The sequence below is a fragment of the Rhineura floridana genome, chromosome 8 (genome assembly GCF_030035675.1).
Source record: "Rhineura floridana isolate rRhiFlo1 chromosome 8, rRhiFlo1.hap2, whole genome shotgun sequence".
NCBI lineage: Eukaryota > Metazoa > Chordata > Lepidosauria > Squamata > Rhineuridae > Rhineura > Rhineura floridana.
Window position 1 is genome coordinate 8936508 of NC_084487.1, and position 203222 is coordinate 9139729.

The 203222-nt window shown below is 45.3% G+C and overlaps 1 protein-coding gene and 2 long non-coding RNA genes across 8 annotated transcripts; all 3 read left to right on the forward strand.

Annotated features, from left to right (window-relative positions):
* Positions 1-9884: 9884 nt before the first annotated feature.
* On the forward strand, positions 9885-134232 carry LOC133390142 (uncharacterized). 6 transcript variants are annotated; one of them, XR_009764315.1, is made up of 7 exons: positions 9885-10362; positions 43089-44318; positions 74405-74519; positions 84595-84807; positions 84945-85442; positions 130185-130329; positions 133900-134232. It is a non-coding gene; the product is annotated as an uncharacterized LOC133390142 (long non-coding RNA). The 6 variants fall into 6 exon arrangements; XR_009764313.1 differs by having other exon boundaries at positions 84595-84749; XR_009764312.1 differs by having other exon boundaries at positions 74402-74519; positions 84595-85442.
* A 42627-nt stretch (positions 134233-176859) lies between these two features.
* LOC133390143 (uncharacterized) lies at positions 176860-181306 on the forward strand. The gene is made up of 3 exons (XR_009764317.1): positions 176860-176946; positions 180344-180496; positions 180949-181306. It is a non-coding gene; the product is annotated as an uncharacterized LOC133390143 (long non-coding RNA).
* An 18945-nt stretch (positions 181307-200251) lies between these two features.
* Positions 200252-202226, forward strand: LOC133363268 (endonuclease domain-containing 1 protein-like). The gene is made up of 2 exons (XM_061582660.1): positions 200252-200552; positions 201393-202226. The coding sequence occupies exons 1-2, from the start codon at positions 200271-200273 to the stop codon at positions 201915-201917; spliced, it is 807 nt and encodes a 268-aa protein (XP_061438644.1). The 5' UTR covers positions 200252-200270; the 3' UTR covers positions 201918-202226.
* The last annotated feature ends 996 nt before the right edge of the window (positions 202227-203222 follow it).

Consider the following 203222-nt stretch of genomic DNA (forward strand, 5'->3'; position numbering starts at 1 on the left):
CATATGGCTGGCCTCTATAGGAATCAGGATACAAGACTAGATACATCAGGAATAGCACGTGCGCGCACACACACACACACGGGAGTTGTTGAATTTCAACTCTCCTCAGCCGCAACCAGCTTGGTCAACAGTCATGTATGACGTCTACTCAAATGCCTACTCAGTCAGAAGCAAGTCCATTTCACTCACTTTACACACTAACCTGGGAGTAAGTCCCTTTGAACTTAAGGACTGCAGCCTTAGGCTATGCATACTTACATGGGAGTAAACCCCCTTGAGCCCAATGGGACTTACTGCTTACAGGCATAGGATTGCACTGTTACACTAGTTAACCAATGTTAAACTTGTCTCCACTACCTGGAGACAAGTTGGAACCTGGCGGAACCTCACTGAGAGAGCCCCACTGTGCCATAGAATCATAGAATAGTAGAATTGAATGGGGCCTATAAGACCATCAAGTCCAACCCCCTGCTCAATGCAGGAATCCAAATCAAAGCATTCCCGACAGATGGCTGTCCAGCTGCCTCTTGAATGCCTCCAGTGTCAGAGACCCCACTACCTCTCTAGGGAATTGGTTCCATTGTCATATGGCTCTAACAGTTGGGAAGTTTTTCCTGATGTCCAGTTGAAATCTGGCTTCCTGCAACTTGAGCCCATTATTCCGTGTCCTGCACTCTGGGATGATCGAGGAGAGATCCTGGCCCTCCCCTGTGTGACAACCTTTCATGTACTTGAAGAGTGCTATCATATCTCCCCTCAGTCTTCTCCAGGCTACTCATGCCCAGTTCTTTCAGTCTCTCCTCATAATGCTTTGTTTCCAGTCCCCTTACGATCCTCTTTGCCCTCCTCTGAACCTCTGGGTCCCTCCTCTGCAAGCCAGGCGTGCTGATGGTGCATCCCACTGGGTGTCATGACCCTCGAGTCAGGTTCCTCGTATTTATGAGATAAAGCCAAAGGCTCTGAAGCAGAAGGGGAAGGACATGCTGTGCCAGCCCCAGAAATGCTCTCAGATGAACCTGTGGGGCCAGTGTCCCCTTGGCCTGAGGATGTGGCCTGTCACCCTCTGGCTCAGAGGACTCTGCTCAGTGGTAGCTGGTATCCTTTTGAGACTGGCAGGGCACAAGGCAGGGAGGGCCAGCAGTAGGTGGCGCCAGAGCCAATGGTTCTTGAGAGATTGGGATTGCCACCCAATAGCCTATTTGTCTTAAGCTTCGGTTAGTGTTCAGGGAAGTCTCCTATAACAGGGGACACAGCAGGCAATGGACACAGAAATCAAAAGCAGGAGAAGCAAACTTTATCAGGCCTTCGAGAAACAGGGTCACCAGGGGAATGTCAGGGGCCAGGTTTGCCTCTTCCAGGAAGATTATATCATCCTCAGCATCTTATTTCCAGAAAAAAAATTGTGCCCAAAGCAGTTTACAACAAAAAGAAGAACAGTACATCTCAAAAATCAACAACTGCAAGTACAATTTCATTACAGGAATAATACAACAAAAGAAATCAGTACCATAAATGTAACAACATTACAACTCCTGGCAGGCAACACTGCACTTCCTAGCAATAGCAAAAATAAGTAGGGGCTTGACTGTTTCACTTTGGGCCTAGAAACTCCCCTCCCTTGATGTTACTCGCAGTTCCTGTCCCACAGCAGCTTCATACAAGGGTTCCTAAGGCAGGAGGATGGCAGAAACGCTGGAAACATCCCTCCCATGAGGTTACTCACCGACTGCGCAAAAATATATAGCTCCTGCCCAATCAGAAGGCTGGGTTGCCCTTGAGAGACACTTGAAGAAACTGGGACAAGAGGGATGATTTTGCTGCTATTTATGAGCTGATCTACACAGCCAAGTGGTAGAGTCATTCCTGGACTATTTGATTTCAAACTAGAGCAGGAAGACTGTACTTTTTGGCATTCTCTGAAAGGAAGGTTCTTTGCACATGGACAATCACACATTGGGGGTATCTTCTGTCCAATGAGCATGTGATGCCAACACATATCCAGGAAGGATATTAATAATGTAATTCTCAACTTATCTGAAGAAAAGCAGCCTATGAAGGGCTCAGTCATGTCATTTTGTTGAACAGGTAACCTCTCTGAAAGCTGGTTCTAGCATCTGTCTTGTAGCTTAGATCAACTTTTGACAATGTGGTGCCCTTCACATCAGCTGGGGCTGATGGGTGTTGTAATCAAAACATCTGGAGGGGACCATGTTGGCAAAGGCTGGCCGAGACATTTTCCTTCCCCTCTTCTCCTCCCCAGCTTCACCGTATTGCTTGTTCATGCGGTGCTTTGTGTTTTCTGGGGAATCACTTTAATGCTTCAATCCTATCCCTACTTACACGGGAGCAAGCCCTATTGAACTCAATGGAACTCTGAATAGGCATACACAGGGTTGCATTGCAAGGCTACAGTGCACATGTTAGGAAACATGGAGGGCTGGTTCTGGCATTTCTTCTTCATGGGAGGATTCCTGTGTAAAGAATAAAGTTGGAATGCAGTAGCTAATAGCTAAGGGAGTATTGGATAAAACTATATGTGAGCAGAGAGTAGGGTTTCTGCCTGTCCTTCCTCATATCTATGCAACTTCTGAGTTATCAGGTAACCTCATGCACATGTATTCTAGGCCATAAGCAGTCCTCCTCAGTGTCAGCAAGTAAAGAACCAGAGAGCAAAAGTCAACATGCTAGATCTGTCTTCAGTGCTGTGGACAGCTCCCCACTTGTGCAGTAAATTACATCAGCATTTTCAGAGGGCATTATTAGGGCTGTTACCAAATCAAAAACATTGGATCAGCTGATCATATGCATGATTAGCCAATTAATTAGCCACACACACACACACACACATTAGAAACCTTTGTCGAAAGACCACAGGGTGGTTTACAACATAGAACATAACAAAGAATATATGTTTGATTAAGGCTGCATTCCTATACACACTTACCTGGGAATTAGTCCCCTTGAACTCAGTGAGTCTTATGTCTTAGCAGACATGCACAGAATGGTGCTGCCATTTAGTGTAAATTTACAAATTATTTAAAACAATAATCCTGAGAGGGGTGGGGGATCATACTTTGGGTTGTCCTCAACTACATCCTAGACCAGTCAGAGTAGACCCACTGCAATTAATGAGCCTACATTAGTCATGTCCATTAACTTCACTACTCTGAGCAGGACTAGTGTGGCATACCACCCTTTGTTTTCAGATGATGCATGCATCACAGCAGGCACCATCCTAGAGGAGGCCAACCTGTCTCAGCTCAGTGGGAAGCAGACTGCAAGACAGGCACTTACTGGATGCTTCGAATCCCATCAGGTAAGAGACATGCACACACCCCTATTGTCATTGCAGAGGCTTTCTAAGGGCTGGCTGATCTGGGCTGGCTGATCTGGGCTGGCTGATCTGGGCTGGCTGTTGGCTCACCCTCTCTGAGGAGCTCTTAAATGGCTCTTAAAGACCCATTGCCCGATTCTGTAGCCTCTTGGTCCAATAGTATTATGGGGACTGAGCTGGGAGTGCATCTTCTGAGTATAAGGACTCTGGCAAGGCCACATCTTTTGACCTGACGGGTCCTGAAGTGGGGACTGATGGCTCCCTGTGTGGTACCTACTCTCTGTGTCTTTGCCTGAGAAGGGATGTAGGCCAACACGCGACATCCCCTCTTGTAAACTGTTTACAGCCCAGATTAATCTACACTAGGTCACAACAGGCAACTGTGAGTTACTATACACTGATCTGTTGCTCATTTCCCTGCACCTGGTACTCTCCAGATGTTTTGGACTACAGCTCCCATCATCCCTGACTATTGGCCATGCTGGCTGGGGCTAATGGGAGTTAGGAGTCCAACATCTGGAAGGCATCAGGTTGGGGAGAACTGGTCTTTAGTGACCTTATGAAGGAAGACTGTGGGAATAAGACAAACACTTACAAGCCAATCCTATATATGCATACTGAGAAGTAAGCCTCTTGAATTCATTAAGGTTTGTCTTAGGATCACTCTTTTGCTACAATTTCCATTATATTATATAAGATCAGACACAAATACTGCGTCCCACAAGGCAGTAATGGCCACCAGCTTGGATGGCTTTAAAAGAAGATTAGACAAATTCATGGAGGACAGGGCTATCAATGGCTACTAGCCGTGATGGCTGTGCTCTGCCACCCTAGTCAGGGGCAGTATGTTTCTGAAAACCAGTTGCTGGAAGCCTCAGGAGGGGAGAGTGTTCTTGCACTCAGGTCCTGCTTGCGGGCTTCCCCCAGGCACCTGGTTGGCCAATGTGAGAACAGGATGCTGGACTAGATGGGCCACTGGCCTGATCCAGCAGGCTCTTCTTATGTTCTTAAATTTCCTCTCATTATCCTCTCATATTACTGTAATGCGCTCTACATAGGGCTGCCCTTGAAGACAGTTCGGAAGCTTCAGCTGGTGCAGAACGCGGCTGCCAGACTATTGACGAGGACCAGTCGGTCTTCGCATATAACACCTATTCTGGCGCGTCTGCACTGGCTCCCTATTTGCTTCCAGGCGAGATTCAAGGTGCTGGTTTTGACCTATAAAGCCTTACACAGCGTGGGACCTCAATACCTTGTGGAACGCCTCTCTCGCTATGAACCTACCCGTTCACTTCGTTCAGAATCTAAGGCCCTCCTCCGGGTACCAGCTCATCGGGAAGCCCGGAGGGTGGTTACTAGATCTAGGGCCTTTTCTGTGGTGGCCCCTGAGTTGTGGAACAGCCTCCCCGAAGAGGTACGCCTGGCGCCTACACTTCTATCTTTCCGGCGCCAGGTAAAGACCTTTTTATGCTCCCAGGCATTTTAATCTTTTAATTTTCTTAATCTTTCTACTTTTAACATGTATCCTTTTTAATTTGTGTTGTATTTCATTTTTGTTGTTTGTTTGTACATGTTTTTGTGATTTTTTACTATGATATATTGTATTTTATCTTGTTTGTTCACCGCCCTGAGAGCTATTCTGCTAAGGGCGGTATATAAATTGATATAATAAATAAATAAATAAAATATATTTCCTCTCGTTATCAAAGGTCAGCACTAATCTACATTGAAGGAGAATGAATATTTTTATTAGACTGTCACATGATGTAGCTTTTCTACAACTGTGGCTGCCAAAAATATGAAAAAGTTATGTTATGAAATAGTCTGAGTTCTCCCACTAATAATATATTCGATCTTCTTCAGTTCCGACTGCCAATATATCTGCCAAAATGTATACAGTTTTTAGTGGAAAAAGTAATATTATTTGCCATCACAAGGAATTCTACTTCGTGATATTTATTTATATGTGTGTGTTTATGTCTTGCTATGTTAACTGATGTGATGTGATTAGGGGCAAAATCAACATAAACGTATGTGACCTAACCCTGACCATCCCATTGGGTTTTTGTTTGCTCAGCAGATGTGGGAATCAAGTCATTGAAACAAAATGTGGTTTCAAAGGGTTGAAGCAGAATCTGAATATAAAGGCCTTCCTTGCAAGTTTTGAGGTCTGTGCAATGGCAACCCTCTTGCATATCATGCAACAGCTGAAGATCTGGGGAGAGAGAGAGAGAGAGAGAGAGAGTCTGACTTTAGCAAGCTGTTTTAGGAACAAGGACCACCTCTCCCCCTTCAACGTATTCCTTTAGCAGAGCAGTCAACTTCAGCACTAGAGTAAGAACAGCAACAGTGCCACTGATCTTTCACAGCTATCAGCCGACCCTCTCCCCATTCGCTTTCTTCTGCAACGAGATTTCGGCAAGAAAGATGTCATAGTGCGGTGTGTCCCAAACTTTTGATACTTGGGGCATCACAAAAACTGTATTATGGATTAAAATTTGGTATAGTGGTTAAGGTGTTGGATTACGACCTGGGAGACTAGGGTTCAAATCCCCACATTGCCATGAAGCTCATTGGGTGACCTTGGGCCAGTCACTGTCTCTCAGCCTTATGAAAACCCTATTCATAGGGTCGCCATAAGTCGGAATCGACTTGAAGGCAGTACATTTTTTTATGCTCAGAAAGATTCACATATATTTTCCTCAATCCTCTCTCAGACCAATGGGCAGCAGCATCCTTGTAACTATGGAAAAAGTCAGTTATTATTGTTTCCCATATGCTTAATAATCATTTTTTTGAAGTTTCCAAACACAATTGCTAATGTTTTCCAAAGATGTGGTAGTTACACAGGTCTATATAGGTCTACTTTGCAATATTTCACTGGGCTAACACATTTTACACAGTTTAACAGAAATATTAATCGATCCATATTGAGGCAATTCTATAAAAAAATTTCCAAGGACTTTGGATAATTAAGTTCTGATTATTTGTTTAGATCTTCAGGTTTAGGATAAAGGAGATGGTTATTTAAAAACATTTATAAACTGCTTAATTTTTTTAAAAAAATCTTACCATTTACAATATAAAAACAATATCCATTAAAATAAAAACACAACCTAAAACCAATAAAAGGACAGTATAAAAGCATACAAAAGCAATTTAAAACAGATTGAAGGGATTCATACACATAAAACAGGATCCAAAGGTATAAGTTAGGTAATGCCTGAGCAAAAAGATAAGTCTTTCCAAAGTATTTTAAGCAACTGATGGTTGCTGCTTCACATATGGCAGAGGCAAAGGCATTCCACAGTATAGGGGCATCAGCCAAAAAGGGCTGTTTGGGGCTCACCATCCTAGTGTGTGGTAACATGAGCAGAATTTCTGCACATGGCCTAAATGATCTTAGAAGTATCATCTAATGAATGCCTCGTGCTACTCCTACTCCTCTCAAGCACATTATTACTCCAATTTTACATCACAATAAGGCTGAGGGACAGCGTGCATCTGGAAGAAAGACATCAAGTAAACCCATGGTTATGCTGGGATTAAAAGGCAGTTTTCCCAAGTCTGTATGTCTTGAAACTAAACAAGTTGACTACACAGGGATGGGTTGCATTTGCAGGCAATGGCAGCTGGTGATACCATGTTAGTGGGGCTTTCAGCACCTTGGACAGCACCTTGGAAAATCAGACTGAAATCCAGAGCAGATGCCACTGCCCCGCTGACATGGAGCCACTGATGGCCACTGCTTGTAGGTAAATCACACAGTAAGCATGAATGTGTGAACAGGCATGACTGAAAAGAATTTGTGTTTGAGGGTGTTTGGTCCTGCTTGCAGGTTTTCCATTAGGGTATCTAGTTGGCTACTGGGAGAGCAGGATACTGAACTAGATGGGCCTTTGGTCTGATCCTGCATGGCTCTTTTTATCTTCATATGTGATATGAATGTTCTGTGGCTTGGAGATGTCATACAGTCATCAGTTGATGATGGACTCATGTGTATCAGGTTGAAGACCCTAAACCAGGAATAGTCAACATGGTTCCCTCCAGACATTGTTGGACTACTATTCCCATCATCTCTGGCTACTGGGCATGTTGGCTGGGGCTGATGGGAGTTGGAGTCTGACAATGTCTGGAAGGCAGCTCCTTGGCTGTCTCTGCTCTAAGCAAGACAGATAAACAGAGATCTAGGTTCAGGTTCCTGCTCCATCTTTAATCTCACTGGTTGGCCTTGGGACACTTGCCACTTCTCAGTCTAACCTACCTCACAGGGTGGTTGCAAAAATGAAAAAAATGAAACAGATAAAGATATATTGTACTCTGCATCGAGCTCTTTAAATATTCAGCCTCAGGGGTGATGCTAGGAGTGGACCTAAGAGGCACAGATCCTGAATCATTTTCTGAGTGCCCCAAATATTTCTGGATGGGTAATGAATTCAGAGGAAATTTGATTGGGGATGATTTGGGTTACTGAGTAGAATATTAATCTGGGGGAAATTTAATATGATTTTGGAGATGATCTTGGAAGAATGAAGGGGGATTGTTCACTTGTGGCAGAATCTGTTGGGAAAGTGATTGAGGTAAATGAATTAAAGAGGAACTGATTTAGGATGATCTGCAGCAGAGTGCAAAATAATTGAATAATTTATTCGGGCTGATTTGGATGGAAAATTAGAAGGCTTGCCTTCTGTGTCATTTAAATCCTATATTTGCATCTATATCAATTAGCATATGCATAAATGTATGTAGATTTGAATCTATGGGCCCATGGCCTGACTCTTTTAAGTACCAAGTAACGCTCCTGTTCAGTTGGCTTCCTCTTTGTCTTTCTAAAAAAATATTGACTCAGTTTTTCTCTCCCTCGATGAACTACAGTATATGACTTTGATTTCTTCCCATTCAAAGCGTAATTGTTGCATGATTTAACTCTTTTTCTTTCATTCAGTCTGTTCAAATTTGTGCAAACTTTATCTTTTCCCTCTGACTTACCTCTCCTTTGGTGTTACTTTTTTAAATGTAAACCTGCAGGCAGGGACTTTTGTTTTACAATTTTGTACAGCACCGAGTGCATCCAAGGTCTTTCATAAACAATAAATGATGTTGGAGGCAGGGTAAAATCTTTAAAAATTAATCTGCAAGAATTGATATAATAAACCAAAAATATAGTTGCTCACAGATGATGCCTTGATATTGAGAATGCAGTTATTATGGCTCCAGTCAGAATCAAACTCACATGAAAGTCCCACCAAAGTTCACAAAAGTTATTTCCAAGTAAACATATTTAAAATCACACTGAAAATACACAAATTTCAGCATAAATACAAAATTATGGGCACAATCCAGCCGATGTCAAGTACTTTTGATCCCATTTATTTCTCCTTTGTATTATGGGCTCAAATCTCTCCCATTAAAATAGATGGGGTGTACAAGTCTTTGAATTTGGCTTTGTAGGGCATTTTTAACCAAAACTTTGCCACATGAAACTGTTCAGTGCTGGCCCAAGGCATTTTGTTGCCATTTCAGTGGAAAATCCAAATAGCCTCCCTTCCCAGGAATTAAACAAGAAATAGCAAAATAGCTAATTATTTTTTGTCCCCAGTAATGGTACTCAAAATCTGCCAGCTGTGTCAGCTGCCTCCATCACCTTTGCTTCACTAGCCCTGAAATTAACCTGCTAATGAAGAGAAGGCACAACATTTCTTGACTAAATGTATCTATATGAGAATAAAGCTACTGACTGTGAGATGTGTTATATTAAAGTGACTTCTTTTTTTGGCGAATCTTTCAGATTCCATCTGCCTGGGCTGTAACTTCTCTCCTGCTTTATACAGACATAAACAAGTGTTGTGTGTGTGTGCTACTGTCAGCTCTGCAAAGACCCCATGCTGCTGCAGAAGAGCAAGCGGCATTTTCCTTACGTATGGTGAAAACTGGGTTGAGGCTGGGCTGAGATCCTGCAATCTGAGCCATGGCAACTTAGTGATGCTGCTACCTAGCAAGCAGAAGACTCAGCTTTTGTTTTAAACCCCATCTACTAGTTCTTCCCACACATATTTAAAATCTTGAATGCTTGCATTGCCCAATGGGATCATGATGCCCCCCACCCCTCCCTAAGTCAACTCATTTTTTCTTGTGAACTCTTTAGGAAGCTCCTGCTGCGGTTTTCAGTGCGTAGCACCCCACCCTCCAATGACACACTCCCTCATTTTGCTTATTACTAGAGAACTGGTGACTGATCTCTCCTACCCCCTCTTTTTGGGGGGGGGGTTATAGACAGCTGCGCTAGATTCCTTGCTTTGCCCCGGTGTCTCTCTCCTTTTTTTGATCGCTCCTCCCAACAGCGTTGGGACAAAACTTCCGTGGGGATCTGGGGTCTGCTGTCCAAAGCTCCAAGTTGCGCTCGCCAGGGTAGGCGCGACGACGGTGCTGCTCGTGGTTTGGGGCTTCTGCTTTTTCGGCTTGCTGCCGCCGCCGCCGCCGCTGCTGCAGAGTCACGTGGGAGTCCCCTAAGTTTCCATAGAGAGGCCTCTCGGCGTCACATGATGGCCACGATATAATGAAACAACATTGTGGCGAGGGAAGCAGTGTCGGAGCGCCGGACGGCGGCAGGAGCATCGGCGCTGGAGGAGCGGGGCTGGCGGGCGCGCACGCACGGAGAAAGTTCTCGGATGCGTCTGCAGCCCGAAGGGTCCGGCGTGGATAGTGGAAAGGGAGAGGGCAGCCTGGGGGAGATTGTGGCTCTCCCCCCCCGCTTTTTATTCTCTCTCCGACCCCCCCCCCGCCTTCCTGCTCCAGAGCGAGAGGAATTTTGCGCAAGCCTGCATGGGAATTGCACCTGCTCCTGCCTAGCGCCCGCCTCGCCTTCTGTCGGGGAAAAGTGACCCGGCAATGAGGGTCCGGGAAGACGAAGGCTCTTTCAGGCTTCTGGCTTGATGTTAAGAACGTGGGGCCGTGGTTTTTTGTTTTGCTGTTGTTCCATGTTAATCTTCGCTTTGAGAAGAAGAGGAACGAGCGTTTGGATCACGAACGTAAGTTTATTTATAGGGCTGGCGAGGAGGTCAAGAAGGATTTCTTTGGAGGGGGGGAGGAAGAAGGAAAGAGAGAGAGAGATGCTTATGCGCAAGCAGGAATGACGGGGCTCGTAATTTTTGCATCGTGGTGTGGAAGTGATTCCCCCCCCCAAAAAAGGTGGTTTTATTTCCTCCCTCCTTGCAATGGCTGTTTCACCGGCTCTATGTTTTCTTGGGGGGGGGACTTTGGTGGACAGGAAAGGCCAAGGTGGGCTTTTGCGGGTTTCACGAGGACTTTTCATTCTTTTCTGCTTCTTAAATTTCTTTTTTCGAAAGAGGCGATTGCGCCATGTTGATGTTGGTGAGCGGCGCCCTGCCTGTGCGTGGCTCTGGGCCACATGGCTCCGAGGGCGCGCCCCCCCCCCGGCTTGGGAGTGCGCGTGCCTCCCCCCCTTCGATGTCCGCATTCCAGCTAATGTTGCGCAGATAAAATTCAAACTTGAGGTAAACAGAGGAGGAGGAGGGGCGGGAGGGGAAAAGGGAGGTTGTTTCCACCCTTAGATCCCACCTCCTCGCCGGCTCCAGGACGGAAACACCTCTCGGCTCAAGAAATGATAACAGTCCTCCGCCGTCGCCGCCCCATCCCTCCACCCATCCCTCCATCCCTCCATCCCTTCCTTTCCTTCTAGGTGCGCATGTGTTCCTAGCTGATGAGCCCAGAGCTCTCCATCACACTGGCCTCTCCCCACTCCCCAAGCTTAACAATCCAAGGCATATGACACAGTCAGACACACATTTACCCTTTGGAAAGCATAATGGTCCTTTCTGGCTAATTAGGACTATTAGAACCACATCCACTGACTGTCTAACCTTCCCCTCTCACACACACGCAGTATTTTGGAGGATGGCCAGATGTTTTAATAATACTTAGCAGTGTTTTTATTCAGTGGCTTAGAATGTTCAAATGGAGTAAATTATCTTGCTGGTAGTCCTTACAACAGCCCTGTAAGGTAGGCTAGGAATCATTGCCTCCATGTTGCAGATTGGTGGGGAGGTGCTAAGGCTGAGAGGGTTAGTGTCAACCCAGGGTCTCCCTCACAGCTTCATAGCACAATCCCTTAGTTAGTCCCTATCACCTCTCCCATTTTGCTTATCTAAAAAAACCCTCTGTGTGTGAATGTCGAGCAGTGCACCTCTCTGCTCCATCCTCCACACCCACCAGAAAATCCAAGTTTAAGGTCTACTTCTCATTTTCTTGGAATACTGCAGCCTTACTAGAAGCAAAATGAGCAGTGGGGGATGTGGAGGTCATGCCTGTAAGGAGGGGACTGACTGATGTATGAGCAAGTGGAGGAATGCAGGGTTGTTGTTCAGCCTAACCACTGAGCAAAGGAGAGCAATTCTGTAGAAGAGAGGACTTTCATAGGTGCCACTCTGTAGACCTGGATGAAATTCCCTCTTCTCCTTTGCCTCCAGTCCCCCTGACATTTTTATAGTTCCAGGCATACTGTTCTTGACATGCAAAGCATTGCAATGGCAGGGTGGAGGTTTATGGGGGTTTGGGTAAGTGACCGCTGGGTGTGCATGCGGTTAGACAGTGTTGACAGCTGGCTGCGTATGTGGCTCGGCGGTGTGGATGTTGGGGGAAAGATGACAGTTAAATGGTAGTAGTGATGTGGCAGGCACACATGTTGTGTGTGAGGGGGGGCCATGATAGTTGTGGTGTTTCCTGCTGGGAAAACAGGAAGATGCTTTTTATGCAGTAGAAATCTTGAGGCTCTTGATATGATTTAGGAGAAACTCTGGATTTCAAAAGGGCACTTCTGTGTTGACTAAACCATGAAGGCAAAGGTTAATTGTGGGTGGAGATGTTTTGGGAAGTGTTTGTGTTGAATAACATGGTAGATGTTAAAGGAAAGAAGCACTGGCATGTGTGTGGTGGTTGTGTTATTTTTCCCCAGGCCGCCTTGTCTTCCAGGAAAATACTTAGCAACTTCACTGTGCGTTTTACATTCAAAGGTCTGTCTGTGCAAACATTTCACTAATTAATTGATGCAAGTTTCCCCCTGTGAGTGTTCTCTGGTGGCAGGAAATACTTGCCTCCAGTGAAATACAGAGAGCGAGAGAATGTGTGCTACTGAGGAAGGCAGAAGCTGAAACCTTTTAACTAAACAGTCTTAAAGGTATATACATACATACACATACATATCTCCACATGCAAACTTGTCTCCTGGAAGCTCAGCTCAGGATAAGTAACAGCATCTTATTTAAAACTATGACAAATAAAACAGGAGAAGTTAAACCATGAGGAAGTTAATGAGCCTTTTCCGGCATTTTTCTTACATAAAGGGAAACTAATCTTGATACTCTCTCCCCTGTGCTGAGACACCTTATTTTATTTATTAAAACTATCTCTATTATACCCGCCTCTTCAAAGGTGGGATGAATGTAGGATTTTAACATATTGAATGTTAGAAAAGGAGAGTAAGGATAGGACTGTGCTAACCTGTGAGAGAGAGAGAGAGAGAAAGGGAGCATCTGAGAAGGCAAAAAGGAGGAAGGTGATGAAATATGCAAGTTCTCTTATGTTCACAGGATGGTCTTAGAGTAATCTTAGGATAAGGCAAGTAGGAGTTGCACACTAGTGCGTTTCACCCATGTTGAATCAGCTTACTTCCACCACCATTGATTCTTGAGCTTCACAAATGGGTTAAGAAAAGTGATAGGGTCTTTGTTATGGTAATAGTAGAGTTGTCACTAGTACTGTTTTAAGATTAAAGACTTTATATATAGATAAGGGGTTGATTCTTCTAGATGTTTAATTGGGAGCAAAAGAGCCTGGGGAAGGTTTGGGGGGGATTTGTTTTCTGACTACAGGATTAGGGTGAATTGAAAAGGAGCTACAGAATGATTGTATATGTGTGTGTGACTTTGCTGGAGGTCCAGTTCACATTGTTGGTCACATTCCGTGGCGAGCTGGTCTGCATGAGAATCACCAGGATTGTCCAGTATTACGTTTTTAGCATAGCATTACTGACCCACAGTTAGGATGGTTTGTGGAAAGTACAGAATGTCCAGTCCTGTTTGCATGGGAGAGCCTGCAAATAACCGGCTCACTGGGAAATGAGCCAATGTATACAGATTTCTAGCAGCTGATATGGGGCCCAGTGATTGTGTGAAATGCTGCTAAATGAGGGCAAAGGGCTGGTTTGTTGTGTGTGGCTCATTTTGGGGGAGAAAGGGCTCTTTTATGGAAACCACAAAGGCATTTCCATAGAGGAGGACAGCTATATTGGAGTGACCTGTTATGAGGGTATGAACTCAAGATCTGTTATCTCAACCACTGTCCTTTACACTTTATTGGTTTGGCTGAAAAGTAGCTCAATATATGCCTATGTAAGAAAAAGGGGGATAATAATCAGCATTGTTTTGTATAGAAGCAGGGTGTGGCTGTGTTGGATTAATTGATGTGGAATAAAAGAGCATGATCTTTTATACATAGCATGAGCTATTTCACACGATGGGATCTGTGTGCATTGAATTGTACTGGGAAGTGATTGTGTTTGAGAGTCTAGGGTTTTAATGGCAAAGGGGTTCATTACGGCCATGATGGAGAATCTAGGGTGGGGCTTATTGGAGTATAACTGGTATTGGACTGTAACTGGAATGAAATGTTGGGGACCCCAGACTGAATTTAGCTGAAGAAGATACCCTTCTAGCTGGTTATTAGAAATGTAAAATGGTTACCACAAATGGAAAGGGGGGGGGGAAGGATCAGAGAGGATTTTGATATTTGTGCGCATGTGTGAATACAGTGCAAATGTGCTATATTTTATAGCACATACATCCACATTAATACATGTGAGGGGAGCTATTTTTTTAGTGTGGGATTCTGCAGGCATGACAGAAGTGCGGTTAGCTGTGAATACGAGTGCATGCACGTTGTGCTGCCATGTGAAGATCTGTTTCTTGATACGAGGTACAGAGGTAGCTGACGCCATTTTGGTGAGACTATGTGTGTGTATCTCCAGTCTGCTATATAAAGACTAGCTAGCCAGCCCTCACGTAGTCTATGGACAACATATCCACTGGTTCCGGGACGCAAGGATGTATGGGCCGCCATAAGCAAGCAGGTGGAGAGTGAGGTACTGGTTACTAGATCCCATAGCATGCACAGATAGCCTTCAGAAAGATAAGGGGACTGTTCTTAATACGAAAAGTATTTTGCACACGTTCAGAGGAACAGTACCCTTATGCTTTTTTGTTTTGTTTTCAATGGCTCTCCTTGGGCGGGAAAATTGTGATCAAAAGCAGTCGGCTTTTTGTGCTCCATGTTTTGGAAACTGGTTGGCAGCAATCAAAATACAATTAAAAATCAATATGAATATTCAATGTGATAGATGTGCCTTCATCCATCTTCAACCACTGATCCACAGATCACCTGAATGAAGCTAGCGGACCTCCAGTTTGGGACCCCTTGATATAAATCATGCATCATTTACTGTGTCGGGACTGATAATGCACCCCCCCCTCCAGCTGGCAGCCATGTACTGGACCTGTGAAGATATCAGTTTTATGGAGTTGTGTGTTTTGTGGGACACTAGCAAGGTAGTATTGGACCAGAGAGAAGGGGTGCTGTGAAGAGATTTCATTTTGTGGGGCTGTCTTGATGGAGGAAAGGTCTGTTTTGCATGGCACTGAAGGGCATCTTTGTAGCAACTTGTTGCAGTCCTTGATGTACAGTAGGGCCCCACTCATACGGCGGGTTACGTTCCGGACTCTGCTGTAAAGTGAAAACCGCTGTAAAGCGGAACCCATTGAACAGAATGGTGTGTGGTGCCCGAGAACCGCCATAAAAGCGGAACAAGCACCATATGAGTGGGGCTTTAGTCTGAGACCACTGTATTAGCGAATCGCTGTAAAGCAGGGCCCTACAGTATTCTGAGGTACTGTGTTGAGTGTGAGGCGTTTGTTTTGTGGAATAACAGGATGGTCCTGCTAGGGTGAAGGATGTCTGTTCTGGGTGAGGGAATGTGGGAACCATGGACAGTATTTCCATGGGCTGAAGGGGGTGGAAGTGTTTTGTGGCACCCAAACAATTATGTTGAGGCAGAGGGATCTGTATTAGGAAGCTACAATATAAGCCACAGGCAGTCTCCAAAGGCACCGTAAGGCAAGAAGGGCCCTCCTGCTTTGGGGCTCCACGCACGTGTTTGTGGGTGGCCCTTCACACGCTCTAACAATTTCCGGAGGGGAAACCTTGGTAGTCTGTTGCAGCAAAAACGAGTAATAGATTGGTTCAGTCGTTAGGGTGTCACAGAACTCTTTGTTTTCACACATTATGAGGAGTTCACATATACCTAGTAACCCGTATCACACGTGCAACTTTCCCTCGGATTGGCCACGGGAGCGTTTGCTGCCTGCCACGTAATGCGCGGCACGATGTTTTGTACTTGTGAGGGGAGGCTCTTGTGGCGGAAAAGCGGTGTAATGGCGTGACTTGAAGAGTTTGGCGAGCGTGAAGAGCGGCTTCTGGGTGGCCGAGAGAACCGTGTCTCTTTCTCCGCGCGCCTATTTGTTGGGTGCCTCAGGAGTTTGTTTTGACAGCCGGGCTTTCCCACCCTCCCTTCTCCTTCCTCACAGTGACGCGGACGGTCCCCTTCCAACCAACACGAACACAACTACCGCTGCCAAGCAGCGGCTTCCGCCTCATCCTCCCTAACCCGGCCGGCGCCACCTCACACTCACTGCATCATGGCCAGCGGCGAGCCCGCCCACACAGCCACCTAACCGAACCCAGTCCTCCCGCCCAAGCCACCAGCCAATCGTCGCCTGCTTTCGGCAGCTCTCAGCCACGCCCACGGGCCTTTTGTCGGAGCCCGCCCCCCACCCCCGCGCGTGTGCTTATTGGCCTCTTTTCCTCAGCACTTCTCTTCCCCCCACCCCTTCCAGTGTTTGTTATGGTCCGGCCTCGTGCCGCCGGCTCATCTTGTCACGCGGCAGTGCCTCGCGCCGCCCTGTCCCCGCCTCTTCTCTCGCTTGTTCGTTCTCTTTCCTCAAGCTATCTCGCCCCCTCCCTTCCAGAGGAGATGTGGCTTATGATTGGCTGGAAGGAAGGAGGGAGGGGAACAAAGAGTGTTATTGCGTTGTTACCTGGGGAGTCCTGGTCCTAATATATATAATAAAGGTTTTATTAGTAGTATTACACTGGCACTAAGTTTTGTTTATCATTCATACGAAAGCACCGGAGAGCAGGCATTGCCATTATTATTGGCAGTGACCCTTTATAAAATATTATATATTAATAAAGGGTCGCTGTAATAATGGCAATTCCTGCACTGCCTGCTCTTGGGTGCTTTCGTATGAGTGATAAAGAAAACACTGAGCACCAGTATCATACTAATACAAACCTTTATTACCATCAGTATATCCCTGCGGACAGAGTCGCTTAACATGGGGTTAGTGTCTTCTCCCCACCCCACCCCCCAATTCTTTAATCTAGAGTTGCCTCTTTTTTCCCCAGGCACTGCTCTTCTGTTTTTCATTCTTGTGTGACAGGCAGAAGTTCAATAGGCAATGCCACTCACATCTCTGTGCTAGTAATAAATAATAATAAATAAATTTAATTTATATGTCGCCTATCTGGCCAATGACCACTCTAGGCGACGTACATGAAGGAATTAAGATACAATACAATAAATACAATAATAAAAATAAAACAATACAGCAGCAATAATAATAATGCAGGGTAGAAGGCATTTGATCATAACAGTTAACCCTCCCCGGAAGTCCCAAAGGCCTGTTGAAAGAGCCAGGTCTTTAAGGCTTTACGAAATGTATTTAGGGAAGAGGCGTGCCGTAGATCTTGTGGGAGGGAGTTCCAAAGAGTGGGGGCCGCCACTGAGAATGCCCTCTCTCTAGTTCCCGCCAATCTAGCTGTTTTTGTCGGTGGGATTGAGAGAAGGCCCTGTGTGGCTGATCGTGTTGGGCGGCATAATTGGTGGCGTTGCAGGCGCTCCTTTAGATAAACTGGGCCGAAACCATATAGGGATTTAAAGGTTAATACCAACACCTTGAATTGGGCCCGGAAAACAACAGGCAGCCAGTGTAGATCGAACAACACAGGTGTGATGCGACTATTTGTAAGTAATCGAGCTGCCACGTTTTGTATAAGTGGTAGTTTCCGGACCGTTTTCAAGGGTAACCCCACGTAGAGCACATTACAGTAATCTAGTCGAGAGGTGACCAGGGCATGTACTACTAGTGCATGCTATACCTGTCAAACCTCTGCCTGCAGGTTGGCTGTTTAAAGCAAGTCGGTCAAGAAGATAGAGGTTAACCCACCCCCTCTGCCCCCACACATCTTAAGGAAACAAGCTTTTGCTTATGCAAAAACAATGGGCAGAATGTCATAATGGTAACTATAGGAGTGACAGCACATGATTCCGGAATTCCTGGAACTTTTACCTTTGTGTGTAAAATTTCATATGGCAAGAACAGCTGCCTGCCATCATGATTCATGGGAGGGGGAAAAGGTGGAATTCCTGATACAATTTTACTACAGCTCCCATCTTCCATGCCATTGGCCATGCTACCTGGGGCTGATGGGAGTTGCACACCAGTAACACCCTTCCCAGTCCTAATAATGTTTGCCTCATATAGGAGTGGGGAATCTTTTTCAGCCCAAGGGCCATGTTTCTTTTTGAGCAACTTTCTGGGGCCACATGGCCATGGTGGGTGGGGCCAAAAGCAAATGTGGGTGGAACAATTAATGTCAAATTTACCTTTAGGCTAGTTTCTACACATACCTCCCAAACCCTTCTCTCATCCCCCATCCATGCAAGCAAGAGACATTATCAGAATTCAAGGGCATGTTCCAGCTAGATTAAAAAACTTAAGGATGGTGAGGCTGGGAAGGGGTGAGTGGCTTAGGGAGAATTCTGAGGGCCAGAGAGAGAGGCCTGGACGGCTGTGATTGACCCCCAGGCCTGAGGTTACCCACCCCTGCCCTAAATTAGGGTTGCCAGGTTCCTGACCTGAGACTGATCCTGTATCTTTAGGAGAAGAGAAAGTCAGCCAAGTGCAGGTGTTCTTGCAACCCTGTAATGGGAAAAACCACAAGGTGGAATTCTCCCTTCCCCCTGCACAACTTTAAGATACAGAAGACCTCTTGGTCGCCCTGGCCTCCAAGAGGTCTTCTGTATCTTTAAAAGTTGTGCAGGGGGAAGGGAGAATTCCACCTTGTGGTTTTTCCCATTACAGGGTTGCAAGAACACCTGCACTTGGCTGACTTTCTCTTCTCCTAAAGATACAGGATCAGTCTCAGGCCATGGTCCTGGCAACCCTAGCCCTAATACTTAACTAGGTGCACCAACTTTTTGATCCAGCCATGCTTCTTTGCATTTTGAGCAGCTTGGCCTGTAGACCTTAGGGCATGCTATTTTTTGTCTCTCTCTCTCCATGCTGGGCTAAAACGTCACCAGAAATTTAAAAGATAAATTTCTTTTATCATGCTGTTGCTAAACATGCAAGAGGCGCAGATCTGCCTTTGAGCTCTCAGTCGGCAGCCCCGGTATCAGACTCCTTCTCAAGCCTGCTTTATCATAGTTAGACCCTTGATGCTGTTGCCAGTATTAATCCCACTGGCCTGCAGCCTCGCATTCAGCTGTGTTATTGCTTGCCAGCCAGAATCCTTACAGAAATGTCAGTAGTTGCAGAGATTATAAAAAATGAGTTGGCTGATGTGGTCCTGAAGATTTCCATTATACTTTTTATACCCTTTTGCTTTTTGTAAAGCACCAAAATAGCCAACTGCAGGCTGGTGACTCATGAGACAAAACACCTGTTTGGTCACATTTGAGCAGAGCGAAACAATGTGGAAGGTAGGCAGATGGACTGCTGCAAAAAGAGGACAGTGGGGTTTCTGCACAGAGGAGGAAATTTTGGAGCATAGGAAATTGCCTGTACCTCGTCAGACGATTGGTCTATTTTAGCTCAGTATTGTCAACACTAACTGGCAGCAGCTGTTCAGGGTTGCAGGCAGGGAACATTCCCAGCGTTATCTGGAGCTGCTGGGGATTGAACCTTTGACCCTCTGTGAGCAAAGCAGATATTCTTACCACTGGACTATTGGTCTTGTCAGGCAGGGGTGAAAGAGGTTTCAAATGCCCAAATACCATCTTTTGCATAGCTGTTAAAGTTGCAGGAGACTCTTAAGCATCTGTGCTTTTAAACTAGGGATGGGGGACCTTTTCCAGCCTGAGGGCCACATTCCCTTCTGGACAACCTTCTGAGGGCCACATGGCAATGGCGGGTGGAAATCCAATGTATGGAAATGAAGAAATGAGAACCCCTGCTGATGCTACAGTAGTTTATGGTGGAAGAATTCTTGACTTTATTGTGTAGTCCTAGACATGTTTACTCAGAAGTAAACTCCACTGAGTTTAGTAGGACTTACTCCCAGGTAACTGGGTATAGGACTATATTTTATATTTTTTTCTCAAAATACATTTTTGCCAGAATGAAAACAATGTTCTGTTTTGGTATCAGCCTATCTGCAGCTTTTAATGTTTTTATTGAATTGATGCCTCTTCTAACACAGGAGAACTATTTCTTTTCTTTTTAAACCAAAAACTCTGTTCACCCTTCTAAATAAAGAGACAAGGCTTCCTGTTGTTATGGTGTCCTAAAGCACAGTGTGTACTGTACTATTTTATGGAGCAGTTATGATCATGAATACAGAGGGTATTAAAAAGGCCTGTGATGAATAGTAATTATGCCTGCTCTTCGTGAAAATGTGTAAATAATACCTATTAATCTCCTTATGCAAGAGATGCCTGTGGCTTTGTATTGACAGCTAAATGACTTGCCAAGTGTTTTGAAGTTTCAGAATCAAAAGCCTCACTTCAAAAAAAAAATCAGAAGAATTCAAAAGGCATCTGAAAAGGAAATGGCTAAAGCAATATTAATCCTACGATATAAACTACAACTTTGGTAGAATTGTAATTTTGTTGAGATTTTAACACATACCACACCAAAACATGAAATGAAATGCATGTAACCATTCAAAATGCAATACTGAATTAAACTTTTGACTTGCTAATGATTGCTCATCAAGCTATTAGGAGGCGATTTGAAAAGTTGGCAATCCTGTCCCACACCATCTTTATTCTGACAGTTGAAGGGCAGCCAAAGCAGGGCAGCATTTCTCTGAATCTGCAGAATGCTCAGGTTCAGTTATTGGTGAGCCCTCAGGAGAAGGAACTTTCGCAGATATGGGGCACTGGGGGGAACTGGATCCAGCCAATGGGCCAGATTCCACTTGTCAGTCACCTGACAAGTATAATTGACATCTGTCCAAGTTTAAAGGAAGTGGCTATATTTATTTATTTATTACATTTGTATACCGCCCCATAGCCAAAGCTCTCTGGGCGGTTTACAACAATTAAAAACTATAAACGCCCAGCAGCTGATTCCACCTTCCAAGGTGCACTATCTGTGCTAGTCAGCTGATCTACACTAGGAGTGTGCCTTCAAAGGCGTTTTTTTCTTCTTCTCTGCAGAGGGAAAATGCTCCTTTGGGAGCAAGCAGTTTGAATGCTGCGAACTAGTTGCTCCCGATGGAGCATTTTTTTCCTCTGTAGGCTTTATGTCCCTGTCCTTAACTAGGTTGCCTGGTTTATATTTATAATTATTCCTTCTTTCTTTCTTTCTTTCTTTCTTTCTTTCTTTCTTTCTTTCTTTCTTTCTTTTGCATTCCAAATCAGGTTTACCAACTTTTTTTTCTGGTGTAGTTATTCTACCTTTGACAGCTCTGTGACACACAGAAATTCAGCAGGCAAAGCTTTGCCTGCCATCCAGAGGTGCCAGAATCCTACAGCACAAGAATCTCTCCAGAAGCATATGTTGACAACCCTTATCCAAATCCAATTAATCCAAGGGTTGCTACCTGTTTCAAGCATAGAGGCTCCATGCATTCAAAAGCTTCACAACAGCCAGAAACTTAACAGATTGATTTTTTCATTCCTTCATACTGGTAAAAAGCTTCACCAATGGATTTCTGCCTGTTAAACAGCTGTCAGAAGCCCAGGGCTTCACTCTGCATTTTTTAAAAAGCTGAAATTACTTCACTTACCGCCTTGGTTTTTTTGCAGAATTCACAGAGGGAAGGAAAGGAGGGCAGAGCACAGAGGCCCCGTATGGGATAACTGAGAACACAGCCTGTGACATCATTGAGAGGGGAATTTACCTACCAGGAACGAAAAGTTCTCTGTGTCTTCCTGTGCAGTTTACACAGGGGGGGGGGAGAAGGGGAGGGTGTGTGTACTCCCTTAGTTTATGGAAACCACCGATCTCTGATGAGTATTCCTCGGTGATACTGCATATCAAAACGCAAAATTCCAAGCAGAGCTTGGAAAATTTACTTTTTTGAACTACATCTCCCATCAGCCCCAGCCAGCATGGCCACTGGATTGGGCTGATGGGAGTTGTAGTTCAAAAAAAGTAACTTTTCTAAGCTCTGATTCCAAGAGAAGGAAAGCCCATCAAAGAGTGGAGGCTGGTACATTTGGGCAAATGGAACATTACCTCACCAACCCCTGCCTGTCTTCTTACTTATAACCATTGAAAGGGTGGCTCTGCCTAGTCACTGGCTCTAGATCCAGTAACTGTTGGTTTTGCTGCCTTCTGCCCTAAGAGTCCCAGTGGGCACCAGCCTCTACTGCAGTCAAATTGCAGGGAAAAGAACAAAGAGCCCTACTGGATCAGACCCAGGGCCTATCTTGTCCAGTATGTTCCTTCCTACAGTGGCCAGGCAGATGCTTTGGGATAATTTGTAGACCAGGCCCAAGGGTGGCAGCCCTCCCCTTTTGTTTCCAACCCACCAACTGAAAGTCAGAGGCATATCACTTTGGAAGCTGGAGGCTCCATTTAGCTGATGTTCAGGCTGTGAGGGCCATTCCTTATGTAGCCTAAACAGCACCACGCATGAACGAGAGGGTGCTTATCAGCAGACGTTGAGGATCCCCAAGGTTTGCAAAAGTACAAAAAAAAACTTTAAAAGGGGTAGGCTTGCAAAAGCCTCTTGTAAGTCTCCTCCTGCCACCCTTTTAAATCTCCGATCTTAGAGAATTAAAAAGAAAAGGTGGAAAGACTTGGAAAAGGCTTCAAGACAGGCCCATGTTTCTGTTTGAGCAAACAGGAGCATAGGAGCGGTCTTAAAGCCTTTGCAAAAGCCTCTGAAGTAGCTTGTGCTTGAGTTGCTTCAAAGGGGATTTTTCACAGGGCTTTAATTCCCACTCAGCTGATGAGCTGGAATTAAATCTTGCTGCCTTGGTTGTACAATTTGTTCCCTGCTGAGATCAGGATTGCACAGCCAATGCAGGATTAAACCCTGTTCTGCTGCCCATCAACAGACGTCACTAGTGATGTCAACTATGGGTGGGTGGGTGTGGTTTGGGAAAAATGGTCTCATGGGCTAAATTGGGCTGGAGATTCCCTACTCCTGACTTAGAGGTTGTATTTACAATTAAGCAGTATACAAATTCTGTTAAATAAAAATAAATAAATGTAGCCAAAATGGTAGTACCCATATAAAAGAGGCTTGGGGCAACTCCAAGATTTATATAAGAACAACAAATTCTTAGAGAAAGAAACCCAAGAGGGGGAATAGAATGGAATGGCTAGAATCCTGAACAGCAGTGCTCCACACTGCAACATTTTGTTGCAGGCACCACTTGTCATGGCTAACGGCCATTCAGAGACATGCTGTCCATGAGTTTTTCTCTTTCCCTTTTATAAAACCCAGAAAACTCCATTTATACATGCATGCTGGCAAATCAAGTTAGTTTTTCTTCAGCTGTACCACTTCAAATGGTGGAGAGGGCAGGGGAGTGGATTGGCATTTTGGAATGCTTCCCTATGGAGAGGAAACTCCCTGCACATAGAAGAACTGCATGCCAGGGAAAAGGTGAGGCTGCCCTTTTCCCCATGACAAAGTAATCTTCTGCATGCAAGGGCTTCATGTTCCTTGTGATGGAGCATTTAAACATGCAAACCCTGGCTTGCAGTCTTAAGCAGTATTGTCCAAGAGAGGAGTTCTTGCTGCATTCCGTTGAGCCTGTGCTAATTGGCAAAGAGCAGAAGAGATGATGCACAGAATGTGGAAGTGTTAATTTGTTTTAAAAAATCAGTCAAACTACATATTAAACAAAATTCTATACAAGAAGAAAAGCTCTCCCCCCCCCTCCATCAGTGGGCATTACAGTGAGGCGGTGATAGGGTTGCCAGGTTCAGGGCCTGATCCTATATCTTTAGGAGAAGAGAAAGTCAGCCAACTGCAGGTGTTCTTGCAATCCTGTAATGGGAAAAACCACAAGGTGGAATTCTTCCTTCCCCCTGCACAACTTTTAAAGATACAGAAGACTTCTTGGAGGCCGGGCCTGGGAACCAAGAGGTCTTCTGTATCTTTAAAAGTTGTGCAGGGGGAAGGAAGAATTCCACCTTGTGGTTTTTCCCATTACAGGGTTGCAAGAACACCTGCACTTGGCTGGATTTTCTCTTCTCTTAAAGATACAGAATAATTCTCAGGCCCTGTGACTGGCAACTCTAGGCGGTGGCGAGGTTGGTGCAGTGCAAATGCATTGGTGGAGCCAATCCTTTGCTCCTGCCAGCATGTTTGCACTGCAGTGACCTCACTGCTGTTTCACTCCACCCCCCTCCCTGTCCCAGTACACAGCAGTGACTCAGCTGGAGGGAGGTCAGATATGTGGTGCATCCCCACCACACCGTCTGCTGGTGCCCCCAACATTTTGCAGCTGAAAATACTAACACTCTTGTGAACTTTTGATTCTTGGCTAACTCTTCCTCCTATTACAAACGGCTGAATCATCTCCTCTCTGCCTGTTGTACATAGGGTTGCTAGCTTCTTAGTAGCTGTTGCTGCCGTGCCTTTAACTGTGGTTTGATCACAAAGCCACTTAGCCTGTTCTTTTCACAAAATGGAGATAGTAGTTATCTGTAGATCTGCAGATCTGTAGATCAAGCAGCTGTTAAATGTGCGGGAGCATCAGCTGGTTAGAAAAACAGCAAAGCAAAAGGACACAGCACTGACAACCACAACAAAAATTAAAGTTTCTGTCTTGAGCTGACCAATGTGAATACTTTTCATGCCTGCACCAGTTTACAGAAATGGCACTTGAGGCAGAAAAAAGTTTCCTGCGCTGTGCAGCTTCAGGCTTCAGCCAGAGGAAAGGTTGCATGTTCAACCACTTCCCTGTACAAGTTTTCCCTGCTTGTACAAGACTAGTACATTGGGAAGAGGGCTAGTCTAGCAGCCTTCTGCCCAATATTTAGTTTTGATGAGCTGGGAGGATTTTTTCATTTTTCTATGCAAGAGAATACAGTCATGCAATCCCCTGAACACCTGTGAAACTAAACGTGTGAAGCTGCAGTGTCAAACCTTTGATCCACCTAGCTCAGTGTTGGCTACTCTGCCCGGCACCAGGTCTCCAGGGTTTCAGACAGGGTCTTTTCCACCAGAGATTGAACCTGAGACCTTCTGCATGCAAAGCATGCTTTCTGCTGCTGAGCTACAGACCCTCCCCATGGAAACAGCTGAGGGACATATGGAACAGCTTTAGTTATACCAGGTCATTTAAGGTCACTACATTGACAGACAAGGCAGCTCTCTAGGATTGCAGAAAGAAAGTTTCCCAATCTTATCTGGAGATGCCAGGGGCTGAACCCAGGACCTTTTGCATGCAAAGTGCGTGTTCTGCCTTCGGTTGAAAACCCTGCGGCCCAGGAACAGTTTTGCCATCTCATCTGTTCATTGTTTTGATCTAAGCTGCTCTGACTGGCTTCATCACACACTGTCTCCACTGTTAGAAGCTTGCCTTCACGCATAGAAGACATCATTGTGCTTTTAAAAGGAAAGTAAAACTTGCATTTAAAGAAAGAGAGGAAGAAAAGCTGGAGATAACAAGAAAACTTCTGTCTTACCTGAAGCCCTTTGTTAGGATTCATGGTCTGGCCACTGGGTTTGCCAACTTTTGCACCAGTTGTGCTTTTAACAACAGCTCAGTGTGCAGAAATTGGCCAGTGATAGTACTGATCTCCATGCTGTGGAAACTTCATGTACTGATTTCTGCAAATCAAGCAGAAGAATAGCAGATCAGTATGTGTAGGTCTGTTGGATTATAGTGCTGTAAACACAATGCTGTAAACCAGGGATAAGGAACCTGTGGCTCTCTAGAAGTTGTTGGATTCCAACTCCCATCAGGCCCAGCCAGCGTGGTCAGGTATGGTCCAAGTTGTATTCCAACAGCTTCTGGAGCGCCATAGGTTCCCTACCCCTGGTGTCAACAAATGTTTTGCACAATAGATCTTGTGATGTTAGGAAGTGATATGAGCAAATAAATCACTTTATTGAGATTTTGGTTGGTTGTAGGCGTTGCTTTTTTTTTTTGTAAAAAAAATGAGGTGCCAGTATTCATATCTTGATCAATTTTAAAATGCCTCTCCCACCCCTTACCCCTTCCTGTTCCTTCAATGCTACGTCCTGCTGGTCTTCACATGTTAACTTCACCATACACACTCATAGGGTCTGAACTGGTGGTAACTGATCAGGAACAAGACTTTGCAGTCGTACTGGTTTAGCTAGATGAATATGTTGACCCAGTGTGCTGCAGCTGTAAATTCCATGCTAGGGATCATTAGGAAAGGTATTGAAAACAAAACTGCCAATATCATAATGCCATTATACAAATCTGTGGTGCGACTGCATTTAGAGTATGGTGTACAGTTCTGGGCGCCTCACCTCAAAAAGGATGTTATAGACTTGGAAAAGATTCAAAAAAGGCAACCAGAATGATCAAGAGGATGGAGCGACTTCCCTGTGAGGAATGATTGCAGCATGTGAAGCTTCTTAGTTTAGAGAAAAGGTGAGTTAAAGGCAATATGATGAAAGTTTATAAAATTATGTATGGCATAGAGAAAGTGGATAAAGAGATGTTTTCTCCCTCATAATACTAAAACTTGTGGACAGTAAATTAAGCTGAATGTTGGAAGATTCAGGACAGACAAAAGGAAGTACTTCTTTACTCAGTGCATAGTCAAACTATGGAATTTGCTCCCACAAGAGGCTGTGATGGCCACCAACTTGGAAGGTTTTAAAAGAGGTTTAGACAGATTCATGGAGAATAAGCCTATCAAAGGTTACTGTTTGCAGCAATCATGTATTATTGATTTCTGCACACACACACACACACACACACAGAGAAAATATACAAGGTAGCCACACCACAGTTGCTCTTGCGAGCACACAGAGTACATACATTAGGGATGGGATCCGAGGGCATGTGCTGGTTCAAAAGCATTCCGTTGACTTAACAGGCTGGTATCAATTTGAGTCCGTCATTTGTCCACTAGTCGCTGCTTGTACCAATCTGTTTTTCCGCAGAAAAAATAATAGTAATATCGATATTCATTTTATTTTTATTTATTATCTTTTTTATTCAATTTATATCCCGCCCTTCCTCCCAGTAGGAGGCAAGGCGGCAAACAAAAGCAGAAGTTAATATATATTAAAACAAAACATATTTAAAAACATCTTCTCTTTTAAAAAAGCTTTAAAAACATCTTAAAAATCAAATCCAAAACAGAGACGCAGACTGTGATAAGGTCTCTACTTAAAAGGCTTGTTGAACGAGGAACGTCTTCAGTAGGCGCCGAAAAGATAACAGAGATGGCGCCTGTCTGATATTTAAGGGGAGGGATAGTTTTAAAGGAAATACCAATATTGTAAAGGAAATACTATTTAAGAACATAAGAACATAAGAACACAAGAAGAGCCTGCTGGATCAGGCCAGTGGCCCATCTAGTCCAGCATCCTGTTCTCACAGTGGCCAACCAGGTGCCTGGGGGAAGCCCGCAAGCAGGACCCGAGTGCAAGAACACTCTCCCCTCCTGAGGCTTCCGGCAACTGGTTTTCAGAAGCATGCTGCCTCTGACTAGGGTGGCAGAGCACAGCCATCATGGCTAGTAGCCATGAATTCCTCCATGAATTTTAAGGGAACTATCAGCAAATTAAAGGAAATATTGATAAATGGAAGGATCGATAAAAATATCGACAGCAATATCAATATTTTAGACACTGATTTTAAAAAAAATCAGTTTCCAAAAATTGCTGCGGAAAATACAATCTGCAATGAAAGCGAATAAGCAAATTAATGGAAAGTTTGGAACCAAATTCGAATTGAGTAGAATGCTAGCACATCCCTAGTACACACACAGTACAGATCACAGACACACATGCCTGTTTCTGTCTCTATCACTCTTCAACACACATTTCACAATTATGCCTTCATACACATGTGTCTTCCTCTCTCCCTGCCCCGGTGTGTCTCCCCGCCCCCCACATACATATCTCCTGTGCTCTCATATGCGCACCATCATACACACACCACATCTGTTCCTCTCTCACAAATCACACAAGTATACCTCTCTCAATCACTCACACACACATACATGCACACTACTTGAGCACACACACACTCCAATTCAGAAAAGCTCCTCCCTCGGGCAAAGGAAGCACCTGATCCACCTCAATGGTGGACAACCAAAGCCTGCGCATAAGCGATTGGCTCTGTTTCTGCAGTAATTGGATTCGCCATTAGATTAACTGTTATTTCTGATATTCTGTATCTTTGCAGAGAGAATTTTGAAGTAGCAACTTTCCACGCCTTGCTTCCGATTCATTCTTCTGTTTTTCCAATTCGAATTTTTAAAAAATCCACTGTTAAATAATCGATAGTGTGAGTGATACTTTTATCGATCTGCTTACTACGTGAGCCCTTCAAATGTGTATTCCCTTTCACTGATGTCAGTGAAGCGTTGATCGTAACTGGCAGAAAGAAAGCAATAGGGGGGAATGAGGTGTTAATTGTAAGCAGTGGGGGGGAAAGATGCTGACATGATTATCTGCCTTAATCAGCTCTGCAATGCACTTGAAAAGGAATGTAAACAGGCAATAATTACAGAGTTCAGAATAAATATCAATACCACTGAGCGTGAATAAATAGCTATTATAATAGCAATAATTCTCTGCAAAACAACAAAAAATCAGAACAATGAAAGGTATTGGAGGAAAAAGGAATCGGATCGTTAACAACCACTAGAGGGCCACATTTGAAAATGAAATGCAAAAAAGGAGAGGATTCCATCCCTACAGCATGCGAGGATACCCCCTACTCCTTCCTCCTCTCCCCTACTTTAAACAAACAAACAAAAAAGCAACCCCCAGCATAGGGTGAAGGCCTGAGCATGTGAGGATATTCCTGCACCTTCCTTTCCTCCCCAACCTTTTTTTTTTAAAAAAAAGCAAGCCCCAACATGGGACAAATGAACATGCAGGGATATCCCCCACTTTTGCCCACCTCCCATGGGACGAAGGAGGCACCTGCTGCTGGCAGGCAGTCAAAAGGGCAGCTTGAGAGTGCAGGGGCAACCACACCACTCCTTCCCTCCCAGCTTTTTTTTTTTAAAGTAAGGCCCAGCATGGTGCAAATGAGGTGCTCACTGCTGGCTGGCAGGCAGCTGTAGCCTGCGGAAAGGTGCCTGTACTCTGTTCTGGAGTGCTCCACCAGAAAAAAGGCAGTGCTTGTAAGCAGTGGTTTTTTGAGGGTATGATGGTACTCACTGTGCCAGATTACTGGGACCTCTGTTTTTGCTACCCAGGGCAGCTATTTTGTCCTGGCACCCATAGCACTTATCAAGATATGAGCACTGGAACCTTTTTTTTTTTTTTTTAACCAAAAAACAGCCCTGGTTGTAGGATTGCAAATAATAATTAATAATAATTCTTCATTGGACCCTGCTCTCATGCCTTTGGGAAAGCTTCACTTTGGTAGAAGATATTGCTTCTCCCCTTGCCTGGAAAAGCCTCACCTGCTGATTTTTTAAATGCAAATCAAGCTGCTGTTTGAAAACAGGTTAGACCATTAAAACAAAACCCAGGTCATTTGGTAACTCTGCCTGGTTACAGGTCCGCTTGATGCCCATTGTTGCTGCAGATGCTACTGCAGATGGCCTCTACATCCCCCCCATCCCTATGGTAAATTATTCTCTTCCTGGTCTCTCGTTTTTGCAAGTGCTTTCTGCATGACTTTTCCTGTTAAGCTCTGAGGCTCCCCACCCAGGAGTGTTGCCGGGGGACTTGCAATGTGATGGGGAAAGTCACATGGTGAGCACAATTCCCTCGGCAACTGTAATGTGCATTCCTGCCAAGGACGGCGTGGGAAGGAATGTGTCAGTCATCAGGAATGGATGTCCCCACAGGGTGTTTTGCAGCTACCTTATGTCACCTTGTGGGTGGCACTACGACCAATGATACCCTGTGGGTGGCATCCGTTGCAGTTTTATGTAGCCCCTCTCCTGTGCCTGTAAGTTCCTGCAGCTCATATTTTCTTTTCTTGTTCTCTCAGGTTCACCTGGTCAATCAGGGCAAAACCTCACATTCATTACATGCAGTTTTGCATTTAGGTCTGTGTGTGTCTTTAAATAGCAGCTGTGAAGTGGGGTGGAGTTAACTGCTCCCCCCTCCCCATGCCATGGTTCCGAGGTAAATCCCCCATCAGCCATCACTGGCTCCAGAAAGGAAAACGCTCTTGATGCCAGCAGCAGCTTCGGAGTTGGTGGGCGATTTTCACTGAGTCCCTGACATGGGGGAAAGTGTTAATCCCCCTCTACCTCTGCCACAGCAGCCCCAGTCCAAAACACAACCCCCACAGCTGCTATTTAAAAACAGTGAGAGCAATAAACACAAAAGCTGAATGTTGAAGATTCAGGAGACATAAGAGAAAATACTTCTTCACACTGCGCATAGTTCGCTCCCCCTAGAACTTGGGGACATCCAGCGAAGCTGAATGTTGGAAGATTCAGGACAGACAAAAGAAAGGAGTTCTTCACACAGCACACAGTTAAACTGTGGAATTTGTTCCCAGAAGAGGCAGTGATGACCACCAAGGATGGCTTTAAAAGAGGACAAGACAGATTCAGGGAGGAAAAGGCTAGCAGTGGCTACTAGCCGTGATGGCTATGTTCTACCTGCACTGTCGGAAGCAGCGTGTTTCTGAATACCAGTTGCTGGAAACTGCAGGAGGGGAAAGTGCTGCCTGAAGGTGTCCCAAGGTCATCTAGCTTTAATTTGTTTTTAATATCGTATTTTATATTGTTGTGATCAGTCCTGGGACCTTCTGTTGAAGGGCAGGTAATAAATTTAATCATAATCATCGTCTGGCTGGCTGCTATGAGAACAGAATGCTGGACTAAATGGGCCACTGGACTGATCCAACAGGCTCTTCTTCTTAAAAGTCACACCGTACATGTATGTCTCGTTTGGCCCCCACTGTTATTTTTCTTTAGCTGTTAAAGAGTCTTGATGAACTGTGTATATGAACAAGACCATTGTCTTGGTAAAAAACATTCTTTAAGAATTAGATTAAGTAAACAAAGAGAAACTTTCCAGTAACAACTGTTGTTGAGCAATACAAAAAATTCCCTGCATTGTAGTTTGTGGGACAGGTTAGATGACCCTCTCTTGGATTGAGGGACACTGTGTCCTGTCAAAGGCTTGGCAAATGGGTCTGACTCAGTATTCAGTTGTAAACATCATAGCTATGCGATCCTCAGAGGCCCCCTAGTGTGGTTTCATGGAACCCACCAAGAAATTAACAACATATGAATGCACAAATGAGGCACAATTTATTATAGTAAATCATACATCAGTATTAAAAATAAACTGTGATTAAAATCAGCAGAGTGCCAGCTTCATTGTGCTTGGCTCAAAACCGCAGTCTTTCCAAAACAACTCTGTCTGTACCCTACGGAAGAAGTGTGGATCTCTATTAGAATTTGAAATGGCAGAGAAGGGAGAAAGGAAGCATCCTTTTTGTCTGAGCAAATAACCGTACTTCTGCAAAAACCAACAAGGGTGACCAGTTACAAAGATGAACCGGGCTTCTTAACCTTTAACACTTGCATAGATTAGGAAGAGGGACAAAAGAACCCAAGAAGAGCCTGCTGGATCAGGCCAACAACCCATTTAGTCCAGCACCCTGTTCTCACATGGGCCAACTAGATACCTCTGGGAAGCACACAAGCAGGACCAGAGCACAAAAGCATTATCTGAACATGCAAAAAGTGCGTGCAGATCTGCCCGTTTACCTCCCTCAAACATGCTTATTGAAGCTGCTTGGAGCCCTGTTCTCCTTTGCAATTTGTATCTATCAAATAAAGAGCTTGGGGGTACTCCTGCACCCAGCTGTACTTCTTGAGGAGCAGTCCACGAGTGTCATGAGTGCTACGAGTGCCTTCCCACCCCATCTTTGGCTAATGAAGAGGCCTTCCTTCTCCTTTGATGGGTGAGACCTTGCCTTGCTGATCCATGCTCCTGTAACATTCAGTATGGCTACTGCAGTATGCTCTCTCTCTATGCAGCTGTCCTTGAAGATGACTCCAAAGCTTCTGTGACATCCAGCATGGCCCCTGCAATGTGCTATACAATGGGCTCTACTTGAAGGTGACTGCAAAGTCTCAGCTAGTGCTTCAGGCCTTCTGGCATTGTAAAACAGGGATGGAGAACCTGTGGCTTTCTAGATACCATTGGATTACATTGCCCATCATTCCTGACCGTTGGCTACACGGGCTGGGGCCGTTGGTAGCTGGGAGGCCAAGAACAACATCTGGAGGGCCACAGGTTTTCCATCCGGGTTGTAAAGTGTGGACATGTTCTGTGCCAGTTACCGTGGCAGCAACTTCACTTCCAGTCTCAATGCAAGGTGTTGGTTTTAACCTTCTAAACCAGGGCTGGGGAACATCTGTGGCCCTTCAGATGCTGTTGGACTCCACCTCCATCCTCAGCCAGCAAGGCCAGGGCTGATGGAGTTGTAGTTCAATAACATCTGGAAGGTCCCTGTTTTGAAGCCTTGTGTGTCATGGGACTTTTGTACCTTAAGGCAGCCTTCCCCAGTCTGGTGCCCTGGTTTCCAACTCCCATCAGTCCCAGCCAGGATGGCTAATGGTTAGAGAGTCCAGCAACATCTGGAGGGCCAGCAGTGGGGCAGGGGGATGTCTGCCTTTATTTATTTATTACATTTGTATACCGCCCCACAGCAGAAGCTCTCTGGGTGGTTTACAACAATTAAAACATAAAAAGAAATATACAAATTTAAAAACACACATTTAAAAGCCAATTAAAACACATGCTAAAATGCCTGGGAGAAGAGGAAAGTGTTGACCTGGCACCGAAAAGATAACAGTGTTGGCACCAGGCATGCCTCGTCAAGGAGATCATTCCATAATTTGAGGGCCACCACTGAGAAGGCCCTCTCCCTTGTTGCCATCCTCCGAGCTTCCCTTGGAGTAGGCACCCAGAGGAGGGCCTTGGATGTTCAGCAAAGTGTACGGGTGGCTGTCTCTTCCCCCCTAAGCCTGCTCACCAGTTGAGGTGTAGTCAGGAGGAGGTGTGCCAACTTTGTACCAGGTTTGAACAGCTTCGAGCAAGGCCTTTATGGTGACAGCTCAGAAACTGGAACTTCAAGAGGCGGGCAAGGTTCCTCTTGCTATCTTTTTGGGAGGGTTGTATGACCAGTCGCATCACAGCTCAGTGGTAGAGCATCTGCCTTGCATGCAGAAGGTCTCAAGTTCAAACCCCAGCATCGTCAGGGAGGGCTGGGAGGGATCTTTGCCTGAAACCCTGGAGAGCTGCTGCCATTCAGTGCAGGCAGTTTCTCAATTTGTACTGTGTTGAACATAACATTATTATAATATTGTTCATGTCTGGTCCTGTTTTTAAATGGTCTTTGGAGCCCATTTGAAATTTGGAAAAAGTGGTATTTGATAAAATAAAAATCCTATCTGGCAATTTAGGATGAAAGCGGAATACTCTCTGGTTTTATATAGTTACATCATTCTTCATAAAACATTTTTCTCGATCCTTATGGGTTGATAGCATAGAAAAAGAGAAGATACCAGCTAAATAACATCCACTTGGCAACTGATAATTTGCAGATGACAGTTTTATATTTTTCAAGGCATATCCAAATTAAATGGACCACTTTATGACAGCTAAGTGGAAAGAGGACAGGCAGTCCATTAATCTACAGTAACCATGGGTAGCATGCCATGATGGGATGAGTCATTAAAAAAGGGGGGAAAGCCCACATATTTTACAGCTCATGTGCCAGATGATTGCTGGAACACATCAGTTTACAGCAAAATTCAAGAAGAGATTTAATAACATTTGATGATAAGCTTGTTAAAAGCCAGCTTAGTTAGACTGCCAAGTTTATTAGACTAATGGCAACAGGAAAATAAAGGTCTTTTTGTAATATCCAGGCTGTTATGGTCTGACCAAAGAGCCATTAACCTAGGAACCGAAGTGTCCACTCAACAGTGCCTGGAGGGAAGCATAAGGACAGGATGCTACCTCATACCAAGTCAGGCCATTCATCTATCTAGCTCAGTATTGTCCACACTGACTGGCAACAGCTCTCCAGGGTTTCAGACAGAGGACGTTCCCAGCCCTACCTGGAGATGCTGGAGATCGAGCCTGGGGCCTTGCAAGGCAGATGCTCTACCACTAAGCTATGGCCCTTCCCGAAGAACTGGAAGAGAACACTGAGCAAGGAAAGCACACCAGCCAAAGAGTTTATCCCATTTAATCCAGGAGCATCCCCAGACTATGGACCTGCTCTTTCAGAGGGAGTACAACCCCATCCAAAGCAGGCAACTGAACAATTATCTGGACACAGGAACCACCAACCCACAGGGTCTCCATCTTGCCCTAATGGAGCCCACCACCAAATCCAGGCACTGGTCCAGGGCTTGCATGGCCTCTTCCAATGCAGATGTTATCAAGCAGTAGAGCTCGCTATCGTCGGTATACTGCTGACACCAGGCCTGGTGGCAGGAGGTGGCCAGGTTGGGCACTGGCCAAGGACCCCTGGCGCCGAGAGGGGGCTTTGCTGCTGGGGCTGGGTCCGTATAGCTCTTGCTCTGTGATCTACACTACCATCAGATCACAGAGCAGCAGCCACCCTCTCAGGCACCCCCTGCCATGGGTGTTGGCTGGCCGCACAACTTCCTGCAATTCCATGGTGCTGCATCAGTGCACTGTGTGTGCATGCTTGCCACCACCCAGTATGGTGGCAGGGGCATCAACATGCTCTTGCCATCTTGGATGATGGCATACCTAATCCGTGATGCGGTTGGGCTGCCGCTACTGCCACCGCTATTGCTACTGAGGGGCCCTGCAGGCTGGTGCCCAAAGGCCCACTGCAGGCTGGTGCTAGCCCTGGCTGCCCCCTTGCCCCAAATCTCCTAATGACTGCCCCCAACTGTTCCATATTTATTATTTATTTAAGGCTTTTATGTACCATTTTTCAGTCGGACCTCACAAAATGGTTTACATAAGATTATTATAACGATCAGTAATTTCTTTTTAAAGTTACAATAAAATGGAAAAGACAGCTTATTTAAGAAGAATCTATTACTGCTTCTTCTCCTCTCCCCTCACGTCAAGATGGTTCTATTGCAGATGCCCCTGTGGTGGCAGCTGGGGGAGGGAGGGGGCCACTATGGCGGCTGGATGGTGACAGTCCCTCCTCTCATATGGATGTTAAACAGCACTGGGGACAAGTTGGAATTCTGCTGCAAACTTTTTCTATGCAGCATGGGAAGGTCAGGGGTTCATAGAATCACAGAATTGCAGAGTTGGAAGGGGCCTATAAGGCCATTGAGTCCAACCCCCTGGTCAGTCCAGGGTTGAGATGCATGTGAGAATATTGGGGGCACGACTAACTTCTGTTTTTGCACCTCTGCTTTCATCCTCACTTTTAACTATTCTGTGTTCAGGACAGTAAGCACCTCAAAGCAGCTTAAATTCCAGGTTAGTGTGTATAGGACTACTGCCTTAGGGTGCAATCCTGCACATACTTATCTGAGAGTAAGTCCCGTTGAACTCGACCGGACTGACTTCTGAGTAGACATCCATAGATTTCACTGTAAGACCTCTCAGTTTCAGCCCCCACTCGCAACATGGGGGGATAATATACAGTGATCTACCTTGCAGGGCTGTTGTAGGGAGATGCTGCACTGATTCACAGGTGCGCACTAGGCGCTTTGCAACTGAAACATCAAGTGACAACTTGCATATGTGAATGTGGCATGGCAGATGTAACCCACTAAGCTAGAACGTTCAGTGTACAGTTTTTCAAGGGAATCCCTTTGCACATTCAGCTGTCAGGCATCGAGTGTTGAGAAACTGATTTATGGTTAGGCATGTGTGAATCATGTGGCTTTAAGAACTATCTAGGGCAGGGGTTCTCAAATTGGTCCATGAATCATCAGCAGTCTGTGAACTTCATTCAGGTAGTCCACGGCAGTATTTATATGCTTTTCTTATTTCTTGCATTGCATTATATTGCGTTACAAATTGAATTCTGTGGAACACAAATTATTAAAACAATAAAATGCAATATGTAATAAATAAAAGAAGCAATAAAATAATATTAAAAATCATACAGTATCTAGCACAGCGCATTACAGTTGCCACAACAGGCAGAAAAACTATTAAGTGGTCTGCCAAGACAATCAGCAGTTTTCAAGTTGTCTGTGGGGGAAAATGTGGGGGAACCACTGATCTAGGGGTTTTGGTTCTGATGGCGATAGCTAGCCTTGGATAACATCTAAAGCTCAAAAACCAAAAGGTCAGGGGTAGGGTTGCCAGGCTCAGGGCCTGAGAATGATTCTGTATCTTTAAGAGAAGAGAGCCAGTGTGGTGTAGTGGTTAAGGTGCTGGACTATGACCTGTCACCTGGGAGACCAGGGTTCGAATCCACACACAGCCATGAAGCTCACTGGGTGACCTTGGGCCAGTCACTGCCTCTTAGCCTCAGAGGGAGGCAATGGTAAACCCCCTCTGAATACTGATTACCATGAAAACCCTCTTCATAGGGTCACCATAAGTCGGAATCGACTTGAAGGCAGTTCATGAGAGAAGAGAAAATTCAGCCAAGTGCAGGTTTTCTTGCAACACTGTAATGGGAAAAACCACAAGGTAAAATTCTCCCTTCTCCCTGCACAACTTTTTCTGTATCTTTAAAAGTTGTGCAGGGGGAAGGGAGAATTCTACCTTGTGGTTTTTCCCATTACACTGTTGCAAGAACACCTGCACTTGGCTGAAATTTCTCTTCTCTTAAAGATACAGAATCATTTTCAGTCCCTGAGCCTGGCAACCCTAGTCAGGAGGCAAGCAGGCTGCATAAATGCAATTTCTTCCATGCACAACTGCATGATAAAAGGTCACTGGTTTCCAGTGTGAGCTTGTTTCCTGAGCAACTTTCTCCCTACCTACCTCTTTTAACCGGGGTAAACCTAAAAAACAGTTTCCCAAAAAGAAAACACCCACTCAGTTCTGTTTTGCTTTTCCTGCCTTGTTGCAAAGAGTCCGTCTTAGCGGTCTGTTTTAGTTTAGAAAGGAGTGGAGATATAATAGAGGTTTATGAAATTATGCACTGTCGTGGTGAGAAAGTGGGTAGAGAACAGCCTTTTTTTCAGGGGTCTGCAAATTATGGTAGCCAAGCATTGGATCTAGTAGTCAGCTATGAAGTCCGGTCCCACTGTGATAGTGGAACAATGTTAAATACACATATCATTTGGATTTAGCTGAGTGGGATTTATTTCTGAGTAGTTTTACTTTAAATCTGCAATTCATTCCTCAGCAGTTGACAAGTTATTTTTAGAACTATTCTCCCCCCACTTGATTATTAAACAAGATTTGCATGATTGTTTTAAAATCTTTGTGAATTAGTTAGGCACCATGGGCATTCCGGAAATGCGGTGAAAAAGTGAAATATAAACATTTTATATTTTATCATTTGAAATGTGGTGTTGGAGAAGAGCTTTGCGGATACCATGGACTGCAAAAAAGACCAATAATTGGGTGTTAGAACAAATTAAACCAGAACTATCACTAGAAGCTAAAATGATGAAACTGAGGTTATCATACTTTGGACACATCATGAGAAGACATGATTCATTAGAAAAGATAATGATGCTTGGAAAAACAGAAGGAAGTAGAAAAAGAGGAAGGCCAGACAAGAGATGGATTGATTCCATAAAGGAAGCCGCAGACCTGAACTTACAAGATCTGAACAGGGTGGTGCATGACAGATGCTCTTGGAGGTCGCTGATTTATTGGGTCACCATAAGTCGTAGTCAACTTGGAGGCACATAACAACAACAAACATTTTAAATAAATGAATAAATAAACTGGTGCCTAAATAAATAAAGAAAATCGGGGGGGGGCACGCACATAGCATTCCCACCTTTTCTCCCTTTGTATCTCTGGCAGGGAAAAATTTCAGCTGGTGAAGCATTTCCCATCTCTGTGCTGGAGGAATTAGCTTTGCTTGTTGATTATCAGCCACACAGCTATTCAAACTGCAGGCTCCAAATTGTTCTTGCAAAAAAAAAAACCCCCACCCAGTTTTGTTAGCCAACTTAAATCCTTTCTGTTGAAACAGTCAGTTTTTTGTTTGTTTGTTCTGGGCCGGGTATTGGTAAATCAACAAAATAACCGGCCATGTGACAATTTTGGCATTTTATTTGCTTGTTTCTTCAGTGCCAACGTGCTGCAGTATTAGGCCACTCTGGACTGGCTCACTGGGCAGGGTGAGGTCTCATAAAAACAATTTCTGTTGAGGCGTTGAGTCAGAGTGCGTAGAGATGCTCAGTCATGGACGTGGACATCCCTTTCTAATTTCGGACTCTTGCCTCTGGAAGTGAGGGATCTGGTGTTCAGGATGTGGGTGTGCAGAGGAATACCAGGCAGGCAGATGGCCTTGGATAAAATTACTGTCTGGTGTTTATCTAGAGCAGGGAAGTAGGGCTCCTTTCTATCCCCCAAAAGTGTCAGCCTAGTACAGTGTTCTGAAGGGGCGGAGAAACCTCAGGCTCCTGGGGCCAAATGCAGCCCTTCAGGCCTCTCTCTCTCTGGCCCTTGGAACTCTCCCTAGGCTCCACCCACCAATGACCTTGCTCCATCCCCTGAGTGTTTTTCCCTGGCTGAATGTGTCTTTGAACTTGCTTGTCTGGTTATTAGGGTTGCCAGGTTCTTGGCCTGAGACTGATCCTGTATCTTTAGGAGAAGAGAAAGTCAGCCAAGTGCAGGTGTTCTTGCAACCCTGTAATAGGAAAAACCACAAGGTGGAATTCTCCCTCCCCCCTGCACAATTTTGAAAAATACAAAAGACCTCTTGGTTGCCAGGCCCAGCCTCCCAGAGGTCTTTTGTATATCACAGGCAGCGGCCAACCAGATGCCCCAATGGGAAGCCTGCAAGCAGGACCTGCAATCCATGCGTGCGCATGAATTTTTGTGCGTGCACCTCTGTTCCTATGATTAATGAATTGACCTGAGTCATAGAATCATAGAATAGTAGAGTTGGAAGGGGCCTATAAGGCCATCAAGTCCAACCCCCTGCGCAATGCAGGAATCCAAATCAAAGCATTCCCGACAGATGGCTGTCCAGCTGTCTCTTGAAGGCCTCCAGTGTCGGAGAGCCCACTACCTCTCTAGGAGTCTTAGTCCCATGCCATACCAGGTATAAAACATACACACCTGGACTTTGTCTGATAAATGAGTTCCTCTCCCCTCCCTCCTTTTTTGGGTCTCTCATCTCTGCATTCCAAATGTGGTGTTTGCTTTTGTGAATGCTGCACCCCAAAGGGGCCACCTGGAGATCACTGTGGGGTGAACAGTTCATATCACAGTAGATTCCCATGGTGAGCATGGAGAGTAGACCCAGAGAAAGAGAATGCCAACTTTCTCCCTCCAGCCATGACTGAACTCATGGACATCTGCAGGAATTTTTCCAGGGGTGGGAACAGGCTAGTTTCTCACAAAAAAATTGAGAAGAATCGTATGTGTATGTTTAGCTTCATATCTCAGGTTCAACCAATGCTAGAAACTTACTCCCTTTTTAAAAATAAAAACTGGGGATCTGAAGGTTATGGTTCATCCAGGGTGAGGTGAGGGTGGGAACTCCCCCCCTTCTGTGCATGTCCATGACTTAAGTATTGTTAACATTCCTGAGCAATGTTAATGAGCAGGCATGAACATTTTTAGCTGTCACCCTTACTAGAACTCTCGAGTGCCAGAGTTGTGTGTGTCTTATATAGGCCTCTTGGTGATCTCAGACAGCTGAGATTTGTCCACGCCTGCTTTCCAGCCCCCCACCTCACTCCCAAGCAGGACTGCAGGAAAGAATGGCTCGCTTTTGTGGCGAACGCTACTCTAGCAATGGCAAGAAGAAAGCACATGACACTCAGCTCTATCTCTCGTTTAAATCTTCACCAGAGTCTGCTGTGGAGACCATGTCCAAGTGCCTGGAATCTGTGAGTGGATGGATGGGAAGGAACAGGCTGAAGTTGAATCCTGATAAGACTGAGGTGCTACTCGTGGGAGACAAGGGAAGGCTGGGAGATGTCGACCTGGTGTTCGACGGGGTGAAATTGCCCCTGAAGGACCAGGTCCGCAGCCTTGGGGTTGTTCTTGATTCCAAGCTGTCCATGGAGGCTCAGATTTCGGCAGTGAGCCGGGCAGCTTGGTATCAATTACACCTCATTCGTAGACTGCAGCCCTACCTTCCTGCTCATCAGCTCCCACTGGTGGTACATGCCCTGGTCACCTCTCGGTTGGATTACTGTAATGCGCTCTACGTGGGGTTACCCTTGAAAACGGTCCGGAAATTACAACTTATACAAAATGCTGCGGCTCGACTACTTACAAACTGTCGACGCCGGGAACACATCACCCCAGTGTTGTTCGACCTACACTGGCTTCCAGTTATTTTCCGGGCCCAATTCAAGGTGTTGGTATTAACCTTTAAATCCCTATACGGTCTCGGCCCAGTTTATCTGATGGAGCGCCTCCAGCGCCACCAACCATGCCGCCCAACAAGATCAGCCATACAGGACCTTCTCTCAATCCCGCCAACTAAAACAGCTAGGTTGGCGGGGACAAGAGACAGGGCATTTTCAGTGGTGGCCCCCACTCTCTGGAACTCCCTCCCGTATGACCTTCGACATGCCCCTTCCCTGAATGTATTCCGCCAAGCTTTGAAGACCTGGCTCTTCAGACAGGCCTTTGGGACTTCCGGGGAGGGTTAATTTTTTACGACCAATAGCCTACTACTCTGTACTGGAACTGTTTTATTGTTTTATTGTTATATTGTATTTTGTGATATATTTTATTATGATGTAATGTATTGTTGTTAAATTGTACGTCGCCTAGAGTGGCCATTGGCCAGATAGGCGACCCACAAATCAAATTATTATTATTATTTAGGCTGCAGAGGCTGCACGCAATGCTTGTGCCGCTTCAGCCCATAAAAAGCAACCATATAAATGCCATGGACATGAGCACTAGTCAAACAAAGTGGATACATACAACAGTGTGTGAGAGTTTTGTCAACCTGGTGTCCTCCAGATGTGAGTTGTAGTCCAAAATATCTGAAGGACACTACGTTGGCAGAGCCCGATGCACTGTTGTTTAAGGAGGGTTTGCCATTTATTACAGCAAAGCTGCAGTGTCATGTAGCTATCACTAGGTGGACACAAAGACCACAGCGTAACAATGGTTGAACTGCCTGTCCTTTAAAAAAAAATCCTCTTCTAGGTCGCCAGCTTGCAGAAGGCACAATTTGCTGCTTTTGTAAAGATGAGATGAGGCCGCTGTGATCACCTATAAATAGGAAATTTGGCCGACTTACAGCGTTATTAAAATTCAGCAGCTGAACTCATGTTACAAAGAATTGACTGGTCCTTAAAAAAACGTTCCGATTATTTATTTATTATTATTACATTCATATCCCACCTTTTCTCCAAGAAGCTCAAAGTGGCGTACACGGTTCTCGTACCTCTCCCTTTTACCCTCACAGCAACCCTGTGAGATAGGTTAGGCTGAGAGGCAGAGATTGGCCCAGGGTCACCCAGCGAGCTTCATGGGTGAGTCAGGATTTGAACCCTGGTCTCCCAGGGCCTAGTCCAACACTCTAACCACTACACCACACTTTTCTGTTTACCTCTACCTTCACAGGTAAGGCTGGTGGTGACAGAGGAAAGGGCTTTTCCCATGACCAGAATCCCCAGAATATCCTCTGGCATCTCCTTTACTTTTGGGTGCCAGTGTGAAACTATTTTATTTACCCAGGGTTTTAGTGAGTCCTATGAAGAATGGCTGCTAGATATATTTAGCCTGGAAGAGAGAAGATTAAGGCAGGAGGCATGATAAGCAGTGGAGGATGGTGGCTCCATGTCAGTGGGGCAGTGGAATCCACTCCGGGCTTCAGTCCCTTGAAAATTCGGACTTAAACCCTGAGTGGATTCTACTGCCACACTCTACTGTTTGCTGGCCTCTATCTACTGTTGGGCTCCTTCCCCTTCCGCCCCACCTGTCCCACGTGGTACCAGCCGCCACAGTGCAATGCTAGTAAAATCCTTGGAATTCAGAAATGCCCTCTACCTTCCCCATCCTGGTGCCGTCTGGATGTTTTGGACTGGAGCTTCCATCAGCCCCACCCGGCTTGGCCAAAGGCTTGTCTTAGACTCATGACTCGCATGTTGTTGAAAGTCTCTCTGGCTGCCTTAGGAACTGTAGTTGCAGTCTTGTTGCTGTTGGCTTATTTCAAGCGCAGGGAACTTGTGGCCCTCTTGATGTTGCTGGACTGACACGAGTTGCAGTCAAATGTCTGCAGGTTCCCCAGCCCTTTAAAAAAAATTCTGTAGAGAGCAGCCTTCCCCAACCTGGTGCCGTCCAAATGTTTTGGACTACAACTCCCATCAGCCCCATCCAGCACAGCCAACGGTCAGGGATGGTGGGAGTCACAATGAGACTAAAGTTCCTAAGGCAGTCAGAGAGACTTTCAATAACACACTGTTTTAGGCAATACCTTCTAGTGAGCCGTGATGGTCGTTTTTGAAGGTGGGCTGAAGACTGTAGACTAGGGTTGCCAGGTTCATGGCCTGAGACTGATCCTGTATCTTTAGGAGAAGAGAAAGTCAGTCAAGCGCAGGTGTTCTTGCAACCCTGTAATGGGAAAAACCACAAGGTGGAATTCTCCCTTCCCCCTGCATAACTGTTAAAGATACAGAAGACCTCTTGGAGGCTGGGCCTGGCAACCAAAAGGACTTCTGTATCTTTAAAAGTTGCTCAGGGGAAAGGGAGTATTCCACCTTGTGGTTTTTCCCATTACAGAGTTGCAAGAGCACCTGCACTCGGCTGACTTTCTCTTCTCCTAAAGATACAGGATCAGTCTCAGGCCATGAACCTGGCAACCCTACTATAGACTATGTGGTGCGTGCGTGCATGCGTGTGGAAGTATGGAATTTGCTCCTACAGAAGACAGTGATGACCACCACTTGGACGGCTTTAAAAGAGGATTAGACAAGTTCATGGAGGAAAAGGCTATCAATGGCTGCTAGCCATGATGGTTCTGCTCTGCCTCCACGGTCGGAGGTGGTGTGCTGCTGCCCAGTATCAGTTGCAGGAAACCACAAGGGGAGAGAGGGCTCTTGGTCGGCCACTGTGAGAACAGGATGCTGGACTAGATGGGCAGCTGGCCTGATCCAGCAGGCTCTTCTTATGTGTGCTTCTTCCTGTATAATTGTGTTTGTCTCCCTTTCAGGTTCAAGGGCTGCTTTGTTGAACTTCTGTTGTTCCTCATTCTAAGTTGCTGTCTCATCATGAGGAGGCATTATCAGCTCGCACTGAAGGAAATCATTTCATCCCTGCAAGCAGAGAGCTCCTTGGCTGTTTCCTAGGCAACTACCTGCAGAATCATTAAAAAGGTGGTTGTATGAGGCAACAGGTTATGCTAACCTCCTCTCCCCTCCGCTTGAGAACTCTTCCACCTTTGACTACTAAAACTCAAAGATCTGTCCCGGGGACTCAGAGATCAAGGCCATGTAGCCAATTATTGGCTGTATAATTGTGCAGAATCTTATGGGTCATCATGCCAGTTGGCCTTGCTGGAGCAGGAATCTCTCCTTAACCATCATCATTGGAAAAAAACTGTCCCCTGTGTCATCTCCAGTGGTGGGGGTTATTCTTTGATATTGGTCTGGGAATGGCCTCAATTCCACCATTGTTTCTGCCTCATCATGGATCAAAGCAAATCTGAAACGGTTAGAACCTAAGAAGAACCTGGCTGCTGCATCAGGCGACAGGCCCATCTAGCCTAGCACTCTGTGGCCAACCAGTGTCCTAATGGGAAGCCCACAAGCGAGATCTGAAGGCAACAGCACTCTTCCCACCTACAGTTACCAGCAACTGGTATTCAGTGGCATCCTGCTTCCCACAGTTGAGTCAGAAATACCCATCATGGCTAGCTGTTTCAAGTCAGATGCTTCTCCAACCTGCCCTTACAGGTTTCCAGTGGTGGATTCCACAGCCACACCTAGGCAATATTCTAGCGCTCCACAAGCCTTGCATGTCAAAAGTTCCAATGTCCAAACCAAATATTTTTTTTTGTGGCAATTTGGGCCTGTTATTTCTCATCTGCAGTAGACGTGATGAACAACTGATCTCCACACTCTTTAAGGCAACCCTCTCAGGCTTGATGTTTCCAAATTCAGCAATCCCAGCTCCTTTGAACTTCCCTCATAATGGCCTTTTGCTGTGGCTCCGGAGTGGATGTCACCATATATATGCCTGTTGCCATGGCTGACCATAGTGATGTGGTCAACAACACTGGGGCAGCTGGTGTGGTTTTTTTCTTTCAGCAAGTAACCTCTTGAAGCTTGTCAGAGAGACACCTACTGTTTGGAGTGTGAATACGCACGACTCTAATCCACCACTGTTGAGGAGATACAGTTGAGGCCCATCATTTTCTACCACAGTGTAAACGAACAGAAAGGTAGGACTTTAAAACCCATTATGTGTCAGATTTGTAGGCTAGGAAAATCAGACGGTGGGTTTGAAACTGAAGCCCTTGAATCAGAAACTTCAGAGAAGCCAGTTAGTTTATGAAGAGCAAAATGGGTTATCACTTGAAGTTTAATGTCTGAGATGTAGCCCACTGGGGTTAGGAATGTCCCCTCATCGCCTAAGAGCCTGTGGTGTTTAGCTTGACTTGATCATCGAGTCAATTTTAGCTTGACTTGACTGCTTTGATCAACAGCTTGCTTTTCACAGGGGTCATACTTTGATTTGTGCAAGCCTTGATTGGGCCAACATTGGCTTTTCCCACTCGTGCACTTGCGCGAGGACAGAAACCTGGCAAAGAGCTCTTTTTCAGCCCCTCCCATGAACAGTGGCAGAGGCTCTGGCAGAGCCCGCCCCTTTTTGTGCAGCTCAGCCGGTCACATCAGGATATTGGCAAAGGGCTCTTTTAAGGCCTCCATCGTGAACAGACACACATACCCTTGTGAACGGAAGCTCATTCCTTATACACTTCCCCAGTCAGGTTTGCCTGTGTTGCAGGGGTGGGGAACCTTTTTCAGCCCAGGGTCCGCATTCCCTTCTGGGCAACCTTCTGGGGGCCACATGTCAAGAGTGGTGTTTGTGTGGCCAGAGGGAAAAGTGGCCAGAGCAATGAATCTTTGTACAGTAGGCTAGTTCACACACACATGCATAGAGAGCGAGAGAGACTCACTCACTCACTCACTCCAACTCTCTGTCGCCCATCTAGGGAAGCAAGATGCGTTATCAGAGTTCAAAGGCACCTTCTAGCCAGGCAAAACAATACTCAAGGAGAGTGCAAAGCAGGGTTGGGGAGGGGTATGGCCTGGGGAGAGTTCTGAGGGCCAGACGGAAAGGCTTGGAGGGCCACATTTGGTTTTCCCCAGCTCTGCTCTATCGCTACTCACATTGGCGGCTGGGGAGCGAGATGTTAAACAGTCCTTTGCTTGAGTCTTAACATGCATGGGAGAAAACACCTGTCCATGATATCCGCAACGCTGTCCTCCAACACCACAGTTCAAATGAGTTGATTCTTCTCTTATCCACTTTTTTCACTGTCCAACTTCCACATCCATACATAGAGATCGGGAATACCATGAAGTGCAATTTACTTAACCTGAATCTAATCTGATCAACTGGGGAAAGGCCATAGCTTAGTGGCAGAGCATCTGCCTTGCACACAGAAGGTCCCAGGTTCAATCCCCAGCATCTCCAGGTAGGGCTGGGAGAGACCCTTTGCCTGCAGTCTTGGAAAGCTGCTGCCAGTCAGTGCAGGTCATACTGAACTAGATAGACCAATGGTCTGAGTAAGTGTAAGGCAGCTGCCTGTGCTCCTATTTAATGCCCTTCCTCGACCTGTTTCCTCCTTGCATTTTGAAAATATGAATACTGGAAGCAGAATAAATTGTGGGAAACAAAGAAATAGAGATCTGCATTTATGGAATGCCTTGTCTGGAGGAATTGGTGAGAAGTTGCTTCCACCGACTGGTAAAAAGCTACTGAGCTTTGCCAACCATTTGGCCCCTTGCTATTTCTGCTGTTCCTGGGTTTGGTTTGGTTTTATGCAACATTCTCTGTTTTTGTTTCAGGCAGTTTGCTTGTTTTAATTTTATGCGAGTACTGATTTCTGTAGGAAGACCACCAGTACAACTATATAATAATAATGGGAATAATTCTGAATGCAGATTGCTGAGGCCGGTGACTTGGAATTTGCAGTGTCTTGTAGATTTTGAGTTTTGCATTTCTGCTGGAACATGCACCTCATACTCACAGAGCCGAATAGGGACTCGCTGAGTCCCACAATTTGCTAGGAACCCATCCCCGCACGCCCTGTCCTGCCTTCAAAGGGAGGCGATGTGCCAGTGGTTCTCTACTACTTCCAGGTCTTTGGGTCTCGCCCAGCATTTTTAGGCACTTTTATCCTCTTTCTCAGGGCAAAGGAAGGTAGGAAGAGGCAGGAGGCTATTTTTTTCCTCTTTCTACCGCCTTCCCTTCCTGTTTAGAAGACCAAGGGAAGAATTATGCAGAAGAGCATAAGAAGAGTCCTGCTGAATGAGGCCCCTGGGCCATCTAGTCCACAATCCTGCTCTCAGAGTGGCCAAGCCTTTTAAGTTGAGACCTGTCCCAGTCTGCGTCTGTGTTAGAATTGCTCTTTAATATGTTTTTTAAAAAACCAATATGTTTTTAAACCCTTTTTAAAAGATGTTTTAAAAGCTTTTTAAAAAAAAAGTTTTTAAAATTGTTTTGTTTTGGTGTATGTTAGGGTCTGTTTTATGATGTTTTGATGTGTTTTTCGCGCTTCTGTTTGCTGCCCTGGGCTCCTGCTGGGAGGAAAGGTGGGATATAAATCAAATAAATGAATGAATGAATGAATGAATGAATGAAATAAAAGCCTGATGAAGAATTTACTTCGTAGAGGAGAAATTAGAGAGTTAGACATTCTTTGGGGGAAGCCATGACTGTTTAAAGTGGTATAATAGCACTTTATCGTATTCTCGATCTCTATGTATGGATGTGAACGTTGGACAGTGAAAAAAGTGGATAAGAGAAAAATCAACTCATTTCAAATGTGATGCTGGAGGAGAGCTTTGTGCATACCATGGACTGTGAAAAAGACAAATAATTGGGTGTTAGAACAAATTAAACCAGAACTGTCACTAGAAGCCAAAATGATGAAACTGAGGTTATCATACTTTGGACACATCATGAGAAGACATGATTCACTAGAAAAGACAATAATGCTGGGAAAAACAGCAGGGAGTAGAAAAAGAGGGCCAAACAAGAGATGGATTGATTCCATAAAGGAAGCCACAGACCTGAACTTACAAGGTCTGAACAGGGTGGTTTATAACAGATGCTCTTGGAGGTCACTGATTCATAGGGTCACCATAAGTCGTAATCGACTTGAAGGCACATAACAACAACAATAGCGCTTTAAATGTATGTTGTAGATGGGGCCATACATCTATATAGTTACTCTAGGAGAAGCCTTTAAGATTGCCCAGTAATGCAAGTCAGTTATTATTTTCACCCATATCGCAGCGGGGAGGGACTGAGGCTGAGAGAGAATAAAGGCTGCATCTCAGTGGCGGACCGTCTGCTTTGCTTCCAGAAGGTCCCATGTGCAATCTCCAATGGCATCTCCAGATAGGGCTAGGAGAGACCCCTGTCTGAAATCCCAGAATGCCATTGCCAATCAGTGTAGACAAAACTGAGTGAGATGGACCAAACGGACTGAGTTCCTATTAAGTCTGCTTCCTACGTTCCTAACTCTGATCTTATCATTCTGAACTGTAGCAAGAGCCACCAACATTTCCCAACCCCTCCACTAGAAAATGGGGAATGTCTCTTTAAATGGGGGTGGGGAAGGGATAGCTTAAAAAAAGGGGAGGAACTCATCTTTTCTGGGAAAGAACGAAATAAAGCTTGGGGAAGGGTTTGCTTTGTAGAGGATTAATGGTTGGAGTTAGACTTCTGTTCCTGGGTGGTTATGGCTCTGAGATGCCTGATTTATGCTCCAAAATAAGGTTATTTTCCTGTATTCTTGGGAAGGAGAGGGTCGCTCAAGATTACTGGAGGTGTGGTGGGCTCAGCAACAGCATCAAGGATGCTGTTGAATGAAGACAGCTGTTGTTTTAGGAGAGAAGGGGGCGTCTGGTTGCATGGTCAAGGAAGGTCAGGTTCTGAGGGTCTGTTCACTTGTCAGGTTTCCAGGGAGGACTTTCAAACTGGCGCACGTTTCAGGTGTGCACACACGCCGCCTCCTCTCCCTGGAGAAAAAGGGAGCCACTGAATTGAAAATATGCCATGTTTATTTGCACATGTTGTCTCCCTGACCACCCAGTCGAAACCTCCCATTCTTTCCAGGGACAGTTTGTTCTTACTTAAGAGTGAAGACAGAGTTACCATTGGGAGGTGGCTCAATTAGGCTGTTGCTGCCCTTCAAGCAAACAAACATACACCTTTCTGCTCTGGGATGTGCCCTTAAGAAAACAGTATTTCAGGCTCTCAGCAGCATGGTTCAGTCTGAAATGGAGAAAAACTGTGTTCAGTGCCTGTTGGCTAGCATCTGAGATGTCACCAACACACATACATCTCCCCTCCATCTTTAGAGGGACTGTTTTTAAAGTGGGGATTTTGTGTGTGTAATGGATGAATGTATATGTGTGTAACTGAATATGTGATGCTTAATTAAGAACATGATTAAGAGACCTGCTGGATGAGGCCAAAGGCCCATCTAACCCAGCATTCTGTTCTCACCGTGGCCAACCAGACGTCTGTAGGAAACCTAGAAGCAAAACCTGAGTGCGATAGCACTCTCCCCACTTGTGATTTCTAGTAACTAGTATACAGAAGCATACTGTCTCCCAACAGTGCAGATAGAACAGGGCCATTATGGTATAATAGCCACTGATAGTCTCATCCTCCATGAATTTGTCTAATACTTGTTTAAAGCCAGTGGTGTAGTCGTCTGGGGTCTCGGGGAGGTCTTAGACCCTTTACTTTTTTGGGAGCAGGTTCCCACCAGGGTCCCTATATCTCCAGCATCCTACAAGCCAATCAGCATGAAAGGGGAGAGTGTTAGCCACTGAGAAGAGTCTGCTAACATGCTTCCTTTCCTGCTGACTGGAGCCAATCAGAGTGAAAGGAGGTGAGTCAGCCACTGAGAAGACTTTTCTCAGCAGCCAAGACTTTCCCCTTTCATGCTTATTGGCTCCTAAGGACGTCTGTTGTTGTGGGAGAGGGCATTAACAAGGATCTCATTTTCAACACACAGCAAAAAAAGGGGGGCCGTGGTTGTGACTACCATGAAGGGACCCTGCACTTCTGAATTTGCCACTGCACTACTGTTTAAAGCCATCCAAATTGGTGGCCATTGCTACATTTTTTGGTATTGAATTCCATAGCTTAACTATGCACTGTATGCAAGAAGCCATGGCTACTAGCCTGGATGGCTGCATTCTACCTCCACTGCTGATCTTCCCATTGGGGCATCTGGCTGGCCTCTGTGAGAACAGGACGCTGGACTAGAAGGGCCTCTGGCCTGACCCCGCAGCCAGGCTCTTCTTATGTTCTTACAACAGAGGGAGAATAAAAAAGTTCCTTATCAACATCATGCATACTCTTATATACCTCCTTTACTCACCTTTCAAAAAACGCGCTACGACGTGGGTTTAACTTTAAAAACACACACGATAGCCTGCTTATTGCATTGAGGGCTTATGGGCTGGCGTGCTTTTTTACCATGGGAAACTATTCATCAGTCCAGCAGTCAGTGCCCTGGCATGCATTGGAACATTTGAAACACGATACAGGCCTGGCAAGCAGCTACCCGCGAGGTGTTGCGTGCCCCTGGCGTCTTGATTACCCTGGATTCTGCACTGCTGCTGTGCATGCAGGGTTGGCAGCCTAGTGCAGTTCCCATCTGGAGTACAAATGCATGCTATAACGTGCGCAGGCAGGGCCAACCCAGTTTGAACATAGGGAGCTGCCTTCTACTGAGTCAGACCATTGGTCCATCTAGCTCAGCATTGTCTACACTGACTGGCAGCAGCTGGCCAGGGTTTCAGGCAGGGTTCTCTCCCAGCCCTACCTGGAGATGCCGGGGATTGAACCTGGGACCTTCTGCATGCAAGGCAGATGCTCTACCACTGGGCTACAGCCCTTCCCCAAGATGCCATGTACATGCAAGGCCATGCAGGGAAGACCTTCTTCTCCGGCTGGTGCCATTTGTAAATTGGGCCAGTATCATAGAATCATAGAATAGTAGAGTTGGAAGGGGCCTATAAGGCCATCGAGTCCAACCCCCTGCTCAATGCAGGAATCCAGATCAAAGCATTCCCGACAGATGGCTGTCCAGCTGCCTCTTGAATGCCTCCAGTGTCGGAGAGCCCACTACCTCTCTAGGTAATTAGTTCCATTGTTGTATGGCTCTAACAGTTAGGAAGTTTTTCCTGATGTCCAGTCGAAATCTGGCTTCCTGCAACTTGAGTCCATTATTCCATGTCCTGCACTCTGGGACGATCGAGAACTTCCATCACAAGGTGAAAATCTACAAAAATAGAAAAAGAAAAACCCAGAAGCCACAATACGGTTCATACTCACTGTGAACAACCTGCTGTATGCCCTTAAGATGCAACCTCTGGCTTAACACTAAGTGATTTATTGCTTGATTGCTTGTCAGCATGTTTCTGATGGGAGATGAAAGTCTTTATTTCCTTTTTTAAAAATTTTTTAGATGGGCCCTTTTAAAAGGTAACAGAATGTGTATGTTGCAATGTGTCATGTATGTAATTTATGATCTGTTTCTTATTGCAGTAAAAGGGTGAGTGGGTGGGGAAAACATATTCTCGGGAGGAAGAGAACCTGCTAAATCATTTCGACGGGTTTAGTGATTCAGTCTGTTGGCGAATTGTTGAAAGGCTCCTCTGCACGCTTGTTTCAACTTACGAGAAATCAAAGCCATATGCATGAGTAAACCGTCTCTGCACACAGGAGAATGTTTAAGATACGGCTCTGTGTACTTTCCCTCTTAAACAGAAGCAGCACTTGCTTTCTGGAAAGGGAAACACATGTCTCACCACAGCTGGCTTGATCTTTCCCTCTCTCCCTCCAGCCGCCCACATTATAACCCATTTATGAGCCACTGTGGCCTGCTGAATACTGTTTTTATGCTTTGTCCTAGAGCAGGGATTTCATAGGGTCACCATAAGTCGTAATCGACTTGAAGGCACATAACAACAACAAAAGAGCAGGGATCAGGCCTTCCAGAAGTTGTTGGATTCCAGCTCCCGTTGGGCCACGCCACCACGACTTATGGTCAGCAGTGGGGGGGGGTGTAGCCCCGCTACATCTGGAGGGCCAGAGGTTCCCCATCCGGGGCTGAGAGAATGTTCCATTCAGATTCTCGCTTGTTCTCACAAACGAAAAGAAGGGCCACAGCTCAGTGGCGGAGCATCTGACTTACACGTGGAAGGTCCGAGGTTCAGTCATCAGTATCCTCAGGGAAGCTGCTGCTAGTCAGTGTAGACAATGCTGAGCTGGGCGGACAAATGCTCGGACTCATTTTAAGGCAGGATCATATGTTCCTGAACAGTAGATGAGATCAGTTTCTGGACTGTATCGCTTCAGCATACAGGCAAGGGCTAACATGACTGAACGGTTTGCTTGATTGAATTAGAAGGAGGGGCTCAGTGACAGAGCACTGGCTTTGCATCTAGGCTTCGTCCCCAGCATCTCCAGTTAGGGCTGAGAACGATTATTTATGATGATGACGATGATACTGCTTAGATGGCCGCCTGTAACACTTGCGCAGTGGCCGTGCGGCTCCTAGCTTGCCGCTGCTGTTGATGTGCAGAGAAGTGAAGCAAGCCGTAACATTGCAAGGCAGCGGTGGAGCTAGCAACAGCGCCTCCCTTCCTGGGGTAGTTGCGGTGGGGCTGTGGTGAACACCAGAAAGAGCTCATAGCATTTTCCCGGGAAAGCGGTGGTGGCGGCAGTCCCCGGGCCCGGCAGCCATTTCATCTCATCCAGGACCCATTTGTCTAGGACTAGTGCCCAGGAGGCGGTGATGGCGGGGCAGGATGAGGAGTCAACCTGGGCGACTGCTGTTGGGGGCTGGTGGCTGTCCGTGCAGAAGACGACTGGAAAGGGCGTTGCATTGGGGTGAATGGAGTGTGGCCGTGCACGCCACACCTTGGATGGAGGAAGGAACTGAGACATCTCACCACGGGAGTAGACAGTTTTGGAACCCCGTTTTCCCTGATCACATTAGCACTGTTGATGGGTGCTAAATCCCCATCACCTGCCTGGTTTATCAGAGCTCAGAGTATCCGCTGCAAATGCATTCTTCCTGCAAGCAATTCCAGTGTTTGGATCTTTTGCACTTGGGTCCCTTGTGGCCTACTCTGGCTTTTATACTGTGTTTATGGATATTGTTCATGTATTTTGTTTTGTAAATTAATTTGATATGTTTTTTATTGTACCTTGTGTATTCTACTGTAAACCGGTTTGAGATCTTTCAGATAGTAAGCAGTCTATAAATGGAAATAATAATGATGATGATGATATTTACTAAATTTATACCCTGCCCTTCCTTCAGAAAGGAGCCCAACAAATGATAAAACAATACAAGCATCTTAAAAAGCAATTCCAACACAGAGGCAGACTGGGATAAGGTCTCTGCTTAAAAGGCTTGTTGAAGGAGGAAGGTCTTCAGTAGGCATCAAAAAGATAACAGGGATGATGCCTGTCTAATGTTTAAGGGGAGGGAATTTCAAACAGTAGGTGCCACTACACTAAAGGCCCTCCTCCTATGTTGTGCAGAATGGACATCCTGATAAGATGGTATCTGCAGGAAGCCCTCCCTGCAGAGCACATTAACTGACTGGATATCTAAAGGGTAAGATGACCTTTCAGGTATCCCCCATCCAGTAATATAGTGGCAAATTTAGAAGTGCAGGATCCCTTCATGTTAGTCACAACCATGCCCCCTCCCCCTTTTTTGCTGCTCAGCTGGAAATGAGATCCTTATTACTGCCTTCTCCAACAAAAGACATCCCTAGGAGCCAATAAGTATGAAAGGGGAACGTGTTAGCTACTGAGAAGAATCTTCTCAGTGGCTAACTCACCTCATTTCCTGCCCATTGGAGCCAGTCTGAGTGAAAGGTCAAGAAAACATGTTATAATATTCTTTTCAGTGGCTAAGACATGCTCATAGGATGCTGGAGACATTGGGACTCTGCTCCCAAAGAATTAAAGGGTCTAAGACCCTCAGAGACCTGGATGACTACACCTCTGCCCCCATCTGAAACCCTGGATAGCTGCTGTCAGTTATTGTTTAGGCAAAGCAGGGCTAGACGGGCCGAAGGGTCTGACTTAGTCAAAGGCATCTTTCTATGTTCCTGTTTGGGAAGGGCGGTAGTTTGGTGGCAGAAGGCCTCAGATTCTGCTTTTCATGCAGAAGGCCTCAGATTCAATCCCAGTTAAAGGATCAGGTAGCAGGGGATGAGAAAGACCTTTCTCTGCCTTAGACCTTGGGGGGCCACTGCCAGTCAGGGTAGACAATACTGGGGTAGAGGTAGATGGAGCAATGGTCTGAACTGGCGTAAGACAACTTCTGATGGTTTCCTGAACATACCAGAATTTCAGCGGCGAGGTTGTGCTTAGAAGCTCACGGTTGTCGTTGTCAACTCAGAGTAGACCCATTGAAATTAATGAACCTAACTTAGTCATTCCTGTTAACTTCGGTGGGTCTGCTGTGAGTAGGATTAGCATTTAATGCCACCTCTAGTCTCTGGCATCTCTTGTTCTATGTACAGAGAGTTTGTAGCAGAGGAAAGCATTTCCACAATGTCTTAGCTTCCACCTGCAAGCTAATGTGGCGCAGTCCAGAAGAAGTGGGTTCATAACCTCATCCAATGCTTGTGGGAACTGCCACTTAGACATGAAAGCTAGTTAGAGGGCAAATGGTAACCGTTTCATACCACAGAGACGCCCGCGGCTCATGAACACTGAGATCAACTGAAGATGAAAATAGAAGCAACAGAGTAGAAGGTGGTGGGTGTGGTTTCCCCCCGAACACTGATTCATTGCATGCTGAGGCATTTGCTTCCAGGGTTTGGTAGGACTATTCGAGACACAAGTCAGCCACACAAAATTTATTATATGACAGTCTTTTGCCCTGAGGACGACGTCTTGACTGTCCCATTGATGCACCAAGTTAAAACAGCAGGGGCAAGGAGAAAGGGTGATTTAGATGGCTACCCCACAGTTATGGGACTCCATTCCACTAGGGGAAGCCCAATCTGAAAGAGTGATATTTCTGGGAGAGCTGTAAAATGGTCTTGCAATCAACAGCCTCGGTTAAGCAGATGTGGGGTAACAGTAATTTTTATAGGGTTGTATTCAGCTAAGTCCTATTCAGAGTAGACCCGCTGAAATTAATGAACCTATTAATTTTGTCTGTAAATGACAATGGGTTTACTCAGAGTGGGACTAGCATTAGATACAACCCATTGTGTCTGTGCTTAGTTTATTTATTTTTTATTAAAGAAACGGTTACTTCCCTCACCCTAAGCTCTTCGTATCAGGCAGGATGAACTCAGTACAATGAACTCAGTACAATTATTTATTTTATTTATTATTTATTATTTAATTACATTTTTAAACCGCCCTATAGCAACAAGCTCTCAGGGCGGTGTACAAAAGATAAAAGCAGGTTAAAACACAAATAAACATAAAAACAATACAATATAAAAAGATATAAACAAGATGAGACAAAAACAAATTAAAATAAAGTTTAAAATTTTAAATTTTAAAATGGCTGGGCAAAGAGGTAGGTCTTTACCTGGCGCCGAAAAGATGACAAGGAAGGCGCCAGGCGTATCTCGTCAGGGAGGGCATTCCATAACTCGGGGGCCACCACCGAGAAGGCCCTAGCTCTAGTTATTACTCTCCGGGCCTCCATATGCGTTGGAACCCGGAGAAGAATTCTTGGCCTTGAATTTATATCTGAGTGATTGGGCTAGAAAACTATGTTTTGGGGGTTGGAGAGGTTGGCCTGGTTTCCACATAAAGCTAAGCTGTGGTTTAGTGTTACAAGGACAAGTGCAATGAGCCTCTGGCTCACAGACTCCCCCATCCATCTCTGAAACAGCCACAAGGAGGTGATTAGAAGCTTCAGTTATAGATTGACCACCGTTTAGCACTACGTCCAAACCCTATACGGTGGTTTTTCTTAACTATGATTACTGAAAACAAGCCAGCTTTGTAAATTATGGCTCAAAGTTGGCTTGTGTCTACTAACCATAGTTAAGACTGACCGTGGTTTGTCTGAGTTCAGATTTCATGGCAAGCTGCAGTTAATCTAAAATGAAAGCAAAAGCTTCTTGTGGTGAGGGGAGAAACGTAAGCCCACCTATGGCTCACTGCAGCTCATCTTTGTAATGTTAAACCATTTAATTTTATGTGCGGACACAGATGATATGCCTGACTGCAGCCATAATAAGCTTAGAAGGAGTTTTGGGGTACAAAACGTTTGATTCTATGAATGTGTGAAATAGCCAGTGTGGTGCAGTTGGCAGGTTGTTAAGTTTACAAGTGACACAACCAACCTCTTCTGCATCTAATCTAGAAAGATGCTGCAGTTCTGCAAAATACTTGTGTGCGCATGACATTAAATGTCATAAGCCTGTTCAGCGTGTGTTTGTGTGCGTGGGCTAACGAACAGCACACTGAGTAATGACCCCATCTAACCTTTGTAGGTAGGCTTTGAGGACTGATTCCGAAGCACGGTTCCCAAGGACTGTTCCCAAGGACAGTGTGGTACTTGTCTCTTGAGGGATGAGGACGGCATGTATAGAAAGAAATGTGGATTTTGTAAAGTGTTGCAGATTATTACTCAGCGTGTTAATTGCTTTCTGAGATTCCAATCCCCCCGGAAGTGTCTGTCTCTCTTCTAAAAAGGTTACGGTGGAATTTGGAAGGAGATGTTCCCTGCAATAAAGGATATTCTTGAAGCTATTCCGATTAAATTGAAGATCTGGGGGAGGATGTCACTGGTGTGTGTGTGTAGGGGTGGTGAAGGTTGTTTTTTTACTGCTCCAGTTTCTCCTCAAGTTTACGTATAATAAAACGGTCCCTGGGGATGGGGAGAAATTGGACACTCTGTCCTTGAGGCCTTGCAGGGTCAGGTCGTAGGTGGTAGGAGGGCTTCAGATGACCTGAAGCCCTGTCTTTTGAAGAGGCACCTGTTTACACAGGCATTCCATTGATCGCTTAGCCTGTCTCTCCTCTTTTAATTGCTGTGTTGTTTTTGATGGGGTTGCTTTATTGCATGTTTTAATTATGGATGTTTATATGTTAATGTTTCAACGGGATTGTCTCATTGTGTGTTTTAGTTATGGAGGTTTCTATGTTAATGCTTGTGTAATTTGTTTTTTCATACTTGTAAACCACTTCAAAGCCTATCTTGGCATTTAGTGGTATGTAAATCAAGTGGTTAAAAAAAAAAGTTGGGCAAGGATAGAGCTTTTAGCCCAGATGGGGATCCATTTCATGCCGTGGAGCAGGGTAGCTAATGCAGCACCCTCCAGATGTTGTCAGGACTCCAGCTCCCATCAGCCCCAGCTAGCATGGGCAATGGCCAGCAATGAATGCAGTTGCAGTCCAACAGCATCTGAAGGGCACCACATTGGCTACCCCTGTTGTGGAAGTAAGGCTTCATCTGCACCATACATTTAAACCATGGTGCATTTAATACCACTTTAAACAGGCATGCCTTCCCCCAAAGAATCCTGGGCACTGTAGTTTGTTAAGGGCAGTAAGAGTGGTTAGGAGACCCTATTCCTCTTACAGAGCTACGGTTCTTAGAGAGGTTCAGCAGTCAATCCCTCTTCCCAGGGAACTCTGGGAATTGCAATTCTCTGAGGGATCTCCTCACACCTCTCAGCGCCCTTAACAAACGACACTTCCGAGGAATCTTTCATTTTTGGAGGGAGGGAGCCATGATTGTTTTTTTTAAAAAAACTATGTTTTTAACCCTTTTTAAAAGATGTTTTAAGGGTTTTAAAAAAAATACTTCTAACGTTTTGTTTTAAAGTATTTTAAGGTTTGTTTTTATGGTGTTTTAAAATGTTTTTAGCGATTTTGTTTGCTGCCCTGGGCTCCTGCTGGGAGGAAGGGCGGGATATAAATCCAATAATAAATAAATAAAATAAAGTGGTATAATAATGCTTTAAATGTACATACAGATGGGGGCCTAAGACAGGATGCAGCTGGGTAGCAAGGGGGAAAGGGGGGAATTAAATGAACACCAAGGATGTCCTGATCTGGTCCAACACCAGATCTGGAGGAGGCCGGAAGCTTCAGGACTGCGGACAGCTCTCAGCAAGCAGCTTGTTCTGACAAAGGCTGGGAGCAGACTGAGCCTTTTTCAGCTCCCGCTCCCAGGCTCCCTCTCTAGGGATCCACCCACTTGTGACTAACTCTGGATTCTTAAAGGGCCAGACCACCGCCACCCCGGCCTGAAGGTCATTCCTCTTTGTTCCCTAGCCTCTTCCCAGGTGCGCTCCCTGCACCGCTGGACTGGTGAGGTCCTCAGGGGAAGGTCCCCACGAGGCCCAGCCTCTGGCCTGACACAAGGTTCTTCTGGAGGCACCTCAGCCTCGGTTGCTTCCTGAACTCCAGCAGCAGGCTCCGAGCCTTGCACCTGGTCTGGCCCCTTCGCTGGAAAGTCTGAAGCCTCTGACTCCCGAGACTTGACTCGGAGTCACGTCAAGGGAAGGGAGAAGTTGGCAGAGGGTTGGTCTGGCGATGCTAAGGAAGAGCAACCTAGTTAGTGACGTCTGTCGACAATTTTATTGACATTGCTCTGACCTGAGGGGGTGCAGCAGGCCTTGGCAGATAGCTAAAGAAAAAGGCTAGAGTGACACACACACCCTCAGTTTCTGGTGCCAAACTGAAAGTCACACTGGGATATACTACATCTCCAACTAACCAACTAAATAATAATTGTTACTCTCCTCCCCCACTCCACATCTGTCTTGCTGATGGCCAACGTGTACAGTATCCTCTTTGTGTCCCCCCCCCCCCAATTTCTAAAACTGCCTTGGCAGGCGATTAAAGTAATAATGGATTGTTCCCTTCTCAGAAGAAAGGAACCAGCTATTCATGTTTCACAGGTAGATAATAATCATCATGATAATGCATCCAATTGCTTGTTCTGATGGTTCTCTCTAGTTGAGTGTTTTTTGGAAATTCTTATTGATGACAATCATATGACTCAAGGTTCCTCTTAAAACCAGTTTCTCAAGCTACAAATGGGCCGTCCCTGATGACGGGCAAGCAGCTTGCTAGAAGTGAACTCCTCCTTGACTTCTCTTACCCTTGTAATTGCCTGAACAGTGGCTAGTTGATTAACAGTGTGCTAATATGGCCCTGGCACATCCCTGCAGAGGGGCCATAGCTTGATGGAAGAGCAGAAGGTTCGGGGGTTAAGGCTGCACAAAGTGGACAGAGAAACGTTTTTCTCCCTCTCTCCAAACACTAGAACCCATGGCCATCCAGTGGAGCTGAACATTGGAAGCTTCAGGACAGACAAAAGAAAGTCCTTCTTCACACAGCGCATAGTTAAACGATGGGATTCGCTCCCATGAGAGGCAGTGATGGCCACCCACTTGGATGGCTTTAAATAGGACCAAGGGCTACTAACCCTGTTGCTATGTTCTGCCTCCGCTGTTGGAGGCAAGTTGCTTCTGAATACCGACTGCTGGAAACCTCAGGAAGGGAGAGTGCTGTTGCGCTCAGGTCCAATGAAGCGTCTGGTTGGCCACTGTGAGAACAGGATGCTGGTCTGGATGGGCCAGTGGCATGATCCAGCAGGCTCTTCTTATGTTCTGAAACACACCAGTCTGAAACCTTGGAGGGCTACTCGCAGTCTGCGTAGACCAGCCTTCCTCAACCGGGTACCTACCAACGACTGGAGCTAGAATGTGCTTTCCTTTCCTGTGCAGGCATAAGTCTACTGTTGTGCTCCCTAACCTGTTGTGCCCCTCAACAATCATCTGTGAACCATAGCATATTATTTATTAATTTAATTTCTACCCTGTCCTTCCTCCCAAAGGAGCCCTTTTTAAAACAACAACAGCAACTAAAAACCTTTGAAACATCAAGATCATCTTTAAAAACTTTCCAGGTTGCCAGGAACAGTATCTTTAAGCCATCAAATGCCTGAGTTTTTTTAAGTTCCTCCTGAATGATAATAATGAAGAAGACAAGTTGTACCTCACCAGGGAAGGCATTTCATAAACAGGGAACTGCCACCAAGAAGACCCTGTCACAGGCCGACAGCAACTGCGTAGCGGCCAGTAGGGGCACCCCCAACAGCCCCACTCCCACCGATGGTAAGGCCTGAGATGGTCCTATACTGCTGAGCTGGCAAATGAATGGCTTCCAGAAAGGCAGTCTCAATAGCTGTTCAGTGTTTGTAGGAATGCCCTTTCCCTGCTTTAGGAAGCAGCAAAAGGTTTTTGGGGAAGCCTGTGTGCTGGAACAAATTAGTCAGAGTCTTGCTTTTTTTAAAAAAAAAGAAACTCCACCATTTTTTCTTTTCCTCCTCTTATCTGCCCTTGTGACTTCTGCTCAGATGAAGTACATTGGCTCACATAATCACAGAAAGTTCCCCAATGTTTCTTCCTGCCGTGGGAGTCGAAAGCATTTGGTGTAAGAAATAGAAAGTGCACGACCTTTGAGACCGAGCGGTGGGGGTGGCCCATTTTGTCAGGTCTGACCAAAACCAGATGGTTTCATGGTTTCCCCCAGCCAAAGCAAAGCTGAGGACTGTGGATCGATTCCTGGCCTCTATACTAAAGGCTTTCACACTTGCTACCCTCGTGGAACACTTTCCACGTGGATTTGTCTAATGGAGAACCCCAACAGGCACGCTCAGCGCACAGCAGAGGACCCTGTGATAGCCACCCCGAATATCGTCAGCAATCGAAGGGCAGGATATAAACTGTTTTAACAAGTGGGACCTGCAGCAAAATGTTGCAGTGGGGAGTGCTGCAGTTCAGGGGTCCCAGCCAGCCTTGCCCTCTTTCAGGATACTCCATTCCAATCCCTCCTCCTACTCCCTTCCCCCCCACCCTGCAACAGTCACTTAGCATTCTATGTCCACTGAACATGGACATAGAATGTTTCTCCTGAAAGTTAATATTGAGGAAGACAAGACGTGCCTCACCAGGGAAGGCATTTCGTAAATGGTGAACTGCCACCAAGAAGGCTCTGTCACGGGTTAACAGCACCCGGTTAGGGTTTTTTGCCCCCTAAAGATTTTGCAAACTTTTCTGTTAACATCTTTTGTTCTAAAATATTAGACACACCTTCCCTCCTTTATATGTCAATAGGGCAGGCCCGTGAATATTCCAGCATGGCTGCCCCTGTAGCAACTAATGTGCCCCAAGACTCCTTTTGCAGGCTGCGCATGGTAGGGCAGGGATGGGGTTCAGGATCTGGCTGGCAGCCCAGATCCTTATCTCCACCACTACCTGCAGGCCAAATTTGACAGATGGGTGGAGCTGCCTACCTGTCAGTCAGGGCCAGGGCCAGGCACACCGGGGCCCAGCCTGTCCCGGGCCCCAGCACCTGCATGCACACACACAGCCAGGCATAACTGGGCCCTTGGGCACCAGCCTGCCCCAGGCGTGCGGCTCCTGCCTGTTCCACCTACTTCTCTCCTGTGTCCTGCTGCTGCACGTGCTGCACGCGCAGGGCTGCCATCAACCAAACTGGCAGTGGAGGCTTCTCTAAGGGGCTGATACCCTTGCCGCCATCTTGGTTGATGGCACGCATGCACGGCACGCTACACACACACACACGCACATGCCTACCATCAACCAAGATGGCGGTAGGTGCATCAGCCCCTTAAAGAAGCCTCCACCGCCATCTTGGTTTATGGCAGTCCTGCGTGTGCTGCACATGCAGCAGCAGAAGACAGGAGAGAGAGGTAGGTGGAGCAAGCAAACAGGCAGGTGGCCTGGAAGCTCCCTCCCTGCGATCCACGGCAGGGACCCTGCTGCGGATTGCGGAAAGGGAGCGTTACTCCCTCACCCTAACAAGGGGCCCTTCAGGGGCCCCTGTGGGCCACGGGGCCCTCGGCCAGGGCCCGCCCTGGCCGCCCTGTGGCACCAGCCCTACTGTCAGTCACCCAATGACATAATGAAATTGGATGTTGGGTGCTGTGCATGGAAAAACCGATAGTCAACTGACCACCAGGGCTTCCATGCACAGCGCTATGCAAGCCACAGTGATCAGCTGACTGTCAGCAGTTGCAAAGCACTGTGCAGAGGGCTTTGTCTGTGCTGCCAATCAGCTGATTAACAGTGCCTGCAACCCCCCTTTTGGCTCAGCCACGTCTTTACCTGCTGCACATCTGACATCATATATGGTGTCAGTTGTAGGACAGGTGGGCATGGCTTGGCCTAATTAATCCTGTGAGCCAGTGGTTCTCCGCTGCATCTGCTTTCCATACAGAAGGTCCCAGGTTCAATCCCCGGCAACTCCAGGCAGGGCTTGGAATGTCTTCTGCCTGAAACCCTGAAGAGCCACTGACAGTCTGTGTCGACAGTACTGAGCTAGATGGACCATTGGCCTGACTCTGTATGGCAGCTTCCTATGTCCTACTGCCAATCTTCGTTTTGCGGAACCTCCATATTTCCGCAGAACATAGGGCTGTATTCAGTGCTAGTAATACTCAGAGTAGACCTATTGAAATAAATGGACATGACTAACTCAGGTTCATTCATTTCAATGGGTCTATTCTGAGTATAACTTCATGGAATGCAACCCATAATTTAAAAACAACTTCTTTGTGCTGCTTAATAGGCAACAGCCTTCTGCTGGTGGATAACAACCTGCTGAAACAAGTGCACTTTGTTGTTGATGATGATGATTTGCTCTTTATTGGTTCTCAGTAATGTTGCAACTCTTCCCTCCCCCCCCCCATGACCAAGAGGCCAGTAATCCTCCCACAGGTGACCTTACTTGCAGATGGGTAACCGAACAAATAACTGCATATTAGCGTCTTTAATTGGAAGAGGCATGTAGTGACCTTGAAATTGTGTTGCAAAACAGGAGGTTCAAGTGGAGAAAATACTTTGCTACGATTCTTAGAGTGGTGTTTGCAATATGAAATTCTTCCATATTCTGCCAGCTGTGCTTTTTAAAATAATAATTATTAAAGGCACAATATCTGTTTTCTCATACTCTGTCTATAGAGGAGCACCAGCCTCCCAGAATTTTTCTGGGCCAGGCGAAGTTTAATTCATCCTAGCCTGTTGTCAGAACAGGAAGGTGTAAAGCCAGAGGAAAAAATAAATCACATTCCTTATTTCTGTACATTCTACAAAACTTTAAAGTCAGAAGATAGTATCCTTCATAGCATTCTGGGCACACTCAGTCACTGTCTCCTTACACAGATTTCTTTTTAAAAAACCCTTCCTGTTAGAGAATAAAGGCATTCTGCATATGGTCAGGGGTACTTTGCCATTAGGGTCCCCCCACCACCCACAATTATTAAATTACAATTGTCCCCACTTCTCATACCCAGAGTAAATGATGCATAATTTAGAGCAGGGGTTCCCTAACTGGTGTTCTGCTAGCTTCTTTCAGGTGGTCTGTGGACTTGTGGTTAAAGATGGGAGATGCCACATCCATCCCAGTGAACATTGATACTGATTTTTCAATGTATTTTGATTGCTCGTTCTATTTCTTAACTTGCTTTTTGTTGTATTATGATTTGAATTCTGTGGAATTACAATTGCTATAACAGGCAGAAAAACAATTGAGTGGTCCGCCAAGACCCTCAGCAATTTTCAAGTGGCCCATGGAGAAAAAAAGTTGGGAAGCCCCTGATTTAGAGTCCAGGATTCAGCATTTCTTGGTGCACAAGAACAAGCATCTGTTCATTTGCACACCAAGATCAGAATTATTTTATTTATTTATTTATTATTTGATTTATATCCCACCCTTCCTCCCGGCAGGAGCCCAGGGCGGCAAACAAAAGCACTAAAAGCACTTTAAAACATCATAAAAGCAAACTTTAAAACACATTAAAACAAAACATCTTTCAAAACATTGTCTAAGATTAAAAACATTTTTAAAAAAGAAGGTTTAAAAAATATTAAAAAGCAATTCAAACACAGACGCAGACTGTGCTTTACTCTGCTGGAATAAAGTTTTACTCTGCTGGAGTACATAAAAGAAACATTCACACGGGTCCCGTCAGCCAAATCTTACATTCTTAGGACTTTCTACAACTCCTGCTTTAATAAAGACTGGAGGCAAAGGATGTTTGAGGAACCCCTCCCCCCATGTAACACCTATTCTGTTAAAAGTGTTTGTTTTCTGGAGACGTTTCCATCAAGTATAACTGGAGGTGGTCTTATGGCTTGCATCTGATGACCCACCCTCTCCACCAGTTTACGTAACAAAGGATTGCTTTCTCTGAATCCTACATTCTGCATCAAACGTCCTCATTTGGGTCTTCCCACCAAGATGAGGAGGAGGAGGCCTTTCTTGCTTATATAAGATGCTTTCTTGTACCATCCTTCCATCGAGCTCAGTAAGGCACTGGGGACTGAACCTGGGACCTTCTGCATGCAAGGCAGATGCTCTGCCGCTAAACCAGAGCCCAAAATGTGGCACTGCGGCATGTTCTCAATTCAGGAATATGTACTCCTATTCAGTAGGTTTTACTAGCTTAATGGAGGTTAGCAGAGGAGGAATAGTGACATAGGAAGGTGCCTTTTAGTCCCTTCACTACCTATGTATATTGATGTGACAGTTGGACAGTGAAAAAGGCAGATAGGAGAAAAATCAACTCATTTGAAATATGGTGTTGAAGAAGAGCTTTGTGCATACCATGGACTGTGAGAAAAAACAAATTGGGAGTCAGAACAAATTAAACCAGAACTATCATTAGAACTATCATCAGGACCAGCATCATGAGAGGTGCTCTTGGAGGTCACTGATTCATAGGGTCTCCATAAGTCGTAATCGACTTGAAGGCACATAACAACAAACATATATATATATATATATATATATATATATGTTTTTGTGATCTTTCTTGTGTCCAATTGTATTATGTATGTGTTAGATTTTATTGTAAGCCGCCCTGAGTGCCCTATTGCAGGGTAGAAGGGTGGGATAGAAATATTTTAAACAAATAAATAAATAATACATTTTACAGAGTCGGACCGTAAGCCCATCTAGCTCAACATTGTCTACACTGACTGGCAGCAGCTCTCCAAGGTTTCAGGCAGAGTCTCTCCCAGGCCTACCCGGAGATGCCATTGGGGACTGAACCTGAGATCTTCTATGTGCAAAGCATTGCTCTACCACTGGTTTATGGCTCTTGATTGATTGATTGATTGATTGATTGATATCCCACCCTTCCTCCTTGGAGCACCTTGGCTGCAGATGGAATGCCCTCCCCAACAAGGCTTGTCTGGCACCAAATCAGACATCTCTGTGGATCCAGGCAAACTCTGGTTTTTTAGGTCTGCTGGATTTTATCATTCCGGTGCACCTCTGCCTACATCAGGGAACCTTATATACCGCTTAGTACCAAAACAGCCTTCTAAGTTGTTTACAAGTGCCAAACTCAGTTACCCAAACATTAAAATACAAATCTCCACAATTAGAAGAAACCATAAGAGAGCCAAAGTGGTGTAGTGGTTAAAGTGCGGGACTATGACCTGGGAGACCAGGGTTCATATCCTCACTTAGCCATGAAGCTTGCTGGGTGACCTTGGGCCAGGCACAATCCCTCACCCTAACCTACCTCACAAGGTTGTTGTGATGATAAAATGGAAAGGGAGGAGAGCCATGAACGGCACCTTGAACTTTTGGAGGAAAGGTCGGATATCAGTGTAACAAATGAATAAATCCCGGATATGGGTAGCAGATGTTTCCTTGCGTGGGTTATTTGTGTGGTTGGTAGTTTCCAAAGCTGAGCACATTTCCCAGCAATGTGCTTTGAGTGCGCCATGGACGAGGAGAGAGCGTTGAAGGCCATGCTGTGCTCATCCTTGTGCAGTGCTTGCAGAGGAAACAAATTGTTCGGTCGCTAAGGCTCGGGATCTGTTGACTGCCCAATGCATAGATAAGAATGCAAACATTCAGCCACAGGTATTTATTCGTCCCTTTGCATGACGTTAAAAGAAATACCTGAGGAAAATACAAGTTTGCGTTTATGTTTTCTTCCATGCATCCACTGAAGTGTGACTCAGAGTAGAGCCATAGAAATGAGTGGACTGAAGCTAGCCATGGTTATTCGTCCCAATGGGTGTGCTCTGAGTAGAACTAGCATTAGATACAACCTTGTGTACATTCCTCTCTCTCTCTCCCCCCCCTCTCTCTGTGCTATTTCCCAAAGTTACATCACTACTTAGAGCAGACTTCAGGAACCTCAGGACCAGGGCCTCCTGTAGGGTTGCCAGGTCCATGACCTGAGACTGATCCTGTATCTTTAGGAGAAGAGAAAGTCAGCCAAGTGCAGGTGTTCTTGCAACACTCTAATGGGTAAAACCACAAAGTGGAATTCTTCCTTCCCCCTGCACAACTTTTAAAGATACAGAAGACCTCTTGGTTGCCAGGCCCGGCCTCCAAGAGGTCTTCTGTATCTTTAAAAGTTGTGCGGGGGGAAGGGAGAATTCCACCTTGTGGTTTTTCTCATTACAGTGTTGCAAGAACACCTGCACTTGGCTGACTTTCTCTTCTCCTAAAGATACAGGATCAGTCTCAGGCCATGGATCTGGCAACACTAGCCTCCTGGGACTTTCCTCAGGCCACACCCTTCATCGCTACTTGAACTGTGATAGTACCTCTTGCGTGCTGGATGGAGAGGCGTGGGTATAGAAACCTCTGGGTTTTTTTTGTGCAACCTGAATATAGCCTACTGTATAAATGTAAGAATCAAACCCAATGCCCTGCCCACCTTTGCCTCTGACCTGCCCTCCACTGGCATGCGATCCCCAGAAGGTTCTCCACAAAGGAATGCAGCCCTTGCGCTGGTTCCCCACCCTTGCTGTAGGACAAGGATATGATTTATTTTATTTTATTTATTAATTGCTTCCCATGGGGCACCCTGAAGCGATTTCTAGTATAGTAACACATATAAAACAGTTACATATGTAAAAACAGTTAAAAACAATTGCATATATGAAAACAATTATAATTATAAAAACAGTTTAAAACAGCAACAGCCCATACCTAAAATCAGTTCAAATCCAAGACAGATACCAACTGGGATATAGATTTTAGAAGGTTTGTTGAAAGAGGAAGGTCTTTAGCAGGCACTGGAAAGTCAGTAGAGAAGGCATCTGTCTGATATGCAGTGGGAAGGGGTTCCAAAGGCATAGCCTTATTGTGCATGATTGCTCGACACATGTGTGCCACTTTAATGAGGCTTATTTCTGAGTAGACACATATTAGGATCGTACATTTTTGAATGTTGTCTCAATCAGGGATGAGGAACCTGTGGTTTTCCAGATGTTGATGGACCCTATCATCCCTGACCACTGGCCATGCTGGTTGGAGCTGTTGGGATCTGAAACCCAACAACATCTGGAGGGCTACTGATTTCCCATCCCTGGCCTAGATAGTTTCAAGAGCTTTCTGAATACTTTTTTTAAAAAAATTTTGTTATAATTTTAGAAGATCATACTAAAATGTACATGGATGATGGTGGCTGTGTACACACCAACCTTTGAAGCATATTCAAAGCACCTTCCCCCCGCCCCCGAATTCTGGGAACTAGTTTACCCCTGGCTCCTGCACCCAAAACTACCATTCCCAGCAGCCTTTTAAAAACTACAGTTCCTAGGATTCTTTGGGTGGGAGGAGATGATGGAATTTGACTGTGCTTTAATGGCCTGTGTGTACACAGCCTGTATTGGCCAATGGTTTTGTAGTAGTAATAGTGGTTTCTGTATTTACAGATAAGATTCCACCCTCCCTGGCCCTTGAAAAAGATTACATACATCAGAAAGCACTGGGAATAAAGGCCAATCTATGCAGCTGTTTTCTCCTGGCGTTGCCCTCAAGTGCACCCTTTTTCTCCCATGTTTACTCCTGTGGGAGGATTATTTGGTGCATTCGGGGTTATAGGACCATAGGAAGCTGCCTTTTACTGAGTCAGACCATTGGGTCCATCAAGCTCAGTATTGTCCACACTGACTGGCAGCCGCTCTCCAGGGTTTCAGACAGGGGTCTACCTGAAGATGCTGGGGGTTGAACCTGGGACCTTCTGCGCACATGGCAGATGCACTGCCACTGAGCGACAGCCTTTCCTCAGCGCACAGAGGGGGACAACTTGTTTATCACCGCCGTTAGATGGCTTGTTCCCTCTCTGACAGATTTTCCCTCAGAAGGTGTAAGACACAGCTAAAGATGTGCTAGAATTTTGCCCAGTTCAGATCTGGTACCAAATTTTCCATTAATTTGCTTATTCTCTTATTATTGCAGATTGGATTTTTATGTAGCAATTTTCTGTGGCTATTGTTGAAAATGGATTTTTAAAAATAATAATCCCCCTCTAAAATATCAATATTTCCCTTCATTTATCGGTATTTCCTCTCAAAACATCGATATTAGTATCAATATTTTTAGGGAGGGGAAAACTTAGATCAGTAAAAGCAGCAGATAGCGGACAAAGAATGAACTAGAATCTATACTGGCCTGTTAGGTCGACAGAATGCATTCAAACTGGCACTGGTCAAGGGATCCCATCCCTGTGCACAAGCATAGAAACATATTGTGTTTATTTATTTTAATTTTATTTATTTGTTTCATTTTTAAACCGCCCATAGCGAATAGCTCTCTGGGCGGTGTACAAAAAGATTAAAATACAAAATATCATAATAAAATCAACCAAACATAATAAATACAAACAAGGAAAACAAAAATATAAAAGTTAAACACATTAAAATGCCTGGGAGCATAGCCAGGTCTTAACCTGGCGCCGAAAAGATAGAAGCGTAGGCGCCAGGCGTATTTCTTCGGGGAGGCTATTCCACAATTCGGGGGCCACTACAGAAAAGGCCCTAGATCGAGTAACTGTCGTCCGGGCTTCCTGATGAGTTGGTACCCGGAGGAGGGCCTTAGTTGCTGAGCGAAGTGATCGGGTAGGTTCATAGCGGGAGAGGCATTCCACAAGATATTGCGGTCCCACGCCGTGTAAGGCTTTATAGGTCATAACCAGCACCTTGAATCTGGCTCGGAAACAGATAGGTAGCCAGTGCAAATGAGCCAGAACAGGTGTTATATGTGCTGACCGGCTGGTCCTCGTCAGCAGTCTGGCTGCTGCATTTTGCACTAGCTGAAGTTTCCGAACTGTCTTCAAGGGCAGCCCTACGTAGAGCGCATTACAGTAATCCAGCCTAGAAGTTACCAGAGCATGAACAACTGAGGCGAGGTCATCCCTGTCTAGATAGGGTCGTAGCTGGGCTACCAACCGAAGATGGTAGAACGCATTCCTTGCCACCGAGGCCACTTGCGCCTCAAGAGACAGGGAAGGATCGAGAAGCACCCCCAGACTACGAACCTGTTCCTTCAAGGGGAGTGTAACCCCATCTAGAACAGGGTAAACATCCACCATCTGTACAGGGAAGGCACTCACCAACAGTGTCTCAGTCTTGTCTGGATTGAGTCTCAGTTTATTAGCTCTCATCCAGTCCATTATCGCGGTCAGGCAATGGTTCAGCACATCCACAGACTCACCTGTAGAAGATGAAAAGGAGAAATAGAGCTGCGTGTCATCAGCGTACTGGTGGCAACGCACTCCAAAACTCCTGATGACGGCACCCAGAGGCTGCATGTAGATGTTAAAAAGCATGGGGGACAAAACCGACCCCTGAGGGACTCCACAATGGAGAGTCCAAGGTGTCGAGCAATGTTCCCCAAGTACTACCTTCTGGCGACAATCCGCCAAGTAGGAGCGGAACCACTGCCAAGCAGTGCCTCCAACTCCCAACTCCGCGAGTCTCCCCAGAAGGATACCATGGTCGATGGTATCAAACGCCGCTGAGAGATCAAGGAGAATCAACAGAGTCACATTCCCTCTGTCCCTCTCCCGACAAAGGTCATCGTACAGGGCGACCAAGGCTGTTTCAGTGCCAAAACCAGGCCTAAAACCGGATTGAAACGGATCCAGATAATCGGTCTCATCCAAGAGCGCCTGGAGCTGACCGGCAACCACCCACTCCAGAACCTTGCCCAAAAAGGGGACATTCGCCACCGGTCTATAGTTGTTCAAGTTATCTGGGTCTAAGGAAGGTTTCTTTAAAAGAGGTCTTACTACTGCCTCCTTGAGGCTACTAGGGACTACTCCCTCACTCAAGGGGGCATTTATCACTTCCTTAGCCCAGCCGGTGGTACCAGTCCTACTAGCCTTCACTAGCCAAGATGGACAAGGATCTAGTGCAGACGTTGTCGCCCGCACCATTCCAAGCACCTTGTCCACTTCCTCAAGCTGCACCAACTGAAACTCATCCAATAATAAAGGACAAGACCGTGTTCTGGACACTTCAGTGGATTTGTCTGTCATAACATCAGAGTCTAGGTCCCTACGGATGCATGCGATTTTATTTTGGAAGTGCCCTGCAATGTCATTACAGCAAGCTTCAGATGTTTCAATGGTATCTTGAGGACCTGAACGTAAAAGTCCTCTTACAACCCTAAACAGCTCTGCTGGGCGGCAAAGAGATGTCCTAATAGAAGCAGCGAAGTAAGACTTCTTCGCCGCCCTTACCGCTTTTATATACGACTTAGTGGAGGCACTTACCAAAGCATAATTGCATCTGTCTGGAGTTCGTCTCCATCTGCACTCCAGCCTCCTTCTCTCTTGCTTCATCGCTCTCAGCTCCGGGGTATACCACGGAGCTGTATGAGCTCTGCAATGAAGAGGGCGCGCGGGAGCGATCGTGTCAATAGCCCGGGTCATCTCCATATTCCACAGTTCGACCAAGGCCTCGACAGGAGTGCCAGTACTATCAGCCGGAAAAACTCCCAGAGCCCTCTGAAAACCAATAGGATCCATGAGTCTCCGAGAGCGGACCAACTTAATAGGTCCTCCACCCTTGCAGAGGGAAAGAGTCGTCGTAAGCCTAAAACTCAACAGGCGATGATCTGTCCATGACAATGGGGTAGATGAAAAACACCCCACCTCCAGATCACCATCTCCATGACCAGTGGCGAAAATCAAATCAAGAGTGTGACCCGACACATGCGTTGGGCCAGTAACAAATTGAGACAGCCCCATGGTTATCATGGAGGCCATGAAGTCCTGAGCCGCCCCAGATAAGATAGCCTCGGCATGAACGTTGATATCCCCCAACACCACAAGTGTTCAGTGGTGTAGTCGTCTGGGGTCTCGAGGGTGTGTGTTAGGCCCTTTACTTTTTTGGGAGCAGGGTCCCACTAGGGTCCCTATGTCTCCAGAGTACTACAAGCCAATCAGCATGAAAGGGGAGAGTGTTAGCCACTGAGAAGAGTCTTCTAACATGCTTCCTTTCCTGCTGATTGGAGCCAATCAGAGTGAAAGGAGGTGAGTCAGCCACTGAGAAGACTCTACTCAGCAGCTAACACTCTCCCCTTTCATGCTTGTTGGCTCCTAAGGACATCTGTTGTTGTGGGAGGAGGCATTAACAAGGCTGGCATTCTCAACTCACGGCAAGAAAAGGGGATGGCATGGCTGTGACTATCACGAAGGGACCCTGCACTTCTGAACTTGCCACTACACTACTGATTGTGCCCCATACGGGTCTTAGCAATATACAAGCCCAGAAAAGTCCTGCCAGTCTTAATCACAGCTATTTTGCCACTTACTGTATAACAAGCCGTCCCCACTTGTGAATGAGGCCAGAGGCTGGCCCCCTGCAACGCAGATACTGCTAGACTAGGTTTATGTATCTGACCCCTTCCTCCAAGGAGCACTGAGACACCCACATGCCTTCTTTGTTCTTACAACTGTCCTGAGAGGTAGTTCACACCAAGAGAGGGTAGGGTTGCCAAGTGTCCGGTTTTCATCTGGAGACTCCAGTTTTTGCGGGTTCTCTCTGGGTCTCTGGGTGAGTCACCTTAATCTCCGGACTCTTAGCTTTCATTTTATAAAAAAAATGAAGTTTCTAGGTGGTCTGCTTCAAAAGATATAAACCAAAATGTCAACCGCCCTCCAGCGCAACTTCGGTTAGTTGCTCTAGTTTCTGCTCTAATCCCTGACCATTCTGGTTTTTAGCCAATAAGTGAAGTCAGGGTTGTGACAGACAATAGCAAGAGGTAAACCTCATTTCAGTTTAGGGTTGCCAGGTTCAGAGCCTGATCCTGATCCTGTATCTTTAGGAGAAGAGAAAGTCAGCCGAGTGCAGGTGCTCTTGCAACTCTGTAATGGGAAAAACCACAAGGTGGAATTCTCCCTTTCCCCTGAGCAACTTTTAAACATACAGAAGTCCTTTTGGTTGCCAGGCCCAGCCTCCAAGAGGTCTTCTGTATCTTTAACAGTTATGCAGGGGGAAGGGAGAATTCCACCTTGTGGTTTTTCCCATTACAGGGTTGCAAGAACACCTGCACTTGGCTGACTTTCTCTTCTCCTAAAGATACAGGATCAGTCTCAGGCCCTGAAGCTGGCAACCCCAGAGGGGATCTAGAAGCTAGTGTACTGGACAAAGGTAGAATTCACATTTATTACGTTGCCTGTTTTTGCCCCTGGTGCCTTCCACCATTGGCATGTGGGCCCTGGCAGATTGCCTGGAAGAGAATGTAACCCTCGGGTTGAAAAAAGTTCCTCATCCATGCTTTAAACATCACACCACACTACGCCAGCCTTGTCCATGGAGTAGCAAAGCCCTCTCTCTTAGAGTCTCTGTGTACGCGTACGCGTGTGTGCATGTGTGTTCAATAGGAAAAGTATTTGTGTCCCTATGAATTCCTGTTTCTCAAACATAAGGGTACGGAAGCACCCATATAGTTTAGTAGCGGAGTACTTTGCTTTGCTTGCAGAGAGCAGGTTTCCATGGCAATGGAGCCCTTGATGGAGTTGTAATGTGCTGTACGCATCTTGTTTCCACCTCCTTTATTTGCCATTAATCAGGAACGCCGACTTTGCCAGGAAGGCCTCTCTTTGCATGCGCTGGTGGCAGTTTTCATAGAATTTCATTATCTCTCCCACACACTCACACACTTCTTTTCTCCCCTCCTCATCAGTGGTGCCCAAGTAGGTTTCAGTATTGATGCTTAAGTGTTAATGCAGCATCCAAAACAGTGCAGCCTAATTGAAATTCCCTCCCTCCTTTTGTCTTTTTTTGTGTTAAATGAGATACTTAAGGATTCTGCAAGCGTTTTTCAAGAAAAGGGAAAAATCTCTGCAAACCGTTTGCATACTGAGCACCCAGCTGCTGATGCCAGCAAATGTTTATATCCCATTTCACACGCTGGGAAGGCAAATTGAGGTCCAGTTTCCCAACACGTATATCAAAATAATATTTATTTATACTGCCAGCCATGCCCTCAAAACACTTGCACCCTTGCATAACGGAATGCACGTATAAGGAGAGCCCATTCTGGCATAAGTTTTCCAATTCTTCACAAGGCAGTGGGGTCCCTTTCAAATGGAAGATGCCATGATGGAACCGATCCCTCATTAGGCTGCGATGCTTGCAGTTTGTCAGATTGAGCATAATTCAGGGCCACTTTACATGCCAAAATGATGAGACTCTAGACTATTGCTGTTTTCAGGTGGGATACAAATCACATAGCAGCAAATCCAGGTCACGCAATTGCATTTGAATGGGAGGTCTTGCACAACAAACCCATGGGCAGCCAGATTCTTTCAGCAGCGGGGTGACATGTTGGCGATACCCTGCCCCAGTGAGCAGTCTCGCCGCCGCATTTGCACCAGCTGCAGCTTCCAGACCAACCTCAAGGGCTTTTACTATGCATAGTAAAGCATTTACTATGCTTTTGGGCATGGGAGGGTCCAAAATAGTGCCCCCAACAGCATGGTGCTGACATATGAGCAAACTGCCTAACCATATGTTTACATGGCCAGGTGCCACGGATACTTGCATGCGAACAGCCTGAGCCACACACACACGGCAGAGCATAAAGGGCTACTCTTCCACTATTGGTGGGGAGGAGGAAATGACATCAGACCAATGAGAGAGGAAACTGGCCAGCCACTCTTGCCAGTGCAGATGCTCCACTGGACACAACAGGGAAGGAGTAGAGAGAACAACTCCCATCCATTCTTCCCACTGACCCAGTGCAAAGGAAATAGATCTCATCAGAGAGGGAGCAAAAGACGAGTCAGTGTAGCAGAAGAGGCAGCTGAACCCACTGCTTAGGCAATAAATCAGAGCTTGGAAAAGTTACTTTTTTAAACTACAACTCCCATCAGCCCAATCCAGTGGCCATGCTGGCTGGGGCTGATGGGAGTTGTAGCTCAAAAAAGTAACTTTTCCAAGCTCTGCAATAAATAGGGGTGTCGCAACAAGCAACAACAGAAATGGGAGTGGAAATTGTCCATGTTCACATCTTTGCCTCATGTCCGGAACTAAATCAATCCAGCAAATATGATTGATACTGTATGTAGCTGATTACATTCCCTTCTGCTCCAAGTTTGCATTGTATTTCCATCACGTTGAAATGAATGGAGTAGGATCATAGAATTTATGTGGTTCGTTACATAAATTACACAGTGTTGCCACTGTGGACAGCGAGATACATGATGTCAGTTTGGGCAGAAGATGAACAGCAGAGGAACAGAAACAGTGCTGCATGTGTTGAATATAAGGCAGAATGGAAAATGATGCCTTCTTACATGCCTAGTGATGAATTTTGTCCCCCAGTCCATCTCTGGAGGGGAGGGGCGCCGACTGGCCTCAGCCATCGAGTTGGGACTATGACACTCTGTGACATTTCCAAAACAGTAGGGAAGGCAATTGTCACACTTATTCAAGCCACTTTCATTTGCAACAGTGCATTAAATGAGGATGGAGTCAAATGTTTCACACTCAGAGCAGAGCAATCACATGATTCTTTCACCACATGGAAAAGCTGATCCCAAGTGTGTGCTCCACCTACATACATGTCATGCCAGTTTGGCCCTGTGATTCGAATGTCGTTGCAGGAACCTGACTGTCTATATGCACAGCTGGGCCATAAGAGGAGATGCTTTGCATGCAGAAGGTTCCAGGTTCAGTTCCTAGCTGGGAAAGGCTCCCTGTCTGAAACCCTAAAGAGCTGCTGGTGGTCTGTCATGTCCCCTCCGCTTTGTTGCCTTTCCCCCTTAAACTTAAAAGTCCCTGGGCAGTGTTCAGCCAAATAATTGCACAAGCAGAACCTGTATTGGGGATATCTCTATATGTTTGTTTACCATGATGTATGATGTAACTTCCTTAAAGGGTGGGGTTATTTACCTTCTCTTCCTCCTCCTTTGTCTGGGGATATTGAGATCTCTGCATATTCTCCATTCACCTCTAGCAGAGCCAGCATGGCAGATGCTCTTCCAGGAGCATCATCACCAAAGACTAAAATGGCCTAAGACTCCTACTTTTCATCTAAGCTAGAGCCTATGTTTCCTGACCTGAACATATGAAAGGTCGTGAGTAAACCTTCTTTATATTTTTTACCTAAGAAGATTGTCTCTGTCGTTATTTGTGTCTGAGGGAAAGGTGGGCTGGTTGATTCTCAAAAGCCGCTGTTGTTACTAAATACTTCTGCTAAGGAATAGGACTACATACTGTTCCTATTTCATTTTTTAACCAAACAGGTCCCCCCCCCAACCTGTGCCATCCCCAAATCTGCTCCAGAAGGTTGGGGAAAACCCCAAAACAAATTTAAGAGGTATGCGAAGGGAGGGGGGAAAGTCCCCTTGCACAAGTGGAAGTCATTCTGCTCACACAGGAAGTAAGCGCTACTTTAACACTAAAGTTAGCACTACTTTGAATACAACCCCTTGACGCTTTTGCCTTTCCTTGTTAGGAAGGTGCTGCAATGCACTGATCGTTCTGCCCCCCCTGTACCTTTTCAGAATGCCTCACCGCACCGTCAGTAGCATCCTCCCCCGTGCTTCTGTGTGAATAAATATTCTTAAAAGTGCCTCTTTGATTTGAAAGAAGGCAAGGCCAAAGCTGTGGCTCTCATGAAAATGGAGCAGACAGGCTCCCCTGTGCCTGGAAGCTTTGGGTTCACAGCCGCCTTCCATCAGTTTGTAACCCGGTACTGTGCTGTGTGCACAGTTTGGGAATTAGTGGTAGAGGCTGATGAGTCACTGTTTGCAGGCTGGGCTGATGTGAAACAGCCCTAGTCATCGCTGTTACTTGATGCTCAAGCAGCAAACAATTACCTATTCAACTCATAACTTTTTGTTTGACAGCGCTGTCTCTTTTTTTAGATATATATACTTTTGAAAATTGTTATTTAAAAAAAAGAAAAACCACAAGCTTATTTTAACAAGGCGCACTTAGAGGCACTTTCGTTTCAAAGAGAAGTTGAGATTTGTTTTCTGCAAGATGGACGAGGGGAAAGATCAACTGTCAAAAAGCGCTACATGTGCAATTGTGTGTTGTCTGTTGATGCATTGTGTTATGTATTGGGCATATTTGCTGAGATGTGTGTACCCTGAACTAAAAATATTAATGTTCTGCAGCAATTACACCAACAAACCTACAAAAATGTAATTCTCCATCTTTGGAGATAGCAGCTGTTGCCACCACTCACTATATGCTCAGAGACACTTGTTACCAAATTATTCCAAGTTACATAGGAAGTGGATTGGACTGTGAAAGACCAACCCAAATAGTGTTTGAATTTTTACAAATTTGTAGGACAGTCCAATATCTCAGACAGGAGGTCAGGTCTCCTGCTCCCCCAGTACATTCACTATAGCTGCCCAATTTCCCTGCTTTTTAAAGTTTGATAGAAATATCTGTGGGCTATAGGTATGTTCTTAAACTGTAAGGTTTTTTGCCTATTAGTGAATTTCTCTGCTTTTTAATCTGGGAGGAAAGAAATGGAATCCTGTGCAAGTTTGCTGAGAATGGATTGATCATTTGCATGCTTATTGAGTTCAGTCTGATTTACCCTCCTGCAATCATGCTTAGGATAGGTGAAAGTGACCACAGGGGAGGGGGAGGGGAGCAGGAAGGAGGGGGAGGAGGAGGGCAGGTTTGATAATTTGCATATTTATTGAGTTCAGTGGGATTTACTCCCCCGTGCAATTATGGTTAGGGTAGGTAAAACTGACCATGGGGAGGGAAGCCAGGAGTGGGCAGGGAAGGAGGAGGAAGGAAGAGGGGAGGAGAGGAGGAAGGGAGAGAAGAGGGGAAGGAGAAGAAAGGCAGGTCTGATCATTTGCATGCTTATTGAGTTCAGTGGGATTTACTCCCATGCAGTCATAGCTAGGATAGGTAAAACTGACCATAGGGGAGGAAGAGGGGGAGGGGAAAGTAGAGGGAAGGAGGAAGCGGGGGAGAGGGGAGCAGAAGGAGGGGGAGGGGGAAGGAGGGGAGGGGGAAGGGGTGAAGGAAGGGGGAGGGAAAGGGCAAAAGGGAGGTGATGGGAGGGAGGAGGAGGGGAGGTCAGGTTTGATCATTTGCATGCTTATTGAGTTCAGTGGGATTTACTCCTGTGAAATCATGCTTAGGATATGTAAAACTGACCATAGGGGAGGGGAGGCAGAGGGGAGGGGAAGGAGGGGGAGGGGAAGGAGGAGATGGGGAGGGGAAGGGAGGGATAAAAGAAGAGGGAGGGAAAGCACAAGAGGGAGGGGATTGGAGGGAGGAGGAGGGGAGGGCAGATTTGATCATTTGCATGCTTTTTGAGTGCAGTGGGATTTACTCCTGTGCAATCATGCTTAGGATAGTTGAAACTGATCTGGGGGACGGAGGGGGGGAGAGGAGGGCAGGAAGGGAAGGGGGAGGGAGGGGGGAGGGGAGGAGATTGGGTGGGTGGGCGGGCACTGGGCAGAAGGGAATTCCCTTTCCATTCTAAAAGGAAAACTTTGTGAACAGTATCATTCTTTTTCAGGGTTTCCCCCACCTTTTTATTCTACAGCAGGCACATGTAGCCTCCCACCCAAATTTAAACCAGAGCTGCCCCTGGCCACATCCACACCAGACCTTTATTTCACTTTGGACAGTCATGGCTTCTCCCAAAGAATCCTGGGAAGTGTAGTTAGTGAAGGGTGCTGAGAGTTGCTAGGAGACGCCCTGTTCCCCTCACAGACCTTCGACTGTTGAACCACTCTGGCCTCTGGAGCTCTGTCAGGGGAATAGGAGTCTTCTCTCAGCACCCTTCACAAACTACACTTCCCAGAATTCTTTGGGGGAAGCCATGACTGTCTAAAGTGAAATAAAAGTCTGGCATGGGTGTGGCCCCCTGTTTAGCCAAGCCCAGCAGCTCTGCATCTGGCTTTTAGAACACTGAAAGTTGGAAGAACACTGAAAGCATGCCTGGTGTTATCATTGAGTTCAATGCTAAATTTCTTAAATTAATTAAAAATCAGCCAGGGATTTTTTAAACTTTTAAACTGCAGAGGATGAAGGTCAGAGCATGGGGAAAGGTCAGTAATAGGATTACAGGTACTCTGTGAACATGGCTGATTTTTAATTAATTTCAACAAATTATGTCTGGTCTGGTTTTTCTCTCTTTTTACTCTTTGAACTCTCAATTCTCTCTGACCGTTTTGTGTATCACCATTAAAAATTAGGGGGTTGTTAAGCAAGTGTTTCTGAGTTCAGGACTATACGTTTCATAAGGTCTTGTTTTGAAATGAGCTCATGGGAAGTATCAGAATGGCATGGAGGGTATTTTCAATTTAACACTGCGGAATGTGAAAAATCCATGCTGACTATAGTATACAGCCACTCTTGTGGCTATATAATTCTTATACTGCATGCTTTGGGGCAAAGGTTCTGGGATACGATCCAGAGAAGTTGGTGTTAACACAACATTGTGTGCGCACAGCTCTGCTTCCTTGTTGGTCTGTGTGTGGAGGCACCCCTTTTTGTTATGCAGTCTTTCTTTGCCCATCCATATGTAGCAGACCTCTGACGATTTCTGAGTTTACATGGCGTGATAATTCACATGCAAAAACCTGCTTCCACCAACAGATAATATTTTATAGCCCAAGGTTAGTCAGCCCTCAGTTTTGTAGTCTCTACTTGAGGTTTTTGTTCTGCTAGAACCCTGAGATCCCATCAGCTGGGAAGGACTAGAGCTGAGCGATAGAGCATCTGCTTTGCATGCAGAAGGTCCCAGCTTCAGTCCTGGGGTGGGGGGAAGTAACCCACACGCGCCTGCTCTAGAATAGGGCAAGCGTGGGATATTAAGAGCAGCAGCTTCAGTGTTGTTATGTGTGGTGGGCGCTCACTTTGGATGTGTAGAATGCAGGACTTGTATAGGGTGGGGAGCAGGGATTTCATGGTGGTGGCTCCCTTGCTGTGGAACTCGTTTCACCAAGAAATATGGCAGGCGCATCCTTCTACTCTGTTTGCTGGCAAGTTAGAATCATATAGAACCGTAGAATTGGAAGGGGCCTATAAGGCCACCGAGTCCAACCCCCTGCTTACTGCAGGAATCCACATTAAACCATATCTGGCATAGAAGTTAATGCATTAATTCTGGAAAGTTAAAAAAAGTTCCAGGCTATGGTCTGAAGGCACATGAGGCCACCACCTTGCTGAAGGTAAGCAGGTCTGGGTTTGGTCAATGCCTGGATGGGAGACCACCTGGGAGCCAACCACATGTATGCCGCTTTTTGTTCCACGGTGAAAGAAAGGTAGGGTATAAATGTAACAAATAAATAAATAATAACAATAATAATAAAGAATAGCTGCTTGGCTGCTGATCTTTTTCTTTCTTCATACAGTATCTTGTTGCTACTGCAACCAAACTGCTGTGGGTTTTAAGTGTTGCTTTCTTGCAGAGAGACATTGCTTAAAATTCTTTGTTTCTCCTGTGTATTGTGTACTAAATAGTGTACTTCCATAGGCCACATCTCTCCTTGGCTCTCCTTCACACCCCTGAGCATTTTTGCCTAGCTCGAATGTTCCCCTGACCTCTTGATAACACCTCTTGCTTGTCTGGGTGGAGGGTAGAAAGGGGCATGTAAGTAACGGTAAAATTTATATTTGTTGTTCCACCAACTTTTGCCTCCGGCCCTGCCCACTATGGGCGTGCGGCCCTCAGAAGGTCACCCAGAAGCGAATATAGCCCTCAGGCTGAAAACAGTTCCCCGCTCCTGAGTTAAGAGGATAAACCCACTTAAGGCCAGTCCTCTTGACATCTTGGTTTGCACTTGACGCAAGCCATGCATTGTTTGCAACTAGGCAGTCTGTGAGCTGCGCTTCCCACAGCTCTCTGTGAAAGTACAAAGGCTTCTGGGATATCAGTGTGGTCTGCAGACTCCTGCTTTCTTGAAGGCTTCCAGAGAGCAGAAGCCCAGCCCTGTCTCCTTGGCTTCCTCAACTTAAACCTGAAATGGTGCCCTTTGCTAGGATCATCGTTGTGCATGTTTGAATAGAAGGCTTTGCCCAATGCCTGAATTGTTCCAGGAGCAAGGCAGGAATGCATGTAAATGGATGCCTCACCAAAATAGCAGCAGATTGAGTGGGAACAGGGTTTGAAATGCAAAGCAGGGCCGTAGCTGGGGTGAGGGGGTGGGGAGAGAGAAGGGAGAGTTTGGCTGTGCATCCTGCCTCAGAATTACCTATTAGCATTTCATCCTTATAATCCTCAAATTGCAGCTAAAGAATTTAGGATGGGTCTGCAGGGAGCCATCAACTTTCCAACTGTCGAGGATAACATATTATATTAATTTGATTTAGAACTGGCTTGTACTATTTGCGTATTCAGGTGATCAGAGAAAAGCAATTAAGTACTTAGCCTTTCAATCTGGAAAAGTACAGTGCTGTTCTGTCAGAAACATTTGCCTTGATACACTTGGATTTTCTTAAGCGGGATTGTGTGCACTCTGCACAATGCTTCACCTCCCCAAATCAAAGCTGTGTGCCAAGATATCCCACATTCTTGTCCAAAGTGAAGGATCCTGTCACCTGGTTAAGGATGCCTCCAGACTGTCACTATTGTATGGGAGGCATCCAAGCACATACTATAAATGTAGGGGCCCAACTGCACTATATGTTTAAAGCAGTATTATACCACTTTAAACAGCCACGGCTTCCCCCAAAGGATCCTGGGAACTGTGGTTTGTTAAGCGGGGTGAGAGTTGTTAGGAGACCCTTGCTCCCCTCACAGAGCTACAATTCCCAGAGTGGTTTAACAGTCAATCCCTCTTCCCATGATGACATAATGAGAAGACATGTTTCACTAGAAAAGGCAATAATGCTGGGAAAAACAGAAGAGAGTAGAAGTGATAATAGTGGCATATATGTATGGTGTGAAGGTGGTCCAACTGAGGGGCCCAGCAGTGCTTTTCCTGGCAACGGTGGTGGCTGGATGGCTAGCGGCTTGACTTCTCTTATCCTAGGGCAGATGCTACTTGCCCAAGGCTTTGAAGGCTGCTTTAGAGGGTCTTTTTAAGAAGTCGAAACTGTTTCCTTCATTGAATTCCAAAGAGGAAGAAAAACGGAAGACATCGGAAAAAGCCAATGTGGCTCAACGGAAGACTGGTGGAGGAGGTAAAAATAAAAAAGAGCATGTATAAAGAATGGAAGGAAGGACGCATCACCAAGGAAGAGTACCGATGAGCGGCTCGGGCTTGCAGGAATAGCATAAGGAAAGCTAAAACCCAGAATGAGCTGAGGCTGGCGAGGGAAGCGAGGAACAACAAAAAGGGTTTTTTCAGATATGTTCAAAGCAAGAGAAAGACCAAGCAAACGGTGGGACTGCTGCTCAATGAGGATGGCAAAATGTTGACAGATAACAAGGAAAAGGCAGAACTGTTCAACGCCTATTTTGCCTCCGTTTTCTCCCAAAAAGGGAACAGTGTGCAACCTTGCATCGGTAGCAATCTCAGTAAGGGGTCGGGATTGCAGTTCAAGATTGATAAGGAGATAGTCAGGAAATACCTAGTTAACCTAAATGAGTTCAAATCTCCAGGGCCTGATGAACTGCATCCCAGAGTATTGAAGGAACTTGCGGATGTACTCTCGGAACCTCTTGCCATCTCTTTGAGAAATCCTGGAGAACGGGAGAGGTGCCGGAGGATTGGAGACGGGCAAACGTCATCCCGCTCTTTAAAAAGGGTAAAAAAGAAGATCCGGGGAATTACAGGCCGGTCAGTCTGACTTCAATACCGGGAAATATCTTAGAACAGATAATAAAAGAGTCCATTGGCAACTATCTAGATGACAATGCTGTGATTAGTAGGAGCCAGCATGGGTTTGTCAAGAAAAAATCCTGTCAAACTAATCTCATCTCCTTTTTTGATCGGGTCACTAGTTTAATAGATGGTGGAAATGCTGTAGATGTCATCTATTTAGATTTCAGCAAGGCGTTTGACAAAGTCCCCCAAGACCTTTTGATTAGCAAACTGGTCAAATGCGGACTAGATGGAAATACTGTCAGGTGGATTCACAACTGGTTGGAAAACCGTACTCAAAGAACGGTCGTCGGTGGCTCTGCCTCGGACTGGAGGGAGGTTTCAAGTGGAGTGCCACAGAGTTCTGTCCTGGGGCCGATACTCTTCAACATTTTTATCAATGACTTAGATGACAGGGTGGAGGGAAGCCTTATGAAGTTTGCAGATGATACAAAACTGGGAGGGATAGCTAACACAATGGAAGACAGGAATAAAATCCAAAGGGACCTGGATAGACTAGTCAATTGGGCTGAAATTAATAAAATGAAATTCAATAAAGACAAATGCAAGATTCTGCATTTAGGCCACAAAAACAAAATGCACAGGTACAGGATGGGAAATACCCGGCTTAGCAGTAGTGCATGTGAGAAGGACCTTGAAATTGTGGTGGATCGCAAGTTGAACATGCCTCAGCAGTGTGATGCTGCGGCAAAAAAGGCAAACGCGGTTTTGGGATGCATAAACAGAGCTATAGTTTCCAGGTCGAGGGAAGTAATAGTCCCACTATATTCTGCATTAGTCAGGCCTCATCTGGAATACTGTGTTCAGTTCTGGGCGCCTCATTTTAAGAAAGATATAGACAAGTTGGAGCTGGTTCAGAAGAGAGCGACAAGGATGATAGCCGGTATGGAGAACAAGTCTTATGAGGAAAGGTTGAAGGAACTTGGCATGTTCAGTCTGGTGAAGAGAAGGCTGAGGGGTGACATGATTGCACTCTTTAAGTACCTGAAGGGCTGTCACATAGAGGAGGGTACAGATTTGTTCTCTGCTGCCCCAGAGGGTAGGACTAGGTCTAATGGTTTTAAGTTGCAGGAGCGTAGATTCAGATTGGACATTAGAAGAAACTTCTTGACAGTAAGGGCAGTTCGGCAATGGAACCGACTGCCTAGGGAGGTGGTGGGATCCCCTTCTCTGGATGTCTTCAAGCAGAGGCTGGACAGCTATCTGCGGGAGATGCTCTAGCTGTGGATTTCCTGCTGTGAGCAGGGGGTTGGACTTGATGGCCTACAAGGCCCCTTCCAACTCTATGATTCTATGAAGGAGATGGCCTGAACCCAAACTGCGTAGGAAAGTTCTCCAAAAGTGAGACTGAACACGTGAGGACTGGCTTGTTTCCAAGGGAGGGGAACTATAACACTGGAGGCGCCAGTGGTGTATAAAATAAATTCAAAGTTTACAATCAGTCCAATTAGACATGGCTAATTCCCTCTCCTACTTAATGCTAGAACAAAGTAGTTGCTCATTGTAACAAAGGCCGCTCATTTGAAACAATTAGAGGAAATGCGTTTCTTTAATGTGGCATATAATTTACATACTGCAGCAGTTTCTGAAACTTCGCTGTTTCGCAGAACACTTAAAATGGCTGGGAGGTGGTGGTTCAGTGGATTATGTAATACACTTTCCCCCTTCAGGTGTAGTACCATCATCAAAAGCAGCAGAGTATTATGAAAAGCACGCACTCAAGGCCAGGCTGCTGAGAGGGGCCCCTTAAGCTGGTAAATTTTAAGGGGAAGATTAGTAGAATTTGAAAGTATCCCTGTTTACCCATGCATTTCATGGCTGAAGGAGATTGTTTCTGGCAATCAAGAGATCACACGAAGTGTTGAAGTATTTGCTACTCTGGGTACTTTTGGGAGGAAGGGTGGGATACAAATTGTAGTAGTAGTAGTAGTAGTAGTAGTAGTAGTAGTAGTAGTAGTAGTAGTAGTAGTAATAATACTGCAGCATCATTGATGGGCCCTTAGTGTGGACCTTGTTAGCCTCTTCAGTAAATTTAGCCCTGGCTAAAATGGCCTCGATCTCAGTCAAAAATTAAAAACAAATAAAGAACAGGGCCAAATACAGATATTCTGTTCTGCAAACTTTCTGCGGACCACCACAGTGGAGCTTGCAGACCATAGTTTGAGAACTTTTGGAGCAGCAAAGGAGGTCCAGAAGTAGTTTTGCCCATTCTAGAAAGAGTACATGTATCTGGACGAACTGTAGCTCACCTCTTAAATAGAAATAGCCAGAGTGGTGGGAAATCTTTTTCCAGAAGGAAACGTAGATGGAGTAACAGATGTACGTTTTACCTTTGCACAGTAGGCTAGTTTCTACACACACTTACACACTCCTCTTTATCCTTCATCCAGGCAAGCAAGAATCATTATCAGAGTTCAAGGGCACAGCCCAGCCAGGGAAAAGCACTCAGGGAGGGTGCAGAGCAGGGCAAGTGACAGGTGTGGACTGGAGAGAGTCCCAAAGGCCAGGCTTGGACAGCCGCATTCAGTCTCCTGGCCTGAGGCTCCCCAGCCGTCCTGCGAGCTGTGATAGATTTGGATTTATACCTCTGGATGCAGATGCTGGAGATAAACAACAGGGAAGAGGTTGGGTCTTTTGCTTTTACTCCTAGGGAGACCATTAAAAAAGTGGGGGAGCAGATATAACTCCTTATATGAAATGGTATAAGGTTTTATATCCAATGTTCATTCTACTCAAAGTAGACCCATTGAAATTAATGGACATGGCTTACTTAGGTTTAATAATTTCACTGGGTCTACTCTGAGTAAAACTCATTTGGCTGCAACTAGGGTTGCCAGGTTCATGGCCTGAGACTGATCCTGTATCTTTAGGAGAAGAGAAAGTCAGCCAAGTGCAGGTGTTCTTGCAACACTCTAATGGGAAAAACCACAAGGTGGAATTCTTCCCCCCCTCCTCCACAACTGTTAAAGATACAGAAGACCTCTTGTAGGCCGGGCCTGGCAACCAAGAGGTCTTCTGTATCTTTAAAAGTTGTTCAGGGGGAAGGGAGAATTCCACCTTGTGGTTTTTCCCATTACAGAGTTGCAAGAACACCTGCACTTGGCTGACTTTCTCGTCTCCTAAAGATACAGGATCAGTCTCAGGCCCTGAACCTGGCAACCCTAGTTTTGAGGTAGGATTCGAAGGGAGTAATAGAAGTGGCATCACAAAGGTGTTCTGGAAGGTAGTTGCCTGCACAAGGGGCAGCTATCTGACCACACCTATCTGTATGTTTACAGTCATAGGGTCAAGAAACTTGACTTTTTAAAAAAATCAAAAGCTGAGCTTCACAAGAAACTGATTTCTGTCCCTGTGACCCTGTTTCTGCACTTTTTTCTGCTTTGCACAGAATTGCCACGTGTCCAAAGTCTCATTCAGTGACCACCGCAGAAGGGAGAATTGGTTCTTAATCTGACCGGTGGAAAGAATATTGATCTGCTTCACGAGGCCATTAAGAATGAACACAAACAGGATTGCGAAGTGTTTGAAAGAGAGTTACATAACGTAAGCAGCAAGTACCAACAACAAGTGCAAACATCTCCTTTGTGTATCTTTTCCTACTGTAAGTTCTCTAGCCTTGAAGCCTGGCTGTAAAAGCTTCTCTTGCTGTTGACGCAGTTCCTTTAAAAATAGGCAAATGACTTCTTGTTTTTAGTTCCTTGTCTCAGTATTTTTTTATCTTTTTTTTTTTTTTTAAAGGGAGGGCCGTATCCCAGCATGGCTTTTCTCTCGCTTAAATCCACCCAAGGCAGTGGGTGCTGTCTCTGCTCAGAACCTGCTCAGCTCGTAGGAGTGACGCTGGCTGTCCTTAACTTCCTGGTCGTGCTGCTCAGTCTGCACCAAGCATACAGAAGGAACACTTGAAACGATTTGTCAGGAAGTATATTCCCATCTCCTTGTGGGGATTGTCTTTCAAGGCTTCTTTCTTCCGCTCCCCCCATGATGAAGGAAGAACATGAGTTTGACCAGGACTGCAGGCCTTTTAAGGCTCTCCTCCCGTACTGCTTATGACCTGAACTTCGCTTTCGCTATAAAGTGAACATGCAAATTACCCCCCTGGACGTGGTGTGGGCAGCAGCCTGGAACCTTCTGTCATTTGGATTACGTGATTTTTGTTGGCTGGGTCTTCTCTTCGTTAACAGTGCAAATTGTCAAGCGCGTCTCACGGATGCATCTTTTGTTTCTTCAAGAACTGAGGTAACACATTCTGTCTCCATATGATCTGTCTCTCTCCTTCTTTTTCTCTTCCGATAAACATTTAGAATCCAGTTGTGGGCGATGCCTGTTCCATACCTTATTTAAACTCTAAAAATAAGACGCGCATAGCTGCTAAACACACTGAGAGGGATTTGACAATGTGCAATGATTTCTGCTTACCCTGCACCTCCTCTCGTGATCATAATGTATCCCCATGAGCGAAATTCTCCTGCTGTTTGTAAACTAAAACTAGAGAAAAAACTAGTGTAAAACTAGAGAAAGTCCCGTAAACACAGACGCACTTCAAGGTCAGGTTGGTGGATTTCTCCCCAACGCTCCTTGTAGGCCATTTCGTACTTTAAGCAGCATCATGGTAGAGATATGCATCTTGCCACGTCCATCTCATTCGCGCTTTTCACTGTGTGAGAGACGACGTGGCAGTACGCTGAGAAAAGTTGGCATTTCTCTGTGGAGGACAGTTGTTTTGGGCTCAGAAGTACACCTTCCTGTTTCTGCTTTCTTGTCCGCTGAATGTTTTTATGATTCTCCTTGGAGCCAGTGAAGGAGTTTTCCAAACAAACATATCTTTCCTGCACAGAAGGCTGTTCAAACTTGAAGCCCATCATGACCCTATTGGATGGCTTAAAAAATACAAATTTCCCCCTTACTCTCTTACATCACTTTGCAAATATACTGGGAGTATTTTATTTGGAAATGCCAGATCCGCTAATGGAGGCAGTGGTGCAGGCAGGGGGGAAATGTACCTTGGGCCCTTGCTGTCCAGTGCCACCTGTTTTGGTATTGCACGGAACTGTGTCGTCTCTTTTTCAAGGCTCAGAAGGAAAGCTTTAGCTCTGATTCTGTTTTATGGGGAAACTTTTGGGGTGTCTTGCATTTTGGTACAAAAATCAAAACCTTAAGTTTAAGACGGGGAAGACCTAGGCCCTCGGAGATTAGCAGGTGTGGCCCTCTGTCTAACTGTCCAATCTGACCAAAATGCCTTTTGTTCCAGTGTCTTCAATATTGCTGATGGCCATACACTGTTATTTTTAATTTATTGCATGTTGTGCTTTTAATTTTGTTTTCATATTGTATCTTACAAATGTTCTTAGCCACCCTGGGCTCTGTATGAGGAAGGACAGGGTAAAAAGTAATAGCAATAATAATAATTAATCATAGGTTGGCCCTTTGTACATGTGAAAAGGTCTAGGGGCCTTAGTTCAGGGAGCTCATGGCCCTCCCACAGATGTGAAGGGCTGGGGAAAAACAGGAAAATGGGGAGATGGTTCCTGTCCCCCCAATTCCTTTTAAAAAATAGGGGGGAAACTTTCCCACCTTTATTTCCTGGCCCTTCTCATCTCTAGGTTCCCGCAGATGCTGCTGGACTCCAACTTCCATCATCTCCAGTCAGCATGGCCATTGGTCAGAGATGATGGGAGTTGTAAGCCTAGCAGCATCTGGAGAACCAAAGGTTCCCCACCACTGCTGTAGTTGATCACAGTCTGAACATGTAATGTAATCAAAGGCCCCATCCACATTTAAAGCACTATCATACCATGACTTCCCCTGAAAGAATCCTGGGAACTTTACTTGTAAAGGGTGCTGAGGGTTATTGTTAGACCCCTATTCTCTCCACAGAGCTACAATTCCCAGAGTTCCCTGGGAAGAGGGATTGATTGTAAAATCAGTCTGGGAATTGTAGCTCTGTGAGGGAAATAAGGGTCTAACAACAACCCTCAGCACTAGGGTTGCCAGGTCCATGGCCTGAGTCTGATCCTGTATCTTTAGGAGAAGAGAAAGTCAGCTAAGTGCAGGTGTTCTTGCAACACTGTAAGAGGAAAAACCACAAGGTGGAATTCTCCCTTCCCCCTGCACACCTTTTAAAGATACAGAAGACCTCTTGGTTGCCAGGCCCAGCCTCCAAGAGGTCTTCTGTACCTTTAAATGTTGTGCAGGGGGAAGGGAGAATTTCACCTTGTGGTTTTTCTCATTACGGTGTTGCAAGAACACCTGCACTTGGCTGACTTTCTGTTCTCCTAAAGATATAGGATCAGTCTCAGGCCCTGAACCTGGTAACCCTACTCAGCATCCTAGTCACGTTAGTAGTATCGATCTGAGGCATTGTGGGAAATTTAAATGGCGACTCAGATCCAGCTGCTTGGCTCTGATTGTAGCGCTGCTGCTACTGCCTGCCACTCCTAACAAGCCCCAATGACTCAGCAGAGGGCCCTTTCAAACATGCAGGCCAACATTCCCCTGGCACCCCACACAGAATTGTCCTGAGGAGCTAGAACGGCCGTGAAGCCAGTTTGAGGGCCCATCTGCACTATATGTTTAAAGCGGTATCGTACCACTTCAAACAGTTGTGACTTCCCCCAAAGAATTCTGGGAATTGTAATTTGTGAAGAACGCTGAGAGGTGTTGTTGTTGTTATGTGCCTTCAAGTTGATTACTACTTATGGCAACCCTATGAATCGGTGACCCCCAAGAGCATCTGTCATGAACCACCCTGTTCAGATCTTGTAATTTCAGGTCTGTGGCATCCTCTATGAAACCTAGCCATCTCTTTTTGGCCTTCCTCTTTTTCTACTCCCTTCTGTTTTTCCCAGCATTATTGTCTTTTCTAGTGATGAGAGGTGTTAGGAGACCCTGACTGCTCCCACAGAGCTACAATTTATAGAGTAAGAGCCAATCCCTCTTTACTGGGGACTCTGGAAATTGTAGCTCTGTGAGGGGAATAGGAGGTCTCCTAACAACTCAGAGCACCCTTAACAAACTGCAGATGGGGCCTACATCTGTGGTATACACAGTTCTAATAATTAAGGGTTTTCAATAAATCCATGTGAGGTTTTCCAGCACTTTTTAAAAATGTGCCCTTTGGGGATTAAATATTTAAATATTTGGGTTACAGATGCTAACTCTGTGTTGGAATTTGTAAAAGCTCTTCTGTATTATGAAGTTTAATTGGTTGGAAAACTAAGATCTGTTCTAGCACAGGCAAGCAAGAATTGTGCATGTGTGCTTTTTTTCCGTAACTGGAGCGGTCTTGGAATTTAAAGGTTTTTAGTTCACTGTCTTGTTTCTAACCAATAAGTGTCTGAATGAGCCAAAATGCAAGAACAGTTGCCGCTTGCCTGCCCACATGTATGTGTGTTTTTTGTGGGGTGGTTGAACACTTGGTTTGGCAAGGAACCTGCCTAGGAGGAATTGTTATTTGCCTCAGCTAACTGCATAGCTAGATAAAGCAATTCAGATAAATATTACGGTGTACAATTCCCGGCGACATTTTGAAGAGAACTACAAGGAACCATTTTCCTGGTTTTAAATACCAAAGAATCCACTGGGTCGAAAAGCATCTTAAGCACGTTCCTTGAATCAGAGGGCACACATAAATTGTTACTCACAAACTGGCCAGTAATAAATATCCCTCCAGGGGAGAGAGATGTATCACCAAACTCTAATGAAAAACCCACAGCTTATATCTACATTTTTGTTAATTGTTCAGCAGTGGCCTCCGAATGAGGAAGACTTGATGGAACACTTTGGTTGGATTATACAGAACATTGCTTATCCGCTTGGTGTGCAAAAGGTCCCAGGTTCCATAAGAAGCTGTAAGGACCTAAGAAAAGCCTTGCTGGATCAGGCCAGCGGCTGATCTAGTCCAGCATCCTGTTCTCGCAGCAGCTAACCAGATGCCCAAATGGGAAGCCCACAAGCAGGACCTCAGTGCAACAGCACTCTCCCTACTTGTGATCAGAGCTTGGAAAAGTTACTTTTTTTAAACTACAACTCCCATCAGCCCCAGCTAGCATGGCCACTGGATTGGGCTGATGGGAATTGTAGTTCAAAAAAGTAACTTTTCCAAGCTCTGCTTGTGATTCCCTGCAACTGGCACCCAGAAGCATTCGGAATGATTTAACAACCAGTCCCTCTCTCCGGGGAACTCTGAGAGTTGTAGCTCTATAAAAGGGTCTCCTAGCAACTCTCAGCACCTTTCACAAACTATAGCTCCAGGATTCTTTGGGGGAAGCCATGACTGTTTAAAGCAGAATAATAGTGCTTCAAACATGTAGTGCAGATGAGACCACTGTCTTTTTTTTTAAAGTTGAAAACTGATGCAGAAATGTTGCAAACTGCATTTAAGATTGGAAAATGAGAATATCTAAGATTAATCGAACCCTACTTATTTAGGGGTTTTTAGACTGACTGGGAGACTTTGCTTTTTAAAAAACAATCAAGTCATCTTTTTTGAATTTATGTTTTTTCCCATTGTGGAGTATTTATAGGCTTTGTTTCATATTGTATAATATTGCTTTTCATGTCTTTTTTTTTTTAAATCTGTTTTGTGAGGACTTTGTCCTAAAAGGTAGGATATAAATATTCGAAATAATAATTTGAGTTAAGTTATGATAGGGTGAGGCTGTGACTGAGGTAGTGTCATCTCAGGGTACATAATATACCAGAATCCGCTTGTTCATCAGTCACCCATTCTGACTGGGAAGCTTTTGTAGGGATTGATAGGTATCACATGATCTACTCCATCCTATTGGTGTAAAGGGGCTTCCTTTGCCGGTCTCCCTGCAGTTCCTTCCTTGGCCAGATGTGATCGGTGGTGCACAAATTGCAACTCTGCTGGAGCCCCTTAAGGTCCGTGATTTAGAACCACTGTCAGGGCCTGCAAGCCTGCCCCGGGCCCTGGCGCTCCCCTTCCACGATTTGCCGCAGGATAGCTGCCGTGTATCGCAGGGCGGGAGCTTTGGAGCTCCTGGCATTCCCTAGCTTAACCTAACTTTCTTGGCTTTGTTTTGCAGTGCAGGGCTACCCTTAACCAAGATGGCGGTTGAGGTTTCCCTAAGGGGCTGAAGCCTCTGCTGCCATCTTGGCTGATGGCAGGGATGTGCGCACATAGCACGCATGCTTACCATCAGCCAAGATGGCGGCAGAGGCTTCAGCCCCTTAGGGAAATGTCACCCGCCATCTTGGTTAAGGGCAGCACTGTGTGCACAGCTGCACAACACAGCCGAGAAAGGTAAGTTGAGCGAGGCAATGGTGGGGGCTCCGAAGCTCCTGCCCTGTGATACGCGGCAGCGATCCTGCCGCGAATCGCAGAAGGGCCCTGTAGCCCCAGGGGCCCTCAGCCAGGGGCCCACCTAGCCACCCTTCGGAGCTGGCCCTGACCGCTGTAGTCCAGACACCAAGAGGATAAGAACTTCCCTTCGGGGTTAGGACTAGTGCCTCCCCACTTCTCTTTGTTTGCTGGGCCCACTAAAACTTCTGGGAAGGGGCAGTGAGAAGCAAGCTGTCTGATGATTACAGGCTCCATTTAATCTTAGTCAGTCACATCTTTAAAATGGATTTGAAATCCTGAACCTTAGTTTCATCATTTAGGCTCCAATCCTAACCATGCCTCCTCAGAAGCGAATCCCATGGACGTCAATGGGACTTACCCCCATGTCAGTGATGTTAGAGGATTCAGCCTTAGTTTAGTTTCATGAAAACTTGTGATCTTAAACCTCCAGTAATGAGCACATGGCTGAGGGTTGCAACAACTGGACCACAACCATGCTTTCCACATTCCAAACCCCAAATTGAATAAGATCACATATTCCAGTTCCCTTTCCTTTTTTTTTTTTTTTTGGTAGAATTGGACCTTTAGCGTGCCAGGGATGCAAGAATCTCATCACCATGTAAACTCAGCTTATGACATACGCCTGTGTCATCTTTGTGTAATCATTAATTGCATTTCATCGAACTGAAGAGGGAGGCTCTATTTGAATAAGGCTGTGCTCTTCATGTGCAATGCCAGCAGTTAGGGAGGAGGGCAGAGGGGGAGGCCAGTTTTGGTGTTGTGTCAAAAGTTGTAAAAGGGAGAAGAGTGCACATTTTACTGCCCACGAGAGGGTGAGGTGCCTCAGAACAATGACTCAGAGCTGAGCAGGTACACAGGGTCAAGCTGTTCCTACCGGCTTTGGGAAGGGAGTTTTCATGAGCACTGATTAGGAAATTCTTTGGGTTTTTTTTCTTTTTAAGGTTGGAAAGGGTGCTACCTCCATGTGAGATTAGAAAGTTTGCTTGTAGTAATTTTAGGTGTGTTGGTTTTTCAAATTAAGATTTGCGATCCACCCTTAAATCAAACTATCATGGTGGCTTACAATAAAATATTAAAAATGCAATATATACTTTTTTCTTTACCAAAGCTATTAAAATAAGATAAAAAACAGAAAATCTACAAAAAGCAGCGTTAAAACATACAAGACAAAATTAAAACAGATCATTAAAAAGTCTAGGAAAATAAAGTAGTAAAAACTGTGGCAAAATCTTAAGAGTTGCTGCCCTTCAATCTGGCAAATTATGGGCTGCCCAGCCATTCATCTTGTTGATGGGGTGAAAATGAATGTTGTCAAGGGTCTTATTGTAAGCATAGTATAATCACAGGTATCTGGTCATGTTGTTTTAATTATTTTAATTAAGTATAAAAAGGAATTTTCCTTGCATATCTGGTGATGTCATTTGACTTTGTGAGTAAGAATGTTGACTCTGCTGTAGAACTATTTTAACTGTACATCTTTTACAAATTTCGTTAAAAGCATGACAACTGGGCATTGAAATGACATTAACTCAAGGGGCCCTCCAGACTGGTGTTTTATTGCGGGTATATTCTGCAACATGTTCTTGACACAATAGTGGCAGATTTATTCAGTTTCCATTTGTTCTGCAGTGCTTCTCCAAGTGCTACCACATTATTGCTGTCCAGAAAGGCTATAGCTGAACAAAAATGGGGCAAAAATAAACCAGAACATTTGTGGTATAGAAAAGTTATGGGATTTCAGCAGGAAATTACAGAACATGCACTAAATAGAAGTGAAACAGTTTGACTTCCCCTAAACATCTGCAGGCTCAAACAGTATCAAAAGCGGGATTTTGTGTGTGACCACCCCAATAGCATCATGAGTACAAATAGTTATGGATGGACAATCGAAAGGATGTCTGGAGTAGGGTTGCCAGGTCCATGGCCTGAGACTGATCCTGTATCTTTAGGAGAAGAGAAGGTCAGCCAAGTGCAGGTGTTCTTGCAACACTGTAATGAGAAAAACCACAAGGTGGAATTTTCCCTTCCCCTTGCACAACTTTGAAAGATACAGAAGACCTTTTCGAGGCTGGGCCTGGCAACCAAGAGGTCTTCTGTATCTTTAAAAGTTGCGCAGGGGGGAGAGAAAATTCCACCTTGTGGTTTTTCTCATTACAGTGTTGCAAGAACACCTGCACTTGGCTGACTTTCTGTTCTCCTAAAGATATAGGATCAGTCTCAGGCCCTGAACCTGGTAACCCTACTCAGCATCCTAGTCACGTTAGGGGAGTCTAACAACATTTGGAGGGCCACAGATTCTATGTTCCTGGTGTCAAATATAGATGATTCCTAAGAATTATGAGAGATGGCATCCTTATTAATGGCAGCCCACTAATATGGACAATCTAAAAGAATTAAGAATGTTGGAATCCTTATTAACAGCAGCTTGCAGCATTATTGATTTAATGCTATGGCACTAAATCCCAAAGCATGGGAAATTCATGGGGAGAACCCCCTCATGTAAAAAGGTACCTTTCACCAACTTCTAAATAATTTCTTAAATGTGGCCCAACTGCCCCCTGAAAGAGATCCATGAACACTCCTCTCTGTGGGCCTTTCCAGGGGGAGGGGGGAGGTACACAAGGCTCAAGTATAGGTCCATAGAACAGAAGAGCACAGTAACAATTTTTTAATAAATAATAACAAATCTAAATAAAACAAATAGGTTTGTACCGGCATTTGGCGGCTATGAGCGGGAGGAGCAAGCTGAGTTCGTTGCTTTAGTTGTCATGTTTCCAAAAAATGTTTTTAGTAATGTTTTAAAAGTATGCAAAAAAACCCAACACTAAAATTGTGTTATGCTATTGCTACTTCTGTTTTTGAAAGCTGCAGGCCAGGGCAGGATAGAACTGTTTGAAATAAATAAATAGAAAGCAGGTTGTGCAGACTCTTTGGCCAGTGCTGAAATATGATATTCGTTTTAGCTGGGTGCAGATTCTTCTTGTTATTTCTTAAGGGCTGATGGTACTCTCTGTGTTGAGTATACAGTGAACACATGAATGGAGTAGGAAGATGAGTTTACTTGCTAGTCCCACCCCCTGACCTTTATGCATTGAAATGAAGGTGAGAACTGGATTTCTGCGCATAGGTTTTACAATATAGTCTACATGCTTTTACTTCCAGCTCACCACACAAACACTGGCAGTAGGGCCAACAAGCATGAGTAGACCCGGCTCCAGCAGGTGGCTAGGCTGGGCCCTGGCCAAGGGCTCCTGAAGGGTCCCTCCTTAGGATGGTGCTCCCATTCCTCGATCTGTAACATCGTTGGATCCTGCAATCCAACACTGCTGTGCATGGTGGAGAGCGAGCTCTCAGACACCCCGCCCATGCAGGCAGCGCAGGCTTCAATAAGCTTCCTGCGAACCCCACCTACCTTTCCTGTTAGTGTGGTTGATGGCAGGAATGCGTGCTGCATGAGCATGGCATGCACACTGATGTAAGAGGTAGGTGGGATGCGCAGGCAGGCTTATTAGCCCCGCACTGCCTGTATTGGCAGGGGTTGTTGGGCTGTACAATCCCGTGGGCCCAAGCCAGGCTGGTACCCAAGGGCCCAATCATGCCTAGTGCCAGTCCTGAGCATGAGGGCAGGAATGGGGTCATTGGTATGATCTGCTCCCCTTCTACATATTTGTTCTACATGTGGAGCTTTCATTGGAAGTGAGGGATCTTGTAATTGTTTGGTTTCAGAGAATGCAGATGTCTACCAACCCCTCACTCTATGATTCAAGATTGATAGTTCATTCTGTTTTCGCCCAAGCCAAGGCCACTACAGTCAGCAGGATTGGTCTGGGTATAGAGCGGTTGGATCTTGGAAACCTGTTGGACAGTGCTAGCGATGTTATTAATGTCATGGAGTACACCCTTTCCTTCCCCTCCATTCTATATTTTACATTGTATCTTTGTATCTAAAAGTCTGGATTTATTTATGCTTTGCATTTAATTTGGTTTTCCTCCCACTTGTTTCAGCTCTGGTTGAAGCATTACTGCAACTCAGAGGGACACTGACAAGTGTGTTTTCAAGGAAGTGAGTTTCTGTGCTGGTACATACTGTAACAGCAACAATTATGCTGAGGCAGGAGGTCACATTGATCTGTAGCAAATTCAGGTGCTAAATAGATCTTTGGTAAGGTCAGTCATGAACTCAGACAACCTCGCTGGCATGTGTTGTTCTGTTAAAAGCTGGCAGTTCAGAACAACCTTGGGAAGTTTTGAGAAACTCATTGTCCACTTGAATCTTTGAGATTAATCCCACCCCCCAACGCAGAAATGCTAATTATTTTCTCTAAAATTTCCCCTTTGCTTTAGTGGTATATTTAGCTCCAACACCCTAGTGTTATGTCTGGTATTTTTCAGACCTTCCACCATTTCCCCCTATTGTTCACAGATTGCACAATCGTTGAAGTACTGGGGGCTGTGCCACTGAATGTTTCACTCACCAAAGCCACCCACTCCTCCCTTTACACGTTGCCAAAGCCACCCCCTTCCTTTACACCTGCTTGCCTGTCTCCATCTCCCTCCTCTGCTGGCCCGCAATTCTCAGACTGCTCATGCTGCTCTCAGCAGCTGTAGTTCACAGTGCCACCTGTTGGCGGCCAAGTGATCTACTGCATGATGACATTCTTAGGTAAATATAGAATAGGAGATAGAATAAAAACATGCAATCCCCACCAGCAAAGCTTTTAGAAACTACTCACATGACCTTTATGAACCACATGGCCTTGGCCCCATTGACTCACAAAACCTTCTACCAACATAATTTTGTCACTGTTTGGGGCTTATAGTTTCTGAACTCTGAACTGGAAGTGAAGCTAATATCAGCACCTTCTGCCACAGAGACCTGCCCATGTATTGAGATGATGATTGATTAACACTTATAAAACAGCTAAAGCAAGGACACGGAACTTTTTTTTCCAGCCCAAGGGCCATATTCCCTTTTGGACAGCCTTCCAAGAGCCACATGGCAGCAGTGGGTGGGGCCAGAGGCAAAAGTGGGCGGAGTAATTACTGCAAATTTTATCTTTGTACAATAGGCTAGTTTCTATACACACTAAAACATCCCTCTGTATCTGCCATCCAGGGATGCAAGAAGTGTTGTCAGAGTTCAAGGACACACTGCAGCCCCGCAAAAACACTCAAGGGTGATGCAAAGCAAGGCCATTAGGGGTGTGGTTGGGGAGGGGATGTGGAGCAGGGAGAGGCTTGGAGGGCTACATTTGGCCCCTGGGGATGACGTTCCCCACCCTTATTATTATTTATTTATTAAATTTATATCCCGCCCTTCCTCCCAGTAGGAGCCCAAGTTTTCCAAGTGATGCAGAGATTTTAAAAGGATAACAAGCAATCTAATAGACAAGATAAAAACAGAGAAAGGAGCGAGGTGGGAAGAGAAAAGGAAGCATTTGCATCTGCTCCTTCTCAGGCCAGTGAATGAGCCAGGTTGGATTCCCTCTTGGTGCACTGTTCTTCCTGGGAGGCAGGAGGTGCAAACTCCCAGTAGCCCTTGGTCTCTGGAGGTTGGAGTATGTCTCTGTTCAATGCTATGCTCCTACCTAGGCCACTGGGCACTTGGAGCTGAGGGTCCTGTCTGGAAAGGAGTGGAGAAGCAAGCTGTTGAACCCTTCTCTGGGTGCACCAGTTGACGGACAATGTAAAGTGGAAGATAACCAGGGAAAGGGGCTTTTCATTGGTGGTGCCCTGCCTGTGAAATTCAGTTCCCCAGACAAGCTTGCCTGGTGCTAAATCTTAGGTCTAGTGCCAGTACCAACAGAAGACTATTTTCATTTGACCAAGATTTTAGATGCATCTTTTAGACCTGTTTAATGCTGGCTCTGTTTTGTAGTTTTGCACAGTTGTGCACTCTAAGCCACCCTGAAAGATTTTGAAAAGGAATGAGTGGGATGGTTAACTCTTTTAAATAAATAAATATCTGTGGTCAGCCACCAGAAACCAAACGGGTTTAGTTGGATAGGATTTGTTGTGAGGGGGTGAAGCTGCGGTGAGCTAAATATTAGGGATGGAGGAGAAATTTGGTTCAGTACTCATTTAAAGGCGAACCTACCTAATTCCTACTTTCTGAAACACAGACACCAACTGAAACACAGGCATGTGCTTTGAGATTTGCACTTCCCCAAATTATGCAGTGCAGTTCCTGAGTGAAGCGATGTGCACAAAATGCATATTCTAGAGTAAAGTTGGCATTAAAATGCATATATTGGTGAAAATAACATACAGATTTGCAGTATAAGGGGAAACTGCATTAAAAAGCGTACATTAGGATAAATTTGCACTAAAACAGTGATGAATTTTCATGAGGACTTTTAAAAAAATGCACTTTTAAAAAAAATATTGCAAATGTGAAGATTGGAAAAATGAGAAGTTTAAGAGAAATGGGAACTGACAGATTCACCCATCCCTCCTGAATACTTGGCTTACTAGCAAAAGCAATGTAAGTAAAATATGCAAAAATAAAATGAGAGGGTTGTATTTAGTGAAGTCCTGCTCAGAACAAACCTGTTGAAATTAATGAACCTGAATTAATCATGTCTATTACCTTCAGTCGGTCTTCTCTGAGTAGGACTAGCAAACCAGAGAGTTTGGTTTAATGTGGATATCTTGGCTACTACTGCTACTATTACTACTACTACAGAATTACAGAATTCACTGATCATATGAATGAATACAGTAGAGCAGGGCTGGGGAATCTGCAGCTCTCCAGATATTCTTGGTCTCCCAACTCATCAACCCCAGCCAGCAAGCCTAATGGTTAGGGATTATGGGAGTTGGTGTCCAGCAACATCTGGAGGGCCAGAGGCCCCCCAGTTCTGCTGTAACGCAGGGTTCCCAAACTGTAGTCTGTGGACCCAAGTGGTTCGTGATCTTCATTCAGTTGGTCCACGGCATGTGCACATTAAACACTGGTTTTTAATTGTATTTTTATTGCGTCTTTCATTTCTTATATTGCCTTTTAAGGTATTACAATTTGAATTCTATGGAATGCAAATTGTAATACTATAGAATGCAATTAAGAAATGAAAGAAGCGGAGGAAATGCAATTAAAAAATTCTACAGCATCGCGTACAGCACATTACAATTGCTACAACAGGCAGATAAATCATTAAGTGGTCTGCCAAGACCCTCAGCAATTTTCAAGTGTTCCATGGGGGGAGGGGAATGTATGGAAACCACTGCTGTAGAGCAGGGCAGGAGGTTAAAGGGAAAAACCCAAAAACCAGGCAGCTGGATGTTGTTGGAAGGAACCTGTGGAACTGTGAAATAACCCAACTGTTTTGCTCAAGACCAGGAGCTGCAGTAGTACCAGTGAAGAAACAAAACTGACCAACACGGAGTCAAGATAAAACCAGTGGGAAGAACTCTGCAAGGGAAAGGAAACAATTCTCCCAAAGTCCGTGGGAGAGCCAGGAATAGAATCCATAACAGCTTGTGACTCCTGGTCAGATGCTTCAAAGGTCTCACCACGTGTGTGCCTTTCAGATGGAAGTGTTAAAATGATTCACCTTCTGAAAAGCGGCTGCTACAGGGGACAAAGTATGAGACAGCAGGGCAAGAGTTAGGAGCTCAGTCTCTTGAGTTAAAAAATAAACTTATTTTGTAAGCTCAGGAAGGAAAGAAAGAGGCAGATTTGTTTATTTATTTATTACAGTTTCTATTATGCCTTTCAGGGCCGGCACCAAAGGGCAGCCAGGTTGGGCCCTGGTCGAGGGCCCTTGAGGCCCAGAAGGGCCCCTCATTAGGGTAGGTGAGTAGTGCTCCCCTTCTGCAATCCACAGCAGGGAGCTTCCAGGCCACCCGCCCATTCACTCGCTCCACCTACCTCTCTCCGGTCTTTGCTGCTGTGCGCCCTATGTGCGCAAGCTTGCCATCAACCAAGATGGTGGAAGAAGCTTCTTTAAGGGGCTGATGCCCCTATGGCCATCTTGGTTGATGGCAGGCATGTGCGCGCACATAACGTGTAGCAGGAGCATCAGCCCCTTAGAGAAGCCTCCGTCGCCACCTTGCTTGATGGTATCCCTGTGCACGCAGCCACAAAGACAGGAGAGAGGTAGGTGGAACAGGCAGGAGCTGCGCACCCAGGGCAGGCTGATACCCAAGGGCCCAGTCATGCCTGGTGCCGGCCCTGATGCCTTTCCTCCAAGGAGCTCCCAGTGGCATCCTTCCAGGTGCCTCCAACTAATGAACTCAAGTTAGTCATGGCCATTAATTTCAGCGGGTCTACTCTGAGTAGAACTAGCATTGGATAGAACCCGTGGTTCTTCCCCCTCCCCATTTTATCCTCACAACAACCCGGTGAGGTAGGTTAGGCTGAGAGGCTGTGACTGGTCCGAGGTCACCCAGCAGGCTTCATGGCCAAGTGGGGATCTGAACCTTGGCCTCCCAGGTCTTAGTTCAGGGGTGGGGAACCTTTTTCAGTCCAAGGGCCGCATTCCCTTCCAGGCAACCTTCTAGGGGCCACTCGCCAGAGGCAAATGTGGGCAGAACAATGAGTGTCAATTTTACCTTTGTACAGTAGGCTAGTTTCTGCACACGCACATCTTTTGCTGTCCTCCATCCAGACAAGCAAATGGCCTTGCTAGAGTTCCCCGCCCCTCTCTTAGCCCAAAGCTCTTAACTGCTAACTACTCTCTAAGAAAGTCTGGTGATCAGGCAAGATTCAGGTGGGATTCTCTCAGGCTTGAGCAAGGGTATGGCTGCCAGCCGTCAGGCCTCAGGAAGGACTGGCTCTCAGTCCAAGTGGTTCAGAGGCAGGCACACAGTCCAAAGTCCGCAGGGGTTAAACTGTAATTGTGGTTTGGAGTGTTTTTCACTGCTTTCTGTATGCTTTTCTTTTGTCTTGTTAAATTGTTTTGTTTATGTTTGCCACCCTAGGAAGGATGGGATATAAATTCAATAAGTAAATAACAATAATGCTAATACCAAACAAGGATCAGAGGAGGAAAAGGCAGGTACTAGTCAAAACCGGTCCAAACAGACAGGAGTCAGGATTAGGGTTGCCAGGTTCCTGGCCTGAGACTGATCCTGTATCTTTAGGAGAAGAGAAAGTCAGCCGAGTGCAGGTGTTCTTGCAACACTGTAAGGGGAAAACCCACCAAGTGGAATTGTCCCTTCCCCCTGCACAACTTTTAAAGATACAGAAGGCCTCTTGGTTGCCAGCACCCTTTTTGTTGGTTGCATGCAATCTACTCTTCAGGACACTGGCTCCTTATTGGTGAGACTGAGTAAGGCTCATTGCATAACAGCTACGCTGGCTGGCATCGGGCTTACAAGCTGTAAGAAAGCCCAACTTGGGATGCATCTACTTTTTTAGCTACAGTCTCTTTAAGGTTTAACCTACTCAGGACCTTAATGGGGGGGGGGAAGGCAACAGCTCCCTCTTTCATTAGGGTTCCCATTTCCCAAATGTCTTAGTGCCGGCTGGAGAAGCTCTTTGGCAGTTTTCAGCTTTAGTGGAGAAGAGCGATCGCGTGAACAGTTATTTTTGCCCAGGACGAAATTCCTATCGCCGGGTATGAAGACTTGCCTTATATTTTGCTTGTACCTTTGGAAATTACTCTGTGTGCTCATGAATATAAACATACCAACTCTTAAAAGCTTGGAAGGGAGAAGGTGAGGCTGGAACCTTTCGCCTTGACGTACTTGGTGGTATTTAAAAATAAATAAATCAGGGACCTCTTTAAAAAACACAAGCTGAGGATCACGCTGTCCTTGATTCCTGTGTCTGCAGCCTGACAATAGCACCATCAAGGAATGATTTTGCCACGTGACAAGCTGTTTTATGTAGAGCTGTAACTCCCAAAGGGTGTGGGATAGCATTGTAAAGTGTGCCTCAGGGAAACTGATCCAGTGTACTCACCAACAGAGGAGCCTGCCCACTGTGTCTCTGTACAATTCACAGTTCTATCTCTATGTCCCCTTCCCCAGTTGGAGGGGCAGGTAATGCCGTGGTTCTGATCCAGTTCTCATTGGACCATTCAGCCACTTCTAAGAGCAGTAGAAATGGCTATCCTTGGAGGAGGCTTCCCATTGCACCCCTTTGTGAGTCTCTGCCCTGGCTTCTTTGCAAAAGCACACCCTGATCTATGATTCATAATGAAATTCCGTCACCTACCACTTATGTTTCATTTCAAGGACAGGCACTTCTGATATGTGACGCATATTGAAATACAGGGAGTGGGTTCCTCTGAGCGTGGATCATGTTTTTTACTCTTCTGTATTCTAAAGGTAATTCTCAGGGTCTGCCTCAGAAGAGACATCTCTCTTATGCGTGTGCGAGAATGGAGGATCCATCTTCTCAAGTGGTACCTGCCATAAGTAGTTACATTAAAAATATTCGAGAACCATAACGTAAATTATCACTTAGATGGTATTTAACCCCATTTGTTCTGTGGATTATTTTAAATGCTAGACATGTAAAATGGCTGACACTCATATACTGTATATGTGGTGGAATTGCTTGGCTGTAAAGGTGTTTTGGAGTAAGATTTTACACTGTATCTCTGAAATCAGCAGGATTGTAATTGGACCCACCCCAGTGCTGGTTCTCTTGAACATTATAGAGATAGGTATATGCAAGTTATTGGTTTCTAACCTTATAATTGCGGCAAAGATTGTTTGGGCTGGGAAGTGGAAAGCACAAGCCAGCCCTTCTGTTTGGGAATGGAAGCTCAAGTGTTTGGCTATTGCTGGCAGGGACAAACTTACCAGTTTAATTTGGAGAAGATAATGAAGAAGCAACAGCGAAGTATTAGTTGAATGCTGGACTCCTTTTGCTAATTATTGGAATAGGTGACATGCGAGTTTGAGATTGGATCATTATTCATTTCTGTAAACAAGTATTTTGGAGTTGTATTATAAAAAATAAATACAATATATATATATATATATATATATAGCAGCTGCACCTTGTGTCAAAATAAATCCATTAGTCTTTACAATATTTCACCAATGGAAACTCAGATGTAAACATTAAATATATATAACACACACACACGTTATCAAAATGCATGTGAAGTCCTTAATAACTCTGTCCATTAATTCCTTTCAATATACAGCACTTTCATACTGGATTTAAAACTTTTAAGCAGTCAGCATCAGAATGAAAACCTGATAAATATTCTGTTGCTAAATTTCAAGCTGCACAGAATTGCCTATTATTTATCATTTTCTTTCTGGTAAACAGTTAATTTCGCCAAGAGTAAAAATAACAAAGAAGAAAAAGAATTACCAAACTTTTATTAACTCGTCTGAGTTTTTTGCTTTGCTTTTTGTTTTTGGTCTCTTAGATTGCAAAGTCTTGAGACGCTCTCTCTCTCTCTCTCTCTCTCTCTCTCTCTCTCTCTCTCTGTGTGTGTGTGTGTGTGTGTGTTTAAAGGAGGTGTCTTTGGACTCCAGATGTTGCTAAACTACAACTCTCATTAGCCACAGCCAGCATGGCCGGTAACCAGGGATGATGGGAGTTGTAGTTCAACAACACCTGGAGGGCCAAAGCTTCCTCACATCTGCACCAAACACTATTTCACAACACAGGTTTCACATTTCACAGGTTTGCTCTGTATCTTGGAAGGATGCAGTTCATCATTAAAACAATATATTTATTTCAGTGTGACTAACATAACAAGAGATATCAAATTCTTAGAACAAAATGTTTGGGCTTCTGCCTTCTTCTGCTGCTCTGATGTGAGTGAAGGGGTATTTGTAGCCTTGTTTTACCTACAACAGACTAACACAACTCCTCTAGAAGTTGTATTTAAAAGCAAATCATTGGGTCACCCCTGCCATTGATCAAAAGGTTTTTTGGGGATGATTAATCTAGCCAGTTCACCAATTTAACGCTGCACTCCTACAAAAAAGATGGGTTTTTTTAAAGTTGCAAATTTAACAAAGAAGAGGAAAAAAGTAATACCACATGAAAGAAATACATGCATCTTAGCTTGAACATCTATGTTAATATACGTGTAGAAGACATAGAAGAATGAGGCAGAGTTGCATTGGGAAGGTCCATGTGTTCCGTACGACCTAGATTAAGCAGAGAAACCACATTTTAAAAGTTGTGCTTGTTGCTCCTTCTTACTGTAAACATCCGCTGTAGAATTTTTCAGTTCTTTGGCTTTGGAGGATTAAATAAATGGCCAGAAGCTAGGATTTTCATCCTCAAGCTTCACCTTGGGTGTGGTCTCTTCATTTCTCTTGCTGGCCAGTCAGCTGTAGAAAAATGATCCTGATTCTGCCCAAGCAGGTTTGCAGGAATTTGTTGAGGAGAACAATGCAATCCCCTTGTTTGTCTCTTCTTAACTTGACACTTGTTTAAGGTGATCGCATTTCCTTTGTGTACTGAGAAATCCTGCAAATAGATACATCCAAAAAGGGCAATTTATTATTTTTTGATGGGGGATGGGGGAGGCAACATGAAGAGCAGAATCCAGAGAATGAGTTTCCTTTGAATTAATGAAACTTGTTGTGGCTAATTAACTTGTTGCGCTGATTTCATGGAGACTTAAGACTTCCTTTGCATTGGGGAGTCTTTATCTAATTGGTCTCCTGAATAGAGCTTGGAAAAGTTACTTTTTTAAAACTACAACTCCCATCAGCCCCAGCCAGCATAGCCACTGGATTGGGCTGATGGGAGTTGTAGTTCAAAAAAGTAACTTTTCCAAGCCTGAACACATGGATGCAACTTGCATGGGCTCCTGCTGGGAGGAAGGGCAGGATATAAATCAAATAATAAATAAATGATCTTGTTGGAGTCCTAGGAAACCTGGCTCTGGTTACAAAGGGACAAGAAAGTATGTTTGGAGGCCTCATGGTTGCAGAGCTAGATTTAAACTAGGAAGAGAAATAGTTCAAAGAAGAATGGGAAGCAAAGAAGGCACAAGCTGCCTAACAGTGCAGTCCTAGGCATATCTACTCAAAACTCACTGAATTCAGTGGGGCTTATTCCCAGGTAACCAGGGATAGGAGTATGATTTCCTAAGGGAGGCATGGGGAACCATAGGTCCTCCAGATGTTTCACTGTGACTCCCATCATCGTGGGCTATTAACCATGCTGGCTAGGGTTATGGTCCAGCAATATCTGGAGAGTCACACCTCCTCCCTTAAGGCAATAAGGCATTGGGGATTTTTGAGGGTTTGGTCCTCAGACTGGGACCGTAACTCAGTGGTACAACATAAGCTTTGCAAGTTCCCAGGTTTGGTTCAGCCCATGGCACCTGCACTTAAAGGACATTGGGTAGGAGGTGATGGGGTAGACGTTCTTTACTGGAGGTCTTGGAGAGCTGATGCCAGTCAGAGTAGACATTACTGGACCAGCATGGCACTGAGCTACAGCCCAGCCCCTGGCTTAGTTAGGCTTGCTATAAATTCTAGGACCTTGGCCGTCTGCTTTTGCCCAGTCAACAGGGCAGTATTGTTGTACCTCTTGTGCATCATGATCCAGCTTCTTGGACCTCCATCTCAAGCCATTGTCATCAAGGACCCTGAACTAGAGGATGTGCCCTCCAAGTCTGGATTTGGGTACAGTTGGTGTGGCCCTGATGGTTGTTTTTCAACAAGGAAAATGCATTCTAGATCAGTACACCCTTCTAAATCCCGACCTTTTACAAAGTCTGGGAGTTGCTTTGGATCTGCTGTAAGCACAGTGAAATAAATTTGATAATGTTGGTTCTTTCTTTCCGAGTAGATTTCCATAGCACATCTCTGCCAGCATTCAGATCTTCCTTTTTCCTCCTTGGCAAGACTTGGCATTCCTGGAGACTGTAGCACCGAGGTGGCTTGTCCCGCCCTAACCCTTGGTAGATAATTGATCACATTAGCCAACGCTCAACAACTTTGCCATATTTGGCAGCCACGACGGCTCGTAGGAGTTCCAGAATTGGTGTGGCAAGGGAGGGGCAGGCTAGAGGGCATTGGTGGAGCTGTGTGGAAGAGGCGCCTGCCTGCTGTCTTCATCTCTGGCCCACGTAGTCAAGGCTTTTGTCCAAGGACACAATGCATACTCCAAGGCATATTAATTGCAATTAAGGAGAAGTAGAGAGACATCTGCGTGGGCCAGAGAGAAAATAGCAGGAACAACTTCGGAAGAAATGCAAACATGATCCACTCAAAGTCATTCCCAAAGTAAGGCAGGTATTTCCATCACCCACGCCCTTTCCTGCAAGAGGGATCCGACACAAAGACAACTCACATGGGCTGTTTCTAGCGATGGGATTGGATTCAGTTCGCATTTAAAGGTGAACTTACCAAAAGTGCACTTTCTGAACCGAACCGAAATGCAGCCATCCTTCGAAAATCTCTGAATTTTTCAGTGCAGTTCTCCAGACAAGTAATGTGTACAAAAATGCATATACTGGGGTAACGTGGGCATAAACATGCATATATTAATTAAAATAACTTCAAAAATGCATTATGTTAGGGACCATTGCACTGCAAAAATGTGTATATTAGGCAAGATTGCCTACAAACATATTAGGAGAAATTTGCACTAAAGTGCTGGTGAATTTTCATGAGGGCCTTTTTTTACATTCTAAACCGATGTGGAAATGGGTAGAAGTGAACTTAAGATTAGAAAAATGAGAAAGTAAGTGAACCCCAAATTGACAGATTCACCCATCCCTAATAGTTTCGCTGTGACAGCCTTGGAAAAACTTTTATTTGTGTGCAGTAAATTTTTGCTTTGCAGTGGTGAGGAGAGCAACAGTTCAGTTCAGTTCACATAACTGTATTTGGACGGGGCTTCAACTTGTTTCAGCAGAAAAACATTTTCTCCGGTTCATGGTAACATTGGGGACAAATGCCAGGCTAGAATTGACAGGCTAGAAGGCTTAAACTTTCCCACATCCACTGCACCTTTCTCTCCCTACAGCTGTCCCTTGTTTCCAGTGGCGGGAGCTAGGGTCAATCAGCAGGTAGGGAAAGGGTTAAGCACCCCCTCCCTCCTGCCGAATCTCACCTGCCTGCCTCTGCCCTTTCCATCCCAGTGTTAAGAGTTACAAGCCAAACTGAAAGATATGAACCCTGTGTTTGCTTCCTAATGTGTAATTCTGTCCACTGACGTGGCAGTGAGTCAACATTTTTTCTTTCTCCCTTTTATTTCATTGCAAGATGGATGGTTTTCTGAAAGCTGACATGTCCCGAGGTTTCAGCTTGTTTGAAAGTTCGGCTGAAACAAAGGTGGGTGGGAAGCCACATTCTTGGCAGGTTGACCAAATGGACATGGTGGAGATGTGGCCCACTGAGCCTAGGCGCAGGACGCGCTTTCCTGAGCTCGGCATGCAAAGCCAGGCAGAAAAGGCAGGTGGCCCAACATTACTGACCTGGCCTTGCTGCAGAGGTGGGGAACCTTTTTCAGCTCAAGGGCCACATTCCCTTCTGGGTAACCTTTCGAGGGCCACACGTTAGTGGTGGAGATAGCTAAAGGCAAATGTGTGCAACGCAATGAATGTAAATCTTACCTTTGTACAGTAGGTGTGATTCTCTTCGTGCTCACACACTCCTCCCTGTCCTCTTTGCAGATAAGCGAGGAGGCACTATCAGAATTCAAGGGCACATTCCAGCCAGGGAAAAACACTCGGGTGCAATGCAGGGCTAGTGATGGATATGGCCTTTGGAGAGGGTGTGTGGCCTCAGGGGAATTTCGAGGGCCAGATAGAAAAGCCCGGGGGGCCACATTTGACCCCTGGGCCTGAGGCTCTCCACCTCTGCCTGATTGTGTGCAGCTGGAGGAGAGAATTGGACATGTTCCAGAGCAGCTTTCTCCAACCTTGTGCCCTCCAGATGTTTTAGGCTGCAACTCCCATCATCCCTAGCCAACGCTGTGTGGGAGGCTGATGGGAGCTGTAGTCCAAGGCATCTGGAGGATGCAAGGTTGGGGGAAGGCTGTTCTAGAGCACAGCCTCTGTTCATATGCATTGGACTGGCCAGGCCAGTGCCCCTTGCAATATGCTGCTGGATCTCCTTACTACATGCTAGGGTTCATGGCAGACAGGGCAATGAAGAAAAGGTTTCCTTGAAGGCAGAAAATCTGAAAACAGCTGCTCTAATTAGATCATGGAATCAAAGAATTAGAAGGGACTGCAAAGATCATCTAGCCCAACCTGCTGACAGTGCAGGAAATCCTCTGTTACAGAGCCTCTGACAGGTGGCCATCCAGACCCTGCTTAAAAGCGTCTAATGAAGGAGAGTATAGAATCTTTCTAGGGTGTCTGTTTCACTGTCAAAGAGCTCATACCGTCATGAAATTCTTCCTCATGTTTAAATTTGACCCCATTGGGTTAGGCTATACCCTCTGAAGAAACAGAAAATAAATTTGCTCACTCATCTATGTGGCAGCTCTCCACGTTCTTTTGAAGACAGCTATCACATCACCTCTGACTTGTAACCAATGGAGGTGGTGCCCACTGGGAATAGGAGAGCAAAAGGCAGGGAGGCCAACAGTAGAGGGAGCCAGAGCAGAGCCAGCTAGTTCTGGTTTTGGCCATGTCCTCCTTCCTTCTGAGTCCTACCAAGGCAACCCTAAGACTGAGGAAGAAATTGACAACCGTGAGACTGAGGAGGAGGAAATTGACAACCCTGAGACTGAGGAGGAGGAAATTGACAGCCAGTATTACCCCTGGACTGGTTGTAAATAAGAAGCCCGGCAGGTGGGGGCCAGCTGAGGGCAGACTGAGGTTGGCAAGGCTGTGCCTTTGTCCAACTGGACCAGGCTCCACTGCTTTCCTCCTCTCCAGGCTGAACACACACAACTCCTTCAACCTTCAGGACAAACAAAAGAAAAGGCTTCTTCACGCAACTCATAGTTAAACTATGTAATTCACTCCAACAAGATGCAGCAATGGCCACCAACTTGGATGGCTTTAGAAGAAGGTTAGACAACTTGATGGAGGACAAGGCTATCAGCGGCGACCAACTACAATGGCTTTGCTCTGCCTCCATGGTCAGAGGCAGTATGCTTCTGAATACCAGTTGCTGGGAGCTGTGGGAGGGAGTGTGCTATCACACTCAGGCCCCCTCTATTCAGCACTGGTTAGGCCTCATCTTGAGTACTGCATCCAGTTCTGGTCTCCGCACTTCAAGAAGGATGCAGACAAACTGGAACGGGTTCAGAGGAGGGCAACAATGATGATCGGGACTGGAAACAAAGCCCTATGAGGAGAGACTGAAAGAACTGGGCATGTTTAGCCTGGAGAAGAGAAGACTGAGGAGAGATATGATAGCACTCTTCAAGTACATGAAAGGTTGTCACATAGAGGAGGGCCGGGATCTCTTCTCGATCGTCCCAGAGTGCAGGACACGGAATAATGGGCTCAAGTTGCAGGAAGACAGATTTCAACTGGACATCAGGAAAAACTTCCTAACTGTTAGAACCATACGACAATGGAACCAATGACCTAGAGAGGTAGTGGGCTCTCTGACACTGGGGGCATTCAAGAGGCATCTGGACAGCCATCTGTCAGGAATACTTTGATTTGGATTCCTCCATTAAGCAGGGGGTTGGCCTGATGGCCTTATAGGCCCCTTCCAACTCTACTATTCTATGATTCTATGATTCAGGTCCTACTTGCAGGCTTCTTAGAGGCATCTGGTTGGTCACTGAGAATAGGGTGCTTGACTAGATGGGCCATTGACCTGATCCAGCAGGCTCTTCTTATGTCAACCTTTCCTCATAGGATGTGGTCTTCAGCCCGCACCCATCTTTGTTTCCCTCATCTGGAGACGTTCCAGTTTGTCAATACTAAATTGCGGTGCCCAGAACTGGACAGAGGGCTTGAGGTGAGGTCTCAGCAAAGCAAGCCACTGCCTCTCATGATATAGATGCTGTTTTTCTCTGGTTGCTGCCCAGGTTTGCGTTAGCTCTACTGATACCAGCCCAAGCCTTTTTCATGAAGCTGGCTTGAAATTCCACACAAAGGTTATCCAACTAAGTCTTATGCAGAGTAGACCCATTGAAGTTAATGACCCTAAATTAGTCATAGCCAGTAATTTCAATGGGAGGGCAGCTATGAGAGAACTAGAAAAGGTCTTCAAATGCAAAGATGTATCACTGAACACCAAAGTCAAGATCATTCAGACCATGGTGTTCCCGATCTCTATGTATGGATGTGAGAGTTGGACAGTGAAAAAAGTGGGTAAGAGAAAAATAAATTCATTTGAAATGTGGTGTTGAAGGAGAGCTTTGTGCATACCATGAACTGAGAAAAAGACAAATAATTGGGTGTTAGAACAAATTAAACCAGAACTATTACTAGAAGCTAAAATGATGAAACTGAGGTTATCATACTTTGGACACATCATGAGAAGACATGATTCACTACAAAAGACAATAATGCTGGGACAAACAGAAGGGAGTAGAAAAACAGGAAAGCCAAACAAGAGATGGATTGAGTCCATAAAGGAAGCCACAGACCTGAACTTACAAGATCTGAACAGGGTGGTTCACGACAGATGCTCTTGGAGGTCACTGATTCATAGGATCGCCGTAAGTCGTAATCAACTTGAAGGCACATAACGACGAACCGTGAAAAGGGCTAGCATTGGATGCAACTCAGAAATGCCAAATAAGATCTTTTCTCTTTTTCAGTCCTGGGTGCAAATAATTAATCTCAGGATCTCCAGTGAAATGGACCCCCCACTCTATATGGTGCTTTGCAGTTTGGCTCAGTTTGCATGCACCTTTTCTGACACATCATGAAAACCCAGAAACAAGGTTCTGTTTACGTGGCATGGTTGCTATGAGCAGCCAAAAACAGGGAATTGGCTGTACAGCTGTTGTGTGGACATCCTCCATTCTGCCTCCTGTTTATTGTTTTCTGTGCCCTGCAGTGACCTTGATGGCAACTAAACAAGCATTTCTTACATATTACTTCTTGGTTGACTGAAGTTGTTCAGGCATCTGTGAACATGCACTTCAGCTGCTTGAAAAGGAATTCTTAATCACTAGACGAGCCTGTTCCCACGGTGGCCGAGCAGATGCCTTGGGAAGCCCTTTGGGGGAAGGGCTGTAGCTCCGTGGCAGTTCAGTCCTTGGTGGGAAAGGCTCCCTGCCTGAAACCCTGGAGAGCCACTGTCAGTCTAGATCAGCCTTTCCCAACTAGTGGGCCACCAGATGTTGTTGGACCACAATTCCCATCTTTCCTGACCATTGGCAATGCTGGCTGAGGCTGATGGGAGTTGTGGTCCAACTACATCTGGTGGCCCACTAGTTGGGAAAGGCTGGTCTAGATGGACCAATGGTCTGACTCAATTATAAAGCAGCTTCCTATATTCTTATTGGGGAAAGGGCATAGCTCAGTGGTGGAGCATCTGCCTCGGATGCAGAAGGTCCCAAGTTCAATCCCCGGAATCTGCAGGTAGGGCTGGAAGAGTCTCCCCTGCAGGGCCAGTGCCAGACATGCTGGGGCCCTTGGGCACCAGCTTGCCCTGGGCCCCAGTGTGCACACATGCACACGCACATGCACGTGCGCGTACCTGTCTCTCGCAGGGAGGGAGCTTCTTCTGCCCGCCCGTTTGCTGGCTCCGTCTCTCCTGTCTTTTGCAGCTGCGCAGGCTGCTACGCGCACGCATCGCTGCCATCAACCAAGATGGCAGTGGAGGCGTCAACCCCTTAGGGAAACATCGGCCGCCATCTTGGTTAATGGCAGTCCTGCCCGCGCAGCCTCAAAAGATAGGAGAGATGGAGCCAGTGAACGGTGGGTGGAAGAAGCTCCCTCCCTGTGATCTGCAGCAGCTACTCTGCCGCGGATTGCGGAAGAGGAGCACTACTCCTCCCTCACCCTATCAAGAGGCCCCTCAGAGGTCTCTGTGGCTCCAGGGGCCCTCGGCCAAGGCCTGACCTGGCCACCCTTTGGAACCAGCCCTGCTCCCCTGCCTGAAATCCTGGAGAGCCACTGCCAGTCAGTGTAGGCAATACTGAGCTAGATAGACCAATGTTCTGACTTGGTGTGAGGCAGCTTCCACAACCTCCCCAGCATCTGGTCTTTTTTTATTATTATTATTAATTTTTATTCAAATTTTCAAAAACAAAAAAACAACACAAAACAAAAACAATTATACAAAAAAAATAAAATGTTGACTTCCAATTTGTCGCAGATCAACCATAGGTCTACAATATATAACAATCCTGTCTCTAAAATTATATTACAAAATCACTTTCCTCCAGTAGTGTCAGGCCCAGGATGTGACTCAGGAACCAGACCAACGGCTGTAGTTAATTCGTGTTTTATTAGGGTAATGTCCAAACAAAGACTGCGTTTTCTCATGAAGCAATACAGGGATACAGGTCCTGCGGCATTGGGAGAAAGTTGACAGAGCAAGGGACTTCTTCCCACCTGTTCTTTAAGAAGGGGCCAAACGGGCGCGCAATCTTTCGCTCCTCCTTAACTGCCCCTCAGGTACTGCCCGCCTTCCCCCCCCTTCTCTCCTGTCTTTTCAGCTGTCTGCGTGTGCGCGGTGAGGGGGGAAGCATCACCCCCTCCTCTTCTGAAGTTTCCGATTCCAGGATGGGGGATAGGGGAGGGGCTGATGGTAAACTGCCTCCCCGCTTTTCGGCTGTGAGCAGCCCTCCCTCTTTCCCCTCTTGCTCTGAGCCTGAAAGAGGGGGAGGCGTGAGAATGTCCAGGGAGGGCTCAGGCTCCCCGTCGCTAAGCGACCTTATCACTGGCAGTTCCTCTGTTTCGTCTTCGCTCCAAAGGGGGGAAGTTCCTCCCCCTTCCCTCTGCCATCCATCCGAATACTCTTCTCCCAACTCTCCGGGATCCAGCTCCCCGGGATTGGGACCCCAGCTCTGCCTTCCGACAAGTAGTTATCTTAATTAATCATCAAATCTCATAAACATTACTTTATTCTTTCCACAAAAAGTCCAAAAGAGATTTCAATTCCTTGAGAGATATATCTTTCAATTTTTCTCCAAATAAACATGTCGCTTAGTCCATCTTGATTCAAATCTGTTAGGTCCAGTAATTTCAATAGCCATTCCTCCATTATCTATATTAATTCCATCTTCCATCTTCAATAATCCTGTTAAATCCAGTAATTTCAGTAGCCATTCTTCCATTATCAGTATCCCATAATAATCTTGTTGTCATAGCCATAATCCAAATAAACATATCGATTAATCCATCTCGTCGAATCTATTAGGTCCAATAATTTCCATAACCATTCTTCCATTATCAATATTAATTCCATCTTCCATCTTCAATAGTCCTGTTAAATCCAGTGGTTTCAGTATCCACTCATCCATTATCAGTATCTCATGATGATCTTGCTGTCATAGCCATAGTCATATAACAAGAGTCTGATGGGAATTTCCCCCTTCACAAATATGTCCTTGCCATCAATTCTAAATATGTTGCTGAAATATTGTTGTAAAGTCACTTCTCTGCTCTTCTTTTTTACAAAATGCACTGGCTCATCTCTTAAGAGTTTTTCCATTGTCACATATTTGTAATTAATTCCATAGATTTTTTCTATGTCAAGCTCCATCACATCATTCCAGTCAAGAAAATTATCCAAGACGTTGATAACTTTATCACTAATATCTTCATTAGTTTCTTCAGAGACAACGTTGAATTCCAAACAGTAAACTTTATTTCTAACATCCGTAAACTCCAGATCTTTTTCCAATTCCTCATTTGTTCCAGTCTCCATGGCTTGTATCTTCCCTTTAATTTTTCTTTTCTCATCTCTAATCCCATCAAAATACTCTTTCACAGAATCCCCTATTTTTTTAAACTCCTGCATCATTTTGCTAAGTTCAATTTTCATCTCCTGTCTGCCCTGTCTCGGGGTTTGTTTCATTATCTCAATCTCACTCATTATTTTCTGAAACATAATTTCTTCCATGGTCTCAGTCACTTTCCTGGTTGTCATTCTTAAAACCACAAAAACAAAAAATTATTTCAGCCACAATTGGGTTAATGTTTCAGGCTTGCAGACATCAATACAGCCTGTCTTATCTCTTATATATTCAGGAAAACAAAACAAGTTTAGTTCCCAGCTTCAAACAGTTAGTGGCGTCGTGAGTAAGCAGATTCGTCAAAATGAAATAGACCAAAAAAAAAATAGTTCCAGACATGATACTCCAAAGTTCATAAATCAAATTTGTTTATTTTTTTCCCCTCCTCGAAATAAAAATCCCTCTTCCGTTAATATCTTTAGAATGCACTTCCAGGCCCGCTTTTTGCAATAAAAACAAAGATAAGCTTTTTTCGATTTCTTTCCTCCTTAGTTTCGTGAGTGAAAGAGAAATTTTTTAACTCACCCAGTTCTTTATAGCTGATTCATTGACAAATCTCTTTTTGGTGCAACAATTTAAACCAAGTAAAAAAAAATGGAAAGAAGGATGCTTGCCTGTTAGTTCGTTTTTCTTTGAAGAAAAGATAAACGTGTCGCTTAATCAGCAAGAGCTTTGATGGAAGTTCGTCCGGCATTCGCTGGCTGAACTTTCTCTCATAAATTAATGAAATCCAGTCCTCCCAACAAAAACAGGCTTTGTGGTTAATCTCACGTTTCTCCCTGGCCGGGAGAAAATCTTAACCAGTCAAAAAAAAAACATTCTGACTGATTAAAGCTGAAAAAACTTCATCTAAGACAAGAGCTTGTCTCAGAGGCAGCACAGGCGAATCACCCTTCCCGGAAGTCCCCCAGCATCTGGTCTTCAGTAGCATGTTGCCTCTGAAGATGGAGGTTCCATGTAAAAGTCAGTAGAGCAATGGAGAGGAGCTGATACGGTATATGTGTGAACTTTGATTGGGGTAGGAAGCAGCGTGCCATTCCCTCGCTTCCAGTTGGTACAGAAATATGTCCGGCATTCTCATGCCAGGATATGGGAAGGCGGCCTGTTATGGATGGGGTTGCTCTTTCCTTGAAGGAGCAGGTCTATAGACTAGGGGTACTCCTTGATCCAACACTGTCACTGGAGGTTCAGGCCGCCTCAGTGGCTAGGAGTGCCTTTTTCCAGCTCCGTCTGGTTCACCAGCTTCAGCCCCTTTTGGACATAGAAGACTTGGCCGCAGTGCTCCATGCTCTGGTAACTTCCAGACTGGATTGTTGCAATGCACTCTATGTGGGGCTGCCCTTGAAGACGACGCAGAAACTTCAACTGGTCCAAAAGCCAACAGCCAAATCATTGGCAGGGATTCCCTTTAGAACTCATATAACCCCTGTTTTAAAACAGCTGCATTGGTTGCCAGTTCGTTTCCGGGCCCAGTTCAAGGTGTTCACCTTAGTATTTGAAGCTCTAAATGACTTAGGTCCCAAATATCTGAGAGATTGCTGCCTTTCCTACAGACCTCTCAGGTGTTGAGATCAGCAGAGGGGCCCTGTTTAGTAGTTCTGCCATCTTCGGAAGTTTAGGTAGTGGTGGCCCTCGAGAGGGCATTCTTTGCGGCAGCCCCTAAGCCATGGAACTTCCTCCCCTATGAGTTGCATCTGGCAGCTTTGTAATACAACTTTCGGCAGATGCTGAAGATGCACCTCTTTACTCTGGCCTTTGACACCTGAGATGTATATTTTTAGGACCCACCTTATTTTCTGTGATGTTGTGTAGGTTGTTTTAATTATGTGTCTTAAAATTGTTGTAACCCGCCCTGGGACCGCAGGGTGAAGGGTGCATCATCACCATCATCATCATCAATAATGTTGCACCGCCCCACTCTTGACAATCTGTTCTGCCAGGACTCCAAATTCTTTCCTAGCAAGGAATAGCCAGTCAATGTGATGGAGTAGCTAGAGGGTTGGTCTTGGGCTGGAGTGACACAGGTTCAACTCCTTGATTACTCACGAAACCTATTCCCCATCCTGGTACCCTCTGGACATTTTGGAAAACAACTTCCACCAGTTGTTGGAAGGCTGGGGCTGATGTGAGTTGTAATGCAGCACATCTGGAGGGCATCAGGTTGGGGCAGACTGATCTAGACAATGCCCAGGTGCACCTATTAGCATAGAAAGCTCCCTTTATGCCAGGTGAGATGAATTGTGCAGCTAGTCCAATACTGCCTGCTCTTGACTAGAAATTACAGGCACTGAGGCTAGGACCTTCTCTATGGAAAGCATGTGCTCTCCCACTGAGCTACGGGCCCAACCCCGTTAGAAGGGTGGAGGCCAATTTTATTTGCATTTTTAAGGCAAAAGGACCTCATTTGCATCTTTACATGGATCACAACGTAATTATCCTTCAGCTTTCACACATCCCCGACGTTTTATGATACAGTTCTTAGCTCAAAAACTGTACCAAAATAATTTTAGGATAAAGCCGTTTAGAATTGTATACATTGAGGTTAAAATATGCATTTAAATATGAATTTTTGTACATTAAAAAAACATTTGCAGATTGATGCTAGAACAGGATTTATGGACGAACGCAGTTGAAACTGACAAGCACTGGATATAGTCTAAAGCTTCTATCTGTACTTCTTACTCTCCTGGATATGATGCTGGGTTTGTTTGGTTTTGGGGAGGGAGGTTGTCAGTTCCCTAGATCCACGTTGCCTTTCGTGATGGTTCTCTGTGACTCTTGTACCAAAGTAAAGCAATTGAGGGTGAACACCTTGCAACCTGCGGATGTAATTTTGCCCCTAGCACTTGATTCAGACTCGCACACTCTCTCAGAAAGGAACTACAGAAAACTTTGCTTCAGTGTAGCGCTAATTGAAAGTCCCTTACTCATCTTGTTCCACTAACAAAATGTTTTGTGCAGCTAGAATGATGTTGCACGAGAGAATGCATAAGCAGGCAGCTGCTGGAAATTGTGCAATCTGTTGCACAATGAGTTTCTGCTAGTGCAGCTGTTGTGTAAGAGATGTGCTCTCCATCTAGTTTGGTTTTGGTACTAAATATGGTACCAAATTTGGCATTAGTTTCCTTATTCTCAGTAGTTGAGGATCAGATTGTAGTGTAGCAAATTTCTGCAAATTTTTGAAAATAGGCTTTTTATATTAAGAAATTGTCTCAAAACAATTTATCAATCTTTCCTTCAAAACATCAATATTTTTAAAGGAAATATCGATATTTCCTTCAAAATATTGATATTTTGTTTAAAAATATTGATATTAGTGTTGATATTCTTTCTGAGCGAAATGAACACAGATCAGTAAAAGCAGCAGTTAGTGGATCAAGAACAAACTCAAATCTGTTCCATCCTGTTAGGTTGACAGAATGCTTTCAAACCAGCACTGACCAACAGATTCCATCCCTACTGTTGTGTTAGTTCCTCTGTTGTGCAACATTAAAATTCATCCAGCTGAGAATGTTAGTTATAGCCCTAAGTTCAGCAATCTACATTTCCACGTCAGCTTGCAATTTTCTTTTTAAAAATGTCCTCATGAAAATGTCGCCATATTAGTGTGAATTTCTCCTGCTGTACAAATGCTTGCATGCAATTTTTGTCTAATACATTTTTGTATGCTGTTTTCACAAATATTTACATTCATATGCACATTTTACTTTAGGATATGTGTGCTTCTACATGTTACTTGGTTAGAGAACTATTGCAAAATTCAGAGAAGCGTGATTTTTCAAAGGATGGCTGCGTTTCAATTTGTGTATAGTGTATTTGCAGATTAGTTAGATTCGCCTTTAAATGTGAACTGAACTGAATTTCTCTCTCATCCCTAGGTGGGGGAGAACATAAAGATCACAAACACCCTCCCACCAGTGCTGGAGTTATTCTGCAGGGGTCTTGCTCTTCCTTCTTCCTGAAATCCAGATTTTTTATTAATCGGTTTTGCGTGCCAGGACCACCATAGTGCCTCGGTGAGAGTGGCAAAATTAAGCCATCCGAATTGAAAACCGCAGGTGCGAGGGAATGCTGGGCATTGTGCCATTTCAAATACGGCTTACCTCTGCCCTTGATAATTATAGGTGGGTGTTGAATTTTTTTCTGTTAACAAGCTTTTCAAACGCCTTGGCTGCCCAGGTCATACCACGAGCCGCTGAATTAAGGAACTTGGGAGAGGCAGGCTCCAGGTGGACAGGAGAACAAGGAAGGAATTAAACGTAGGGGATCTATTCCAGGGATCGTTGTGCCGCTAAGCTCAGTACAGAAAGGTGTCCACGGGCCTGTTGCAGGACACAATAACAGCAGAATGCAGGCTGCTGCCTCCCACAAACTCTTGTAGAGGGAACGAAAGCATCCCACAGAAGGGGGCCTTTTGGAATTCCTACGAAAGCTAGGGAACAAGAGTCAGTGTGTTATCCTTTGAGAGGATAGACATATAATAAAACAACAGTATCTGGAGGGGCCCATAAATAATCTAGCGCTTAGAGTGCCTAACTGGTACTGGCAAGACCCCATTCTCTGTGAAGTTCGCCAGGCAACCTTGGGGCAATTGCTATCTCTCAGCCTAACCTTCCTCGCAGGGCTGTTGTGAGGATAAAATGCAGGGTAGGATGTGGGGGACCATGTGCACTGCTTTGAGCTCTGCAGATCCCTTCCGTTCCTCTTCTCCTTAGATCTCTCTCCCTCTCCTGCTTAGGGTGTCTATCAAGGTCAAGAGAAGGTGGGAGATTATTAAGGGGCTGCCGATCGATTCACATGAGTTTGATTAGTCACTTATTTCAATGCAAGGGCTCCATTGCAGATTTCATTGGGGCCTGCTCTATGTGAGGCAGCTCCAAGTATAGTTACTAGAGCTGTTACAACTATGCTATCAAACCAGGATAAAAAAGTGTCTTTTTTGTGGAAGCAGAGGGCTTTGTGCTTTTGGTGTGCAGACCCGGCTCGTAGGACTGTTCCAATATTGGTTATACTAGGTAGAGTGCCATTGTGTGGGTTGAGCAATCAACCTAACAAGAGGTCTGGTTGGTCCTGAAGATTGCAGGTAAGTGTACAGAGGACTGGAACCTCAAGCTTCAATCTTATACTGACTTATCTTGGAGTGAGCCAGTCCATGGGACTGGGTAAAGGATTTCACTGTTAACTGAATAAATTAGAATATTTCAGTTTCCCCAGAAACATAATCCAGAACCCAATTTACATATTCTGGGATCCTGGAATATGGGTAGTAATAATAAAAAGGGTGTCCCTGACATGTGCAAAGTATCTTTCAGTCATGCCTAAGCACAACTAGCCCTTCCTGCCATTCCTGCCTGTCACAGTATTGCTGATGTTGGAAGAAGCCCAGCAGATTGGGTGGCAGTTTTTAATTTCTGCAAAGTCTTGCTTGGTTTTAGAAAAGAAAGCAGACCAAATTGCAAATGTATAAAAGTAATAACAAGCTGATAGCCCACACATGCTCAGTGTGCTGTTGAGCATTGATGTAGCATATAGGAAGACATCTCCAGGACCCTCCTCTGAGGGGGGCTCAGAGGGTGATGGCAAAGGAGAGGACCTTTTCACTTGTGGCTCCCCATCCTTAGAATGCTCTCCCTTGTGAGGTCCATCTGGGACCTTCACTAACATCTTTTCGGTGCCAGGGACTTACCTTTTTCCTCCAGGCCTCTGATGGACTGAGTTGATTCTGTTTTACTGTTAAAATATTGTTTATTTTATTGTTGTGAGCTTCCTATGGCTGTTGGGGGAGCCCACTTTTTGTATGTTGTATGAAAACATTAATGTTTTTTATGCATCCCCCCGAATAGTATAATGTATTTGTTTATGTTTTTAAATGTAAGTCAGTAGGAGACCTTTGGACGCATAATGAGAAGACCTGATTCACTAGAAAATACAATAATGCTGGGAAAAACAGCAGGGAGTAGAAAAAGAGGAAGGCCAAACAAGAGATGGACTGATTCCATAAAGGAAGCCACAGACCTGAACTTACAAGCTCTGAACAGGGTGGTTCATGACAGATGCTCTTGGAGGTCGCTGATTCACAGGGTCGCCATAAGTCGAAATCGACTTGAAGGCACATAACAACAGCAACAGAATACCTTTTAGGAAACAAGTGACTAATAAGTTTAATTCATTAATTGATTAATAAACAATTCAAGTAGTCAATATACACATTATAATTACAAAGTTACAATTTAATACAGTGATTTGAAAGAACAATGATAAATTCATAGGTGAATATCTGTTGGATGAGTTGCTGTGAGATATGTTTCAGTTAAGAAGGGTGCCTAACCCGTGGCACTCCTGATGCACGCATACACACCCAGTGCACAGACTTTGGGCTTGCAGCCAGTGAGAGCTATCTTCATCCCCTCTTTGTCTTGATTTCACCACAAAGACTTTTGTTTGTAAGATGCTTTAGAATGCTTTTAATATTTTTGTTTGCCACCCTGGGCTCCTTCGGGGAGAAGGAGCGGGATATGAAGTAAGTAAATAAATTAATAAAGTTCCAGGATAGATCTGCCTTTGGATTATCCATTATCAAGACACTTTGCCTTGTGCGGCAGGATCTTTGACCCGGTTTGACCTGTTTGTTCTTTCAGATTGTGGTTTTATGGCAGGAAGCTCCAGAACCATTCGTGCTATGGTGGGTGGGTGGAAACTAGGCGCCAAGGCCTGGAATTTACACTTGCAATACATGATGCTTTTTAAAAGAAAAAGAGCAGGGATATATGAATGCTTAGCAGGTACGGTTGTTTGCACCTTGCAGAATATCTGCATTTCCTGCAGAATAAACCTGCAAGTTTTTTGAAGGATTCCTGGGAATTTAAGATATTCTGCAGGTTTATTTTCTGAAAATTTTTATTTCAGCCTGAGTTTCCTCTGCAGAGATGTCCACAAGGATGTTTCTGTGGCAGGTGTCTTGTGTCCTTTTAACATCCCTTATTTATCTCATCCAAAACCACTTCCTCTACTATGGAAACACTGAAGCTTGTCTCTGCCTACTGTATGTAGGGTTGCCAACCTTTTAATCAGCCTTTGTTACTGTGCCATGAAAGAGAAATTGCTCCTGCACTGCTGTTAAAAGGCACAGCTGCAGAGGCCATGGAAAACATGGCAACCCTACATGTAGGTATTCTTTGGCTTTGCTATAATCTATCAGACACTGGCTTCTGAAGCAGGGCATGTTAGTAAAACTGGCCATTAAATTTATTAACACAGTGAAGGGAAGACTAGTGCACCCTTTTTTATATTATATCACCAAAGGCAAAGTGAGAAATGACAGCAATTTACCAGACACAGTAAACAGGAACTGTACCTGGAGAATGGGTACCCACTGGAGCATACAGTAGGTTTCTTTTAGTTTAAGTTTTAAGTTTAGTTGATTCTGTCAAGACAACCATTGTGGCTCACATTAGAAAGTTAAAATGCACTAGAAAAAGCTAAACAAAAGTAAGACCAATAAATCCCTTATGCAGAATAAAACATGTCAGCAGTAAAAAAAAACTAAAAAGACAGCAATATAAAATTTAAAACGCCAGCATATTTTAAAAAGAAAATTCTAAACAGCAGATTATAAATTTAAAGCCCATCACTGCCTGGGCCTTGTATATCTTAGAAAGGGGCTCTCCCCATACAAGGGAATCATTGCTTGGGTCTCTCTGCAGTCCTCCATTGCTAACTTAGAACAGTTTCACTGCACGTTTCGATCAGGGCACTGGGGCATTTTCTGTGCGTGCCAGATTCCACACTAAAAATGGAGAGGGAGAAATCTTTGCTGAAACATGCCCTGGAGTTCTTTCTTTTCTTCTGGAAAATAATACTTGTGGAGTGCTTAAGACATTCATAACACTGAAAGAAAAAAACACTGTAGTGAGTCTCCTGTTTCTTTTCTGTAAAATCAACAACCGCTTCCGTTAGCTGAGTATCAATGAATGGTCCAAATAAGGATTTATCTTTTTAGCAGGTGTGGGTGAAATGGCACACTCACCCCCTTAGTCAATGAGGTTGGCATGAAGTTGATCTGAGTAATAAAGGTCTGGATGTTTGGCCCCTATAATATCTACATTCCAACTGTGCAAGGTCATCTGCTGGAGACAGGCAGAAGGGTGGGGGGGTGTCTTTTTTTCCCTAGAGAGTCAAAAGTAGTAGGGTAGAACTATTCATGCCAGTGATCTCATTCTCATCCACTCTCATCTCTGTTCACAGATTTTGCAGTGGTTTTTGTAACACTTTGTGAACCTTGCAAATTTTCTTCCAGAGGGGAAGCCTCACTGAAGTCTGTTGCAGCAAAACTAACAGAGTCTTCTGGCACCTTTCAAGAATAGCAGATTTATTATGGCATTACATTTCATGACCTACGGCCCACTTCTTCACATTCATGAACTGTTATCCCAAGTTGCAGACATATAAACCCATGGTTTATGGTGTTGGGGGGAACAGCATTGTAAACAGTGAGGTCAGAGGCAAATGAAATCAGATAGTACAGAGGCAGTAATACTTAGGGAATTAATAGTGATAATATACAAAATACTTGTTGATAACACTGACATCCTGGCATCAGCTAGCCAATTAACACATGTAGTGTGATAAAAAATCACTTATCCAGATTCAATCCACAAGTGATAGCACTGAACTTCTTGATGAATTGCAATTCAGTGGTTTCATGTTGCAGTTTCTCTTTGAAGATCCTTTGTCCATATATGGCCAGTTGGTCAGTTGCAGAACATTTTGAGAGGCTGAAATGTTCCCCTACTCGTTTGTTTTTTTAATATTGCCATTTCTGATGTCAGATTTATGTCCAGTTATTATTGTTGCATAGAGATTGGTCTGTTTGCCCTATGTAGAATGCAGAAGGGCACTGATGGCAGATGATGGCTTATATCACTTTGGAAGATGTGCGATAAGGTCACTGATGTGTGTACCATTTTCAACTCTGTTCAGTATTTATTGTGTGTCTCCAACCTTTGTAGTCTTCGACAGTTCGAGGCAGCCACTGTGACTTCCATGTTTTATTTATTTATATTGGGCTTCTCTGAAGAGATGTTTTTAAGACTGAGTTGAAACAGGTGAGACTTGCTTTGCAATCATTTCTCCCCTGCAAAATGTGCCTATTATTATTGTTGTTGTTGGTTGAACTTCCGCATTCAAGGCAGATGCTCTATCACTGAGCTTTGGCCCTTCCCCAATTTTTAATATAGGAACATAGGAAGCTGCCTTCTATTGAGTCGTACCAGTGGTCCATCTAGCTCAATATTGCCTACACTGACTGGCAACAACTCTCCAGGATTCCAGATAGGGTTCTACCCCCAGCCTTACTTGGAGATGCCGGTGGCTGAATCTAGGACCTTTTGCGTGCAAAGCAGATGCTCTGCCACTGAGCTATGGCCCTTCTCCTGAGTTATTGTTGTTATTTAGTAGTAGTAGTAGTAGTAGTAGTAGTAGTAGTAGTAGTAATCAACTTCCACATACATATTTCAAGGCAATGTACACAATATAATTTAAAAAACCAGCTTAAAAAAAGAGTTAAAACTTCACAGAAAATAACAACAAACCAATTGAAAAACAATCAAAGGACCCATCCGTGGCAGAGGCTGTTCATCCAACTGGGAAAGCCCATCAGAAGAAAAATGCCTTCAATTGTTACTGGAAAGTACAGATAGTGGGCACCTGTCCTATCTCTACAGGAATGCTGTTCCACAGACCAGAGCCAGCCACACTGAAAGCCCTGCTCCAAACTACTGTGGCGGGGGCTTCTGAGAACTTTGGAACCTTCAGGAGAAACTCTCCCATGGAAACCTCTTGCCCTGGGTATATAAGGGTATGGCAGTCTCTGAAGTAACCTTGTCCTGAGCTGGAAGATGGGGAGGGACATCCAGTGAGGCCAGTGTGTTAATGCAATGGCAGTGCACCCCTTCACACATTCAGGCCTCCCCAGTATGCATGCAGGTGGCTCCTCCCTCAGTAGCTGGAGACGTAAAATGAATACAAGGTCCTCGTAATGCTGAATTATGAATATCCAATATGTAATCATGTTGTTGTTATGTGCCTTCAAGTCGATTACGACTTATGGCGACCCTATGAATCAGCGACCTCCAAGAGCATCTGTTGTGAACCACCCTGTTCAGATCTTGTAAGGTCAGGTCTGTGGCTTCCTTTATGGAATCAATCCGTCTCTTGTTTGGCCTTCCTCTTTTTCTACTCCCTTCTGTTTTCCCAGCATTATGGTCTTTTCTAGTGAATCATGTCCTGTCATGATGTGTCCAAAGTATGATAACCTCAGTTTCATCGTTTTAGCTTCTAGTGACAGTTCTGGTTTAATTTGTTCTAACACCCAATTATTTGTCTTTTTCGCAGTCCATGGTATGTGCAAAGCTCTCCTCTGACACCACATTTCAAATGAGTTGATTTTTCTCTTATCCGCATTTTTCACTGTCCAACTTTCACATCCATACATAGAGATCGGGAATAACATGGTCTGAATGATCCTGACTTTAGTGTTCAGTGATTCATCTTTGCATTTGAGGACCTTTTCTAGCTCTCTCACAGCTGCCCTCCCCAGTCCTAGCCGCCTCCTGATTTCTTGACTATTGTCTCCATTTTGGTTAATGACTGTGCCGAGGTATTGATAATCCTTGACAAGTCCAATGCTTGTGGAATACAAGCAGCCCTGGTTTGCACACAGTATGTTTCATAGGGCCAAACCTGACGGCATGCGAAATGCGTGATCTCCCTTGTTGTGTTGCACTTGCTTGTTTTTTCAGTAGCAGGTGCAGCCAGAGGCGTGATCACACTCAGGGCAGTGGGAGAGGGAGGGTTCTCAGCATTGTCCTGATGAAAGTGCTCCTCATCCCACATTGCTGCCATTCACTCCAGGAAAGGAAGGTTCCCTAGCAGTGTGGTGATGACAGGACAGCCACTGCAGTAAAACTATAAGCAAAAAACAGCTGATTGCCTGCATGGATACTTCTCTCTCTCTTTGCACACTCACCCATACGCATGCACTCATTCACCTTATTCCAGAGTGGTAGACAGGATAGTCTGCTGCAACAAAAAGAACAGGAGCAGCTGATACCTCAAAGACCGACAAATTGTTGGGAAAGCCTTTAAGCACCAAGCGGGGTGGGAAGCCAGTGGCCCTCTGGATGCTGTTAGACTACTACTCCCATCATCTCTCACCGCTGGCCATGCTGGCTGGAGCTGATGGTAGTTGGAGCCCAAGAACATTTGGACAGCCACAGGTTTCTCATCCCTGCACCTGAGCCCACTTCGTCAGAGGCACTGAGACTTCAGCTTTGTGGCTGCACCTGTTAAATTGGTGGCTTGGCGTCTTTCCAATACCATACAGCTATCACTCCTGTCCATCATGTGCAGCTTGATAGTGGTCTTATGCGAAGCACACTGTAGACCACGTGGATCCTGCGGTCCCAGGATGTGGTTTGAAGGCTCATGAGGCTACCACCATAGTGAAGCTAAGCAGGTCTGGGCCTGGTCAGTGCTTGGCTGGATGACTGCCTGGGATTATTATTGTCATTATCATTATTATTTAAATTTATATCCCACCCTTCCTCCCAGTAGGAGCCCACATGCCTTCGGTTCCACAATGGAAGAAAGGTGTGATATAAATGCAAGGAAATAAATAAATGCACCACTCACTTGTTGTGTCAGTGCACACCAGACCCATGAATTTGTGGTTATGCCCTTAGCAGGCTGGACCTGTGGGGGCAGCAGGCACCAGATCGGGCACTAAGCTGCCAGTGCTTGGTGGGGACATCAACACCTTGCTCTGGGGTACAAAACTGATTTATCCTCTGTGCAGCAGGGAGGAAGTAGCACTGCTTGGAGGAAGACCCTGCATGGCACAGGAGCACAGGCTGGTGCTGTGGGCTGTCGTAAGCAGCAGAACCGTGCTGGAGCAAGGTTCCGCCTAGTGCAGCATCCTCTGTCTCATAGCGACCAATCAGATGCCTTCAGAAGACCCCCAAGCTGGCCATGAAAGCAACGGCCCTCCCATCCATTGTTGCTCCCCACCAACTGGCGTCCAGTAGCAGAGGAAGATTCCATTTAGCTATTGATAAACCAATCCTCCAAAAATTTTGCTAACCCTCTTTTTGAGCCATCTAATCAAATTTAAAGACCATCGGAAGAGAGTGATGTAGCTTGCTTAGAACGACGGATGTTGGAGAACTCCAGCGGGAAACGGGAGCAGAAATTGCCAACTTCCACTCCTCCATCCGGAACAGAAATTAATCCCGCGAGTACGATTGATATTCACTGTGGTTGCTTTCAGTCCCCAAATGATATGTAATTGATTACATTCCCCACCCCATTGGCATTGTGTTTCCTTTGCACGAAAATGATAACGTAATTTACGTAAGTTAAGTAATTTCACCACAGTGTGTAGTGAGATGGATGAATTCGGTTTTGGTGGAAGACAAATTGCAGTGGAATGGAAACAGTGGTGCCTGTGACGAATATAGGGTGGAACAGAAAACCTAAAACGTAGTGCAGCACTGGCCATTGTTGAATTAGAGGGAATAGATGGACCTGTTATTTTGAGACTTAACATTTTTTGGGTCATGGACCGCTCTGAGAATTTGGTGAAAGCTATGGACCCCCATAAATAAATAAATGCAATTAATTTTATTGCATTGGAAATTGATTTTTTTCCTCTTGCACCCAGTTCATGAACCCCCTGAAGCCCATTGGTGGACCCCTAGGGATTTATGGACTGCAGGTTAAGAGCCCCTGAATTAGAGGGATCAGAAGGGGCCAGAGACCATCTACCTGTGTGAGTTTCTGCAAGACCTGCTCCCTGCATTTCTGGCTGATTTCCACCTGGCCTGGAAGGGCGGGGCCCTGTCTCTCTCCAGCTACAAAAGCAGCAACTGCTGAAGGGGCCAGAGACCATCTACCTGTGTGAGTTTCTGCAAGACCTGCTCCCTGCATTTCTGGCTGATTTCCACCTGGCCTGGAAGGGCGGGGCCCTGTCTCTCTCCAGCTACAAAAGCAGCAACTGCTGAAGGGGCCAGAGACCGTGTGTGTGTATGTGTGCGTGAACCTGCTGCTCGGGATGTCTATAGACTACTGGGGTTTTGTTTAGTATTATATGTTATATTTTACTCTGTTATATTTTAGTCTATGTACGCCGCCTAGAGTGGCCGTTAATTCGGCCAGATAGGCGGCCTAGAAATAAAATTTTATTATTATTATTATTATTATTATTATTATTATTATTATTATTATTATTATTATTATTATTGTTATTTTGAGACTTAGCAGGGCACAAATGCATACTCATTGTATGCTAAAAAAGACATGTTAAGCACTTATTGCAACCCTCTGGGCATGTTGTAATACAAGTCTGGGCACGTCTGCTGGTAGGTCTCACTGAGTTCAGTGGGGCTTACTCCCAGGTAAGAGTGTACAGGATGCTGCCTTCATGATGTTTGATCTGAGCCTCTTGGAGAGGAGAGCTTTGTTGTTTAAGTCAGGGTGCCTGCAGCCTGCCAGTAATTTGCAGGAGGGATTCAAGTGCATACTGCAACTTTAGGTTTGTGCAGTTAAAGTAGATTAAAGTGCTCTGTTGCCCTGGCACAACAAACCCACTTTGGGGAAAAAAGCAGACTTTTTGCAATTCCAAAGTGATGGGGAAATGCATTTAAAAGTGTCGGATCAGCGAATTACTAATGGGGAAGACGTATAAAAATCCAGCAAGCAAACCAGGATGAATGCGTATTGCCGAATAACTGCTCTGCTAACAGATCAGAAGAGATGCTCAATAAAGGCCAGACATTGTCCAGCCTCCTCTTAAGCTTCATGCAAGCAAATCAGGATGAATGCTCGATAAATAGGTCAACAGTGCAATGTGGCTGCAAAAAAGGCAAATGCTATATTAGGCTGCATTAACAAAAGTATAGTTTCCAAATCGTGTGAAGTATTAGTTCCCCTCTATTCAGCACTGGTTAGGGCTCATCTTGAATACTGCGTTCAGTTCTGGTCTCTGCACTTTAAGAAGGATGCAGACAAACTGGAACAGGTTCAGAGGAGGGCAACAAGGATGATCAGGGGACTGGAAGCAAAGCCCTATAAGGAGAGACTGAAAGAACTGGGCATGTTTAGCCTGGAGAAGAGAAGACCGAGAGGAGATATGATAGCACTCTTCAAGTACATGAAAGGTTGTCACAGAGAGGAGGGCTGGGATCTCTTCTCTATCATCCCAGAGTGCAGGACACAGAATAATGGGCTCAAGTTGCAGGAAGCCAGATTTTGACTGGACATCAGGAAAAAATTCCTAACTGTTAGAGCCATAGACAATGAACCAATGACCTAGAGAGGTAGTGGGCTCTTCAACACTGGAGGCATTCAAGAGGCATCTGGACAGCCATCTGTCAGGAATGCTTTGATTTGGATTCCTGCATTGAGCAGGGGGTTGGACTTGATGGCCTTATAGGCCCCTTCCAACTCTACTATTCTATGATATGATTCTATGATCTGGAGGAGCCCTCAGTGACATCCAACCTTTTTGGCAAGTGTGCCTCCTGTCAGATCCAGAGTGTGCAAATTAGAACCCGCATGCACCGTCGCTCCTTGTTTGGGGGTGACTAGATTGAACCAGGGACTTAGCAGCAGCATAGCAAACCGTTCTGCAGGCCTGGCTGTATATAATAGCCAGCTCACAGGTGCTCTATCTCTGCTCATGGACTGCCCACAAACACCTTCTCTTTGTGCTAATCCCCCCCCCCCGGATCCTCAGTCACAGTTTGTCCACTCTTGCTTTCGGTAATCCACTTGACTTTAACAGTTGCAGGACCCCAAGCGCATTCAAGATACACTTAGCCTTCTTTTCCCCATATTTTAGCACAAACCGGAAAAAGTGTTAATTCCACCACCACCCCAGCTGCTGATTTCATTCTCTCTGTTCTTTTAATTATTTTTCTCATCACGCACAGCAAAGATCTTGTTTTGGAGGGTGGGTTTTTTCCTCCAGTATGTGACATTTCTTCCCCCTCCCGTCCTCTTCCCTCCATTGATATTTCAACTGCACTGGCTCTGAAATCAACTCTAAAAATGGTTTCCAGCACAACACTTTTACAGATCACCCACTTTGCTTCTCTTCTCTACCTCCCCCATCCCACCCCCCCCTCTTTCCTTTCCTTTTTTGTTGTTGTTTGATTTGTGGGATTTTCCTGTGCTTTGGGCGTTGCCAGGATCTTGCATTTCTCAGAACCGGCATTGCACGAGAGCCTGAACAGCGACTCACTACGAAACATGTGCTGTGTGCTCTTGACTAATTTCCTTCTGTGTATAGTTGTGGACTGACTCAAAGCGAGGATTGGCAGATGGCCGCATCATTGCAATGCGGAGTGGAACCTGGTTTGGAATTTCCATCAAAGCAGGGAAATGGTTCAAGGTCCCCCAGTGGTGTACAGCACACAGCAGGGGTTTTGGAAGGAGAGGAAATAAATTTGCGAGGAGTCATCCTGTGGTCTGGATGACTCAGGGGGTGTTCTGTTGGTGGTCAGGGAGGCACGTGGCCTCTTCCACTGCCTTTGTATGCTAATCAGAGCCCAACTCCCTTTCTCTAGGAATTTGCATTCATCCTGACTGTTCTGATTCTTGGCCAGTGAATGCTTGCCAGATTCAGAAAGCTGCAATTGTTGTTTGCAAGGAATGAGTGTTCCGGCAGCCTATTCACATATGGCAGGCAGGTTTTCTAGATGAGGTGCTTTTGGTTTTTTTTCTCTTTGAATCAGAATGAAACTTTCAGAAGTGAAAAGAAAAATGAAAGTTGCATATACTCGCAAATGGTCTGAACTACAGACACTCACTTGCGTGCGGACAGCTTGATTGAAAGCAAGCGCATTGGAGGTACCAGCTGCACTGGGTCTTAGGACCGCTTTATGGGCTCGTTGAAGTCAAAAGGTGGATAATAGTACAAGCGCTGCTGTTTGCTCAGTGGGAAGGAAAGAGGAGAGCTCTTTTCCTCCCGCTCCTTGCTGGGGTTGCCTCGCCGAATTAGCTGATGGAATGCTCATGAAAAAGCGAGTTGTAAGTTTGGAAATGTGGCTGTTTGTGAGGGTGCTTTGAACTAAGTTTAGGACTCCTTTGGGTGGGCTGGCTGGCTGGTTTTGTCTTGTTTCGTGTCTAACATTCCTCTAATTTGTGATTGCAGTTTTGTGAGGAAGGGAGGGACCATGGTTTAGTGCCACAGCACCTGCTTTACATGCCACAGGTCCCTGGTTTGGTTCCTGCCATCTCTGCTTAGAAGGGGCACATGGAGAGGCGATGGGAAGGGCCTTGCTGCTGAGCCCAGTGCCCTGGTGAGCTGCTGCTGGTCAGAGCAGACAGAACTGGGCTAGGTGGATAAATGGTCTAACCTGGTATAAGGCAGCTCCTGTTTTTCAGTTATTTTGAGCAGTTTGATTATATGTACACTTGATGCTGGGCATGAGCACCTCTCCCCTAATTACGTGAGGAGGTGGGTGTTGGTGTTACGCACCTTGCTTTTTGTGAAATCCCCAGCGTGGCCCACGAGCTACCAAGCTGGATCCAGGAAATCTGGACCAAATCCCAACTTCTGCTTTGGATCAAGGGTGTGGCATGTAACTGTTCCTCAGCCTCGGTTGTCTATCTATAAAATGGAAATTGCAAGGACATAGAGCTATATGAATGATAACTATAGGAACCCAGGAAGTTGCCTTATACTGAGTCAGGCCAGCGGTCCATGTAGCTCAGTATCGTCTACACTGACTGGGAGTGGCTGTCCAGGGTTTCAGGCAGAGGACATTGCCAGCCCTACCTAGAGATCCCAGGGATTGAACCTGGGGCCTTCTGCATGCAAAGCAGGTGCACCAGCACTTCCTTACAGCCCTTTCCCTAAATGCTTAAGAGCTTCAGAATTGCCTTGTTATCCTCCAGCTTTGGGTACCCAGAAGGATACTGGTACCCAGAGTCACGCTGCCTCTGTACATGCAGGTTCCATTTAAACCATAATGGCAAACAGCCATTGATAGACAAATTTGATCCACGCATTTGCCTGAATGTTTCTATCAAATAATTATAGTTTGCTCTGTGTACGTGTGTGTGTGGGGACCAGTGTTGCTCAGTTTCCAAGTGGTGGAGGCCTCCGTGGCCACAAGGAGGGTGTGTGTTGGCTCTTGGGAGTGTGTTGGATGCATTGGCAACAGAGGGTGATTTCCTGTGAGCTTTTCAGCGCAACCCCGTTATGTGACGCGGGTGTGAGTAGGTGGTTAGTTGAGAGCCTGTTATGAAACCAGATTCAAGGCAGCAGCTCCTTGACTCATGGAGTGTGTGTGGGGGGGGCAGGCTTCATTGTGCACACAGCCGAGGATGTGTGTGCACTACGTTCCGTGATTTGCTTGTGGAGTACAAACAGTTCGTGGTGCATTTTGGGCACTCTTTCATGCTCTGCTTTTGGGGGCTGTGAGGCTGAGGAAACTGGAATACAGCATGCCTGACACAAGCGTGGAAGGGCTTGCTGAAGGTGTGCTGTGCTTTTCTCATTTTAGAAGAAACGAAAATGAAATGACTCTCTTCTCTCTCTTGCACCTCTTGGCTTGAGTCTCAAAATGGCATGATCACAGATGAACAGCTCATCCCAGATCAGGGGAGCACATGCATTGCTTCTCCGACAGCAGCCATCGGCAGGAAATGGGTGGCTCTTCCAGAAGACAAAAAAAAGAAAAAGAAAAAATCTTTCCAGAGAATTGCTCTGGATAGATTATTGACCTACTGACTCATATAGGAGGAGGGATTAGGATCAGAAACCTCACTGGCATCGTGTGCTTTACCTCTTTTTTTCCCCTTTTGCATGTAGCAGATTCGGAAGCCATCCACGAGGACTGCCAGCACGAGAGAGGAGGCTGCTGCGTGTATATGTATACCATTTGGTGCCTGAGAAGAAATTGACTCTCAGCCTTCGTTGTGGTAAAGACTGAGGTCCCAGTCACTTGGACAGAACAGTAAGTGAAATGCTATTTAATTCCGGCCCCGGAATGGGGATCGGGGGGGGGCTTGTTGCTTTATTGATCGGTTTAATAATTTATGTTGCATGCTTTTAACATGCTTTACAACCTGTGCGGCGTTTGGCCTTGAATCAGGCCCTGTAAGAAGGCTATCGCTGTTCCCATTTTAGAGGTGAATGACTGAGGCTGAGTAGGATTTCCCACCAGGAAAAGGCTTTCTCTCCTTCCCCCCTTCCCTCTCCTTCTGTTGCTGCTGCAGAGGCTGATTTAGCTTGAAGATGGAGGCGAGATCCGTCAAGGAAGAGCATGCCTTCCACGGAGGAGGGTTTTTGAATGTCAGGTCCTGGGAGAAAAGGCAGATCTCTAGAAAAGAACCTCACAGCGTAGCCTTCTGTCATGTACTTTCTCCCAAGGTTCGCTATAGGGTGGATTTTATGATCTTTCCTAAAATGGGAAATAGATTCCCATTTAGCTTGTTTTGTGACAATAGTACTTAGCATTTACATGGGGTTGGGTCCTGCCCCCTGCCTGCTTTCTGGAGGGAGTTGAACATTCAAAACCCTTTGCAGACAATGTTTTAAGTGATCCTTACCACAGCCCTATAACGCAGATCTATGCATGGCCACATTGCATATGAAAGATTGTGGGGGGTCAGGGGAGGCAGTTGCTGAGAGATAACTGCTTGCCCAAGGCTTCCTAAGGAGTTCCTAAGTAACAAAACAAGGAGGCACAGGGTGCGTATTGCTCTCTTTAGCATGTGCAAGATTCTTCTCACTTGGAGGGGCCATAGTGGCAGAGAGCTTGTTTTGTACGCAGAAAGCCCCGCGTTCAATCCCTGGCATTTTCCAGCTCGAGGAAATAGGTAGCATGAGCTCGGACCTCCTCTTGGGACCCCAGAGAGGCTCTTGGGCAAGACGGACTAATTGTCCGATGCAGTATAAGGAGAGTTCATGTCTTTGTGTGCACGTGCTGCTTATGAAGCACATCATGTTTCTCACTGGGCGTGAAGTGTCTTGGTCATTCCTCCTTTCTCTCTGTGGAATATTCTGGCTTGGATAGCACAGACTGATGATATTGGCTCTCTTGTATAGAGCAGCTCCAGTTCCAGTTTAGGATATTGAATATGGATGAGCCGATCTGTCGATTTCAGTTTCTCATTTTTTCACTCTTAAGTTCTCCACATTCCCACATCGGTTTGGAATTTCAAAAAAAAAAAAAAATTACATCCTTATGAACATTCATCAGTATTATGGTGTAAATTTCTCCTAATGTACACATCTTTGTATGCAATTTTGCCTAATGCAAACACTTTTGCTAAGCGATTTTCCCAAATGTGAAGCATTTTTGCATGCCATTTTCATGAATACATGCATTTTTAATGTATTTTATTGCAAATACATGCATTTTATATGCATTTTTGTACATATTATTTGGCGGGAGAACTGCATTGCAAAAATTCAGAGAAGTGCAAATTTCAAACAATGGCTGTGTTTCTCTTTGCATATTTTTTCAGAAAGTGTGGATTAGGTATGTTCATCTTCATTATTTATTTATTTATTTATTTATTTATTTATTTATTTATTTATTTATTTTTCGATTTATATCCCGCCCTTCCTCCTAGCAGGAGCCCAGGGTGGCAAACAAAAGCACTAAAAATACTTTAAAACATCACAAAAACAGACCTTTAAATGTAAACTGCATCAAATTTCTTCCCTGTCCCCAATATTGAGATAGATTTTGGTTCAAGTCTGTCCGTTCTCTTTCACTTCTTTTGTTCTTATGGCTATTATCTTCATTTGTGGCCATTTTATGTTGCTTCATTCGCTCTGAATTATTGTTTTATATCAGAGCTGAAATGCATTTTTTTTTGCTAAAATTCCCCACTGCAGTTTTGATCTCAAAAGAGTCTCCAGAAATTGTCTGACTAGTACAGTTTGCCAAATATTTACTGTTTAATCTGCCAAATATTTTTAATAGGAGAATTTGGCATCCTGTGATACTTGATTTCAGTATTAATATCAGGAATATCTCTAGTACTGCTTTTGATGCTTCCTTTAAAAAACACATTTTTGTTTAGGCACACCTACACAGACACTATGTATATTTTATTATGTAAGTGTGATTTTAAAACTGTTGATTTTATCTATATTTTGGATGTTTTATTACATCTACTTGCTTTTAAAGGCTGTTGATTCAGTCTTTTCTTACGGGCATTTATATTATTTTATGTAAACTGTTCAGAGGTTTGTTCTTAATCAAATGTTTTATAAACCTTGTTAAATTAGTAAATAAATGTTTGATACTTAACATTTGATATTAGGCACCACTTGACAGTTGGCATGTTAATAGTATTGGGTATCTGATAGGATTTAAGAGAGACTTGTAACAGCATACAGTATTTCACTGTATTTGATAGCGATCTGTAACGGTGCTTAGAATTTAGTCCTCAACTATGTTTGACATCTGATGAGAACTCAGATCAGTTGCAAAAAAACATGAATAACCTTTTCGGCTTTTAAAGAGTGCACCTCTTGGGAAGGGCTCAGCGGCAGAGCATCTGTTTTGAATGCATGCAGAACGTTCCAGGTTCACTCCCTGGCATCTCCAGGGAGAGCTGGGAATGTTCCCTGCCTGAAAGCCCAGAAAGCCACTGCCAGTCAGTGTAGACAGTACTGAGCTAGATGGACCAATGATCTGAATTAGTTTAAAGCAACTTCCTAGGTTCCTGTCTGGTCCAGTATCATTTCTCTAACAATGGCCAGCCAGATTGCTCTTGGAAATTCACTGGGGCACATGTGCAGCAGCTCTTCCCAGTTGTTCTCCCTCCTTTGGTATTCAGAGGTGCACCACCTCTTAACATGCAAGGTCCATCTACCTAACCCTAACCAATACCTCCTCCTAGGTTCCATTCGCCTGCCCCAGATTTTCCTTCCATCTTACGTTCAGTCACCACGTCAGGGCGCTTTTCTTCAGATGTGTCTTTATTTCTTGAATTTTGGGAGACAGGAAAAATAGGAACTGGGAAGGCACCTTATATGGAGTCTGACCCTTGGTGTATCTAGCTCTGAATTGCATACACTGACTGGCAGCTGATCTCCAGGGTTTCAGTCAGGGGAAGTTTCCAGCCCTACCTGGAGACATCGGGGATTGAACCTGGGACTTTCTGCTTGCAAAGCTGTTGCTGTACCAAATTTCCAGAGCCAGGGGGGCAACGAATGTTGAGCAAGACTTTCTGGGCATGGGATTTTCGTCTGAGACCCTCAGCTAGAGAAATGCTTCCTGTCAGAGGGTAACATTTAACCAAGTCCTACCCGTTGGAATTAATGAGCCTGTTGGTCATGTCCACCAACTTCTACGGGTCTGCCCTAAGTAAGACTAGCGTTGAATGCCACCCATAGCCTGACCTGACAAAAAGCAGGTCCCTGTGTTTCTAAGAATGTAAGTGGCCACTGGAGTGTCATAGACTGAATGTTAAACAAGGGGGGGGGAAGCTTCCTGTGAACAGCATGCATTTTGTCTCTCTAGCTCAGCCTGCCTGCAGCTCGTGTTTAATTGATTTCTTCAAAGGTGCCAAGATCACAAGCACACCTGAAAGTGAAGCCTGTCCCCCTAATCCAGAATGCTGGCTTGAGGCTCCCACGCAGTACAGGCTTCATTATTGTTGAAAATACCAGAAAAAGGTTGTCTTAATACTTTACTGAAGAGTTTAATTTTCCCCTGATGAAGGCTTGACTACACAGGCTGAAACGCGTTGGGCTTTAACATATTTTATACAGAAATTTCTCTTTTTTATATACAATAAATTATTGGTGCCACTGTGCACAGAATAAAGCCACATCTTTCCAGCATTCTGGTTTTTGACCTCCTTTTTGTGCTTCCAGTGAATGCTTCACACTTTTTATCTTGTTATTCGTCACACCTGGAGGGGCGACATGTTGATCTGACAATCAGTTGTGAAATCTCTTTGAAGCTGGATTGAAACACACACACACTCGAGCTGCTCCCACCAGGTTTTACAGTAAAAGGGGGCAGGGTTTGACTAGCGTTGTGTGCCCCCATTTTCAGGAGAGGTGAGGACGCACTAGAACTGGCAGAACAGTGAGTGCGTTTCTGCCTTGAGACTTAAGCTAGGCCCTGGTTGGCATGTAAGCTTTTAGCAGGATATCAGCTGTTTGCTTGGTGCTCAGTGGTGGCATTATTTATTCTTTGAGGGTCATGAACTTGCCCATACGTTAAGGACATTTTCTTCTTATTCCGCCCCTGAGACAGGTAGCGATTTGAGAAAGGACTTTCCTGCCTTGCAGCACTCCATCTTTGGAGTGTGTGCCCAGGGAGGCTTGCCTGAGATCTGATCTCATGTCTTCTAAGATGGAGGCCCTTTTTTTGAACGTTTCCTCAGGCCTTTACAAATACTGCTTAAACTCAAGTCAAGTCAAGTTTATTACAGTCATCGACCAAAGCAAACATAGCAAAAATTATACAAATATAAATATACTTTTAAAACACAATTACAAAGTTAAAATTTTAAATGACTGAGGTTAGGATTTTCCTAGAGGTAATAGCTGCACCACAATATTTAGCTACGGCTTCGGTTACATATACTTGTCAATCTGCAAGAAGGAAATCCACATAGAAGGCTCATCGCTTCTTCCAGGGAGATGAGAAAGTAAAGGACTAATTAGGTGATATCTAGCCTCACAATAATATGGACAGTGAAGTAGGACATGGGTTAATGATTCTATCTCACTGTCACCACAGGGACACTTCCTGTCACTATAGGGTATTTTTTTGAATCTACCTTCTAAAACCTCAGACGGTAAGCAGTTTAATCTTGCCAACGTGAACGCCTTACGGAATTTCGGTAGAGATAGGTTGGATAAATAAGACCTAGCGAGCTGGGGATTGCTATTATGGATATGTTTTTTTACCAGCATCAAATGTTGCTGGAGATCCACATCTTTAATTCGTTGAGTAATGAGCTCTTTAGCTTTTAGAAAACCCATTAATGTAATTTCAGGAATTGAGAACCCCAGTTTCGTTATTTTATCAATAATCGTCTTTTCCCATAATGAATGAAAATTATCCTGGAGTATATGCGGAGCCAATCCTATTGGGGTAAATATCAATTTGAGCCAGCTGTTAATTCTAAGGGACCAAATTCGTGCTTCTATTGAAGGTAGTCCTGTGCTTAAACTGTTTGTTAACGCCATACCTGTGTTTTCACTGCCCTTTTTTAAAAATTGGGTTTGCTACAATGTTTTATTTCACTTTTGCACAGAATCCTTAGTGTCCCAGAAGGAATGCCTTGATACATTCATTCAGGCTTGGAAATAGTTACTTTCCTGCCTACCTGTGGTCAGTTAGAATTGCCTTACAGGTAATCAGCCAGGAAAGCTTTGATAAACTAGTAAATGACTCAGCAAAGAAAAGTGTGGGCAGGAATGTGCAGGTCAGATTCATTGCCACAGGTCTCGGCAGCAAGCTGTAGTAACTTCTCTCTCTTGCAGAAACTTCAGCATAATGACCACTCTGTTGAAGTATGAACAGCCCCAGGCAGGGATCCACACATTTTGGCTCACTTGGTCGTCACTAGCCAGTGTTTTTGGCCAACACTGATTTCTCCAAATCCTGTGACAACATGAGCAGAGTACTTGAGTGCAGGGGTAAAGTCGGTCATTCATTTAGCCCTGGGCAGGATGAGACTCTTCCTGTTGCTTTGGACCATCCCTGGTGCTGCTTTGCAACAAAAACAGGTCGGAAAAAACAGTGAGAGAGACCTGTGAGATTTCTGCTTTTTTACAAAACTTGGCGTCAAGAGAGAGAAACGACATGTCCTCCCCGTGAATTCTCTGCCAGGAGATGCAGGTGTGGTCTGGCACATACACCACATGGTGAGAGCACAGTTTTCTGTATGTGCACAGAGAAGTCAGAGGAACAGAGAGGATCTTTCACTCGGGGCTGGGTGTTCATGGAAAGGACAAGTAGCACTCGTCAGGCTCAAAATGTGACTATTCACCACTCTCTACCTGTCCACTCTCTTTCTGCTGTTCTGGACCCAAGCCAAGGTGTATGATAGTAATAACGGGTGTGTACCAGACTAAAGATGTGCTAGTATTCCCCCCAATTCAGATTTGGTGCCGAATTTTCCATTAATTCTGTTACTCTCTATTGCTGCAAATTGGATTTTTATGTAGTGATTTTCCATGGCTATTTTTGAAAACTTTCTTTTTAAATCCACTTCTAAAATATCACTATTAAGAATGAATTTTATTGATATTTCCTTTCAAATTATCAATATATTTCCTTTAAAGTTATTGATTTAAATTTCTAAAAAGGAAAATTCTAAAGGCACAATTCCAACAAGAAAAAAGGGGGAAGCCAGCAGAAGAAGCCAGTGTGGCTTCAAAAAAGGTTTAGAGGTGACCTGAAAACAAAAAAGGACACATAAAGGAAGTGGAAGGAAGGCCAGACCACAAAGGAAGAGTACAGACAGGTAGCACGGAATTACAGGGATGGCATCAGGAAGGCTAAAGCTAAGAATGAGCAACAAAAAAGCTTTCTTCAGGTACATCCATAGTAAAAGACAGAGAAAAGAAATGGTAGTTCAGCTACTCAATGAGAATGGCAAAATGATAACAAATGACAAAGAAAAGGCAGAAGTGCTCAATTCCTTCTTTGGCTCAGTCTTCTCCTAAAAGAAGGTCTGTGACCCTCCTGGCAAATGTGACGTTGAAAGGGCAGGACTGCAGTTTGAAATTGATAAGCAAATGATCAAGGAATGCCCAATCACTTTGAACAAGTTCAAATCTCCAGGACCCAATGAACTGCATCCTGAGTACTGAAGGAACTGGCTGAAGAATTCTTGGAACCACTGTCTATTATCTTTGTGAAATTGTGGAGGATAGGTGAAGTGCCGGATGACTGGAGCAAGGCTAATGTTGTCCCTATCTTCAAAAAGGGCAAAAAGGAAGAACCTGCGAACCAGACTAATCAGCCTGACATCGATCTCTAGGGAAAATATGGAGCAGATTATAAAGCAGTTGATCTGTAACCACCTTGAAAACAATGCAGTGATTACTAGAAGCCAACATGGATTTGTCGAGAACTGCCAGACTAATCTTATCTCATTTTTTGATTGGGTAACCTCCCTGGTAGACTGAGGGAATGCTATGGACATAATATATCTCGACTTCAGCATGAGTGCCCCATGATATTGTAATTAGCAAGCTAACTAAATGTGGGCTGGATGGAACAACTAGCAGGTGGATCCACAGTTGGCTACAGAATCATACTCAAAGAGTGTTTGTCAATGGTTCCTTCTCAAATTGGGAGGAGGTAACAAGTGGGGTACCACAGGGCTCAGTCCTGGGCCCAGTGCTGTGCAACATTTTTATTAATGACTTGGATGAGGAGGTACAGGGAATGCTTATCAAATTTGCAAATGATACAAAATTGGGAGGGATAGCTAATACCTTGGGAGACAGAAACAAAATTCAAAGAGATGTTGATAGGCTGGGGCACTGGGCTGAAAACAACAGAATGAAATTTAACAGGGATAAATGCAAAGTTCTACACCTAGGGAAAAGAAGCCAAGTGCATAGTTATAAGGTGGGGGGTACTTGACTCAGCAGTCCTACATGTGAGAAGGATCTTGGCATTGTTGTTGATCACAAGCTGAATATGAGCCATCAGTGCGATGTGGCTGCAAAAAAGGCAAATGCTGTTTTAGTTTGCATTAATGGAAATTACCAAATCACATGAAGTATTAGTTCTCCTCTATTTGGCACTGGTTAGGCTGCATCTTGTTCTGGACACTGCACTTCAAGAAGGATGCAGACAATCTGGAACAGGTTCAGAGGAGGGCAACAAGGATGATCAGTGGACTGGAAACAAAGCCCTATGAAGAGAGATTGAAAGAACTGGGCATGTTTAGCCTTGAGAAGAGAAGATTGAAGAGGGATATGGCACTTTTCAAGTATTTGACAGGTTGCCACACAGAGGAGGGCCAGGATCTCTTCTCGATCATCCCAGAGTTCAGCACATGGAATAATGAGCTGAAGTTACAGGAAGCCAGATTACAGCTGAACATCAGGAAAAACTTCCTAACTGTTGGAGCAGTACGACAATGGACTTTAAGGAGGTGGTGGGCTGTCCAACACTGAAGGCATTCAAGAGGCAGCTGTACAGCCACCTGTCGGGTATGCTTTAAGTTGGATTCCTGCACTGAGCAGAGGGTTAGATTTGGTGACCACATAAGCCCCAAATCTACTATTTTATGATATCCTTTAAAATTATTGACGATAACATCAATTTTTTGTGTGTGAGGGGAAAAAGCATATCAGTAACAGCAGTGGTTAGTGGGCAAAGAATGAACATGAATTGATACTGGCCTGTTATGCTTTTGAACCAGCACTGACCAACAGATCCCATCCCTATACCAGACAGAATGAGAAGGTATTTATAAGATTACATGGGATGAGGTAAAGCATCCCTCGTTTCTGTTTGCATGAGATCTGTCTCTCTCCCCCCGACCACCACCTCCATCTTTTAGGATGAAAACATGAAGCCCTGAGCAAGCTTCTAGTGAGCGGATCCTCCAAAAGGAGTGGGTGTCAAGGTCACAGAGAAAGCCTTTTTCCTGTGGTTTGTGCGTGGGCAGATAAAGCCCAAATAAAAGGAAAGGGCGGAGGAAGACAGGTTACTTGAATTCAGCAAATAAAAGAGTGTGATTAGGCACAGGAGCAAGCTTTTCTTTTCAATTTTCGTTTGTTAAAATTAACTTTATTAGCCATGCTGGTTGGGGCTGATGGGAGTTGTAGTCCTAAATAGAGCTTGGAAAAGTTAATTTTTTGAACTACAACTTCCATCAGCCCAATCCAGTGGCCTTACTGGCTGGGACTGATGGGAGTTGTAGTTCAAAAAAGTAACTTTTCCAAGCTCTGGTCCTAAGCATGTGGAGGGACACTGTTTGGTGAAGGGTGGACTTAACCTGATAGCTCCAGAAAGGGCCCAGCTCTTAACAGCAAGCATCTTGGAGACATTCCCGGGGAGGCCGTCTCCTGCAAAGACACAGCTTCCCCTTACCTTAGGGAGGAAGGTCTGTCGTTTTATAGCTTTCACTATTTATAACTGTCAAGCATAAATTCAGAGCTGTGGATCAGATTTCTCCAGGCTGGTGCCAGTGGAACGTTAATTGCCAAGACAGGCCAAGCCGACCACATGAAAGCATCAAGGCAGCCGTGTCTTCCATCGCTTGTTGCCAATCCACCTGCATAGTGAGGGGCTTGCGGCATTTTGATGGAATCCCAAACAAATGGGTCCCTGAGGCTGGAAAACACCCTTTATTGAATTTTACACACAAAATAGCATTAAGTGGAAGGATTATTTTCCGTCCAAGATGTTGACACACTCACACCTAAAGGATGGATGTGAATGAAATCTCTTTTCTCTCTCAGTTATTGTGGAATATCAGGAATGCCAATAATACTCCTTCCCCTCCAAAATAGAGACACTAGGTTGCATGCAACTAACTTGTACTCACAGTAGACCCATTGAAATTAATAGCCATGGCTAACTTGGTTTCATTAATTCTCAAGTTGCAGGCTCAAGTTGCAGGAAGCCAGATTTCGACTGATCATCAGGAAAAACTTCCTAACTGTTAGAGCCATATGACAGTGGAACCAATGACCTAGAGAGGTAGCGGGCTCTCCGAAACTGGAGGCATTCAAGAGGCATCTGGACAGCCATCTGTCGGGAATCATAGAATCATAGAATAGTAGGGTTGGAAGGGGCCTATAAGGCCATCGAGTCCAAACCCCTGCTCAATGCAGGAATCCAAATCAAAGCATTCCCGACAGATGGCTGTAATGCTTTTGGATTCCTGCACTGAGCAGGGGGTTGGACTTGATGGCCTTATAGGCCCCTTCCAACTCTACTATTCTGTGATTCTATGAATTTCAGCAGGTGTACTCTGAATAAAAGTTAGTTGTATGCAAATTTACCATGCAAGTAAAATAATGCTCAAGATTCTATAACAACAGCTGTTACCATATATGGAGAGAGAAATGCCAGACGTCCAAGCTGGATTTAGAAAGGGAAGAGGTACCAGAGATCATATCACAAACATACGTTGGATAATGGAACGGACCAAGGAATTCCAGAAGGAAATCACCCTATGCTTTATAGATTACAGCAAAGCCTTTTATTGTGTAGATCATGAAAAACTATGGAATGCTTTAAAAGAAATGGGGGGTGCCACAGCATCAGATTGTCCTGATGCGCAACCTATACTCTGGACAAGAGGCTACTGTAAGGATGGAATATGGAGAAACTGACTGGTTCCTAATTGGAAAGGGTGTGAGACAGGGGTGTATTTTATCACCCTGTTTGTTTAATCTATATGCAGAACATATCATATGGAAAGCAGGCTTGGACCAAGATGAAGGTGGTGTGAAAATTGGAGGGAGAAATATCAATAATTTAAGATATGCAGATGATACCATACTACTAGCAGAAACCAGTAATGATTTGAAACGAATGCTGATGAAATTTCAAGAGGAAAGCACAAAAGCAGGACTACAGCTGAACTTCAATAAGACTAAAGTAATGACAACAGAAAATGTATGTCACTTTAAAGGTGACAATGAGGACATTGAACTTGTCAAGGATTATCAACACCTTGGCACAGTCATTAACCAAAATAGAGACAATTGTCAAGAAATCAGAAGAAGGCTAGGACTGCGGAGGGCAGCTGTGAGAGAACTGGAAAAGGTCCTCAAATGCAAAGATGTATCACTGAACACCAAAGTCAGGATCATTCAGACCATGGTATTCCCGATCTCTATGTATGGATGTGAAACTTGGACAGTGAAAAAGGCGGATAAGAGAAAAATCAACTCATTTGAAGTGTGGTGTTGGAGGAGAGCTTTGCGGGTACCATGGACCACGCAAAAGACAAATAATTGGGTGTTAGAACAAATTAAACCAGAACTATCACTTGAAGTTAAAATGATGAAACTGAGGTTATATTTTGGACACGTAATGAGAAGACATGATTCACCAGAAAAGACAATAATGGTGGAAAAACCAGAAGGGAGTAGAAAAAGAGGAAGACCAAACAAGAGATGGATCGATTCCATAAAGGAAGCCACAGACCTGAACTCACAAGATCTGAACAGGGTGGTTCATGACAGATGCTCTTGGAGGTCGCTGATTCATAGGGTCGCCATAAGTCATAATGACTTGAAGGCACATAGCAATAACAAAAGTTACCTTTCAAAGCACTGAGCTAACATTCATGTGTGACTGATGTGTGACTATAAAAGAGTAAAAGAGGGCAAGCATAAAAAGATTTTGCTGGTGGAGGGTGTGGCGAGAACTTAGGGTACTTTCAGTCTGTCACTGTTTTGCAGGTGCGACATAATTGCCTACCCACAAATTCAGCTTGTGCAGTTAAAGTCGATTTGACACTCTTGCACAAAAAAACCCACTCCCTCCCCCCATGGGGGAGAAAAGTGGCAGGAAAAGGCTCTGGAAAGTGTGGAATAACAACTGTTCAACACAACATTTTATAACCTCCCTGCAAACCAATCAGAATGAATGCTCAATAAACAGCCGACGTCATTAACCTGCCCACAAACTTTGTGCAAATGTATCTGGATGAATGTTCAATAAACTGGTTGTCTGGAAGCAACCTTCGTCTAAAATATGGTACAGTCCTAACATGGTAACTTAGGAAACTCTGCAGATTAATTAGATTAGATTGTGTGGCCAGACAAAAGATCATGGGTAGCACTGAGGTACAGTGTGACACAAATCCTTTGGTCGCTCCCTGCTTGAAAATATAAAAGCCAGTCGTTCATATAGGCTGTGCACCAGACTGCAGCAGGCCCTCAGCAACCCCCATGCAGCCAACGTGGGCTTAAATACCTCTGGCTGCACAACCTCCTGCATCAGTGCGCACACACTATCCCCCAAGATGGAGGCAATGTTCAGTTATTGCTCAATTATTGTAAAAGACAAGACGGAAGGGCCCCAGCAGGTGTCCACAGGTAGGACATTCCAGTCTCATCACCACCACCGAGAAGGCCTTGCTTAGCCACTCATGATGATCAGGGCCTTCGAGGCAGATCTTAAAACCCAGGTAAGTTGATAGGTAGGAGTCCAGGAATAGCAGGAGGACCACAGGCTCTCCACCACTCCCTTAGGCCATCTTACGGCTTTTAAAGACAGAGATCAGCTCTTTCAAATGAATCTGGAAACAAACAGGTAACGTGATAAACCAGGAACAAAACAGGAGCAATATGCCCTGGTTGGCAAGCGTCAGGCACAATGTCTGGCTTCCACATTTTGCCTGTTGAAGTCTCCGTGCTGTTTTTCAAGTGAGCAGCACACAGAGAACCCTTTTTTGGAAGCACTCAAAGGCACATTTCAAAAAGCAGCATGTCGTAGAAGCAAAACTGAGTATGTTGCATTGGCTCAGCTCTCTGTTTTTGCCCCTGTTGATTGCACTTCCTGCATACGATGATGTAGACTCTAGCCCGCAAAAGCTAATGCCACAATAACACTCGTTAGTCTTTAAGGTGCCACAAGACTCTGCTGGTCATTATTATTATTTACGTGATGTATTAGATGCTTGCTACCCAAAGATCTCTATGTGACTTACAACATGATTAAAAGCCAAAATAATATACCTAAAACAATGCAATGGAATACAAAATACACAACAACACATGAAATAAAACAATAGCCACCCCCCAAACAGCCGCAGTAAGCTGTTGTGCCTCTCCTGTTGCTGCTGAGGGTCAAAGACTCAGCCTGGAAATTTTTCCTCATAGTCATGCATGAATATAGCAAGAGAAGCCATCCTGGTGCCCTCCAGATGTGTTGGACTACAACTCCCATTAGCCCCAGCCAGCCTGGCGAATGGTTGAGGATCATGGTACTTGCAGTCCACAACATCTGGAGGGCACCACATTGGCTACCTCCACTCTAGAGTCTTCTCATTTTATCAGCAGCCTTGCAACCCAAGCTACAAAAATCTCCATGTTATAATTTGGAAATTGAGTCTGAGATATTATTGTTTACTACTGCTCCTGCTACTGTTACTGCTACTACCACTACTATTACTGCCTACTAACTGAAGTTCATGGGGCAGCTTCCAGTATATTTAAAATGCAATAAACAGGTTTGGACTAGTTTGGACCAACTAGTTCATCCATGACTATTAGGGATCTGAAAACTTGTCTACCAACTCCTGATAACAACTTTCTGCCCTCTAGATCAGTGGCGGCTGGTGACCGCTAGACAGGGTGGGGCAATGGGCAGGGCAGCTAGCAGTAAGTGATGCCATGGAGCTACTGGAGGTGGAGCCAACATGCTCTGGCTTTCTTCCCATCCTTCCCCCTTGAAAAGATACTATGAGGCTGGACCTCATGATTCTGATCGGTGCTATTGCACATAATCCTTATTCCTTCATTCTGTAGCTGGAGGGGAAGTTTTTGCAGGGAGCTGCCTGTCCCCAGGATGTCACCAGCAGCTGCTCTGCCAATCACTGAGTAAGGGTTCATGTCTGAACGACAAAGGGTTTGCCACCTAGTTTGGGACCCCAGATCCTAATGGTTTCCACACAGGAGATGGTGTGGCATACTGCAGGATCAGTCTAGCCCACTTAATGTGCTGCATATCACCTTGAGCAAAATCAAGAGGGATGGGTGCATTTCTTTTCTACGGAGGGAAAAAGTAAAAAAAAAAAGGTTAGAAAGTGAGTCTGGATGTGCTAGATTTTCTAGTTCATAAGCTAGGAATCTGGATGTCAAGCTTGGCTCCTTGCTGTCCTTTCCTCTGGTTGATGTATCAGTTGACCTCTAAAATGGGCAATTCCAACTTTCCAGTCCTTTTGTTAAAAAATGGCGCTGCTCCATACAAGTAACAAAAGTAGCGTGCGGGGGCTTCTGCTGATGGATCCAGCGTTTGATAGTGAGGAAGGGCCCCAGCTCAGTGACAGAGCACATACTGTGCATGCAGAAGGTTCCAATCCCCAGCAGCCTTGGCAAGGCTGGGAAAGCCCTCTAGGCAGGCCCTTTTCCAGATCCCCCCTCTGACAGAGGCTCAGAGCACGGTGACAAGGGAGAGGGCCTTTTCAGTTGTGGCTCCCCATCTGTGGAATTCTCTCCCCAGTGAGGTCCAACTGGCACCCTCATTGACATCCTTTTTGGCATCAGGTAAAGATCTATCCCCAGGCATTTGATAGACTGAGAAGCTGTTGTTTGGGTTAGTGTGCAGCCAAGGCTTTCTGTGGCTGTACAGGGGCAGTAGTTATTTTACTGTGTTTTTATTGTATGGTAAATTTACTTTTGTTTTTGTTTCTAGCAGTCGCTTGAAGACCTAATAAATCCTAGTAGTAGTAGTAGTAGTAATATAATAATAATAATAATAATAATAATAATAATAATAATAATAAATGGATCATGGGCATGTATAAGGTTGCTTCATACATTCATAGCCAAAACATCTACTGGTGTTCTCTTTGTAGGCTGTCACAGGCTTCTATCCGAACACTTGACTGTTCTTGTTGCCAAAACACTGGGCTGGGCAAGAATGCATGGTATGGCTGGGAAAATAGGTTTGGTTGATTCGGATTCACCAAAATACAAGTGGGGAGGGGGGGGAGGAAGGAAGCAAATTCCAGTACAGGCAAGTGCATCTTGTTCTTTCCTGTTAGAAAGAGCATTCCTGTCAGGGAGGTATGTTTGATCCTGGCAGGATTTATTTTCATACTGTTTGTTTGGTAAAAGGAAGGAGTGTGTGGCTATTGCCAGCCTTTGCACCCTTCAGCTGAAGTGCCACTGGGGGTCTGTCGTTTCTCCTAAGGCTGTCTCTTTGTTGACAAGTGGGAAGTGTTAGAAACAGGCCTGAAAGCCGGACATTCCACGTCAGTCCCAGGTTACCACTCCCCCATTGGCAGGGAGGGGTGGGGGTGGTCTGGCATGCTTGCGTGGGGCTGACTGGGTCCTCTCCCATTTGGTACGCCTAGAGTTGCCGCCGAGATTTCGCCTGAAGCAAAAGCCGACATTAATTTGGTGTGTGTGCGGGTGTTTTAATTCATTCTTGCTAGGTTTCAGTTGATGCCATCTGTAGTTTTCAAGTGGGCGGAGGCAGTTTTCAGGCGTGCAAGCACCTACGTCATTTTTCTACTAGAACATTGCGGTCCACCAGCCAGAACCAGATGCAAAATAGTCGCTCAGATGGATGGACATTTGCTAAGACTGAAGTGACAGGGTCAGACTTAGCCCATACTCAGCCCAGGAATTTGTGATCAGTACCAGAATCAAACCCACAAGGCTTATCTCACAAAAATTATCTAACCCCCCCCATTGATTTTCAGCAACCGAATTTGTGGGTGCATGGGAAGCATTTTAGACGTTGCTATTGTTAGGGTCAGAAATCCTTGCCAATCTACTACAAATCACCCAGAGAACTACCAGCAGATCCCAATCTACCTTCTGCCCACCACTGTTGCATTTATTTATAAGTTTATATACCACCCACTCGCAAAACATTAGGGGCAGTGTTCAGCAACACACAAAAAGGAATGCAGATAATGAACAGCTGCTGGGAAACTGTCAAAATCGGATCTCTTAGTTTTCCATTTTCCCAATCTTAAATTCAGTTCTCCACATTTCTGCAGTAATTTGCAAACGTTTAAATAAAAAATCCTCATGAAAATTCTTCAGCATCTTAGTGCAATTTCCCCTAATGAGCACATTTTTGTATGGTGTTTTGTCTAAGATACACATTTTTACAAGCAACTTCCCCCTAATATATGTATTTTTGTAAACTTTGGTCTGTTGGAGAACTGCATTTCAACATTTGGCTAAGTGCGAATTTAGAATGACGGCTGAATTGTTTTGGAAAGTGTGGATTTGATAGATTCAAACTTTGAATGCGAACTGAATCAGATTTCTCACTCATCCCTGATAAATAGCTATGTTTTAAATTATTATACCTTATTTTTATTTCTATTTTATTTGTAATGTTTGCACAATAAATCTATGTAATATAAGTTCCAGTTTATATTATTGATGCTCCAAATGCATCAATCCATTTTGTTTACTGTTTTCAAGATACTGAGTTATAGATGTGTAAGAAGGACTTGCAGATAATTGAGCATTCATCCTGATTTGTTTGCAGGGAGATTAGACAACGCTTGCTATTTATCGAGGATTCATTCTGATTTATTTGTAAGGAGGTTAGATGATGTTGCATCAAAGTAAGCGTCCTATACTTTCCAGTGCATTTTCTCCTTGCTTCCCTTATCACAATAATCTGGTATTTTCGGGGGAGCGGGTTTGTTGTGCATGCCAAATCAGCTTTAACCCCTTCAATCTGAATTCACCATGATGTGATTGAATCCCACCTCACAGTGAATCCACCCCACAGTCTGGATGTGTCCAAAAGCAAAACTCAGTTTTCAAAGAGGAAAAAAAAAGACTAGAGAGTTGGAAGTTTTGAAAGGATAGAACCAAATCAAGCTACACCTAATCTTTCTCATGTGAATATTTCTGGTGTGAAAGAAGTCCTTAAGGGGAAGAGAAAATGTTCCCAAACTCATCCTTGCATTCCATTTTTGTTGGTGTTAAACCATTTACTCCCCCGTCAAATCGCCAAAAGTGAGTGTGCACATTTCCCCCTATGTACAAAGGTTTCAGTGAACAGACGTGAATACAAGCATACCTTTTCAAGCTCAGGCTTAAGGGGAAGATAGCCACAGCTAGTAAATTCTACTCCTCAGTTCTGTGCCACTGCTTGCGCCCCTCCCCACCCCATCCGATTGGACGTTGTACCCTACAATTTTTTTAAAAGGTAATCTTCTATGAAATCACGTGATAGAATCATAGATTTGGGAGGAGGGGGTCTGACCCCCTGCTCAGTGCAGGAAATCCAGGGCTAGATCATCCCCAACAGACAGCTGTCCATCCTCTAGTTGAAAACCTCCAGTGAAAGAGAGCCCTTTCACCACCTGAAATAATTGGTTCCGTTGCCCAACGCCTCTTACCATTGAGAATTATTGTTAGGAATGGAAGTGTATAATATAAAGTGGGAGTTAACCCTGGATGGAGGAGAAATTCAATTTAGTTCACATTTAAAGGCAAACCTAAGTAGCTCACACTTTCTGAAACAAGACAAGAACCTAAGCACAGCTGTCCCTCAAAGTTTGCACTTCTCTGAATTTTGCAGTGCAGTTCTCTCCAGCCAAAGTAATGTGTACAAAAATGTATATACTGAGGTGCATAAAAAGTCACGTATGAGTGAAAGTAATTTTCAAAAAAGCATTATGTTAAGGGAAATTGCTTTGTAAAAACGTGCATATTAGGCACTGTGTACAAAAATGTGCATATTTGGAGAAATTTGCAGTAAAATATTGATGAGGACATTTTTGGGGGGGGGGGGTCTCAAAACCGATGTGGAAATGTGGAGAAGATTGGGAAAATGAGAAACTGAGAGAAACTGCAACTGCCAGGCCCATCTTTTTAAAGATACAGAAGACCTCTTGGTTGCCAGGCCCGGCCTCCAAGAGGTCTTCTGTATCTTTAAAACTTGTGCAGGGAGAAGGGAGAATTCCACCTTGTGGTTTTTCCCATTACAGCGTTGCAAGAACACCTGCACTGGGCTGACCTTCTCTTCTCCTAAAGATACAGGATCAGTCTCAGGCCCTGAGCCTGGCAACCCTATTTCCAACCCTTGCTCTGGGCTTCTTATGGACTGTTTCCTCCAACACCAGCTTGCCTGCTTGCTGCAATCTGCTGGGAAGAGTCTCCTCAGTGTCCCACCTGTGGTCAAGGCACACCTGTTGGGAACATGGCTGAGAGCCTTCTCTGGAGCTGGGCCTGAATTGCAGAACACATCGCTTCAGGACATTTGTTGGGTTCCTTTCCTTATTGATTTCACTGCATGATCAAAACCTCGCCCCCCCCCCCATACTGGCAGCCATTTCCCCTGTAGCGGCTGAGGATTTCTTAATGTAGCGAGCCCTTTTCTTAGTTGCTTTGATCTGTTGCTGCGTCTGTCTCCATATCTATCTTTTTATTGCTTTTAGTTTGTGGTGCTGATTTCATAAGAACATAAGAAGAGCCTGCTGGATCAGGCCAGTGGCCCATCTAGTCCAGCATCCTGTTCTCACAGTGGCCAACCAGGTGCCTGGGGGAAGCCCGCAAGCAGGACCCGAGTGCAAGAACACTCTCCCCTCCTGAGGCTTCCGGCAACTGGTTTTCAGAAGCATGCTGCCTCTGACTAGGATAGCAGAGCACAGCCATCATGGCTAGTAGCCATTGATACTTTACCATTCGAGACTTTATTGTTTGTATTTGGCATTTTAGCCACACCAGGTGATAAAAACACATTGTCAAAATCTTTGTCTAAGTTTTTAAAGATTTAAGGTGGTTTTTTCTTTTGGCCTTTTATGCTTCATTTTCTGTTGTACCAATGAAGAACTGGCTATAAATATTTTAAATAATAAATAAATAATTTGAATATGATTCTAAATACATAAATAAAGTTGCGGCCTTATGGGGAAGTGGAAGCCCCTGTATTTTTCTCATACCTTGCACTTGACTTGCAGCACACTTGCTATTTATTTTTGTTTATTTATTACATTGTTATCCTATCCATTTTCCAATCAACTCAGGATAGCACCCCTGAGTCTCACTTCCTCCAGTCCAGTTTATCCTCACAACAGTCCTGTAAGGTAGGCCAAACTGAGAGAGTGATTGGCCCAAGGTTACCCAACAAGCTTCACTGTACAGGGATTTGAACCCAGTTTTTTTTCCCTGGTACAAGTTATATTGAGCTTCATATTGTTTAAGAAGTTTTGGACTACAACTCCTATCAGTCCCAGCCAGTATAGCTGTGGTAGCTGGAGGTTATGAAAGTTGCAGTGCAAAATATCTGGGAGGCACCAGGTTGGTGCAGACTTAAGATCTTGCAAGCTGCTGCCAGTCAGTGCAGACAATATTGGGCTAAACAGGCCTGTGTTGTACTCAACATACAACTACTTTATATGCTGATAAGGGCTGCTGTGCACGAGCATGCATTTTACAAAGATGTCTTGTTGCTAATAGCTGAGATGAAGAGTGTTGGGTTGAGATTAGGTGAAATAAAACCTCTGTGCTCTTTATGTCTGTGATAGTTGTTTCCACACATGCAACTCATCTCTGCTCATAGTATGTGTGAACCTGTGCGAAGGCAGGTTAGGAGGCTTCTAGAGGGCTCCCAAGGTTCTTGGGGACCTCCTCTTTACAGTAACAGGAATAGAGCTGGAAGGGTTGAAGAACTGCATTGTACACAAAACTGAATAGCGAAGCGGATAGAAAGAATGTGTGACTTGGGTGCGTGAGCGAGTGATTATGTGAGTGGGCGGTTAATTAGGCTGGCAAGGACAAGAGGAGCGTACACTCAGATGAACAGTTGGACAGGCATGAATGCAGAGTTGGGCCAACTGCATCAGCAACCACCGTGGTGCCTCTATGTAACTCTAGGAGGAAATTCGTAAACCCCAGGAAGGAGTTGGAAACTTGTTTCCCAAATAACTAGGGAGCTTGGGCTCTTCTCTGTCACCTCGTCAGAAACCCCTAATTTCTGTGAACATGGGAACATTCAAGGGTAAGGTAGTCTATTTTTTACTGCATTTATATCCCACCTTTCCTCCAAGGAGCTGATGACTCTTCCCACACTCTCCCTTTTATCCTCACAATGATCCTGTGCGGTTGGTTACTCTGAGAGTTGATGACTGGCCCAGGGTCACCCAGTGAGTTTCATGGCTGAGTGGGGACTTGAACCCTGGTCTCCCAGGGCCCAGTCTAACACTCTAACCACTACACCACACTGGCTGTCTAGTTGTATCACAGATTATTCTTCTTACTAATGCCTGCTGTCTACATGTTAAGGTGAAACACTCTGGGTTTGGAGGAGCATTGTGAAGAGCTGAGGTGCCCCAATGCCTGTGTATTTGGGGGCTATTCATGTATGAAAGTATAAAGTGTCTAGTTTTGAAAAACTCATCCCAGAGGAAGTCGCCTGGAACCGACACTGTCAGTTTTAGGCGCCAAGCAAAAACATCCTTTTTGCCCAGGCACTTGCATTTTCAATTTAATCATCGTGTGGGATGATTATGGCCTGTTTTTGATGTTCGCCTTTTACTGTGTTGGTGTAGAATTTGTCTTTTTTATTCTTGTGAATGGATGAACACTTGTATTCTTAAGTTTTATTCTGTGTTACAGGATTTTAAAGGTCTGGTAAGTTCTGTACTTTACTATTTTGCAAGTCCTTCTGCAAGATGTAAAATGTGATGTAATAATAATAATAATAATTAATAATGGTCCTTCTAGCTCAGTATGATATACTTGGACTGGCAACATCTCTCCAAGGTTTCAGGTACAGAGAGGTCCTTCCTATCTGGAAAGGGCCACAGCTCAGAGGCCGAGCATCTGCTTTGCATGCAGAAGGTTCCGGATTCAAGCCCTTGAATCTTCAGGTAGAGCTGGGAAGGATGGCTGTCTGAAACCTTGTCAGTCGGATGGTCTGACCTGGTATCTTGGCACACCTGTGGTCACCGTCGGCCACCGGTCAGTCATGCCTCGGTCAAGAAGATTGTGGGAGGAATTCGTGCCTTCCATAGTAACTCCCAGCGTGATCTTAGGGAAACCTGCCTTTCGTGTTGGCAGCTAAGGGAAATGTATCAGCTCAGGCCCTGAAGTAGGGATCCAAAGCAAGGCAAACACTTTGTGGAGGGAGAGCTTACAGTGAAAATTGTAAATGCATATTAAATAAATAAATGCTTGCAGAATTGTTTAGTGAATGATGGGAGCTTTTTTGTTGTTGTTGTTTGCTTTGCCATGATGGCACCCCATCTTTAAACATATAACAATACAGCCCCCCCCCAAAAAATTAGGCCCCCTTCTTCCAAATCAACACCTATTGTAAGGCAGTACCTAGTACTACAGGAGGGTGATCTGAGTGGGGGGGTGGTAGTGGTCCAACCCTTCCTCTTCTGTGGTTTTTTCCCCTTGAAACATCCAGGACTCGGTGCTCCCCTTCCCCTCTTCTCTTTCTCCTTTCACACTGCCTGAAATTACTTGGAAAATTGGAGCGAGGAATTGGGGAGTGTGTGGCAAGCTATTATTCTTTTGTCTTGTACACGAACCTTGCGTAGCAACTCTTTGGGAACCCTGTTCAGCGCAGGACACTTTTAATAATCATTTAAGAACATAAGAAGAGATGCATAGTCGTTAAAGAAAATTTGGTCTGCTGGATCAGACCTAAAGCATCTATTAATGCATAACTCCTAATCAAATTGAGCACTCAGACTGAACGCTCTTTGAGTACTTGAAAGGTTGTCACACAGAGGAGGGCCAGGATCTCTTCTCGAAGATCCCGGAGTGCAGGACATGGAATAATGGGCTCAAGTTGTAGGAAGCCAGATTTTGGCTGAACATCAGGAAAAACTCCTAACTGTTAGAGTGGTACCACAATGTAACCAATGACCCAGGGAGGTGGTGGGCTCTCCAACCCTGGAGGTATTCAAGAGGCAGCTGGATAGCCACCTCTCAGGGATGCTTTAAGTTGGATTCTTGCATTGAGCAGGAGGTTGGGCTTGATGCCCTTTGTAGGCCCCTTCCAACTCTACTATTCTATGATGCTATGAAGTGTCTATGGACACAAAATTCTATAACTGTCTGCGAGTACCGTAAACCCCATTGAACACAATAGAACTTACTTTTCAGTATATATGTGTGTGAGAGAGAGGGAGTGATTGTACTGTACAACATCCGCCACCAAGGTGCCTCTTCCAATTCCCAAGTTTCTCGTGCTTTCATTAGGAATCTCCCCACCCAGCAGCCAGGACTTACTTCCAGCTCACAGCCTTCCTCCCCTCTCCAGGCTGAAATCAGGCACAGACCAGGGTTTGAATACCTGTTTAATAGGTAAAGATTTCCTTCAGAAGTGTAGCAATCTTCCGGCACCAGATGTGATTAATCTATGGTTGTTGAGGATTGTTTATGTCGCAGTGTCAAGGTTACAGCCCTGCCACTGTGACCTTCTCTTAGCGGTCTACAATCGGCCTATTGTTTTAGAGTTATTGCTATAACATCCTGTTTGGTTGTATTATTAAGTTATGCACAGTACATTTTGCTCCCCCCTACTTTGCCTTAGTGATAAAACAGAGACCTTTTGAACCCTGAGCGGCAGGTACAAATGTTTGTTGGAAGGTCATTGAGGCAAAAAGTTTTGTTCTGAATATAGCCTACTCATGTACAGCACACTGAACCACTGCCTTAAAGAACCTGTGGGGCTTAGTAGTTAGAGACCCAAGTTCAGATTTCTGTTTAGCTCACTGGATGAGCCAGCTACTCTTGGTTCAGCCCACCTCATAGGGTTGTTGTGTGGGTAAACTAGGGAGAAGACTGTGTGCACTGCCTTGAACACCTTTCTGGTAGAGATGTGATACAAATCCAGTGATGGTGATATGATGATGAGTTCTGTCTTGGATATTCATTGGGTTACATAAGAACATAAGATCAGATCAGGATGGTTGATCAGAACAAGGTCTCTCTGGTCTAACTTTCTGTTTACTTTTGAATACGAGTTATTGGGAATCACAAGTAGGGAGACTGCTGCTGCACTCAGGCCCTGTTTGTGGGCTTCCCATTAGGACATCTGGCTGGCTACTGTGAGAACCAGATGAAGAACTAGATGGGGCCCCATTGGCCTGATCCGTCAGGACTTTTCTTAATATTCTTATGTTTTAAACAATGGGCAGCCAGATGATTCTTAAAGCACACAAGCAGGCAGGCTATAAAGGCAATGGGCATCCTTCTTGTCACGAGAAGCATTCGGTGATTCACTGCCCCTGAACATGGAAGCTCTATTTAGCTACGATGGGTGGCTGTCTGCCGATTTATTCACCAAGTGCTTGTCTGATCCCCTTTATAAATCCACCTAAGTGAAGTGGCCATCACTAGGCTTTGTGGCAGGGAATTCCGTAAGTTACTGAAGGGCGCTTGTTTTTGTATAGTGTACTCTGAGACTCAGCATTTTAGATGTGGGATGGGAAAAAACCCACAGCCACTCCCTTCATTCCAAGCTTCTCTGCAGATCAGGAAAGGAAATGTTTCATGAACATTGTGTTCCTTCTAATCTTTATACAACCTGTAGAGGCAGGTGTTTTGAAGGAGAACGGGAAAGCACACTGTGGATTGCACAACAGAATAGAAGCATTGTAGAAGGCTTTACTCACGCATGTTCCAGCAATTAAAGAGGCATCATCCTTTTGGAGTCTTTTGCACATATGCCTGCACCAAGTAGCTCTCGGATCCGAGGCGCAGGTGCGTGATCCTAACTTAAAGCAGTAGAGACCCTCCTTTACATGCAGGCCCCCATGGTGGGAACAGAGGATTCTGCCTTAGACTGAGTCTTTGTAGCTCAGTATTGCTTACACTGACGGGAAGCGGCTCTCCAAGGTTTCAGACTGGGGTGCCTCCAGTCCTACTTCAAGATGCAGGGGACTGCATCTGTCAAACCACGGAGAACTGTGGAAAATCAGCAGCAGGGCGCTTAAAGGTCCACAGCTATTCTAAACTCTCCCCAGATTTTGCTAAGTCAGTCTGAGGGATAGAGAAGTTTGATTCGATCTTCATTTACAGGTGAACCCACCTAATCCACACTTTCCCAAAAATATACAAGGAGTGAAACACAGCCCTCCTTCAAAATTCTCAGTACTCTAAATTTTGCAGTGCAGTTTTCCAGCCAAGTAATACGTGCAAAAATGAATATAAAGTGTGCATAAAAATGTGTGTGTGTGTGAAAATAACATAAAATGCATTATATTAGGGGAAACTACTTTGCAGAATTGTGTATAAGGGGAAATTGCATAGAAAAATGAGTATATTAGGAGAAATATGCGCTAAAATGCTGATGAATTTTCATGAGCACTTTTTAAAAAAAGGAATTGTGGAGTACTGAACTTGGGAAATTGAGAGAAACTAAAACTGACAGATTCACCCATCCCTAGACCCTCCCCATCATGGTCAGGCCAGTGATAATTCCAGAGTTACACTTCACATTTCCATTTCCTATATGTGTATGTTTAATTTCCCAGACGATCCTTTGTGGCTGCCCTTCAAGGTGACAAGAGTTTCCCCCCCAAATACCTGGGGAAGGGTGGTCTATATTGTGACGGCAGACACCGACTGATGGCGCTGGAAGAACTGGGGTTCCAAACTGGTGTCTAGAGGCGTAAGATTTGCCCTTCTGAGCCAGACACGTTTCTTTTGTCTCACTTTTCTTCTAGCCTGTTACGCCCGTGGTGGTGGTGGCGGTGGAGGAAACACCTGATACGTCTGGGCAGCCACTAAAACTGTGGCTGGTTCATAGTGGCTATGCAATGCTGAGGTAGTGTCTGTTAGGAAAATCACCAGACAGCTCAGAGAAATCGAAATATTTTTAGGAGGTTACAAAGCTGTTTAAAATGTTGGAAAGAAGGGAGGAAATGCAACATCCTCCCCTTGTGAGTTTGTGGTTTTGCCTTCATTCCATTCTTTCCCCACCATGGTCCATCTGTCAGTGAAACCGGACACATGTCTTCATGACGCCCGCTAGCTCTCTTCCATTTAACAGCATGTTTGCAGTTTTCCTTGCAGCCTGCTCTGCCTCTTAAAATATACCGTGGTTCTCAAACGGCCTGTGTCAAGGGAGCCTTTACCTCATTGCTTTGCTTGCTGAGCTCTAGCGGCTGGCGAGGTCACTCGCTGTAACATAGGCCCTTGCAGTTGGCTGGCAGTATGAAGCTTCTGGATTGGTCGGAACTGGTATTACACGTACTTGAGGCCTCGCCTGATCAATAGCTCATTATTGTCAGCTCAGTTGTGGCTGGTGATCAGGACTGGTGGGGCAGAAGGGCACAGAGAAGACAAAAAGTAAGTGGAACCAGAGCCAATGACAGGCAGAGCTCCTCCTGCTTCCCGCTGACTTGTACAGGGGGCAATACTTGTTGGAAGTGGGGCAAGAGCAACCCCTGTTTTGTTCTTTTGTTGATGTTCCAGAAGGGAAATAGAGTTAGGGTCCTCCAGATGGCTAGACTTGCTTACCTTTACCTGTGCTGTGCTCTGACTAACTTCCTTCCTTGTAAACTGATATGCTTAGGGAAGGTTATCTGCCCCTCCTCCTTCTGCCCTTTCCTTCTTCTCTTCTTTGACTGTCCACGAGAGAGGAGACATCTCTCTCCTGAGCCATGAGGGCAATACCCACATCTGGGCATTGCACCTCCAACTTAGTTAGAACTAGGTACGCCTTTCCTATCTACTATGTTTTTCTATAAATAAAGTAGCTTTTCTCATTTTACTAAGTCTTAAGTCTCAGTGATCTCAATGCAGGGTCAAAGCCTGCCTACTTAGATAAACGCACACGCTGGCACACACGCATCTCAGACCCTTGACAATCTCTGCTCATTTATACAAATTTACATAATACTGAGACCAGTGAAGCACTACAATGAATTTTCAAGGAGCTTCAGCTTCAGCACCTTGGACAGCTCCTTGAAAGTCTGCACTAAAACCCGGAGTGGATTCCACTGCCCCACTGACATGGAGCCCCCAGCCCCCACTGACTGAGATTAAGGAGGAGGCTGACAAACAGCAGAGCCATACCTTGAAGTGGTTGTAAGTAAGAAGGCAAGCCGGCACAGGCTGACAGGGCAGGCCAAGGCTGGTGGGACACTGCCACATTGCCTTAATGGACCAGCCCCCATTGTCGCAGCCACTGGTCTTGGAGACCTTCAGCAGGGACATAGGAAGCTGCTGCATACCGAATCAGACCCATTGGTTCATCTAGCTCAGTGCTACCCGCTCTGACTGTCAGCAGCTCTCCAAGGGTTAGATACAAGTCTCTCCCAGCCCTAACTGGAGATGCAGGAGATTGAACCCAGGACCTTCTGCATGCAAGGCAGGTGCACTACCGCTGAGCTGCGGCCTTCCCCCTCTCCCCTGAGGAGGAGCACGCACCTTCCAGGTTGCAATTCATACTCTGTGTCTCTCAGTAACCTGGTTGGAGACACCTCAGTGACTCTGAAGAGCAGGCTGGAGGCATCCCTCCATCCACTGTTCTACAGCAGCCATGCAGCTCCAGGAGTCAGCTTGTCTAACTGGTTGGATATCTCTACATCAGGATCTGCTAGGGCTCAAACTGGGCGGGAGCCTTTGGGTTTGTGTCTGGCTGCCCAGTGCGGTGAGCCACTGAGCTGGAATTTACAGCCTTTGCGTAGGCAGGTTAGCAGGAGCGGGAAACAGTTTTCAGCTTGAGGGCAGCATACTCTGGTGTGCAGCCTTTCAAGGTGGGGCACATGACTGTGGTGGGTGGGGCCAGAGGTAAAAGTGGGCAAAACTATGGATGTAGCTCTTAACTTTGGGCAGTAGACTATATTCCAGTCACACAAAAGTCAAAGGTTTCTGCACATGTGCACACACACAGGCCACATTCACACTGTACATTTATTCCACTATTATTCCACTTTAAACAGTCATGGTTTCCCCCAAAGAATCCTGGGAAGTGTAGTTTATGAAGCGTGCTGAGAGTTGCTAGGAGACCCCTATTCTCCTCACACAGCTACAACTCCCCGAGTGGTTTAACAGTCAGTCCTTTTCCCCAGAGAAGTCTGGGAATTGCAGGTCTGTAAGGGGACTATGGCTTTCCTAACAACTCTCACTATCCTTCACAAACTACACTTCCCAGAATTCTTTGGGGGAAGACATGGCTGTCTAAAGTGGAATAATACTGGAATAAATGTGCAGTGTGAATGTGGCCACACACAGAGCAGGAATGTGCTAGAATTCCACACAATTCAGATTTGGTATCAAATTTTCCATTAATTCACTTATTCTCTATTGTTGCGGATCAGGTTTTTATATAGCAATTTTCCGCAGCTATTTTCAACATTAAAAACAATGATTTTATCAATATTTCCTTTCAGAATTGTCTATATTAATGTCAATATTTGGGGGGAAGGAGAAAATGGATTGGTAAAAGCAGCGGCTAGCGGACAAAGAACAAACTCAAATTGAATCCGGCCTGTTAGATTGACGGAATGCTTTCAGAGGTGCACCAGGCCAATGAATCCCATCCCTCACACACATACACCTCTCTCCATCCATGCAAGCGAGAAGCATTATCACAGTCCACAGCACTTATTTATTTATTTATTATTTGCTTTATACTCCGCCCTTCCTCCCGGCAGGGGCCCAGGGCAGCAAACAAAAGCACTAAAAACACTTTAAAACATCATAAAAACAGACTTTAAAATACATTAAAGCAAAACATCTTAAAAAATGTTTCTTAAAAAAGCTTTCCAAAGATCTTCTAAGATTAAAAAACATTTTAAAAAAGAAGGTTTAAGAACATATTTAAAAGCAATTCCAACACAGACGCAGACTAAGATACTTGGAGACTAAGAGACTTGAGGAGGGAGTGAAGCAAGACTAGTGAGTGGCGTGGTCTAGGGGGAGTCCTGAGGGCCAGATAGAGAGGACTTGGGGGCCATATTTGCCCCCTGGGCCTGAGATTTGCCATCCTTGGCAGTTTAGTATCCAGAGGTACTAGCCTGACTCCACCCACCTAGGCTGGCTAATGGTTGCTCCTGGACAGGAAAAAAGTATAAAAGGACTCCCACTTCCAGTTAAACCTTGCTCGACCAAGAGTATTTTCCTGAGCTCATGTGTATTCACTAGAGAAGACAATAATGCTGTGAAAAACAGAAGGGAGTAGAAAAAGAGGAAGGCCAAACAAGAGATGGATTGATTCCATAAAGGAAGCCACAGCCCTGAACTTACAAGATCTGAACAGGGTGGTTCACGACAGATGCTCTTGGAGGTCACTGATTCATAGAGTCGCCATAAGTCGTAATCGACTTGAAGGCACATAACAACAACGGTGTGTTCCCATATCCTTTGGTTGACCTCGCCTTTGGCTCCTGCCCACGGCCCAGCTTTGATGACACAATATAATTTGTACCCTGAGCCTTACCCCTGCAGTGCTGTGCTTCATGGCACTCCACTCCTCTCTTTCTGGCATCCATTCAGGTTTCAGCTGCAGTGGGTGTTTGTTTTTCTGTGAAGAAAGGTAATTTGTGGCGTATGCAGCTGAGGACCCTACTGCCGTCTCTATGAGTTTTGCCAATCAGGCAAGCCTGGGGCATGGTGGCAAGGAGGTAGGGTCCTGTCACAGAGTGATACGATGGAACCACGTGCCTGACAGGCCTGTGAATTGCAGTGCTTTAGAATTGTAATTCCTTGGTAAGTGCTTCCACTAAGTTGTACATAAAAGCGGTTAGGGCGGCAAAAAAGTCTTATTTTGCTACCACCATTAGATCATCCCTTTGTCGCCCAGTGGAGCTTTTTAGGGTGGTACGAGGGCTTCTACATTCTGGCTCTCATGATACTAAGGAAACATCGGAAGCCCGCTGCAACAAACTTGCGGAGCACTTCCAGGATAAGATTGCATGCATCCGTCGGGACTTAGACTCTGATGTTATGACAGATGAATCCATTGAAGTGTCCAGAGCGCGGTCTTGTCCTTTATTATTGGATGAATTTCAGTTGGTGCAGCTCGAGGAAGTGGACAAGGTGCGACCACGTCTGCTCTGGACCCTTGCCCATCTTGGCTAGTGAAGACTAGCAGGGCTGTAACCGCCAGCTGGGCCAGGGAGGTAATAAATGCCTCCTTGAGAGAGCGAGTAGTCCCTGGTAGTCTCAAGGAGGCAATAATAAGACCTCTTTTAAAGAAACCTTCTCTGGACCCAGATGTTTTGAACAACTACAGACAGGTGGCGAATGTCCCTTTTTTGGGCAAGGTTCTGGAGCGGGTGGTTGCCGGCCAGCTCCAGGCGCTCTTGGATGAAACCGATTATCTGGATCCGTTTCAATCCGGTTTTAGGTCCGGTTTTGGCACTGAAACAGCCTTGGTCGCCCTGTATGATGACCTTTGTCGGGAGAGGGACAGGGGGAGTGTGACTCTGTTGATTCTCCTTGATCTCTCAGCGGCGTTTGATACCATCGACCATGGTATCCTTCTGGGAAGGCTCGCGGAGTTGGGAGTTGGGGGCACTGCTTGGCAGTGGCTCTGCTCCTACTTAGCGGATCGTCGCCAGAAGGTAGTGCTTGGGGAACATTGCTCGACACCCTGGACTCTCCATTGTGGAGTCCCTCAGGGGTCGGTTTTGTCCCCCATGCTTTTCAACATCTACATGCAGCCTCTGGGTGCGGTCATCAGGAGTTTTGGAGTGCGTTGCCATCAGTACGCTGATGACACGCAGCTCTACTTCTCCTTTTCACCTTCCACAGGTGAGACTGTTGATGTGCTGAACCGTTGCCTGACCGTAATAATGGACTGGATGAGAGCTAATAAACTGAAACTCAATCTAGACAAGACTGAGACACTGTTGGTGAGCTCTTTCCCTGCTCAGATGGTGGATGCTTATCCTGTTCTAGATGGGGTTACACTCCCCTTGAAGGAACAGGTTCGTAGTTTGGGGGTCCTTTTTGACCCTTCCTTGTCGCTCGAGGCTCAAGTGGCCTCGGTGGCACGGAATGCGTTTTACCACCTGCGCTTAGTAGCCCAACTACGCCCCTATCTGGACAGTGATGATCTCGCCTCGGTTGTTCATGCTCTGGTAACTTCTAGACTGGATTACTGTAACGCGCTCTACGTAGGGCTGCCCTTGAAGACTGTTCGGAAACTTCAGCTAGTGCAAAATGCGGCAGCCAGGCTGTTGACGAGGACCAATCGGTCTGCGCATATAACACCTGTCCTGGCTCACTTGCACTGGCTACCTATTTGTTTCCGAGCTAGATTCAAGGTGCTGGTGTTGACCTATAAAGCCTTACACGGTGTGGGACCGCAATACCTTGTGGAACGCCTCTCCCGCTATGAACCTACCCGTTCACTTCGTTCAGTATCTAAGGCCCTCCTCCGGGTACCAACTCACCAGGATGCCCGGAGGACTGTTACTAGATCTAGGGCCTTTTCTGTGGTGGCCCCCGAATTATGGAACAGCTTACCGGAGGAACTACGCCTGGCGCCTACGGTTCTTTCTTTTAGGCGCCAGGTTAAGACCTGGCTATACTCCCAGGCATTTTAATGTTTAATGCTTTATGTTTAATGTTTTTAGTTTAATGTGTTCCTTTGTTACTGATTTTATTCTATATTGTATTTTAATCTCGTTTTGTACACCGCCCAGAGAGCTATTAGCTATGGGCAGTCTAGAAATGAAAATAAATAAATTAAATAAATAAATAGATTTGGAAAGGAACTCAAAGGTCATCTAGTCCAGCCCTCTGCTGATGCAGGAAAACCTGCTGCTGCAGCATCCCTGATAGCAGAGCCCACCATCTTCTAGGACTGGTCCTCTGTCAAACACCTCATCAGAAAGTTCTTCCTGATGTTTAGTCTGAATCGGGGGTGGGGTAGGCCGTATTCAGCCCTCCAAGGCTGTCTGTATGGTCCTTGGGATTGTCCTCCCCAGGCCACATGCCCTCCTCGGCCACACCCTCCCTCCCAGGCATCACTCCTCTCTGGCGTCCTTTCTCACCCGTCTTGAGTGTTTTTACCTAGTAGGAATGTGTCATTCAGCTCCAATAACAAGCCTTGGTAGCCTGGATGAAGGATAGAGAGGGATGTGTGAGTGTGCAAAGGTAACATTTACTCATTGCTCCACCCACTTCTGCCTCTGGCCCTGCTAATGACATGTGGCCCCTGAAAGGTTGTCCAGAAGAGAATGCGGCCCTCAGGCTGAAAAAAGGGTCCCTACCCCTAAATCAAGGAGTTTCCAGGCCCAATGCCGAACCTAGCATGGTGCATTGCTGTTATGCAGACACGATGCAAGGTATAGGAGTGATTTTTTTCAGAAGCATCTCATGGCTTACGGGTGCTAGGAAGGTGGGGGCGGTAGAGTTAATTTTACACACAGCAGCCCTGAAATGCATCTCCTGATGGCTTTATCTTGTAAAATCTGATTATGTAATTGCTTTTACAAGCAACGAGACAGGGCACACCTCTCCCTGCCTGGCAGTTGGATGTGCCTAAAATTAGGACATGGTCCAAAAGATAAATCACTCCCTTTTCATTTAGTCACCCCATCAGCACATGGTTCCTCTTCCGTTACCTATTTGCATGTACAAATGTTGCGGGGAGGTCGGTGGAGTAAAGGGGGTTGTGCAAGGACCGCGTGTTCTGGAATGGGATGGTGATTATGTCAGAGTAGTTCTGAGCTGGGTATGGCATTGCTCAGAACCGTCAGTGTGACCTCTGTACATTTTTAAAAAAAAAAAATGGATTATTTTTATGGCTGTGTCCTGATTAAAGAAATCTGAGTTGATTATAGGAGTTTTGCGGAGCCGCAATACTGTGCAAGGGTACTCAGCAGTAAGTTCTGCTGTGTTCCAAGGAAAGTGTGGTTAGGACTGCTGCTTCCATTCAGCTGATTAAATCTGCACAGATTTGCATATGTGTGTTTGTGTGTTATGTACCTTCAAGTCGATTACGAGTTATGGCGACCTTATGAATCATCGACCTCCAATAGCATTTGCAATAAACCACCCTGTTCAGATCTTGTAAGTTCAGGTCTACAGAAAAAAACATACTTTGCTTTTTAGACTGAATATACGCCGTACACCCCGCCAAACAATCCTGGAAACTGTAGTTTATAATTCCCAGTACCCTTCACAAACTACAGCTCCCAGGATTCTTGTGGGGCGGGGAGTGCTTTAAATATATGGTGTGTACACAGCCTTGGATGATGATGCATCTGTTATACAAGAAGCCTAGCTACAGATGTCCATGAAGTTTTAAATTATATTCCTATTATATGGTGATTAACTGCAGAGCAACAAAAATGACTTAATGTGCCCTAAGAGACACTAGATAACACAAGCTATTATGTAAGGTCTGATGATCTAAACTCCCTTGCTACATTTGAGCCTATTTTCTATAAATACCAATTTCACCTGCATACATATTTGGACTTTTGGTGGCACATACTGATCTCTATATGTAAACAAAAATGGATGTATAGATGTTTAAAAGTACTGTTAATGTGAGCTGACGGATTTTGGGGAGGTTGCTTTCCTCACTTTCTTTATTTCTTTTTTTTTTAATGAAATTGCCATTTAAAAATCAATCAATCAATAGAAGACACCTCACTTAGAAGACCCTCCTTTTCTCTCACACAGAAGGGGAATGCCACTTTTTACAATGGTTTCCAATCTACAGTTTTTCTTATTTTTATTTTTATTTTATTTATGAGATTTGTTAGACGCCCATCTGGCAGAGGTTCATCTGGCACTCTGGGCGACTTACAACCAAACACAAGTACATTTCATATAAACATAATCAAAATCCTAAAAATTAGAAATTAAAAGCTTAAACATTTAACCCCCCCCCAAGATCTGCAATCTGCCAGCCTAAATTTGAGTTTAAACCCCCCAAGAACTGCAGTCCACCAGCCTAATCCCCTTCCCATGCCTGGGTAAAGAGCATAGCAGGGAGGGGGCCTGACAGAGGTCAGTTGGCAACAAATTCCAAAGCATAGGAGCCACGATAGAAAAGGCTCTAGACCTTGTCCTCACCAACCTCGCCTCTTTTACTGGAGGTATAAGAAGTGAGTGCAGCGAAGGTGGATGGCATCTGATTCGTCAGAGGAAGAAAAAACTGAAGTTGTTCAGAAGATGCTCTGCGTGTGGGTTGTAAAAGGTCTAGACGGTTTTGGTATGAAGCTTTCTCATAGTTTTCTTCTACTACTTTATATGGATAACCTCTTTCTAATAAGTTCTTTTTTAGAATCAGGGAAATGATTGGTGTTTGTTCCTATGCTATGTGATAATGAATTGTATGTCCCAAACTAATAAGATTTTAATACTGATTACATGTTTGTATGTTTCAACTTTCAGCCCCTGACGAAGGCCAATATAAGGTGGCCGAAACGCATTGGGCTTGTCTTTTTAATAAACTGCTTTGGGATTATTTTCATAAATACACTTTTTGGCGACTTGGGGTTTTTTCCCCTTTTTTCTTCCCCTCTGTATAAGAAGCGAGCCATTCAAGGACGATCTTGTAAGCCAGCGCCCCTGGTGCGAATGAAGGTGACTCTTTAAATAGAGTGGGCCGGCCTCATGAAGAGCCTTATAAATTAAAGCCAGGATCTTAAATTTGGCCCACGCAACCACAGGTAGCCAGTGCAATTCCTTAAGGACTGGGGTGATATGGTCATGGCGGCGACTGCCCTTAATCAGTCGAGCCGCCGCATTCTGCACTAGCTGCAGCTTACGAACCATAGTCCAGGGAAGACCAACATATAAGGCATTACAATAATCCAGCCCCCGGGATAAGACCAGAGCATGTGCTACTTTTGGAAGCAAGTGACTCGGGAGGGAAGGGCGTATCCTTCGGACGAGATGTAGTTGATAAAGCGCCGCCCAACTGACGACCTCTACCTGCGCCTCCATAGATAGCTTTTCATAAGTGCTTGTAATATATATTTTTTAAATCTTTTTCTTAGGTTTTAAGTTGTTCATTTGTGAAACATTTTAAACGCTGCCTTTCCATCCAAAGCAGGAGTGCAGAACCTGTGGCTGTCCAGATAATGTTGGACTACAACACCCATAATCTCTGACCCATTGGCCATTCGGACTGCTGGGAGCTGGAGTCCAACAACAGCTGGAAGGCCATAAATGCTGCAGCCCTGATCAAACAGACCAACAAGGTTGTTGCATAGCCTGAGTCACAGGGATGCTCAGCGTTGGGTATCTGCAATAGAAGTTGGAGCGCTTACAGCTTTCATTAAAAGTGGACAAACCAGGTTGAGAGTAGAGGAAATCACAATAGAGGCCCTTGTGTCCTGAACATCTGCACAGTAGGCAGACATTCATCAAGTGCAGCTACCTCCCTTTCCACGGTGAGTGGATGAATGTGAAGATGGCAGCCTTCAGTGGGAAGTAAGTAGCAGCAGTCACAGCCATTTTGGTCGGGCAGATCCACTCTCCAGTAGTCATGTAAGAAGGCAGTGATTTCTGTTCTGACCTCTATTCGTCACAATTAGCACTGTTTCTGTTCCTCTGCAGTTCAGTTTCCTCCAAACACTAATTATTCATTGCACTGTCTGCTAATTAACGTAAGTTATGCTACTGTTTTCATAACTTACATTCATGAGAACGAACACTGATTGTGTTCGCTTAGTCGATTTCCATTCCTGACCACAGACAAACATGTGAACTGCAGCAATTTCTGCTTCCTTTTCTGTTTGCATTGCCCAAGCCAATTTGGAATGTCAAAGGGCAAGGTTTTTTAGGATCTGGAGACAATAACAACACAAATGGGGTGAAAGTTACAGTTTTTATTAACAACTAAGCAAAGCATGCAAAAACAGAAAGCAAAGCAGTCAATCTTACGTCCTTTCTGCTGCTTGGGAACCCTCAGAATGACAGCAGACAGAGGCCTGTAGCTGGAGCTTGGATACGCAGCCCCATGTCCATTCAGTCACTGGGAACCCCTCAAAATGGTGATGAACAAGCTCCTGTGAGGTCTACTGTATAGCATTGTCTGAGCTATGCTGAAGTTCCAAAGTGGAGAGGTTTGCAGCACATTATATGCCCCCAAACGCTAATGAAGCACACCTGCTATTTGTGCTATTCATTAGTGCTTGTGACCATGTTTATACTTTCTCAAGGCCAAAACAGCACTGTAATCTGTGGAAAGCAGCCAGAATAGATAACTGACTAGTGATCTTGGTAGCAGGTGGAAAGGCTGTGGGATGGTAAAGTAATGAGTTTATCTCCGTGAAAGAGTCAAATAGTCAAATTTCCACGCACTGCCTGGGACATACTTTGTTGTTATGTGCCTTCAAGTTGATTACGACTTATGGCGACCCTATGAATCAGTGACCTCCAAGAGCATCTGTCATGAACCACCCTGTTCAGATCTTGTAAATTCAGGTCTATGGCTTCCTTTATGGAATCAATCCATCTCTTGTTTGGCCTTCCTCTTTTCCTACTCCCTTCTGTTTTTCCCAGCGTTATTGTCTTTTCTAGTGAATCAGGTCTTCTCATTATGTGTCCAAATTATGATAATCCCAGTTTCATCATTTTAGCTTCTAGTGATAGTTCTGGTTTAAGTTGTTCTAACACCCAATTATTTGTCTTTTTTGCTGTCCATGGTATGCACAAAGCTCTCCTCCGACACCACATTTCAAATGAGTTGGTTTTTCTCTTATCCACTTTTTTCACTGTCCAACTTCCACATCCATACATAGAGATTGGGAATACCATGGTCTGAATGATCCTGACTTTAGTGTTCAGTGATACGTCTTTGCATTTGAGGACCTTTTCTAGTTCTCTCATAGCTGCCCTCCCCAGTCCTACTAATCAGACAATGTTTTACAAAATACAGTAGGGCCCCACTCATACGGCGGGTTAAGTTCCAGACCCCCGCTGAAAAGCGGACTCATTGAATAGGATGGTGTGTGACGCCCGAAAACTGCTATAAAAGCAGAACAAGCGCCGTATGAGTGGGGCTTTAGTCTAATTGCGTCTAATTGAGACCACCGCATTAGCGAAGCGCTGTAAAGCGGGGGCCTACTGTAAAAAGTATCATAGACATTAACCAGTTATATGCCTTTGGTCCAAAAGGATCTCTAGGCATCCTTGAAATAAGACCCCATCTTCTGGATATGCCAATACATTGTATTCATTGGAATTCTCTGACACTACTGGCTTCCAGACAACACCAGAAAATGCAGGAGGGTTGAACCTGGACCTTCTGCATGCAAAACTGATACTCCACCACTATGTTGTGGCCCTTCCCAAATAGCAACATAAGATGTTGCCCTACACTGAGGTGGATCCATTGGTCCATTTAGTTCAGTATTGCCTACACAGACTGGCTATCCAGGGTTTCAGACAGGGGACCTTCCCAGCCCTACCTAGAGATGCAGTGTATATTTTGCCTGCAAGGCAGATGCTCTACCACTAGGGTTGCCAGGTTCAGGGCCTGAGACTGATCCTGTATCAAGAGAAAGTCAGCCAAGTGCAGGTGTTCTTGCAACACTGAAATGGGTAAAACCACAAAGTGGAATTCTTCCTTCCCTCTGCACAACTTTTAAAGATACAGAAGACCTCTTGGTTGCCAGGCCCGGCCTCGAAGAGGTCTTCTGTATGTTTAAAAGTTGTGCCGGCGGAAGGGAGAATTCCACCTTGTGGTTTTACCCATTTCAGTGTTGCAAGAACACCTGCACTTGGCTGACTCTCTTCTCCTAAAGATACAGGATCAGTCTCAGGCCCTGAACCTGGCAACCCTACTACCACTGTGCTATCGCCTTTACAAGCAATAGCATCAGCAAGTTTTCTGTAAGAAGAAAGGGCCAAATTTCTCAAGATTCCATTTCTTCGTTGCTGGCTTTGTTGGCTCATATGCAATCCACATGAGAATGACTTCTGAGGTCTGGCCTGTTGCTTCATTCAGGGGGTTCTCACGCTTTCCTGCAAACTGATCTGAAGAGAGGTGGAGCTTTGGTTCAAGCATCAGATGGATCTGTTTATGAAGAACCGCTGAATCCTCCAAGACGGGAGGATGCACCTTGTTGATCCACGTGCGGGGAAGTACTGAAGCCTGCTAGGTGGAGTCCTTCCCCACCAATGGCACATTGTGACCTGGCTGCAACTTGGTGCTTTGAGGCAAGTTCCTTTCTTTTCTGTGAAAACGCTCCTGCCTGAAGTGGCAGTAGCAAGGGCAGGGGGATATTTCTCAAGATGTCTAAAGATGGTGCAGGGATGGTAAAAGAGAAGTGAATGCCTCTTTAATTAGGAACTCATTTTGCTGAAAAATGGGGGGGCGGTGAGCAGGCAGAGTGTTTATAAGGGGAGCAATCAAGAAGTGTGGCTCATAAGCTTCGTGTGGGATTTTGTGACCCCCAACGCCATGGTTGTATGGATTCTTTAAAAGAAAAAACAACTTCAAGGAGGTTGAATTTTGAGCATTGGGGGAGAGGGGAGAGAGAGAGAGAGAGAGAGAGAGATGAGTACTTAATCCTTTCCCTACCTGCCATTTCTTAATTGCACCGCACCAAAATGCAGCTAGTTTGAACCGCACAGGAGGGAGAAAATTTTGGCTGGGGGGGGTGTTTTGCAAGTTAGAAACAGCAGGTGGGGAAGAGGTTAAACACCTCTCCCCTTGTTTATCCACCCAAAACCTCCTGCTTAGTGCAGGAGATTTTGGGTGAAGAAACAGGAGGAGAGATGCTTAACACCTTCCCCCTTGCTGTTTCAAAGCTGCTAAGTTTAAAGGGTAACAGGTGGGGATGAGCGAATCCGTCACTTTTGGTTTCTCATTTTAGTGCAAATTTCTCATAATATACACATTTGTATGCAATTTCCTCAAATATACATGCTTTTGCCAGCAATTTCCCCTAATATGATGCGTTTTGTATGTTATTTTAACAAATATATGCATTGCTATGCACACTTTATCCAAGTGTATGCATTTTTGTACACATTCCTTGGCTAGAGAACTGCATTGCAAAATTCAGAGAAGTGCGCATTTCGACGGATGGCTGGTTTCGGTTTGCTTTTTTTGTTTCAAGGAAGTGCAAATTAGGAAGGTTAAGGCAATGTAAACCACCTCTGAATACCTCTGACCATGAAAACCCTATGAATATATTTTTAAAAATTCATAGGGTCGCCATAAGTCATAATCGACTTGCAGGCATATAACAACAACAAACCTTTAAATGTGAACGGAATCAAATTTGTCCCCTACCCCTAGTGCCAGGACTTTATGGCATGCAATACATCTTTACCCCCTTAGGGCAGAATTGCATGTTTGCAGCAAGATCCAAGTCTTGGAAATCGGGTCTCCCTCATGAAACTGCAGAGGTAGCTGTCTGTAGCGGCAAAGTGGTAAGAAAAAAGGAAAGGAAGGAAGCTCAGACTTTCTCTGAAAGCCCTTACCCTCAGATACTTATCCATCAGCCATGTGTGTGTCCAGATCCACACTTAGCAAGGGGAAAGAAAGCACTTGGGTTCTCAGGTGAGAAAATGGCAAGTGGAGAAAAGCTTAAGTAACGTTGCTGCCACCTGCTGCTACTCTTCTGCAAAATACTTTCGCACCTGTTCGGTGGAGGAAACCAGGGTTGGTCATTGCAAACGTGATTCTGGCACAAGAACTGTAGTTGAGCCTGCCTCGCCCTTTCCAGAGCTTGGAAACGTTACTTTTTTAAAACTACAGTTCCCATCAGCCCCAGCCAGCATGGCCACTGCATTGGGCTGATGGGAGTTGAAGTTCAAAAAAGTAACTTTTCCAAGCTCTGCCCTTTCCCTGTTTCATATATGAATGTGGTTGGCGCAGGAAGGAACTTAAAGGAGTTGTTGCCGGTGGAGGTTTTGCATTTGTGTGAGAAGTCAAATTAAAGCAGAGTTGATTTAAGCCTCTCCTGTGATGATGACCGAAGACTGCTCAGTTAATTCTGAACCCTACAATCCCATCACTTTGAATTGAACCCAGAAACAACTTGGCAAAGTAATCTTGTGCAGATGTTGACCCCATGCTACAAACCAGGTTTCAGGGGATTAAGCTACTTGCAGGATCAGGCTCCTACTGGCCTTTGTAAAAAATGTTATTTGCTTTGTTCTCTGCCCAACCCCAACATAATTCCTTCTCCCTTGTCTCCAGCTGCCACTGAAGGACAGGTTTTGTTCACATAGAATGATCAGCCACATTCCTGCCTGTTACTCTGTTTTGATGTGACATCTGTGGGCAGCCAGCCTTCCTGTGCCAAGCCATGTTGCCTATTTCATGACTTGAGCATTCATTCCGGGAAGCTTCTGTCTACATTTCTCATCTTCCACTTCTCCTTTGTGCAACATTCACCTTTTCCTAGCACTCTGCATTTTTCCTAGGGTTGCCAGGTGCATGGCCTGAGACTGATCCTGTATCTTTAGGAGAAGAGAAAGTCAGCCAAGTGCGGGTGTTCTTGCAACACTGTAATGAGAAAAACCACAAGGTGGAATTCTCCCTTCCCCCTGCACAACTTTTAAAGATACAGAAGACCTCGTGGTTGTCAGGCCCAGGCTCCCGGAGGTCTTCTGTATCTTTAAAAGTTGTGCAGGGGGAAGGGAGAATTCCACCTTGTGGTTTTTCCCATTACAGAGTTGCAAGAACACCTGCACTTGGCTGACTTTCTCTTCTCCTAAAGATATAGGATCAGTCTCAGGCCATGGACCTGGCAACCCTAATTTTTCACATACTGGGCTGAGCCTAAACAAATCTTAGGAGTCATAGCCACCATGGTGATGATGTTTATGGAACTTCTGTTTGTTGGTCATTCTCCAGGGTACTAGCCTGGGTTAATTTCAGATAAACTTAAGAACTTAAAAAGTCCTGTTGAATCAGACCAAAGGTCCATCTAGTCCAACATCCTGTTCTCACAGCAGCCAACCAGGTACACCAATGGGAAGCCCACAAACAGGATCTGAGTGAAACAGCACTCTCACCACTTGCGATTCCCAGCAACTGGCATTCAGAGGCATATCGCCTCCAACAGTAGCCACCAAGGCTAGTATTTATTTATACAGTAGCCTTATCCTCCATGAATTTGTATATAGGAGTATAAGTAGAATCCTGCTGGCTCAGACTAAAGACCAGTCGAGCCATAAGAGCACGAGAAGAGCCTGCTGGATGAGGCCCATTGAGCCCCAGCATCCTGTCCTCCCAGTGAGCAACCAGATGCCCCAATGGGAAGCCCACAAGCAGGACCTGAGTGCAAGAGCACCTCTCCCCTCCTGTGGCTTCCAGCAACTGGCATTCAGAGGCATACCTTGTCTGACAGAAGCAGCAAAACCACCTCAATTGTATTTGTTAGCTAGGAGCATGTGTCAAATGTCACAATTATTTAGATGTCCAGCATTCTGTCCACTCACAGTCTCAAAGATAAGAAATACCATTTTTAAAAAAACTTGTGTGAACACAAACAAGTCCTAAAATGGTTACTAGTGATGAATGGAAGCCCATTGAGAAATTCTGCTGGTATTCGCCAAACTTTTTAAAAATTATTTTTTGCTTCCTTCAAAATTCTTTGGATGTTTATCGAAGCAGGAACTTTCAGAGCCAGCTTGAAATTCTGCTGTCCGTGAAATTCCACGACTGCTTTGGGATCTGTGGGCACACACACACACACACACGAAACGTAGTCTTTTTTTTTTAGCTGGCTCTGCTTGTAACTGCAGCCCAACATGTAGAAGTGAAATTGAGGGATTCCCAACACCCACCCCTTCAACTCTTATCTCCATGCCCAGCAAAATGTCACACGGTCAGTTGGGCTGTGCATGAAGCACAGGACCAGGGTCAGCATACGAAAGGCCAAATGCACAGAAAGCCATGTTCAGTAATGATCGGCATGGCACAATTCCCTTTCCTATAGCTTTTATCAGTTGATTACCGTTCGGTGCGTTTTATGTTAACTGAAATGGGAAAAGGTGAGTCGTGGAGCTGTGTATTTCCCACCAATTTGGCAATGAGCTCTGCCTTTGTGGGCCCGTTGAATACAGAGCGTGTGCTCTGTGATGTTCCTGCTTGTAGGGTAAATATGGTAAGTGCTGTTTATATAGAATACATATGGTAAGTGGAGTGAAAGAGGAGGGGGGAGTACATGAGCAGTAGAATGCTGGATGATTGGCTGAGCGTTTGAGTGGCTGGGAGTATAAATGGAAGAATGACAGTTGAATCTGGGGGGATGTTAGTAGGGTGGAGAAGAAGGTGTTTGGTGGTGGATGTTGGGAGTGTGGAGAAAGAGGTGTTTGAGGGGGGAGGTCAGGAGTGTGGAGAAAGAGGGAGTTGGAGTTCTGATTAATAATAAGTCAAGTACAAAACAGGAATAGATGAAACCATACGCTTGTGAAACATTCTAAAACTAATCTTGTTATTTCTGATATTTAATAAATACTTATTTGGTTTACCAAAGGCCTGATCCTTGGCTGGGGAATATACATACCAGAAGGGAGGGCAAGGTAATTACCAAGGCTGAACAGAAACAGTATCTAATGGTGGCAGCGGTGAAGGGAGGAGGAATAATAACAATTCAAGTATCCAGAGCAACCCAGAGTTGTATGCGTTATCTATAAAGATACAAGGGGGTTGGGAACAGCATAAGCACGCAGTCACAAAAGTAACCAGCTAGAGAGAGACTCAGGCAAAGTCTCTGGGAGTATTGGTTATAGGACGTGACTGGTGGTGCTGCCTAGCAGCGGAATCTAGTGAGATCTGTGCTAGAGCGGAGTGAGAAACCATATAAAGGACGGTCCGGACTGGTGGTATCCCTGGTGGTGCCTAGTGAAAGGCAGTAGCCACAAGCAGGTGGGAACCTGACAGGGAGAGCCAGGGAAGGACGCCACATGCTCCCTGTGCAGAATTCTCACAGCATCACCACACTTGCTCAGCATGATTGGAAAGTCAGATTTTAGGCAGTAGTTATCAAGGACGCCATATTCTTTGCACAGGGTTGCAGCTAATTACTAAGGCTGTGGTTTCTCACCCTGTGTCTTAGTTGTCCACCGCAGCTGTTTCCCCATCCACTGCTGTAAAAGCTGGAGGTGTGATCACAGCCTGCTTGTGAGCTTCTAGGGGTCCCTGGCTGTCCACAATTGGAACCAGAATTCTAGACTAGAGAGGGCCTGGGCTGATCCAGCAAAGGTTGATATTGTGGTCACAAAGCACTTCTTGTTCTTTGTTTTTAAGAACTGCTTTGATAATTGCATCCAGCTTCATCATCGCCCCATCTCATCCCTGAGCTAGTCCAAACTGTTTCATGTAAAATGTTTTGGGGTCACAGGGTGGAAGAAGGATCTATACTGAGCATTGTAGCTAGCAGCTGGAAAGTTGTTCACCAACTCCTGAGATTTCAGTAAGCATTGTTTGCACACTTGCAAGCTTAAGGGCTAGAAACTTACTTTTTTTCAAGCAAAAAATAAAAACAAACTGAAGTGGTGATTCTCAGAAAGCCAATATCATATTCCCTGGCTTTTCTGTGCTTCTTAAGCATTCACAAGCCTGCCCTAGAGAGACCTGCCTTTGTATGGGAGGTGTGGGCTAGCATGTCTACCAACTGTGCCCAGCCACTGCTGAATGCCGCTGGCACCAGTTACACAATCAGTCCAATTAGCAAAACCTTGTCCACGCTCTCTCGCTCCCTCTCGAGAACATCACAGAGCACGACTCCCGGGCCTTTCAGAACTTTGATGCTAATTATGCACCTCTTAGAAAGAACGACAGGTCCCGAAGCCTCTGCTGTCAAGCCTTCGTTGCTATTGATCGGAAGCGGTTTCCTTGGGTTTTTGTACATCTTTAAAGGTCTGTGGGCTCAATGCAGCTTCAAAGCCCCTCAGAGCAATGCTGGACAGAGCCAATGCACCAGCAATTCATTTTGCCAGCAAGAAATGGGGGAAACTGAGCCCCTTTTGTTTGCTTGCATAGTCCGGGAGAGAGACTTGTGCGGTTCAGTGAGCTTGGATGATTTTTAATGGGCCTTCTCATCATCCGTTGCCAACTTGTAATGTGGGCCGGGCTTCAAGCTGGCTTGGCTGTTTTCTGCCGTGCATTGCAAAAAAGCAATATGGTTTCGGACGCAGATTTACAAAGTGCAAATCTGCCTTGAAGGACCCCTTCAGTATGTTAGACCTGCTGAGGGCTCTTGCTTACATGATCATGGTCTGGCTTCACACAAACAAAGGAAATGAGCATCCTGGCGGGATGTGGCTTGCTTTAGTTCTGTGTGGTTCATTCTCTCTCTCTCTCTCTCTCTCTCTCTCTTCGTGCAAACGTAGTAGCAGATGGTGGCCAGAGGTGGAGTCAAGAGCTTGACCCGTGACCTGCTCCTCTACACCAATGCAGCCTCCTTGCTTGTTCATCCACCTCTTGCTCTACTCCACACCACAGCGGTGGCGAGAAAGAGGCTGAGTACATGCCGCTGCCTGTTTGCTCCTTCGCTGTCTGCCTGGCAAGCAAGCAGGTGGTAGCACAGAGGAGGAGGATCAGCAGCTGGCGATAATGGCAGTGAGGAGATAAACCCAGGGAGGGAGGAGAGTGTCTTTCCCAAGGGCCCTCCAACACCTGGAGCTGACACTGCCAACAAGGGTCTGCTGCTAGCTTCTTTTGCCATTGCTGCTACCAGCGGAGGCTGGTCTGCTTGGGCAGATGGGGCACTGACTCACCAACCTCAGCCTGCCACCGCCTGTCTGCCTGCTTACTTGCAAGCAGCCCAGGGGGTGGGGCCACCTGTCAGCTTTTCTCCTCGGTGATGCCCCTTGTAGAACTCAGCAGGGAGTTAGATGGGGACAAGACTAGAAGGAGCTGGCTCTGGCGCCACCTACTGTTGGTCCCTCTGCCTTCCGCCCTACCCATCCCAGTGAGCATCAGCCACCGCTGGCTGCTTGACACGGCCCTGAACCTTTGTGCTATGGCTGCATAGGTGCAAAATCCTGTGGCTTAAAGGCAGTTGTGACCTGTGTCAGGGATGGTGAACCTCTGAGCCTCCTGATGCTGTTGGGTTGCAACTCCCATCTTCCCTGACTGTTAGCTATGCTGACTGGGACTCATGGGAGTTGGGGTTGGACATCTGGAGAGCCACAGCTTGAGCCACGTCGAGAGTTGCTATACTCTTCTGAGTATACAAATAGTAATTGCATCAAGTGCTTTTAAAAGTGTGTGGCCTTCCAGCTGTTGCAAGACAACTCCCATCATCCCTGACCATTGGACGTACTGGCTGGGGCTGATGGGAGTCTAACAGCATCTGGATGGCCGCAGATGTTTTCCATCTGTTCCTGGCGTTGGAGAAGGGGAGCACAATGAATATTTTGTGACAGACATGAATGCTTCCAAACTTCGAATGGCAATTGTTCAATTAATCACAATTCACAAACAAAGGAAAAGGAGAGATGGAGAAACTCTATACCAGAGGTGGGGAACTTCAGGCACGGAGAGACCAGATGTGCCTCTCCAGGCCCCTCTGTCTAGACAGCCAGTGTGGTGTAGCGGTTAGAGTGTCGGACTGGGACCTGGGAGACCAGGGTTCAAATCTCTGCTCAGCCATGAAGCTGGCTGGGTGACCTCAGGCCAGTCACTGTCTCTCAGCCTAACCTACCTCACAGGGTTGTTGTGAGGATAAAATGGGCAGGGGGAGAACCACTGTGAGCTCCTTAGAGGAAAAGTGAGAGAGAAATGCAATAATAACTAACTAAATAAAATATGAATAAATAAATAAGTATCTAGTCCTCAGGACTCTCCCCAGACCACACCCCTCAGCAGCCCCGCTTTACACATTCCTCCAGTGTTTTTTGCCTCACTGGCCTCTCCAGGTCTCTGTGTCTAGAGAGCCAGTGTGGTGTAGTGGTTAGAGTGTTGGACTGAGACCTGAGAGACCAGGGTTCAAATCTCTGCTCAGCTAGGAAGCTGGCTGGGTGACCTTGGGCCAGTCGCTGCCTCTCAGCCTAACCTACTTCACAGGGTTGTTGTGAGGATGAAATGGAGAGGGGGAGAAATTTCCATCCTATGCAACTCTTAAAGACCCCCCGCCTCCAGAACAAACTTACTAAAGCAGCCTTTCCCAACTAGTGGGCCACCAGATGTTGGACCACAATTCGCATCTTTCCTGTCCATTGGCAATGCTGGCTGAGGCTGATGGGAGTTGTGGTCCAACAACATCTGGTGGCCCACTAGTTGGAAAAGGCTGTACTAAAGTGTCAAGATCATCCTTAGAGAGCCATTCACTTGCTGTTGGAAATGTGGAGAGGTGTTGGAAGATGGGACATCACAACTAAGAAGGCCCCGTCTCTAGAATTTCCACCCCAGAAAGTCTGGCTGGTGCTATGTGTGTTTTCATGTTGATGCCTGGTGAAGACCTTTTTATTTGTACAGGCCTCTTAGATCTGTTACACCAACCTTCTCTTATCCGCTTTTTTCACTGTCCAACTTTCACATCCATACATAGAGATTGGGAATACCATGGTCTGAATGATCCTGACTTTGGTGTTCAGTGATACATCTTTGCATTTGAGGACCTTTTCCAGTTCTGTCACAGCTGCCCTCCGCAGTCCTAGCCTTCTTCTGATTTCTTGACTATTGTCTCCATTTTGGTTAATGACTGTATTGGTAACCCTTGACAAGTTCCATGTCCTCATTGTCAACAAATCCTCATCCTTATATAGATGGTGGGGACTGAACTGCAAAACTCTCTGCATGCAAAACGGGTGCTTTACCACTGAGCTGTGGTTGTCTCCTGCTTTCCTTTCCTAGTCTTCTGATGCTTTCCTTTCCTAGTCTTCTGATGCTGGACTCCCCCCCCCTTTTTCCTTTTCTGTTTTTATTTGCTTTGTCAGTAATCATATATCTTGAATTACTGCATTTCCCAACAGATTCCCTTTTGTGTTTCCCCTTAAAACATTGCGTTTCAGACACCTGGACAGAATTACTTTCAGTTACTGGAATCTCATCACTGATTCTCTGACACTCGTCATTGAAATTCCTGCCAGCGGCCTCCAGTATTTTACAATTCCACCAAATATGCACAAACTCTGCTCCTTCCATTTTTACTTAGTCAACTCTGGATGCTTTTTAACAACAAAAGAAAGGTGATTTATCAGTGGGAGACAAAGAAAGTGACCCAAATATAAACACTCCATGAGAAAACACACACATATACAGCTGAAAATGCAAAAACGCCTTCATTCATGCCAAATAAATTCAAACACTTCCCAATGCTGTTTCCCTCAGAGCAGCACATCAGTAATGTTCCCGGAAAGGGGAGGGAGGATGAACATACCTCTGGTTTATTAAATTGTATGATGGAAATGAACAAGATTCCAGGAGAAGTGAATAGCTGTGTAGGTTATGTACAGGGAGAACTCTGTTCCTGTTAACACTGGAAAACCTGGATTGGTTTCTGTGAAATGGCCCAAGGCTTATTTATTTATTTATTTATTTATTACATTTGTTTATTACATTTGTATACCGCCCCACAGCAGAAGCTCTCTGGGCGGTTTACAACAATTAAAACATAAAAACAAATACACAAATTTAAAAACACATATTTAAAAGCCAATTAAAACACATGCTAAAATGCCTGGGAGAAGAGGAAAGTCTTGACCTGGCGCTGAAAAGATAACAGCGTTTGCGCCAGGCGCACCTCGTTGCATTACATCACATTGCTTGCGTTACATCATCTCATCCTTCAGTCTCCCAATTTTAATCTAGGATTTCATTGACTTTTACAGGAGAATGCTGTAAAACCAGTAATTTTTCTGAGCTCCTCACAGGAGGCCAGGCTCTGTGATCTTGAATTGAGAGGGGTACCAATGATCTCTCTCTCTCTCTTTCTCTCTGTCTCCCTCTCTCACTCACTCACTCACACACACACACACACACATTTTCTTTCTTTAGGGAAACTTGGGAATGCCAGGAGGATAGGAAGAAGTCCAAGAAGGAGTGGGTGAGCTGGAAACAGAATGGTGGTCTTGATAGAGCTTGGTTGGCTCCAGCAATGTGAGTCTTGCGTTATTAAATTAGCAACTTGTAAAGAGAGCTCTGGCGTATTTAATGATTTAGAGCAGGGGTTGCCAACGTGGCACCTATATGTGCAATGGCACCCTTGAGGTCTTCCCTTGGCACCCACGAAGTCTTGGAGCCCCCCTTCCCTTGGTCATGAGGTGGTGAGGGTGATTATCCTTTTCTCCTTTGAAAGATACATAAAGCTGAAGGAGGAAGTTAGAAGACTGACACTCTTTCCCACTTCCTCTTTCAGCTCTATGTGCTTTTCTAGGCTCAGGTTCATTCTACTGGATCTGACTTTTCCCCAGATCCCTTTGAAAAGTGAAGTTTGTACATGCTCTCTTTCTCTCTTTGGGAAGGGGGAGGCTGATCCAGGGGAGGGGAGCGAAAAGTGACCAGAGAGGTGGTGCCCACCACCCTTGCTCAAAATTGTAAATGTGCCCACAGGCCCAAGTGTGAGCCATGGACTGGTTGAAGTCTCAGCACAGCCACTGATGTAGTAGGTGATTTTAAGCAAGCCTCACTTGCTCATCCTCCACTTCCCATCTACAATATGGGGAAAATGATACTGGCCTGCCTTACAAGGTTGTTGTTAGAATTGTTGAGGTAAAGCACCTTGAGCACTTGTAATTCAATCCATTTGTCTGCCTAGATAAGGTCTCACTTTTTCTGCACAAATTACTCTCAAGTTTTAAAAATGAAGACTCTTCCATTAGGAAGTGAGTTTAGGCTAGGATTTACCTGAAATCCAACCACCCCACCAGTTTTGAAACCCCATTTGCACTTCCTGAAATTGGAGAGGTAATTTCTGCTGTTTTCAGGTTGTGGCATGTGATTTCTAGGCAAGACTTACCAGAGCTTCCTTGCTCTGATTAGCTGGTAAGAACCATCCTCCCACACACACACACACAAAATGCCCCATTGCAAGGGACATTGAAAAAATAAAGATGACGGCTAATCAGAGGGAAGAAACTCTGCTAAGCCCTCCCTCCAGAAATTGTGCATCTCCCACCCTTAAAATGCAAAAGTGATGAGATGGCCTTGACCTCCAAATTTGGGCCAAACCGTTGTTGCCCAGTCTTAGTATAGTCCTTGCCCAGCCTGGTGCTTTCCTGATAGTTTGGACTCCAACTCCAATCATCCCTGATTGGCTGTGCTGGCTGGAACTGATGCGAGTTGTCATCCAAAACATCTGGAGGGCATTTGGTTGGCGAAAGCTGGTATAGATTCAAATACTGGCTCAACCATGAAAATCTTTCCAACAAACAATTGAGCTTCTGTATTTGAAACTCCCTGATGAAGGACCTGAGAGGTCTGAAATGCTTTGGATATTAAATTTTTCTCCTACTGCTTTACTTCCCCCCCCCCAAACAATATGTCTGGGTTTCCCCATTTTGTTACAGCTGGTCAGAGCTATGTGCAAAAACGGCACATGTGTAAACTGAAATTGCGCTCCTGGAATATCTCAGTTTTCTCAAACATTTTTTAATCTCCTATCAAAAGGACTAGGTTCTTGGCTTTTCTTTGCCACTAATGTCTGCAAAAGGCCATGTCCTCTATGGCCACACACCTTTCTCCTGTGGCTTCAAGTTGTATCATATTTCATTTCAGCTTCCCCAGAACTCCTTGCTCTCATGCATATATATTGGGCATATTTATTTCAAGAAAGTGCATTGCATATTGCGCTGTCTCTGCTTGCTGTAATTGGTTTGACTGGTAACTTTAGTGCGAATTGTCAAAAGGAAAAATTGATTGGTGGGTCTGCAAGTTAAGAGCACAACAGCTTTTTTTTTAAAAAAAAGAATATTTATTAATTAAATTAAATTAATTAAATTATGTCCTGCCCTTCCTCCCAGTTTTGGTGTGCTACTGTTGGAAGGAGAAGGTAACATCTGATATTTTCTTTCCATTCCTCTTGTGAGGAGTTGTTAAACTATATATTATACTTGCTGCAGTATCTCAAGAAGACACCTATGTGGAAGTTTTTGGGGATGGACAGCTTCACTGACATATATTCAGTCGGCTAAAGGCAAATGATTAATCAACTAGCAACTCTCTATTAATCTGTTAACAGCCCTATTCTTTGGCACACAACATTTGGTTTTTTTCCCTGGCATGATACAATATTAGATGTTTGGGAAAGACTTTTTGGAGATGGGCGTAAGGTGGTGGAGGGTCTCAAACTTGGGACTCTGACAGCCAGACCCAGGAACTTTGGTATTTATGTTATCCTGCAGGTGTTGGACTCCAGTTCTCATCCTCCCTGACTATTGGCTAGGCTAGCTGGGGATTATGGGAGTTGGAGTCCAGGAACATCTGGAGGGCCACAGGTTCCCCATACCTAGTTTAGAAAGAAGAGAGAGGTTATGTAGATGTTACAGGTGGAGGATTTCAGCAGTAACGTAGTGGCAAATTGTGGCAAAGTGCAGGTTCCCTTCATGATAGTCATGGCCACACCCCTCCCTCTTTTTTTGCTGCTGGCTGAGAATGAGATCCTTGTTAGTACCTTCTCCCACAACAACAGACGTCCCTAGGAGCCAATAAGCATGAAAGAGGAGAGTGTTAGCTACTGAAAAGAATCTTCTCAGTGGCTGACTCACCTCCTTTCACTCTGATGATTGGCTCCAATCAGCAGCAAAGGACAAGGAAGCATGCTAGAAGACTCTTCTCAGTAGCTAACACCCCCCCTTTTCATGCTGATTGGCTTGTAAGATTCTGGAGACATAGGGACCATGCTGAGACCCTGCTCCAAAAAAGTAAGGGGACTAAGACCCCCTGAGACCCTGCATGGCTACACCACTGGATTTCAGGCACACAGGGCAGGGAGAGAATGGGTGGAGTCATGTCAGAGAAAAGGAGCCTGCATACAGCTGACAGTGATGTTGGGAGTGAAGGTCTCAGGTAGCTGTGAAACAGGAATCGAGGGCTAAAAGATGGAGTGGAACAAGGCTGGGCATATTTCTTTAAAAGCTGAAATTGAATCATTTTGACATAAGCACGTCAGAATAGTTGTTTGCTTTTATGGGAGCAGATTCATTCCAACCCAGGATTATGAAGGAAGTAATCGCCCTATAATTTGCAGACCATATTTGCACATACATTAGCTGGTGGGGTGGGAAACGGGAAGGAAAGGAACTACACTCATCATTTTTGGAATCCTTCGTACAAAAATGCTGCCCCTTCAAGAAGTCTCTCCAAGAGGCTGCCAGCTTGAGTCCTTGGTGATTAATCACACTTTCAGAATGCACACAGTTGTCACTTACGTTAGCCAGAGGGAAATGATGGATGGCTTCTTGTTTGGAACTTCCAATCGCAGGAATTTGCTATATCAGGAAGGGAGAAGAAATGCCCAGCTGTGGAGCGGAGACCTTGAATTTTTCCCCCTTTACAGGTTGTGAGATAAGAAGCAATTAGGAGGGACAGAGCCTGAGGCCTCATTCCGTGACGACATATGGAAACCAACTCCATGGAGGCCCACCAATTTCCAACTGATGCCAAATCTGGATTACTTTTGATGCTTGAAGGAGTTTTGGCCTTGATCAAGGTGAGGCCCTCCCCACACCTGTTGATTACAAAATGCAGAGTTGAAAGTCTTCCAGCTTCATGGCTGGCAGCCTATCCTGGGCTTTGTAGCTCTGCTCCTCACCACTTTCCAAAAGGCTGCTGATATAGCTCTGACACCCAAGAACATTTTTTCCCCCAGAGCAGCCAATGAGATGAACCTTGTTACGAACCTGTGGTGGTATGATGGGCGAAGCATCTCAATTTCAAGTTCTCTGTTCCTCATTTCCCCCCCCCCCCAATCTTCAGTTGTCCACATGTCTACATCAGTTTGCAAATACTTTTCTTTTGTTGTTGTTTTTTTAAAAAAGGTCTCATGAACATTTCTAAGCATGCCAGTGTAAATTTCTAATACACACATCTTTGTGTGCAATTTCCCCTAATATAATGCATTTTGTATGTCATTTTCACTAATAGATGCATTTTTGTTTGCAGGTCACCCAAGCAGGTGCATTTTTCCACACACGGTACTTGGCTGCAGAACTGCGTTGCAAAATCTGGAGAAGTGCCCATTTAAAAGGGGTTGGTTTTGGTTCCTGCATTGTTTCAGGACGTGCGAATCAGGTAGAGCTGCCATCCTGATATGGTGGACTGGCTCACTGGTAATATCAGATCATTGGCACATAAACAGACACAAAAGCTGAAAAGACAGGACATCACTGAGTACTAAAACGCTAAGAAATAGCACTGTAGGCAACTGATGCTCTGCTTGTGAACTTCCCTTGAGCAACTGGCCAGCCACAGTCCATCAGCTGTTGAGCCAGGCAGACTATTGCTTCGGACCCTGTCAGTCACGGACCCTTCACCTCTGCTGCTTTCCCTTCCCTGCTCAGCCCTTTCCTCCCTTCATACTAGTTGCTTGGGGAAGGGCTGTAGCGTAGCAGCAGATCATCTGCTTTGCATGCAGAAGGTCCCAGGTTCAGGGCTGTAGCCTAGCAGCATAGCTGGGAATGTCTCCTGTCTGAAACCCTGAACAGCTGCTGCCAGCCAGAGCAGGCGATACTGAGCTAGGTGGAGCTAGGTGGAACAATGGTCTGAAGGTATACGGCAGCTCCCTGCATTTCTACCTGGGAAGGAAAGAAACAGAATTTTTTTTGCTATCCTTAACAAAATACAAAAGGTTCTCACAACAACGAGATAACGAAGAAGTGTCTGGAAAAAGTAGTGAACGTTTGCTTTTACTGTTTGGTATGTTACAGTTCTCACATGCATGTGTTATCTATCCTTAACTCTCTTTATTTCTCCTGAACCTTTATTTGAGAAGGGCCGTAGCTCAGGGGCAGAGCATCTGCTTTGCACAGAGAAGGTCTGAGGTCCAGTCCTACCTTCCTGAAGCTAAGCAGGTCTGGGTCTGGTCAGTGCCTGGATGGGAGACCACTGCCGCCTTGGCTTCCTTGATGAAAGAAAGGTGGGGTATCAGTGTGTGAAACAAAACAAAATAAACTCCAGGAAGGTCTGGGAATATCACCTGTCTGAAACCTTGAAGAGCTGCTGCCAGTCAGAGAAGGCAACACTGAGCTAGATGGACTGATGGTCTGACTCAATATAAGGCACTGTCCTGTGTTCCTGTGTTGCTAAATGCACAAGAAAAGCCCAGACTGAAGAATGGCAAACTAGTCCCTCTCTGCCAGTCAGGGCCCAGAGGCTACCTTCCACTTGCTTGTGCTCTTGAATCCTGGTCATTCCCTTCTGCCTTCGCCCCCTTTCTTGCTGGGGCCAGAGGAGGAAACTTGGGGAGCCTGACTTCTCCATTTTCGATGCCAACGCGGTCACGCAAAGGGACTTTCAATTTAATAAAGAAAACCCAGCAAGCATTAACATCTCTCTTTCTAGGTCAAGCCGCGGCCTCTTCGGCCCATCGGAGGAAGTCTGTCTGGAGCTCCCTCAGGAAGCTGGTTTCATGTGGTGGTTTAGATTTAAGTACACAATGTCTAGCACCATTTGAAATCAGTGTTCTTGGGGGAAGGGTGGCTGCCTGCTTGCCAGCACAGGAAACAACTTTGATTTCAAGGCAAAGAAGATTTAGGACTTCTGATAAATGGTGCTGTGACAACCACGTTGCAAAATAAATTAAAAAAAGGGATTTATCGCAGCTTCAATTAGCAAGGTTGGGAAAAAACTGAAACCTTCTGCTTAGCATAACCAGTTAAAATTAATCTCCTCCTAGGAGTTGGCTTGGGGAGAGAAATTGAGCTGTCCAAGCTGCTGTGAAGGGTGCATTTAGTACCACCCTTAGGCCTTATTGTTGTTATGTGCCTTCAAGTGCACTACGACTTATGGTGACCCTATGAATTAGTTACCTCCAAGAGCATCTGTCATGAACCACCCTGTTCAGATCTTGTAAGTTCAGGTCTGTGGCTTCCTTTATGGAATCGATCCATCTCTTGTTTGGCCTTCCTCTTTTTCTACGCCCTTCTGTTTTTCCAGGCATTGTATTTTCTAGTGAATCATGTCTTCTCATGATGTGTCCAAATTATGATAACTTCAGTTTCATCATTTTAGCTTCTAGTGACAATTTTGGTTTAATTTGTTCTAACACCCAATTATTTGTCTTTTTTGCAGTCCATGGTATCCGCAAAGCTTTCCTCCAACACCACATTTCAAATGTGTTGATTTTTCTCTTATCCACTTTCTTCACTGTCCAACTTGCACATCCATACATAGAGATCGGGAATACCATGGTCTGAATGATCCTGACTTTAATGTTCAGTGATACATCTTTGCATTTGAGGACCTTTTGTAGTTCTCTCACAGCTGCCCTCCCCAGTCATAGCCGCCTCCTGATTTCTTGACTATTGTCTCCATTTTGATTAATGACTGTGCGAAGCCCTTAAGCCTTTCCTGCACTTTAAACAGTCATGCTGTCCCCAAAAGCATCTTGGGAAGTGTAGCTTGTTAAGCATGCTGAGAATTGTTAGGAGACCCCTTCTTCCCCTCACAGACCTACAGTTCCCAGAGTGGTTTAACAATCAATCCCTCTTCCCAGGGAACCCTGGGAACTGTAGTTCTGTGAGGGGAAGAAGGGTCTCCTAACAACACTTGGCACCGTTCACAAACTACACTTCCCAGGATTCTTTGGGGGAAGCCACAACTGTTTAAAATGGTATAAAAGAAATGGCAATGGACTGCCTTCAAGTCAATTCTGACTTATGGCGACCCTATGAATAGGGTTTTCATGGTAAGCGGTATTCAGAGGGGTTTACCATTTCCTTCCTCTGAGGCTGAGAGGCAGTGACTGGCCCACGGTCACCCAGTGAGCTTCATGGCTGTGTGGGGATTCGAACCCTGGTCTCCCAGGTCGTAGTCCAACACCTTAACCACTACACCACACTGGCTGGTGGTATAAGAGCTCTTTAAATGTATAGTTCTGATGGGGCCTTAATAGGGGAGAACTTGAATTGCTTGATGGAGAATGAACAGGGGTGTCAAGCACACAGAACTGAGGCCATTAGAATCCATCTTGGGGCATGTGTCTCTGGAATTATTTTTTATATTATTATCACCACCACCGCCAGCTCTTCACCGGAAGGTCCCAGCATATAAAAACAATATGTTTATAAACCACCCCAAAAATACCCCACCCAAATCCATCAAATCGATCAAATTGTGTCTGTGCCTTGTTCCGGTTCTCCTCATACCCACAGGTTTGTTGGTTGTCCTATCAGCCAGCTCTCGGATCTCCAAATGCTGCTTTTGAATGCCAGGTCGGTACATAATAAAACCTCACTTGTCCATGATTTAATTCTGGAGGAGGGTGCCGACCTGGCATGTATAACCGAAACCTGGGTGGCTGATCAGGGAGGAGTTGCTCTTTCCCAGCTTTGTCCACCTGGGTATTTGGTTCAGCACTGTGGTAGATCTGAGGGCCGGGGAGGGGGGGTCGCTGTGGTCTATAGGAGTTCTTTCCCTCTCACCAAGCACCCTGTCCAGACGGCGACTGGTCTGGAATGTCTCCACCTTGTATTGGGCCAGGGAGACAGACTAGGAATACTGTTGGTGTACCGTCCACCTTGCTGCCCAACAGCTTCCTTAGCTGAGCTGACAGAGATAGTCTCGGAGGTGCTCTTGAGATCCCCTAGACTTTTGGTACTGGGGGATTTCAACGTCCATGCCGAGGCTGTCTTATCTGGCGCAGCTCAGGACTTCATTGCCTCCATGACAACAATGGGGCTGTCTCAATTTTCTACCGGCCCAACGCATGTGTCGGGACATACTCTTGATCTGATCTTCGCCACTGGACATGGAGATGGTGATCTGGCGGTGGGGTGTTTTTCATCTACCCCATTGTCATGGACAGATCACCGCTTGCTGAGATTTAGACTTACAGCGGCTCTTTCCCTCTGCAAAGGTGGAGGATCTATTAAGTTGATCCGCTCCCGGAGCCGGATGGATCCCGCAGGTTTTCAGAGGGCTCTGGGAGATTTTCCGGCTGATAGGACTGGTGCTCCTGTCGAGGCCCTGGTCGCACTGTGGAATACGGAAATGACCCGGGCTATTGACACGATCGCTCCTGCGCGCCCCCTTCGCTGTAGAGCTCATACAGCTCCGTGGTATACCCCGGAGCTGAGAGCGATGAAACATGAGAGGAGGAGGCTGGAGTGCAGATGGAGGAAAACTCCCAGTGGATACAATCATGCCTCGGTAAGTGCCACCAACAAGTTGTATACAAAAGCGGTAAGGACAGCAAAGAAGCTTTATTTTGCTGCCTCTATTAGATCATCCCTATGCCGCCCAGCGGAGCTTTTTGAAGTCGTGCGTGGGCTCTTACACTCTGGCCCCCACGATACTACGGAAACATCGGAAGCCCGCTGCAACAAAATTGCTGGACACTTTCAAGATAAGATCGCATGTATCCGCAGGGATCTTGACTCCGATGTTGCGACAGATGAATCCATTGAAGTGTCCGGAACACGGCCTTGTCCTTCATTATTGGATGAGTTTCAGTTGGTGCAGCTCGAGGAAGTGGGCAAGGTGCTTGGAATGGTTCGGGCAACCACGTCTGTTCTGGATCCTTGCCCATCTTGGCTAGTGAAAGCTAGCAGGGCTGGGACCACCGGTTGGGCCAAGGAAGTGGTTAATGCCTCCTTGAGGGAGGGAGTAGTCCCTGGTAGCCTCAAGGAGGCAGTATTGAGACCTCTTTTAAAGAAACCCTCCTTGGACCCAGATAACTTGAACAACTATAGACCGGTGGCGAATGTCCCTTTTTTGGGCAAGGTTTTGGAATGGGTGGTTGCCGGCCAGCTCCAGGCGCTCTTGGATGAAAACGATTATCTAGATCCGTTTCAATCCGGTTTTAGGCCCGGTTTTGGCACCGAAACAGCCTTGGTCGCCCTGTATGATGACCTTTGTCGGGAGAGGGACAGGGGAAGTGTGACTCTGTTGATTCTCCTTGATCTCTCAGCGGCGTTTGATACCATCGACCATGGTATCCTTCTGGGGAGACTCGCGGAGTTGGGTGTCGGGGGCACTGCTTGGCAGTGGTTCCGCGCCTACTTCGCGGACCGTCACCAGAAGGTAGTGCTTGGGGAACATCACTCGACACCCTGGACTCTCCATTGTGGAGTCCCTCAGGGGTCGGTCTTGTCCCCCATGCTTTTCAACATCTACATGCAGCCTCTGGGTGCGGTCATCAGGAGTTTTGGAGTGCGTTGCCATCAATATGCTGATGACACGCAGCTCTATTTCTCCTTTTCATCTTCAGGTGAGTCTGTTGATGTGCTGAACTGTTGCCTGACCGTGATAATGGACTGGATGAGAGCTAATAAACTGAGACTCAATCCAGACAAGACCGAGACACTGCTGGTGAACGCCTTCCCTGCTCAGATGGTGGATGTTCACCCTGTTCTGGATGGGGTTACACTCCCTCTGAAAGAACAGGTATGTAGTTTGGGGGTTCTTTTCGATTCTTCCTTGTCTCTCGAGGCCCAAGTGGCCTCGGTGGCACGGAATGCATTTTACCATCTTTGTCTGGTAGCCCAACTACGCCCCTATCTGGACAGGGACGACCTCGCCTCCGTTGTTCATGCTCTGGTAACTTCAAGATTGGATTACTGTAATGCGCTCTACGTAGGGCTGCCCTTGAAGACAGTTCGGAAGCTTCAGCTGGTGCAGAACGCGGCTGCCAGACTATTGACGAGGACCAGTCGATCTTCACATATAACACCTATTCTGGCGCGTCTGCACTGGCTCCCTATTTGCTTCCGGGCGAGATTCCAGGTGCTGGTTTTGACCTATAAAGCCTTACACGGCGAGGGACCTCAATACCTTGTGGAACGCCTCTCTCACTATGAACCTACCCGTTCACTTCGTTCAGAATCTAAGGCCCTCCTCCGGGTACCAGCTCATCGGGAAGCCCGGAGGGTGGTTACTAGATCTAGGGCCTTTTCTGTGGTGGCCCCTGAGTTGTGGAACAGCCTCCCCGAAGAGGTACGCCTGGCGCCTACACTTCTATCTTTCCGGCGCCAGGTAAAGACCTTTTTATGCTCCCAGGCATTTTAATCTTTTAATTTTCTTAATCTTTCTACTTTTAACATGTATCCTTTTTAATTTGTGTTGTATTTCATTTTTGTTGTGCTTTCTGTTGTTTGTTTGTACATGTTTTTGTGATTTTTTACTATGATATATTGTATTTTATCTTGTTTGTTCACCGCCCTGAGAGCTATTCTGCTAAGGGCGGTATATAAATTGAAATAATAATAATAATAATAATAATAATATACAATACATTACAGGGAAGACATCAAAAACAATTTTCAAAGGCCAGGGTAAAGAGGTGTGTCTTAGCAACCGATGGAAGCTGTAGAGATGGGGCCGTGGATGCCTCCACCTGCCTTACTATGCAAATTAGGCTACAAATATGTCCATTATTATGCAGCTGAAAAACAATCTTGACCTGCAGGTAAAAGCATGGCCAAAGGCAAATTGGAACAAAGATTCAGCAAGTTGTCTCAATAAGCTAGAGAGAGGTTGTTTTCAGAATGGCTGCCCTTTCAGACATAATATTCTGCAATAATTTGAAGGAAATTGAATTGGCAGATGTAAAATATTCCTGCCACTGCGTTGTCAGTTGTATACAACAGCATATTAAGATGTTTAACTAGACTAACACAATGGAATCTTTGCTGGTTCAGCAACTGAAATGAAAATAGGCTGACTTTTGGAGGCGAGATTTTTGATGTATATTACATTATCATTGACATCTTTTGCCTCTGCAGGTCTCATTGACCCCTTTAGAGGATGACTGATTTCTTCTGGTGTTCAGAGTCTATTCCTCTTTCTAGCACCATTTGAAATCGGTTATAGTGATTGGGGAATATCACCACATAAGCAGATGCAGCATTGCAAGAAAGGGTGCGTTTCAGAGAGTTGGAATTGTGAAACTACACGTTTGAACTTCTCCCTCTGCGATCAACTCCTTGAGGCTGAGAGACAGTGGCTGGAACTGGGGCATGCCCGTTCTCGACTGTAAAGTGGGGATAGAAGCAGCCTACCTCACAAGGCTGTTGTGAGGAGAAATGCAATATAGATTGTAATGCAGTTTGCCAATCAAAAGCAGCACAAATTGTACCTGCAGCATATTTTCTCTTTTGAAAGTTGCATTTTAAAATTTCTTGTTACAGCAAAGCAATCTATAATAATGACAAAGAAGAGGTATCTTTGACTTACGATCTACGGACAAGCAAATGACATTTCTGGAAGAATCCCTCCTGCCTCATAAAGCCTTTCCAAACACTTTGCACTGTTTCATTCCTTGCAAGAACCCTTTGCCATCCGCCACCAGCCTGGCTGGACACAATCTGCATAACCTCCCAGCACTGTTGTATCCATGTGCAACAGGGGTCGCCAACGCGGCACTTGTGAGTGCACATGCACTTGCAGAGGCTTTTCCTGATGCCTGCAGGGTTTTCTTCCCTGCTGCTCTCTCCCATCCCATCCCCTCCCGGCCAAAATTAGTGTTGAACGAAGCTATTCCTCTCACTCTATTGCACTCAAAAGAACAGGTTGCCATATTGGTTGTAGTGTCTGTGTGTGTGTTTCTGTGGTGCCCACAACTGTCTCTCCAGTCTGCTAATGTGCCCATGGCCCCTAAAAAGGTTGACGACATCTGCACTATCCACTCCCGAGAAACATTTTGTACAAAACAGTTTATTACACAATGCAGACATCAACTTGCTACATTTCTCTTCGAGGACAGAAATGGGGGGAGGGGTTTGCACAAAAAATACAACATCAAAGGGCAGCAGCAAAACCTCAAACGGTTTAGACCCTTGCCTCTGAAGCCTTCTACTAGAGATGGTGCCACCACCAGGGATGCCCGGATGGTGTTGACCCGTGACAGGGCCTTTTTAGTGGCTGTTCCCTGCCACTAGGATGCCCTGCCTGGTGAAGTGCATCTGTCTCCCTGATTATTGACTTTCAGGAGGAATTTAAAACCATCCCTGCTTACCATTTGATGGCTGAAAGACACTGTTCCTGGCACCCCTGAGATCACTGTTTTTAAAATGTTCTTGAACTGTTTTTAGAATGTTTTAAACTGTTTTTAGATTTTTTTTAGTTTTGATGTTTTTGCTGCCCTGGGCTCTTTTGAGAGGAAAGGTGGGATATAAATTTAAATCATCATCATCTATGCACCGGTGCGTTGAAATCAATGCATGTAAGACTGAAGAATGCATTTTTAAATGGGCGTCATACCTGATTCTGCAACTGACTAGCACAGGTAAGAACATAAGAATGGCCCTAGGCACCTACCTTATAGCAGCTCATTGTTTCTCCATTAAAACCATTACTCTCTGTGCTGACTCGTAGAGGCTTCTGCATCACCTGCTGCTACTAGAGTCTTTTCGCAGCAGATGTCACCAAGGATTAAAAGAAGAACTTGCATGCGAGGCACGTGTGCTACCCCTGAATCCACCCCCCCCCCGCCCCAATGTATACACACGAAACTAAAAACTTTGAGGGCGTGCTGCCCTCTAGTGTTTGCATTTCATACAACTTCACACTTTGGGTTTTAAAAAGGTCAGATGCCCTCTGCATAGTTTGCATCTGAGACCTTAAAAAAGGGCCCGAGTTAGGCATATTCATCTTAATGAAAATGAGCTTGAGCCTGCCGTCTGAACAAGAGCTGCTTGAGGGTGTCGACCATAATTTGCTCAATTCTTCCATAAGGCTAAGCATAGGGAGAACGTATAAGCTTCAAGCAGTTGGCCTTGGACAGGGATTATTCAAAGCTATTGGGATCTGCAACACCATGTTGCAGTGTTGAGAACTCCTCTTCAGGATCAGGGAGGCCACTGACTGCTGGAGCCAGAGCCACTGACAGGCCAACTAATTCTAGTTTTGTCCCCATCTGCTGAGCTCTGCATGGGCAAACCTGAGCAGTAGCATAGTGGCAAATTCAGAAGTGCAGGGTCCCTTCACGTTCATCACAGACATGCCCCCTTCCCTGTTTTTTTTTCCTGCAGGGTTAAGAATGAGAACTTGTTAATGCCTAGGAACCAATCAGCATGGAAGAGGAGAGTGTTAGCTACTGAGAAGAGTAGTATTTGGCTCACCTCCTTTCACTCTGATTGGAAAGGATTGGGTCCAATCAGCAGGAAAGGATAAGGAAGCATGTGAGAAGACTCTTCTCAGTGGCTAACGCACTACCCTTTCATACTGATTGGCTTGTAGGATGCTGGAGACATAGGGGCCCTGCGCCCCCAAAAGTAAAGGATCTAAGACCCCCCCTGAGACCCCGCATGACTACATCCCCTGACCCTGAGGAGAAGGAAGCTGATAGGCAAAGCCACCCTCTGGACTGGTTGTAAGTAAGAAGTCTGGGCTGGCTGAGGGCCACCACTGGGTATTTGGCCTCAGCATCTTGTATGGCACCCCTGCAGCTCCACAGAACCTCTGCGTACATAAGCATAGAGTTTTAGAAGTGTATAAAGCGGATAAAAGTTTTTCTCCCTCCCAACACTGGAACTCGGGGACATCCCAGTGCAGCTGAATGCTGGAAGATTCAGGACAGACAAAAGAAAATGTGCATAGTTGAACTATGCCATTTGCTCTCACAAGAGGCAGCGATGGCCACCAACTAGGACAGCTTTACAAGGGGATTAGACAGTGGATGAGGCTGTCAGTGGCTCCTAACCCTGGTGGCTGTGCTCTCCCTCCACTGCCGGATGGAGTAGGCCACTGAGTAGCAGTGGCTGGAGATCACAAGTGCGTGTGTGAGGGGGGTCACTCGGGTCCTGCTTGCAGGCTTCCCATTGGGCGCATTTGCTTGCCTCCTGTGAGAGTAGCATGCTGGGCTAAGTGAGCCACTGGCGTGATCCAGCAGGCTCGTCTTTGCAGTAGCTGCCCTCCTGGGTTGCAGGCTGATCTCTTTCCCAGCCCAACCTGGAGAGATTGGGACTGAACCTTGGAACGTCTGCATGGGAAGCAGTCTGTGTGGGACTGCTTTCAAGTCGCTCCCGGCTTATGGCAACCCTATGAATAGGGATTTCATGCTAAGCGGTATTCAGAGAGGGTTTACCATTGCCTCCCTCTGAAGCTAGTCCTCCCTAGCTGGCTAGGGCCTGCTCAGCTTGCCACCGCTGCACAAGCCAGCCCCTTCCTTGTCCGCAACTGCCAGCTGGGGGGCAACTGGGCTCCCTGGGACTATGCAGCTTGCCCACGGCTGCACAGGTGGCAGGGCATGTAACCCCTGAGCCACTCCCTGTGGGGTGATCTTTAGCTAGCCCTTGACACCCAGGAGACACGAGCGGGGATTTGAACTCGCAGACTCTGGACTCCCAGCCAGGCTCTCCTCCCCACTGTGCAACTCGATCACCCTCCACAGCTGACATGCATGTACTGTTTTTTGCACATAATCGGATTAATCATCATTTTCCACGGTAGACCCATTGACACATTTTTTGTTGTTGCTGTTGTTTTGCATAGGAAGTTTCCTTATATTGGGCTCCTGCTGGGAGGAAGGGCGGGATATAAAGCAAATAAATAAATAAATAAGCCAGACCACTGGACCGTCTACCTTAGTACTGACAATGGGTCTCTAGGATTTTAAGCAGGCGTCATTTTCCTGTTCAGCCTTGGCAGTGCAAGGAATTGAACCAGGGACTTTTTTTACATGCAACGTTCATGGTCTGCTCCTACACTCTCCTCCTACACACACGCACATCCTTCCCAGGCTCTGTCCTTCCTGGCAGCAGATTGCTGCAAATGTAGTAGAAAGAAAATAGACAAAATGTACTGTGCACAAAATAGCAACAATATTTTTGAAGGAAGAAAAAAAAAAGCTGACATGCTACAAGTTGTACAGTATTGCTGTGGGTAGCTGCAGCATTTGGACACTAGAGGAGGTCAGAGCCCTATGAAATATGGAAATGGACTGCCTTCAAGTCGATCCCGACTCATGATGACCCTACAAATAGGCTTTTCATGGTAAGCACTATCAGAGGTGGTTTTACCATTGCTTTCCTCTGAGGCTGAGAGGCAGTGCCTGGCCCAAGGTCACCCAGGGAGCTTCGTGGCTGTGTGGGGATTCGAACCCTGGTCTCCCAGGTCGTACTCCAACACCTTAACCACTACACCACACTGGTTCTCTCCTATGAAATATAGATTTTGAAACCTATGAAATACAGATTTTGATTAAGAATATTTGAATAAACTAAGGGGGGTTTTTTTTGCCTTAATCCTCATCACATGACAAAGAAAAGCAACTGCCCTTGTGAATGGATATGGAGGCCAGCCACTGTTCTGTGTGATGCCACAGTTTTAAATTGGTTTTAGAGTCATTCCCTCTTCCCAGGGAAATGCAATTCTGTGAGCAAAGAGGCCAAGGAGCGCTAACCAAGCACCTTCCATTAAATTGGTGGTGGTGGTGATTAGATTTGTTAATCAAAGGTCTCCAAGCAACTTATAACAAAACAAAACAATCCCCGCAATAGCCACAGGAAGCTTTGGCAGCACACGAATAACAGTATCACCCTAGTATATCAAAAGCGTGGGGGGGGGGAGTCTTTACCTGGTCCCAAAAATATGTCAGTAAAGGCATTTGTTGTTGTTGTTATGTGCCTTCAAGTCGATTACGACTTATGGCGACCCTATGAATCAGCAACCTCCAATAGCATCTGTCGTGAACCACCCTGTTCAGATCTTGTAAGTTCAGGTCAGCTTTCTTTATGGAATCGAGCCATCTCTTGTTTGGCCTTCCTCTTTTTCTACTCCCTTCTGTTTTTCCCAGCATTATTATCTTTTCTAGTGAATCATGTCTCCTCATTATGTATCCAAAGTATGATAACCTCAGTTTCATCATTTTAGCTTCTAGTGACAGTTCTGGTTTAATTTGTTCTAACACCCAATTATTTGTCTTTTTCCCAGTCCATGGTATGCGCAAAGCTCAATGGGGAACCTTAATCAAGTGACAGTTCAGTCCTATACAGGCCCCATTGAGTTCAATTCATACTCCCTGTCTGAAACTCTGGAGAGCCACTGCCGGTCCATGTAGACAATATTGAGCTAGATGGACCAGTGTGCTGTCTCTGTATAAAGGCAGCTTCATATGATCTTATGCTTTGTTAGAATAGCAACTCCATGTGCCTTAAATGTGCCACTTGCAGTAATAAAACCAATCTTAAAGAAGCCCTCCTTGGATCCCCAAGATTTGAACAACTTTCACCCAATCTCAAACTTACCATTCTTGGGCAAGGTGGTTGAGTGGATGGTGGCGAAGCAGTTGCAAGTGCATTTGGAAGAAGCGGATTATCTGGATCCATTTCAGTCGGGCTTCAGGCCTGGACATGGGACTGAAGCAGCCTTGGTGGATGATATGAGGAGAGCGTTGGATAGGGGTGAGTGCACCTTCCTCATCCTCCTGGACCTCTCAGCGGCTTTTGATACCGTTGACCACGGTATCCTTTTAGACTGCCTGGAGGGATTAGGCATAGGGGGCACTGTACTGCAGTGGTTCCATTCCTTCCTCTCTGATAGGCACCAAAGAGTAGCATTGGGGGACGAGGTTTTGGATCCTTGGCCTCTCACCTGTGGGGTGCCACAGGGCTCCATCCTCTCCCCGATGCTATTTAACATCTATATAAAGCCGCTGGGGGCTATCATCAGGAGATTTGGGCTGCAGTGTCACCAATATGCGGATGACACGCAGCTCTATCTCTCATTTAAATCTTCACCGAGGTTGGCTGTAGAAACCCTAACCAAGTGCTTGGAATCGGTGAGTGGCTGGATGGGAAGGAATAAGCAGAAGCTGAACCCTGACAAAACCGAGGTACTGTTCATGGGAGACAAGGAAAGGTTAGGGGATTTGGACCTGGTGCTCAATGGGGTACAATTGCCCCTGAAAGACCAGGTCCGTAGCCTCGGGGTCATTCTTGACTCCCAACTGTCCATGGAAGCTCAGCTGTGAGCCGGGCAGCACTGTATCAACTCCATCTGATACGGAGGCTGCGCCCCTACCTTCCCAATCATCTGCTCCCATCGGTGGTACATGCCCTGGTCTCCTCTCGCCTAGACTACTGTAATGTGCTCTACATGGGGCTACCCTTGAAAACTGTCCGGAAGCTGCAACTGGTACAGAACACGGTGGCGCGCCTGATTAAAGGCAGCCACCAGCGAGGTCACATCACTCCAGTGCTAAAAGAGTTGCACTGGTTACCAGTTGCTTACTCAAGGTATTGGTTTTGACCTTTAAACCCCTATATGGTTTCAGCCCAGTCTATCTAAAGGAGCGCCTCCAGCATCATCAGCTATGCCGCCCAACAAGATCAGCCTCAAAAGACCTTCTCTCTATCCCATCAGTCAAAACAGCCAGACTGGTGAGGACTAGAGAGAGGGCTTTTTCAATTGTGGCCCCCACCCTGTGGAACTCCCACTCAAATGATCTCCGCCATGCCCCTTCCATGATGAGTTTCCGCCGGGCCTTGAAGACCTGGCTCTTCAGGCAGGCTTTTGGGGTGGGCTAGATTTTATCTTCATTGTTTTTTTATTTTTAATGTGTAGGTATTGTATGCCTATTTTATACGTCGCCCAAAATGGCTGGACAGCCAGCCAGATGGGCGACTAATAAATTAAATAAATAAATAAATAAATAAATAATTCTTTTCCCGAAACCAGGGGTGCTTTAGCAGTCTTCTACCCCCCGTTGCTATAATTTTTCATCCCCGTTGTTACAATGTGCCTCCTGCAAAATAAATGAAAGTTCTTCCTTTATCTCGTATAGAATTGTTCCTTCCTTAAATAGGCTGCTGACTCCCTTAAGAATTGTATTCATCTAAGTCCTATTGAGAGAGCAGACCCGCTGAAATTAATGAACCAAAGCTGGCCTTGTCTATTAGCTTCCGTGAGTCTGCTCGGAGGAGGACTAGCATTGAATACCACCCTAAGGCTCTCCATGACTTGTCAAGCAAATTGTTTAATGTGTGGCATTCCTAGACAACAACAAAACAGTAAATCCAATACCATGCCTCGTTCTGTAGTATACAATAAGCAATCACACACAAAAAACACTCAACAAATCGGGTAAATCTCTGTCCTGACAGCTGCATCCCTTTTTCCCAGCCCTTCCTGGAGATGCTGGGGATTGAACCTGGGACTTTTTGCATGCAAACCAGGCGCTCTACCAGTGAACCACAACCCTGCCCTTTCAGCCTGAGGCATGCATCTCTGTCCCAGAAGCATTTCCCCCAACTACCTGCACTGCTTTGAAGTTGACTACAAGCAAAAAATAACATTGGCATATAGCCTCTTTGCTGATGTCACAGATAAACATTAAAATCAGGATTGGCTAATACTCCAATGGTGTTTGAAACACCAAAGGCCACACAGGTGCCTCACCCCCATATACGAAGAGTGAGGCCTATCAGTAGCTGATCAAGAGGTATGCAAAGAAATGCAGTGTTACCACTGAAAACATTTTTATCAATGCAAGCCAGCTGTCTCCTCCTCCTCCTCCTTTTTGCTTACCCAACACCATGGAGACTTGGATCTAGCCCTTGATCCTTATCATAAGAAGAGGTTTGCTGGACCAGACCCAAGACCCAGCTAGTCCAGCATCCTATCCTCACAATAGCCAATCACATGCCTTCAGGGAGCTTGCAAGCAAGACAGAGGAACGTAGGAAGCTGCCTTAGACTGAATCAGGCCATTGGTCCACCTAGCTCAGTATTGCCAACACGGACTGGCAGTGGCTCTCCAGGGTTTCAGGCAGGGGGCCTCTACCTGGCAATGCTGAGGACTGGACCCGGGATCTGCTGCTTGCAAGGCAGATTACCACTGAACTACAGCCCTCCCCCCGGGTGCAACAACCCTCTCCCCACACATGTTCCCCAACAGCAGGTATTCAGAGGTATGCTGCCTCTGACAGTGGAGGTAGAGCATAGCCGTCGTGGCTAGTGATCACTGATAGGCTTGTCCTCCTTGACGTCTTGGTCAAAGGATTGTGTTGGTCACTCCAGTTCCAGGAATGGCCATTCCCACACTTCCTTACATGTAGAAGAAGAGATGGTTGCCCCATCCTGGGCACAACCAATTTAAAGCAGAGGTGGCTAATCCCCAGTTGGGTGGCCTGATCAGTCCTCCTAAGCACATTTTTCACTCCCTACCCCACGGCTACAAATTTGGGGGGGGGTTAAAGTAGTTGTAGTACAGGGAAGGGCAGAGCCCAATGCCCCAAGAACATAAGGAGCTGCCTTATACTGAATTGGACTATTTGGTCCATCTAGCCTAGTATTGTCAACACAGACTGGCAGTGGCTTTCCCGGCCTACCTGGAGATGTCAGGGATTGCACCTGGGACCTTCGGCATGCAAGGCATGTGCTCTGCCACTGGGCTTTGACTCTCCTTCAAATTCAACAACCCCCAACCCCTTGACCAGTTGCATGAAGCATTTTAAGTAGCATTCACTTCTCCAAAGCATTAAGGGAAGGCTACTTGAGACATCATTTCAGTTAGACATGGTGAGATGTTCTGTCAGTTGACAACGGACGATTAAAGGTCATGATTCGTGAGCGTGGTCTGAAGGCACACGATGCATCCACCTTCCTGTAGCAAAGGATCAGTTTGGTTTGATTTATTAGACTTGCATATTGCTTTACACTAAAAAAAAAAAGACGATGAACTCTCAAAGCCATCTGGGTCTGATCAGCGCCTGGGTGAAAGACCACTTAGGACCCACATGAAAGCCACATGAAACACAAGGATCTGCCTTATACCAAATTGGGCCATTTTGTCCATCTACCCAGTACTGTTTACACTGGCTGGTAGTGACTCTCCAGAGTTTCAATCAGGAAGTCTTTCCTAGCCCTACCTAGAGATGTTGGGGATTGAACCCAGGATCTTTTGCATGCAAAGCAGATGCTCTAACCGCTGAACCCATCCCTTGAAGGGGAGGGGGGCTGCATGTCTTTGTGTGTGTTGCCTTGTGTCTGGGTGTGCATGAGAGGTTGTAGGGTGGCCAGCTCCACTTTGGCCAGACACATCGCTGGCATGTGGTCCCTGGAGGATGACTGCAGCCTCAGGGTGGAAAAGGTTTGTTTAATGGGAAATCCCCACGTGTCTTTTCTCCGCTTCTTTAAACCTCTCTGTTTTAAATACAAGGTAGAAAAGCTTCCCTTCTTTGCAGAGTCTCTGGGTTTAAATTTTGAAGAATCATTATAGGTTTTTTCCTCCTATGGTGCCTTTGCAGCATTTTGTATCTCCATCTTTAGGGCATCCTTTAATGCATATCATGCAAATCGAATAATAATATCCTTAGGCTTTGTGGGGTGGGGTTGCAGGGAAGGGGTCAGTGTTCAATGGGCATGCTCCATGTCTGTGAAACAGATCTCAAAATTCAGCAGAAGCAGACATATTGACAATAAACACCTGCCCTATCTTCCCCCCTCCTATCCCTCACCAACATCTTTGATGCACAAATTCAAGCACTAATTTATCTTCTCAAGGTCCTCCAGCTTGAATTGCAAATTGCAGGTAAGCTTGGAGAGGGGTTCTAATTTCCTTCACTGATGTATTAGACCAAGACCCATGGCTGCATTTGCTGCTTCTGCAACCTTCCTCCCCCAGTTTCTCTGCCATATCTGACATTTTCAGCCTCTGGGGGCAAATTGCTGCTGACCCACTTCTTTATAAGATCCTGACAGCCGTGCTCTTGGAATTTGATTTGTCTGCTCCAGCACAGGTATCTCTAGCAGGTTGGAACCTTTCATTTGCTTTGAGGTTTTTCACACCATTCTAGGTTCTTTCCCTCCTGATCCAAGGATTCCAGAGTTGGAGGTGAGTCCTGCGCTCCAAAATGTGAATTTAAATTATGATCCTAATGTGATTTGCATGTTGCTGCATATTGTAATCCAGGGGTGCAGAACCTTTGGCCTGCCAGATGTTGCTGGACTATGTTTATTTATTTTAAAACATTCCTAAACTGCTTAATATTTCAAAAGCTTCAGTCAATATACAAAAATACAACTCTGAAACAATAAAGCAGCATTATGAAAATATTTTAAAAAGGTAAAGACAAAAATTCAGAAATAACCGGGTCTGATCTTGAGACTCAGGGGAAACCTGCGGGGGGGAGGGAATGTCTTCACAGGATGTCTGAAGCAACTAATAGATGGAGCGTCACATAAGACAGAGGGAAGGATTCAGGTCAGGAATCTGGTAGAGGAGGAAAATGGATTTTCACCATTTGTGTGTGCGTGTGCGTGTGCACATGGCTGCACAAACACACACACACAGTTTGGACCTGTTACTCCTCTTTGATCTGGATCCCCCTCCCCCCCCTCTCTCTCTCTCACACACACACACACAGGATGGACAGATCTGTCAGTTTTGGTTCTCCGTTTCTCAGCTTTCCAACCTTAAATTCAGTTCTCCACATTTCTGCAGCAATTTGCGATTTTTTTAAAAAAAAATCCTCATGAATATTATTCAGCATTTTAGTGTGAATGTCTCCTACTAAACCCATTTTTGTAGGCAGTTTTGACTCATGTCCTCATTTTTGCAAGCAATTTCTCATAATATATTTTTGTATGTCACTTTCACTCATATGTTCATTTTAATGCACACTTTCCCCTAACGTGTGCATTTTTGTAAACACTGGTTCGCTAACTGCATTGCAAAATTCAACTAAGTAAAAATTTCAAATGATGGCTGTGTTTCAGTTCTCTCATTTCAGGAAGTGCAAATTTGACAGATTCAGCTTGAAATGCGAACTGAATAGAATTTCTTGCCAATCCCTAGCACACAAGTGTGCGCACCCACACACACACACTATTTATGTTTAGTTTGGCTCTGAGAAAAGTAAAGGTAAAAAGTATTGTCTAAAGTGCAACCTGGCAAGAATCCTGAAACGGTGTTCATTTTCTGGTGAAATGTTGCTCGTCTGCTGGGAATTTTATAGATTTACCAGGTGCTCTCCCCTCTAAAGGAACTAAGGATGTAACAGTAGAGGACAAACACAGTATAAGATATCTGGTCAGCCTTTCTTGAGTGTTGTGCTTGGAAATCATCTGTTTTGTTGTCATTTCCCCAGAGCTTGAAAAAGTTACTTTTTTTGAACTACAACTCCCATCAGCCCCAGCCACTGGATTGGGCTGATGGGAGCTGTAGTTCAAAAAAGTAACTTTTCAAAGGTCTGCATTTCCCCCTTTTTTCATGTGCCTGAAACCACAACCCCCCCCTTTCTCCCTGTTTTGTTTTCCTCTTTTTTTGGTAAATGCTATTTTATAAAGCATGAGTGGGAAACCTTTTTCAGCCCAAGGGCCACATTCCCTTCTGGGCAACCTTCCAGGGGGCCACATGCCAATGATGGATGGGGCCAGAGACAAAAGTGGAATGGGAAACAAATCTAAATTTTCCCTTTGTACAATAGGGTAGTTTCTACCCAGGCAGATGGACACCCACCCACCCTCTAACCTCCATCCCGGCAAGCGAGGAGCATGATCAGAGCTCATCCCAGTGAGGCAAAAAACACTGGAGGAATGTGTAAAGCGGGGCTGCTGAGGGGTGTGGTCTGGGGAGAGTCCTGAGGACTAGATACTTATTTATTTATTCATATTTTATTTAGTTAGTTATTATTGCATTTCTCTCCCACTTTTCCTCTAAGGAGCTCACGGTGGTTCTCCCCCTGCCCATTTTATCCTCACAACAACCCTGTGAGGTAGGTTAGGCTGAGAGGCAGTGACTGGCCCGAGGTCACCCAGCCAGCTTCATGGCTGAGCAGAGATTTGAACCCTGGTCTCCCAGGTCCCAGTCCGACACTCTAACCACTACACCACACTGGCTGTCTAGACAGAGAGGCCTGGAGAGGCACATCTGGTCTCTCCACGCCTGAAGTTCCCCATCTCTGGTATAGAGTTTCTCCATCTCTCCTTTTCCTTTGTTTGTGAATTGTGATTAATTGAACAATTGCCAGTTTAAGCTTGGAAGCATTCATGTCTGTCACAAAATATTCATTGTGGTTAAATGCTCCCTTTCTCCAATGCCAGGAATAGATGGGGAACATCTGCGGCCCTTCAGATGCTGTTAGACTCCCATCAGCCCCAGCCAGTACGTCCAATGGTCAGGGATGATGGGAGTTGTAGTCCTGCAACAGCTGGAAGGCCACACTGCCCCCATCCCTGGGCTACACACAGCAATCTGAGAGTTTCCACGTTTAATGCCTGGGGAAAAGATAAAGCAAAAGTCACAGGAACAGAGTACAGTGATGATTTCATTTGTAGAATCATCTTTCTTTCAGATACAAGCTCTGCTTGATAAACAGCTTAGCAATGTTGCTTCTATTCCTGCTCTATGGGGCTGCATGCTTTCTCCTGCCTGCAAAGGGCGAGGTGGTGCAGGATTTTAAAAACTGCCTGGAGTTCTTCTTGGACAAGATGCCCCCTGGACAGTCCTTGACGCCACCCAATGAAGCCAAGATCTGCCAGTTCTACCAGAACGCCTATCGCTTTGCCACCTTGTATGACCGAGAGAAGCGCATTCCTATATACTCCGCTTATAAGTGCAAACCTGGGAAGGGAAATCGATATCATGGCTGGATGATAGAGCCCCAGGTAAGAAGACCTCTCACCTGTCCAGTCCAAAAGGATCACCTTGCTTGTTTTCTTACACCAACCCTGTTAGGCATTCACCTTTCATGCTGTTAGCACTTTTTACGCCACAGTTGGTAAGGCTCATCTGACATCAACGCGAGACCGAGCCTTGAGCATCATTGGCACAGCCCTGTGGAATGCTCTTCCAATAAGACAGATGTAGAGAAACTTTGGCCCTCCATCATTCCTGGCCATTGGCCATGCTTGCTAGGGCTGATGGGAACTGTAGTTCAGCAACATCTGGAGGACTAAAGTTTCCCCACCCCTGTAATAGTGATTCAGCAGGCTCTTCCTATATTAACCTTTAAACATTTACTGAAAACCTTTATTTGCCACCAAGCTTATAGAGACAGTTAAGAAATTTTCTGCAACGCTGGTGATCTTTTATAAAAATTCTCTTAATATAATGCATTTTTGTACATTATTTTCACAAGCAAATTCATTTTTATGCACTCTTTCCCCTAATGTATGCATTTTTGTAAGCACTAGTTGGTTGGAAATTCCATCACAAAATTCAGGTAAGTACAAATGTTGAAGGGTGACTGTGTTCCAATTCTCACATTTATTTATTTATTTATTTATTTTATTTGTGTACCGCCCCATAGCCGAAGCTCTCTGGGCGGTTTACAGCAACTAAAAACATCAAAAACAAACTTACAAATTTAAAACACAATTTAAAAAATTTAAAACAATTTCAGAAAGTAAGAATTTGATAGATATGGCTTTAAATGTGAACTGAATCAAATTTCTCCTTCATCTCTAGTGTCTGACCACCAAAATCTTTTCCTTGCTGCTCTTCAGCTTGTAGATCCCACCTTAGGAAAGAGCATGGAAGATGAGCGTGAAACCAACATTCCTGCTGCAGGGATTAAGAAGAACCAAGCCACTTTCAACGATTACGTTTACGCCTTAAACATTGAAAAGGGACACTTGAACCCGGTTAGCCACCAACCTGATGAAGACAGCAGAGCGGCCACTTCCACCTTGACTAACATTGTGCCCCAGTTTAGCAAACTTAACGAGGACACATGGGCTGGCTACGAAAGCCGGATCAAGAAGGAAGCCCTGGCTTGCCCTGATATGTACGTTATTGTTGGAGTTGTGCCCGGGGATGAGTATATATCAGACCTCAGGGTTAATAAGCCCAGCCACATCTGGTCAGCAGCTTGCTGCGTACATGATAACCGGCACAGGAAATCGTGGGCTGCCCTTGCAAAGAATAACGAGAATGAAGTAAAGGAATTCAGTCTGGAGAATCTCCAGAAAGTGCTTGCTGAACTTTATGGGAAGGAGACAGTGGACCTTTTCAACAGTTCCTGTAACTAGTGTGCAGCTGGGGGTGAGGGGTGAGCTGGTTTCCCCCCCACAAGAGATATGAAAGACATACAACAGGAGTGGGGAGCCTGTGGCCCTCTAGATGTTGCTGAACAACTCCCATCATTTCTGGCCACTGGCCATGCTTTCTGGGGCTGATGGAGTTGCAGTTCAGCAGCATCTATAGGGCCAAAGGTTCCCCACACCTGATGACAAAGGTCATCTCCAACAAGTTCATCATGCTATTGATTCTGTTCACAGGTTTTGAAGTTCTCCCAAAAAAGAAATGGGTGGTTCCGAAACAGTAGAGGGTTTTTTTTATTAAGCAGTACATAAATCCTGTTAGATAAAACAAAATAAATAAGAAGCATTTTTAACCAGCTGCAGCTTTATTACTACAGCATCATTGCTTTCTGTCAGTTCTATTAATCTTACAATGCAATCCTATGAATAGTTGCATCCACTTTGCTCAATTGTGTTTCCTCCTAGGTAAGTCTGCATAGGATTGCAGCCTTAATTTTGGAAATGATATTCTCCATACCTGAACTGGGTATGTTTAGCCTGGAGAAGAGAAGACTGAGGGGAGACAGGATATTACTCTTCAAGTCCTTGAAAGGTTGTCACACAGAGGAGGGCCAGGATCTCTTCTTGATCATCCCAGAGTGCAGAACACGGAATAATGGGCTCTAGTTGCAGGAAGCCAAATTTTGACTAAACATCAGGAAAAACTTCCTACCTGTTAGAGTGGTACAACAATGGAACCAATTATCTAGAGAGGTAGTGGGCTCATCAACACTGGAGGCTTTCAAGAGGCACCAGGACCGCCACCTGTCCCCCATCCTGCTGAGTTCTTCAAGTGCAACACAGGGACTAAGGAGGAGGAAGCTGGCAGACAGGGACACCCCTTGGACTGATTTAAAGTAAGAAGGCAGGCTGGTGGGGCTGTCTATAGGCAAGACAGGCTGGTGGACAGACTCCCATTCGCCCTGAAGGGCTAGCCTCCTCTGGCCTGTAGCGTGGAGGAGAAGCAATCTACTAGACAGCCATCTGTCGGGAATGCTTTAAGTTGGATTCCTGCATTGAGCAGGGGGTTAGACTCAATGGCCTTATAGGCCCCTTCCAATGCTATGATTCTATGATGTCAAGATCGTAGACCTATTCGAGGCAAGCACAAAGAGACTGATGTGGCTGAGCGTCCCAGAAGAAGCTCAACGTCCTTCTGATGTAGCAAAGTGGCTGCACTTTAATTTTAGGGACTTGGAAAACCTCCTGAGCTGAGATACAAAATACACTCTGCATCCCAGGGCAGACAAACTG

Excerpts from the sequence above, each read along its gene's own strand:
- LOC133363268 (XM_061582660.1), top strand. The coding sequence starts at position 200,271 with ATGTTGCTTCTATTCCTGCTCTATGGGGCTGCATGCTTTCTCCTGCCT. Across the intron at positions 200,553-201,392 it reads GCTGGATGATAGAGCCCCAG|CTTGTAGATCCCACCTTAGG; the intron begins GTAAGAAGACCT and ends GCTGCTCTTCAG.